Raw genomic sequence first — 266,150 nt, 5'->3', positions numbered from 1 at the left:
TTAATATCGCCTCCAGGATTGCTGAAGGGATTAATAAGAATATATGAAAAACTGTGCGGCACGGGGAAAACGATGAGCAAAGATCCGTTCCCTTCCCAACTCCCTTTATTCATTGTAACAAGCGTAGGCTGTTCCAAACTTCCACTTAAACATGAGCACAACAGAACAACTTTTTTGTGTATTCCATTTTGTCAAAACTATCTAACACTTAGAAAGGGCTTTGCCATTTGAAACTCAATCTCCTTTGCCTCACTTCATTGGATCTTCGGCCAGTCCTGTGAGGCACAGCATTTTAACAGCTCTTGACCATCGTTTACTGAGAATCTACTCTGTGCCGAATAAAATGCTAGGATTAAAGCATCGATCACTGCCCTCCAGAAGCCCTCCAGTCAGGTGGGAGGAGGCAGATGAGAAAACCAGATACGATTCAGCTTAATAAGTGCTGATATAGGTGGGGGTGCTGAAGGAGCACAGAAGGGCACCTGATTTAAGTTGGTCTTTGGGATGCAGTGGGCACGTAAAGTGAATCAGGAAGAAGACTTTCTCTTGTGGGAAATGAAAGGAAGTATGCATGGGGGCTGGGGGTGGAGGGAAGGTGGAAGGTGAGGGAGGGGCCGGAGAGTGGTGAAGATGGAGAGAGGGGACTTTTCCAGAAAGAAGAAACACAGAGTATCAAGGCTAGAAGACAAAATCCGTATTTGTGATCAAATGAATCTACTAAATCATCATATTTTGGTCATTTATTTATGTGCCTGGTGGATGTGATGTGAAATGAGTGGGTTTTGTAGCCCAGGTAACTGAAGCTTCTTAGAAAAACCATCACCTATACCCGAAACAACTTAGCCACGGTCTCGTTAAAGCCAGATCAAAGTTATTAGCTAAACCACAGTGTCTCTAATCCTAATCAGAGTAGCGATAATTATTCATGAAATCGTGGTGCCAATACTATTTCATATACATGAATATTCCTGCGATGTAGTTTTCCTTAAAGAAAGTCATGCATTTTCTAGACTATGACAACTGCCTTAAAAAGAAGAAAAGTTTCTTAGCTAACAATATGATTTATTCACTGTGCATTCCATCCCTGCACCCCAGCTACTCACCAGATGTGGACATCTTGGATTCACTCCTCATTTTGCTTAGCTAAAGAATCAGAATGCCAAAGAGAGGTGAAGGAGCACACACAGCAGCATGACGAGCAGGCTTCCAAGCTGCGATGGTAACAGAGTTGTGCTTCGAGAGGCACAGCAGATATTTTTTTCCCTCCCTAACTTGGGCAGGGATGAATTCACTTCTTCTCCAGCCTTGCTTCCTGGCATGAACAACCCCAAATTAGCATTTTTAGAGTCCTTTTTTTTGGGTAACGTTTGGTGTGTAGAACTTTTCCTCCAAGGATAATTTTAGCACTGAAAATGCATCAAGTTATTTCAAATCCTGGCAAGTTTCAAAATATGAGTGGGTGACTTAGGAAGGATCTATTCTCAAGAAATAACAATGGTGTCAGCACAATCCAAGAGGCTTGGAAAATGATTTACACACACACACACACACACACACACACACACACACACACTCCTTCATTTTCCAGAAATTGAAATTGATTTAACCCATTGAAACTATGTTACTTGAGTGTTTCTTTTAAATGCCAAGGAATAAATTCATTTGATATTACAGACAAACATTTCTAACCCACGGAAAAGAGGGCAGAGAATTTGGGCTTCACAAGTATTACAGCACAATTATGATCACAAATGCAACCCCATCCCCAACATACCACCCCTCTGTCTTTCCTGAGGCTTTTCTTCCCGGAATGCCAAAATCAATAAAACAATTAAGGTAGAGATTCAGGGTATACACTACTCATCCTGTGTGGTTTCAGAATACACATTTGCAAGGGCAAATGAAACACCCCAAATGAATAAGTAACTACACATTTGCATATATAATTACTCCGATGTGCTTGCATTCCATATTTCTTTTCATTTCTCCTCCCACGTCCCAAGTTTCAAGAAAGAAATACAAGATGTATTTTTCTGTGTACAATATCCTCCCAGGTGGGCTGCTATTGTCCTTGGCAGCAGGTAAATAGACTTGAAGCGCCTGCTCTGTTTCTGTATATTTCCATGTGTTCCAAACCAATATAAGAGCTCAATGTAATAGTTCTATGCACTTACATGAGGAAAGTTAACCTACTGATATATACCAGCTTAACTTGGAGAAGTTTTCTTTCTTTAATTTAAAAAAAAAAAAAGGTTACTTATTTTGAGAGGGGGTGGGTAGGGTCAGAGAGAGGGAGAGAGAGAATCCCGAGCTGGCTCTGTGCTGTCAGCGCAGAGCCCAATGGAGGGCTCCATCCCTGTGAGATTATGACCTCAGCTGAAATCAAGAGTCAGACACTTAACCAACCGAACCACCCAGGTGCCCCAGGGGAAGTTTTCTTTCTAAAAGACAGGAGAAAGATGATCTTTTGACATTTGAGAATTCATACCTCTTTTCTTCGGCCTTGATTCCTGACATATATATGTAATAGTAAAATACAAGTTACCCATAATCCCACAGCATAGAGAGAGTGATTGCCAACAGGTGCACACATCCCATGTGTGTGCACGTGTGTATATGTTGTGTGTGTAGAACATACGCCATGTTCCATCAGGAGGGCCACCACAAGGTGGTCACCAGGCTAGGGGTGTGAATTTGTCAAGCCATTGTAGGTCTGGGCTCTTGGCTGGGGTGGAATGCCACAGATGTTCCACACTCCACAGCTCCGTAGGTTTTGCAGTGCGATCACAAAGAAGCAGACGAAAGCATACTGGATGTAGGCAGAGAAGCCTCTTTCTCCTCGAGTCCCTCCAATGTCCTATGCTGATCATGTGTAACACCGTGCTTGCTGCAATGGAAAAATGCTTAGAGGGCCCACCTGAATGATCACAGAGCAGGCAATGAAGCGTATATTTGGAACTGAGAGGCAATAAATTGATAACTTGCCCACTACACAAGCAGAGGGGAGGCAGGAAGCCTTTCTGGACATCCACTTTGGGTGATTTGAGGGAGGCCAACTTCAGACGGAAGCAGTGCCCCTTTGTCTGGTTTCCCAGGGAGGAGTGATGAGACCCTGTGAGCTCTCAGCCTCTCACCGTCTGTTCTGGGAAGTCTTGTTTGGCTGGAGTGTCTCCCCTATAACTCTCACCTGTTCGGTCGCTTACCAAACTTGCCCCAGTCTCTCCACAGGCCAAAAAATGGCTCTCCAGCGGTTGTGATCCAGGAGGGGAAGGCCGTCTCCTTTTCATTGAGTGAAGCAGGTGCCTCTCCAGTTGTAGTGGAGACTCTTAGAGCCACTTGGCAATCCCTGCCTCTTGGTCAGATCCTGATCAAATCCCCCACAGCTAATCTTTTCCAGCTCACCTACTTCTGCAGTTCCCCATGATCTTCTCAGAGGCCCTGGTCTTGGCAGGTAACCATATTAGCAAGATTTCGGGCCACCTGATTTGAACTCCTTAGAATACTTTTCTCTCTGCCTCACCCACTCTTTTTCTTCATGTCTCTGAGGGAAAAACCACTTCTGCCTGCCACAGCCCCGCTGAGAGGACTATGGGTAGGGTCTTGCCCTCTGGCCATAGTTGATTACAGTGGGACTCAAAGCCAGATCATTCGTTGGCCGGTACTGGCCAATCTGGGTCTCCCAGCACCAAGATTGTAACAAATGCCTATATACAGACTTGGACCATAAACCATGGGCCAGGAGTGGGATCAGGGTTGGGACTGGGAGCCTGGGCCATGTACTGGGAAAGCAGAGTGGAAGGAGGAGACCCAGCAGGTGAGCAGAGAGAAGAAAAGGGAAGCCTGTGACCCCAAACTGAGCAAGATGGAGGCAATGGCCTCCAAATCACTCTCCAGTTCCTATGAGGCTGTGCCTCCAAACCTGAGTTCTGGGAAGTTCCCCTGAATCCTGTCAAATGCCCTCCATTTTTCCTTGTGCTAGTTTTAGTGGGTGTCTGTCTCATGCTAACTTTCCATGTCACCCTTTTCTAGGCCAAGATTTCTCAACCTTGGTGCTACTGACATTTCAGGCAAGATAATTCTTTGCTGTTGAGGGGCAGGGGGAAGGTGGGCAGGCTGTCCTGTGCATTGTAGTAGGTTTAACAGCATCTCTGGTCTCTATCCACTCAATGCCAATAGTTCACACTGTCATGTCATGACAATCAAAAATTTCTTCAGAAAGTGACAAATATCCCCTGCGGGGCAAAATCACCCCTCGTTGAGAGTGCCTGTTCCAGGCCAATCTCTGCTTAGGTTCTTCTTTTTTTTTTAAATGATATCATTATTTTTTTTTATTAAAATTTTTTTTCAACGTTTATTTATTTTTGGGACAGAGAGAGACAGAGCATGAACGGGGGAGGGGCAGAGAGAGAGGGAGACACAGAATCGGAAACAGGCTCCAGGCTCTGAGCCATCAGCCCAGAGCCCGACGCGGGGCTCGACCTCCCGGACCGCGAGATCGTGACCTGGCTGAAGTCGGACGCTTAACCGACTGCGCCACCCAGGCGCCCCATAAATGATATTATTTTTTTAATGTTTATATTTGAGAGAGAGAGAGTGAGCGAGCAGGGGAGGGGCAGAGAGAGAGAGGGAGAGACAGAATCTGAAGCAGGCTCCAGGCTCTGAGCTGTCAGCACACAGCTGGATGCAGGGCTTGAACCCATGAACCTTGAGATCATGAACTGAGCTGAAGTCGGATGCCGAATGGACTGGGCCACTCGGGCACCCCACCGCTTAGGTTCTTAATGCTGGCACCTGTTGTCACCCTTAGGATGCACCACAGAGTGCCTTTCTTTTGATCTATAAACCTGCTCCAACATCCCCTTTGCTTCCTTAGGGCAGTTTTTCTCTACAGGGTCTTCTCTTTTCTTCTTTACCTTCTTCCTTTTAAGTGTGAAATGGGCTTGCTGCCCTTGGCTTACAACTCTTAACTGCAACGAGTCTGATTTTCCCTCTAGGAATCTCTAAGACCTGAACCGTTCTTCAGAAAGTCACTAATGGCCTCGTTCTACATTACATGCAGTGTGCTCGTGGGGCCTCACCTTTCTCCTGCAGCCTGTGGTCCACCATTCCTGTCTACTCACCTTTGCTCTCCGATTAGACCGAGGAAGGATGGCAAAGAGGCAAACGTTTGCATGTCTACACTCAGTGAATCTATGGCTTTCATGGTATAGCAAAATGCACCCACAAAACAATGGCAAGTCCCGAAGGAAAAATATGACAGAATTCTAAATTGAATATCATCGAAGGTCAAGTAAAGGCAAATAAGAGAACAAATTAATAAATATTACTTAAGCAATTATGACATGCTCAGCCCCATTTTTGATGGTATATGGAATAGAGAAAAAGCATAATTGCTTTCAAGAGGTTTACATTCTAATGAAAAATCCAATGCATATACATATGAAAAAATGATTGAATAAGATAGAATGGACTGCTATTGCAGCGTAGAGATAGCAAATTTTACACAAAGTTGACAGAGAACTAGCATCAGATTACCTCATGTGTATATACTGTTTTTAGCATTCATAGAGGACAGCCACGTAAAAATGACCACTGATTAAGTGTATACCATGCCAGGCTCTGTGGAGAATTTGACATTATTTGTTTTGTTCTACATGGGATGAATACTGAAAGGGGCTTTTCCTCAGGTCTTGGACTTAAAAAAAAAATTTTTTTTTTTTTTGGTTTATTTCTTGAGAGAGAAAGAGAGAGAGCAGGGGAGGGGCAGAGAGAGAATCCCCCGGAGGCTCTGGACTGTCAGTGCAGAGCCCGATGTGGGGCTCAATCCCGTGAACCGTGAGATCACGACCTGAGCCGAAATCAAGAGTCGGATGCTTAACGGACTGAGCCACCCAGGCGCCCCTCGGGTCTTGGACTTCTAGATGAGGCCTCCAAATCTGAGAACGGTGGATAATAGTAGCCCCACATTTTTTTTTTTTTACTGGAGTCGTTAGCTACATCCCTGCGAAGACTCACAGACAGGCTGGTCTTTCATCTCTCGCTGTCATTACCCACCTTTTGTGGGAAAGACTGGAAGAGACAGATGATGGAGAATGTCACTGAGGCAGAGATTTGTTGACTCGTTGACCTACTGGCAAGCTCTGGGCTCCACCTTCCCCTAAGCCGGGCGAAGTGAGGTCCCAGAACGATTAGGGGAGACTGGCATCTCTTGCCTTAACTGACTGCTGGTTATGATGTGAAACAGCTGCTTCTTGCTTCAACATCCTGAAGGGAGAAGCTGGACTAGAGCTGCCCACCATGGCAGGGAAAGAGAGAGTGTGAGGAGGGGAGAGCCTGCATGACTGGTATTGAGAAGGCAAAAATACGCAAAGTTTTCCTGGGTCAATCAGACATTGGGGAAGATAACCGGGCTCCGTCCATCTTATTGGGACCCCACTAAAAGGGCCTTCTTGCCAAGAAGAGGCTACGTGCTGTGTGCTGCCGGGCACGGGATCAAGAGGCCAGGTGAAGAATGCATTGACTTCCTTTGGGAGCTGTGCAATGCAGAGCTCCGGCCTCAAGGGGCCACCCAAGAATCCAGGCATCTGCTACCACAAGACCGAGGCTTTCGTTTCCTGTCATGAGAGAGGGCCTCCATGGTGAAGACAGTGCCAGCTACGTAAAAAGACGGCCACCTTTCTTCTGTTTCTGCCTCCCCTTGCTCTGACTCTGGAAGACCCAGAAGCAGGAGGAAGAGGGATGGAAAAGCAAGAAGGAATAAAAAGGGCAGATGCCAGCTGGTCCCCCAGCCACCAGTCAACCTGAATTGGTGGGAGGGGAAACGTGAGGGCAGGGAAGAAGCTTTTAGGTTTGCGTTTGGGTTGGACTGGACTTTTTAGTATTTGGAATTGAGATTTGTTCTTAAGACCCGAAGTTTCCAGAAACCTGTTGTTCAAGTTGATATAACCTGGTGGAAGGCAGGAAGCTGGAGCGAAATAACACCGTATCCTGTGTATCCCTCATCAAGTTCAGATTGTTAACAAACTGGTTCAAAGTACAAAACCCTGTGAAGTATGATTATCATCTAATAATGCTGCAGTTCAGAGACATTAAGTTACCTGCCCGTAGAGGCCTCTTTTAGGCAATAGGCTTGAGCAATGGAAACTTAAGCAAGGCCAAATGGCCCACAGTGACCACCAAGCTGAATATAAACAGGCTCATTAAGCGGCCCACGTGGAAACAGCCATAGGCCCTAACTGACCAATTACAACCAGCGCAGTTCCTAAGATTACCAAAAAGGGAAAATTCCATACATCCCCATACTCTCTCACTCCATCCTGTAACTGTGGCCCCTCACCACTGCCTTGTCGCAGTCATTCCCTTGCGATGTGTTTAATAAACTCTTTTGTTCCACCGTGGGTGAATTCTTTCACTGCCCATGCTGCTGGTCCCCATCCAATCGGGATGCCCCACATTTGGTGGACCCCCATCCAATCCAGGCTGCCCATGCTCACAGGCTCAGAAAGTAGTCTTAAAGCTGGCAACCCAGGACCTGTGACACCACGCCCGGTGGCATCTCATCCTATCCCAGTGGCCCACTTGAAATCGTAAGGTTTGGGGCATTTGGGTGGCTCAGTCAGTTAAGCGGCAACTCCAGTCATGATCTCACAGTTTATGAGTTCGAGCCCTGCATCGGGCTCTGTGCTGACAGCTCGGAGCCTGGAGCCGGCTTCGGATTCTGTGTCTCCCTCTCTGCCCCTCCCCCGATCACACTTTGTTTTTCTCTCTCTCTCTCTCTCTGTCTCAAAAATAAGCAAAATACATAAAAAAAAAAAAAAAAAAACAACGGAAATCACAAGGTTTGTAGTGGGCATTTTAAAAAGTGGTAGAATTTCAAAGAAAACACAGGTGAGGGGACTGCAAGCCGATATGAATGTGAAGTTTTGCACACTGGACCAGAGTAGGTTGGACTGCAAGCGGGGAACATGTGTGGGAAGAGGGGTCAGTTCAGGTGGAGCCAGGCTGTTGAGATCCGGGAAGGGGCAATGGCTCCACCTCCCGAGGAGGGCTCTGAGTCGCCGAGAGGGATGGTGAAAATGCTGAAGATCGCTTTTGGGGGGGAGGGGGGGGGTAGGTCATCACAGAAGCCAGACCCTCTCCAGAGCCAGGATGTGAGGAAGTGAGGATTAGGAGGACGGCGGCAGCAGAAATTGGCAGGGCATGATGACAAATTCGATAGAGGGGAATAAAGGAGAAGCTTAAATAACAGGTTACCAAAGGAAAGAAGCTGTGTGAGGCTGTCCCTAATCTATTGAGGTAAATAGCTTGGAGGGCAGCCTGTCAGTCATGGCCCCTATTAGGACACCGCCCCCCCCACCCCCCCCGCAACAGAACTGCCTGGGGGGGAAGATTGGTCTAATCTAGTGGAGCTTTTCTTCTGTTCTTTTCCTTGAATGGTGATGCAGTGTGAATGCTAATGCGCGCAGCTGAGGCAATTCATAGGGGAATCGCCCAGGAAAGCCAGCTGGCTGCCAAGACGGCACAGGGTGACATTCACCGTAGTGAGTTGAACACAGCCAAGGGGCTGGTTCAACCCTCTTGGCAGCTGAGTCTGCCCCTCCTCCCCTCCTCTGCCTGGGGCGTGGCACACACCCAGCCCCGCTCTGGGGTCCGGCGTGCACCGGGGTCCTTGCACTGGGCGAGGCTGACAGAAAGGGGTCTTTTGTTGTGCCGGAACTGCCGCCACCAGCAGGGGCTGGAGAGTAGCTGCGCGCTACAAAAAGCAGAGGGGAAAGCAATGGTTGACAAGACAGACCAAGAGCCGAGGAGGGGAAGAGATGAGATCAGAGAGCCGGGAGCGGAGGGACTGAAAAGACAGGAGGTGGTAGGGAACTGGAAGAACTCGGTAAAGGGGGGAGGGGGCTCCCGGGGGCCCCGGGAGAGGAGCGACAGTGTGGGTGGCCGGGGAGTGGAGAACAAAGGCCGGGCGGGGGCGGAGCGCTGAGCGCGGTGGGAGCTGATGGAATTCGAGCAGATGGTTCCAGCAGGAAGTTAGTGTTCTGAACGTTCCTCTGGACCTGTCGGGGTGTGAGACTGATCAGCTCGCTCGCAGTTAAGGCTCACTTTCTGTAATGGCAGAAAATGGTTTGCGCCCGCACCGTGAGAGAAGCTCTACTTTTCAGGAGCGGCCTGTAGTAAACAAAACCACAGAAATGAACAAGGAAGCAAATGCCCATGTATTGATTTATAATGAGAAAGGCGGCTGTGGACAGAGTGTTCACGTGGGCAGATCTGTGGGTTATGTCCCCGTGGGCAAGCGACAAGGGAAGTCAAATTATGATGAGCCCACAACCAGAACAAGGGTAGTTTGCTACACAATTCACAACAGGGTTGCAGCTGACACAGAATGACTATCCCCAGGGCAGTGCTCAGATGACCCCAGCAACTTCAGATTTAACTTCAGGTTTAAATTCCCTGTTTTGTCATCTGGACAGGGTCCTGCATCCAAACTCACCGAGGAAAGTAATGTTCAGATACTCAGGTATCCGACATTTTCAGAGCCAAAACTTCAAGGGAGGGATCTGCATTTTAGAAATTCTTCATAGGATGTATAAAGCCTGAATGTAGTTTTAGGTTGACCATTCCCTCCCCCCCTTTTTCTTGAGAGAGAGCATGAGCAGGGAAGAGGGACAGAGGGGGAGAGAGAGAGAGAGAATCTTAAAATAATTTTTTTAAAACGTTTACTCATTTTTGAGAGAGAGGCAGAGTGCCAGCAAAGAGAGACAGAGACAGAATGTGAAGCAGGCCCCAGGCTCCTAGTTGTTAGCACAGAGTCTGAGGTGGGGCTTGAACCCACAAACTGTGAGATCATGACCTGAGCCAAAGTTGGATGCTTAACTGACTGAGCCACCCAGGTGCCCTGAGAGACAGAGAGACAGAGAGAGAGAGAGAGAGAGAGAGAGAGAGAGAGAGAGAGAGAGAGAGAATTTAAAGCAGGCTCTACACTGAGCATGGGAGCAACATGGGGCTGGATCCCAAGACCCTGGGATCATGACCTGAGCTGAAATCAAGAATCAGGTGCTCAATTGACTGATCCACCCAGGTACCCCAGACCATTCACTATCTTTTCAGTCTTTCTTCAAGTGAAGTGTTCTTGGTTGATTAGGTTTGCCCAGTTAAACTTATTGAGTGACATCTAGGAAGCCAGGAGCTCGTCTCTCCTCCCCTCTGGGTTCTAATTCATTGAATAATCAATATAAGAAGTCAAATGAGGATCTAAGTGTTGCTTTTAGTTAGCACTCTCTGATCAGGCTTAGTTTGACAAGTGGGCTGGGGCCTCCCAGCTCTCTTAGATCTTATATTTGGGGGCTTTCAGAATCTGAAATGAAGAACGGCGGGGAGGCCCTGACTAGGAGGCCTTTGTGCACCAAGGGTGGGGCAGGGTCAGGTACAATTGGGTAGGTCCAGAGGAATCAAGAGACAAGAGGCTGGGCTATGCTGGAAAATGGTAACTCTGCCTGGTAGACAGGTGTGAACGAGAGTCCCTCATTTGAATCCTTACCATCTCTGAGAGGGCAGCTGCTGACAGAAGAGTTCCCTTCTAGAATCACACTATATTCTGCTTCCCTGAGCTACTCTCAGTTGGATTCCACCTGACTTCTCCATGAATTTCAGATTTCACCTATCAAGCCCGATTTCTGGCTTAGTTCTTTCTACTAGCTCAGTTTTTTCCCCGTTGTGTCTGGCGAGGACTTCCGCCTCTGGCCTGCCTTCAAGTAACCATTCCAGGTTCTGAGCCCTCAGCCAATTCTCTGGGCAGATCACTAGCAATGGGGGAAGTCACAGAGAAAGTCAAGTGCAGGTGGGACCTTGTTCTCAGTCACCTCTTCTTATGCCTCCTCCGAAGCCGCCTTCCTAGTGGAGGAGAGTTGTAGGGTGATTCTCAAGTCAAGGGAAGAGGCCCAGTAGCGCTTGCTTGCTAGATGCTCCGCAGAGATGTCAGGAGTTCTGCCATAGTGTTCATGGTGAGCCTAGAGCAAGATACGACCTAAGTCAGTCTGAGAAAGTCAGGATGGCTTCACAGAGGAGCTGTCTCTCCCTAGTGGAGTAGGAACAGGGCTCCTGGGGTTATGTGGTTATGTGCAGGTTATGTGGCAGCCCATGATAGGAGCTTGCTGGTCAGTAAATCCCTAAACTGCTGAAACAGAGAGCAGGATAGGGAACTACAAGGACATAGATATAGCCAGAGCAAGGGGGCCTGAGGCATGGGACAGGCTGAAACAGGGGCAGGGGCCACATTCTGATGGTCTTTCTGTTCTGCCAAGCCAAAAGGCTTAAACTTTATCTTGCAGTCAGTGGTCTCCAAGATGGGCTCTGTCTGCTCATTGAGGATGTGTAAAGTGAGCTACTGGATATGAGAAGCAAATTTAGATATACCTATGCTCATTAAAAAATTAGCTTTATTAAAAAAATAAAAAAATAAAAAAATAGCTTTATTGAGGTATCTTGTATTATATTTTTAATCTAAAAATTAAAAAATAAATATTTCTAAACTACAATGTATGTATTGGCCGTGGCCCCCTCACTTAATTCCTCTGTCCAAAGTGTCACATATAGAGCATGAAGTATCACAGGGACAGAGTGAGATGGCAGCTGTATAGTTCAAAGTCTATCACTTGGGCCTTTTAGCAGTATCACACATTTAAATGTATATTGCCTGGTTAAGTGGACTGATAGATTATATTACATTTTCACTAAACTGACTTTACAAAATGGACAGGCACATGGCTGAAGGTAGTCTTAAAAAGAAACCATACTTACGAAGAAGCTTTTTGCACAATGGGCTGGAATATAGACAGCAAGTGGCTTTTAACCATGTTAAAGATGATCGGTCTAACTCATGGCAGTCAATGGAAATGAAAACTGCACAGGGATGTTATTTATCACCTATCAGATTTCTAAATATCCAAGTTTGACTCAATGCTCAGTTGGTGAAGCTATGGGGAAACCAGCACAGAAGCCTGAAATATCTTGTGAAGCCAAGAGGCAAGGAAGCCATCAAAGACTACTGGGGTCACGTCAAAAGACCACAAGCGTTCACTTGAATAGGCTCCCACTGGTGAGAAATGGAACGAATCAAGTATTGACAAGAATAATGAGTGCAATGGATTGATATACTTCAAATACGTTTAAATCCATGAGTTCCTAATGATACAAAAAACTTTCGTTACATATGGAGCATCATAGGAAAACAATTATTATTTAAAAAACTGGTACATGAAGGGAAAGGATTGAGCATATATTCTTTTCCCATACAATTCCTAACCCTTGGGAAAAGGAATAGTTGAAGTTAAGAAGTACTAACTTTATAGAAGTATTCAATTTACTGAATGAAGAGGGCATGATAGAATTAGAATATAACCATGAAGAAAAGATTGCCTTTACACATTTATTCCAGCTAATAAATGAAGAATGATAAGATTAGACTAATACCATATCCCTAATGAATTAATGGATCTATGCAATGATTATCCAGGGCTGCTAGCATTACCAAATGTGCCTCCTGATAGAATCACACATCACTCATGAAGTATTCAAATAAATTGAACCCGAATTTGATAAAATCTCCACGTATCATTACAAATTTAAAAAACTTTTTTTAATGTTTATTTTTAAGAGACAGAGCGTGAACAGGGGAGGAGCAGAGAGAGAGGGAGACACAGAATTTGAAGCAGGCTCCAGGCTCTGAGCTGTCAGCACAGAGTCGGAAGCAGGCCTTGAACCACTGAACTGCAAGATCGTGACCTAAGCCAAAGTTGGACGCTAACTGACTGAGCCACCTAGGCACCCCTATAATTACCAGTGTTTAATTGGTACAGGGAACTGAAGAGTTTGTTAAATGACACCTGACATTACAGGACAAATGACTCTGTTTCTTTAACATATAAATTGGAGGGGGCAGATAAAAAAAGATGGAGCAGAGACTATAAATTAAAAGACACTTTAGAGATATATAACCAATCACCATGTATGAATGTCATTTGGATGCTGATTCAAATAAATAAACACACAAAAAAAACAAGAGGTCTAAAGTTATCAGCAAAGTTGGAGTCTGAATTATATATTCATGATATTAAAGAGTTATTGTGACATTTTTAGGAATGGTAATGGACCTGTGGTTTGCTTTTTAGATATACACACTGAAATAATTATAGACAACATGATGTGATACCTGGGATTCATTCCAGGACAATCCAGGGTTAGGAGGATGCTATGAGAAGTGTGTGGGAATATAGATGAGACAAGATTGGCTGTGAATTGATAATTGTTGAACCTGAGTGGAGGGAAGATCAGGATTCATTATGCTATCCTCTTACCTTTGTATATGATTGAATTTTTCTGTCATAAATATAAAATAGATAAAAAATGACAGATTGAAGAGAATACAAATAATGCAAATACCAACAAGAAAATAGCAGAGCTGACATATTCTTCCTAGTATGAGCCTTTTATCAGCCATCTAATGATTAAGATAAAAACAATGATAATCTCATTAGAGCTGACATGAAGCTGGGGAAAATCTTCTAATCTACCAAGACTATTTGAAATATGTTTGAAGATGAATCCTGACCTAACCACATATTGTGCCTTAGGTAGGACATTAACCACTATTTAAAGATGGAAGCCACTGTTTCATATAACTCGTCTGTTTTTAAAACCAGTTGACTAAAAATACAGCCAGAATATATGGCTTTCAGACATTGGGTGACAGGCAGTACAAAAGAGTGATCCCTGAAAGGAGGAAAATGAATGAAGTGAGCCCTACAATTACCCCTGTTTACTGCTCAGAGAGTTTCCAGTCCAAAGCACAGGGAAGGAAATCCCAAACTGAGGCTGGCAGGGCCTTGTGTTTAGGACAGAATTGAGAATTTAGAGAAGTCAGAGTGGCTAGAATCCACCACGCAAAGTATTGCAGAGGAGAAGCATCACAGGGGTCCTCTCACCATTCAACTGAAAGACTGATTGGCATGTATGTATGAGGAATCTACCCGAGGACACCAGAGGGAAGTAGGGAAAAGAATGCTTGGACATCCCAAAGAACCTGAACTAGTTCACCTTTCCAACAGCCAGAACGGAGAAATCTCTTAATAAATGGGGCATCACATAGAACATTCAGAAGGGTACTATTTCAGTAGTGGAGCCCCAATAGTCTAGACCATGGTTTCTTAATCTTGGCACTATTGACATTTTAGGCCAAATAATTGGGGGTTGTCCTGTGTATCATAGAATGTTTATCAGGATCCCTAGCCTCTACCTACTAGATGACAGTAGCACATCCACTCCTCTAGTTGTGACAACTGGAAGTGTCACACTGCCAAATGTGTCCTTCCCTTAGGGTCAAAATTGTCCCTGATAGAGCAGTTGCTAAGATGAAAAGTGGCTCTGGTCCTGCCTAAGAGAGCTTAAAAGCAAGCTGCAAAAGGATTAAGTTGTTTCAAAACTCTGTTGCATTCTAGAACAAAATTTAGGAATATTGAAAACACAAATAATCTAGCATGCCAACATATAAAATTCACTATTTCTGGCATCCAATCAATCCAGACATGCAAAGAAGCAGAAAAGATAACCCACAATGAGGAGGAAAATAATCAATTAGAAGCAGATTCAAAAATAGCACTGATGATAGAATTAAGAGAGAAGAATGCTAAAATAACTATGATTAATATATTCCATATGCTCAAACATGTATATGGAAACATGAGCAGTTTTAGGAGAGATCTAGATGATATAAAAAAGACCCATATTGAACTTCTGAAGGTGAAAAATACAATGTCTAAGATGAAAAATACACCAAATGGAATTAACAGCAGATTAGATATTTCAGAAGAAAACAATGAGTGAACTTGAAAATAGCACGGAAATTGCTCCATTAAAACACTAAAGAATATTGAAGAGCTTTGGAACAACTTCGAGTGGCTTAATATGCACATAGGTGGAGTTTCAAAAGGAGAAGAAGGGCTGGGGGTGAAAATTTTTGAGAAAATAATGTCTGAAAAACTTCCAAATTTGATGAAAACTGCATATCTACAGATTCAAGAGACTCAATGAACTACAAGCAGATGAAAAATGAATACTACCTCAAGGCACTTTCTAATCAAATTGATTATAATTAGTGATAAAGAGAAAAATATTTTAAAGGAATCAGAGTAAAAACATAAGTGAAATACAGAGGAACAAAGTTAAGAATGACAGCAGACTTCTTGTTGAAAACAATGCAACTAAAAAAAATAACCAAAAAAAAAAAAAAAAAAAAAAGAGTGGAGCAACACCTTTTAAGTATTGGAAGAAAAACACCTCTGTCGACTTGGAATTCTATACCCAGCAAAAATATCTTTCAAAAATGAAAACAACACAAATGTTCTCTCCAGACATATAAAAGCTGAAGAAATTCACTGACAGCAGACCAGTACTCCAAGAAATCTCAAAGGAAGTCCTTAATGTAGAAGGAAAATGGAACCAGATAGAAATCTGGATCTATACAAAGGAATGAAGGGCACCTGAAATTGTAAATATGTTGGCTAATACAGAAGACTCTTTTTTTCCTTATTTTAAAATCTCTTTTAAAAGTGCTAGGATATTATTTTAGTGAGAACAGAGTTGTTTTTTTTTCTGAAATCAATAAATAACTTTTATTTCACCTTTATCTTACCCTTTGAACATTTCTGTTTTTATATTAGTGTAGTAGGCATGAATAATATTTACAAATGAAGAGATAATGTTTCACTAATATATATTCTACACAGGAGTTGCATGCTCATTTTTTTTCAGGTAAGGATGAATGATTAGAATCTTGGAGATGATTGCTGTGGCTTATAAAGACCAATTGGAGTGTTGCAAATGGTGATATGATATTATTTTATTATTTGATTCGACTCATAGAAAAATTAACCAAAGGGTTAACAAGGACAATTTCTTGAGGCAATGAAGTACCTGGAATGATATGAAATGGCTGAACACGATATCTCAAAATTTGAGGTCATTCAGATGATGTTAAGCTAGCTACACAATATGTGACTTTGGTGACTAAATTAAAGCAAAAAGACGTTGTTTTGACCTGTTTGCCAAAAAATACAAGGATTTGAACTATTAAACATTTTTTAGAAGTGAAGCTAGTGGGGCACCTGGGTGACTCAGTCTGTTAAGTGTCTGACTCTTGATTTCTCAGGTCATGATCTCACTGTTTGTGAGATCAAGCCCCGCACCTGGCTCTGAGCTGGCAGTGTGGTGCCTGCTTGGGATTCTCTCTCTCCCTCTCTTTCTATCCCTCCCCAGCTCACTCTCTCTTTCTCAAACACACACAAAAACAAAATAAATGAAGCTAGCATTTGCCTTACGTTTTATGTATTTGGAAACTGAGACCAACTGAGATGAAGTTACTTGTCTAAAATCAAACAACTGGTTAATTGGATTGTATTTGGTAGGCATTCACTTTATGGACTGGATATGAAAGGATATCAACCCACATCAATTTCAAGTAGCAGGATCACTTCTAGCTGTAATATCCTCAGGGCTCCTTGTCTGCTGCGTGGAATTTTGGTCACTAGATGGCATCCCAGACAACAGCACCAACTGATCCTGTGGTTTCTTCAGTTTTGATTACCCCTTAGGCAAGCTAATGCTATTGACTCTTTGTATCACAAAATAAAGAAATTTCTTGAAAAGTTACCTGGCTGTAACAGAATTAAATAAACATAATATTCAGGGATTGATAACAAACAGGATGAAAAAAACCCTTATACACCTTTAGGAAGGATTATTGGTTTTTCTACTATATTAGCATCCCTTCCCCAATAAATTGAACAATTTAACATTTTAATGTACTCACCAGAAGTCACTTAGAAGCTTCGAATTTCTCTATTTAGCACAGTTACAATTGTTTACCTTGAAATAACCCGCTTACCACAGGGGAGTCATTCAGGTCAATTCTACCTCATAAACCTTTCATGAATCTCTGCTTCCTCACCATCTCCACTGCTCTTCCCTGGCCCAAGTCAGACCATTGCTCTCTTGGACTCTTACAATATCCTCCTAATTTGACTTCCTGCTTTTGCTTCTAATGCATTTAAAACTCATTTCCCACAATATTTTCTGAGTAGTCTTTTAAAAATATGAATCTAGCCATGTTATTTCCTTGCTTAAAATATGTAATGGTAATTTCTGGATTATTTACCACTATTTTGGAAAACATAAAAAGTGATTTAGATAAATTAATAGCACTACAAATTTATCAACTAGTATTATTTGGAATGAAGCTCTGAGTCAGAAGCATGTGGCTACAACTCTTATGTCACAGACAGAACCATTGAACTGAGAGAGAGAGAGAGAGAGAGAGAGAGGGAGAGAGGCTTTATATACAAGAGCTGCTTTCCAGGGTTGCCAGACTCATGTCCATTCCTGTTCTCCTCAATGCAGAGCTACAGTTTCAGGTCATTTAAAATGGCCAGGAGCAGTTATATTTGGGTTGTGAATTTGGTAGTGGCAAGGGACTGAACGCAAAAGAATGGTTTCTGGAAGTGAATGAAACACAGACAGTTTCAGAGAATTCTGGAATAAGCTCCACTCCTTATGGAAAGGTAATCAAGCAAAAAGATCAAAAGATATTTTCTAAGGATGCAAATTTATACCAAGTAAAAGGCACAAAAATCTGGAAAGTTGTCTAGAAATGACCTTCTAGATTATGAGGAAAGAGAAAGATTTTGATGGTGGCTAGGAGAATAGTAAAAAAAGACAAGGAGAAACTACACACTTTAAGGACAAATGCTGGGACTCTCCTCTTTTAGGGATGAGTACAGTTAAAATTACAGGAAACAAAACTGAATGTTTCTGTAGAGTGAAAAATGATAACATAACACTCAACTGTCTGAAAAAGAGCTTACTTTTGTTGAAGATTTACTTCAAGGATGGGAAGCCTGGGTGGCTCATTTGGTTGAGTGACCGACTCTTGATCTCGACTCAGATCATGATCTCACAGTTCGTGAGTTCAAGCTCTATCTATGTCAGGCTCTGTGCTGAGATTGTGGAGCCTGCTTGGGAATTTCTCCCTCTCTATGCCCCTACCCAACTCATGCTCTCTCTCTCTCCCTCAAAATAAATAAGCTTTAAAAATAAAATTTAAAAGCATTAAAAATGATTTACTTCAAGGAACTAGTTAATTTTTAGAAATCATCTATATTGTACTCTTTAAAAATGTGAAAACTGTGGACTTCACAAAGCAAAAGATCAAAGATGAGAAGATAAAACATTAAAATGGAAAAGGAACTGACTAATAAGCAGAAAAGGCCTTGGATTAAAAAAATGTCCAAGGAAAGTAAAAATGTAAATTAAAAATACAAAATAGAATCAACACTAAAGAATTAACACTACAGAAAATCAAATCCATGCTGTAGGCTAGAGAACCAATGTGAAACTCTTCCAGGATACAGAGGAAAAAGACTCAGAGAAGAACATGATAAAAAAAAAAATACTGAATGTCAGGTGTGGAGGGTAAGGAAGACAGATCTGAAAATACAGACAAGAAAAAAAAAAGCTAGTGAATCTGAAGCAACAATTGCAAACATATATGACATTAAGCTTAAGAACGACTAGAGTTTGAAAAATGAAAGTGATTGATTCATAGCAGTATAAGGGAAATACTTATATAAAGTTACCAAGACCTGTATAAATCCTGGTGAATCTTTTTTTAACTGAAATTTTTACAAAGAACATTGTAAATTCATATGCAGTTGAAATAAATAAGACAGAGAGATTTCATATACCCTTTACCCAGCTCTCCTAATGGTAACAATTTGCAAAATTGTAGTATGATATCATAACGAATATATTGACATACAATCTACCAATCTTATTCAGATTCTTCCGGTTTCACTGCACTCATTTGTATGAGTTTTGATCAATTTGTATGTGTGTGTATTTTGTACAGTGTTATCGTGTGTGTGGTTTTGTACATCTATCACCATAGTAAAGATGCTGAACATTTCCATCACCTCAAGTATCCCTTGTATTATAACCATACCAGCATCCTTCCCATCCTCACACTCTGCCTTCTATAGGTAACTCCTGGAAACTGCAAATCCATTTTCCATGTCAGTAGTTTCTTATTTCAAGAATGTTGTACAAATGGAATCATATAATATGTAACTTCTTGGGAGTGGCTTTATTCACTCAGCGTAATTCCTTAGAGATTTGTCCAATTTGTTGTGTGTATCACCAGTTCCTTCCTTTTTGTTAGTGAGTAATATTCTCTGGTATGTATGGACCACAGTTTGCTTAAACATTCACCTATTGAAGGCTGGTGATGTTTAAAAAATTTAAATATAAAGAGTTAAATACTTCTCTAGACAAAACAACAATAATAAAATAGTTTACCAAGAAAAGATTATCCTCCAAGTGTTTCTATTGATTGGTGCTTTTTGTTTTGATGTTTCAAACCACTAGTTAAAAATTTCATATGGACTTAAATACCTGTGTTATTAAACACAGTGTCAATTGCTAGTAAAAGTTAAAAAATAAAGCACATCATATCTATCTTTCAGATTACAAGAGAAGTGGGGTGGGGGAAGAAGCAAAAATAAACCATAGAAACCATAAAAACATAGAAAACAAAGGAAATAGTAAGGAAGCATTCGAAAAAGACAGTGAAAGTGAGAGCGAGCATGCCAATTATGACAATAAGTATAAAAGAGTTAAATTCTCTAGTTAAATAGCAAACACTTTCAGATGTATTAAAATCCATATGTGCATTTATTAGAGGTAGTTCTAAGACAAAACTTTATTTTTTTTTAATTTTTTTAAGTTTTATTCATTTTTCAGAGACAGAGAGACAGAGCGTGAGTGGAGGAGGAGCAGACAGAGAGGGAGACACAGAATCTGAAACAGGCTCCAGGCTCCAGGCTCTGAGCTGTCAGCACAGAGCCTGACGCGGGACCTGAACTCACAGACGGCAAGATCATGACCTGAGCTGAAGTTGGACGCTTAACCGACTGAGCCACCCAGGCACCCCTGAAACAAAATTTAAAAAAGAAGTTAAAAGAAACATGGGGGTTTTATAACAATTCCTGTTTTTTTGTAATTAGGTCCAGCACCCACAGCTCCTCCCTCTAGTGGAAGAGTCCCACCAGTTAATGTGCTAGCCATCTCCTAACAAGACTTGCTGAGAAATTTTATTTCAGTAGAACTGACACTCCACCCTCCCTATCCCCTAGCCCCCTGACAAGAGGGCTATAAGGTGGAGGAGGGGTATTAGAAGGTTTACTTTTAGGAATGCCCAGTGTTTGTAAAGGTGGGGAGTACTTAACTAGGTCCTCTTCCCAAAGCCAAAGAAGAGAAGCCCAAGGTGGAATTATTTATAAAGCTTGAGATTTCTTTTTTTTGCATGAAAGGGAGACATATCTTGCTGTCCAGTTGAAAGTCCAGAAAGCTACAGTGATTGATGACCTGCCCTAGGTGATAAAAGAGCCTAACTAAGAGAGGACAAGACACTTCTGGGAGTCCTCCCCTTGAGTTCCTGAGAATCCAGAATATATAATCACTTATTCCCAGAGTTGGGGGTGAAGACTGCAGGGAGGCTGGGAGCTGCAGCTTGCTAGAGACTCCATAGCTTGTGTCAAAGAGGAACATGCCTCACAAGAATGTCACATGCTATGAGGTCCCATCTTGGGGCCAGGGGAAAGTGCATTTGAATCTAGAAGGGCTCACCTGTGCCTAGGGGATGTTCTTGGGATTTAAACTGTCACCAGTGGGTACCCACCCATACACACCAACTCAATAGTTAATGAGTTGGTTCAGCCGGGATGACAAAAAGTAGAGTCAGGGGCTTTGTCACCACTGACTGGTGATTGCTCACAAAAGAGAATAACATTTACAGCCAACAAATCAGAGGCCATCTACCTTGCCTTGAACAGTCACACAAGAGAAAAATCTTTCTCCTTTTATCAGTTGTGGGACAGCCACAGGAATGAGGAAGAGGGCATGAGGGCATAACTCCTATTTTGCAGACCCCCCTCCTTCCTCCACTTTCAGGGACTATTTTCACCAAGCTACTGCAAGTACAGCTCTAGCCTGGGCCTGGAAGAAGGGGAGACATTAGTATTATGACTGGGGAACTTCAGTAATCTAATGCACCTGGAAAGCTATGAGATCAGACTGAAATATTGTAAAGAGTCTATTCAGCTTATCTGATAATGGGTTAATTTGTATAATAAAGCTGTTCCATGTTTATACCCTCAATGAGTCAATAAGCCTTAATCAAGTGGTTAAGAAAAAGGAGCGATTGCAATGTTAATGTAGAACTCAAGAGAAAGTGCAATAAATGGTAAAAAAAAAAAAAAAAAAAAGCCACTGAATACTTTTACTTTGATCATGTATAATTTCCTCAATGAAGATATAGTCATTGGTCTTTATGAACCAAATGACATTCAGTGAATATTTACAATAAAAATTTCAATGAATGTAAACAGAAATTTATAAAACCACTGTAGATCTAAGAGCCTTTACTATATGATGAAACAATTGAAACTTGGTGAGGGAATTTACTTGCCCAAGGTCACACAGCTGAGTCAAGTCTAGAACCCAGGTCTGGTGACCACTGGTCTGTGTTCTTTGAGCCCCAACAAACTGATTTCCTTCTCTGGGGTATATATTCTGTATACATATGCACAAAGTGAAACATCCCCCTGTGCAAAGCCGGACATTAGGGGGATGTTTTTTGTTAACTGAATATACAGGATGAGTCTCAAAAATTGTGTGAGAGAGAAAAGTTTCTTGGGACTATGTTTAGAGGTATTATTGTTTCAATAGCTAAGATAACTTTGGAAGCTTGAAATAATTTAATAATATTTGGCTTTCACAAAGCAGTTTTCAGTTCTCAAAGCAAGAGCCAAGCAGTAGACAAAGGTAAAGAGAATCTTACTGCAAGTGAAAGTGACTGGCTTATGACAACTTCATTCTCTCTTCCTTTCCTCCTTCTAAATAATTAAGGTAATACGTGAAACTACAAAGGGAAAATTCTTTCACTTACTCGACTCTCCAAAAGCTTGGAATAACATTGTAGTCTGGCAGTCTGCTACAGATCACATGCTGATAGACACACTGTCTCTTCAGCTGTATCCAGAAAATGCCAAAAGAACAAACAGCTCTGGATGTAACAAAAAAAATGTTCACGTTCGAACAAAGCTTTCTCATTGTAGCTCTTTTTGCTTCTATAGAATTAGCAATGAAAATCATATAAAAATGACATAAGTTTCAGTAAAAGAAAGGGAGGAAGGTAAAAAAGGAAGGAAGGGAAGAAAGAAATGAAGGAAGGAAGAAAGAAAAAAGAAAGGAATTTCATCATTTAGTGTATAAGACACTGGAAAATATCAGAAATGATCATTGAAAACTAAATGATATGAAGTGAAATGAAATATGAATCCCACAACCCCATTGTAATGTTATTGATAATGAATGATCATAGATTCAATTCCAGTTCATTCCATTTCTTTGATGTTTTATTTCCTGGGGGAAAAAAAAAACAAGGAAGAAATTATAACCCCTGTACTTTAACAGAAAGTTAAGAATTCCCAGACCCAAGTTCTGTTTTTTAATCCTACCATTCACCTACAATAATGTTGTGAGTCTATGTTTCTCATTATTTTGCCAGAACGGGGGTGGAGTAGGACTGGATTTGCCTAGAGTGAAGAGGACTTAGAGCTGCCATCTATAATAGGGTGTTAATGCCTAGTCTTGTGAGTGTTCGTTACTTAGTCTTAGTAGTGAAGTTGATCTTATAGACCAGCAGCACATCCTTTTTACTGATAGGTCTGAAAACTCCCTGCCTGTAGACTTGGTTAAATTCAAACTTTCCCTGTTATACTACTACCATATATATTGCTATATGCCAGTAGCTGGACTCAGCTCTATGGCTGCGTGGTGGAGCATTGCATGTCCTATAGATTAATATTAACAATAAGATAAAATAAGACACTGTCTATTTTAAGCACAGGTAAGTTATCAAGTCAAATATTTAAAGTGACTGAAGAGAAAGCACCCAAACATATAAACTAGAATCTACAAGGGCTCACCTGTGTCTGTGTATCTATCTATCTATCTATCTATCTATCATCAACAATGGCTTAAAGAAACTTGTAGTATATTTAGAAATTCACAAGAACAAAGCATTGAATCCCAGTTAAGTTTTCCAAACCTGTGATTCAAGATGCATGAATTACATGCTGTCTTATAGGTAGTCATTGGATAAGAAGCTTCGTCTTGATATATGATATGATTGGTTTTGATTCAAGAAGGTTAACTTTAGTAGCTTATTCCTAAAAATACCCTGTACTTTGGTTGTGTAAATCTGTCCCTGTTACCTTACAGGGGGCAAAAAGGGGTGTGTGACTCAGGCATGTGGGAATAGGAAAGAACAGTGACATCCTAGAAATGAGAAGTTGAAATAAAATCCTTTGAGTCAACGGGGAAGATGCCATAATTGTGTGCATGCACATACATGCAAATCTATATTTAGAGATATGATTCACAGTCAGAAAGAATAGAGATTTTATATTCATACCTTATAAAATGTCCCCTTTCCCAGCTCTTCATGGATCAATATGAAAGAACAGATGCTTTTGTTTCTTGTGATGCTGTACATTATGCATGCAATATTGCTCACAGTCTCTAATAGGTGGTAGAATTCCAAGATTTTGTCCAAATTATGTTGGAAAGGTAATACTGGATTTACTAACTCATCACATCTTAATGCAATGATGATGATTTGCACAATGTTAATCCTGTCTACGGTGGAGGTTATTGATCTTATTGTTTCTAAGATAACTTGCCCACATCCCAAAGATGATAATTTCACAAGAACCTTTTTGTAGCCTGTGTTATTCTGAGTCTATTTGGAATCTCTATGGAGTGAATTCAACCTGAGGAAGGTTAAAGAGGTCACACCCAGGACACTGAAATTGGTCAGGCCACAACCAGAAGGTGGAGCAGGTTTAGAATCAATGAAGGACTTCAGAACCCATTGCAGGACTGAGGGAAGACATGGACTAAACTTAAGCCTGGACTCAGAAAGACTACGGACTCTGCTTTAGCCAGGCCTTCCCAGGTTCTTTTGGCCAAGGACCAACCAACCAAGGAGTGGCATGTATTTCCATGGAATGTCTAGATCAGCATATATCTAGGGTAGCCCTATGGTTGCTGCCACACTGTCAGCCCCCAATATGCATCATCATGGAATTTGTGGAATTATTTTTTGAAGGAGAAACAATATAAGTTAAAGGAAAGAAATAAAAGGTAGGAATATGGGCACATAATGGAAGTCTAAATAATGGAATCCGGAGGGCTCAGAGCAGAATTAATTATTTCTCATGCTTAGGAACATTACTGGCAAAAAACATCTGTAGTGAAGCTTCAAAGTTTACAGGAGATATTAAGTTGTTTGAGGGAGTGAAGTGTCAACTAGCAAAGATAATCACAGAGCCCTCACAAGGAAATGAGCAGCTGAGTGTCAGTGAGGGCAAATGTAGAGTGTGAGAAAATATAATGGTTCAAATTTTGCTTATGCGGATGGACCCTGAACTATCAGATATGCCCAGAGAAGTAGAGCCTGGTTGGATATCTTCAGTGAGACTTCTGGAAGCAAACCAAAAGAATATAGTCTTACCTGGTTTCAAAATTCTAGTTCAGCCATGTGTAGAAAATAGGAAACATATAGGATCACGAAGACTCAAAAATTCCCAGCAGAGGTGAAGAAATTCCAAAAAAAGGCCATTAGAATGAGTAGGCAGTTGGGGCAATGTCTACAAGCAGACAGTTTGGAGACAAAGTGTACTTTTATTGGGAAGTATAAAGGCCAAGAGGGGATATCATCTTTATCTATGCAACCATAATGGGACCATGAGCGGATAGTGATTTGTTTTCCAGTTTCTGAAGTACGAGGTTGGGAGACTCACTTGAAATACCAGTTAGTAACAACAAAGACAGATGACAGTGATGATGGTGATGACAATGACAATGATGGCAGCAATAATTTTGTGCTCAATGAAGAGGACATACTCGGTGAATGTTTGTTGAAAAAAATGGATCAATTTTTTTGCTGTGGTTGTCTAATGTCTGAGAAGCTAAGCTTCCAGGACCTCCCTCAGGAAAAAAGGAAAACTTCTTTGGGCCCCTTTGGGTTAATTAATATCATTGAGCCAAATTTCCCAGTTTCAGCCTAAATGGTACAGTAGGCAGCCATGTACAGCAGCCCAAGACATCCTACTCTTTTCATCTATGTAACAGTGTAGGATGTGGTTATCTTCATCTGGGACATTGAAGCTTCCCAGCTTGGTTATTGTAGTCTGGGGTCTCCAGGATGTAGACCTTGAGATGGAGATTGGCATGCAGATTTTTTAGGGTGTACTTTTGAATTCAACTCTTTTGAAAGACAAGGAAAGAAAATTGGACTGGGCAGAGGTTGAGCTATGATGCAGTCTTAACAAGATGCCTCAACCAACCAAATGAAGAGTTGTGAAGATGGAATGAAACTGCAGAAGTGTCATGGGTAGGGCTTTTATCCCATTGCATTAATTGGTCATTGGATGTAGGATCCCTTGGGAAGGAGAGGTGATCTTGTTCAGGCAATTTCCTTCAGTCAAGGCAATTCCTGAATGGCCTAGGGTAGAGTCCCAGCTCCTGGGAATAGTTGGGAGTCTTGGGAGGACATCCCAGCATCCCCCACATGCACCTCCATCTTGACCTATAGTTTCCATTTCTGATTTACGTGGTTGGACAGCAAGATGCTGCTCAGGTTCTGTTTAGTGAGATACTATGGCTTAGGTGCCAAGTACAAGACCATCCCTTGGGGAAACCAAAGAACTGACAGATTTGTCATCAGTGGTCCCAGCTTCTCTTCCTGGATTCTTTGCTCCCATTGCCAATGCCTCTTCCTCTCCCTGCTCCTCCCTTGCTGATGCTCTCCTGTTCACCTCGTCTCACCTCTACCACACCCACCTTGCCAGTGGAAGTGATTTGAGAAATTCATTCACCCAAACCTGTCAGTTACAGGGACTGGATTTGCATTTCAATGTAAAATAGAATCTTTGCCCCAAAGAGTGAAGCCCTCTGAAAATTTCAAGTTGTCTTGGTTGAGCAGAAACATTGTTTGGAGAAGAAAACACTTTTCTGAACGGTAGGAATGAAGTGGTTTTGGGAATCATCGATCCCTGGAAGTTAAGCATGGTCCTGCAGAGATCCCACAAAAATTGATGTGGATGTGACCAGCTAGAGAGAGAAGAAAAATAAGCTTTTCATGGAGGCACTTGCTTGGTGCACATGATTGACAACCACTGATAAAAGCAAGAGCTGGCTCCCTCAGCGTGGGAACAGCTGCTGCCTAGCAACTCAGGCTAAAGAATCAAAGCAGAGGTTTTTCTACCCTGAACTAAGAATTCGTCCCTTGTCAATTCTGATGAGTCTGTTAAAGGAAACCCAAGTAGAGAACTGGAGAAGATAGACCTCTGTTAAAGACATGATGGTGAAGAAAGTTTGCACAGGACTGGAGGTAGTTTCTCAGCCCTCCTCCCCCTCAGTGGTCTCCACTTGTTCTAGCTGCCAGCATTTTGCTTTTTAGTAGTAAGAATCTCAAATAGCCTAAGAGAGGACTTTACTTATTTTAAAGATTTTATTTTTAAGTAATCTCTACACCAGATGTGAGGCTTGAACTTCCGTGGCAACGAGTTGCATGCTTTTCCAACGGAGCAAGCCAGGTGCCCCTAAAAGAGGACTTTAAAAAAGAAAGAATCTTAGAAGATTTTTTTAAAGGTGGGGCAACATTCTCAAGATTTTATGTGCTCTCGTATGCTGGAAAATCTGGGTATTTATAGCTCTACCAGATCCTATGTTATTATTTGGGAGGACTTCTCAATTCCTCTGATAGTCTGTAATTTCTACCAAAAGGTTGATGTTGTATTTTGAAACATTTCAGGTTACCTACATTTTATATATAAGTGAGTTGTTTCTGGGAAGAAGTATGTGGGAAATAAATGAGTTACTGAGGAAAGAATAGATTTGAAAAAAAATTCAACTGAATTCATTTATAATTCTGCTTTATATTGTTTCTCTTTATTTGCAAAGTAATTCTGTATCATCATCAATGCTTTCTTATATTCTACTAGAATGTAAATTCTATGAAAGTAGGGTGTTTTTTTTGTTTTGTTTTGTTTTATTCATAGATAGACTCCTGTACTTCTAATGGTGCCTAACATAGTTAGGGAATTCGTTAAGTATTTGTAGAATAAAGTGAATATTTCTCATCACCATCTTGGGTTTCAAAAATTCTCAAGTTGCTCTTTTTTAGCTTCTCAGAATATCTTATTTTAGATTTCATCAAAATGTAACTGTCTTTGCCCCAATTTCTCTTTTTTGCTGATAATGGCTTGGCCAGTAATCCTTTGTATTAATATATTGTAAGAGTTGATTAAGAGTAGTGATTACCAGAATTAGTCAAGAATTGATTGGGGCGCCTGGGTGGCTCAGTCGGTTAAGCGTCCGACTTCGGCTCAGGTCATGATCTCGCGGTTCGTGAGTTCAAGCCCCGCGTCGGGCTCTGTGCTGACAGCTCGGAGCCTGGAGCCTGTTTCAGATTCTGTGTCTCCCTCTCTGTCTCTGACCCTCCCCCGTTCATGCTCTGTCTCTCTCTGTCTCAAAAATAAATAAACGTTAAAAAAAAAATTAAAAAAAAAAAGAATTGACTAATAATTATTTGGGGAGCCTTGGGTAAGTCACTTAAATTTTCTGGATCTCCATTGGTTCATCTGTAAAAGGTGGCTTAATAATGCCTTTATCTTTCAGACTTTGGTTTGGATCTAATAGCATAGCAAAGAGTTTAATGGTTAAAAGCAAGAACTCTGAACCTAGACTCAAATCCTAACTTTTCTACTTTCTAATTGTATGACCTTAGGCAAGACATTTAATCTTTTTGTACTTTAGTTTCTTCATATGCAAAATGGAGATATTTATAGTACCCTTCTTTTAGAATTATTATATAGATAAAAATAGTCAAAATATGCAAAACACTTAAAATAGTGTCTGCCATATACAGAGTAACTCATAATAAATGTTAGGTTTTATTATTAAAGGTAAATCACATTTGGAAAATTGTGAATGGCTGTACAAATGCAAGGTAATTAGATCTCCATTTTAACACTGATGGTTCAAATTAAAATGAATGACTAGGGCGCCTGGGTGGCTAAGTTGGTTAAATACCCAACTTTGGCTTGAGTTTGAGCCCCACATTAGGCTCTGTGCTGACAGCTCAGAGCCTGGAGCCTGCTTTGGATTCTGTGTGTGTCTCTCTCTCTCTGTCCCTCCCCTGCTCATGCTCTGTCTGTCTCTGTCTCTCAAAAATGAATAAACATTAAAAAATTTTTAAATAAAATTAAAAAAAAAGAATGACTAATGCTGACATTTTATGCTCTGTGATAAGTTAGGGGGTGAATGATTTGGCATTTCTTAAATTACAATTTATAGTTGGCTATGATTTCCATCCATTTGCAGGGCTGGCCTGAGGTACCTATGTATCAGGGCATAAGTTGCAAATTTACTCACAATGATTTTGCCTTTCTGAGTTCTGTCATCATCTACTGATGTGATTTTGGACAAGTCAATGAACTTATTTAACTCATAGTTTTCTCCTTTGTAAAATGGGAGTGATAACAGCTTATTGCCTTTTTCAGAGGTTACTGAGAGGTCCAATTGAGATATTCATTATTCAAATATGAGGTAGTATTATCCTTTTGTTTATTCTCCTTGAGATTTTGATAGACCATTAACTCTCCTATTCTACACAAATAGTAGGCTGTTGGAGGCTGTGCAACTTTAGGTGTATCCTTTTATAGACTCAGATATATTTTATTTTTCTATCTAGACTCCTCCATTATACAAAGTTTAAACAGACCCGATTAGCCATCCAATAAGCTAAGGTTCAAATTCAAATGTACTATATGAGCAATGGTGGTAGAGGAGGGCTTTTGACTAGTCAGTTATTCAGCCTTAATGGCCAATCTCAAAGCAGCTCAGTGTTTGCAAATGGTCAAGTTGGTTTAATTGGTTGTTCTCTAAGTTTAATATATTAAGCTTCTTAATGGATTAAAGAACTTATATTCACGTTATGGGCCATAAAAATGAATATTATAAAGTTGGAAAACTGGATGTAAAATATGCAAAGAAATTCAGAAAACATTTTCATTTTTGGTCTGGTTTAAGTCCTGGCTAGCTTTTGCTTTTAGCTATAAAGGAATGACTGGTATTGGATTATGCCTCCTGTGGTAAACAATCATAAAACTGGAAAAAATATATGCAACAACTATTGTTAAACATTGAAAAACGGGCATTGCAAAGGATGAGGTAAGCCTCACCTTGATGCAATTTTTTCCCCGGGGATGTGTTCCCAAACATGGTATGAAAAGCTAGGATCTAAGAAAAGCACAGTCATAGTGTTGAGGAAACATAGATCTGAGTCTGGGGTATCTGAAGCAACTGGAATCTGCAAAGCAGGGCACCAGAGAGAAGCTGTACAGAGTAGGTAGGAGGTTTGGGAAGGAGTTCTCCCTGAATTCTTGGCCAAGTACTGCACTGTATATATGCAGGGCAAGACTACACAAGGCTCACCAGAGAATTGCTGCACAATTGCTGTTCCAATTATGGAGCAGAAATAATAAAGGTTGAGCGGGACTGGGGGATGTTGGAGATCCTCCACAGAGTCGAGAGATACCATTAACATCTTGTTAATACCTCAAGCATCCAGCTTTGAGACAAGAAAGGCCACATCTTAGAAGTACCACACCTTAGAATAAAGCCTAGTTTCTCAACCTTATCTAAAAAACAAAACAAAACAAAACACCTAATACCAATCCTCCACAAGACCAAGTTGAGGGTTTTTTTCACAGATTCAATCCAGTACAGTGAAAAGCCAACCTACACGAGTTCAAGGTGATCAGCCAGTAACACTGCCTACTAGATCTGCCTCCTAGCACAAAAATAAACATGCTTTTAAGAAAGATAACAAAATCTAGAATCTCTATCATGAACAATACCCAATATACAGTAAAAAAAAAATCCCAGATATGCAAGGAAACAGGAAAACATGGCCCATAGTTAAGAACAAAAGAACTTAATAATTACCAACTCCAAGATGACTCAGATGTGGGATTCACCAGACAAAACTTTAGAGCAGGTATTATAAATATCTTGAGAGAAAAAGTGAAAACTATGGAAAGTTAAAGAAAATTATGTCTTAATGAGTAAATAGCTAGGGAATTACAGCAGAGAAAAGGATATCTATCTATCTATCTATCTATCATCTATCTATCTATCTATCTACCTCCAAATAGAAATTCTAGAATTGAAAAGTACATAACTTCTCTAATCTGAAGCACAGAAAGACAAATTTATGTGAATAAAAAAGATCCTTAGGAAGGTGCCTGGGTGACTTAGTTGGTTAAGCCTCTGACTCTTGATTTTGGCTCAGGTCATGATCTCATAGTTTGTGAGTTTGAGCCCCATATCTGGCTCTGTGCTGAGAGTGAGGAGCCTGCTTGGGATTCTCTCTCTCTCCCTCTCTCTCTCCCTCTCTCTCTGCCCCTCCTGCATGTACTCTCTCTCTGTCTCAAAATAAATAAATAAATTTGAAAAATAAAAGATCCTTAGGGAACTGTGGGACAAATGGTCTAATATACATGTAATAGAAATATCAGAAGAAGACATAAAGAAAGGCACAGAAAAATTTTTGAGTAAATGGTGACCAAAAATTCCTGAAACTTAATGACAATTACTGACTTAAAGATCTAGGAAAGAGGCAAACTTCCAGAAATGTAAATATAAGACAAATCACATTTAGACATATTGAACTGCTGAAAATCAAAGGTAAAACATCTTGAAAGCAACCAGAAACAAAAAGCATATTACATAAAATAGAATATAATAGAATGGCATGTTTAAACAAACAAAAAGGAAACAAAGAAAAAGCCTGTCAACCCACAATTCAATATCCAGTGAAAGTAGTTTGCAATAAAAGAGGATGAGATAAAGACATTTTCAGATAAATAAAACCTTAGAGAATCTATCACCAGCAGACCTACTCTGTGAGAAATCCTAAGGGATGTTCTGTAGGCTAACAGGAAATGATATAGAAGGAAACTCAGATCTGAAGGAGGAAAAAAGAGCCCCAGGAATAGTAAATAAAAGGATACATTTATTTTATTTTTTTAAGTTTATTTACTTATTTAGAGAGAGAGAGAGAGAAAGAGAGAGAGAGCACATATGTGTGAGCAGAAGAGGGACAAAAATAGAGGGAGAGAGAGAGAGAATCCCAAGCAGGTTCGGTGCTTGAAGCATGGACCCCCAATGCAGGGCTTGAACTCACAAACCATGAGTTCATGACCTGAGCCGAAATCAAGAGTGAGATGCTTAACCAACTGAGCCACCCAGGCACCCCAATAAGACGATACATTTAAATGACAATATTATTTTTTTCCCATAATCCTTAAAAGCAAAATTAATGTTGTGAGGGGATTTTACAGCATTTGTAGAAGCAAAAGATATGACAGCATTAGCACAAAGGACAAGGGTGGATGAATAAGTGGAATCATATCTGTGTACATTTGGGAAGTTTATGTAATGTTTATTACATTTGGGAAGTGAAAAGTGGGAAATGAAAGGTATCAGGTGTAAATTAGGAAAGATAAAGTAGGAAATGCAAAGGTCAGATATGAAGTGTGAAGTTTGAAGTACAGTATGGACTTTAAATAGACTTTGTTAAGGATGCACATTGTTAGCTTTGGAGCAACCACTAAAAATTCAAAATAAAAGAGATATAACTAAGAGGCTAATGGACAAAATACTAAAAATATTCAATTAGTCCCAAAGAAGACAGAAAACAAGCAACAGAGGGACAAAAACCAGAAGGGGCCAGTGAAAAACAACTAGAAAGAAGATATGTTAAAATCTCATGGATCATTTCATTAAATGTAAATGAGCTAAACTCCAATTAAAAGGCAGAAATTTTCTTGTTGGATAAAAAAACACAACCCAGTATATGGTATCTATAAGAGACATACTCTGAATATAATGATATGAATAGAACAGAAAGAAATAAACCATGCTAACAGTAAGCATAAAAAAACTGGCATTAATATATTAATATCAGATAAATTAGACTTCAAGACAAAAAGAGAAGAGAGAAAGAGGAGTAACTCATCAAAAAGTCAAATGTGTATGCATCTAATAATAACTTCAAAACTCACAAAGTAAAAACTGAAAAACCAAAAGACAAAAACCAAATACACAAACCCACAATCATAGTTGGTGATTATAATATCCCTCATTCAGTAATAGAATATAGATAAAAATTAGTAAGCGACACTATCAATCAAAGGTACTTAATTGACATTTACCAAGCACTACACCCCCAAATTACAAAAAACTCATGCTTCTCAAGTGCATGTGGAACATTTACTAAAATACCCATCTAGTGACCCATAAAGTAAATCTTAAGAGAAATTTAGAAGAATTGAGATCATATACAGTCTCAAGCAACAGTGAAATTAGAAATCAATCATAATAAGCTACTAGAAAACTCCCAAATATTTGGATTTTGAAAAAGCACATTTATCAATAATTAATAGCTCAGTGAAAAAATCACAAGGGAAATTAGAAAATATTTTGAACTTAATGGTAATGAAAATATAATTTATCCCCTGCGTGAGCAGGGCAGGGGCATAAAGAGAGGGAGATACGGAATCTGAAGCAGGCTCCAGGCTCTGAGCTGTCAGCACAGTGCCAGATGAGGAGCTTGAACTCATGAACTGTGAGATCATGACCTGGGCTGAAGTCAGACGCTCAAGCAACTGAGCCACCTAGGTGCCCCAAACTCTATTTCTTAATAGATAATTGTTTACACTATCTACGTGTTTTCTATTATGGTGCAGCAGGATTTAACACACATAATTTACTTTGCCCCATGCTTCCTCTCCTCCTTCCAGTAGAAACATGTCACAATTTTTTTTAAAGAATATTGAGTATTTTTAGTGTTATGACTAAAATATCATTTCCTGCTGAAACATAATCAGAGTATACCATGGTTTTGTTTCTTTCTTTCACAACTTTTTATTAGCTCTGGCATTAATAATTGCCCAATTCTTATCATCTGTTTCATTTTCTCTGTATCTATTGCTAATGCTTCCCACTTGCTCCACCAGCCTCTCATAACAATTTTCTACATTGTAAACTTCTCCCCTGGAGCTTCTATTCATTTGCAACTCCTGCTGTTTAGAATGCTGCATTCACTACTGCATTCTGGGGTTTCTCTTTCCCATCATCCAGAGAATTCCTCTCCCCTGTCTTGTGCATTGGATCCTAGGAAATTTTGAACCTCATATAATACTCTTCTTCAGTTGCTTTGTTGTTTTGCTGGTGAGGACATTAAAGAAGCTTCCTGAGAAAGAATGGATCATAAGTAATTTTGTTCGTGTTGCATATTTCTGTAAATTTTATTTCATCTTCTTGATTTATTGGTGAACAGGATATAGAATTTTAGTTGGAAATCATTTTCATTTGGACTTTTGATAGCATTTCTCTATTGTATTCTAGTCTCTAGCATTGCTGTGAGAAGTCCCAAACCCTTGTAATTTTCATCCTGTTTGTATCTTTGAGTTTTTTGAAATCTCCATTTTTTGCAATATCTATTTAAAAAAACAGCTTTATTGAAGTTTAATTGACATGCAATGAACTGTAAAAGTTTAAAGTGTAGGAATTGATAAGTTATTCCTTATGTATGCTCATGACACTATGACCACAATCAAGAACATGTCCATCGATTTGGATACATCAGATTGGAACATTTGAAGTTTTCTTGGGCCCTTGTATCATCTCTCATTTTTGCCTCTTTGTTACCTCCCTTCCATGACTCATATCCAGAAAACCACTCACCTGCTTTCTATCAGTATAGATTCTTTTGCATTTTCTAGGATTTTATATATAATGGATTCAAAGAGTATGTATTCTTTTTTGCTTGGTTTTTCTCACTCAGAATAATTATTTAGAATCACCCATGTTCTCACATGTATCAATATTTCATTCCTTTTTATTATTCAGAAGTTTTTTTTATTGTGCACAGCTAATTCTAGACTTTATATGGAAATGCAAGTGAGCTGAAATAGTCCATTTGTTTTAGGTAAAGAGCAATGTTGGAGGACTTATACTATTCGATTTCAAGACTTATTTACAAAACTGCAGTGATCAAGAGAACATGGTATTGGCATAAAGGTAAACAATTTGATAAATGGAATAGAATCAAGATTCCAGAAACAGACCCACACATATATTGATTTTCAATAAAGGTAAGAAAAGAATATTCTTTCAACAAATGATACTGAAACAATTGGGATATTCATATGGACAAAAATGAACCTCTACTGTCACTTCATACCACACACAAATATTTATTTTAAATGGGTCATTTATCTATATATAAAAGCTAATGTAACTTCTCACAGAAAATGGAGGAGACTATCTTCCTTATCAGGGTATAGGCAAAGATTTCTTAGATAGGATATGAAAAGAATAAATAGTAACATTAAAAAAATCTTATACACACACACACACACACACACACGCACACATATATTGGATTTCATCAAAAATTTAAAATTTTTCCCTTTGAAAGATTCCATTAAGATGACAAAAAGGCAAGTCACAGACTGGGAGAAAAAATTCATAATACATATATCTGATAAAGGATTGTATCCAGAATATAGAAAGAACTCTCACAGGTCAATAAGAAGAAGACAGCCCAATAAAAAATAAGCAAAAGATTTGGATACTTCACAAAAGAAGGTATACAAATAAGCCCATAAGCACATGGGAACTTGCTCAAAATCTTCCATCATGAGGGAAATGCAAAGCACAGCTACAGTGAGATCCTGTTACAAATGTACCAGCATGATTGTAATTAAGAAGACTGACAACAGCAACTGTTGGTGTCGATCTAGAGCAACTGGAATTCTCATGCATTGCTGGTGAGACTCGAAAGTGACACAACCTCCTTGGGAAACAGTTTGGAGGTTTCTCATAAAGTTATTCATCCACTTACCAGCAATTCCTCTTGTAGGTATTTACCCAACAGAACCGAAAGCCTATGTCCACATAGAGCTGTACACATTCATTTTAGCAACTTTATTTAGAAGAGCCAAAAACTGGATATATAATTCATATGTCTATCAAGAGGTGAATGGATAAACAAATTATGGTGTATCCATATCATAGAATCCTTTGCAGCAATAAAAAAAGAACAAGTATCGATACTTGGAAAAACATGGGTGGTCTCAAAAACTTAGGATGAGCTAAAGAAGCCAGGCACAAAAGATATATCCTGTAAGGTCCATCTATATGACATCGTAGAGGAGGCACATTTCATCTCTGCTGATGGATCAGTGTTTTCCTGGGGCCAGGGAAGGGAGAGGTGATTGCTAAGAGACATAAGACAACTTTTAGGGATGATGAAAATGTCCTATATCTGTCTTGATCAGGGTGGAGATTACAGAAGTGTATACATTTATCAAATCTCATTGAGATGGGCCCTTAATATGAGAGCAGTTCACGTTATGTAAGTTACAGCTCAATAAAGTTGATTTAACAATTGACATGATCACTGTATTGTGGGTTGCTGTCAGGTGGCATTTCTACTCTTGCATAATTTCTCTAGTTCATGTCACCCACAAATCCAGGCAAAGGGGAAGGGGAAGCAACATGACAAAGGAAAAAGAAAAAAAGAGAAACTAAAGTCCGTGGTTTCTAAATGCCCACTAGCTTAAAAATACAATACTATGTTTCGTAATTTTTGAAGGGTAGGAAACGGCCACTGAATGGTGATGAAGTTAGTTTATTCAAGCGAATGTAAGAAAACTCGTTCTGGAAATGGAAAAACTAGCATCTGATCCTGGTTTGTACCATCACACAAAAAGCAATAAATACGTGGATTGTCAATTTTCTGAAAATTAGAAGGCATCTAAATGCATTCAATGCTAAAAATCTGTTAATTAGAGTTGGCTCTTGATAGCTTACCAGGCTGTCCTCCCCTGGGCCATCATTTATACACATGGTTCTGGCAAAGAACTCAGAGATGAATATCAGAGGTTAACAGATTTCCTGTTTATAGAATGTGAAATATGTGGGGATTTAAAGCAGTTGTGTTTTATTTACTTTCTATTTTTTTTAATAGCAGTTAATTTCTTTTAAAAAAAATTTTAAATGTTTATTTATTTTTGAGAGAAACAGACAGAATGTGAGTGGGTTAGGGGCAGAGGGAGAGGGAGACACAGAATCCGAAGCAGGCTCCAGGCTCCGAGCTGTCAGCACAGAGCCCGACGAGGGGCTCAAACTCACAAACCGTGAGATCATGACCTGAGCCGAAGTCAGACACTCAACTGACTGAGCCACCCAGGCGCCCCAATTTCTTTTTTTTTTTAATGTTTATTTTGTTTTTGAGAGAGAGAGAGAGAGAGAGAGAGAGAGAGAGAGAACATGAGCAGGGTAGGGGCAGAGAGAAAGGGAGACAGAGCATCCAAAGCAGGCTCTCTGCTGATAGCAGATAGTCTGATGCAGGGCTCAAATTCATGAGCAGTGAGATCACGACCTGAGCCGAAGTTGGATGCTTACCCCACTGAGCCACCCAGGTGCCCCAGTGCAGTTGTGTTTTAAAGGAGGCCTTTTAGAAGTATAAGGGAGTGAGTCTAATGGAGGAGATTTCAGAAATGATGGGGGACAGTGAGATGGGACCAGTTTTCTATCACCCTTGTCACCATATCACCTGAAACAAGATTTGTCCCCTACGCAGGCCTGAAGCTATTTTTCTCAGCTGACATACAAGTTGAAACAAACAATGCATATTTTCTTGGGAAGATTCAGTTGTAGAGAGGTCTTAGATCTTACTTTGCTACACTAAAAAAAGGTGTTGGGGGGGGAGACTTACAAATGAAAAGAATTATCAGACAAATCAACCAATTAAAACGCATGACCCTAATTATTTGGACCTGATTAGAAAAAACAAAATGTAAAATCAAAAAATTATGGGACAGAGCAATTGTGGATAATTAGATAGTGAATGATATTAAGAAATCATTAAAGGGGTGTCTGGGTGGGTCATTTGGTGAAGCGTCCGACTTTGGCTCAGCTCATGATCTTGCGGTTTGTGAATTCAAACCCCACGTCAGGCTCTGTGCCGACAGCTCAGACCCTGGAGCCTGCTTCGGATTCTGTGCCTCCCTCTCTCTCTGTCCCTCCCCCGCTCACGCTCTGTCTCTCTCTTAAAAATAAACATTAAAAAAATTTTTTTTAATAAAAAAAAAGAAATCATTAAAAACATTTTAAGCACAATGATGGAATCTGGTTTTGTGTTTAAATGCATCTTGACATATTAATAGATGAGAGGACAAGACATCAGTATTACAGCTTTTGGAGCATGTCCTAAACAAGGCCACCAATAGAGGATTAAGAGCCCCTACAGCTTTTTGCTCTTCAGTTTGGGAATCGCCTTATGTCCTGCTCCCTTTTCCTTCCCTGCGTGATTTTCACAGCTTGGATCTTACTTGGCCTTCTACCTGATTCCCTCTTTGGTGCTGAATCCAGGTGGATTTGGTTAAACTCTGGTGCTTCCTTGGCATGTTGTTTCCAGTATGGACTCCTACATGTCTACACACACCACGACCACAGGTAAGTGGCACTATGTCCCCCAATCTTGCTAAGCCTCATGGGTATAACACTTTGAAAGGAGTGCCCAGAGACCCTGTGGGAGGGCATAGAAAGAGACTGATTTAATTATGCAGTTTTTACAGCTGATCATCAGAATTGGAAAAGTGAGAAATTACAGGCACATTAAATGCCACCAAAGCAATGGATGAGCAATACTACTGATCCCACAGAAAAAAAAAAATCCTGAAAAATGCTAATTCAATTCACTTTCTAGTTACAGTTTGTATTTCAGCAGAATGCTATAAATTGTCATTCTTTAAACCACAGTTTAAGTAATACGATATTTTTAAGCTGCAGGTCATGTCCCTTTAATATATTGTGAAATTAGCTTAATGGGCAGAAAAATGCACTTATAATAGACTAGACCAGGTCTGAATGGAATACGATAGAATGAAAATACGAAAATGAATCACCTATAGTAAAAAGTGAATTTTTTTGTAGAACTTTTTTTTTTTTTGCGTATGTGTGTGCACACGTGTGTGTGTGTGTGTGTGTGTGTGTGTGTGCACACGTGTATGTGCTGTGTCAACAATGTAAAAATCAGTTTCTTACTGTGGTCGTTGCTTAAAAAGTTTGAAAACCCCTAGGTCATGAAATTTGTACATAAAATATATAAATTAAAAAAAAAACTCAAGGGGAGGAAAACAAGATAACTCAATGAAAATTTCTTTCCAACCAATTTCCGATAACCGGTCGGTCACCTGAATCAGGTAACTAAAGCTATACCGAGCCAGCCAGTCAGAAATCAGAAATAACCAGACAGAAGGAAGAGGATACTAGGTGTCACTTGATCTGTTGTTCTTCTTGTGTGGTTTTGCTTATTATGCTTTTCTATGGATTTTTAAGGGCCCTATGCACTTTTGTTACTTGATAACTGCCATTTCCAGCCTGGAATTTGTCTGTCTCTGGATGTAGCTATTGTGATACAGCCGAGTGGAAAGATGAATAAGGCCACACAACTTTGCAGTCGGTCCACCCAGGGCCCAAATGGAGAATTCCATCCTCCCTCCTTCCCTCCCCCACCCAACAGTTTAGGTCATGATATGAACAAGGTGAGAGGACATTAGTCACTCAATCACACACGGAAGCTGCAACAACCAAGGCTCCTACAAGGCTGGCTTATGTGGCAAGGCCATATTTGGCCAAAGAATGTGTGCCCTTTGAAATCCCAGCAGGCACATACCTACAGATTCTCAGCTGATGAAAGGTTTGTCTATTCCTGCAGCCCCAGGATGGAGCAAACAATCTTCTCCTTGCCAAATTTTTCAAATATAAAGCTTCTAGTAAGAGCTACAAGATTTCATAATGCCTACACACCTAGAATTTTTTTTAATTTTTAATGTTTATTCATTTTTGAGAGAGAGAGAGTGTGGGAGCAGGAAAGAGGCAGAGAGAGAGGGAGACACGGAATCCAAAGCAGGCTCCAGGCTCTGAGCTGTCAGCACAGAGCCCGACGTGGGGCTTGAAACCACGAACCGTGACATCATGACCTGAGCTGAAGTTGGCCACTTAACCTACTGAGCCACCCAGGCGCCCCATACACACCTAGAATTTCTTAATTCAAATACTCTAAAGGTTTGTGGTACGAGCAGCCTCTCACTCTTGTCTCAGAGCCGCTGCAGGCTGGATTTGCATGTTTCCATCCCAGAAGAAGTAAGTCCTATTACAATAAAGAGCCCCACTGATAAAGGGGTGACTTCCCCAATGGAAAGGCATGTTGAGAGGGCATAATTAAGTCAGAGACTCTCTCTAAGGATGAGATGATCCTTTGGGAAATGAAATGTTCACACTTTGACTGAGGGGGTCAGGAGGAAATAAGTCCGAAAGTCTAAAAGGGGTTTGGGGTGGGGACCACATTCAGATAGAAATGATAAGAAATTTAAAATGTATGTATAAGATGTTTCACAATGGGATCTAACCGGTGGTGCATTCCTGGGCATGGAAGAAGCCAGGCCTACCATACTGAAAGCGGAATGAAGGGGAGCTTGGCATGGCTCTCCGAGCAGTCACCAGTGATTCATCTGGAGGCACAGGTGGGGCCCAGAGCAGAAGGCAGAGGATGCAGTCCGTGTGAGCACCGTGGCTTCCCAAGACCACAGGTAGCCCCAGCTCCAACCCAACTCTGATGCACACTGGGACTTTGCCAAGCTATCTTTTCTCAGAGAACAGAGTCTGCTCAGGTTTATGTTCTTACCTCATTGCAAATTTCAGACGAGGTGACAAGAGTGGTGTCTGGAGCTTTTCCTGGCAGAGAGAGTGTTTCTCCCCTCCACTCTCCCAGACCTTGTTTTCCCTTTTTACCTCTCTCTGCTCCTGTTTCCCAGGGTAGGAGCCTGGCAATGGGGAGAGACTGAACTATGTTCCAATCCAGCCTCCCTATTTGCTTGCTAGGTAGCAAATCATTGAACTTCTCAAAGCCTCAGTTTCCTCAGCAATAAAATGGAGAGATAATACCCCTTTACCTTGTAGGGTTGTGTGAGGATTGAGATAGTGTACGTAAAATGCCTTGCAAACATTCAACACTCAAGGTCAGGGGTTCTCAACCTCAGCACTTTTGACACTTTGGCCAGATAAGTGTTTGTTGTGGGGGGCTCTCTTGTGCATTTTAGGATGTTTAGCAGCACCCCTTATATCTGCAAATGAGATGTCAGTAGTACCCCACCCCCTTGGTTGACTTCCATCCTGTTCTCCTTTCTCTCTGTCTCTCACTTCCTCTCCTCTTCCTTCCTTTACTCCCCCATCCCTCCATTTTGGGAAAGCAAACTTCCCCGTTAGGAATAGCCCAGATGGCATGGAACTAATGTCTCCAGCAAATAGCCAGAGACAACCTGAGGCCAGCCTGAAGCCAAGTGAGTGAACTTGGAAGAGGAAACTGTTGCCCTAGGCAATACCTAGATCACAGCTTTGTGAGTCATCCTGAGTCAGAGGCACCCCGCTAAGCCATGGCCAGATTCCTGCTCCACGGAAACCCAAGGTACTAAATGTGATTCTCTGAAGCTGCTACATGTTGTGATAATTTGTTAGGCAGCGATAGATCACTAACACAAGGACCAACAGTGTATCAAGTAATATACTGGTTGCTGCATTGGGAGCAGATGAATGAGATGGAGTCTCTGCTCACCCAGAGGTGGCTCCACAGGGCAGGCGTCCATGGCATCATTGCATTGCATTGCATTGCATTGCATCTTTCTTCTCCTCTCCTCTCCTCTCCTCCCTTCTCTTCTCTTTTCCACATACACATCCATTGCATTAGGTCCATTCAATATGTATTGCTTGTTTGTCCTGAACACATTCAGTGCTCTCCCTATATATGATCTTAGAATTCACAATCTCTTTACCTTTTTGTAGGGCTGAGGTTTACCTTTTAAAACGTGTATTAGGGAGGCACCTGGGTGGCTCAGTGGGTTAAGCATCTGACTTTTGATTTTGGCTCAGGTCTTAATCTCACGGTGGTGAGATCAAATCCCACATTGGGCTCTATCCTGGGAGTGGAGCCTGCTTAATATTCTCTCTCTCTCTCTCTCTCTCTCTCTCTCTGTCTGTCTGTCTCTGTCTCTCTGTCTCCCTCTGCCTCTCCCCAACTTGCACTCTCTCAAAAAAAATTCAAGCAACTCTCCACGGAAGGGGGGGCAAAGAGAATGTTAAGCTAAATGTCCATTGTTCTAAATTTATCTCCCAATTTTATTCAATATATATTTGTACATTTTTCTTGGTTATCATCAGTGCTATACTATTTTGTGTTCTCCTTTTCCTTAATGTGTTTTATTGCAAAAGTAACAAATAATTGATATAAAGAAATTAAAATAATACAAGAAGGCATAAAGAAAAAGTATGCCATTTACCAGAATTAATGACTGTTACCAATTTTACATGTATCTTTCTAGATAGTTTCCATGGAATATAATATACCACACAAATAGATATATATTTTTATTGCTGAAATTCTTTGGTTTCAAAGGATAAGAACAAAAGCAACCTGACTTAAGCAAAAGGAGAGACCTAATTGGCTCAGAAACCCCAAATTTTGAAAGGATAGGAGTAGAATTGGCCTTCATAATGATTGAAACCAGGACTAGAACATCATCAGGAATCACTTTTTTGTCTTTCATCTCTATGTCTTTTTGCATGTTAGCTTCAGTGTCCTACCTTGAGTTCTCCATGAGGCAGGAGATAGGACCATCAGTAGCTCCCAGTTCTGAGCCTTAAAACTTTGCGCCCAAAGAGGAAAGAACATTGTTCTTTTGACTTGAAAAATCCCAGGGCATGTTTCTACCTGGTTCACTCTGTTGATTAATCAATCACTCTAGATAGGGACATGAGATATCACGAGTGGCTCAGCTGGAGTCACATGCCCAACCCATTGCTGAGGAAAGTGTCTGTTACTAGAAAAGGCAAGGGAAGGATGCTCGGCAGCCAAGAACAATAGATATTCATCCCATTTTTTTAATCCAAGTAGGATCATAACATGAATATTATTCTCGTATGTGTTTTAGTAAATTATGTATCATGTGTCTCTTTCCAAACCAACATATATTATGATAAACTTATCAAACAAGATATATTCAATAGAACAGAATTATGAAACTGCTTTGGTTTTCTCTCCAATCATGTCTTTCCATCATATTGCATGAAATCTCTCTGACATTTCTGACCCTCAATGATATCTTGAGCAGATCTTACAGCTTTCTGACCATTTCTATTACTAAAATGTCTAGAATAGTCTAAAACTAAATTTCACATCCAATTTTTAAAAAATTAAAAATACTTTTTTTTCTCATCCCATATAATGTTTGTTTTCTTCCTCAAACCCACCAGGTACAGGGCAGACCTCAGGGAGAGGATGTGAAGTAGAGTGTGGGTCACCTTTCACTTTATCTGCCCTCCTATTTCTTTCATTGGGATGAGAAGGAGGGAGAATCAGAGAGACAAGTGTCTGTTATTTATAGGATTGTTACAGGTTGAATTGTGTCCCTTTTGAAATCATTTGTTGAAGTCCTAACTTCAGAATGTGACTGTATTTGGGAACAAGGCCGTGAAAGAGATGATTAGGTTAAAATGAGGACATTAGGGTGGGCCCTAATCTAGTCTCACTGGTATCCTTATAAGAAGATGAAATTTAGGGCACCTGGGTGGTTCAGTCAGTTGAGCGTCTGACTTTGGCTCAGGTCATGATCTCATGGTTTGTGAGTTCAAGCCCCACATCGAGATCTCTGCTGTCAGCATGAACCCACCTCAGATCCTCTGTGTCCCCCTTTCTCTGCACCTCCCCCACTCATGCTCTCTCTCTCTCAAAAATAAATAAACATTAAAAAAAAGAGAGAAGAGGAAATTTGGACACACAGAGACACCAGTGGCTCACGTGCATAGAGGGATGATGATGTAAAGTCAAGGAGAGGGGCCTCAGAGAAACCAATCCTATAGGCTCCTTGATCTTGGACTTCCCACCTCCAGAACTATGAGAATATAAATTTCTGTTGTTTAAGCCACTTGGTCTGTGGTATTTTGTTATGGCAGCCCAAGCAGAGGAGTACAGTGATGATTGTTGGGGTGTTCAGATGCTTCTCATTGTATTCTAAAGGCTGCCTTGTTCATAGGTCACATATGTGGCTTCTTCAGTGGGCTCCCAGAAAGTTCTCCTCAGGGCACAGTTCTTTGGTATGGAAAATATTCTGGAGTTCAACTTTTTGCAATTCCCTCTCAGTTCCCACCCAGGATAGTTCATGCTGCAGTCTCATGTTTGAAGAGGGGGAAAGGGGAGGTGGGGGGAGAGCAGTTCTCTCCTGGTGACCAAGCTTCTTGTAAAGGGTACCCAGTAAGGTGTCTGGAGTCCAGCTACATTCCAAAGATCGTTTCACTCTCAGGAAGCCCACATGTCCTCGTCACGCCCAAGAGTGGACAGGCAGACTGCTCCGTAGCTGTGGTCTCCTTGCCCAGCTCAGTCTCCTTTTATTTCCTGCTCAGATAGACACAGAGGACAAATGAGCAGTTCTACTGAATAAGCAGCTATGCAAACAGAAAGTAAAGTGTGATGACCCTTGTCTTGCCTGCACCTCTAATCTCTATGTGTTTCCCCTTACTTAATTCTTTTGAGGGACAGTCCCCTTACGAGGAAAGAAAGAGAAACCATAGCACTTCCCACAAGCCTGACATCTGAAGACTGAAAATTCTCCTTGAATTTGTTTCCCAAAGTGGTTTGCATATATATGTATAGGTTAGAGGCAATTATGTGCCAACAGTTGAATAGCTGAGCCAATGTAGCTGTTTCTTATCTGCTCTGAAGAGGTACCTGACCTCTAATTACTTCAGACACCCTTTAGACAGCCCAATCTCTAGCCAATTCTGAAACAACAGCCTATTACTTGTCAGTTTCCTTTAAGTTTATTTTAATGACTTGCATGCATGAAAACATAATTTATTTAACTCATCCTCTGCTGATAAACATTTGGGTAGGGTCCAGATTCTTGCTATTGCTTCAGTGAGTATACTCATTATTTTTGTGAACATGTGAGTGTGGGTATGGATATGTTTCATGGGCTAAATTCCTAGAGTTAAAACTGTTGGATGAAAATAGATGAGCACAATTTTTTTTTCCATACATTATACACTAAGCTCTTACATTATTGTAAAGTAAAATTGACGTTTTTATTTTGGCATACAGTTCTATGAATTTTAACACATGAAGAGATTCATGTAGCCACTGCTATAATCAGGATTAAGGACTTGAACTCCCAAACCATGAAATCATGACCTGAGCTGAAACCAAGAGTCAGACTCTGAACCCACTGAGCCACCCAGGTGCCCCCCCCCCATGTTTTTTATTAAACAGTTATGAACTAAATCATATAGTGGAATAATGTGTAAGCACAGTGCAAATAAGAATAATAAAACCTATACCCTTATATCTGTTCCCCAATTTAAGGTCTAGAATAGTATATGCCCTTGATACCTTGTGTTCTCATCTCTTAATGATATCCCCTCTTCCTAGGCTTGAGGGTGCCTCTTCAAACCAAAATTCTTTAAATGTTGTTTAATATTGATTTGGGAGAGGGATAGAATTGTTTCTCTGTACTGAAAACTGAATTACTCAGTGGTGCACAGAATAATGCCCCCCCCCAGAGACATTCTAACCTCTAGGATTTGTGACAAGAGGAATTTTGTAGATGTGATTAAGGACCTGAGATGGAGAAATTATCCTGGACTATCTGCATAGGGTGGGGGGCTCAATGTAATCACAAAAGGTTTTTAGGAGAAGGAAACAGCACCAGTGTCGGGAAAGGAGACACGATGATGAAAACAGAGGACGGGATCATGTGAAATGATGTGGAATGCAGGCAGCCTCTAGAAGCCAGACAGGCCTGTCATTTACTAATGATAAACTAGTGTTGTTTCAAGCCACTAAGTTTGTGGTACTTTGTTACAATAGGAAAATAATAGGAAAGCAATACACTCTTTATCTATCTTTTTAAAAATGTTTGTTTGTTTGTTTGTTTGTTTGTTTAGAGAGCATGCATGTGGTGTCAGGGGTGGGGGTAAGGGGACGGGAAGGGGCAGAGAAAGCGGGAGAGAGAGAGAGAATCCCAGCCTACAGGGGTCTGATCCCAGGAACTGTGAGATCATGATCTGACCCAGAATCAAGAGCCAGACTCCTAACCCAGATGACCCACTTTATCTATGTTTTTAAAAAGATTTATTAAATTCTCTAAATATGACATTTAAACATTTTAATTTTAATACAATTTCAAGTTTACACAGGAGTCAAAAGAATAGTATAGGAAACACCTTTATTCCTTTTACCTAGATTCACCAATTGTTAATATTTTGCTCCATTTGTTTATTATTTGCTCTCATTCTTTCCCTCTCTAATTTTTTTTAAAAAATTTGAAAATACTTTACAGACATTATGATTCTCTATCCATAAGTTCTTTTCTGTGTATTTCCTAAAAGCAGGAACTTCTCTTCTGTAACCACAACACAATGATCAAAATCATAAACTGTAGCTTTGATGTAATACTATAACCTAAAATTCCTATCTATATTTGCTCCCAGGGCCCCAGTACTATTTCTATAGTGATTACTTTCCTTGACCAAGGATCCAATCCAGGAGCACGTGTTGCATTTAGCTGTCATGTCTCTTTGGTCTCTTGTAATCTGGAATCGTTTCTTCATCTTCCCTTATCTTTCATGTTTTTGACAATTGTGAAGAGGACAAGCTAGTTATTTATAGGAGATTTTTCTATTTTACTCTGTCTGATGTTTCCTTGAGATTCAATTTGGGTTATGCATTTTTTGGCAGAAACCCCACAAATGTGATATTGTGCCCTCCTCTGTGCATCACCTCAGGAGGCACGCAGTCAGCTTGTCCCATTATCGATGATGTTAATCCTCTGTACAGTTACTGTTTCCCCCTGTGTAGTTAATAAGTAACCTGTAAGGGGATACTGTGAGTGAGATTACCTTCTCAACCTTATGAACCACCATGTTGATTCTAGCCTTCCTTATTTCCATTTTTTAACTCCCTTCTTTAAACATTGAGAATTCTGGGGCGCCTGGGTGGCGCAGTTGGTTAAGCGTCCGACTTCAGCCAGGTCACGATCTCGCGGTCCGTGGGTTCGAGCCCCGCGTCAGGCTCTGGGCTGATGGCTCAGAGCCTGGAGCCTGTTTCTGATTCTGTGTCTCCCTCTCTCTCTGCCCCTCCCCCGTTCATGCTCTGTCTCTCTCTGTCCCAAAAATAAATAAACGTTGAAAAAAAAAATTTAAACATTGAGAATTCTGGATTCCATGGGCTAATATGATATTTTAACCTATTTGAAATGGTCTCTCATCTCACTATTTTCCCATTACTTACAACTCAGGGTCATAAGTAATTCATAGTCCTTATGAAAGGACATAATTTATGCACATGCAGTCACAGATCCTGTTCAAATTATGTTTAAAGTTTCTTTTTTGGACTTTTGTGTTGCCAAAAATTTTTCCATTTTTCTATAATGTTACTTTCACTTTCACTTTTTTATTTTTTGGGGGCAACGTATTGAAATAGAAAAGGTTTATATTGTATATAAAAGGTTTGTAATTTAAGTAATAAAATAAACCACCTTTTAGTTTAAGAATTTCAGCTGACCTACAGTCATTATTACCCGGCAGGTCCCATGGTTGGTGGCACAACTGATTATTCAAGTTCCAGAGAATATCTCAAACATAACCAATACAGGTAAGTCTCTGTGTGGTAAATGTTTTTCTTTTTTCCACATGAGGGCACTTTGACTTCAGTGGCAAACATGACACAGACTTCTGATTGATTCTAGAGATGTCTTAATGACTATTAGTGATTGCTCTTGGGAAACTGACTGGCCTGCACCTCTCCCTAGTTCGGGTTCAGGTTGGGTCAGCCTTGGGCAGAACTGAGTTTTCTAAAGGATCATCTAAACTGATCGGTAGTTTTGCATTTTCTGGAGATGATCAATTTAAGATCAGAATCCACTATTTAGTATTCTAGCTTGACATGATCAAGGACAGAAGGGTCAGGGAAGACAGTGGCCATGATAACATTTGATTAATGAAGAGTCTCTCAACTATGGGAAGAGTTGTTTTGATAAGAACATTCTGTGGAGGAGAGGATAGCCAAGGAGAAATATCAATGTACCATGAACCCAAGAAACATCAGAAAAAGTTCATAAAAGTATCTGACATGCATTCTCAGAAAAAGCAGAGTGGTTATACAGATGGGGTTGGCCCCAGACAGACTTTGGTTTGAGTCCTGGTTTATTGAATGACTTTCAATGATTTGTTTATCAAATGACTGGCTAAGCTGCTTAACCTTTTTTAAGATTTAGTTTCCTTCTCTATAAAATTGGGATAATAAAGGTGCTTATATTACATGATTATTGTGAGGATTTATTAATATGTGTGCCAAGCTCAGTAAATGTCAGCTGGCTATAACTGTACAGAGTCTATCCAATAAAGTGTTTAATTTGTCAATTCTTAGTTTTTTGAGTATCAAGAGAAAGGGTCAAAAGTGATTGCTCTTTAAATGGCAAGGTAGTCTTTAAAACAACAGGATCATGACTAGCAACCATGTGGGTAGAGAGAATATGTGAACATCCTAGTGGTGATGGTGGTAGAGCTGAAGAAATTTTGTCACCTCAGTATAGCACAATGGACTTACTATGATGTCGTATATTGTGTGGACATATCCCAGAACACAGTGAGCAATACCCATTATGGCATAATTAGGTGAATATTAATCACAGGTCTTTTTTTTTTTTTTTTTGCAATAGTTGGTGGAACTATGATGTCTCCAATATGTAATTACATAGGAAAATGATTAGGAAATGATGGTAAAAGGGAAAAATCAGGATCTTATGGCTGACACCCTTAATCACTATCAGTAATTAGAAGGCACATAAATTCAGGTCAGAGACCCTGCCTACATCCCAATAAAGTACAACCCATGGGCACTGAGCCTGTAGACCTGGTGTCTGTCCAGTACTTTAAATCTGGGGACTGTTCTTATTTTTGGCCACGGTGGTCATGTTTCCTCCCAGCTTAGTCCCTGAGCTTGGTCTCTGCCATATATTCTCAACACTGACTTCTCTAATGTCTACAGGTGGCATCCACCATTGGTCTCTGAAGCCAGATGCTCCATGCTTTAGGTCTGGGACATCAGACATGTTGAAAGGGTGGGATTTGTAACTTCTCCAGGGGATATCGAGAAAGGATGGCTTGTGGAGGGAGGCTTCTGGACCAACAGGATCACCTCAGGCCTTGCCCAAGATGCAAAATGGGTCCAGATCACTGGACTGAGAGATGGCCATACTCTAGGACTTGACTGGAATCTAGGACCCAGGACCATAATTCAATATGTCTTCTTTGGCTGCCTGCTACCTGGATTTTAACTTCCTAGCCAGATCAGTCAGTTATACAAAGCAGATTCAGCTCCAGCCCACATCTGAATAACAGACATTATCATCTACGCTTGGCAAAAACAGAAGCGTGAAATGTGAGTCAGTTGTTTTATTCCACTTCCTGGTGGAGAGAGACAGTTTCTCATCCCGTGTGAATCGAGTCATTCAGGAAGAAACTCTATTCCAGAAAATTATTCAGACAGCGATTGTGGCTGCTCCCAATTAGACACAGGCTGACTCAGGAGGCAGGGTCCTGACATGGTGGGAAGGGGGTGTTACCCAGCTGTTCCTGACCATCATGCCAGGCTGGCCTCTTACTCAGTCTCCTCGCACCTGTATTTCTTCCTGTAGCTAATTATTCCAATTATAATTACTGCCTATTTTAGAGTAGCACAACCAGTTTTTGCTGTTATGTACACCCTACCCGAACACACATGCTCTCTTTTAAGGAGGTGGATTCCAGCCAATGGAGGGCATTTTCTTTGCTGTGCCCGGATATGATGCCAGTGAGAGAGGCTGGAGGCAAACTCAGAAGCAGAGCTGAATTGCTCACTGTGATGGGGGTGGGTGTGGGGGGCAGAAAAGAAAGTTCCGGGGTAGGAGAACATACAGGAAGATGGAGACACAAGACAGCAAGGTCCAGAACTGCTTCACAAAGGACAGAGAAAAATGCAGGTTGGAGATCAGACACATCCTGAGAGAATCTGGAGTATTCCCTGAGGTGCGTAACCACAGAAACCAAACCCCTTCCTTCATCTCCTATACAGAATCTTGGTCGACACTTAACATCGCTCATTAATCCTTTCGGTGCAGCAAGGATTTTCTATTTACTTACTAGAAAGAAGACTGATGCTGTGTCCAGTGTCAAGGTTAGCAGGAGTCCAAAAAAAGAGAAGCCGTTTGCAGGGACAGTGACATTGGAGTTACTTGTATAATTACAGTATCTTTTTAATGCCTGTTTCCCTGACTAATCTATAAGCTCCAAGAAGATAGGACTTACATCTCCTCTTGACACAACCCCAGTGCCTAGCACAGCATTGGCCCGTCAGAGGTGTTCCAATATTTGTTGGATGAATATACAAATGGATGACTCCACTCAATGGCTCCATACAGCTTCTGATCCCCAGCTGAACTGAAGTCTACAAGACAACATTGCTTTGTCCCTTTGCCCAAGTTCTGCAGGGCATCAGATCGATGTTTGGTGGATGGTGGCTCTTAGCACTTAGTTCAGGGCAGTGCTTTTAGAAAGTTGTGCCTCCATCCTATTAGGTGGTGCTGTTGGCTGACAGTATAACTGAACACTACACGTGGGAAATAATACAAGCCATCAAGACATCCACTTTATTTAAAGTGGAGGAGGCCAAAAAAAAAAAGAAAAAAAAAAAAAAAAAAAAGAGGGGCGCCTGGGTGGCGCAGTCGGTTAAGCGTCCGACTTCAGCCAGGTCACGATCTCGCGGTCCGGGAGTTCGAGCCCCGCGTCAGGCTCTGGGCTGATGGCTCGGAGCCTGGAGCCTGTTTCCGATTCTGTGTCTCCCTCTCTCTCTGCCCCTCCCCCGTTCATGCTCTGTCTCTCTCTGTCCCAAAAATAAATAATAAAAACGTTGGAAAAAAAAAAAATAAAGTGGAGGAGGCCAATCTGATTTCCATAAGTATTAAAGTCACAACACTGCTCTGGGATTTTGCACGCTGACTTATAAGGAAAAAAGAAAAAAGAAAAAGAAAGGTCTGCTTGAAGAATTGCCTAAGTTCTTTCCCTGTGACCCTCTGGGAGCTTCCATTGTGAAGAGGAGTTGAACTCCCAGTTGTACCCAATCACGACACTTAGGAGGGAATATAAAGTATATGGAGTTGCAATAACCTTCCATTTTTTTTCCTTAGGCTAAAACAAAACGTATTCAATTGAGAAGGAAACTCTACAGTCTGCAAAGCGTCACTAAAAAAGAATGGTATTTTGAGTCAGAAGATGTGGGCGGAAAGCCCAGCTCAACCACTCACCAGCTACGCAAGTTTGGAGAAGTCAATCTGAATGCTTGGAGCTTCAGTTTACTCATCTATCCGATAGGAACATCACTATGATGTGTGTACATGACATGTTGACTCAACAGTTTTGATGTGGCTGCTTCGGCTTAGCCATTTTCATGTGGCCTAAAAAATAACAAATCTTTTACACTTTACTTTTTTTTTTTAAGTTTTAAATCAATGTGTTTATGAGAACATTTATCCCATTCCTGCGTTCCACTCCAAGCCTGGCCCAGCACAGAAAATTGGGAGTCAAAAGTGAATCAAAAGACTATGATATGTGCTACATACAGAACTTGAAAATTAAGGGGGAAAATGATTGTTTCCGGGGGAAAAACTGCTACTTATTACAAGAAACCAACAGCAGCAACTTCCATCTACATGAGTAGTAACATAATTTGTATGAGGGGAGCTTTGTTTAGGAAAATACATTGAAGCTCCCTTTGGGAGTGGGTTTGGTCTGAAAGGAAGGGGAGACAGAGAGAGAGAGAGAGAGAGAGAGAGAGAGGCAGGAGGCTGAATTTCTTTGCAAAACAAATTAAGGGAAATTGTGGAGTTTCTTGGGAGCAGTCTCAGAGACGGAAAACAAATGTAGGGAGAGAAGGGAAGAGACCCAAGATGGTGGCAAACTAAATCCTAAAGAGGAATTGCCTGTGACAGAGAAGGGCAATTAGTCTAGAGGTGTTCCAAATCTTCTTATTTTAGTAACTGATTTTGTTCAGAAAGCAATTAATAGAAAGTGTAATTTTAACTGTATAAAACCAGTAATACCAGAAATGTGGGAAGATGAAAAAAATAGAGCAAGAAAAACGTTTCTAGTTAAGAATATTTCCTCGTATTTGCAGTTTTGCTACCCTGTGTCTAGGTATGGCTTTTGTTTTGTTTATCTTTATTTGGGACTCAGCATATTTCATAATGTTGAGGACTTATGTCTCTTTTTCAGTTCTGAAAAATTCTTGGATTTTATTTTGGGCAAATTCCCTCTTTATTCTTTCTACGCTGTTCTTCTGGAACTCCTATTCGGCAATGTTGAACTTCATCTGCGATCTGTGTTTCCAGAAAGCAGGACGCTTAAGAGCCGCCCACCCCCAATTCTTTTGCATTCTAAAAACAGCTAACCTTGAAGGACCTCCCTGCCCTTGTATCCTCTGATATGACACCTGTCTCTGTTTTTCCTCATGATTCCTACAAGTCTCTCCATGACTCTCTTGTTTATCTGCCTCTTTAAAATTCCAGGCCCCCTTCCTTTTCACAAGACGTTCCCCATCAGTGAACATTCACTTATCACAATATCCTATTTAAAGTCATCTCCCAAATTCTCTGGTTCACTTTGTTCTTGGTATATTATGTATATGTAGGACTAATGTTCTTACTTATCTCTCCGTATTTCTATTTCTATTTTGTAATTGTCACCGTTTTATCTCTCTGTGCTGCATTGTTAGTAATTTGTTTAAATCTATCCACTAGTTCACTTATTCTCTCTGCAATGCCTAGTCTGGTATTTAAACAGTTTTTCACTTTTAAGAGTTCTATTTATTCTCTTTCTCTGTCTTTGCCTATTCTTTTCATATCCTATTGTGTTCTTTCATTATGATGTCTTTATTTGTTTTAAGAATACTTCTGTTTTAGCCTTATAGATGGCTCTACAGGTGGTCCCCACCGAAGATGGTTTGCCTTAGTGATTTTTTGACTTTATGATGGCACAAAATGTTATGCGTTCAGTAGAAACTGTACTTCAAATTTTGAATTTGGATCTTTTCCTGGGCTGGTATGCTGCTATATGATTCTGTCTTGTGATGCTGGGTAGGGGCAGTGAACTTGGCTCCCAGTCAGCCTTTCAATCATGAGGATAAACAACTGATACACTTAGAAAGATTCTACATCCATACAGCCATTCTGTTTATCACTTTCAGCATAGAATTCAGTAAATTACATGAGATACCCAACACTTTATTATAAAATAGGCTTTGTGTTAGATGCCTTTGCCCAACTGTAGGCCAATATATGTGTTCTGAGCATCCTGAAGGTAGGCTCAGCTAGGCTATGATGTTTGGTCGGTGAGGTGTATTAAATGAGCTTATGACTTTGGATACTTCCAACTTATGATTGGTTTATTGGGATATAACCCATCATGAGTTGAGGAAGATCTGTACTTTCTCCAGATCTTGAAAATGCTGCTTCTCCTGTTTGTTGCTTCTGCCAATTCTCCCTCGTGGTAGATTGTCCACTTGTATCATTTGTGATGTCTTTACTCTGAAGTTATCTTAGTTTGTTTAGAGGTACTGATTCCTGTGTGCTCTGAATTGTACACATATTCCTTCAGAACCAGTTTGAGTTTGCTTATGGTTCAGTCCCAGTGGTTTTACAAATCCTAGACCAACTGTAATGTTAATTTATCACTTTGTTTTCCTGCAATCTAAGGGTAGTAAAACTTTGGGTCTTATACCCTTAGGTATGTGTATGAGCTTTAATTTCTCATGGCTTATGCAAATGTTTTCCACCCAGTGTTCTGGTTATCCTCAAGACTCATGGACACTTTCCCAGGATAGTGGATGGCGGTTTTTCTAGCTGCATTTTCATGATAGTTTTTCAAATTTCTCAGCTTGTTTTGCTAGAGACATGTTACCAGTTCCTTCTTCACTTGAGCTGCTCACACACATAGGCTTTTAAAATTATTTCTTGGGGCGCCTGGGTGGCGCAGTCGGTTAAGCGTCCGACTTCAGCCAGGTCACGATCTCGCAGTCCGTGGGTTCGAGCCCCGCGTCGGGCTCTGGGCTGATGGCTCAGAGCCTGGAGCCTGTTTCCGGTTCTGTGTCTCCCTCTCTCTCTGCCCCTCCCCCATTCGTGCTCTGTCTCTCTCTGTCCCAAAAATAAATAAACGTTGAAAAAAAATTTTTAAATTATTTCTTAATAAAAACAAAAGATAAACAAACAAAACTTAGAGCTATGTTCCCGTAAGGCTTAATTTGCCTGTAGTCTTCCATGGGTCTCTATACAATTTCCACCATTCTCCTGTTGTCATAATATGGAATGAATCATGCAGATAAACCTAAATTTCCAACCTTGATTTCCATGGTAAAGCCTTCTTCTATTAACTGAGTTTGTTTTTTTTTTTTTTTTTTTTTTTTTTTGGGGACAGAGAGAGACAGAGCATGAACGAGGGAGGGGCAGAGAGAGAGGGAGACATAGAATCGGAAACAGGCTCCAGGCTCTGAGCCATCAGCCCAGAGCCCGACGCGGGGCTCGAACTCACGGACCGCGAGATCGTGACCTGGCTGAAGTCGGACGCTTAACCGACTGCGCCACCCAGGCGCCCCTATTAACTGAGTTTTAAGAGGTGCTGGCCCAGTTGTAGTCAGTAGTCGCAAGAGCAAACTGAAATTTTCTAATGTTAAGCAGTGGAGGAAGAACATCCATGTGGGGAGGGAATTTGGAAGCTTATAATTAAAGTCCCAAGAGATTCCCCTTCCTTTTGCTAATTACTGTTGCTACCACCCTCCTGACTTAGCAGGTGGCTGCTGTCCTCCATGCGTCTCTAGGTCGTTTAAAATGACCTTCACTTAAAATGGAAGGGAAAAGAAATCAGGGACATAAAATGGAGCTAGGAATGAGGTTTTTACAAGAATGCATACAAAGAAGTCCTCACGCTCTTGCTATGGGAGGGACCTAAATTTGTCTTTAAGCTAGCCAATTCAAAGAGGGAAACATACTTGGTTACGCATTTCATAGTGACTAAGAGATAAAAGCAAATAAGTTGGCCAACTGAAGCTTGGGGTACCAATATATAAGGAGAGCTAATGTGAGGGGGAAGTTGAAAGAAGTATTTTGATATGTGTCTTAGTCAGCTTGAGTGGTTATAACAAAATACCATAGACTGGGTGGCATAAATGACATTTATTTCTCACAGTTCTGGAGGCTGAGGAGTCCAAGATCAAGGTGCCAACAGATGCAGCTCTTGGTGAAGGCTCACTTTCTGGCTTGTAATTGGCCACTTTCTCCCTATATCTTCACATGGTGGAGAGAGAAAACTCTGGTGTCTCTTCCTCTTATAAGGGCACTAATCCCATCATGAGGGCTTCACTGTCATGATGTCATCTACACCTAATTATCTCCCAAAGATCCTACCTCCTAATGGCCTCACACTGGGAAGTTGGCACTTGAACATATGAATTTGGCAGGGTTGGGGGACACAAACATTCAGTCCATAACAATACACTACTTGGAGTGAGGAATATGAGACCCCAAGATTTATGCTTGGGAAAGAATAAATACCACACTGCTTTTATTTTTTAAATTTTTTTTTTCCAACGTTTATTTATTTTTCGGACAGAGAGAGACAGAGCATGAACGGGGGAGGGGCAGAGAGAGAGGGAGAGGGAGACACAGAATCGGAAACAGGCTCCAGGCTCTGAGCCATCAGCCCAGAGCCTGACGCGGGGCTCGAACTCCCGGACCGCGAGATCGTGACCTGGCTGAAGTCGGACGCTTAACCGACTGCGCCACCCAGGCGCCCCATTACCACACTGCTTTTAAAGGAGAATGGGTCTTAACAGATATTTTGTTTTGTTAACGTAGAGTTTGCAAGTTTGGGGCCAGAGCTGAAGAGAGACTAAGAGCTACTCCTGTGGTCTTTTCCTGCCTTTCTCCCATATTTTACTTATCCTTCTCTCTAAATGAAAGTAGTGTTTGTAGTGGCACCAAGTTTTTTTTATTTTTTTTATTTTTTTATTTTTATTTTTATTTTTTTTTTTAGCCTGTATGGAGAATCCACATATTTCCATCCAGGTTTGTTTTGACATGAAATTTCTCCTGGCACAGGCCCTTTCCTGTGTTCCTCGCTAATCCTTTTATTATGTCCATATTTGCTTTTCTCTTCTATTTTTTATTTCTGAGTCTCTCAAACCTTCCATGTTCACATTACTCCTTCTTGTCACCCCATACATAGGGTTGAATAAACAATTGTTTTCATGAGTGGGACAGCTTCACAAGAATTCCATGAATCAAGGGCAGGGCTGTCAAGAAGTGGGTGATGTGGTCCTGGGAATTCTAGCCCAAGGCAGAATTTTCTCCGGTCATAAGGAGCAATTAGGTTGAGTAAGAAATTTACTTTCCTTCTTCAATCTTCATTTTCATACCTGAAAAAAAAAAAAAAGACTTGAAATAGATGTAAACTTTCTAAAATGCTGTCTTCCAAAGAAACTTTAAAAGGTAACCTAATAGATAAAAAGAGAGTTGCTATATCCAAGTGGAGGTTGTGGTTGTGGTAATGGCAGGTGCTGTCTTCTTCCCTTCATTCCCCATGAAACCCCAGAGCACCACTGTAGATTGCTCCAACTTTAAAGAACAAAGTTGGGAAAGTGGCCTAGGTCAGAGATCAGCAAATATTTTTCTATAAAGGGCCATGTAGTAAATATGTCTGCTTTGGGTACCATATCATCTTTTCTTGCGAACACTCAACTCTGTCATTATAGCATTCAAAGGCCATGGACAACACTTAAACAAATGAGAGTGACTGGATTTGGTTCACAGGTCATAGTTTGCCAACTCTTGGTTTGCAAAATCCCTTGATGACTTTTGAGGTTGTTCCAAATATGTGTATACACATCACAGATTTCAACACAGATATATGCATTTTGATTTATCCAAGGGGGAAACAACATGCATTCAATTAGTCAGTTTTCAGAGGACGTGGGTAAGTCTTCTTCTCATCCTACTTTGTCTCCATTGAGGCTGCCAGTTTAATGAGCCTGGGTATCATCTTCAGTAGAATTTCTTCCTGAGTCTTCCAGCAGAGGGCAAAAGGAGATTTTTTTTTCCATCTGTTTTATCTCAGCAAATTCACACTAGCCTGGATTTGGGGCTAAACTTTTGGGTAATGTAGGCACTGTGAAATGACATAGAAATGGCACATGTGATAGAATTAGTAGACAAGAACATTTAAACACTTATAACTGTATTCCATCTGTTGAAAAAATTAGAGGAAATATTGAACATAAGCAGAGAAAGGAAGGATAAAAAAGATGCCCAAATCAAGATTTTAGACATGAAAATTATAATGGCTGAGGTGAGAAAAAAATGCACTGGCCAGTAATAATGGCAGATTAGACATAGACTATTGGACCTGAGGACACAGTAATAGACATAGTCAAAATGAAACACAGAGAAAGATTAATAAAATTGAGAAAATGAGTGAAATATCAGACCAAATAAAGTGGTTGGATATTTGTGTAATTGTAGTCTCTGGAGGAAGGAAGACAGAAAAGTATTTGAAGAAGTAATGGCTGAAAATTTTCCAAATTTGATGAACCAGTAAACCCTTACATCCAAGAAGCTCAACCAACCCCAGGTACAAGAAACGTAAAGAAAAATACACTAAAAGCACAATAGAATCGTAGTGCTTAAAACCAGTGATAAGGAAGAAATCTCAAAAAGCATTACGAGATGTTTTTAAAAAGATTCATAGACAGAGGAACATAGATAAGGATGCCAATACATTTCTTGTTAAAAAATGCATGCGATAAAACAATGGAGCATATCCTCAAGTGCTTTAAGAAGAAAAGCTTTGAAAGTAGAGTTCTTTGTTCAGGAAAAATACCTTCCATGAAGGCAAAATAAAAACTTTTCAGGCACACAAAAGCTGAAAGAATTCATCACTAGCAGACTTGCACTATATAAAGTGTTAAAAGTAATCCTTTAGGCAGAAGGGGAATGATACCAGTTTGAAATCTGGATCTGAAAAAAAGGAATGCAAAGCTCTGGAAATAACTACATTAGTAAATGTAAAGACTTTTTTTATTATTATTCAAAATAATTAAGAACTAGTCTACTGTTTAAAGCAAAAATAATAACAATGTATCATGGAATTTATAACACAAAGAAGTAAAATGTAAGACAATAATAGCACAAAGGCTGAGAGCGGAGAAAGTATACTGTTACAAAGTTTTTATACTATACATAAAGTCATATAATATCACTTAAAGATAGACTTAACAAGTTAAATATTTTTTTTCCTGTAAGACCTAAAGCAACTACTAAAAACACAAAAAGAATTATAGCTAAAACATATTTTACAAACACATTATTACAAAAACACATAGGACAAATAGAAAACAAATAACAACATGGTAGGTTTTATCCCATCTATAGCCATAATTACATTAAATGTAAATAGCTTTAATACTCCCAATTAGAAGTCAAAGATTATCAGACTGTATAAAAAAGCAAGACCTAGCCATATGCTGTCTATAAGAAACCCACTTTAAATATAGACACCTGAGGGGAGCTGGGATGGCTCAGTCATTTAGGCACTTGACTCTTGATTTTGGCTCAGGCCATGATCTTGGGGTTTATGAGTTCAAGCCTGGTGTGGGGCTCTGTGCTGGCAGTGCAGAGCCTGCTTCAGATTCTCTCTCTCCCTCTCTCTCTGCCCCTCCCCTCCTTGTGCTCTCTCTCTCTCAAATTAAAGAAAATAAACATTAAAAAATATATATAAAAAAAGATAAGCTCTTGAATAGGTTAAAAATAAAATGATAAAAAAGATATCTAATTCTAGCATTAACAAAAAGAAAGCTGAAGTAGTTATATATGTATCTGACAGAGAAGATTTTAGAGCAAATTATATTACCAGGGATAAAAAGTGTCTTTTCATAATGACAAATGTCAAGGGACATATGCTAATGAACCTGGTAACAGACTTCAAAACCCATAAAGCAAAAACTTATAAATTCTGGCCAGTACACTAGCCAAAAACAATACAGAAAAGGAAAACATTATCCAGAGGATTTTCCAATATTTATTTTCCAATATTTTCCAAAGGAAAAATATCCAGATTGGAAAGGAAGAAATGAAATTTTCTTCACAGAGGACATTATTGTCTCTGTACAAAATCCAACGGAATATACAAAAATCCTACTAGAATTAATAAGTGAGTTCAGCAAGATCAATAAGCAAAAGTCAATGGTATTTCTATATCCTAGCAGCAACTGGAAATTGATGTGATAAAACAATACCATTTACAACAGCATAAAACATAAAAATGTCTGACAAAAGATACTCAAGACATATAAAATAAAAAATGCAAAACTTCTTGAGAGAAATTAAAGAAGGTCTAAATAAATTGAGAGATATATCATGTTCATGGGTTGGAAGACTCAATATTGATAAGGATTCAGTTCTCCCCAAATTGATCCAGAGATTCAGTGTAATTGAAATAAAAATCTCAGCAGTCCTTTTGGTGCAAATTGACAAGATGCCTATGGCAATTCTGCCTTTGGAAGGTGGGGAGAGTGGAAAAGAATGACAACAGGGCATGAGGAAACATTTGGAAGGTGATGGATACTATATACATTATCCTGATTCTGATGATGGTATCACAGCCTGCAAATTTAAACATTTATCAAATTGTACATTTTAAAGATGTATAGTTTGTTGCATGTCAATTATACCTCAATAAAACTGTTAAATGTCCTAGTATTTGGAGAATTACTAGGCCTTTGTGTCACAGAAGAGTCATTGCAATCAATTCTTTTTATTGAATCTATAAACTCTCAGTTCTAGAATTCAATTTAAACTGCAGTAATTTTTTGGGGCGCCTGGGTGGCTCAGTCGGTTAAGTGGCCGACTTCGGCTCAGGTCACGATCACGCGGTCCGTGAGTTCGAGCCCCACGTCGGGCTCTGTGCTGACAGCTCAGAGCCTGGAGCCTGTTTCGGATTCTGTGTCTCCCTCTCTCTCTGACCCTACCCCGTTCATGCTCTGTCTCTCTCTGTCTCAAAAATAAATAAATGTTAAAAAAAAATTTTTTTTAATAAATAAATAAATAAACTGCAGTAATTTTCAACAGGGCACAGACCCTTGGGATGGAATGATGCAGTTAGCCTCCATTGTCTGTATGTGTCCAGTGTCACTTCTTCCCTTTTTCTGTTAACAGCATCCCCTCCTCCTTTGGAGAATCTTCCTCTTTACGGTTACCCATCTATGAGCTTGTGGTAATACTACCAATCACATTGCCTTAGCCATAGGGGTCGTGTCAACCAAAGCTAGCCAGTTGTGGTGCCCTATTACTTTTCATAGTCAGTGGTCAAAGAGGTTGATACAAGACTCAAGCAACACAAACCCATCCTTAGGAGATTTAGATATAGATTTGGATATGAATAGACAGAGATATCAAGATATACTGAAGATGGATGACAGAAGCTTCCCTTGCTTTTCAGGTCAATAGCTTGATTTTATAATCCAAGATTCAACTGTGGGAAGCTGTATGGAGGAAGCATGATGACATTAGGAAAGAACTTATATATTCACTATCTCATTGTACGTATATTTTGTTACATCCTTACTATATGCCAGTTACCGGCCTAGGTGTTGGGAATATAGTGGTGAACAAGCAGAGAGCAGCACACTTGATGATGAATAAAGAAAAGGAAAGTCTAGGTGGCACTGAGATCTTAGGTCTAGTCCTACCTGAGATCATATCCATTTTGCTCTTCCCAATCACATAAAGTCATTAGATTTTCTCTTTTGCTAAGATGGAATTTGTTTCTGTTTCTTGCATGTATAAGACTCTGATCAATGTAGAGGGTGAAAAAATACCTTGGCAAGAGTATAAAAAGGGCAAGTATAGTTTGAAATGGTATATTAAATATATGTAGTTTTTTTTGTAATTCAAAACACAGAAAGTGGAGCTTAAAAAAAAATCTCAGCCAGTGGGCTGAGATACATATAATGGAGAGTGAGAGCATAATGTAAACCATTGTTTTTTATGTTTGTGTGTTTTTAGACATAGTATTTAAAAAAATTTTTTTTAACGTTTATTTATTATTGAGAGACAGAGAGAGAGAGAGCATGAGCATGGGTGGGTGGGAGGGCGGGCAGAGAGAGGAGGAGACACAGAATCGAAACGGGCTCCAGGCTCTGAGCTGTCAGCACAGAGCCCGATGTGGGGCTCGAACCCATGAACTGCGAGATCATGACCTGAGCCAAAGTCGGACGCTTTACCGACTGAGCCACCCAGGTGCCCCCACATCATCTCTTTCAATCCTCAAAACTACTTCAAGGGAGGTAGTAATAGTTGGTTAGGATCTTGACAATGTCAAATAAATAGCACCTGTCTTCTTTACCTAAGTTTTAAATAACCTGGGAAGTAAGAAAAAGCATATAGAAGACAAATATCACTTTTCTGACTGTAAAAAACAAAGTCAGATAATTTTAGATTCATAGGAGAGACAAATGCCTCCTTCGCTGAACCCATCTAGTCACTTGGATGCTGGACCAGTGCAGACCTCCCAACATGGGAGCTGTGCAAAAAAGACTTACAGCACAGAAGAGTTCATTCCTAAGAAGGAAAATGGTGAATCTGAGCTATTTATTCTTACTAAATTTACTCAGATAAATCATTCACCTCCCCCTTAGAGAAAGGCCAAACACATCCCTGCTTGAGCTCCCCCAACTAGGAAGAAAACTTTGAGATTGGGGAAGTGTTTCTGAAACATAGTTCAATTTTACAGATCAGGAAAATGAGGCTCAGAAATGCTAAACAGTTTGGCCAAGAGCACACATTTAATAAGTGACAGAACCAGAAATCAAGGTCCAGTTGACCACCGAGTCCATTTCTTTCCACTACACTCTTGACTCTTTGTTGTACTTTAAAATGTTTGTGTGCAATTCCACTTCTAGGAATTTAGCCATACACCATCATAAGGGCACAAAGATTTCTCTAGAATATTTGCTGCAGGATTTTTCAGCGAAAAAAAGTAAAAGCAACTCAAATGACCTTCAACAGGGGAATCATTAAATAAATTATGGCACATCCACAGAATAGAATGCTTTAGAGCAATTTAAAAAAAAAAACAAAAAAAAACAAGGACAATCATCTCTGTATTAAAACGGGAGAAACCTAAGCTATATTTAAGCAAAAAAGGCACATGACAACAGTGTGTGTAGTGTGGTCCTCTTTGGCTAAGTTTCAGAAGTATATACTTACCTATACATAAAACATTTGTGTAGAAATAGAAAGAAACTTAATAATGGTTACCACTGGGTGGTGGAAGGAGTAGTGGTCAGAGTGCATTGTTTTCCACTTTATATATTTTTATAGGTATTTTCCTCTTTTCTTTTTTTGAGATATATTTCATATACCATAAACATCACACATTTACAGTGTACGATTCAGTAGGTTTTAGCATATTTACAGGATTGCAAAACCATTATCACTTATTTAATGTTAATTCCAGAATATTTCATCACTCCAAAAAGGGCATACCCATTAGCACTCATTCCTTACTTCCTCACATCCCCAACCCTAGCAACCACTGATTTACTTTTTGTCTAAAAGAATTTTTATAATATAGACATTTTATATAAATGAAATCATAAAATGTGTGGGCTTTTGTGTTTGGCTTCTTTCACTTAGTGTAATATTTTCAAGGTTCATCCATATTGTAGTATTGACAGTATTTCCTTCCTTTTTATAGGTGAATAATATTTCATTGTATGTGTATGTACCATATTTTATTTATGCATTCATCGGTAAATGGATCTTTGAGTTATTTCCACTCCTTATTGGTTATAAACAATGCTACTATGGACATTTGTGCACAAGTTTTTGTGTGGACATATATTTTCAATCCTCTTGGGTATCCAGGAATGGAATTGCTGCGCCATATAATAACTCCATGTTGAACTTTTCGAGGAACTGCCAAACTGTTTTCCAAAGCAGGTGACCAATTTTATATTCTCTCATTTTTGGAGGATCATTTTGTTGGGTATAAAATTCTTGGTTAACAGTCTTTTTCAGCACTTTGAAAATATCATGCGACTGCCTTTTGATCTCCATGGCTTCTGATAAGAAATCATTATTAGTATCTCCTGTGTGTGTTGCATCACTTCCCTCTTGCTGCTTTCAAGATTCTCTTTTTGTCTTTCAACAATTTGATTATGATATATTTAGGTATAGATCTCCTTGAGTTTATCCTACTTGTAATTCGTTTAGTTTCTTGGATATATAGGTTAATATTTTCCATTGAATTTAGGAAGTGCTTCTTTGAAATATTCTTTCACTCTTTCTTTCTTTTCTCTCCTTTTGGGACTTCCATTATATATATGGTGTTATGCTTGATGTTGTCACACAGGTATGAGGCTCTTGGGTTTTGTTTTTCTTTTTCACTGTTTTCTTTCTGTTCCTAAGACTGCATCATCCCAATAAGCCTATTTTCATATTTGCTTATTTTTTGTCCTAACAGCTCAAATTTGTTGTTAAGCCTCTCTAATGAATTTTTCATTTCAGTTATTGTACTTTCCAATGCCAGAATATCTCTGTGTTTCTTTTAAATAATTTCTATATCTTTAATTAGTGTTCTCTATTTTTATTGATATTTAGTAAAATATACTTATCATCTGTTCCTTCAGTTCTTTAAACATAATTTCATTTAATTTTTTGGACATACTTTAAATAGCTAAATTAAAACCTTTGTCGACAGGTTCCAACATCTAGCTTTCTTTAGCAACAGTTTATGTTGAATGCTTTCCCCTCTGTGTATGGGCCAATGTGTCTTATTTCTTTGCATGTCTGATAATTTGTCTGCCTGAAACTGGACATTTAAAATAATGTAATATGACACTTGAAATCATATTTTATCCTTCCCCAGGGCTTGTTGTTGTAGCTGTTTGCTTGTATAGTAACTTTCTTGAATTAATCCTGTAAAGTCTGTATTCTTCATCATCTTTGGGCAGTGACATCTCCCCTTGGTTAGTGAATGATTAACCAGAAATTTCTCTACATGGCTGGAACCAATAAGTCTCCCCACTTTTGCCAGTGGGGTCTGTGTGTGTTTTAAGGAACAATTTTAATGCTCAGGCAAGTAGTTTACAATTCTGCCTTAGTCTTTACTTCCTGCTTACAAAGATCTTCAAGATCAACTAGTGATGAAAGCTTAGGCTGGGGCCTTCTTAGGTTTATCCTGGGCATATGCAAGGCCCTGGCGTATGTGCAACTTTACACATGTACATGGCTTTCTTGATTCCCAAGAATGTGTTGGAGCTTTTCAAAGCTCCCAATGGACATCTCATTCCCCACCTTTTCCTTTTAATTTTTTGTATCAGCTTCTTGTTAGCTCCAATTGCTATTACTGTCTTAAGCAACTGTATTGTTAAACAACTGTGACTGATTGCTATCAACACACACTCCCAGGAAAAAGGCTGTTTGAAATGAGAGAGGTCTGAGTCATGTCAAAAAACAACAACAACAAAAAAAGACAAGCCTTGGAACTTTGGAACTGAGCATTTCTAAGGAAATGAATGACAGTTTTCTAAGAAAGGTGTTTTTGGGGAGCCAAACCCATTCTGCCTCTTCTAGGAATTGGTTTAGCTGCTGGTTTTCACCATGTTTGGGGCAGATCTTTCTCTTCAAGTCTTCTAAGAGTTTTGCAGGGGAGAATGAGATAGGGCAAATTAAAATACCACAAATCTTGCTGTTCTTTCTGAGATTCAGCCATTTATCTTGAAAGAACACTTTTTGGATTGTTGACAGTCTTGGGTTAATTTCTAGAGTTTTGAAAATGTTGATTGTGATAATTTTTTTTGCCAGTGTTCTTTTTGCTTTTATGAGGGAGCAAATTTTTGGATGTTCTTACCCTACCATTCCTGCTGATGTTGTCCTCGGTGGTATCTAAACTTTTTAAAAATCCATAAACATGTATAAATTTAAAATCAAAACAAATAATACATCAAATAAAGTAAACAAAAATATCAAATAAATGTTGGCAAGTTTCTAGGATATTATAATTACTGTTTCTCTTTCTATGTAAGTTGGGAGTAGACAACAAACTCTAATGTCTGGAAGGTAGTTGTAGATTCATGTGTCTCAAACATAGAGTTTCCAGTTAGAATATAGGATTCGCAGTTAGAATTGAATTTCGGATAAAGCAAATAATATTCTAGTTCAAGTATGTCCCAAATACTGAATGGGATATAATTATACCAAGATTTCATTAGTTACTTATCTGTAATTCAAATACAACTGAGAATTCTGGGTCTTGTTTTCTTTTGCTAAATCTTGCCACCCTACTCACAAATAATACAAGTTCTGGGATTGCAGAGAATAGGAAATTCTTCCGGGCTCATGTGTGGGTCTCTGGGAAAGTTCTCAGAGCGTGTCTCAGTTGTCAGCTAAAGCCACTGTGGAGTTAAGAGAGCCACCGATTGAACATTGGCCTGAGGACAGGTGATTTTCCAGCTGTGGGGAAAAGGAGGAATAATGAGACCAAGAGTAAGGGTGGGGGGAGAGAGAGAGAGAGAGAGAAAGAGAAAGAGAGAGAGGAGAGAGACAATTATCTGGGAAGCTTTCACTATCTATTTTAAAATTTTCTGTGCTACTTGACTATCTTACAGGTGAGCATTCCTATGAATTGTTTTAAAAATTACACTTTTTTTTGAAATTAAAGTTTGCATTGAAATACAACATATGTAGAAAAGTGCACAAATCATTAGCATGTTACATCTCAATAAAGTCTCATAAATGAATTCTTCAATTTGTGTTATTTAAAACTATACTCATGTTTTAACCAGATTTGAGACGGAGCATGTGGAGTTTGAAACCCATTTTCCTCTTGTGCCTTTCCAAGGATCCTTACCTCTCCTCTTAGAGACCTAGCTGCCTCCCCAGCCCCCAGGATTTCACTTATCTAAGTCACTAGAGTATTGTTTTTCCTTTCCTATTATATATCAGCTATCAAATGCTGGTTTGACTCATGATCTATCTTGATATGGATGTGCCCGGTCTCCTCAATTTTATTGTGATTTCCTTGTAGGAACCATGTGTGTTTATCTTTACACCCCCACGCCCCAGCATTGTGCTCAACAGTTCACTGAGATTTGAATGATAATGGTGATGACTGGCATTGATGCATAATATATAGAATTAACTCCTTAGGTAGTCCTTGGATTGTCCAAGCTTGATTCTAGTTGAATCAGAGAATTCTTCCTGAGTTCCTTTTAGCCCTAGGATTGTTTTCTATTCTTGTGGGACATGAGGCACAGCCATGGGTTTGAGCTGCTCCTAAAATACTTCCTACATTGTTGCCAATGCCAACCTCCCATCTTCCCCCAACCTCACATGGGAAGATTGTTTGTGATGAAGCAATAGGCAATTTCCAAATACTTGAGGCTTATTCAGAAAGCTTTGTATCCAGAGAACTAAAAGCTCCCGACCAGTTGAACTCTTAGATAATGAGGGTTCCAACTCTTGTTTGATTTTCAATTTAAAATGATTTCAGTAGGCTTTCTTACCACAGCGTCCCAGTGCCTTTAGAAGATAAATAGCCCTAATGAAAATGCACTAAGAGATTTTTGTCTTTTTTTTTTTAAATGGAGAGGGATTTTTGTCCTGAAACTTCTGAAATTTTGTCTTGAACTTTTAAGATGGTTCTTTTTAGTTTTGTTTTATTTTCATATAAATTTACCCCAAGTTTTATTCTGTTCTTATTCTCAGATCCCGCACTGCTATCAGTATAAAGACTACTGGGAATTGTGTTATCTCTACGCCCCTCAGGTATTTTGCATTTATTGAAACCAGAGGTTTACCTCAACCCTGACTGTATAGAATATCTTTCCAGCTAAGAACTGGGGAAGAAGCTCAGGGATGGGGCATTTTCAGCACAGTAATGCAGAGGCTGTTCTGCTGTTGTTCATAACCCATTATATGCACCCCCCTCCCCCAAACACACACACACACAGGAGAATTTTTCTTTCACAGGGCTCCTTGTCTGGACACATCTTTCCAATCAGGTTTATTCCATAAACCAGGGGCGGGGGGCCTTTGCTTCTAGTGATAAGGAAGAAAGTTTTTCATAGAGTTGTGTTGTTGGCTAAACGCTTCTAACTCCAGTGGAAACCAGAGTGGCTTTTCTATAGAAAAACCCAAGTTATATTCGTTTGAATCTTTTTAAGAGCAACAATACTTCCTACATATTCTTACAACCTCAGGAATCAAGCTCTCTGGATCCAAGAACATCTCTGGAATTTAGCAACTCTGTGTCCTTGTGGTGAGTCTCTTAATCTCTTCTGTTTCCTCCTCTATAAAAAGGGGACGATACAGAACCAATTGCATAGAATTGTGGTGAGGGCCAAAAGGAATACTGAAGTAAAACACTTAGCACCCTCCAGGGCACACAATGAATTAGAAGGTCAACAGATGGTAACTATTGTTTTCACCCTATTTGCATTCCTGTTCATAACCATGGAGTTTTCAAAGTTGAAGAAGTTCAGAGAAATTCCATAGTTACAGAGAACTATCACCAAATCTTTGAAACCTCTGTCCTTTGCAATACTCATATTTCTGTTCAGGCCTTACTGTTTTACCAAATAAACTGCAGTTATGTTTTCCCACTTGTATCCCACAAATAAGACCCTTCTCCATTTCTTGTCGTCAAATATGGCAAAACCCTTCCAGCAGAAAGCTAGGAAGAAGGGTTGGAAGGGAATAAGACCAAAATAAACAACCTTTGTCTCCTTTCCAAGTATTTCTGGCAACTCAAGACCAGTGTTAATACTAGTTAAAGTGAGTGTACTCAGAGAGATACAGGGAAATGCTTATCTTCACACTGAGTTGAAATTTTCATCTCAGTAGGGAGTACACACATGAAACACTGTGACATTAGGGTGAGCTGCTGGTGCTCTCCCAAGATTGGCCTTCATGTTAAAAGAGACCGAGGAGTTATTGTAAAAGCCTTTCTTTTTTTTTAATCTGCATAAATTCCAGGCAAGATACACCCTGGGGGTGAATAGAAATAGTCTGAGTCAGGGGGCAGAGAGTGTCTTTGTATGACCACAGAAGTTAAATGTACCAACTAATATCACTAACAATAACTAATAAGCACCCCTGGAAAATTTTCCCAAAGGTTACCCAGACAACAAATATGTAACAAGGTTTATGACATATGGCCCAGCAGGTGTGTGAAGTCTGTCACATCCTAGGGCAATCATCCCAGATGAAGAAACCAATGGCAACCCGCAGCTCTTACATATTCGAGTTTCTCATGCAATGAGCAGTGTTGCCCATTTTGATTCTAATGGTTTTAGTCCGTCCTTCATTTTGTAGAAAAATTACTTGTTAAGGGATAGCCAAGATTGACTCTGATGAATTTTCTCTTTGGATACTTTGCTCTTCACTTGCCATCTTACAAAATTGTGAGAAATCAATGAAATTGTTGACCGTGACCTGTGAAGGCTTCTGGATTTATGGTTAGAAGGCACATCAAAATGCATAATAAATGGTATTGTCCACAGTTGTGCAGTGAACAACATATGCAGCTGTACATGATGGCCCTGGGTGATTTATCTGTTAGTGAGTTTGAGAGAACTGAGTATGTGTAACTCAGCCCCTTTCTCCTACTTAGTTGGGATCTGCCTTTCTGCAGAGAAATCCTCTATGTTGTAAATTGTACAAGGGTGACCTCCTTCCACCAGAGGCCTGCAGATTTCCATCTCTACCTGTGATTGAGTCGGTAAGTTTAATTCTGGGATACAAAATTAGAAAGCCCTCTTTTGCCACAGAGCTAAACCTCATTCTCTGAACAACTTGCTCCTTTTGGCCTTTATCTGGCTGATTCTCATGTCTTTTCTCAGTTGACTCAGAACAGAGGTAGAGAAAAAGACAGTAATATTTACCAACCCCTTAAAGCCCCAACCTTCATCATTTATTGAGCAACTGCCATGTGCCAGGCTCTCGGATCACATCACCTTAGTCCATCCTCACTATGCCTGTGAATTTGGCATCGTTATCACCATTTTACAGAAGAGTTAAGGTCAGAGACATTCCGTGTCTGTAAGGGGTAGAGCTGGGATTTAGGCCCATAGCCCTCCGATTCCAGAATGCACCTTCTTTCCACTCTGCTGTGGTTTCCAAATAATTTTCAAGGATAGCACTTTTTTTTCCCCCTAAAACGGAACTATTTCAAGCCAAATAAGTGAGACAGAAAAACGGAGGCGCTCTGGCTGTCCTGTGGATGGGGGCTCAGAGCCACACTCAGCTCCGTCTCCCACCCTCCGCCGGTCGTCTCCCTGGGTCGTCCAACGCGGCCTTTCTGAGTAGTCGGCAGACAGCCGCCTCTCTGGATTGCTAAGGGATCTTGGCGAGGAGGTTGCTCAAGCCGGGTGGCCGGAGGGGGCTGCTGCCAAGAAGGGGGTTACACTGCTGAGTTGTCAGGCCCAGGGACAGCCACAGGGAGATGCCCACCGAGCAGGAGCCTTGCTGGGAACCAACCCCCTGCCTCCTGTGCTCCGCGCGCTGGACCGCCAGGCTGTGAGCACAGCTCAGCTCTCCTTTAGGTGGCCCTCAGGTCAGGCTGCGCCAACCCCGCACACCCCCACCCAAACGTGGGGTGTCCTGAAGGGCCCACAGCAGAAAGGCGCCCAAGCTTCAGAAAGCCTCCTCCTCAGCCACAGGTGGATGGCAAGGGGAACGAAGCAAGGAGGAGCAAACGGTCCCGCGGGTGCTGCGTCCCTTTTGAGCGAAAGCTCTGAGTTACGAACCCTGCCAACCCGTGGAAAGATTTGGCGGTGGGGAAAGGTTTCCCACCACGGTCTTGGCTGGAGGGAGTATTAGGAAGTTTGGATTCATTGTCGCGAGATCAGTCGCGGGGACGCTGGAGGGGGTGAAGCCAGCTCTGCGTCCCCGCCTGGGGGCAGAACTGGCTTCAATCACAAGATATTTCTGTGAATGTTTTTTTTTTTCTCCCCCTTCCGTTCCTTTCAGAGGAGAGTAATTTCGGAGCCTTTCTAGTAACCAAGTCTTTGTTCAGTAACTGAGAAACATCACTTCCCGGAAGCCTCGAATAATCACCCTAACGACTCTCCTCTGAGTTTTTGCATTTCTTAATTAAGGAGCGACTGCTTCCATTCCAGAAGTCCTTTGTGATTTTAATTTACATGTTGATGGGTTCTACGTTTGCAAGCTCTGAAGCTGCTCTTACTTCTGGGCTGAGACAGTCGCCGATACAGGGTGCGCTTGTATGTCCTCGTGCATGCTGGGTCTGAACGTCGACAGAGGGCTCAGCTGCCCCCTTCAGGAATGGGAGGAAATTTCTGGGGTTTTCTCCAGTCGGAATCCTCGATGTGGAGCCAACTGTCCCCACATTTAGTGGTTTAAAACGATCGCGATATTTTGGTCGTGATTTTGCGAGTCAGATGGAGAAATGTTCATCAGAGTAGCCCTTGCTGGGGCCTTTGGAGAGGTTGCCATCAGACGTCCGCAGGGGTCAGTCGTCCCAAGGCTCCGGTGAGCCAGATGTCCCAGGCGGCTCCCACACAGGGCTGACAACGGACTCCGGCTGTTGACGGGGAACTCAGCCGGGGCTGCCCAGAGGCCCACAGGTGGCTTCTCCAGCATGGTGGTCCCACCTTGTCGGGCTTTTACGTGGTGGCAGGGGCAGGCTGCCCCGGGGGTGAGCCTCCTAAGAGAGCCAGGTGCAAGCGGCAGAGACTTCCCTGGCTTAGCCTCCGTAGTGATTTTCTATCACTTCCATTGCCTCCTGTTGCTCACAACCAAGTCACCAAGCGAGGCCCAGGTTCAAGGGGAAGGAACGGAGTAGACCCCCGTGTCTTGATAAGAAGAGCGTCAAGAGCTTTTCGCGTACTGGATACATTCTCTAGAATAACAGCCCGAGGAGAATTAGACTCCTCTTCCCTTTCATTGGTTTTCCACCGAATTAAGTCCTGAATTTCCCCTTACTTTTGTCCCTTCGTGCCATACAAAAGAAAGACATTTTCTCGGGCTTTCCTTTTTGGCCTTTAAATTCTCAGTTCACAGAGAGGAAAACAATGTATCTCCGCTATTTATTTATTTATTTATTTATTTATTCATTTATTTATTTCTTCTTTCACGTGACAAAGGATGCGCTCAGCACTGTACCGGTCAGTAGAACGACAAACGGGCGCCGCCCGCAAGGAAGGCCTGACCGGGCAAAGCGAGAAACAGCTGTGTGTTTTCAGTCATTTTACAGTCCTGGGCGTGCGACTCTCAGTAATAACGACGCTTCCGGCGGTGAGGGCAACAAAGTCGTGGGAATTGGGAGGCAGCAGTTACTTCTGAGAGTGAGGGAAGAAGGAAGGAGAGGCAGGGTTTAAGGGGTCTCGCTGGGGCCAATCATCGTGGCTGTTTCAGGCCGAGACCTCACAGCCACCTGGCTCAGAATCAGGAATTTAGGGTGGAGAAAGAAAAATGTAGAAAGAGATTCATTCTGGATTTTTTTTTTTTTTTTTTTTTTTTTTTACTTTCTGCTCTCTGCCCGCAGGTCTGCCTGGGAGGGAATGGATGTGAATAGACACTATCTGACAAGAAACGCAAGACTCCAAGTCTGATGAAGCTATAAAAGATTTCAGATGTACAAAAACCTGGCTTTGCCACGTCCGGTTCCTCTTTGCATTGTTAGTAAACTGCAAACAACTCCATGTGACCAGTGAAATGTCTGAATGGGCCTGTCTCTTTCCTTTCCTTTTTTTTTTTTTAAATGTTTAATCCTTTACATTGAGTGAGGCAGAGAGAGGGAAAGCGCTGGGGAGGGGCAGAGAGAGAACCCCAAGCAGACTCCACACTGTCAGTGAAGAGACCAACGCAGGGCTCGAACTCACGAACTGAGAGATCATGACCTGAGCTGAAACCAAAAGTCAGATGCTTAACTGACTGAGCCACCCAGGTGCCCCCACATGTCTCTTTTCAGCTAGTCATCGACACAGTAAGTACTGTGGGGCCCCTGCCATGTGCCAGGGACATGCCAACCATGAGGGATGAACCGGCGAACATGATATACTGTAGCCACCTTGCTTTTGGCACATGGCTGTATTTTGGACAAATGTGCTGAACTTGTATAAAGTAGTAGAACTGATTAACATTCAATTCAAAACCGGATAGGAGTATTCACTTTGGGTAGGGAATTTGACTTGGTTTGAATAATGTCAAAAACTGTCAAACCCATGTGTGATGAAAATTATGCCACTAGAACCATGTGGTGAGTCCCAGGATGCTGGTGTTAATGCTGGGAACACTGAGACTTTCCAGTCCCGTGGGATTCAGTGTGCCTTCCCTGTACTCGCAACATGTTTCCGGGTTAGATGCTGGCTTTGATAAGAGTGCCGAAAGGAGAAAGTTCCATGGGGCACCGGCACCAATCTTTCTCCCAGGGCTCGTGGAGGAAAATGAACTGGCCATTAGTGGAACACTGATGAACACAAGCATCCTTCTTTAAAAAAAAAAAAAGCGGGGCGCCTGGGTGGCGCAGTCGGTTAAGCGTCCGACTTCAGCCAGGTCACGATCTCGCGGTCCGGGAGTTCGAGCCCCGCGTCGGGCTCTGGGCTGATGGCTCAGAGCCTGGAGCCTGTTTCCGATTCTGTGTCTCCCTCTCTCTCTGCCCCTCCCCCCGTTCATGCTCTGTCTCTCTCTGTCTCAAAAATAAATAAACGTTAAAAAAAAAAAACATTAAAAAAATTAAAAAAATTAAAAAAAAAAAAAGCAAAGTTTTTTCTTTATTTTAAGAGAGAGATTGAGGGGGGGGAGGGTCAGAGAGAGGGAGAGAGAGAATCCCAAGAAAGCTCAACACTATCAGCACAGAGCCCGATGCGGGGCTTGCTCCCACAAACCGTGAGATCATGACCTGAGCCCAAATCAAGAGCCAGATGCTCAACCGACTAAGCCACCCGGGTGCCCCAGACAAGCATCCTTCTTTTTTTTTTAATTTTTTTTTTCAACGTTTATTTATTTTTGGGACAGAGAGAGACAGAGCATGAACGGGAGAGGGGCAGAGAGAGAGGGAGACACAGAATCGGAAACAGGCTCCAGGCTCTGAGCCGTCAGCCCAGAGCCCGACGCGGGGCTCGAACTCACGGACCGCGAGATCGTGACCTGGCTGAAGTCGGCCGCTTAACCGACTGCGCCACCCAGGCGCCCCCAAGCATCCTTCTTAAAACAAAAGCTAACTTAGACTTTGTGTCGTATTTTCTAAAAGAGAAAAATCTCAGTGAACAAAGAAACCCTGTTATAGTCCCCTTCCTTCTTCTGCTCAAAAGAATGATTCCCCTCTTTTATTGTAGGAAGTGTATCTTAATCTGTTTTCAGATGTATATTTTCCATTGTTTGCTGTGACTCACCTTGTTTTCAGAACGTGGATTCAAATCCTTTTTCAGAAGGGTGGCTTTTCAGAAAAGCCTCCCTTTGCTGTAGATTCTGAAAGAATATCTGGAAACGTGGAGCGGGCAGAGAAAACTGGAGTTCATTCATGCATAAAGAGGAAAGATAGAGCTGGTATTTCAAGAACTGAGGTTTGGTAGTACGTGGCTACCGCTGGTGGTCAGCTCCTTGACTTCTTCCTATAGGAAGCATTTATACATTTTGTAACGGCAAAAGGCATATTTCAGAATTTCTGAGTCTGAGGTCTTTTGACCCAATTGTCACTTGTTGGACCTCAGGCTCCTGACCATCTGCCTGTAGAGACTATAGGATTAGAGGTAATGGTAGGAAATTTGTGGATATTGGCATGTGTTGTCTATTTCTTGCAGGCTTCCAGAAAGAGAAGTCTTGGGGAAAAATTAGATGAATAGAGGCTTGCTTGAATGCAAAAAGGGAAGAAAATAGAGTTTTCTTTTTTTTTCTTTTTTTGATTTTTTAAAATTTACATCCATGTTAGCATATAGTGCAACAATTTCTAATATAGACTCTTTCGGCTTGTAACCTGCAATCTAAGTTGACGTTAAAGTTAGAAATTCCAATTTGGTCCAAAATTGATCTGCCTTCTCTCCCAAAAAAAGGTAGGGAAGAAAGAAATGTAGAAGGAAATAAAACTGAAAGGGTTGAGACAAAAGCAAATGTGATTCTCCACACCTCCCCTTAATAGCCCTGCTCACATCTTCATAAGAAAAGAGGCACAATGTGGCAGAGATGTGCCTGGGAGGGCTGGGATTCCGGTGCTGCCTCCTCTCCCCTCCTCTGCCCTGCTCCCCCAACCAGCACTGGGTGATTGTATCAATTGTCTCGAAGTGAAGGCCATGCAATTTTGGGCTTGAGGTGGGAAAGCGCAGAGAAGCATTGTGAGGAGACAGGGGTTGTGGGACACAGAGACCTCATTCAGACAATATCATTGGCTAGTACTGATCCCTAGAGTGAACCAGAAGTTATTTCCAAACTCGGTTGATGAAAGTCTGGGACATTCAAGCCCTAAGGTGGTCCTGAGGCTATAGAATTTGTACCTGTAAGAAGTGGGCTGCTAAATCCAGCAGGTTCAGGAGAACATCTTCTTCAATGATTATCTCAGAGGTGGCCATAAAGGCCAAGGAGGCAGGGGAAGTCCTCCAGGAGAGCAGAACCAGGGATGGTACGATTGGCTTGGTCATGGGAATTGTATTTGCTGTATCTGTCCTGCGGGAAATAATATATGCCTTAGACCAGTGGTGACAGTTTTTATTGGATTTACCTTGTTTGTTCTCAGTGAGATTAGGTTATGTTTACTTATGGAGGGACTCTTTGTATTTCATGGTAGTATGAGCATGTTTTTTTTTTTTTTTTTTTTAATTTTTTTTTTCAACGTTTATTTATTTTTGGGACAGAGAGAGACAGAGCATGAACGGGGGAGGGGTAGAGAGAGAGGGAGACACAGAATCGGAAACAGGCTCCAGGCTCTGAGCCATCAGCCCAGAGCCTGATGCGGGGCTCGAACTCACGGAGTGTGAGATCGTGACCTGGCTGAAGTCGGACGCTTAACCGACTGCGCCACCCAGGCGCCCCAGTATGAGCATGTTTTGAATGATGTGTTGAACATGGGGTATGTATAGATGTTGGAAAGCCAAAGAGGTGGACTGTGGAAGACAATAGTTGGGTTGCTGGCAGACCTGTGATCTTCTCCTTTCCTTTGTTGCCAGCAGGACCATTGTTTGCTTGAAAGTGACTCAGGTAAGAGGACTCTATTCCTAGTTTTAGGGATAACACTGCTGTTATAGGCTAAGTATAGTAATCCCATTCCCTCTGCCTTCTGCCTTTGGTTAGTTTTACCAATGGGTCTGAATGTAATTCTAGCTGATGAGGAGTGGTAGGTTTCTGAGGAAGGTTTCTTCAGAGACAAAGAGAGAGGGAGGACGGCAGAGAACACAGCTTCTTTTGCTGCTGGAAGTTGTTGTTTCTGGACATAATTCCTGGAGTAGCCTCAGTCTCCTTGGATCTGTGGGGTGCTCTCCTTTGGACAGTCTGATTCAGAAAGAACCCAGGTCCCTATCAGTTTCATTGAGTCTACTTAACCTAGTTCCATATTTCTTGGGATGGAAAATAATAAATTTTTCAAGTTGAAAAAAATTTTTTTTGTTTGAGAGAGAGAGCACAAGTGGGAGAGGGAGAGAGAGAGAGAATCTTAAGCAGAGCCTGACGCAGGGCTGTATCCCACGTGCCTGGAACCATGACCTGAGCCAAAATCTAGAGTTGGATGCTCACCTGACCGAACCACCCAGGAGCCCCTAAATTTTTCTTAGTTTTAAAACCAGCTGAAGTAGGGCTTATAATTGTTTGCATTCTAATTCCCATGGAGCATAAGGATGGAAAACTACAGGACTGATGGCAATTATATTCAGAATCTGTAACTCAGGGCCGGTGAAGGAAGGGCTGACAGAAGGGCCCTGTGGATAAACTACTGTTTCCTTGCTTGGTAAAAATGAGGATACTGTTGTCTTCCAGAAATTACGATACAAATTGCAGTAAAGGGTTATTTGTCTTGAGAGTCACCATACGCTATTTTTGAAATAAACAATATGCGGTCTGATTAGGCTTTTGGAAGGGTCACTTCCAAGGAGAGCTGTGCCATGTTTTTCTTTTAGAAGCTCTTTTCCAACCAAGGAGGATAGGAGCCAGGTCATTTGTTGTTTTCTCCTCCTTCATAAAAAGGAAGCAGCCCGCGTCCTCACCTGAGCTGAGCGGGATAATAATCTCAATAAAACTTTCAACTTCTCAAGACCAGTTTCTCTCTGCTGCGAAGTTCAAGGCAGCTTGCCTGACGTAGCTCTTTCGCCATCGCAATCCACAAGTCATCGGGAGAACAAACAGCCACTTCTGCTAGATGACCCCATATAATATCTGGTTTCTTTATGTACGTAAAAATCAGATTTAAAATTCAAAGCTGGGGGTACTACTCAGCAAAGAATGGACTACCTCATATGCATGGATGTGTCTCACGAGTGAGACAGAAACCAGACATGAAAGAGAACATGGTGTGTGATTCCTTAAAGTACCAATGCAGGCAAAACTAATCTCTGAGGTCAGAAGTCAGAAGAGTGGCTGGCTATCTTGGAGGGCGTATCCTGCTGGTAGTGGGGTACAAGGGAGCCTTCTGGGTCACTGGAAAGGTTCTGATTCCTGATCAGGGTGTTAGTTACATGGTTGGATATATTTTGTGAGAAGTCGTGATTGCAACTTTGGTGTGTGTGTGTGTGTGTGTGTGTGTGTGTGTGTGTTATAATTCAATTAAAAAAATTGCTTAAAAAAAATTACAAAACTCGCCCTTCGAGGATATCTACTGAAATCCATATGTTTAAAATTAAGAAAAACACGAGGCAGCAGAAAATGAGAAGTTAGAGCTACGGCTTGATTTCTGTTTTGTATTCATTTTACTCACCCGAAAGCTGCTCAAACATCTGCTTTGGTCAGAGCTGTTGTAAAAGTGATGGAATCAAAATTCCAATCAGCTTTATTTCAAAGGGGATTTGACGGAATCACACAGTCTAAGGAAATGTTGAAAAACCACATCTGGGAAAGAGCAGGGATGCAGACCAGTCTCAGGAATGACCAAAGTCAGGTTCTCAAAGAGCAGGAGGACACTCTCCCTCGTCTCTGCGGCTCTGTCTGTAGGTTGTCAGTTTCCTTCTCTTTGCTTGCAGACTGGATAATTGCACATGGCCAGGAAAATTGTCCAACTTTGTGCTGTGTACCTTCCAGCTTTGGTCACCAGAGGGAGACTGTCAGCGTGGAGTCCAAAAATTCCTGAGCATGGGAGTTAATAGCCCACTTTGGATTGAGTGTCAACTCTTGTACAAATGAACTGTGATTACTTTTGGTGGGTCATGTAAATACACACACACACACACACACACACACACACACACACACACACACACAGTAGCTCCCACGAGAGACATGGAAGGGGTGAGTGGCAGTTTCTAACAGAACAAGTATGGGCAGGCAGTCCTACAGATCTTCAGTATATTGGTTTCCACAATAAAATGGCACTTCTATAAAGAATAAGAATTAGATTAATTATCGAACATGCAAATATTGTTTCGTACTTGTAAATATTTTCCATTCTTTTTAGCAAATTTGTTGAGAAGGCAGGCACGGCGTAGAGGTGGTTGTGATTTTCCTCTTGGTTGTTGTGCCAGAGGGAGCCTTGTTGTTTGGGATTCCTAAGGCTGAGAGCCTCTCTTAGATGCCGAAGGCGGGACAGAGCAGACACAAAGCCTGATTCCTGTGCACCAGGAAGAATGGCTGAGGATTCTTTAAGCTGGCATTTCTGACCCTCTTCTACACTCCAAGCACTCTGCAGGTGAAAGGGTATGAAAATTCAACACCTGGTTTCCTCTGGTTTTCTTAGTCTAACCGGAAGCTGTTTGAATCCTGCCATTGTCTCAACCGATTTGCACAAACCCTAGGAAAGTTTCTTTTTTTAGCATTGGCTGGGAAATGTTCACCAAGTCTCTCTTATACCCTCTGCCTGTTACAAATAGCACATGTAGGGACATGATTGCCAGGATTGAAGGTCAGACTTGCTAACTGTGTCCCTAACAATGGAGTCACTCTTTGTAACCCTGTCTCCTCATCTATAAAAGAGGAGTGATACTAGCACGTAAGTCTCAGTTTGTTGTGAGGATTAAGTGAGGTTTTGTGAGGATTTACACCACCAGCCCTCTGCGCTTGACCTGGCCTAGAGGGCACTCAGTCAATGTTAGCTATCATGTGATCTTAGCATTGCTATGTCTCTCTGAAGTCCCTGGTATTCTGCCTTTTTGTTTGTATGTGTGTCTTGTGCCTATTAGACCATTTGCTCCTTGGGGCAGGGGCTGAGATTTACCTGTCTTTGTTTTGTTTTGGTTTTTTTAATGTTTTATTATTTATGTATTTACTTTGAGAGGGAGAGCACACGAGCGGGGGAGGTGCAGAGAGAGAGGGGGACAGAGGATCCGAAGTAGACTCCATGCTGACAGCAGACAGCCCTATGCAGAGCTCCAAGTCACAAACCGTGAGATCATGATCTGAGCTGAAGTCAGATGCTCAACCAACTGAGCCAAGCTTGGGGCACCCCAAGATTTACCTGCCTTTCTAATACCCTTAGCAGTAGCCTGATGTCTCAGTGAACATTTGTGCAATTATCACTTGGGGAATTGGCTGTGTGTGTGTGTGTGTGTGTGTGTATGACCCCTAGTGACCTCTGCTTCATCCTCTCATTCCAGAAGCCAGCAGCTCTGCAGAAGGACTTTGCATACAAATGTCGTCAGAGTCACCCAAGCTGTGCCACCACAGGGCACATGGGCATCTGCACACTGGAAGACAGGAAACTGATACCTTCCTTCCGTGGGCTTGTCTAGTTAATGGAGGTGATGGTGATGGTGATGGTGGATGTGGAAGCCGTGGAGATGCGGCAGTCAAGAGCACGGAGTCTCGAACTTGCGTGCATTAGAGTCACCTGGAGGGCTTGGTAAAACACAGATCGCTGGGTCCCGCGTTAGTAGGTCTGGGGTGGGCCTGAGAACCTGCATTTCTAACAAGGGTCCAGGTGATGCTGATGTTGTTGGCCACGACCACACTTCGAGAACCACAAGGCAATCAGAACAGTGGTTCTCCAGCCTAGCGCTATATGAGAATCCCCAGGGAGCCCCACCAGAGACATATCAGAATCTCTGGGAAGTGGGTCCCAGGCTGTATTTCAGCCTTCCAGATGATTCCACTGTACATCCAGAGTTACGACCTGTACATGACATCAAGCAAGACAAATGGAAAATTTAAGGGGCAGAGTTAGGGGCCTGGAGAGAACCTTGAACCTAGGGAGTATAGACTGAAATTCCTGTGTGTCAAAGAGTCCGTCCTGACGGGTACTGACTGCCAAATAGTGAAAGAAGCCCCCCCCCCCCCAACCCATGTATCTGTGGGGGCTCAGGTGTTGAGAGTAAGGAAATTGTTCAATGAGGTAGTTTCCAAATAGGTGCTGGGCACACGCAGCTGTGGGGGACGCCACCAGTGAAAACACTTCGGCCTAAGTGGGAAGATCTGCGCCGGCCGCAGTTACCGCTGAACGTGGTAAAGACAGAGCTCTGGTCGGGCCCGGGTCACTCTGCCTGGACTTTGCTAACGCAGACAGGGCTCCAGCTCGGAGACCAGAAGGACTGGCCCGAAGTCTCCGCACAGGCCTGTATTCTGGATGCTGTCTGAAAAGGTAGCAACTTTGGTACCGGTAAGTTTTCTTTTCTTTTTTCTGTTGTTAAGTTGCTAAATGTAGTTCTTTGATGGAAATGTATCTTTAGTGGATTAACAATCATCTACATTTATGGTGCACTTACATACGTTGAGGTGCTTTTCATGCGTTATTTTACTTAACCCTTCTGAAAGCCTGTGAATGAGGTACTCTTATTATTACAGTTTGACAGGAAATTGTAAAGGTCACATATTTAGCAAGTAGCACAACCAAGATCCAAACGCAAGTTCAGGCGCCAGGGGTGTTCCTGACATCAGCAGTGCTCACAGTGGTGTGGTCTGGGGGCCTCTGGGGTCTTAGACCCTTATGGAGGGAGGGGGGTCAATGAAATCAAAACTTTCATCATAAGACGAAGGAGTTATTATATGTCACTTTCCTTCTTACAGAGGAATTTTCCACAGAATATGTAATGGATGATGAGAGTTCTGCATGTGTAGTTATGTATTCCTGTTTTAAATTTTTCTCAGCTTTAATTGGATAACTTTTGACTTCCCAAATCGCAAATCAAATTTGAAAAATTCTCAAATTTAATACGATAGCTATTGACAGATTTAACCCGCAGACACAAAAACTCCTTGGAGTTCTTGATACTTTTAAGAGTTGTGATGAAGTGTCAAGAGCAAAATGTCTGAGAACTGGTCCCGCTTCCGTGGTGAGTGAGATCCCCCGCCTGAAGTGCCGCCCTGGGGGGACTTTGGGTACCATCCAGCCCAGCGCCGTCATTTTACAGACGGGGAAACTGAGGCCCATGTTCACGTGGCTTGTCCAGAGATCACACAAAGGGCAACGCCAGAACTAGCACTGGACCAGCTTCTATACTTTTTGATTCTATTAAAAGACCCGTTCACTGAGGCATAGTCAACATTTTAAGAGCAAAAAACTGATTTGGAACAAGCAGCATCCAATCCGGCAGAGAGAAAGGAGCTCTGAGGAGCTGTACGCAGTAAATGACTTGCATAGACAGAAAGGAGCAGGACAAGGTAGTTATATCGGGCCAAAAAGCGGGTTGTTTATTGCAAGGCTACTTGCCTTTAGGGGATGGCAGGAGTCTATCAGGCAGGTTTCCTAAGTAGTGTTGATAGGCAGGTCCTGATGGACTGGTTTAAGATTCCATTTCTGGGAGGGCTGAAACTAATTGGGTGCCTTCGGTTTGGTGCGTGGGACCTAGCATAAGGGACTCCAGTTTGGGCCTGTTGGCTTGTCTTTTAACAATTTACACCCGTGGGCTTGTGACAAGGAGACGATGTAAAGCCTTTGTTACAGGGGTTCCTAAATTACTAGAGGCTGCTGGAAACCCTCTCATGCTTTCTGTGGCACATTCTCGCTCCGCATTCTCGCTCGGTAAGGAGCCTGACCTCCTAGTGGTTTTGGAATCTCTCCGTAATGTTCATTGTGTTCACCCGCATTTCTCCTTTCAAGTAACGTCCTTTTCTCAGAACATTTCAAATGGAATCAACACACATCAATCAGGGCGGAGTGGCAATCAGCAATCAGCCCTCTATTCATTCAGGCTGGTGACCCAGAGGCTCCCTGTAAAAGCAGCTGGGCGGCAGGGACACCGTGTGGGAGGCCTGGCCTCACTGCTACCTGCTGTAACCGGCTTTCAGAGTTCTTTCCCTTGGGGATACAGATGCCTGAGATAGAGAGGATGAGGTTTCTCATTCTTTCCAAAGTAAACGGGGCCCACAAATTACAGCCATGATGAAAGAACTTGGGTCTGATGAGATGGACATGTTTATCACCGCTAGGGTTAACGAGCAGGAAATCAGGTGCTCCCCTCCTAGTAAGCACCTCTCTCTTGCACGCCCCACCCCTAAAGCTGGTGAGGTGGTGGTGAGGTGGTGGTGGGGGTGGGGGGGGGTGGGGAGAGGTGCATCCTCTTAGTCTTCACCCTCCGGATCCACCGGCTTCCTCCCAACTTGCCCCCAAGGCAACTCTACTATTGCGGGCTGATGGCGCCCCCTGGAGGCCAGTGCGGGGAATTGTGTGACCGGGCGTGGCAACCACCAAGGCCTTACCCCGCCTCCCAGGTCAGAAACTTGGCCTGTTCTGTTTCTTCCCGAGGATATTACACACGTTCTCCCTCCCCCACGTGTGCACTAGTTATTTCGGGGGGGGGGGGGATTCCATCTCCCTTTTTCATTCCATTTGTGTTGTCCAAATTTCACTCTAATCATCTCTGACAAGACTCACAGGAGCGTTAGTGAGATTACCAAAGGAAAGAAAGTACTGGCTTTGAAGTAAAATTGGGTGCAGACAAGAGCTAATCCCATAGGGCTTGATCTGGGTGCCGCCGCGCAGGCACCCGGGTGAACAGCCGTCTCGGTGCACGGGACTGAGGGGTCTCCTCGGCTGCGGGGCTTTACGTGCTAACACTGGGGCAGTTCTGGGAAAGCTGGGACCTTGGTCACCATACTCCCAGGATTCCGGGGCAGTGCAGGGCCTTCTGCAAAAAGGAGAGGCAGAAGGGCTCTGAGAGAGGCCGGAAAAGAGAAAACAAGCAACTCCTGTAAATTCTGGGAGTTTGGGGGACACCCATGCTCCCACAGTCAGGAAGGTGTGGCCTTGACTTACATTTACGCTGGCCTAGTACTCACTCCCTTTTCGAATCTCTCATAGTCAAATTCCTTAGACAACATAAAAGCAACCCAGAATTTTTGCCAAAGAAACATGAATACTTTTTATTTATGTGCGTTTTGTGTAATTCCTTATGACTCTAAATAGCTTATGCATCTCATAAAGCTAAAAAAAAAAGGAATGGCTACTTTTTTGTTGGGAAATAATTGACATATAACATTAGTTTCAGGTGTACAACATAATTCAATATGTGTATATATGCGAAGTGACCACCACAGTAAGTCTGGTTAACACCCATTACCGTGCGTCGTTACACATTTTTTTCCTTGTGATAACATTTTTTAAGATTGGCTCTCTTAGCAACTCTTGAGATATGCAGTGAGGTATTGTTAACTACGGTCACCATGCTGTGCATTACATCCCCAAGACTTATTTATTTTATAACTAGGCGTTTGTGCTTTTAGACTACCTTTACGCATTTTACCCACCCCTCTCCCGGCCCACCAATCTATTCTCTGTATCTATGAGCTTTTTTAATTTTAATTTTAATTTTAATTTTAATTTATTTTTAGATTTCATATGTAAGAAAGATCATACAGTATTTGGCTTTCTATGTCGGACTTATTTCGTTCAGCATAATGCTCTCAAGGTCCATCCATGTTGTAAAATGGCAAAATTTCCCTTCTTTTTATGGCTGAGTAATATTCCATTTTATGTGTGTGTGTGTATGTATGTATGTGTATATACGTATGTATATATATATGTGTATATATATGTATACATATATGTGTGTGTATACACACACACACATATACACACCACAGCTTCTTTATTCATTCATCCATTGATGGACACCTAGGTTCCTTCATGTCTTGGCTATTGTAAAAAGGGCTGCAGTGAACATGAGGGTGCAGATATCCTTTTGAGTTAGTGTTTTCATTTTCTTCAGATAAATCCCCAGAAATAGAATTACTAGATAATATGGCAGTTCTATTTTTAATTTTTTGAGGAACCCCCATCTGTTTCCATAGTGGCTGTACCAAATTATATTCCCACCAACAATGCACAAGGGTTCCCTTTCTCCACATCCTCACCAGCATTGTTATCTCTAGTCTTTTTGGTAATATCCATTCTAACAGATGTGAGGTGACACCACATTGTGGTTTTAATTTGCATTTCCCTGGTGATTAGTAGTGTTGAGGCTTTTTTCATGTACCTGTTGGTCAACTGTGTGTCATTAGAGAAATGTTTATTCAGATCCTCTGCCCATTTTTAATTGGATTATTTCTGTGCTATTAAGTTGTATGACTTTATTTCTTTGCTATTAAGTTGTATGGCTTCTGGGGTGCCTGGGTGGCTCAGTTTGTTGAGCGTCCGACTTTAGCTCAGGTCATGATCTCGCAGTTGATGAGTTCAAGCCCCGTGTCGGGCTCTGTGCTGACAGCTCAGAGCCTGGAGCCTGCTTCGGATTCTATGTCTCCCTCTCTCTGCTCCTCCCCCACTCATGCTGTGTCTCTCTCTCTCTGTCAAAAATAAACATTAAAAAAAAATTTTTTTAAGTTGTATGGCTTCCATATGTATTTTGGATATTAACACTTTATCAGATATGATTTGCAAATATTTTCTCCCATTTGGTAGGTTGTCGTTTCATTTTGTTGATGGTTTCCTTTGCTGTGCCTTTACTTTTAGTGTTAAATCGAAAAAAAAAAAAGATCATCGCCAAGACCAACGTCAAAGAGCTTACTGCCTATATTTTCTTCTAGGAGTTTTATGGTCTCAGATGTTACATTCAGTCTTTAATCCATTTTGACTTAATTTGGGGGTATGGTATAATGGTCCAGTTTATTCTTTTGCATGTGGCTGTCCAGTTTTCCCAACACCGTTTATTGAAGAGATTGTCCTTTCCCCATTGTATATTCTTGGTTTATTATTCAAGAATATATAATTATAAATTACAATTATAAATCCGAATTATATGTTCAATGTGTTTTCTCTGTCATTATTAATTTACTGTATGTGCATGGGTTTATTTCTTGGCTGTCTCTATTCTGTTCTCTCTCTCTGTTTTTAATGCCAATACCAAACTGTTTTGCTTACTATAGCTTTGTAATATAGTTTGAAATCAGGGAGTGTAATGCCTCCTGCTTTGTTCTTCTTTCTAAAGATTGCTTTGGTTAGTTAGGGTCTTTTGTGGAGTCCTACAAATTTTAGAATTTTTTATTCCAATTTTGTGAAAAAATGCCATTGGAATTTTGATAGAGATTACACTGGACCTGTAGATAGCTTTGGGTTAATGGCTACCTTTTACTGAACACTTGGATGTACTCCTTAGAAAAACACTGTCTTTTCATTATACCTAATTGATAGGTAAGAAAACTGAGTCTTGGGCAGATAATTTGCCCAAAGCAAGGGGCAGGGAAACATTTGCACCCAGGTCTCTCTGACCACCAAGCTTGTGTTCTTAACCACACATATTCTCCTATCGAAATAACATACTGCTTGAAATTGAATAAATATCTCCCTCTGCTCTCATCCCAGTACTTTTTCCATAGTCTACAGTTCATTGCCCTCCAGTTTCTTGCCTGTGGCTTAAAGTTTTGCTCTCTGATCAGTGCACATATCCCTTGTAAGTTACCCAGTCTGCCCAGAGAGATCAGACTTGAGCCGAGTGTTAGGGAGGCCTTTGGAGAGAAGCCACATATGCTGGCTGGTGCTGATGGGGCAGGGGAATGATGTCTTGGGAAAGGACTCCAAGTACCTTATGAGGCAATGTTAGCTATAGCACTTGGAGAGAATTATAGATTTTATCCGATCTGAATTCACTTTTTATTCCTTTATGTTTGCTATGTGTTTCTTGGTCCTTGACACGAATTCAAATAACATAGAACAGAATGAAGCTAAAGGTGAAAATTTCTCTCTTGCTTTCTCCCCACCTCAAATCACACACCTCATTTAATTTTTCTGTAAATATTTCCCTTAAAATAAAATTCCTTCACATCCTTTTCTACTTCTAGGACTTATTCTTATAAGCTTACTTTGTAAAGAATATTTAACTTTCACCCATATGGGAGGAGGTTGCATTGAGCTGCTGCTGCTGCAGGGAAAGGACAAGGGAAAGACAACAGTTTTCTCTTTTATAAATAAAGAAAAACAATCAGAGATTGAGTTGGAAATTCTTTAAGCTGTTAGCATTTTATTACCAGTAGGTTCTAGAAGTTAAATTAGCAAATTACCTTTTTCTGTAGTTCTAAATGGGGAATAAGTGTGTTTATATTCTTCCATTAAGAATTCATTGAGTATCTTCCTGGTTGGCCATAGCCAGACTGTGTACTGACCTCTCCAGTAGCCTGTCGACGCAGGAAGGAAAAAATCAAAAACACAGCAGTCATGGGTTCTTTGAATGTCATGTGCGAGACCCAAAACTATTAGGTCCAGGTGATATGGACAAACAACCTCCTTTCTCCTCCCTGCTTGTCCAAAAGGTAGATCCATAGTGAGTTTTCGGGTACCATGACCTGACCAATTTCTCTCTCTATGCTGTGGCCCCCAAATGTTAGGAGTGCCTCTGTGGAGAAGAGAGAAGAGAGCCCATGTGTCCCGAGATCATGCTTCTCCTTTGCCCTGCTGTGTGTTCTGCAGTAAAGCAAAAGGCAGGTTGAAAAGAAACTCTAACCCCAGAACACTGTTCAGGGCATATTTTTGCAGATTTCCTCCTAAACTATAATCTGTTATACTTCTGTGGGTTTTTTTTTTTTTTAATTCTTCTAACTAGCTTGGTGGTGAAGCAGCTGTGACCTTTGAATGACTGAACTTGTAACATGACAACACATTCTTTGTTACTCAGTGTGTTCTTTTTTTTAGCTCTTATTTTTTGAACGGATCAACTTTGTTCCAATATCAATGTTTCTCTTAAAACTACTCATTCTTGGTTACTTTGAAGTGTCCTCACTTGAAAACTCTGAGCGTGTCAGGGTTTTCCACACTTGTAACTGGGGGGACATTGTGGGTTTTCAACTCACTTGTGGGGAAGAGGCCAACCTTGATTCCGGGGCTATCGCAGGGGTGCAGAGAATTTCAGATTTCTCAGGACCTGATCAGTCTCACAGGTAAAGACACCCAGCAGGAAAATACATGGAAGGCCGCTTTCGTGAAAATGCAATTTTCTTTTTTAAAAATAGATTTTTCATTCATAAAGAATGGGTATTGAGTACTTACCATGCATCAGGTATCATTCTAGGCATGGGGGTGGGGGGTACTACACTGAGAAAAGATGGACAACGTTGCTGACCACGTGTGGTTTACTTATTAGCAAGGACAGATGATAAATAAATATGTTATTTATATTGTTGTTCTAAAGGTAGAAGGGTAACATGCTTTTGTCACAAATTCAGATAATGCAGAGTAGTATAAAGCAAGAAATGAGGTCTCCTTCCCAAGCTTCCTCCAACTTCTTCCTGACACGTAACCACCATTGTGCTTTAATGTGTGTCCTTCCAGATTTTTCCCAAGTTCAGACAAGCACCTACTCATATATTTATTGTGGGTGAGGGATCATGATGTACATATTGTGCTTTAACTTTGTTCCTCCTTGTCAAGATATTCTATGCAACTCTCCTCATCAGGACCTATTGTGTTCTTCATGGATTTATTAATCCGTTCCTCTATTGGTGGTATTTATATTGTTTGCATTTTCCTGCCATTACAAAAAATGCTGCACTGAATACCCTTTTGCAAGTGGTAATATCATTTGCAGTGGTAATAGTATTTCTATAATCCTTCAATTATAGTATTTATATAAATACTATATAGTATTTCTATAAATAGTATTTATAGTATTTCTATAAAATTATTTCTAAATAATCTAAAAAAAGTATTTCTAAAAAAAATAGTATTTCTATAAATCCTTCAATTTCTAGGATCCTTCAAACCAGCATGTCTGGATCAAAGGCCATGCATATTAGATTAATTTTTCTGATGGTGAAGTCATTTGAAAGTCACCTAGGAGAGAGAAAGGAAAGGATAGGTGAAGAGTCATAAGAACAGAATATCTGGAAAAGCATCTCTTGGTGAAGAAGAGGAGAGTGTAATTAACCACAGAATGTAATTGTCTAATCTTCTCTCATGAATTTCTCATAAATTCCACAGTTGGACCAAATTATCCGATCTGAACACCATGAAATTACGGTTGACCCTTGAATAACACAGAGGTTAGGGGCACCAGTCCCCCACACAGTCAAAAATCTGCTTGTAACTTTTGACTCCCCCTAAAATAAGTAATAGCCTACTGTTGACCAGAAGCCTTACCAGTAACCTAAGCTGTTGATCAACACATATTTCTGTATACTGTATACACATATGTATGGTACACCGTATTCTTCCCATAATACCTAAATTTTCTTAATTTTTTGGATGTTTATAAGCTATGTGGTTCTGCAAGTTTTTTCAAATTGTTGCACCTGTCCAAAATTTTTCTAGTACATTTATTGCAAAAAATCTGTGTATCAGTGATCTCTGCAGGGCAGCCCATGGTGTTCAGGAATCAACTGTGGTATCAGATGGTTCTTATTTGCCCTCACTCAGACTGCAGCTGACCCTCGAACGACATGGGTTTGAACTGCACGGGTCCGCTTCATACGCGGATTTTTTTATATAGTTGTGTAAATATATTTTCCTTATGATTTCCTTTTTGAAATTATAAAGTATTTGAATTTTTTTAGTGTTTATTTTTGAGAGAGAGAGAGTGTGCATGCAAGCGTGAGTTGGGGGTGAGGCAGAGAGGGAGACACAGAATCCGAAGCAGGCTCCAGGCTCTGAGTTGTCAGCACAGAGCCCAATGCGGGGCTCGAACTCACGAACTGCGAGATCGTGACCTGAGCTGAGGTTGGATGCCTAACCGACTGAGCCACCCAGGCGCCCCCAAATTATAAAATGTTTTAATATTATAGAAAATTATGGTGTATACTAAACCCAACATTTGTTTTGCTGTTGTCCTGTTTTATCATTCTGATAAATCTTCCACATTTTCTTCAGAACATGTTTACAAAATAAAATAGTGCTGAAATGGTTGAAAAGTTTGCATCCCAACTTTGCTTGCAAGAAGTAGTTATCACCTTAAATTTGTGTTTTATTACATTTATACAAAAGTACATATCTCATCACATGTCTGTGTATTCCAAAATGAAAGTATAAAGTTATGCAAAACAACATGACATAATTTTCATTTTTGCGAATACTTCTCTGAAATGCTTCTTTTAAAGTTTATTTATTTTGAGAGAGTGAGTGAGCATGAGTGGAGGAGGGCAGAGAGAGAGGGAGAGAGAATCCCAAGCACCCCTGTAATGCTTTAAAAAATTTTTTTGAGGGGCGCCTGGGTGGCGCAGTCGGTTAAGCGTCCGACTTCAGCCAGGTCACGATCTCGCGGTCCGTGAGTTCGAGCCCCACGTCGGGCTCTGGGCTGACGGCTCAGAGCCTGGAGCCTGTTTCCGATTCTGTGTCTCCCTCTCTCTCTGCCCCTCCCCCGTTCATGCTCTGTCTCTCTCTGTCCCAAAAATAAATAAACGTTGAAAAAAAAAATTTTTTTTGAGTATTGTTAGCACACAGAGTTATATTAGTTCCCGGGATCCAATATAGTGATTCAACAAGTTTATACATTATGCTGTGTCCACAAGTGTAGTTACCATCTGTCACTGTAGGGTACTTCCTTACGATTTTCTTAATAATGTCATCTTTTCTCCAGCCACTTTATTGTAAGAACATAGTATATAATACATATAGCATACATATGCTATGTCCATATGCATATGGACAATATGTCCATCATCTGTTTGTATTATGGGTAAGGCCTCTAGTCAATAGTAGACTGTTAGTAGTTAACTTTTGGGAGAGTCAAAAGGTGTACACAGATTTCTGACCCTGGGGTGTTAGTGCCCCTAACCCCTGTGTTGCTCAAGGGTCCACTTGATATGTTTTATGAAAGCCCAGTAAACACTGATAAATTCAAACCGTCAAACATGTATTGAATTCTACCATCCATTACACTGAATTTATTTCATTCAAGCATTCCGTAAATATTCCTGGAGTGCCTTCTGTGTGTCAGGCACTGTGCTGGGCCCTGGAGATGCCACAGGGGATCCATGAGACAATATCACACTTAACAGGCTAGCATGGGAGAGAGCTATTAAACTCATCCCGCAAACATCAAGTTGCCCCTGTTACATAAGGTATCTGATACCTACCGGAGCTGGGAAGAGCCCAGCTGTGGAAGTCAGGAAAGATTTCCCTGAAGTAGGTTCTCCCGAGTGGAACTGGGAAGGGTTGGTTCATTAGGTAATGATGACTAAGCTGAGCGAAGGGTTGTTGGGAGTTACTTAGGTCAAGGGAAGGGGAGATGTGAGCAAAACCTCAGTGATGGGGAGAAACTAGCAAGGCTAAGGGGCCAGGTATGTCTGGATGGACCTTGTAGATCGTGACTGTGATATTGCAATTTATGTGTTTGGTCTTCATCCCTGTTTTTGGCACAGAGCCCCTCCCCCCCCCAAAAACTCTTGGAATTTCCTAAACGATAGGAATGATAAGAGAGTCTTAATATTCATAACCCCTTTCAACCACATCTGAGTTTGTTAATAAGGTGACTTTTGGAAAGCACCTGAATATGGTGGTTGAAGCACCACCATGTGGTTGAAGGGTTGAAACTTTCAGTCCTACCCTCCAGAGAAAGGGGCAGGAGGTTGAACTGATCACTGATGGCCAATGATTTAATCCGCCGTGCCTATGTAAGGAAGCCCCAGCAAAGCCCCGAAAGGTGGGGTTCAGAGAGCTCCCAGGTTGGTGAACCTGGAGAGATCTGGGGAGAGGGACATGCTCAGAGAGGGCATGGAAGCTCTATGCCTGTCCCAATACTGTGCCTTTGCAACTCCTCTCTCTGGTGGTTTCTGAGTTAATTCCTTTTATGATAAACTGGCGATTGAGTAAGTAAAATAATTCTCTGAGTTCTGTGAGTCACTCGATCAGATTAATTGACCCCAAGGAGGACGTTGTTGAAACCTCCAGTCTCTGGACAGTCTGTCGGAAGCACAGGTGACAATCTGGACTTGTGGTTGGCATCTGAGGTGGGGGGTAATCTTCTAGGACTGAACTCTTCACCTGTAGGATTTGACACTATCTCCAGGTAGAAACCTCACAGTTGAACTGAATTGTAGGACACCTGGCTCACGTCACAGAGAATTTGTTGGTGCGGGGGACTCCCCTCCACCCACACATGCACATTGGAATTGGATTAAGAATCATTAATGACCGGGGCGCCTGGGTGGCGCAGTCGGTTAAGCGTCCGACTTCAGCCAGGTCACGATCTCGTGATCCGTGAGTTCGAGCCCCGCGTCAGGCTCTGAGCTGATGGCTCGGAGCCTGGAGCCTGTTTCCGATTCTGTGTCTCCCTCTCTCTCTGCCCCTCCCCCGTTCATGCTCTGTCTCTCTCTGTCCCAAAAATAAATAAACGTTGAAAAAAAAAATTAAAAAAAAAAAAAAAGAAAAAAGAAAAAAAAAAAAAGAATCATTAATGACCAAGTGGAGGCACAATGAGGCTGGAGAGGTAGGCAGAGCTCAGAATATGTAGGTCCTCAGAGGCCATGTTAAAGGATTTTGATTCTCCTAAGACCAATGAGAAGCCTTTAAAACGCTCTCAGCAAAAGTGGGGTAGGTGTGGAGGATAGGGAAACGTAATCAGATTTGCAATTTGTAAATAGTGTTGCGAAAACCAAGCATGGGCACGGGACGGGGTGTTGGTGAGAGACACTATGGGGAGCCGGAAGAAAAGGCTTTTACAGCTATCCAGTTGAGAGAACATGGCGGATTAGACTATGGTGACGGCGGACTAGATGTGCACCACATTGAAGAGATATTAAGGAGGTAGACCTACTGGGGTTGGTGGATTTGATGGAAGAGGATTGTGTCTAGGATGACCCCAAGGTTTCAGGTATGGGGGACTTGACAGATGGTGGAAACATTGACTGAGTCTGTGAGTACTGGAAAAGATGGTTTGGGGAGAGGGGACTTTACATTTTACTTTGAGAATGTTTAGTTTGAAACAACCAGGAGGGACTCCCGGGTCGGCTACTGGATATTTGGCTCAGGAGCTCAGAGGAATGATGGGGTTTGCCTGTCCTTGGAGCGGATGGGGTCAGCGAAGCCGTGGGCTTGGGTGAAATCACCCAGGGAAGCAAGTTAGGCTGACCGGAAGAGAGAACCCAACCTAGACATTCCACCTGTCCCCCCCCCCCAAGTCCCTTTCTTGCTGGCCAGAGAGGAAGAGAGAAAATCAGGAGAGTTGCAAGGGAAACCAGGAGAAGAGAAATTGTTTTCAAGAAGGAAGCAATGGTCACCGTTGTTTCATTGTGCTAAGGGGACAGATCATCTAGGCACTGAAAAAAAGTTAGCCTTTAGCTGTGTGCCTAGGCACTGTGTCCTGTGTGAGATGGAGAGGTGAAGATGTTGAAGGTCACCTCATCTTGGCTCCGTCCTCTTTTACAGATGCCCCTGGTGCCCCTCTCTTTCCTCACCATTCCCCACTGAGCAGTCCTAATGGCCCATATCTCTCCTAGCACGGCCTCCCCCCAGCCTCCCACCTTAGTCATCTTATCTCCCTTTTCGTGAGGGGGGCTCTTCATCTGTCACAGATTCCCCTCCTACTGTGGTTGAAGTTGCTGGATAGACCTTAGCAGCTAAGCGTGTGCTGTAAGGTCTCCCCTCTGGAATAGTGAACGCCTGGCAGATCCTTTTGTGTGCATGACCCAGCACGGTGCTGGGCACACAGACGGTGCATGAGCCACGGTGGTTAAAGACATAGACTCTGGAATGTGACAGACCTGGGTTCAAACCCCAGCTCTGTCACTAGCTTTGTGATGTTAGGCAAATCACTTAACCTCTCTGAGTCAGAGTTTCCTCCTCTGCCAGATGAGGGCCATCACCACACCCCGAACGGTCACTGTGAGGATTAAATGAGCTAACCCGTGGAAGGGGTCTAGCGCAGTGCCTGGCCCAGGTTCCACTCTGAAGAATCACAGCAGCAGTTTTTGCTGCTGTTGTTACTATTTTTATTTGATTTTTTTTTTTTTTGGCTTCTTCTAGCTTTTCCAGGAAGCACTTGGATTCCAGATTGACAGTCTAATTTGTTCTCGACCTGTCGGCTGGGGAGGCACTTAAGTCTAAAATAACCTGACCCCTTCCTGCATTAGACACTTTTCTCCGTGCTCTCCCTGTAGCCTCTATGCATCTCTATCCCTGCTCTGGGCACACAACATTATAATCTACTTATCCATGTGTCTGTCAACTTCACCGGACATTGAGATCTTTGAAGGACCTGGTACTAACACAGTACCTAGCGCATAAGGAGTGATGGCTCCTGACTAATTAACCCTGAGCGTTGAGCAACCACACAGACACAGCCCTAAATTTGCAGGGTTTGAAGCCAGAGTACAAATGGAGGCCACATGGCACGTGCCTAAATATCTTAGTTATTTATAGCGTCTGACCACCCAAGCCAGCCTCTGTTCTCACTCAGGACCCTGCAGATGGATCCCCAGAGGATAGAAGAGGCATTGCTCCCCCAGGCAGTCCTGCTCTCTGTGAGCTTGAGTGGTTTCGTGGGCCCCCTGGGGCAGGGGGGGCAGAAGCTGGGTACTGGCCCGGGCTCCCACGTTCTCTGGACCCACTGGAACCCGCCTGAACCCAGGATGGAGACTGACTCGTCAGGATCCCCAGGGAGCCAGGGCCTCCCAAAATTATTCGACCCCAGCAGAGGCGAGGGAGAGGACGCCGCTGTCCGCCGGGACACTCACTTGGGGGTGATCTGGGGCCTGTGACTTTAACCGGGCAGCACCCCCCTTCCGTAGTTCCCAGGACAGAGACCGTGACCCTTCCCCCCAGCATCCTGTGGCCGGAGGGACCAAATCAGATGGCATGTTCCTCTCCCCTAATTCCTGTTCACTCATTTGGTCCTTGAACCTTCAACAAAGTTTCCTGAAAGACCAAAAAAAAAGAAGAAGACAAAAACCTCCAAAACGTGTTGTGGAGCTTGTGATGTGCAGGGCTTGCTAAAAGGCAGGCACGGAGCAGGCCCCTTCTCGCCCCAGTGTAGGAGAGCCAGTGGGAGGGCACCTCCTTCGTCTCCACTGAGAGCAGCATGTGTGAGTTCGAAGTGTGGGGGAGTCCCCGCCACTCCAGCTGTGCCGGGGGCTGGGCCACGGGGCAGAGCCACATAGACTGGCTTGTCTGCTCAGGGAGCTTGTGGCCTGCGGAGACAGACGCTGCACAGGTCACTGTAGCTGAGATGTGTTCCAGGAAGGGAGGCCCAGGGCAACGGAGCCACGGCAGAGACCAGAGAGGCCAGGTGGCTTGCCCGAGGTCACACAGCTAGTGAGTGCCGAGCTAGAAATGAAGTCTTCCTTCGTTATGCTTCTGGATCCCTTCTCATTTCCTTGTCAGCACCCCACTCAAGCCCAGAGCTCTGGGGCTGCCTCAGGTGCAACCCTCCCCCCCCCCCAGTGGCAGCTCTGAGATGTACCTTCAGTGTGTACATATTTTTTAAAAAAACCAGTTTGTTTATTTTGAGAGGGGCGGAGAGAAGGAGAGAGAGCATCCCAAGCAGGCTCCACGCTGTCAGCACGGAGCCCAGTGCGGGGCTTCATCTCGTGAACCAAGAGATCATGACCTGAGCCGAAATCAAGAGTCAGACTCTTAACCGACTGAGCCCCCCCGGCGCCCCTCAGTGTGCACATTTTTTTTTTTTTAATTTTTTTTTTCAACGTTTATTCATTTTTGGGACAGAGAGAGACAGAGCATGAACGGGGGAGGGGCAGAGAGAGAGGGAGACACAGAATCGGAAACATGCTCCAGGCTCTGAGCCATCAGCCCAGAGCCCGACGCGGGGCTCGAACTCCCGGACCGCGAGATCGTGACCTGGCTGAAGTCGGACGCTTAACCGACTGCGCCACCCAGGCGCCCCTCAGTGTGCACATTTTTAAGAATCAGCAGGCAATCCTGTCCTTGGGCTGTTTCCATCTCCTTTCTTGATCAGCACCCTTGGGAAAACTTCGCAGAACAGCCCTGCCCTTTGGCTTTTCACCCAACTGCTTCTACGTGGGGAGTTGAGAAGTAAAGGCAGTTTGATGCCAGTAGATTGTATCGACCAGCCCAGAACAGCTGGCACTGAGTCCACAGTCAGGGAGCAGAGCCCTCTGCATTGTGGGGATCTGCACAACCTAATGCAGGACTTGCTTGTTCTGACCTGGTCCCCGGGTGGGTCACTGCTCTCAGTGACCAGGTCAGCCATCTTGGACTCTGGTGGTTCAGGTGGGATTTGGCTTTCCCTTCCTTCGGCCATGCCCTCTGCTCTCAGGGGGCCGCTGTTGGAGAGCCTGGCCTGGGCTGGAGCCAGGGCTCAGTCCCTCAGTCTGGGGGGTGCACTGCAAGGCGGGGTGCAGGTGGGTCTCTTTCTATCTGCTGGTGCCATTCAGAGCTATATTATGGCTGGACAAGATGACCAGGAGCAAGCTGTGTTCTCTTGGGAGCCTGGAGAGCCTCTGTTCCTTGGGACATGAAGGGCATGAAGTAGAGGGAAAGCAGAGGGAGGAGTCTGCTTGTGTCCAGTGACCATAGACTGGCCAAGGCTTCTGGTTACCGGGTGGGCCATCCTTCACCAGCTGCAGGAGTCAAAAGATTTAGGCAGAGGTCTCCTGGGGAGTGAGCTGGGCTGTGAACTCCATTCCTCAGGGCAGAAAGGTGGTGGGCGCTGGGCCCTGCCCCCAGGTCTGGTGAGGGTGGGACAGCAATAGCACCCCATGGAGACGTGCTGTGTGTACTGTGGCTGTGGGGACATTTTGCCTGGAACTGACACACACAGAGGAATCTAGAGGCCAGAGGCTGTGACTCTCAGTCCTGAGGCATCTAGACTGGGGAGAGAAGGGAAGAGAGAGGGAGGGAGGGAGAGTTACTGCCAGGCTGGTAAGAAACAGAGTTGTCTTTGACAGTGGGGTGGTGTTGCAGGGCTGTTCAGGACCCCCTGAGGGATATCAGCTATGAATATCAGCCCGGAGCCACTAACGAGGGATCCCGCACAAGATGGCAGCCTGTGAGAGGAGAGAACTGCCCGGAATAGAAGGTGAAGGCCACCAGGAGCAGCCCACTGCAATCAAGGCATGGCCCCTGGCAAAGCGAGTGGTGGCTGAAAGGTCCAAGAGGGATCCTCCAAAGAACCCAGAGAGATGGCCGGGAGAGGGAACTTTAAATGTCAGGCCCGGGTGGCGTGGAGCTGGCTCACAGCCCCATCTGTTGTGCTGTTTCCCACTCCCAAACCAGAGAGGGCAAGAGGAGGAGGGAAATCGACCACCCTCTATTTCTGGAAGGAAGGTGACTTTTCCAGGTCTCGGTGAGGAACAGAGAAGGGTCATCTTGCAAAGAATATTGAAGCATTGATTAATATACTTAAGTGGACATTCTGGTTTCTGAGTTAAGACAGGGTTTTGGGATTTAAAATGCACCAAGAAAGTTGTGGGGACTGCTGATGTTTATCCAGTGGAAGGGGACTGGAGAGACACAAGTAAGTCGGTTGCAGTTACATCGTGTGAGTTCTGCTAGTGGAAGGTCACATTTGCATCAGGGCCTCGGGCACCTCTGAGAAGAGACGCTGCCATTTACCCTCTTGCAGCTCATCAGTGGGACCCGAGCGGGCGTCGGGCTGTGTCCCTCTAACCCCTGTGACAGGACAGGGTTCCATAAGGGCTGGGTGGAGGGCAGGCGAGACCACCCCCAGAGAGGGAGGTTGGGTGATGGCTCCTGGAGAAGCATCTCCGCAGGTGCTGGAGGCTGGGCCTCGAGGGCTGAGTAGGGGCCTCACTGGACAAGTCTGGGCGCTTGGCTGGGAGCAGGTCCCGTGAGAGTCCTGGTGGCAGGCCCTGGACTGGGCTGGTAGAGAAGGCTTTTCGGGATCCTTTCTCTCCTTGCAAACAGGACCGACCTACCTCCCTGCTCCTGTCCTCTGCCCACCCCAGGTTTCCTAAGGAAGAGTGGGAGCTCGGACGTGGCCGATACCCTCCGGTTCCAATGTTTCTCCCCATCCTCTTGTTCTGAATCCCCCACCCCCATCCAGAGCTTCACCCAAGACCTGAAAACTTAGGTTACAATGAACCTGGGCCCCTGGGATGGGGCGGATGTGTGTAAAGAAATCTGCTTTTGGGGGCACCTGGGTGGCTCAGTCAGTTGAGGGTCTGACTCGTGACTTTTGGCTTAGGTCATGATCTCATGGTTCGTGGGATCGAGTCCCACATCAGGCTCCATGCTGTGAGTGCAGAGCCTCCTTGGGATTCTCTCTCTCTCTCTCTCTCTCTCTCTCTCTCTCTCTCTCTCTCTCTCCGGCCTTCCCCTGCTCGCATGTACTTGTTCACTGTTCACTCTCTGTCTCTCTCAAAGAAAAAGAAAACAACAACAAAAAAAGAAACCAGCATTTCTTCTGGCCACTTAAATTCACCTCAAGTGCCACCAACACTGGCTTGGGCCCCTTCTGTTTTTCTTACCTGCACTACTGCTCTGGGCTTTTAACCTCTTTCCATTTCTGTTCTATAGTCCTACACCCGTAACACTCTAGTCTCTGCAACGCTCCCAGAGTGATAATTTTAAAATATAAAAAAGATGTCAGTCCTCTGTTTAAAATCCAATCCTCCTCTTGTGCTCAGAGTAAAATACAAGCTTCTAAATAGGGCCAGATATGTCTACCGACCCGGCCTCTGCCACCTTCTCCGGAATCCTCTCTCCTTGCTCTCTGCCTTGTCGCTCCTCTCTGGCCACACTGGCTTCCTGCAGCTGGCTGTGCTGCATGGAGCCCTCCATGCTCGCTCTTGCCCTAGGGACACGCTTCCCCCTGCACTTGGCCTGGCTTGCTCTACCCTATCTTTCAGGTCTCAGCATAAACATCATTTTCTCAGAAAAGTCTGGACCTTGCATTCTTACATGAACACTCTGCGTTCCTTTTTTTTTTTTTTAATTTTTTTAATGTTTATTTTTGAGACAGAGAGCATGAACGAGGGAGGGGCAGAGAGAGAGGGAGACACAGAATCTGAAACAGGCTCCAGGCTCTGAGCTGTCAGCACAGAGCCTGATACGGGGCTCGAACTCCCAAACCGTGAGATCATGACCTGAGCCAAAGTCAGATGCTTAACTGACTGAGCCACCCAGGCGCCCCTCTGTGTTCTTATTATTGTGTATTTATTTATTGTGTGTTCACTATCTCTCTATTCCCCATACTGGAGGCTCCATTAGTGTCAAGGGTGGCACCTGTTCGGCTCACCACCTATATCCCCGCGCCCCGCACAGCACCTGGTACACAGCGGGTGCTCAAACAGTGTGTCGAACACAGGAGTGACCTGCCTGCTGTGTCGTCTGAGGCACACACTGGCTGGCAAGTGTTTACCCTGTATGTGGGCCATCCCGGAGGGGCTCCAAGGGCCTGAGCACAACTTCCCTGCATGTCTCAGCCCTCAGACCCAGGCCGTGCCTCTGAGAGCAGAATCCCCCTTGGACAAAGAAGTCCTGTGTTGGAGACCCAAATACATTCTGTGGATGGTGAGTTATTTAGACTCCCTTTCACACCATTAAAATTGGGCCAAAATAGCTTTGTTCGGCTGATTACATGGGTGTGAGAGAAAAGGAAGACATCTGTAAAGTGCCTACTATGTGCTAGATTCTGTGCTGGATCCTTCATGGATTAGCACATTCAGTGGGAATGAGTTTTGTGAGCTACCATGGGATTGAAATAGCTCTAGGTAAGCAAGATGTGAGCTTTTGTGGGTTTTTTTAAGTTTATTTATTTTGAGAAGGCAAGCATGTGATCAGGGAAGGGACAGAGAGGGTAGGAGAGAGAGAATTCCAAGCAGGCACCGTGCTGTCAGCACAGAGACCGATGTGGGGCTTGAACTCACGAACTGTGCGATCATGACCTGAGCCAAGATCAAGAGTCAGATGTTCAACTGACTAAGCCGCCCAGGTGTCCCAATTTGAGTTGACTGCATTATACTTGCAGCCAACGGGGAGGATAGGGATGTAACCTAGGTTGATCTGCACACAAGCACATGGAGAACTGTCCCTGTTCCTTCTGGGGTCGCTCTGAGCGCCAAGGCAACTCTTCCTCCACAAACGTATGGGGTGAGTTGGGGCGGTTGTGCTTTACCCTGAGGAAACAAGAGACTCGGCCGGGTTAAGTAAACAGCCAAAAGTTACACAACAGTGACCCTGAATTTGAACCCCGGTCTGCGGGCCGCCACATGGCTCTCCGAAGGGTGTCTTGAGATAGGACCTTCGAGGGGTGAATAAGTTGAATGAGGTCATGAGGGTGGGGCTCTAATCCAATCAGTATGACTGGTGTCCTTGTAAGAAGGGGAGGGACACCTGGAGACTCTGTCAGCAGCATTGCCTCTTTCTAGAATCTGGATTCTTCCACTGTGGTTTGGTGGGTGCCAGTTAGGTGGGGTGGGCGTGTCGCGTGGACGTGGGGCTATCCAACGACGGCTGTCAACATCCCTCCCGATGCTCACCATCTAGTGGGAGGACAAACGCCCATGGCTGTGCTTGCGCTGGGAGCGCTGAGTGGTAGAGAAGAGGGAGGAGGTCCGGATATGCCCGCCCGAGTTGCTGGATCGGAACTGGGCTTTGTAGGAGGCGCAGGGCTTTGGTGGGTCGGAGCTAGTGGTGATCATTTGTCGCCTGTTTCTCTCTCCTGGACATGATTCTGCGCTTGGCTGTTAAGGTGGCGGTCCTGGTGCCCCACATTCCGTGGCAGGGGGTTGGGTGTCCGGCAGGGTTCTGTGTGGTTTCCAGCCAAACACTGCCTGCAAATCCCCCAGCCACGTAGAAAGCAGGGGCTGACCCCGGCTTCTCAGGCCTCGTGGGAGAACAAGACGTCTCCACACCTTTCTAAACCAGTGGGAAGATCAGAGCGGAGCCTGTGTTGACAGAACGCTTCTAAGAGCTGGGAAACCGTGACCCCTTTTCTCACACGGAGGTTTGCCAGACACCGATCAGCAGGTTTCTGATCTCTTCCCTTTGGGACGTGGCTTAGCCGCGTCCCCCGGCCTTCCCGGAGGCCTTCGCCTCAGCGAGGGGGGGGCTGTGGCAGTGAGTCCCGGCCAGTGACACGTGACCGAAGTAACCTGTGCTGCCTTTCTGAGCACTTCCCACGCACGGGGCTCCGTGTTTGTTCCCATTCTGCAACGGCCTCGGAAGGAAGGAGTCCAGCCTTGCTCAGCGGGTGCCACTCCCCATGTCTCGCTGTGTGCCTGGTGGCGCCGGGGAGCACCACGGTGTCAGTAACAGGAGACAGAGCTCAGGCACCACAGTAACGACGGGAAAGAGAGCGGAGTCACCGCAACCTTCCGGACCTGAATGTCTGACGCGAGCCTAACTAGAACTCCTAGGGCGAGAACCTACGGATGTATTAATAAAACAAAACTCTTCTCTAACTGGCTGACGACAGCAGCTTTCAATTCACGTGGGCCTTTCTTTGACAGTTCCTTTCGAAGGGTTATTTCGATTGGATGAAGCTAACAAAATAAGTTGTTCTAAAGTGTGCGTGTGTGTGCAGGCCTCAAGTATTACTTGGGGACAGCCCACCGTCTCAAAACTAAGCAGCTCGAGAACCTCTAGAGAAGATTTATGATCTCAGATACTCAAAACTGTCATAAAATTTGCCACAGCAGTAATTAACGGAGGCTGCGGTCTACAACCACTAATATTAAGGATGACAGGCAACAAGAAATTATGCAATCAGAATTTTAATAACAAAGATACTATTTTTAACATGGTCAAATATACTCGGCTAAGTCCAGATTTTAAAAAACAAAAGAATCTAGCCCAACGGTACAACCATACAGCTTTATACAGAACATTCCATAGATCAACAGAAAATACATTTGAGCACAAAAATAAAAATATTTAAAGAGAATCTCTAAGCAGCATTTTATTTCTGCAAAACAGACATATATCTTGTACTGATTAAATATCTACAAGTGCTTTTCCTTTACAAAAATACATATATTCTTAATAGACGAAGTCATTAACAATGACCTGGTAATCTTTCACTTCAATTTGAATGATTTATAAGCTAAATCTTACAACCACAAAAAGGTTTTTATTTGTATTAAGATGTTACCACTTTTGACAAAAAAAGCTTAAAATATTTTATATTTCAAAGGAAAATTAGCAACATAACTATACAGTATATCCTGTGACGGTCTTGTCTGACGGGAGGGCTACTCTACCAAACTCTGGTGCTTGCTGTTGTCGCCAAGTACAGGAACGCAGCTGAAGGCTGGCGCTCTCCCACAAGCTCTCGTCGTGGGCCACAGCTTCGTAAGGACACTTAGGCCCCCATCCCCATTCTAAAAAATACAGCAAAAGAAAACCGACCCCCCAAAATGTGAGGCTGATCCCATTACATTTCTAACGTGTAGAACTTCTGCTCCAGTGGACTGAGGTGCAGTCTAGGGATAGATGATCTGTTTACTGTCTGTACAATGTGCCCAGAAATATTTAATCTTCGTCTGTACTAGATTAGTTTCTTATTCCATGAAGCTCTGAAAGATGGAAGAAAACTAGACCCAGTATTTTAACAGATCTTTCATTTGATTCTATATTTAAAGACAATTAAAATTAAAAGGCATTTCTGAATAATGTCTCAGTACTGAATCCTAGAAAAAGGGGCACAATGAGTATACATATTTGAATGAGCATTTAAAATAAATTATTTTAAAGTTTCATAACTTTCTGAAAAGGAAGTGCTGAAGCATTTTAATTCTATTTGCAAATACAGTTTAAGGATAGTGAGTACATATACCATTTGTGAAGGCTCTTCCCTAGGAAGAGAATCATTTTAAATTATTGGGAAAATACCTCTGTTTTAGGAAAAAGAAAACCATGAAAACCCTGTAATGTAGAAGTACATTTTAATGACCTTTCAATCTGAAGTTTTTCCATCAAAAATACTACAGACCTAGGTACGCCAAGTGAATCCAGAACTGGATGGTGTTTTTGTGCTTTCGAAGGGTTTCTGCATCTCTAGTATATATCATCTTTTTTGACTTTTCCATAGACCAGATCTGGCGGGCATGTTACGTTCCTTACTGTAAGGATCTATGTCTTACAGTATTAATAGCGTTTTCACGTTTTTGTTTCTAATCCAAAAGATTAAAGTTATGGCAAACGGATTCATTTTTGCAATTCCTACAACCAACATCTTACTGGTATAAAGCTTAGCCGGAGGGAAGATTCCTTACGATAAACCAGAGTATGTGGCCGACTGCATCCAAGGAGGTTGACCCAGTGGCCTCTCAGGCTGCATCACGTGAGTTTGACCTTCAAGGTGGCCACAGCGTAAGCTCCCAGGGAGAACGGCGGATGGGCAGTGCCTAACTTGATGTATATGCTCTTGATCTGGGACTTATTTTGCCAAATTTGGCTGTATGGCTACATTCTAATCACAATAAGGTAATCACTAAGAAAGAAGACAAAGAGTTGCTTTTTAAGAAAAAAAAAATCAGCCTTTATGAAAACTTTGCTTTTGAATACAAAAAAAAAAAAAAACCCACTTAGGTAAGTCCAATAGAATGTACTATTTCTTATACAAGTAAGCATGTCAGCACTTTTACCAAAGTCTGTCTGTAATGAAATTTCTCCTTTTACTAAGAACCCAGGAACCAAATAAGCATAAATTTCGTTTATATGGACTCTAATGAAGTGAATTAAAGAGCTTCTCAAATTAAACTTTAAAATCTCAATTTCAATATTCTCTTCAAAGGATGTATTTCTCCCACTTGCATCCAAAGGGGGAGCTAACTGTGGTGCTTTATCTCTTTCTCACCTTTGAGGATTTCCTAAGACCTGTCAGATGGTGCTGGAAAAACAAGGGCCATTATTGGAGAGGAAGTGTGCTCTGATTATTGCAAGAAAAACCTACATTTGACTGATCTCACCACAAAAATCAGTTTAAAGCCTTTCTTTGGTGATATTGTAGCAGTTAAGGTTACTTAAGGTTATTGCCTAACTATATAAAATTAAATTGCAACCTAAAAAATTCCACCCTCCAAACTGTTAAAACTGTCTCTCTAGCATGATTGTTAATCAACAGTAGAATGTCTTTGGTGATCTCTACTTCTTATGAAAATCTTTCAAAAAGAGATTACTCTCACTTATGAGTGCCTATTTGGATATAAAACCATTCATAAGAGACAGGTACAGAGAACTCAAAAGTTATGCAGCAAATCTAAACAGAAATGCACTTTTAGCAAAAGAGGCACTTTCTCTTAAATATTTCACTAAAGCTAAAGAGTTGACAATATTATATAACACACTTTCCCCCTTCAAGAATCACTTAAATCTGGATTTCGTTTTAGTGTATAATGTAGTTGAGTATGGGACAGATTTTTCAATGGATAAATAATACACTTTTCTAAAAGTAGTTAAAAGACCTTACCCAAAGTACCCGCACCCCAGACTGAATGACCTTATCTTACCTCATCAGTGAGCCTTTTAGTTTATTTTTTATACCTCTTAAAAGTATTCCATTCATCTAGAGAAAAGGCCATATTCTGATTTTTCTGTTAACTGATGTGATTACTTCAGTTAAAGTGGTATGCATGAACCACAGTCCTTCTTTATATCCAAGCTTCCTTGGCCCTCTTATATCTCTGACATCCTAGGGCAGAGAAAAGCGATTACAAAGTCCTTTATGGAAGGTAAAGTTCTTTCAGTTTCTTGCTTAAGAGACAACAGATTTAAACAAATTTAATTGAGTTTTGTTCTCCAGTTTTGCAGATTCAGAGGATTATTCCTACAGTTTACTTATGTAAGAGCTTTATTAGCACCCTAAGTTTATAAAACTAACTGCAAAAGTCACCTGTATATGTTTCTTGTATCTGGTTTCTTGCAAATTCCTTAAGCTGACTTAGGGGATAATTAGTGTATTGCTCAGACATGAAAGCAGTCCCATACTTAGGAAATTATAGCTGAATATACCACAAGAGGTGGGTTGAAGAAGTCTACAGTTCTGAATAGTAATGCTGTATCACTCAGGACGGTCCTAGACTGTACGTTTCCCTAAATGCCAACTGATGCCCTGCTTCCCTTATGGTTTCCTTTCACATGTTTTGGCACATATTCCACTGCATTTCCATAAAAATGTTAACATGTGAACAGTGAATAAAGGAATTTTACATAAAACGATTCTCAATTCCATAATTGCTTCCTACATATTTCCTTGGAAAACAGTAAAATTACATGTGATGAGGCAGCAACAGACCCAACTTAAAGAGCTCATGTGTCTAAAACTCACTGAAGGCTCTAAGTTTTGGCTGGGGACCCCAAAACACACAGGTCTCATTTGTGGTTTTATTTTAAAATGCACTCTCAATTCATTTTGAGTTAGTTAACTTCCATATGTAAAACACTATTTTAATCACTGACCTAGATGTGACAAATTTATAATATTAGAATTTCCTAGGGATGTCAGGGAATCGGATTTCACAGCACAGCAAAATAATTTCTGTAGCTAGAGAGCAGATGCTGTTTTTGGTTGAGTGTAATGGTCTGTTCTAACCATCTTGAAAGAGTTCACAATAATCTGCCTTTTAAATTCTGCTTCTGAGTCCCTCCAGGCACAAACAGAATCTAACAGAATGAAATTAAGAAAGCACTGCCATAACCTTTTTCACAAAAGTCCAAACAATAACGACAGAAAACTCTGATAGAGACTTCCTGACTTGAAACAATGACACATGAAAAGGTAATTTAGGAAGTTTCAGCCTTTTATAGTGTGAAATGCATCAAGATTTAGCTGTATTTTGTATGTGTTTTTTAGAGTTGTACAATGTTTTATTCCTAAGAAGCATTTTGAGATTCAGAAGGCATTAATCCGTGATACATTTTACTGGAAAATGTAGCACGTCTACAATGTATACAGTATAAAAACTATGTGTGTAACACACAGATTGTGCTCGTGTCAGATTTCTAAAACAGTTTTTCCTAGCTTTCAAGACTTTTACTAAGTTTCGGAGGTTAACTTGTTTATTTTGAGGCAATTAACAAAACTTAATTTCCAAATAAGTTTTTTTGAAAACAACTGTCGATTTAAAGGTTTAAAACGAAGTTCTTCACATAATTTCAGGTAATGAGACTTTCTCTGACTTGCAGACTAATCTCAAAATGAATGGAAGACTTAACAAAACTGCAAAATCAAGGACATTATCCCAGCTCTGACCTTAACGAGTTTATGTATAAAACAGGAATCCCATTTCCCCCTGCTGACTACAGGATCTAAAATGGAATCTCCTCAAATCATTAATTTGGGTTAGCATGTTCACCTACTACACTGCAGTTACTCTATTAGACGCATGTGGTTTGGAGCTGCGATAGGTAACAGTTTTAATTTATAATTGCCTTGAGACTTCTAAAATCCATAAAATAGCTAATGTTATCTGCTCTAAAAATCCTAATATTTAAAATCATCATAACCCTCTGCATGCCACAATGACACACACCTAAGGCCAACTTAAAAAGAGAGACATTCTACTCATTAAATGAGAGCCACAATAGAATGACGCATACATAGAACGGGCTACACAGTGATGTTTCACGAAGCAGCACCTGCTCGTCATAAGGCATTACGAAAGACTGACCTTGCTGATGCAGTAATTTTGTTAGAAGTAAGTGTGGCCAGCTGTCGACCTTTCCAATGGTTCTGAATCGGACTTCAGTGGTCCACCCGGTCACACACACTTTCAATCTGGAGGGCTAGCATGCCTCCTTGTGCAATGGTAGGTAGACCACACAGCTGGAGGACTTAACATGTCTACAACTATAATGTGCTCTAATGACGAGAATAATTGGAATTCTTCCCCCAAAGTCTTGCACACTCAAAAGTGAACTATTTCACACAGAAAAAGCTTAGAACAGGACCGTGGCTCAAAAACCACTCTTCTAAATACTTTCCCATACAAAATAACTTCAAGATATAATAATTATTTCTTGTACAGTACTCTAAACAAAAATTAATAAAATATTAAGTATGTGAAAACTGCAACACCACACAGATTGAGTCATATTACTAGTGTAATCAAACGTTAGAACGGTCTTGGAACAGGCAAGCAAAATATCCGGGAGGCTGAATCGTGGCTGCACCCGTAGCTGATTGCAGCCACGACTTGTACACTGAGACAGCACAAATACCGTATGCGGATGATTCAGTAGCAGAATGGCACTTGGTTCACTCTTAATAGAAACAACATAAATGCAACTGACAATTTAGAGACAGACAATGGCCTTATTTGCATGCTGAAAATCTGGTTGTGTCCCTCTCGTCCACACACCGTTCCCTGTGCGATCTGCTGATGAGTAAACAAAGAGTGCAGGAGTCATCTCCGTGGGATCTAGGCCCCTTGGTCTAACCGAAATCAATTCTTGGTCGATACTGCAATACCATGGGGTAGGACTATAAAATAAAAACATGATGATGAATAAGACTGTGTTTATATGAAAAATGAAAACAATATAGATTACATACAAAAGCTTTAAGAATGCAGGATTATTATTTACAATATTTCCTAGTACTACTAGTGATTATGACAATTAAAGACTAGTTACCATTAAAATGCTTTATTTTTAAATTACCATTATTTTTCTAGAATCAGGCAAGTTTTCTCTGATATGTAACAAAGGTCAAGTTCAAAGGCTCACGAGGTCACGCTGGCTGGGTATGAGTCATACGAAAGTAATAGGACTGAAGGCTCTGTGCCCTGCTTGAAGGTGTTCGTTCAATCATGTACCTCGTGGGGCTGCATTCCACCCAAGCTGCTGTTTGTGAGGGCCCACTGAGTCACAAATTAACAGAGACCTCTTGCTATGAAAACTGGGGTAGTTTTCACAAATCACATTTGTTTTTGGTAAGTTTGACACTTTTTTTTTAGCATTGAAACTTTAATGGTCCTTTAAAAACTGAAAAACAAGTAGCGAATTGTTACATGGAACATTCAGGTTGCTACCTCCTTTCAATAGTCAGTTGATACTATTATATATTCTGGGTGGACACACAACTGAAAGGTACGGACTGTTCTTCATTGCTGTGACTACAGACAAGGTATCCCTACATCAACAGACTAGAGAGGAAACTACTTCCTGGGCATAAAAGGCACAGGCCACATTGCCACTTCAGTATCTGTTTTCACCTGCTATTGTACCTTTTCATACAGAACCTAACATCACAAAGTCTGGTCTGGAGAACCACTGGTTTTCCCTTCCCGAAAGCTTCAGATTCCCCCTTTTAAGTGAAATTTCATTGAGAAGCTCCTTTTATGAAACCAAGAAAGTGCTGAGACTGTCATTGATGGTTCCCCTTCATCTCAGTGTAAGTGGACACAAAAATCCAGGCCACGAAATTGTGTACTCTTTCATACAGGTGAAAGGGGTGGGCTGAGGCTCTATAATCCTAAAAAGGACTATTTCTGCCCGTATAGCTAGGTTATATCCTGAGAAAACTCTTCATTGGTCTTTAGCCATTCAGCTCAGGATGGGACTGGAGGTGGGAATGGAAATTTCTAGGTCTTGCTCTTCCCAGCTGAGGACGTAGGGGGATGCCACCACCAGTTCTGAGGGCTGGAGTAAAAGTCACAGTGTCTCAAGATTTCCACGGTCTTAAATCTATTTTGGTTTATATTTTGTTTACTTGGTTTTATTTAAACTTTGTTCCCTCTGAATGACAATATCTGGGAGAAACAGGAATGTGCATTTTAAAAAACTCCCTGGGTCTTGTGAAACTGAGCCAGCTGTGGAGACTGCTACCCAGACTCCCTACACTCTGCAGTAGGGTAGGATCTACTTTCTGTTCTGGCCCAGCCCAAGGCTTGCCCTCCCTCCGCCACAACAACCTTCCTAGCTTTGTTCTCCATCCCGGACTCTGTGGAGTCTGCACGCTTTCTGCAAATGATTAAGGCACTCACTCTAGAATTCCTTCATAATATATAGAAGAATCCATCAGCAGTTCTACTGGGATGAAGGCAGAGAGGGAAGTAAAATGGCTTGTCGGTGGTCAGGATTTTCTGGTTTTGGTTGAAAATGGTTTGCTTTCTCCAAGTAACCATTTGTGTTTGTTCTATGATGACAGCTGAAGTTTAATCTTACTGAAGTGTTTTACAATGCTGGGAACCACTAAGATCTACTTTAAGTTCTATTCGTATTTCAGTTTGCTTTCTGAAGTAAAACAGCGCTGTGCTTAGTATCAGGGAATGTGGCGCACCACCCCACAGTGTTGAGCGACTGCCCCAAATGGGCCTACTTGGAGAGTTGCTAGTCGTCAGTCTCATCATGTGCTAAAATAAAAGATACTCCCACAGTATCCATTTCAAATGTGATAACTTTGGAAAGTGATAAATCACATCGACCTTGACTGATGTACTGCTTTTCGTAAAAAAGCTTTATCATAAAAGTGAATGTGGTTTCATGATAGATTTGGAAAATACAGAAAAGCACCAAGAAAAAAGGAAACTCACTTAAATACCACCATCCAAAGATAACTACCATAATTATTTTAGTGTCTATCCTTCTGGTCTTTCTGTCTGTATACATATTTTTTTTTCAAGACTGTAATCAAGCTACACATATTGTTTGGTAAATCATTTTGTCCGTGTAAAATTTTAATTTCCATTTAAAAATTCCGTAACTTATTTTGACACCATTTAATATCCTTGATCATTTTTAAAGGAAGAACATAATAGCTTTGTAGAAAAGAATCATAAGTTACCAGAAAATTTCCTTTTGCTGTATATTTTAGTTAATTCCTTTTTTTTTTTTAATTTTTTAATGTTTATTTGAGAGAGAGAGACAGAGTGCAAATAGGGGAGGGGCAGAGAGACAGGGAGACACAGAATCTGAAGCAGGTTCCAGGCTCTGAGCTGTCAGCACAGAGACTGAAGTGGGGCTCGAACTCACAAGCTGTGAGATCATGACCTGAGCCGAAGTCAGATGCCCAACTGACTGAGCCACCCAGGTGCCCTCCCTGCCCCCCTGCCTTTTTTTTTTGTTTTTTTGTTTTTTTTTGGCGATTATAGATTAATCCTGCCCCAAGGATCAGGGCTGGTTCCTAGAGTGGAACTGCTGGTTCAAACAGCATAAATACTGTCACCCTGAACTTCAGGGAAGTTATTCTATCTTTACGTTTCCAAAAGAAATATAAATGCTCATTCTTCACTGGTCTCATCAATAATGAGTACTATCTTTTCTTCCCTCTTAATATGGCAATTTAATAAGCATAAAATAGTATTTTATTTCTTCTAAAGAAATTAACCATTTTTGAATGCTGAGTAGCCAGTTTTGTTTCCTTCTTTTGTGACTTTCCTAAGCAGGTCTTTTGTTCATTTTTCTATGATAAGTTGAACTCTGTCTTACAGATTTGCATGAATTCTTTCATGTATTAAGGCCATTAAACCTCTCTGCGTATACTGCAAATATTTCCTTAGTTAGGATATTTTTGCCATGTACTTTTCAATATTAACAGTCAACTTGCTTTGTCTTTTTTTCCTTTTGTATGTACAGTGAAAAAGGCCATCCCCACTCTGAAATTATTCAACTATATTTCTTCTTGATCTTTGATGCTATCTATTTTAATATTTACCACTTTAAGCCATGAGAATCTCCTATAATGTGAGGTATGAACTGAATCTCCATCACCACCACCAACTCTCAGTAAAATTTATTGAAAACTAATCCTACTAGATCACACCCTCCCCCCAAAATCTATACTCCGAGTTCACCGATTAGCCCTGCCGACTGCCAAATACTGTCTCCGGTCCAGCCCTGCTGGCCTCCTTGCAACCCTCAAACAACCAGGTATGACCACTCCTCCAGATCTTTCCACTGTGTTCCCTTGGCCTGAAGCATCCGATCCCAGATACACACATAGCTATTTCTCTCACTTGCTTTTGATCAAGAACCTCCACCTCAAAGAAGTCTTCCTTTGGCTATCTTATCTAAAATATTCTACTTCCCTACTTTAATTTTTCTTCTAACACTACAAATCTGACTCATTTATTTTTCATCTGTTACCGTCATTAGAGTGTAAGCTCTGTGAGGAAGTTGTTCATTTTTACTTGTGTCCTAAAAGAGTACTTGGGCCTAAAAGAGTACCCAGTGCATAGTTAAGTGTTCAGTAGGTATTTGCTAAATAAATCTTTTTTCTTCCACTAACGTGAAATACTCTCTTTACAGATTCATACAATACTAGAGTCTGTCCCTGAGCTATTCTTTTGACTCATATGTCTGTGTTTAAGTCAGTGCCCTATTTTAATTACTTCAGCTTACAAATGCATTTTAGGATGTGGCGGTGCACATGCCCCGATTACCCACCGAAAACTGTGACGGACCAGAAGCACTGGCTCATACTTCCTGATGAACTTTAGAATGACTGATTCTGTTAAGTTAAACAAGAATCTGGTAAAAAGTGTGTTTGGAACTATATCAAACTTGATAACTTAATTATGGGGAGAAATGACATCTCTGTAATATTTAATTTACTATTTAAATTTCTTGTGTGTGAAGTGCCATTTTGGTTATTTATGAGGAAGTCTTTGATCTTAGGAAGTATATGCTGAAATATTTGGTAGTCAACTGTCATGATACTTGCAATTTACTTTCAAATAGTTGCACAAAGAAACAATAGACAGAATGATAAAGAGATTCATAAGATAAGGAGAAGGGAAGAGAAGGAAAGAGGGAGCATAAAATGTAGCAAAATGTTAACTGGTAAAGTCTAAGCACAAGTAAAGGATATTCCTTTGTATTATTTCAATTGTTTTGTTTTTTGGAAAACTTTTAAAATAAGCTGGTAGGAAAAACTGGGACTTAGTGAATTTTATCAAATGCCTTTTCAGTATCTACTGATGGTTTTTATTCGACTCTGTGTGTGTGTATATATAAAATATGTTTATATTACATAATATATATTACTTCCTTCCCCCCAATATTAAGCCATTCTTCCATTTCTGATAAAAATACTATTTAGTCTTGGTTTATTATTCTTTTAGTATATTACTTATCATCTTTGTATTTGTATTCAAAATGAGATTGATACTGGTTTTCTAGTTGGGGGTTTTCTGTCAGTTTTTGGTATCATGATTATGTTACTTTTGTAAAAGAAATTTGAAAAGAATTCCATCTTTTTCAATAATTTAAAACAGTTTACAATGGGAATGATCTATTGCTTGAAAATTGGAGAGAGCATGACCATCAAGCTATTTAGGCATCCTTTGAGGAAGTAATTTTTGAGTAATTATTTTCTTTCATGGCTTACAGATTTAAATTTTCTTTCTTCGTGGGTGAATTTTGGTCCACTGGTATTTTCCTAGAAAACTGTCCATTTGGTGGAATTTAAAAAATTTTTTAATTTAAAAATGAAATAGTGTAAAGAGTATATACATAATATTTTCTTGAAATAAAAAAGTGATAACTTTTCCCTTGAAAACTTGTAGCTGAATTTTGGTTAAAGGTGCATCCTGTTAATCACAAGTTCAACTCTGCGACAGGACCATATACTCCATAATGAAGTGCTGAAGGAAGAAAAGGGAATTTGTGAGGATTTTTAAAAATCCGATCTTATTCCGGTTCTTCTCTGATACTTTAGATGGGAGTTTAAGAACATCTTTATTTCTAAGGAACAGACATCAGTGCCAAGAGTGAAAGCATAAAACCGCACATGTAGGAGTTACGGTTAAAGGCAGAAGCACCACTACAACTCACCATCCCAATATAAGATGTACTTTTATTAGATAACTGGAATGTGCATCTGAGGAGAGTCTTTGTCAGTGCGTTTTAAAACTTGTCCACTATCATCTGTAGTAAGTGACCCGAGCAAGCTCACAGTTACATGTGGCTGTTGCCGCTGCTGAGCCTCACCTAACCCGGCGGTGCATCTTTCGCTTGTAGGGGACTGATTAAAACACAAAAAACAAACAAACAAAAACTTCCACAAAGAAGTGTTAAGTATGGAGCAGAGATCCAATATGGAGCAGAGATTTCTCAAGGGCTGAAACTAGTAATTATTGAAAATTTCTGACTCCTAAATAATGGCCTTAACATTTATAATTTCATTTTTTAGTTCTGTGAAATTAAATAGATAATGCAAGATAACTAAAATAATGGGAAATTTGGGGACGTAAATTGAAAAATGACGTTTTGTAGCTCAAATAAATATTAGTTTGGCAAAGTGACATGTCTTAGAAACTTGGGTTTGGGATGAGAGCGATCACCATCTTGGCGGGCATCGTCAGGGTCATATGTACAGTCGTGAGTGCCTCTTACCTGATACAAAGGGCCATCCTGAGAGCAGACTTGCGAAGCTGAGCAGTTCAGACACCGAAACTGCGGAGGAGATGAACTCATCAGATAAGAGGCATCCACAACTGGATACATATTTAAAACTGATTATTTAAACTATCTTAACGTCAAACATGAGTCAACATGATTAGTTTAAGTAAACACTTTCCAAAATATGGTAGTTGTTTTTGGAAAAAAAAAAAAGATTTTAAGTACGTAGTGGCTGGTAAAACGTAGCTTGAAACAACTTTAGTATCTAAAATATCAGTTTTGTTACTATTCTGCAAATATTTACCAAAATGGTGGCTATCCTTTCCATTTCCTCTTCAAATAATGATTTCTGGGAAAACCCTCACATCTTCAGTCCAGGAGGGGTATTCTCTTTCTTCCACCCCTTCCTGTAATTGATTTCGCTTAGCTCTCCTTTCCACTACCCGTGAAAGGAACACTGCTTAAGGACCTCAGGAACTCTGAAAGGGGCATGAGGCTTGCCCCAACCTGTAAGAGGTCCATTTTACATATTAGGCTAGGCTCTTCATGTTGCTCAGATGAGGTGTTTAGTCTCTGTCTCTATTTTAATAGCATGAGATTGTGAGCTCCTTGAGCGGCACACAGCAGCTTCTCACAGAAGGTTTTGTGAGTAAATCAATGAATGAACACATCTTAAAACTATTGAGTGGATTCATTTGTAAACCTGCTAAGTTCTAACAGTTTAACCATTCATATTTAAAGAAATAAATCATTCCCAAATCTTGATTTTTCAATACTGGGTTAAATACTTACTAAACGTAAACATTATAATTGAGATTATATACTTTAAACTTATGTATATATGAGTTCAACATTGTATGCCTCTTCAAAATGGGGAAAAACGCATAAAAAATATGTGAGGTGTAAATTAACCAGGATAAATCTAGCCAAAGCAAGCCACCTTTTTGAAAGAATATTAAAGTAAGCAATGATTCAAACAAATGTATTGGTGGCCTTTTAAATAAAATGTTAGAAATTATCCATTTCCTCAAAAGACTAGCAATTTTTTCCAGAAGTGAGTTCTTGACTTTGTGTCCAGGGTTCACCAACATGCTGTAAGGATATGCCCTGGCAACCTTCCCTTTTCACTCTGGAGTCCCCATGCTCTGGCCTATCAGACCTTGCACGTCCTCAACTGTGCCGAGTCCCAAACAGCATTTAAGGGAAGAGTTCAGGTAAAAAGAGGCTATTTCACTAGAGCGATGATTATTTTTTCCTATTAATCTCTTTTGGTACCAGCCATGAAGGATGTTTGTTTTTCCTAAAAGTGCTTAATAATGCAAATAACGCAAAGTAAGACAAATGTGGTACAGTAACTGTAGGTACGTCCTGGCAGGGGCTTGCTACAAGACCTAAAATCAACCAGGATCATCTGGGAAAGATAGGCTGTACTGAGACTTAGTATTCAACCTACCCGAGAAAAGGAGAGCAGGAAGAACACGAGCTCATGACGAAAGCTGAGGCCGAATGGGAAGATAGGAATAGTAAGTAAGCTCTCAGGGATGAGAGGAGGTACTAGAGAGAGTTACAATAATAGTAAAATGTAAGATACATAAGCTATTCGTAAACTTACTAACATTTATTATGTCAGGCATTCTGCCACGTACTTTATTACATAGTATTTCATTCTTACTAAGACATTTCGAGACAAGTATTGTTACTCAAATTTTAGGGATCAAAAAACTGAGTCAAAACTAGGAAGCAGAACACAACTGGGAGGAAATGGCTACAACACATATGACCAGAGATTCATTTCTAGAATTCATAAGGAGCTCTTAGAAGTTAGTAAGGAAAAGACAAACACCACAATAGAAAAACAACAAGGCAACTGATATGAAAAGAAACTTCACAGAAGAAATACAAAATTGATAATATGCTGTGTTGGTGAGGGTGTCAGAAAATGGGCACTCTCGTGTATTACTGGTAGAATTATACACTGCTAAAATCTTTTAAGAGGATAGTTATTATCTACCAAAAAGTTAAATATGCATACTCTTGTAAATCCCACACCTGGAATCTAACCAATGAATATGCCTTGCACATGTGTAAAAAGATCTATGTACTGGAGTAACTATTGCTTGTAATGTTAAAAAAAAAAAACCTTAAAAAAGTCTAAATTTCCACCAAAGGAGTGTGTTAATCAGATTATGCTACAGACACACAAATGGAATACTATCAATGTGGTATAAAGAATTGTATCAAAGTTTGTTGATTCTCCATAAGACACATCATCAAATGATAAAAAAAAGTTGCAGAAGAGTACATATGAGTCCGTTTATGTTTCAGAACTGTGATGAACCCTGGATATTATAACAGGATCATGTATTATTGGTGATTAGTCTAGATAACTAAGTCCCTTCTAGATTGAGATCAGATTCTATGATTCTATACCCTCAATTTACAGATTTGGAAGCCACAGGCAAGCCAGTGGTCATGGATCACGTTTCCTAAAGTTCTATTACTCAAAGGATGGTCCAAAGATCGGATGCACTGGCATTCCCTGGGAGCTTGTTACAAATGCAGAATTTTGGGCCCCACCCCAGACCTACTGAGTCAGAATCTGTATTTCACCAAGATCCCCACATGATTTTTATTCACATTAAAGTTTGAGAAGCACTGGCTTTTAAAAAAGGTACATTTTCTCCCATTCATAAGCAAAAGATGAAACACCAATCCTGAGTATAACATCTTCAGGCGGCAGTATCGTTATGAACTGAAAAATCTCTTAAGGATTTGCTAAGTGCAACCAGATGTTTGATTCCTAATGATAAAAACCTTTTAAAAATGCATCACACTGAAGAATTCAGAAAGTGCTAGGACTTGAGAAAACAGACCGAGTCTGAAGGGGAGCTGCCCCAGGAGGAAGAAGCGGCACCGAGGCCCTGTGGCACTGGAGGTGCGCTGCAGCCCTGGAGAAGCGGAGGCAAAGCTGGCTTCTCTGAGATTCTTCCTGGGAGTCTAGATGTAGGTCTAAAGTCAGGAGGTGACTGGAGTATGACTGGCCTTGCCTGAGGCAGAAGAGCCAGGGGGCAGGGCAGCATCCCGTGTGAAAAGGGAAGACAGCCACAGGGTTACTCAGAGACCCAGGAGAACATAGCACCTACGAGAAACACCCCACGGCACCGAAGAGAAGAAAACAGTTGCCAAGATGCCAATTCTAGCCAAGTCAACCTAAAAATTTATTCCAATGCCAATCACAGTCCCATTCTAGAGCTCATCTGAAAAAACAAATGGGTAAAGCGAGCCAACACAATTTTTAAAAGGGTAATAAGGAGCAACCTAGGATAGAAGCAACCTATTTGCCTTATAAATTAGTCTGAACTTTATTCAAACTTATCCCAAAGAAAATGGACAACTTAGGGGCTTTAAATTAGGGGTGGTATGTGATCAGATTTTTATAAAAGCTATATATGATGTGTAATGCAGTGCAGGGATAAGACCCACTCAGAAGAATAAAACAATGTCCAGGAACACAATGTACATACCTGTGTGTGTACAAACATGTACAGGTAACATCTGCATAGATAATGCTGACAGCTCAAAACACGGAGATAAAGTATGGATTATTCAATGAATGATATTTTTGGCAAAAAAATCTTAGAATAATTTAGTCTTAGTCTTGGTTTATTTTTTTTAATAGAAAATTTTTAAATGTTTGTTTGAGAGAGCCAGAGAGCACGTGTGAGCTGGGGAGGGGAAGAAAGAGAGGGGGAGAGACAGAATCCCAAGCGGGCTTTAGGCTATCGGCACAGAGTCCGACACAGGGCTCCATCTTGTGAACCATGAGACCATGACCTGAGCCAAAACCAAGAGTCGGTTGCTTAACCCACTGAGTCACCCAGGAGCCTGAGTCTTAGCCTAGTGGTAGGTATGTGTGTGTGAGGAAATAAATCCCAGGTAGATCAAAATATTGACCGTAAAAAAGTACCAGAGACAAGTAAAAGAATCACAAGGTAGGAAATCAGCTGACCCCAGCAGGAGGCACAGCCAGGTAGCAAAAGCAGTAGATAAGGTGAACTTTTCAGACCGACATCCTGGCATCCCGCTGGCAGTGGAGGGGCACTGATGGGGACAGAGTGGGGGCAGAGATGGGGACAGATGTGACTGCAACAAGTACACTAGTAGGGGCTTGATCAAGAAATGACTGTTTTGTTGCTTATTTTTCCATTCACTCCAACTGTCAGAATTCACCAATTATTATTATAATAACTCCTAATTGGAACATGAGCCAAAATTTAAAATCTGTTTAACAGAAAACAAATGGGAAATGGAGATCCAAATAAATGAGATGATCTTTAGGATATATGTTGCATAACTATTACCTTATAAAAGACAAACTCTGCATTTAACAAATATTTTTTGAGTATTTGTACTAGGCACTGCTCTAGCTACTGGAGACTCAGCAGGGAACAAATAATCATCCCCATCCTCAGATTACATTTTAGTTGGGGGACAGATAATAACATAACTAAGTGGCATAGTGTGTCAGATGGTATGAAAAAAATACTAGGGAAAACAGTCAAACCTGAAAACGGATTAGGAGAATGCCAGAATGGGAGTGGTGGTTGTGATATTAAGGAAGGTCAGAGCCCCCACTGAAAAGGTGATATAGAAGCAAAATTCTTTTAAGTGAAGAGGGTAAAGAAAATAGGTGGATACCTAGGGTGGCAGGAGAAAGCCTGGCATGTTAGAGGAAACAGGAGTGAGTGGGGTCAGAATGTGATGAGCCAACGGAAAGTAAAGCATAGGATCAGAGAGATGTCTGGGGAAAATTATGGGGGTCAGTATCTACAGGACCCTGGAAGGACTTCAGTTTTTATCTAAGTGAGATTAGAGGTCACTGGAGAGCTCGGAGCAGAGAAGCGACATATTCTAACTTGTTTTAGGAGAATCACTATGCCGGCCAAAGACAGTATGTGGACCGCAGGTGGAGGCAAGAGTGGAAGCATGGAGCTCAGGCAGGAGATTTTTACAGATGTTCTGGAAAATGGTGACAGTGGCTGGGACCAGAGTGGCAGAGTGGAGGTAGTAAGATATAACTGGATTCTGATGGTGGTGTTCTGATAGCAGAGGTCACAGAATCTGCTAAGGATAGAAGAAAGAAAAAGAAACTAATGAGGACTGACTTCAAGGATTTTGGTGTGAGAAACTGGAAAAATGGGATGACAAATTTTGGAACTATTGAGATTGTGAAGACTGAGGGGCAAACAAGCTTGGAGGAGAGCAAACAAAAAACAGGGCTGTCGTGCTGAAAAAATTAATTGGGCTAATACATTACTTTACCATTGTACTAAATATAAAATGTGGTTAACTTTTCTATTTATTGGTTTCATTTTTACTGGAATGAAAAATCATAAGGTACCGAACCATTTTTCCAAGCAACTTTTATTAAAATATGCCTTAAACGACCAAGGAATTTAAACTACCAAACATGTGTAATCAGAAACATAACTGTAGTAAAGACTGATTTAACTGATGGTCTATTAATATCAATCTCTATGCATTAGCTCCTTCACACTTTGACATTAAAATAACTGGCAGTGTGGGTGACTGCTGGGAAGGGGGTCGTGTGAAGGACAAGTGAGTGCTGGCAGAGGTCTTGCAGTGGATGACTTCTTACATCTCTTCAACCCTAAGGCAAACCCATTCATAGTGTCTGAAAATCATTAACACATACTTAAAATGCCCAATGACTTATTAAAGAAAGAAAGCTGCAATTATATCGTTACGAAATTATATGTACTATCACAATGTCTAGGCCCCAACTGTGCTGGGTAAGAAAGAACTGACTACCTCTGTTTAGCTGCACCTGGGACCTGAAACACTTTGGCTGGAAGGATTCAGTGAGGGTGATGTATGTAGAACCATTTTTTAAAAAACTATAAAATACCCTCGAAAGTCAAGTAGTAATTTACCAAATACAATTAGATTTGGTTTTTAAAAGATGAGGCTTAGAGAGGTCTAGTATGTTTTTCTAGGGCACACAACTCTCTGGTGACTGGTCCTCAAACATCATTTCTTCTTCCCGGTCATGAGAATTCCGCCTCAAAAGGAAGATTTTACCCAAGTAGGACTCAGAAAAAAAAAGTCTGACCTTAGAAGTTAGGTGCTTCGTTTATCGTTATATCAAGACATTTCTGAAAAATGTAGCCAATTATCCTATCCATTGAACAGAACACACAAAAATGATTTTTTGAGGTCTGTTTCATTAACGTTCCATAGATGTTTCCAATCCACACAAGTATGTTTTTGAACCACTGGAATATGGCAACCCTCATTATATTCAGATTCTGTATCACTTGTCCTTGACTGAGGTTACATTTCTTTAGTATTCTTTCATAACTTAGGTTTTCACAAAAATGTAATAAAGCCTAGCTTATTAGAGAGATTAAAACTACAGAGAGTTTAGAAGTATGACATATTATACCATAACCACCACAGAGAGGACCTTGTAGGTCACCTAGCACAACCTTCTAGTCAATCTCAATGTGTATTCATGTACTCAGATTATGAAAAGAATTTCTGGTAGCATCACCACTACATTCCTCACTGATCTATATCAGTGTCACAATCCCTAGTCCCTCGGATTTCCATAATATCAATGTAATATATAACTCAGGTAAGATATGCTTGAACCTTCTCATTAACCCTAAGCAAAGATACATTTCAAAATATAGAATTCTCCTTTGGGGTTTCTTGGATTTTTCTCAGGTTTTCTCCTTTTAAATCATTTCTCCTGTATTATCTAGGGTCTAACCCACAATAGTCTAATTCTGGCATCAGAAACCACTGCAAACTCACTTACCCTTTGGTCCGATTTTACACTTTCACGAAAAGGAGGTACCTGAAAAAAAGGATTACCTAGATTCTACCCTATCTGTCCCTTCTAGCACAACCAAAAAATAACATCAACCATTAGACGTACTAATCATGGAAAAACTTAGTCTCCCCACTCAACTCCACATAGTTAGAAATTCCCATATTTTACTGGGGTATAAAAGCATTTAAATGCCATCTTCTCTGTCTTGAGGTTAGTAGAGTTCTGAACATATTTAGATGGGACTTTTAACTCACCTTCAATAGAACAAAACCATATTTAACACAGACCTTGGTCTTGTACTTGGGACCAATTACCATGGAGTAGCTGGGTGTAAACAGTAAAAGGAATCAGTTTCTTCTCTTTCCCAAGTTAGTTTTTTGTTTCTAAGTAATACTGTTAAATATGAGTAATAAAATGACATAGAACTAAATATACACATAGGTAAATATAAAAGCAATTTACGTTTTCGCCTCTTAGTCGCCATCTTGTCATGTAGATGAATTCCATAGTGTGATCCTTCCCCATAATTTCACCATTGCACAGCACATCCAACTTTAAAAAGAATACAGATCCATTAACGTAAGTAGTTCGTGTCTTACACTTTTTTCCAAATTTCAAAAAAAGATTCAAATAGTCGTAAAAAATAGAGGTATTATCCATTACTTAAAAAGAGCATTGAATATTTTTATTAAAAGCACTGGTCCATTTCATAAGTATTAACAATTCAGACAGAAGTAACATGAAGGACTGCTTGTCTTGTCCCACATACCTGTCACTCAAGTCTATACACATAATTTTGAAATGCAGTGTAAGATTTTTTAGTCCATGTCTCTGTGCACTTACAGGTTTAGACATATTTCCATGATTGTCTCTTACAGAATGAGGAGGAACTGTGGAGACCTCACAGCACCTGGGGCTTATGAGCTCACCTCTCAGAATCCTTTCACCTTCCCAAGATTTAGAGGACTTGCTTTCCTCTCATTAGTTTGTATTCCAAGAGGGTAAATGAATGAATGTGGATACAAGATTTTTGAGGACGTCAAGGCATATGAGAACTTCTGGTAATTACCTGTAGCTAAGTCGACAGAACAGTTAGGACCACGCCACAGGCCTGTGTCTTCTAGGGCTCTCTGGCCTGTTTTGCTTGGTTGGTAACTTGCATAATACTTCCAGGACCCTCTTCTCACCTTGCATCAAACTTCAAAAAAGGTTGCGTGTTTCAAAGCTCACTTTTGCACTAGAGTTGCAGGAACCAAACAACCCCCCAAATCCTTAATTAAGAAGGCCCCAAGAACTGTGGCTATGATTTGCCAATTCAACAAAACATAAACATTTATCATAGGCCCCCAAAGTAAAACATTTTAGTTCTTTAGCTATTAAAAGCAAACTGATAAGAGTTTAATTTAAAGTGTGGAAAGGGGGAAGAAGAATGGGTTTTAAATAATTCTGTGTTTGGCTAAATAGAGATTAGAGAGTCCTGAACTTTAAAAGTCTAAAATGAGTAGAGTTCCAATTGTATTACACAAATGTTTAGCTAAATTATATTGATTTTTTGATGATTTATGGTGACTTACATGGACCTCAAAATGTTTTTTAGACATTTTTAAAAAGACAAAATAGTTTTATTTTTATTTATTTTTTTAAGTTTATTTTATTTATTTCAAAGAGAGACAGAGAGCACAGGAGGGGCAGAGAGAGGGAGAAAGAGAGAATCCCAAGCAGGTTCTTCACTGTCAGCACAGAGTCTGATGTGGGGCTTGAACCCAAGAGATTTAGGATGCAATCCCTAATTTGGTATGCTGCTTCTGTTGTCATTTACAAATGAAACTATCTCCCCCAATGAGCAATGCCGTTGCAAAAGGCTTCAGCTCATAAGTATTTCATTACTACATCACCCTATATGTTAAGACAGCAAAATAAGGGAGGGACCAGTAAATCCTTCTAAAAATCACAGGAAAAGTCCTTTACACTGGGATAGACAAGGAGCTGTCAGTGGACTCAGTCTCCTGCCTTGCTGTTTTCTATGGAGAGAGATGATAAGTTCCGGCAGTAAGACTGTGAGAGAAATCATCCTCTCAGCTCTAACAACTTCCTGGAAACTAGAAAATAATTGTCACACCTAAAAGTAAGGAAATAAAACTGCATGTGGTATTTTGTAAGAAGATAATAAAGTACAAAAACAGTTTCATTTTCTATTTTCACTGTTGTATCTATATCTTTTACTTTACCAAGTACATAGGGCTTTGATTAACTCTCATACTTTTTTTCCCTAATGTAAAAGTTGATGTCTCTGGAAATGTTTTAATATGTGTGGGACCAAACCATAGTAAGAATTTTTAATCCATAGATTAATTAGTTGTCTGAGAGAAGTTTTTAAATAAATTTAGGATCAGAGGCTTCCTCATAATACAGTCTTAATACCTGTCAATGCCTATGTTCAAATCCTGTTTTATTTCTGCTATGATAAACTATTCATATTAATATTACTATACCTAAGCCTGAAGAACTATGTTGCCTTTGATGTCTTTGTTTATACAGAACACTAGTTTGGTCTTTAGTTTTTTCAGAAGCTATTCTCAGAACCCAAAGGGGAGGAAGAGAAAATTAATAGAAGTTGTAAGACTGCCATTTGGGCAGGTGAGAAATGGTAACCGTATCTCCTCATTACGTTATAGCTGTAATTCTAGCATCTTAAACATTCTCTAAACATTGAACACATTACAAGCTGTGCTGTGATCAATATCAGGGCAATTTACCTCTCCTGTAAGGAAACTGGTAGACCGCATTTATGCAGATGCAATTACATTGGTTTTACCTTCTGCTAAACAATATCACTTTTGCAAATTACATAATTAAAGGAACACTATTTGTAAAATCCCTTTTCATAAAAAGACAATGTTTTACATTCTGAAAAAGAAGTCTATAAAGAATTGGTAAAACTGGATCTCAAAGGTCTCAGATTAAAAAAAAAAAAAAAAAAAAAGACCCTAAAGCATGTTGGCATTAAAGTCCAGTTAGCTGAGATATTTATTTTTGGATCACTTAATATTATTTAGGTATCTCCTCTAATGGTAAAACATTAAATGCATTTGTATGTTTTAGTCAGGATGTTAAAAAATACACATTACATAAACAGAATATTACATTCTCAAAATTAATTTTTAACATGAAAATAACCCGTTTCCACAAAATTATTGTTAATTTTTACTTCTTTTGTTAGAATTTTACTTCAGATTAGAATTATCAAAATGATCAAGATTGTATTGTTAACTTACCTCATAAGAACTTGGAAGTTTTAGTTTTAAACTTAAAAATTTTTTAATAGTTCCCACAGTTACACGGGTAGAACATCGAATGAATTTCTTCATTAAACCCTAAAGGAAACAGATTATTAGTTAAAATATATCTTGTAATGAAACCACAGGTGTCATTTCCCACTATCATTTTGAGGATTTTCAAAATATATTCTGAAAATGTTTCAAATTATACTCTTTAGTACTACTAAATAAAAAATGTTTCTAATTCTTAGATACTTACATGGTATTCTTCAAGAAAGTACTATTATGTACACTCAGAAAATCCTGGGAAATTGAAAATCTTCATACCTCTAGACATGTCTAGAAATGTCTAGAGGTATGCAGATTGTCAATTTGTTTAGTTAACAACGCATTATGAATTTAATCAAAAATAAAGGTCACAAAAAGAATATAAAATATTTTATTAAAGAATGTCACTTCTAAAAGAATTAGGGATATTTTTTTAAAAGTCTCATAAACTTTTAAATATTTTTTAAAAGAGCAGTGATCTCAGATGGGGCCATAAGGAGCCCCAGAGTTCAATAGAGGCCAGTCAGGTGACAAGATCCCTAGCAAGTAAAAGTCATGTGGAATGGACTCTGGTTCTGGAGAAACATGTCCCAGTCAGTGTCTGATGGGCTGTGACTACTTTACTGGAAAAACATGTTCTTTGTACCTGGATTTTTCTCATTTTATTAGCAGTACTGACTTACTCTTTTAGCATGAACATCACTAAAATATACGAACCAATCCAGAATGAATGCTCAAACTAAAATTAGTCAAAATGAGGTGTGCAGACATGATAAACATGAACCAATGTGTGAAACAAAATTACATCTCCAAACCTAAAAGTTTTCAACAGTAAAACAAAAACCAGCAACTGAATCTTTTAAAGGTATAAGGTATTACTTCTACTTATATATACAGGATATTCTTAAATTCACCAAGCCCAAAGTAGAGCCATCCAGTCAGTATGTATTCTTAGCAAATGTGTTCCTGGCAAAATATATTTCCTAGCAAAGACCAACAGAAACAAATTTACAAATGATACTTGGTCACTATTTAGATGGTAAAGTAACCATTAAAAGAAAATAGAAGTCAAAAGTTACATCTAAAGCAAAACACACACTAGCCATTTCAAATGGAAAGACTGATACTCCAGATAGCGTGAAAATGAAGGGATAAATATTCACATAGATCTTCCCTGTTATCTATTCCCATCATCTAAACTACCCCAATGTTTCCAGTCTATTGTTCAAACGGTTTATAAAGAATTCTTGGTACATTTTATAGGTCCCAGTTAAGTTAGAGTATAATGTGAAGGTACTAGAAGACCCTCTAAGTATATTATCATCTGCAGAGAAATCTCAGCTTGTTAAAATAACCTACAGAAATGAACATGGCATCACTACTTTTGGAAATTGTTAATAAGGAGAGAGCTGTCAGAAGAGTTAAGAGAAGATTTTAAAAATTAGGCAAAAGCTTGTCTCTGGAATTTATAACTCAATAAACTTTGACATTATTCTCTAACAAAATTCCAGCCTGAATTATTTAATATTTGATTTGCAAGTACTTAGAAAATGACAATATAACAATTATGCATTCTCCCTCTACAGAAACATTTTACAATTATACCAAATTAATCTTGCTGTTTCCTAGATAGGTACACCTGGAAATTGCTATACAGACCTCTGAATCAACAAGTAACCAACACGTTTTAAGAGAGGCAATGACAAGAGTGCTGAGTAGATGACCAGGAAGAGACGATCCTAAGAGCAGTGCATCTTCCCGGCATTCCCTTTCAGAACACACAGAAAATGAAAACATCTGGACTACACACAGGGAGTTAACGGGAGACTGCTGGCTGGGAGAGCAGCTGTGTAGTCACCTGCTCTGGTGGGATCAACATTTCAGGCTCCCCTGTATATCTGAAGAAATATTACCTTTCTCTTGCATGGCACAATGCCTTGCCTTCTAACCTGCTCCCTAAACTCAAACCAGAAGAGGAACAGTTAAAAAAAAAAAAAAAAGGCTCCTTTCTGCTTCTAAGGTGGTTACCCTAGAGGCACTTTTACTTTTTTTTCTCTCTTTGTTTTAAAAGATGTAAGAGACTAGATTTGAAATCAGCTAGTGGTCAAAATCATGAGTTATTTGGGTTTCCAGTTATGTAGAATACAATGCAACAAATTCTGGTTCTTATGATAATGATTATTTGAGGTTATTTTTTTAAACCCAAACCCCTGTTTCTTCTGTCGTCTTCGGAATGGTAGGGCTAGTATCTTCACCAGCTAAAATGGCTATCAAGCTTGACTTTGACTTTTTTTTTTTAATTTGTAACTAGGTGTGGTGATGGATATATATACTTTTAAAGTTTTTTTAAAGTTTATTTAGAGAGAGAGTGTGAGCAGGAGAGGGGGAGAGAGAGAGGGAGAGAGAAACCCAAGCAGACTCCGCACTGCCAGCACAGAGTGTGACATGGGGCCTGAACTCACGAACCATGAGATCATGACCTGAGCCGAAACCGAGAGCCAGACGCTTAACCAACTGAACCACCCAGGCACCCCGACTTTAACTTTTTTTTAAATTGAAATTCAAATACCATAAAAGTCACCATTTAAAATGTACAATTCAGGGGCGCCTGGGTGTCTCAGTTGGTTAAGCGTCCGACTTCAGCCCAGGTCACAATCTCACGGTCTGTGAGTTCAAGCCCTGCGTCGGGCTCTGGGCTGATGGCTCAGAGCCTGGAGCCTGCTTCCGATTCTGTGTCTCCCTCTCTCTCTGCCCCTCCCCCGTTCATGCTCTGTCTCTGTCTCAAAAGTAAAATAAACGTTAAAAAAAAAATTTTTTTTTAATAAAATGTACAATTCAGTAATACCAGTATATTCATGAGGTTATGCAACCATTACCATTATCTAATTCCAGGACATTTCATTACCCCACTAGGAAACTTACTTATTAGCAGTCACTACTCCTTCCTTTTCCCTAGACCTGACAAAAGCCAATCTACTTTCTGTGTCTATGGACTGCCTTTTCTGGACATTTCATAGCAATGAAATCATACAATATGTGGCCTTTGTTTCTGGCTTCTTTCACTTGGCATAATGTTTTCAAGGTTCATTCATGTCATAGCATGTTACAGTATTTGATTCTAGCTTATAGTTTATTAAAAACTATCCTATTTTCCTTTTTGTAAAAAAAAAAAATTACATGCATCCTAGTGGGTGTGAAGTGTCATGTGATTTTGGTTTGCACAGCCCTAATGACTAATGATGTTTAGCATCTTTTCATGTGTTCACTGGCCATTTGTACATCTTCTTTGGAGAAATGTCTATTTAAATCCTTTGCCCACTTTAAAAAAATGGGTTATGTTTTTGTTGATTGGTAAGAGTTCTTTGTATATTCTAAATACTAAAGATTTATCAGATACCTGATCTGCAAATACTTTCTCCCATTCTATGTGTTGTCTTTTCACTTTCTTGGTAGTTCACAAATGAGATCATGACCTGAGCTGAAATCAAGAATCTGACACTTAACCAACTGAGCCACCCATACACCTTCCCCACCTTTTTAAGTAGGCTTCATGCGAAGCTCAAAGCCCAGTGTGGGCCTTGAACTCAAAACCCTGAGATCAAGAGTTGGATGTTTAACTGACTGAGCTACCCAGGGGGCCCTGATAGTGTTCTCTGAAAAGCACAAACGTTTTTACTTTTGATAGAATCTAATTTATCTATATTTTTTCTTTTGATGCTTTTGCTGATGGTGTATCATTTTTAAGAATCTACTGCCAAATCCAAGGTCATGAGATTTTATCTCTATGTTTCTTCTAAGAGTTTTACTGTTTTAGCTGTTACATTTAGGTATGGGTCCATTTTGAGTTAATTTTTGTATATGACATGAGGTACAGACCCAACTTCATTTCTTGCATGTGGATATTCAATTGTTCCAGCACCATTTCTTGAAAAGACTATTCTTTCCCTTGAGTTAGCTTGGCCCTCAAGTCAAAAATAAATTCATAATCGACACGTGTGTTTATTTCTGACCTTCAATTCTTTTCACTGACCTATATATCTACCCTTTGTCCAGTACCATACTCTCTTGATTACTGTAGTTTTGAAGCAAGTTTTGAAAACGGGACTTTGAGTCCTCCAGCTTGTTGTACTTTTGACTATTCCAGGTCCCTTGGATTTCTATAAGGGAAATAGGATCAGCTTGTCAATTTCTGTAGTAACAGCAGTTAGAATTTGGGTTAGGGTTTTCACTAAATCTGACCAATTGGGGCAGGACTGCTGTCTTAACAATATTAAGTCTTCTAATCTATGAACATGGGATATATTTCCATTTCTTAGGCCTTCTTCATTTCTATTAATGTTTTGCAGTTTTCAGCATATAAATCTTATGCTTTCTTAAATATATTAAGTATTTCTCTTTTTGACACTATTAGTGGATAAGGGTTCCAATACATCTGTCATCCTCTACATCCTTACCAACACTTGGTATTTCCTGTTTTGTTTTTGATAGTAGCCATCCTAATGGGCGTGAGGTAATATGTTATTGTGGTTTTGATTTGCATTTCTCTGATGATTATTATGTTGAATATTTTTTCGTGTGTCTGTTGGCCATCTCTATGTCCTTGGAAAAATGTCTACTCAGGTCCTTTCTCCATTTTAAAAAATTGGGTTGTTTGGTGTTGAGTTGCTTAAGTTCTTTATATATTTTGGATATAAACTCCTAACAGATACATCATTTGCAAATATCTTCTCCTATTCAGTAGGTTGCCTTTTTGTTTTGCTGGCAGTCTCCTTTGCTGTGTCAAAGCTTTTTATTCTGGTATAGTCCCAACAGTTTATTTTTGCTTTTTCCCCCTTGCTCAAGGAGACATATCTGCAAATATGTTGGAAGAATGATGTCCAAGATATTACTGCCTATGTTTTTTTAGAAAACAGAATTTTATGGTTTCAGATCTCACATTTAAGTCCTTAATCCATTCTGAGTTTTTGTGTATGATGTAATAAAGTGGTCCAATGTTATTCTTTTGCATGTAACTGTCCAGTTTTCTTAGCACCATTTATTGAAAAGATGATCTTTTCCTGATTGTGTATCTCTGTCCCCTTTGTTGTAGGTTAATTGACCTTGTAAGTATGGGCTTTCCATTCTGTTTCATTGATCTATGTGTCTGTTTTTGTGCCAGTATCACACCATTTTGATTACCATAGCTTTGTAGTAGATCCTGAAATCTGGGATCGTGGTGCCTCCAGCTTGGTTATTCTTAAGATTGCTTTGGATATTCAAAATCTTGTGGTTTCATACAAATTTTAGGATTATTTGTTCCAGTTATGTGAAAAATGCTATTTGTATTTTGATAGGAATTACATTTAAATCTGTAGATTGCTTTCAGTAGTATGGACATTTTAGCAATATTAATTCTTCCAATCCATGAAAATATCTTTACATTTGTGGTATCTTCAATTTCTTTCATCAGTGTCTTCTAGTTTTCAGAGTATAGGTCTTTCACCTCTTTAAATTCCCTAGATAATTTATTATTTCTGGTACAACTGTCAATGAGATTGTTTTCCTAATTTCTCTTTCTGCTACTTTATCATTCATGTACAAAAATGCAACAGATTTCTTTATATTAATATATTAATTTTAATGAAACTTTACTGAATTCATGTATTCTATAGTTTTCTGGTGCTTTTCCATATATAGTATCATTCATCTGCAATTAATGAGTTTAACTTCTTCCCTATCAATTTGGATGCCTTTTATTTATTTTTCTTGTCTGATTGCTCAGCTAGGATTTCTAGTACATGATGAATAAAAGTGGTGAGAGTGGACATCCTTGTCTTGTTCCTGATCTCAGAGGAAAAGTTCTGTTTTTCATCACTGAATATGATGCTAGCTATGGGTTTTTCACATATGGCCTTTATTATTTTGAAGTATGTTCCCTAAAATCCATGTTGTTGAGAGTTTTTATCGTGAACAAAGGTTGTATTTTTGTCAAATGGTTTTTCTTAATCTAATGAGATAATTGTGGTTTTCGTCCTTCCTCTTGTTAATGTGATATAACACTGATTTGCCAATATTCATCCACCCTTTAATCCCTGGAATCCCACTTGATCATGGTAAATGATGCTTTTAATGTATCATTGAATTCAGCTTGCTAATATTTTATTGAGGAATTTTAAATCTATGCTCATCAGGGATGTTGGCCTGTAGTTTTCTTTTTCTGTAGTGTCTTTTTCTGGTTTTGGTATCAGGGTAATGCTGGCCTCATAGAATGAATTTTGAAGATTTCCTTCCTCTTCTATTTTTTGTAATAGTTTGAGAAGAATAGGTATTAACTCTTCTTTAAATGCAGGTAAAATCTGGGGCGTCTGGGTGGCTCAGTCAGTTAAGTGTCCAACTTCAGCTCAGGTCATGATCTCACAGCTCCTGAGTTTGAGCCGCACGTCGGGCTCTGTGCTGACAGCTTGGAGCCTGGAGCCTGCTTTGGAATCTGTGTCCCCCTCTCTCTTTGCCCCTCCCCCGCTCGCACTCTATTTCTCAAAAATAAATAAGTATTAAAAAATTATTAAAAAAATTTAAATGTTTGGTAGAACTTATCTCTGAAACTATCCGATCCTCTGTTTTTTTGTTTTTTCAATTCTGTTACTATTAACCAGTCTGTTCAAATTTTTTACCTTTCTCTGATTCAGTTTTGGAAGACTGTATGTTTTTAGAAATTTATTCATTTCTTCTAAGTTGTCCCAATTTGTTCGCATAGGATTTTTCATAATATTCTCTTATAATTCTTTGTATTTCTGTGGTGTTAGTTGTTATTTCTCTTTTTTCATTTCTGGTATATTTGAGTCTTCATCTTTTTTTTCGTGATGAGTCTAGCTAAAAGTTTATCAAATTTTGTTTATCTTTTCAAAGAAACAGCTCTTGATTTCATTGAGATTTTTTTTTTAATCTCTATTTCATTTGCTTCCACTCTAATCTTTATTAGTTCCTTCCTTTGCTAACTTCAGGCTTTGTTCTTTTTCTAATTCCTTTAGGTATAGAATTAGATTGTTTGAGATTTTTCTTGTTTCTTGAGATAGTCCTGTATTCCTATAAATGTCCCTCTTAGAACATTTGCTGCATCCCAATAATTTTGGATAGCTGTGTTTCCATTTTCATTTGTCTCCTTTTTTTTTTTTTTTTGATTTCCTCTGTAAGTTCTTTAATGACCCAATGGTTGTTTAGTATCATGTTGCTTAGCCTCCATGTGTTTGGTTGTTTTTTTTTTTTCAGTATTTTTCTTGTAATTGGTTTCTAGTTTCACACCATTATGTTTATTTTTGTTTAATTTGAGAAGTCCTTTTTTCATATTTTAGTTATATTTTAATATACAGTGCAACATGGGTGTCACAAGTAGATTTCAGTGATTCATCACTTACAATATCCAGTGCTCATCACAAGTGCCCTCCTTAATACCCATCGAACGATCTAGCCCATCTCCTACTCTCCTCCTTCGTCAACTCAGTTTGTTCTGTATTGTTAAGAGTCTTTTGTGGTCTGTTTCCCTTTCTTCTCTTTTTTCCTCCCCCTTCCCATATGTTCATCTGTTTTGTTTATTAAATTCCACATGAGTGAAATCATATATTTGTCTTTCTCTGATTGACTTATTTTGCTTAGCATAATACATTCTAACTCCATCCACGTTGTTGCAAATGGCAAGATTTCATTTTTTGATGGCTGAGTAATATTCCATTGTACATATATACCACATCTTCTTTATCCATTCATCAGTTGATGGACATTTGGGCCCTCTCCAAAGTTTGGCTGCTGTTGACAATGCTGCTATAAACATTGGGGTGCATGTACCCCTTTGAGTATTTTTGTATCTTTTGGGTAAACACCTAATAGTGCAATTGCTGGATGGTAGGGTAGCTCTGTTTTTGGTTTTTTGAGGAACCTCCAGACTGTTCTCCAGAATGGCTACACCAGTTTGCATTCCCACCAACAGTGCAAGAAGGTTCCCCCTTTTCAACATCCTTGCCAATGCTTGTTGTTTCTTGTGTTGTTAATTTTAGCCATTCTGACTGGTGTGAGGTGATATCTCATTGTAGTTTTGATTTGTATTTCCCTGATGATGAGTGATGTTGAGCATCTTTTCATGTGTCTGTTACCCATCTGGATGTCTTCTTTGGAAAAGTGTCTATTTATGTCTTCTGCCTATTTCTTAACCAGGTTGTTTGTTTTTTGGGTGTTGAGCTGGATAAGTTCTTTATTGATTTTGGATACCAACCCTTTATCAGATATGTTGTTTGCAAATATCTTCTCCCATTGTGTAGGCTGCCTTTTAGTTTTGTTGATTGATTCCTTCACTGTGTAGAAGCTTTTTATCTGATGAGGTCCCAATGGTTCATGTTTGCTTTCGTTTCCCTTGCCTTTGGTGATGTGTCTAGTAAGAAGTTGCTCTGGCTAAGGTCAAAGAGGTTGCTGCCTGTGTTCTCCTCTAGGATTCTGATGGTTTCCTGTCTCACATTTAGGTCTTTCATCCATTTTTAATTTATTTTTGTGTATGTTATAAGAAAGTGGCCCAGGTTCATTCTTTTGCATGTCGCTGTTCAGTTTTCCCAACACCATTTATTGAAGAGACTATTTTCCATTGGAGTTCTTTCCTGCTTTGTTGAAGATGAGTTGGCTGTATAGTTGTGGGTCCATTTCTGGGGTTTCTATTCCATTTCATTGATCTATGTGCCGGTTTTTGTGCCAGTATCAGACTGTCTCAATGACTACAGCTTTGTAATATAGCTTGAAATCCAGGATCGTGATGTCTCCAAGTTTTGTTTTTCTTTTTCAGGACTGTTTTGGCTATTCAGGGTCTTAAGCGGTTCCACACAAATTTTAGGATTGTTTGATCTAGCTCTGTGAAGAACACTGGTGGTATATTGATAGGGATTGCATTAAGTGTATAGATTGCTTTGGGTAGTATAAACATTTTAACAATGTTTGTTCTTCTTCAACGTTTTTATTTATTTTTGGGACAGAGAGAGACAGAGCATGAACGGGGGAGGGGCAGAGAGAGAGGGAGACACAGAATCGGAAGCAGGCTCCAGGCTCTGAGCCATCAGCCCAGAGCCCGACGCGGGGCTCGAACTCACGGACCGCGAGATCGTGACCTGGCTGAAGTCGGACGCTTAACCGACTGCGCCACCCAGGTGCCCCAAACAATGTTTGTTCTTCTAATCCATGAGCATGGAATGTTTTCCATTTCTTTATGTCCTCTTCAAAGTATATAAATCAATTCATGACAAACACCCAGAAACCCAATAATGATACAATAATAGTAAGGGACTTTAATACCTCACATACAGCAATGGACAGATTATCTAAGCAGAAAATCAGTAAGGAAACAATGGCTATGAATGACACATTGGCCTGCCTGGATGTACTTAACAGATACACTGAGAACATTTCATTCTAAAGCAGCAGAATACACATTTTTCTCAAATGCACATGGAACATTCTCCAGAATAGATCACATACTGGGTCACAAATCAGCCCTGAATAGGTACAAAAAGATCGAGATCAGACCATGCATATTTTCAGATCGCAATGCTATGAAACTTGAATTCAACCACAGGAAAAAATTTTGAAAGCCCTTAAATACATGGAGATTAGAGAACATCCCACTAAAGAATGAATGGGTTAAACAGGAAATGAATGAAGAAATAAAAAAATACATGAAAGCAAATGAAAATGAAAACATGACAGTCAAACCCTTTGGGATGAAGCAAAGGCAATCCTAGAGGAAAGTATATAGCAATTCAGGCCTATTTCAAGAAGCAAGAAAGGTCTCAAATATACAATCTAACCTTATACCTAAAGGAGCCAGAAAAGGAACAGCAAATAAACCTAAAGCCAGCAGAAGGGAAATAATAAAGATTAGAGCAGAAATAATACAGAAAACAAACGAAAAAAACCCAGTAGAACAGATGAATGAAACTAAAAGCTGATTCTTTGAAAGAATTCACAAAATTGATAAACCCCTAGCCAGACTTCCCAAAAAGAAAAGAGAAAGGACCCAAAGAGATCACAAACAAAAGAGATCACAACCAATACCACAGAAATACAAACAATTATAAGAGAATAATATGAAAAATTATATGCCAACAAATTAGGCAATCTGGAAGAAATGGACAAACTTCTAGAAACTCACAAACTACCAAAACTGAAACAGGAAGAAATAGAAAATTTGAACAGACCCATAACCAGCAAAGAAATTGAATCTGTTATCAAAAATCTCCCAACAAACAAGAGTCCTGGGCCAGATGGCTACCCTGAGGAATTCTACCAGACATTTAAAAAGAGTTAAACTTATTCTCAAACTGTTCCAAAAAAATAGAAATGGAAGGAAAGTTTCCAAACTCCTATGAAGCCAGGCAGCATTAATTCCAAAACCAGACCTCACTAAAAAGGAGAATTACAGGCTAATATCTCTGATGAAGCTGGGTGCAAAAATTCTCAACAAGTTCCTAGCAAATTGAATTCAACAGTACATTAAAAGAATTATTCACCATGAGCAAGTGGGATTTATTCCTGGATTGCAGGGCTGGTTCAGTATTTGCAAATCAATCACTGTGATGCACCCCACTAATAAAAGAAAGGGTAAGAACCATATGATCCTGTCAATAGATACAGACAAAGCATCTGTCAAAATACAGCATCCATTCTTGGTAAAAACCCTCGATAAAGTAGGGATAGATGGAGCATACCTAAACATCACAAAGGCCATATATGAAAGACCCACAGCTAATATCATCTTCAATGGGGAAAAACTGAGAGCTTCCCCTATGGTCAGAAACAAGACAAGATGTCCACTCCCACCATTACTATTTAATACAGTACTGGAAGTCTTAGCCTCAGCAATCAGACAATAAAAAGAAATAAAAGGCATACAAATTGGCAATAAAGAAGTCAAACTTTCACTATTCACAAATGACATGGTACTATATGTAGAAAACCCTAAAGACTCCACCAAAAGAACTGCTAGAACACATGAATTCAGCAAAGTTGCAGGATAAAAATCAGGAAGAAATCTGTTGCATTTTTATACACCAATAATGAAGGAGCAGAAAAAGAAATCAAGGAATCAATCCCATTTACAATTGTACCCAAAACAATAAGATACCTAGGAATAAACCTTTCTAAAGAGACAAAAGATCTGTACTCTGAAAACTATAGAAGAGTTATGAAAGATAGTTTCATACCATTATGATTGAGAAAGATGCTTGGTATGATTTTAGTCTTAAGTTTATCAAGACTTGTTTTGTGGCCTAATATGCAGTCTGTCCTAAAGAATGTTCCATGTGCATGGGGTGCCTGGGTGGCTCAGTCAGTTAAGCGTCTGACTTCAGCTCAGGTCATGATCTCACGGTTTGTGGGTTTGAGCCCCGCCATCAGGCTCTGTGCTGACAGCTCAGAGCTTGAGGCCTGCTTCAGATTCTGTGTCTCCCTCGCTCTCTGCCCCTCCCCCACTTAGTGCTCTGTCTCTCAAAAATAAATAAACATTAAAAAAAAATAATGTTCCATGTGCACTTCAAAAGAATGTGTATTCTATTTTTTTAAACATTTTTTTTTTTTTACATTTTTTAACATTTATTTATTATTGAGAGACAGAGCATGAGCAGGGGAGGGGCTGAGAGAGGGGGAGACACAGAATTGGAAGCAGGCTCCAGGCTCTGAGCTGTCAGCACAGAGCCCGACATGGGGCTCGAACTCACAAACTGCAAGATCATGACCTGAGCTGAAGTCGGACACTTAACCAACTGAGTCACCCAGGTGCCCCTACACCTTTCTATTTTATGTATCCCTTGACTAATTTTTGTAGATAGAACTGATTTTACTACTTTGTGTAAAGCAATACAGGTTCCCCCTGCTTTCATACTTTTCTTATTTCTAGTTATGGCCTTTTTTTTTTTCTACTTAAAGAGTTTCCTGTAGTATTTCTTATAAGGTTAGTTTAGTGGTGATTAAATCTTTTAACTTTTTTGTCTGAGAAACTCTTATCTCTCCCTCATTTCCGAAAGACAAATTTTCCAGGTAGAGTATTCTTGGCTGTAGGTTTTATGTTTTTTCCTTTAGCACTTTGAATATATCATGCCACTCCCTTCTGGACTGCAAAATTTCTGTTGAAAAATCAGCTGATATTCTTAAAGGGTTTCCCTTGTATGTAACTCAGTTTTTTCACTACTTTTAAGATTCTTTGTCATTACTTTTTGCCATTTTAATTATTACCTGTTGTCATGGGACTTCCTTGGGTTCACCTTGTGAGGGACTCTCTGTAATTCCTGGATGTGGAAGTCTATTTCCTTCCCCGGATTAGGAAAGTTTTCAGCAATCATTTCTTCAAATAAGTTTTCTGCCCTCTTCTCTCTTCTACTTCTGGAATCGCTATAATATGAATGTTTTTATACTTGATGATGTGGCAAATTTCCCTTAACCTTAATTTTTATATTTTATCATTTTTTTCTTTTTGTGTTTCAGCTTGGTTGCTTTCTATTACCCTTTCAGATTGCTGATCCATTCTTCTGCAGCCTCTAATCTGCTGTTGATTCTCTCGAATGTATTCTTCATTTCAGTTCCTGTATGCTTAGCTCTAACTAGTTCTTTTTTGTATCTACCTCTTTGTTAAAAAGTTCTCAGTGAGTTCCTCTACTCTTTTCTCAAGTCTTATGAGAACCTTTATGACCATTATTTTGAACTCTTTATCAGGGATGTTTCTTATCTCCATTTCATTTAGCTCTTCTGTGATTTTCTGTTTTTTGGTTTTTTTTTTTTTTTTTCATTTGGGACATATTCCTCTGTCTCCTCATTTTGTCTAACTCTCTGCTTCTATGTATTAGCCAAGTCAGCTACACCTCCTGGTCTTGAAATAAGTGGCCCTGTGTAGAAGAGGTTCTGTGGTGCCCTGCAGCACAATAGAACAAGGTGCTCCAGGGGTGTCCCTGTGTGGGCTGTGTGCACCTTCCTGTTGTGGCTGAGCTGTGATTGCTGTGGACATGCTTGTGAGTGAAGCCGGTCTTCAGCCTAGCTGACCACAATGAGCCACTTCACTTGCCGTGGGCACACTGTGCAGGGTTCGTTCCCCATGCTGTTAAGAGGTCTGTCTGAAGCTGTCATGGGCTTGCTGGTGGGTGGAGCCAGCACACAGGCTAGCTGTCTTCACTTAGCTGCAGGGAAATGTGCAATGATGGGCAGGGCTTGATTCTTGCATGGCCAACTCAGAGGCTTGGCTGCAGCTGCCATGGGCTCACTGGTGGGTGGGGCTGGTACTGAGCTTAGCCATCTGCAATTAGTTTCTGCATCAGCTGCAGGTGCACTGACAGGCAGGGCTTGCTCCCTTGGTAGCCAGCTAAAAAGCCTGGCTGTAGAAACTAAGGGTGTGCTGGTTTGTGGGGTTAAATGTCCCCCTCTCCAGAGCAGGAGTCACTTTGGAGTGGTGCCAGTCCTGGCTGGGGTTGCCTATTGGGCACGGCAGGGCAAGTGCCACTTTGGAGGGATGTCTGCAGAACTGAATGTGTCGGGTGGGGCAAATCTGCAGGGGAATCCTGGGGTGTGTCTTGTGGTGCTAGCAAGGTAAATGTAGAGTGTCAGAACTGGCTTCTGCAGGCGTCCAGCTGCCTAGGCTGGGAGAGGGCAAGAAATACGGCACCTGCAAGCAGTTTTGTTCCCAGAGAAATCTTCTGCAGATCCCTCCCCTTCTGGTACAGGTCCTAAGATTAGTCAATAAATATCCTTCACGTATACCTCAAATACTTTTCAAAATGCTCTGTGCTGTGCTGTGTCTCAGGGCACGTTATTTAGAGAGCCAACGCACTAAGTGTGGGGACCTGGTTTCCTATCACCCTCTGGCTCTCCTAGGGTTAAGCCCCACTTATTTTCAAAGGCATTATAGGGACTCATCTTCCCAGTGTGCATCCCCAGGGCTGGGGTGACTCATAAGGGGTCTAATCCCCTTGCTCCTCTGTGCTTGTGATATCCCTCTTGTCTGTGGTTAGCATGGTTCCCAACAAAATCTTCACTCCTTTTACCCTTTTTGATGTAGCCTTCTTTCTATGACTAGCTATGGAAGATCTGTTCTGCCAGTCTTGAAGTCAGTTTTAGAGTTAGTCATAATCGACGTAGTGGTTGTCTTGGTGTGTCTCTGGGGCGTGGCGAGCTCAAGATCCCATTTGGCCCTCAGCTTTGCTCTGCTCTTACACTTTCATTTAAATGTTTACATATGGTTTCTTTTAGTTCTATGTACACATTTAAAATGGATTACTTAAAATCTATATCTAGTAATAAGTCCAATGTCTGGATTTCTCCAGGGGCAGATTTTTTTTTTTAATTTGCAGAGAGTAAGTGTGTGAATGGGGGAAAGGGTCAGGGGTGGAGGGGAGAGGAAGGGGGGGGGGAGGCTCTACACTCAGCAAGGAGCCTGATGCAGGGCTTGATCCCATGACACTAGGCTCATGATCTGAGCCAAAATCAAGAGTCGGATGCTCAAGTGACTGAGCCACCCAGGCGCCCCTTCAGGGACAGTTTTAATTGACTACTTTTTTTTTTTTTCCCTGTATATGAGTTGTGCTTTATTTCTATTCATCTCGTAATTTTTTGTTGAAAACTTGATGTTTAAAGTAATAGAATGTGGCAACAATGGAATCAGGTTCCCACCTGCCTCTTAGGGTTTGTTACTGTGTCTATATCTTGCTGTTTCTCTTTGTTTAGTGACCTTCCTAAACTAATTCTGTGAAGCTGGTATTCTTTACAGTATGTACCCACTTAAGTTTCCACCTAATGGCTGGCTAGTGATTGAACAGAGATTTCCTTATACACTTGGAACCAATTAATCTCCCAATCTTTGCTAATCGACTGTTTGAGGGCACACCTTCAACATTCAACCAGGCTGTTGACGATTCTGCCCTAGTCTTTCACATCCTGACTCTGTACAGAGCCTCAAGGTCAGCCAGAGGGGAGAGCTTAAGGCCTACTTAGGTCTTTCTTGAGCATGTACACAGTCCTATCTACATGCTTAAAATTGTAGATTGTTAGAGCTTTTCAAAGTCCCTATAGACTTTGATATCTATGGACCTCTTATTCACCAGCTTTTTCTTTTAAGCTTTTTGGTTGTCTATGGTTTGCCCCAAATGTCAGCTATACCTTAGACACCCATGAAGTTAAAGTATTTGTAATTGGTTCTGAAAAATGCTCCCTTCCTTCCCAGACCACAGAGGTGTTTTCTACTGGGCAAGGTCCGTATCAGGTCTAATATGGACAGCCTTGTAAGCGGGGTATTCGAGGAACCACCAGTCTGGTCAAATAATGATAATTATTTGGCAATTCGGCTTTGAAAGAGTTCCACCTTTGTTTTGTCCCTTTGGTGCCTGAGAGGTTGCAGTGGAAAAGTGGGCTCTTCTTTCTCAAGGCTACTCCTGAGCTGGAGAGCAGGGGATTGGACTAAGGCAAGTTAAAATGCCACAAAACTCACTGTTCACACCATTTTCTTGATTAAATGCTCCATGGGCTTCTGCAAGCTTTTGAGAGGTAATTTCTTTTCTTTCTTTCTTTTTTTTTTTTGGCAGTTTTTTCACTGCTTTTATGGAGGAGTGAATTTTTGAAGGTCCTCACTCTACTATTTTCACAGTCTTCCTGATCCCGACTTTGATTTTTGGAATTACAAAAACAGCAGGTATACTATATAAACTGTATGTGCAACTACATCACCCCCACATTTGAAAAGCACAGCCTACTCCACAGAAGTGAGGTGGCTGAGAAGGCTATCAAGAAACACAGACAGGGTTTCTTGGCCTTTAAGGGGTTTACAACCTAGTCTGAAGGATAAGACATATACTCAAAAGATAAAAGTATCAGTACCTGAAAACTTCAAGAACATGATAAATGCTGACTGGATAAATAACAACCTGAGTTATAAATGCAAATCCTACAGAATCTCAGAGAAGGGATTGAGTAGGGTTGAAAACTGCATCACAAAAAGGAGGTCTCTGCTTGGGTCTTGACAGAAACATAGCAAAGTGGTGAACTGAGGCAAGAACGTGCCAGAAAAGGAAGTGTTTCTCAGTTTGAGAGGGTTTTAAATATTCTTAATACGAGCCTTTATGTATTCTGGATGCAAATCCTTTGTCAGATATATGGCAATAATCATTTGTCTTGAGACAAGAGTTCACTCATAGGTATAATGGGAGATAAACTTATCAAGATGGGGTTTAGTTAGCGGAAGGCCCTGAATGCTAACATCAGTGAGACTTGATTCTGTAGGCTGGAAGGTGGCAAACGACGGCCACAGACCTCAAGCCAAAATTACCTATTTTTGTAGGTAAAGTTTTATTGGAACACAATCATGCCAGTTCATTCACTATGGTTGAAGGCTGCTGTAGTGCTACAATAAGTAAGCTGAAAGTTGCAAAAGAGAACGTATTTCATCTCTCCTTTTGTATCTTTGTTGGGAGTTCCACAGAGCCTAAAATATTTTCTATCTGACCCTAATATTGGCCATGACTCTGGCCCACACCTTCAGGCTATAGCCTCAGCCATGGATGATACGACTGCTTACAAAAATCTAGGAAAAAGGTGAGCAGCACTAGATGAGGCAAAGTTTTCAGGACTTACGGCTTGTTGAAGGGAGACAGTAAAAAGTGAGACATGACTCCAAGGTTTTGAACTTGTAGGACTAGGACAAAGATGGCAGTCCTAATTGAAATAGAACGTTTGGAGTAAAGTTAGGTGAAAGTATAATGAATCTGTCTTTAAACATACTAAGTTTCAGGTGTTAGTGAAACTTTCAACCGGGATATTTAATAGTCAGAGACTTAATACTTCAACATGGGAGGGACGACAGAGTTGGAAATGGGGATTTAAAAGTTCTCTGTAGAGTTGAAGCCACAGAGAATCGTACTGAACTCCGAGAATAAATCCAGAGAAAGGATAACTGAGTGGAAGACTAGTATTAGGAGATACTCACATATATCAAGTAGAAGACTGGAAGAAGTGGAGACAGTGGAGGAAGGGCCAGAGAGAAAGGTGGGAATCAGGGTAGCAAAGCAGAAGTCATATAAGCTGTGAAAGCTGTTTTATGAATAGAAGGCTCAAGGATGAACAAAACTCTATAAAGGAAAGAGTGAATGGATAGAGGGTCAACTGGAACGGCCAAGTGTCAAAGTTGTCAAAAGAGAGTATCAAGGCAAGGGGTAATTTTTCAGGTGAATCTATTAAATGCAGTGCTTTATAACTTTCATACTAGAAATCCTACAGGAAGTAGACTTCACATTTATTTATGAAAAGATATTCAGCTTTTCTACTGATTTAATTTTCATTACAAGACAGTAACTCATGTGTCAGACAGCTAAAGGATGATCACAATCGCTATTAAGAAGAATCTCTTAGGGGTGCCTGGGTGGCGCAGTCGGTTAAGCGTCCGACTTCAGCCAGGTCACGATCTCGCGGTCCGGGTCACGATCTCGGGGTCCGTGAGTTTGAGCCCCGCGTCAGGCTCTGGGCTGATGGCTCGGAGCCTGGAGCCTGTTTCCGATTCTGTGTCTCCCTCTCTCTCTGCCCCTCCCCCGTTCATGCTCTGTCTCTCTCTGTCCCAAAAATAAATAAAAACGTTGAAAAAAAAAGAATCTCTTAAAAAGAGGATTACAGAAATGATTGGCAATAAGAGAGAAATGTAAGGTTATTAAAAAGACTTACAAAAAGCAAGGAGTGCTGCACCAGGACATAAGAAACAACAGAGAAGCCTGGAAGGATAAATAGGTCTGGTAACCACTTCTCTAAAGACTGCTGCTGTTGATTACATGCCTTGTCCAACCAGCCCCTCTTAACTAAACCCATTATTTTATTATAACTGTTTGGCTGCACGCGTAGGTCCTAACTAAAGTTCCCTGAGTGAAAAATTGTTTTTCTTATCACTTATATCTTCACTGAATCCCCATGCTCTTACATACTTTCTGTTGTAAGATGCTAGGAAAACTTAATCTGAGTTGAAAATTATTTGTTTTTAATTTCCTAATAGGAAAATATCATTAAATGTATTAGTGAAGAATCTAACCCACTCACCTACAGATTTATACAGAGCAAGTAAGTAAAAGAAAACAAGAAACAATGAATACAGATAGGTATTTGAATAAAATATGGAGTATAAAGAGAGAAACAATATTCTCAATCACTGATATTTGCTAGGACAAATGGACAAAAATCTATTTAAGAGCTAAAGTAGTAAACATTTATAATGAAAAGGGAAGTGCCTTGCAATAAAAAAGCAGAAAACAATATTTAAACAACACCATGTAAAAACCAAAGAAAATAAATAAAACTGAATAGGGTGTTTTAAACTCTTCAGTTTATAGATTTTTTTTAAAAAAGTTTGAATTAGCAAATACAGGGAGAAACAGAATTAGAAACAGAGATTCTACAGGAAATGTCTGGGAGACTTCAAGAACTTTAAAAGTTCATAGGCACTTTATGACACCCAATTTTACTTCAAAACTAATTATATTATGTATGAAATGTATTAGTCATGTCATGGATAGCTTTTTGAATTACAAATAAAAACAGAAAAATAGGAAAATGAAGAGGGTATCAATGAAAGAGTTGGAGGCAGTGCCCATGATGTAAGGATGGGAGTCTGAATTGGTTACTACACATAAGAAGGGAGAAACAATGTATATGAACTCCCAACAAAAGTATAAAAGGAGGTGACAGAGAAAAGAGGCGTGATTCTTGAAATTAGCCACTAGGTGGTGGCATTGGCCCAGGACTGTTCAGTTGCGAGGGCTGGAAATCAGGCGCCTGGAGTAAGCAACCGTGTGGTCCCTTGTAGCTACGAGACTGTGAGAGAATGACATTCTACTTGATAATGTTAACAAAAATTTTGAAAGCAAACACCAGCTAAATTCAACAACAAATTATCAAAGGTTTACTATGAAATGATTACTAAAAAATATAACTTTGCTCATCCACTCACCTTTACTACATTGTCTCCTGACTGTCCATTATTTCGTAAACAATCTAGACATATAGCAATTTGTGGGTCACTTCTGTGATAGTCTTTATCATCTTGATTTTCATCACCTTCTTCATCTACTTTAGGTTTGTCAACTTTTGAAGTATCATCTGTATAATTTAAACAAAACTAAGTTAGATGGAACTCAAAGTTGATTTTAAAGTTAAGCAACAGTATATTCATCATCAAAACAAAAACAAAATCATCAAAACAAAAATGTTTAAAAGACATTTCTTAGTTTTTGATTGAAGAATAACTAAAAATTTTAGTATCTTTAAAATGTTCCAACCAATTCAACAATGGAGATATTTTTAAAAAGCCATCAGTGACTCATTAACATGGCCTAAAATTTCTAGACTTACTGGGACATCCAAATGAAAGATTCAGGACTAGCTATATCTGGCCACAAAAATGATCGCAATTGGTGATTAGATCACTTAGAAAGTAGGCAGGACATAAAAATATTCCAACTTCTATATACATTCAAATTTGAAACTAAGTACTCTTTTCAAAATATAAAATATTCTTTGAGTTCTCAACATTTCAAATTATTAAATAGTCATAAAATCAGTGAAATGAGTAGAATGAGTTAGCTTTTGAAACATGTATGTAGCTGTGTAACATTAACAATCCATTAGGGAAGTCTGGATAGCATACGTCGTGTTATACACAAGTGTATTTAGCCTATGAAATACCTGCAGCCTACATTGAAACTCCATGTGCTGACTCCCTTATTTACAGAGTCCCTTTAACTCTGTGGTGGATATGCACTGTGCTAGGCTTGAGGGAATATTGAAACTAGAGTGTTATCATCCTCACCCTCATAGTGGTCAGGGTACAGGACAAGATACAGTCAAGTAAAGAAAACAGACAGATGGAGAAATATGATAAGGACTTTGATGGAAGAGGTAAAAACAGACTATGTGGAAACATGTAAGAGAGGTAATAAATCCAAACTTTGGGGTGAAGCAGAGATTCAGGGAAGATTTCCAGATAAACTATCTCTAAGCTGAAACCTGAAAGAGCTAGCCAGTTAAGCATTACAGTATACAAAATCCCAGAAAGAAAAAATGACAGGTTAGCTCCTCTTTAATGACTAGTAAAAGCATCACAGTTATATCATAAAGGGCAGGTGGGTTCTCTTTCTTCTGCATTCTTTCTTCTACATATTTATATGGAGCCCAAGTAGACAGAGTGCGTTTTTATGAACTGACCTCCCAGGCTCCAAGAAAAGATCCAAATTCTCTACCCAAACTAAGAGCAAACATTGTAAAATACTTTAAAAAGAGAGAGAGATGGGTAAAGGGAGGTCCACACACAGGAGGCTGTGGTCCTTTGTGAGTCTTGTAAGATACAGAGTTATCGACTAAACCTACTACGTAAAAGCTTCTGATAACAGTCCCTTGGGTTCCTGCCCTCTTGAAAAGACAGTCAAAAATTGGAACATTTAGTCAACTTTAAATTATTTGCACTTTTATTAGAGCACTACTGTCTAAACTGCAATGTACACTTGGTAAGACAAAGCCTTTAGTGAAGTCTTTTTTTTTTTTTTTTGTCTGATTTGGCTTCTTTGCCCATTTTGTTGTTATAGATAATAGGCCTTTACTATCTTATTCCAGTCATTGAAAGCTATTCTCAAACCTCCCCTGCTTTGGAAGCCAGCCTTGAACAGTTAATAAAACTATGATCCTCAGTTTGCAGATGAAAAGAGAAAGAGAGCATTTCCTCACCCATACTAATGATGTATAATTGACAATCCTATGATCTTAAGGGAAAACCAAGGGTAAGAGACTGAGCTCACAATGAGCCTATAAAAACATACATCCTTAAAAGATTTTAGTGGTATTCAGGCTCTCCTGAAATAAATATCATATTAGAGAACAATGGGAAAGGATACTAGTTCCTTCTAATTTCAGGTATGGTGTACTTCCCCCCCCCCCTTGTGTGAATTATACATACTAAAAGCCTCTTCTCTGCCCAGTAATGTTTGCTATTTTGCTGACATTATTAAAAATTACTGATGGCTGAGTCTCCTGGGATCCAAAAGAGAAATCTGGACACTCAGCATAAGTGATGGAGAAAATCCCCATAAGCGACTAGAAATATTTTTTAAATCCCAAAATATACAAATCTGTATCATCTGAGTTCCACCTATAAAAACTTAATTCCAGATTATCAGAGCATAGAAAGACCCCCTATTTTGGCACTCAGCCACATCTTGGTTCCTTCTCTTACTAAAATAAACACATAAACCAAAATAAATAAAACAGAAAACCCCTCCATGTTTAGCTGCAGACTATGGCTACTAGAGTTTCCTTCAGCTCTCCAGCAAATATTGCTATAATCAGTAGTCAGTTTTTAGTCTTAACTCCCTTTTCTCTTCCCAAAGTCCAATTTCCTCTATTTCCAATTACCTTCAACTGCCCTAACTCCAGATTTACATATATGTATATAACATCTCATGATTTTATGTAAAAGGTTCACAATGTAAATAAAGGGGTATATGAATTTTGTACAGGATAAATTTGAGCTTGAAGAGATATTAGTTCACCAAAGCTACATAAAGCTAACCGATTTGAGAGATTGTACCAGAGAAATAAGAAAAAGTCACCTTGTCCATTTTCTTGAGGCTTATTTTTCTTCCAAAATTCAGATTCACGCTCAAGTTCTTCTAATTTAAAAGAAAAAAAAGGTATAAGAATAACAGAAACAATCACAAAATCTTTAATAGAAATGCTGACTTCACAGAACACAAAAATCTGCAAGAAGCCAAAAAGCAACTTACGTTCTCGCAGTCCAGGGACCAGCTTAAATATAATTTCCTCTAATGTATTATCCAACCTTCCAAAGAGGAAAAAAGAGAATATACTAACAATGAAGATATCAAAATCCAATATGTAAAGAGTTTGAGATCTGTATCTTACATGTATTGCAAAATTCAGAACATACACAATTTTAGCACATCCACTATACCAAACTCCTCTGCATTTAGAGTGCACCCATTTCCAGCCTTTCCCACAGTGTCAGATCCATGACAAAAATGGTCCCAGAGTCCCCAGATCTCTACATCTCCACTCTCTGATCAGGACTTTGAAATCCCTCCCTTGATTAAAGGATGGCATCTATCTCCCCATCTCAACAATCTATATGGGCTAGCCTTGAAACATGCTTAGGCCAATGGAATGTGGCCCAAATGACACTGTGCTGGGTTCTGAGCCAAAGCCTTAAGAGGCCTCCTGTGCTCCGTGCGCTCTCTCTCAGAATCCTGCCATCATGAGAACAAGTCAGGAGGACGGGACACCACGTACGAGCCAAGCTGCCCTGATGAGACCACTTTTGACTCATTCATTCACTGTAGTCTTCTGAGTGAGTCCAGCCAAGACCAGAAGAACCACCTAGATCTATGAACCACACAGGACTGTGAGGAATAACAAACGCTTTTATTACTGCTTTAAGCATTAAATTTAAGACTCGTTTGTTATGCAGCAATAGCCGATACACCTGTTCTCAAACTCTCTACCACAATTCTGGCTCTTCGCTGTAACGGAAATGATGTCCATTCCTTTCTTCTGAGCAATTTAGACCTTTTAGTCACTCTGTCTTCCTAGATAATACATGTAAACACTTATCTTGACATTTTTCCTGTTTCCTTTTCCTGCCATGTAAGAGTGAAATGCCTCCTTTCTGTGACTGTTTCTTCATTCTCCCCCTGCTCCCACAGCCCCTCTGCTCCCCACCCCCACACCCTGCTCAGCAGCATCGCTCTTCTAGGATACAAATATGGACAATCTTCTCACATCTCAAAACCCCCCAAACCTTTCCTTAATCTACTGTCTTTTCAAGCTTTGGGCAGTTTCTCAATATTTTCTTCTAACTGGAAAAGTCTGAAAGCATAATCGATGTTAGTTCTGCCCCATACTCTGTGTTTTGTTTCTTTTACTCTCCTGGACTCCTGGAATCATCCATAGCTTCCATAGTGCACAGGTTTAAATTCTTGTTTTAGAATTAGTTTAAAGTTTTAAAATGGTTTTTAAAAGTCATTTCTCTGTTATATTGCAGCTTGACACTGTTGCCAGATACTGCCTCCTTGAAAATTCCCCCTCCTGGTTTTCCTTTTTTCTCTCTACTTCTCTTTGTCCCTAAGTACTTTCTTTTCCCGACTACCTCGCAATTTGACTATTCTTCATTGCTGTGCACTCTTGACCTCTTCTACAGGCTGCATGCCCTGACTATATCACATCCACTCTGTGGCTTGAAAGCTAACATCCAGGCAGATTGTATGTGCACGTGTGTGCATGTGTATACACAAACATAGATGCATATCCATTACACTTCTCTGCTGAGCTCAAGTTCCATTTTTCGAACTGATGTTGAATATCTCAAGCACCTCCTTTTGCTCATCAGTGTTAAGACTGTCTCATCTATCCCTCAACAAAATACTGAATACCTCTCTCATCGTCTTTTTAAAAATGAAATTTAGAAATGATACCATAGCTCTCCCAAACAGGCTCAAAATGCAAGAATTATCTAAGCCTTCCCCCACCCCCCCCCCCCACAATGCGTACATTGACTCACCAAGCCCCGCTGACTGCACCTTCTCCATGTCTCTCCCACCTGGTCTTTCCATACCTCCCATGCTCCCACTGTCAGTCACCACCCTACTTAGAAGACAGCACATAACTACTTCTCTTTAAGTTGACATACTCTTAGTGAATTTTCCTTAAGCAGTCACTTGACCATTATCTGCCTGCTCAAGGACTGATTTCTTCCCACCAGCTGGTTTGAGTGTTTATCTAACTTGAATCCAACCCACAAATCGTAACTGGTGCTACTCTCTTACTGTCTCTCTTCTCTAGCCAACTGGCTTACTTAACTATCCCTAAGAATGTCTTGTCAATTCCCATCTGTTTTCTCCCTCATGCTCTTCATCCTGGCTCATACACTCTTTTCTTGCTCTCCAACCCAACCAATGTCACCTTATTCTTCAAAACTTAAATACTAACTTGTTCACAAAGTTTTCCCAGACTATTTAATAGAAATAATACTTGAGAAGCAGTATTTTTCTTGATTTTTTTTATCAGAGTGCTATATACATGGGTAAATATACACATAATTGTATATATACACATACATATACACACATCTATTATATATACATATACCTATGTGTATATATACACAATTATACACATTATATATGTATGTACACACACACACACACACACATACACACACACACACACACACACACATACATACACACATACAATTTCCAAATAAAACTTCCCCATTAAACTTATATTAAAATACAACATTTTGATGAGCCACCCTTCCATTTCTGACGCTTACAACTGAGGAGGCAGCCACTTTTAAATCCAACCTGTTTCTTCTGGTAGCCACGCCTTTTCTGCTGTCTAGATTCTTTTGACTTCCTTTTATGGAAAATAAAGATTTGGTTCTCTGCTATCATCTTGCCAGCCCCCTTTCCTCCAAACTACTCTCATCTCCCTGATTTACTCTTATTATTTTTTGGTTTAATAACCAGTTTACATGGTTATATAAATATTTGCAGTGTACTCTGATTATAGACATCACCTCATGCAACTTTTTTCTTTCTCTAAAGCTAGAAATTGCTTTCTTTTCTTCATTTTCTAAGTACCTATTCCCAAATTCTTACAAGAATTTGTTCTCACTGTTCAACAAACAGATCCGGAATCAACTAGTTTCATTTCTGTTCCCCTGAGACATCCCTCATCAAATTGATGCCCTCTGTCCTCCTATCCAGTTTAGGACTGATTTACTCCAAGGTCAGTCATTAAAACCACCCTTTGCATGTACCTTTGATTCCCCTGTCTGTCCCTCTCTCACTTGCTCAAAATTATTTAGTACAACCACAACACTGGCTAAATCCAACTATCCATCAACTCTGTGCCTGCATCTGTGGCTGGAAAAAAACACAATCGCACCCCTACAAATTCATAACTACAATCCAAATGTTCTATTAAAGTCGTTAGGAATCCTACTTCCCTTCCCTAGTCAACTTATTCTCTCACTTTCCTGGATTCACCGTTTTTTCTCTCCTCAAACCATTACATCCCCCTCTCCATCCTTCCTCTTGGCCGATAAACATTTTCTCCTCAATGAGAAACCTCCAGAGACTCTGACCGCCGTATCTACCTACAGTGTCTGTACCCACATATACTCCGCCCTCCTGCCTGTTGCTACAGATGACCTGTCAGTGCTCCTATATAAAATCTGTCTCCTCTCTTATACTAGGGGATTCCATTCCCTCTCATCTATCCAAGAACATTGTTTCACCAGTCCCCCCTCCACCCTACTCTCCTACATTAACTTTCTGCTGTCTATTGGACCATTCCCTTCAAACATGCCATCTTTTCTCCTGTATCAAATCAAACAGAAACCTTCTTGACTGTATTTCCCCTAACAGCTACTGTCCCATTCTTTCCTCCTATTTGTGGCAAAACTTTGGAAGAGTTGTCCATATTCATTGTGTCTAATTATTCTTTCTCCGTTTCTCTCTTGAAGCAATCCAGTTAGGTTTTTGCATCATGGCCCTACTGGAAGTGCTCTTGTCAAGGCTGGTGACCTCCATGTTGTGAAATCTGAGCATCAATTCTGTCGTCACCTTACCTGGCCCCAGGAACAACATCTGACACAGCTGATCGTTCCCTCTTCTTGGATATACATTCTACACTTGGCTTCCAACCCACACTCCCGGATTTTCCTTCTATGTCAATGACTGAACCTTTTCAGTTTCCTTTGCTGGTTCCTCCTCCTCTCTCTGATCTCTTGGTTTGCTCCAAGACTCAATCCTTGGTCCTCCACTCTTCACTATCTATATTCCTTCAGGTGATCTCGTCCTGTCTCACAGTTTAAATACCTTCTATATGCTGAAGACTATCAAATATTTATCTCCAGCCAGACCTTTTCCTTGAATCATAGATTTGGATTTCCACCTGCCAACTTCCTTTCTTCTCTGAAATGATTAACTCAACATGTCCCAAACCAGACTCCCAATCTACCCCTCCCCCAAAGCTGCTCCATCATTAGTCTTCCCTGTCCCAGTTAGTGACAGCTCCATTATTACAGTTGCTCAGGTCCAGAATCTCAGGTCAGGGTCTGCTCTTCCTCTCATACTCTGAATCTAATCCACCAGCAAATCCTGCTGGATCTCCCTTCAAACTATATCCATCCCTTGCACCCCCTCTTGCACCCTCCGCCGCTACCATCTCTTACCTGGATCACTGCAATTGCCTTCTAACTGCTCTCCCTGCTCCTACCTTTGCCTTGTGATGTACAGTGCATTCTCAACATGGTCATCAAAATGATTTAAAACAAAACCAGATCATGTCCGTCCTGTAACCAAAAACCTTGCAGTGGCTCCCCATTTCACTCAGAGTAAAAGATAATGTTTTTTACAGTGGCCTACGTGGCCCCTAGGCTCCCATTGTCTCTCTGCCCTCATCTCCCACTATCTTCTCCCTCCCTCACTGTTCTCTGGCCACACTGGTCTCCTTGCTGTTCCTCAAACAAGTTTCAGGAGCACTCCTGACTTAGGTCCTTTGCACTGGCTTCTCCCTTTATCTGGAACAGGCCTGCTTTCCCTAGATTTATACACGGCTAACTCCCTCATAGCCATTAATTCTTTGCTCAAAGTTTACCTTCTCAACAAGGCCTATCCTCACCATTGTAATTAAAATTGCAATCTGTCCCTCTCTTCACACTCCTGATCCCCCTCACCTGCAGCACCCCCTCCTTTTCCCCCTTTGTACTTTCTAGTATACCATATAAGTTATTTATTATACAGTTTGTTGTCTGTCTCTCCCCACAAAAATATTAATCCTACAAGGGCAAAAATCTTAATCTATTTTGCCCACTAATGGACCTCAAGCACCTAGTACGGTGCCTGAACACAGCAGGCATTCAGTAAATATTTGAATGAATGATGCCTCATAGAGTACTCCATCTTCCTTCTACCTTCTATATCCGGTAGAAATAATTTTAAATTTTCTAGTAGGCACAAGAACAAAAGTATTTTACATGTTTTGTGTAAAGGTAATTCTAATAAGGTTAATGCATTAAAATATTTAACAATGCGCTTGTTTAGTAATCTGAATTTCCTTGACAATAAGGTTCCATTTCATGTGAAAGTATTCATACTGTTGCAGTGTTCCATTTAAGTAAAACTTAAAATTCCTTTCCTCAGGTGTACCAGCAAAATCCCAAGTGCTCAACAGCCACATGTGGCTAATGACTACCAGACTCTACAGCATGGACACAGACTTGTCCAGGCCTCCTGCACAACTGCCATACCCCTTCATCTCCCTCCTATGTTAGACTCCCTTCCTCCTTGGTTTATGCACCAGCATATCCTCCAGCAGCCTCCTGAGAAAGTATGTAGGAGAAGAAATTGATACCTGTGTAACAGACACAATGTTACCTACTGAAGAAGGCTTGATCCCTCTTTCTTCTTGCTAACAAAATATGATTATGTTCTGGCAGCAGTATGTCCAGCCTTAGGCATAAATGAGAATTTACTAGGGCACCTGTAGACCCACCCCGCCCCCCGCCCCCAACTCCTTTACCAAGGGTTTGCATGTTTCCTAGTGTGGAAGCTGCTGAGGGTACCCTTTGGTGAAGATCTTCTGCCTGCCACCTCCGAGAACACCCGTTCTCTTGGGTCTGCTGGACCATCACTACCATCAATCTGCTTTCCAATTCCCATCACTTCTCATCCTTTCAACAAGCATTTACTGAGAATGTATTGCGTTCCAGGAGTTATCCCGAGGTGCCAAGAATACTGAAGTTTTCGTTCTTATCATTTCTGTGAGTTTACATCTTTTTTTTTTTTTTTTTTTTTTTTTTTTTAAATTTTTTTTTTTTTTTTTTTTTTTTTTTAACGTTTTATTTATTCTTGAGACAGAGAGAGACAGAGCACGAACGGGGGAGGGGCAGAGAGAGAGGGAGACACAGAATCGGAAGCAGGCTCCAGGCTCCGAGCCATCAGCCCAGAGCCCGACGCGGGGCTCGAACTCACGGACCGCGAGATCGTGACCTGGCTGAAGTCCGACGCTTAACGGACTGAGCCACCCAGGCGTCCCTGTGAGTTTACATCTTTAAAGTTATTCCTTTGTAGAATAATTTTAGTGGGATAGGAGGGAAAAAAATCTATAAAGGATATCATTAGATAAACTGACAAAACTGGAATATGGAGGATAGATTAAAATATTATGCCCCTGTAAGCACACTGTGGTTATGCAGTGTGCATAATATCTCTAGTCTTAGGAAATACATACTAAAGTAGTTAGGGGTAAGGGGCCATGAGGTATGTAACTTACTCTCAAATTCAGAAAAAAACAGAGCAGGCATGCATGCACGCACACGATAAAGCAAATGAGATAAAATGTTAACAACAGACTAACCTGGGTAAAGAGAGTACAAGTGCTCCTTGTACTACTTTTGGGAACTTTTTGTTTTAAATTTTTTCCAAATAAAAACGTAGAAAAAAAATGTGCTATCATACTTTAGCCACGGGAGTACATTTGATTAAATGGTGACTGGAGTCCTTTGGGTATCTAACAGTCAAAACCAAAAGTTAATTTTTCTTCCAACACAGCACTTTAAAATGGAGTAGGTAATAATTAACTTTTGACACAGTTTTTGATAAAAGCATCAGGAAAAAATTTTAGAGAAAGAGTTTGCCCTATTCTTCTCTGAGTGACTTAAATCAGGGTTTCTTGACCCCCGTATTGTTGACATTTTGGGTTGACTCTCTGGTGTGGGAGGAGACTGTCCTATAAATCACAGGATGCTCAGTAGCGTCCAGCCTCCCTAGCCTCTACCTACTAGATGCCAGCAGCACCCACCCAGTCCTGACAATCAAAAATATCTCCAGACATTGCTAAAAGTACACCAGGGGTGGGGGTGGGGGGTAAAACCATTGGTGCCTGAGAAGCACTGGTGTAAATCCAAGTAGGAGAAGCCCTGCTCAGGACTACAGGCCACAGTACAAGAGTGTATCAGAAACATCTGGAAGGTTTGCTAATTAAAATGGGCTCCCCTCTCCAGTTTCTGTTTCAGCAGGTCTGAGGGGGGACCAGTCACTATCGTTTCCAACAAGATACTAATGGTTTGGGGACCACACTTTGAAAACCACTAGGCTTGACATTTACTGATAGATAAATTACTCCCAACTACAGACACGACAAAATTTTAAAAAGTCTTGGGGCAGCTCAGTCGGTAAAGTGTCCGACTTCGGCTCAGGTCATGATCTCGTGGTTTGTGAGTTCAAGCCCCGCGTTGGGCTCTGTGCTGACAGCTCAGAGCCTGGAGCCTGCTTCGGATTCTGTGTTTCCCTCTCTCTGCCCCTCCCATGCTCATGCTCTGTGTCTCTGTCTCTCAATAATAAATAAAGGTTTAAAGAAATTTTTTTTTAATTTTAAAAAGTCTGAGAAGACTTGCAAATCCAGATTTACAGAATGATGGCAAACATCACACAGATCATGAGGGTTACAGAAGGGGTATTTAGGGAGTATCTAGTACTGTTTTTAGATGTGTGCTTCCCTAAGATCACACAGGCAATCTGTGGTGGAGTTAGGGCAGGAAAAATAGGAAGCAAATGGGTTAGGTGGTAAGGACACTGGGCTTGGGAAAGGACATTTGAGTTTGCTGAAGCCCTAGGAAAAGCTATGTCACTTCTGTGAGTTTCAATTTCTTCATCTGGGAAAAAAAAAAAAAGAGTTTAGGATCTTATGGACTACTTCCAGCTTTAAAAATAAAGAATTATACCTCTTTTTAAAAAAAGTTTATTTGGGGGCGGGGCAGAGGGACAGGGAGAGAGAGAGAAACCCAGTGCAGGACTTGAACTGACGACGGTGAGATCATGACCTGAGCCGAAGCCAAGAGTCGGATGCTCAACCGACTGAGCCACCAAGACGCCCCTAGGATTACACTTCTTAAGTAAATGGTAGTCTAAGTTTACATAAATGTTTGTATACTTTTTGATATAATTAGAAAAGTAACAGCACCGAGGTCAGTTTCCCTCACTGTTAGGTCTGCCCTCTCTTCCACTACCATGTTGCTCAGTAAAAGCAGAGTATGTGTGGAATATTAAAACACCAAAAATAACTACATCTAAAGTAGCTATGAGATAAAGTTATAATTTTTAATTTGGAAATACATTTCTTAAGTATTTAATATACACAGCCTTATTTTTAAATTCCTCTTAATAAAATGCTTTAAAGTGAAACAAAATACTTTGAACGAAAATAAAAAAATTCATAAAACCTATATTAACTGAGTCAAGTGCCAACAAATATTATGATGCACAATAAAACATATTAAGAGTTTATATAATTTAAGTTAGACAAACTATAAAATACATTTACTTACCTCAACATTTCTAATGGATTTGTCTCATGCACTTGGTTGCCACACCTTGGACAATCATTGCTGTCTTCAAAGTGCTGGACAATACAAGTCTTACAGACTAAGAAGGAAGAAGATGTTAGGTTGAAACATATCATTTGAACTTAAATCAAATGTAATTAGAAACAGTCCTTAAAAACTGCCTACTATGGGTAGAATACTATTCTTTTACCAAATTTTATAAAACCTTAAAAAAAATTTTTAACACCCAAATAATAAAATAAATACCCAACTGAAATGAAGCTTACAGTCAACAACATAAAAAGTATATACTACTTTGCTGATTGCTTTTCTTAAATATATTCACAAACCAAATAATTTGTTCATATTACTATGAAAAAGCTGGTGCGTTTACGTAAACAACAGTTTTATCATTTAAAGAAGGAAAAGAAGCATAAACTGGTAACTCTGCACTTCTTTTGAATGCAACATAGTTTTTTTTTTATATATATATATGAAATTTATTGACAAATTGGTTTCCATACAACACCCAGTGCTCATCCCAAAAGGTGCCCTCCTCAATACCCATCACCCACCCTCCCCTCCCTCCCACCCCCCATCAACCCTCAGTTTGTTCTCAGTTTTTAACAGTCTCTTATGCTTTGGCTCTCTCCCATTCTAACCTCTCTTTTTTTTTTTTTTTTTCCTTCCCCTCCCCCATGGGTTCCTGTTAAGTTTCTCAGGATCCACATAAGAGTGAAACCATATGGTATCTGTCTTTCTCTGTATGGCTTATTTCACTTAGCATCACACTCTCCAGTTCCATCCACGTTGCTACAAAAGGCCATATTTCATTTTTTCTCATTGCCACGTAGTATTCCATTGTGTATATATACCACAATTTCTTTATCCATTCATCAGTTGATGGACATTTAGGCTCTTTCCATAATTTGGCTATTGTTGAGAGTGCTGCTAGCAACATAAATAGTTCTTAATAAAACCTGAGAATTTTCAACACATTTGAAAATTCCCGGGACAGGTGGGGAGTTACAATGGAACTGCCGGCCGTGCCAGAGCCTGGTGAGTCTGTGCTCCCAAGTGCCCTAACTCCACGGAGCACAAAGTACAGTAGTGGCATCAAGTCGGTACAAAGGCATGAGCGTTAAAGTGGAAGAACTGAGAAACGGACAGGTGTAAGTAAGATTTTAAATAAAAGTTCTAAACAAAGACAACAGAAATACGACTTGTGGATTTCTGGCCACAAGTCCATATAGCCTATGTTTCCTCTAACAGTACAAATCTTTCTGGCTATGAATCTCTCTCACCTTTTCCCTAGGTTTCTATTACCTACTATGTCAACTGTTTTGCCCAAAAACCTTAAACATATTTATAGCACCTAAACTATAAAAAAAAAAAAAAACTGATCTAATTCCCTGTCTCAATACCCCCTCCTCCATTTTATTACCCTGTATAATCTGAAATTCTTACCCAGTACAGATCAGCTCCCCCAGCTCCCTTTTTCAACTCCACTACAAACTACTACTTTCCCCCCTCCTCATGCCCCACACTAACTAAAAGAAGTAAAAAGTTTATGTAAACAATTGATCAAAAGTAAACACTAGGATTCCTCCCACTGAGATTAGGTCTGAAAATTCAAGCATCTCACATACGTCCGTCAGGGCATCAATGGTCAAGGAAGAATTCTACTAGGTCTCTAATTTTAAAGTCATTAGTACATATATAGAATGATATCTTGGTACTTCCTTTCACTTACTCAGTGATTCAATAGACACCGAATGCCATGCATCGTACTAGGAGTTGGGGATGCGGGGGCAAACAAAACAAAGCCCAGACCTTTACGGAGCTTGTATTTTCTTTGGACAGGCAAGCAAAGAATTTTATTAATAAGTGATATTTATATATAAAAAAAAAGTAGCTAGAGTGCTAAGAACTATATTTTAGACAGAGTGGCCAGGGTAGGGCTTTCTAAGAAGATGACATATGAGCAGATATTTTTTGTTAGGTAAGTACACCTGATTCCCATATTCTTTTTTCCCAGCATACAGCTATTAGGACAATACCTCTTCACTAAAATTCTCCCCAAATTTGGATGAGAAAAACAGTATCAAAAAACCTTAAAAATAAAAGAGCTTAGATATGAATACTTCCTCTGTCTTCCAAATCCCTTGGCCCCAAGAAGGTTCTAAATGTCTTTTAAAAAGTCAATGTTTGGGAAGAAAGGACTTTCTTGGTAAGTTATATTAAAGTGGAGAGCAGAGAAGCTGAATTCTTTCAAAGCTTGCTAGTATTTGCTCTTTTCCCAGGGACACAAGATAAGTCTCTGAAAGTTGGGAAAGAAGCAAAAAAAAAAAAAAAAAAAAAAAGACAGATAAGAGGCAAGAATGAAGAGTATTACAAAGCCTGATCCTATCCTAAATCTCTGATCCGACTCTGGAGCTCTGATCCTTGTGGTTCAAAAGGTTTATCAAACTCAAAAAGTTCAGGAATTCCTGGCTGTCTACCAGGAATGTCACATTTTATTTCTACTGAATGAGTGCTGTTTTAGAGGGATGCAGAAAGCCCCATCAGGAGGTGAATTTATTTTTCACACCAACATTTGAGATAAAGTACTTTATTCTACTTTTGAATACAAAGAAGAGGTTTCCACAGGCCAAGTTACCTGCCTACTCTGATGAATGGCAGCAGAGACTTGAATCCAGGTTTTCTGATATGAAATCACAAATTTTAAAGATTTTTTTAACTTTACAGAGGAAAATACCAGGTGTACCAGGCACTACCCTAAATGCTTCAACCCTATTAATTAGGTAATATTATTAGGCCTCTTACAGCTGAAGAAATAGAGTAGAACTTTAGTATAATTTGGCAAAAATCATAGAGTCAGTAAGTGTGAAAAGCCAGGGTTTGAGTCAAGAGCCCATTTGCTTAACTAATGCATGTCTACATGATATAGTTTCTTCTGATTTTATTTCTATGGACCTATAATATATAGAAAAAGAATGCCTTAGCACTTAATTTGGAAACCTTAAAAATGTCTATGTATAGAATCAGATCTCCTTTTAAGCTAAATATTTTGCACAAAATAGCCCCTTTAATAGCTCATTTATTCCTTAAAATAAAAAAAAAACTCTAGAAAATACATTTCCTACATGCTTTTAAAAACTGCTGAATAAAACACAACCTTATATGAATTAGAACCTGAGAAAATCCAGGCCAGGATTTTAGCAAAACTGAAAAAAGTAAGGGGAGGATTTACTTTCCCTTAGATGCTTAAAAAATCCATCATTACAAAACTGACCTCTCTTAGTTCATAATTGTTTATATTAGGTGGAAAATACATTTTAAAAATATCTTAAAGATTTAATGCCAAGCTTTCTAATTAATTGCTCAACTGCTGTACTGGTTAAATCAGCGAGTCTGAGAAAGATGTTGAAAAAGTCCCGGCCCATGGTTAAGACTGTGTATGGAGACCAACTAGAGTCTTCACTCTCACCAGCCCCTCTATGGACAGATGCTCTAGCCACAAGAAACACCTGGGTGAGAAAGGGAATCAGGCTCACCAAAGATATCCCCAGTTGGAAAACACTTAAACAGCAACAAGCGCTAACATTTCCTGAGCCTAACCAAATATAGGCTCTGGGCTCAAGGCTTTGTGTCATTACAGGATGGACTTTTACCACCCCCTTGGGCAAATGAGAAATGCAGTACCGGAGAGCCGGAGCGGAGCGGCTGTCCGCAGCTGGTCGGCTGCCTAGCGCAGACGACATCCATCCTCAGGCCGTGCAGCCCCAGGCCTAAAATCCAAGGCGCCACACACCAAATCTTAATGTCTGTAACACTTGGTCCTTGACATAGAGATTTCACTTAAGGCATTTAAGCGTTTTTTTAACTGATGCTTATATTTCGCCCAGCACAAATAGCCTTAAACTTCTGCCTAAAGCTTTCTAAGCAAAATTTTTCTTTTCACCGTTTCTTGTATTTGAACTAGGTTGTTGCACAGAGTAAAAATCATTGTATCATCTAAAGCTGTGGTTCTCAGGGTGCTTAGGTGGCTCAGTCAGTTAAGTGTTGGACTCTTGATTTCGGCTCGGGGCATGTTCTCACACACAGTTGGTGGGTTGGAGCCCCACACTGGGCTCAGCACTGACAGCAGAGAGCCTGCTTGGGATTCATATTCATTCATTCTCTCTCTCTCTCTCTCTGCCCTTCCCCTGCTTGTGCACACCTGTGCTCTCTCTCAAATAAATAAACACTAAAATTTTTTTAAAAAAGAGCAGTGGTTCTTTTTTCTGGGGTATGTATATATGTATATATGCGTATGTATGTACATGTATGTGTGTATTGTATGCATGCATAATATGTATAATATGCATGCATAATATGCATACATATGAATATGAACCATAAAAAAGAGTGAAATCTTGCCCTTGGCAACAATATGGATGGACCTACATGGTTAGTGAAATAAGTCAGAGAAAACCAAATTCCACTTATATGTGTAATCTAAAAAGAAAAAAAGGGAACAAATAAAACAAAGAGATTGATAGAGAACAAACTAATAGTTGTTAGTTTGTTAGGAGGGGATGAAGATGGGGGGATGCATGAAATAGTTAAAAGGGATTAAGGGCTACAATCTTCCAGTTATAACATAAATAAGACATGGGCTGTAAGGTAGAACATAGGGAATATGTTTATATAATATGGTAATATATATAGTAATGTATATATAGTACAGTAATATATATAGTAATACAGTCAATATTGCTGTGTCAACTTTATATGGTGACAGATAGTAACTAGGCTTATTGTGTTGACCATTTTATAATGTAGGTAAATATAAAATCACTATGTTGTATACCTGAAACGAATATAATATTGTATGTCAATTATTCCTCAATAAAAATACGTTTTTTTAAAAAGTAGTGGTTCTCAAATCACCACAATCACCAGTGAGATTTTTTTAAAAGATAGATTGGTGGACCACATCCAAGACCAATTAAGCCTGAATCTCTGTGAGATTAGCACCAGAGATTTTAACCTTGCAAAGCTCTCTCACTGAGGCAGCCAAAAAACAACCAGGAAATCCTGACCAAGGAGTCATTCAGAAGTTACTTTCTTATTCACCATAAGGAAATCACTGTCACTGGACAAAACATAGTCAAAAGAATGTGGGATTAATTCACTCTCCCCATAATGCAGATCTACTTGAGAACCAGGTAGTATACAACACAGTTGTTCTAGATAAAAATGGTCTTGCAGCAGACTGCCTGGAGCTGAGTCCCAGTTCTCTCATTTGGCAAATTACTTACTTTGCACTTCTATGTACGAGGAAGACAGCAAAGGTTCCTATCTCACAGGGTTCTTGTGAAGATTAAATGAGATAGTATATGCAAAGTATGGAAATGCGTGGCAGAGAGCTCGTAAATATTCAGTACATGTGAGCTACCACTATATATTGATCAGTGGATGAACATAAAATGAGGAGGAGGAGAATCAGAGAAATTGAATATTGAACGGCATCAGTTTCATGTGTCCATCTTAAATACCAGATGACCTTGCTAACGAAACTTGAAATGTCTATCATGTAGTGGGATCAATCCTCTGCAGCCATTTCCACCCTAGAGAGTCTTGCAATTCAGGTATGATATTTATGACACACTCCTTCACCTGAATGGGAACTGCCTATCTCTGCATGTGTGGTATTTCTTTTTCTGGGGTGGAGGTTCCAAGATTTACCAACATTTCTCCACTACACATTCCTTCCTTAACTTTATATGTTTAATATAATTCCAGCACAGCCCCACTTGCCTAGGCCTTACCTTGTTCTGTCTCTTCCCACTCACTTTGCACATACCTGCTCTGAAGCACTGTCATCTGTTGATTTCACAGTTTATTCAAGGGCTATCTATTTTACTTTATTTTCAAATTCTTGAGGGAGAGAGTTCTTCACAACAGGTACAAGGACCATTTGTTGTTGCTATCTTAGATATATGGTCCACCCACATCTCTTATGTATCACAGAGGGCTAGCTTCCCAGCTTTGATGACACAAACTAATCTGCACAAATTCCTCTTCTTGAGCAGAGTCTGCTATCACTGATAATAAAACAATAATATTCTTTTCTCTCATGTCCTTGGTGTAGTCATTCATTAGTAATGCCCTGTTTATTGAACGTGATCAAATGCTGACTTCCTTTGTTAAAATCATCTGAATGTGTTAGTTTTATCTGTTAACACAGAAGCATGTTTTTTCTAGTTTCCTTAAACACATCACTATCTTTATATGCCCTTCTTGATAGCACTCATTTGATACTTTTTGCCTTTGAAAAATTTATCTATTATCTGCTAACAGTCTGGAAGTAAACCGTGGTCATCTGCAAAGAGAAGAGGCATCAGTTTCCTGCTTTTGATGCATACTCTTATGTGTGAAACTGACAGTTTTCAAAAAGTTTTCCAGAATATCTGCCATTTGCTTCCATGAGATGGTATCTTCTGGTTTTACTTCCATAAGGAACTAATAAACATCTTTATTTCTCTCATGTCATACATAGCATATTTCTTTCAAAGGCCTACATGAGTTGTGGTTTCATGGTGAACACTAAGGACAGCATTCGTTTCTACTGAGCAGAATGCTTTATTATTATTATTATCTGGCCAGGACAGAGGAACAGGTAGCAAAAAGAATTTTCTGAACAGGATCAGGATAGAGTCTTGGGATTTAAGCATGGTAGGGGGATCTCAGACCAAGTAGTCCAGGAGACCAAAAGGTCCAGAAAGGCTAGAAAGGGTACCCCACTTCCACAGAAAGGTTTAAGGAGTCAAGTAGGACTCCAAGGTCAGGGTAGAGTCTGGTAGTTCAGTCAGTGCAGCACTGCCCTCGTCCCCCTCCTTATCCATACAAATTTCATGATCAATCAAAATAATTATACTTCCTCATTCATGCCCTTGAATAGCTCTGCTCTCTTCTACTTCAGTTCTTTTGCCTCTCTTTTTCGACATACTTGGTTCATTTAAACTATTATATCCCCACAAAATCCACCTCTCTACATACTCTGCTTCTACAGCATTACAGTGGGACACTGTGGGACAAACACACGCACCATGCTGACTGGTCTCTCCCCTTAAACTCATGACTGTGAACGTCAGTGGGTCATGCATCTGCCCCAAGTCCGTTACACTCTTTGCTAATACTTCATAACTTCTCCTCTGCTCAAATCCCCAACATTTCCTCCCCCATCCTCACTATCCACCGATGGCCTCACTTCCTTCTTACTGAAAGCAAAAGGGAAAGAAAAAAAAATAAAACTGAAAGAGTTCAAACCACATCTGTTTACTTACTAGCATCTTTACTTTCTGCTCTTGCCTGTTTCCAAACATTCACGTGTCTATCTCACGCCAGTCTCTGCCTGTGGACTAGATCCCCTCCCAATGGTCCAAGAACACTGCTCCAGTGCATCTCCCCTTTCACCTACATTAGACTTTGCTGAGATTCCCATCAACATGCAAACATATTATTTCTCCACCTTAAAAAAAAACCCACAAACTTCTGTTGACTCTATTTCCCTTGTGAGCTATCACTCCATTTGAGAGGTACCACACTTATTCTCCCCAGTTCCTCTCTTCCCGATTTTTTTCACCTTTTCTTTACCTTCATGAAGGTTAAATACTTACATAATCATACTACAATCATCAAAACCAGGGAGTTAAGAAATTTCCATCCTTTCACATCTATCCAGACTTTCACTCCTGACCCCTCCACTGAAACTGCTTGATGAGATGATCTGTGACCTCCAGGTATCTAAACGTAGAGGTCTACACTTCAGTCCTATCTACCTCAACCCTGCTGACTCAGCTGACTCCTCCTCCAGGTGACGCGCAGTCTTCCTCCTACCTCAGGCCTCCTCTTCTCCTTCTCAGCGTCCCCGGGTCAGTCCTTGCTCTTCTTCTCTATCTACACTCCGTCCCTCGGTGCTTCCATTGTTTACATACATCTATATGCTGATAATCTCTGGACTCCTATGTCCACCTCCCAACTCGGTATCTCTGGATGTCTCACAGCTGTCCCTCACAGCTTTTTGTTCAATTTCCAAAAAACAACCACTTGATCTCCCATCCTCAGTTTGTCCTACATGCTTTAGTGACATCTTTATCCTTCAAGTTTCTCAGGCCAAAAACCTTGAAGATATCCTTAATTCCTTTTTCTTGTATGATCCACCATTAGTTCATTAGCAAATCTGGCTCTGCCTTCAAATACAAGCAGAATCTGACCACTTTTACCACCACCACCCCATTGGTGCAAGCCATCACCACCTCTTGCCTGGCTTATTTGCAATCATTCCTAACGGGTCCATTTTCAACAGGAGTCTGAGTAATGCTCTTAAACGTTGTTAGATCATGTTATTCCTCTACTCAAAACTCTGCCTGAAGTGGGTCTTGTTTTTCTCAGAGTAAAAGCCAAACTTCTTAAAGTGGCTCTACAAGAACTGTGCACTGTGCCTGTGGCCCACATCCACCCCATTACCTTCCTCAACTCTCCTTTACCCACTGCCATGTGGCCACACTGGCCTCCTGACCATTTCTCAACATGGCAGGCACACGCCTGCCTTAAAGCCTTCGCTCTTGCTCTTCCTCTACCTGAAACAGTCTCTCCTCAGATATGTGATTGGCTAACTCCTTCACCTCCTTGTCCATTCAAATGCCACTTTCCTTTTTTTTAATTTTTTTAAATGTTTATTTATTTTTGACGGGGGGGGGGAGACAGGGAGAGGGGGACGGAGAGAAAGCATGCACACACAAGTGAGGGAGAGGCAGACAGAAAGGGACACACAGAATCTGAGCTGTCAGCACAGAGCCTGACACGGGGCTCAAACTCATGAACTCATGAACTCATTAACTGTGAGATCGTGACCTGAGGCGAAGTCAGACGCTTAACACTGAGCCACCCACGCACCCTTAAATGTCTAAATGTTACTTTCTTAATGAGGTCTACCCTGAACACAGGTTTATTTTTTTTTTTTGAGAGAGAGAGAGAAAGAAAGGGAAAGAGAGAGAGCGAAAGAAAAAGGGTCAGAGAGAGGGGGGGAGAGAGAGAGAGAGAGAGAGAGAGAGAGAGAGAGAGAGAGAGAATCTGAAGTAGGCTCCACACACAGAGTGGAGCCCAACATCGATGGGGCTTGATCTCACAACCATGAGATCATGACCTGAGCCTAAATCAAGAGTCAGATGCTCAACCAACTGAGTCACCCAGGTGCCCCCAGGCTTATTTTAAATTGTAACATGTCACTGCCCAATTCCCTTTACCCAGTTTGACTTTCCTTTTTTCTAGAGCACTTACCACCTCCTACTACTATACACTATGACTTACCTATTGCCTACTATGCTGCCTGATGTGTCCCAGGTGCCCAGAATAGTACCTGGAGGAGGAGGTGCTGGGTAAATATTTGTGAAATAAAGGAGGACACAAGGGTTAGGAATAATAAAGGGAGCCAGGATTTTAGGGCCTATAGTGTCCTATTGTAGTCAAGTCAGAAATCAGCCTACATACTTAACTAGAGCAAGGGAAGAGATTCTGAGTTTACTAGTGATTTTTTTGGACAATTAAAAAGAGTTAATTCAACAGAAATTAAAATGTATTTTAGTTTTCTAAAATACAATGATCATTTTCTGTTAACTGAATAAAGAAATGTCAGCAGTTGAACATTCTGAGAGAACAAAGCTTTGTCTATTGGTTTTAAATTTTTTGATACAATATAGTAGCCTGGTAAAAACCAATCGGGGCGCCTGGGTGGCTCAGTCGGTTAAGCATCTGACTTCGGCTCAGGTCATGATCTCACAGTTCGTGGACTCGAGCCAAGCTCAGAGCCTGGAGCCTGCTTCGGATTCTGTGTCTCCCTCTCTCTTTGCCCCTCTCCCACTCATTCTCTCTCTCTCTCTCTAATGAAGAAACTTAAAAAAAAACCAGTATGTTATAAAAAATTAGTAGTTATGAAAAGTCTTCAAAGTATCCAAATAGAAATTGTCTTCTGCCTTTTCTACATGTTTGGACTGTACTTACTCATAATGGTTATATTCAACCACTGTGTTCGACTCTTAAACATACCAGTACACTAACCATGATTTCTAACTCTGAATACTTACTTATTTTAGGGTACATATTTTTTTTTCAATCCATCACTGATCACAAACAGTTATGACCTAGATATAATTTATTTTCAGAAGGCAATATAAGACAATTTCAGTTTTAAATTTGTTACCCCTAGTTTTGTCTTTTAGTGTCCACTATGATGCTCTGCTCAACTGTTTAAACATTCTTTATTATCTCATGCACAGTTTCAAAAGCTAAAAGAACCATAAATTTAATGATTTTTCTTTAGCATTATTGCTAGTAACACCTAGATTAAGACCTATAATTATTTTCTTATTTAAAAAGAATCATCAAAATGAACACTATAATCACTTTCATAAATGAATGTCTAGTTTCTGCCAAAATATTGTTTGAAACATGTAACATCAGTATACCATTGACCTCACCTCATTTCTAGTACAATCCTGAAACACTGTACGTGCAACCTGTTGAGACTTTAAATATAATTCCTAATTAGGTCTTTGATTTTTATTCTAAGAAAAAGTCTTGCCTCAAAAAATTGAAATTTATAAGGAATACCTTATTGGAAAGTTCAATTTATATCTTTCCTTCAATATAATGGCTATTTAATATTAATAAATTAATAAATTCAGATGATTGGGTACATAATGACAGGTATACTGTCATGCAAACATAGTTGGGAGAGCCGTGTGTGTGAGCTCATGTGCACGCGTGTGCACGCTCTCTCTCTGTATATACGTATATTTAAATTCACCTCTTTGCTTAAAGAAGCTTCAGAAACAAAGCCAAGCAGAAAGAAGAAAAAATAAAATTAGGAAAATATCATAATTTATTATGAAGATATGCCAGAGTCAGCTGTCCAGGATTCCAAACCCAGCTCTAGCATTTATCAGCTTCGTTACTTAACCTTTCTGAGTCCTATTTCTGTGAAAAACACTGTGATAAAATCTGAAATACTCTCCCCTCAACCGTTCTCACAGCTTGCTCTTTCCTATTATTTTGGTCTCTGTTCAAATGGTAAGTCCCAAGAAAGACCTTTCTCTGTTTTATTGTTTCTCATAGCTGTTGTTATACATAGCATCTGAAATTATCCTGTTTACTTGCTTACTGTCTGTCTCTCCAATTAGAACAGAAGTTCCAGGAGGGTGCAGACTAGGTCTGTCTTGTTTATTGCTGTGTTTCCATTGGCTAGAATAATGATTGGCACAATGTAGGTGCTAATAAACATCTGTTGAATGATTAAATAATACCACCTAACTTGAGGGGTTCTTGGGAAGATTGAATAAGATAATAAATGTAAAGCTCATGACCCCAAATACAACAAACAATAAATAATAGCCATTAGCTTAACCTTTTATTAGCATTTATTTTAATTATGGTGTGATTTAATTGCAGTATGATTACAGACTGCCTAGTTGAAGTATGCTAGTATTATAAAAGTCTGGTCATGAGCTGTGCTTTTCAAACTAGCACATCACAGAATCACCTGAAAGCTTGTTATTACACAGATTTCTGGCCTTGTCCCCAGAGATTTTGATTCAGCAGGTCTACGGTAAGGCCCAAGAATTTGCACTTTTAACAAGTTCCCAGGTGATGTTGTTGCTGGCAGATGGAGACTGCGCTTTGGATATAGCAAGTGGATGTAGCCTAAGATTTTTAAACATCGAGTATGAACATATCAAGAAATCTCTGTACCTTAAAGTACTTATATATTTATGATACTTGTTTAAAACAATAAATGGTTGGTTATACTTAAATTTTACCACCTTCTGATTGTGTTGTTCCTTCATTTTTACTTATTACCACATAAAATCACCAAGTCCCTTAACTGTCACATCAACTATACTTAATTATTAATTAACCCTTCTTCTTTGCATAAGTTAAAAACTAAGTACAGCAACACTTTTCCAAAGAATTTGTTCTCTGTGCAGGGATTACTGCCACAATCTCTGAAAGGGCACAAAGAAGAAAGCTTTCCTTTCCTGTACCACAGATTTCTATGTCTATAACCTTCTTTTTCTCCTGGGGAAAGAATCATCACTCTTACAGGGGCCGCTAACCACAAGAGAGTTAAGAACCAATGCACTGTATTCTCCACATTTTAGCTGCCGGAACAAAGCTCCTTTGTTCTTAGTTGAAGTGAGAAGTCTTTAATTTTAAGTCAACAACCTATACAGCCACAAGCAAATACACCCTAAGCAACCTCAAAAAGTTTCTGAGGATCCTGGTGCAAGAGACAGAGCATCCTTTAATCTAGAACTGCCAATCTCTGGTCCCCAATCCAGTGTCTCTCTCTCCCTAAGACCCACGAGGCTTCCCCCTAAATTGTAGAAGACCGTTTTTCAAAATATGTAATTCCTAATTGACATTGCCTACATGCCTTTCAAGCTACCTATTACTGCGTATGAATCTCTGAAAGAAAAAACACAATAAAATAATCAACAAATTGGCCATTTATTTATTCATTTAATCCTTTATCAAGCACCTAAGTACCAGGCACTAAGGTACACGTAACCCAAAGCTACCTATGGTAGCAAGTCGGTGGCATATCTTGGAGGAGATGAGTTTTAAAGGATGTGCATCTGCTCACTGGGCATATGGGTGAAGTGCATTCTAAAGCAGAGCACACTGCTGAACCAAGTATGTGCATGTATGTGCAGTAGGCAGTGAGGGAGGAAGATGTGGGCACGGCTAAGTAGTTTCAATTTATCCCGAGGCAGCTGGGTATCTCTAAGAAATTCTGGGTCAGCTGATGAGTGAGCAGTGAAGACAGTAAACTGTTTAAATGATCATGCTTTGACACATGTTAGAAGCGGGTTGCAGAGACTTTGGGCAGAAGTAATGAGGGCCTGAACAGTCACAGGGGGGTGGCAGTGAAGGGACAGATGTGAGAGGGATTAAAGAGAGAGACCAGACAGGACTTGGTCCCCATTCTGTTAGGGAGGGTAAACAGAGTCGAGTGAGGAGCTTATTTCCTGCTGGAATAACTGAAGATCAGTATCCCATTCACTCATTTTTAGACATGCTGAGCTCCAGATGGCTTCAGGACATCCAGGTGGACACCAGGAGGATTTTGAAGCTCAGAAGAAAGGTTTATGCCAGAAATAAAGATTGGGAGACATCAGCACATGCAGCTGAAGTCCCAGAGTAGGTGAGCTCACATGGAAAAGAAAAAGATCCAAATACACACGTAGAATTTTTTTCTTGGCTTATGAGAAGTTTGCTTGATAGAGTTTAAGTTCTAAATCAATCTTTTTTTGTTTACCACTCTACTCCAGTGGCTAGCAAAGTGACTGACAACTAAATATTTTACATAATTCAATAATTATTTGGAGGGACGTTTACTTCCTTAAGTTTTGGGTTATTAAAATGATCTCATAGATCTGCAACCATGGTTAATGTGGATTTAGCTCATCTAGCATGAAGTGACCAAAGATAAAACTCATTTGTATGTTAATTTCCACCTAATTTAAAAAATTTATCTTTTTATCAAGTGTCCTTGGCCTGCTTTAGAGAAGTGGTGTTAGTAGGTGAGGTACAAACCTACTTAAAAATGGGGGCTTTTGTAAGCTTTGTCTGTTTGTTTTGGCAATTCCTTGCCCAGAGCCTGGGACACAGTCTGCCCTGTCACCTCTGCCTCCCACATCCTTCTAACTGGCTTGCCCCTTTCTCTTTCTTCCACACAGCTGGCGTGCTAACATCGAGGGCTGCTGCAGTCACTTATGCTGGTTCTGTTGGCCCTTCTTTCTACATAAATAGGGAAGCCCGGCAGTGTTAGCTCCAGAACTTACTGGGAGAATGGGAGAGCATCAACCTATCTGATCTGAGGAGGAGAGACAAAGAGGTGAAATGCATTTGCAGAGTATCCCAAAGGAAAAAAGTAACTTCATGTATCCATATGACAGCGGGGAGCATCATGCATGATTCCCACCTCCCGCCCTGCTGCATGCATTTCTACCGCAGCCAGGCCCAAGCTTACTCACATGTCTGCCTGAGAAGGCCAGGGCCTATGGCTTTAGGAATTTCAAAAAACACTCTAGTTTCTTATCTTGCATGCCATTCTGCTGCAATATCCCGACACATACCTGCTATTATATCATTCCGTTTCATTAGTTTCACTGCACTTATCAGCATCCAAATTTCATATATTTCTTAACTTGATTACTCTGTCCTTCCTCATTTGACCAGAAAGTCCAGAAGGGCAGATTCCATGTCTGGTTTTACTCATCAACGGTAAAGCTCCATTTATATATTTTAATTTTCAAAATTCAAGTAAGACCAGAATCTTATATCATGAATTTTCATAATAAGAACTATTTTTTTTACCCATGCTTTACTTAAAGAATCACAAAATCACAGTCTTTGTACAGGGTTATTTTAATAAGATATTCTTTCTATATTCTATCAGTCAAGATAAAAAATACGATGATGTACTGCAGCGTCACTTAACATTTCTCACTTTCCTCCTGTCCCATTTGGCCATCTTACTTTTATATTTTATACTATCTCAAATCACAGCATCATTATATCTGACCCATATTATACATTAGAAAACTGGGTAAGGGCGCCTGGGTGGCTCAGTCAGTTGAGCGTCCGACTTCGGCTCAGGTCATGATATCACGGTTCATGGGTTTGAGCCCCGCATCGGGCTCTGTGCTGACAGCTCGGAGCCTGGAGCCTGCTTCGGATTCTGTGTCTCCCTCTCTCTGACCCTCCCCCGTTCATGCTCTGTCTTTCTCTGTCTCAAAAATGCATAAATATTAAAAAAAAACTTATTAAAAAAAAAGAGAACTGGGTAAGATCAAAGACCCAACCAATGACTGAGAAACGCTGAGTTGCAGTATTATCTTATCGTTACAAATAAGATACTTTGCAAATGGGATAGTTTTTGCCTACAAGCTCCAATATAAATACAAGCAAAATAGTACCCAGAAATCCAAGGACCAGAAAGTGAATAAAGATGAGTACTAGAGGATCCTCAGCTCTCCAGAAACACTGGGTTGAGTATCTGACTCCATCATTTACTCTACTATTTGGTATTCTCTGCTGATGATAAAGGCCACATTTATGATTTATTTACCACTGTCTTTTAATCCCACTTCTGCCACATACATTCTCTTTCAGCAAAGGGGCTTGATGATGGCCAAGGAGTTTTTCAGGCCAGAATGACTTGTGCAGTTAAACTGTCACTTACCCCTTTAGACTTTAAACTGCTGTTGCAAACATAAACATAGCCCTTGCTTATAACATGACTGTTTATACTTCTGGAATCTTTTGTTTTCCATCTCAATTTAAAATTGGGATTTTATTATGTCCCAGAGAAAATTTTCTTTCAGAAAAACAGATATAAAATCTGCATTAGAAAGGCAGAAATTGGAGAATTTGTGCTTTCTTCTTATCTCCCAGATTTGGCAGTTTTTGCTGAAGAAATCCAAATATGAAAATAATGCACAAATGTTAGAAGAAGTAAAACAAAACAGACTGTGGACCAGGTCCGGGTACCATGCTTGGTGTAGTGGGAAACATGTAAGTAGAAGATTGAGTCCTTGCCCTAGAGTATTCACATCCTATTGGCTCTTCCTCCAAAATACATCCACAATCCACTCTTCCCCGCCTCCATTGCATACCTCATTACCCTGGTTGAAGGCCCTATAATCTTTCAGCTGACATGCAGTGATAGCCTTCTGATTGCTGTTCCATAAACCTGCCAAGGGCATTCCCACCTCAAGGCCTTATACTTGCTTTTCCCTCCATCTAGAATGCTCTTCCCATATATACACAGAGCTCAATTCCTTCAGGTTTGTGTTCAAATGTCATCGTATCAAAGAGGCCAACCCTGACACTGTATATAAAATAACCCCATCTCTCCTATCCACAACCCTTCTTTATTTCTCTTCATAGCATTTATCATTATCTTACATGGCACATATTTATTATTAGTTTCAGCTACTCGAATCTAAGCTTCTTGAGAGCCCAGATGTTTGACTATCCTGTTCACTGCGGTATCCTCCGTGTCCAGAATGGACAGTGCCTGGCACACAATAGGTATTCAATAAATATTTGTTCGATGACATTTAACTAGTAATTATTCAAGTTAAGTAATGATACAGGGCAACAGCAAATTAGTATTTCAAGACAGTTCATAGTTAATTGCTAACTGAATAGCATAGGCCAGTAATACCCAAAGGTAATACATATCTCCATCACTTGGAGAGGTTTTCCAAAATACACATACACAGACCTCACCACAACTGATTCACCAAATCGCTCCAGGTGGGAATCTGAGCGTATGTATTTTATTTTATTTTTAATTTTTTTTAATGTTTATTTATTTCTGAGACAGAGGGAGACAGAGCATGAGTAGGGGAGGGGCAGAAAGAGAGGGAGACACAGAATCCGAAGCAGGCTCCAGGCTCCGAGCTGTCAGCACAGAGCCCAATGCGGGGCTCAAACTCACCGCGAGATCGTGACACGGGCTGAAGTCGGACGCCCAACCGACTGAGCCACCCAGGCGCCCCTGACTGTATGTATTTTAAACAGCTTCTTAGAATGATTCTATTTTGCTTTTATTGTGCTACACTATATATTACATAAAATTTGCCATTTTAACCATTTCCAGGTGATTCTCTATTTTGTACCTATCTGAAACTCCTGGTGTAGTATTATGTCAGTTCAGTAGCAGGAGAACAGGTGAGAGGGAGGATCTTAGAGCATGAGCTTTGGAGTTGAGTAAGGTTCACCACTCATTAGCTGTGACACTGGGCAAGTTACTTAACTCAAGGTTTCCACACCCACAAAATGAAGATAATCTCTATACTCTCTCTTTCCCAATATCCACCTCAGACTGTTTCAAGCAAAGCTAAAATGAAATCAAGTATATAAAATATATATAAAAAATATATATATATAATATAAAATAAAGTATCTATTTGGTGCACATAATAGGCATTAAACTAGAACTTACTAGAATTACTTTCACTGAAACAGGAAAACAGTTTCATATGGGCAGAAACACAAAAAGTATGTGGAATCCTGGCATAAGTGGCTAGAACAATGAAACTTCTACTGATAGGCCAGGTGAGAAAGAAACTTGACAGGAGTTCCATAGACATGACCATATTAGAACAGAGGTTTTCAAACTTGATCATGCTTCCAAATCACTTAGAGGGCTTATTGAACACAGATTGCTGGGTCCACTCCCAGACCTTTTGATTCAGTAATTCTGGAGTGGGGCTTGTTAATGTGCATTTCTCATAAGTTCCCAAGTGATGCATAGGCTGCTGGTTTTTTGGTCAAAGGGTAGAAAATTTCAGTTCAACAAGACAAAGAAGTCCTAGAGATCTGCACGGCATACAGCCTATAGTTAATATTACTGTGTTGTATGCTTAAAATTTGCTGAGCATAGATTTTATATTCAGTGGTCATATCACAAAAAAATAATAACAAGAGCATGGGAGGAAACTTTTAGAGGAAACAGATAGGTTTATGACCTATGGTAATGATTTCATGGGCATATACTTATCTCTAAACTCATCAAGTTGCATACACTGAATATCTACAGCTTTTTGTAAGTCAACCATACAATAAAGTCTTAAAAAGCCAAAGAATTAAAGCAAGCATACCCAAACAAAACCTGTGAGATTAATTCCTGCAATATAATTTTTTTAAATCAAAAAGCTAAAATGGTTCGCTTTTCAAAAAACTATATCCAATAACATGTTTATGGTTTTTAGAACATGAAAATTAAAAAGTCAACTATTACATAATAATACAAGAAAAATTTCATGCCCCTGGTATCTTAATGACAAATTCAATCCTGAAAATAGATTCAAAGTTAATTCTTGGAATACTCATTGTTTTGAAAGCTAAAATTTAGGTAAAAACAAAATGTGGTGATTTTTTTTTTTTAATTTTTTTTTTTTAACATTTATTTATTTTTGAGACAGAGACAGAGCATGAACGGGGGAGGGGCAGAGAGAGAGGGAGACACAGAATCGGAGGCAGGCTCCAGGCTCTGAGCCATCAGCCCAGAGCCCGACGCGGGGCTCGAACCCACGGACCGCGAGATCGTGACCTGAGCTGAAGTCAGACGCTTAACCGACTGAGCCACCCAGGTGCCCAAAATGTGGTGGTTTTAAAAGAATAAGTGTAGCCCATAACTTCTGAGGCATAAATGACAAAAAAGAATACTCACAGGTATGGAGGCATTCTGTCACTGTAGTTGGCTTGATCAGGTACCCTTTACAGATGTAGCAGGTGATATAAGGATTGAAATCTTTCACCAAGTGTTTCCTTTGGGTAGCCATTCGTGGTTAGCTAGGACTGGCTTTAGTAGTTCAGGCAAAGAGGGGTAGTAAGTGGATGAAGTCTGATCCCAGGAGCCGGAGTGGAGTTCCCAACTGGATGTCCTGAGGCATGAGAACTAACACCCAGATTTATCATGAGATCGCTGGTCATCACTCCTTTTGGTGGTTCTGCTTTCCCATATCTGTTTCCACAGTAATTTTAAAAAGATAAGAGAAAAAGAGTGTCAAATTCCTCATACGGTATTAATAACATATTAGCAGCAAGTGTTACATGCTCCAAATTGGGTGTATGGGTGAACAGAACACTTCATTCACTGTCACATTAATTTGTAAACCTGCTATGGTGTCATTCAGGAAAACGACAAATTCATCCAATCCTGGAGCCTTAACTCTCAATTCTACAAGTGACACCCAAAGCGGTTAACTCCAGTTTTGATATCTTTACCTCTTCAGTAATGCAGTTTAACTACCTGCTTGACTTCTCTATTAGGAGTCCTTACCAATACAAGTTACAAGATTCAAAATTGAAATCATTATCCTATCAAAATGCTTCCTATTTCCATTTTGTACCCTGCATCCAGTCAGTGAAATCAAGTTGATGTCCTTTTCCGTTCCATCCATAGCCACCCTATTTGAATATTACCTCTCCACCTGCAGTCCATCTTACATTCTACCAGATTTATTTTATTCTATCACATTCGGGTCCTCTTTTCAAAGACTGTCAGTGTTCCCTCTTTACAAACAGACAGATATTTACATTCCTTAGCTTTCCATACAAGACCTTCACAGGCTGACCTTAGCATACCCTTCAACACTTTTCTTCAGGCAAAGTGAAAGGATCTCTCATAGTCCATTTTGCAGGCTCTATATATCCACTGTCCAACAAGCCCTTCCTCTCCTCTAAATCCTACCTGTATCCTTGGAAACTCTTCTCCAAAGTTATGCTCAGTGTACTCTCTTCTCGGGTTTAACCCTTACTACTCTCCTATTACATCTTTCTTTTAATTTATAGTTCCATTCATTCTTTATCTCCTCTATTAGACTGCAAATTCTTTGATAGAAACTGGTCACATTTAGTAAATGTATAACTTGGGCAATGTTATTTATCCTCTCTAAATCTCAGTTTTTAAACTATTAATGAAAAGAGTGCGTGCGCCCTAGAGTGGTAAGGATTAAATAAGACCATATACATAAAGCTAGCACACAATAAGAACTGAAGGTCATTAACTTTTTTTCCAGAAATGTTTAGCACAGTTGGCTGGTCCGTGGAGTTGCTGGAAAAAAAGTTTTAAAGGTTTCTAACAAACAAATGTGTTCTAGGAGAAAACAGCATGAAGGAAGGTACTGATTTCCTAAGTTAATCCTATGAACAGGAACTTTTCTCCTATCTTAGCGGTTAACTCACAGGTGAGTATAAAGCAATGGGAGAGGTAAAAGGCATCACTCCATTGACACATCGCCATTGAGAATGTGCACGGTACAGGTTCTGGGGGTGTCATCCTAACCGCTCAGGAGAACTGTGTCGAGGGTGTAACACAAAGGGAGCATAAATAACAGCCGGCCGGGGCGGGGGGGGGGGTCTGGTCTGTGGCCCTTTATTACCTTCTGCAAGGCATTTAATATCCGTGCCTGGGTTTCGGCTTCTCCTGTACACATTGGGACTAAGGGCCTTGCCTTGTCCACAGGTTTGCCAGGAAGCTCCAAAGTTAAGAGAAAGTCTTCTGAAAGAGGAAATGCACGGTCCCGATCTCATACCACCCGAGCCACAGAGTCCTGTCACCACGACGGTTAAAGGAAGCAAGTATTTGCAGTGACGGGGAGGAAGGGAACTTTTCCGCGTCCTCCGGCGGGACCCGGCAGCACGGCCCGGGGCGGTCCAAGCACAAGTCCGCCCCGCCCGCCTGGCAGGTGCGCGGGCCCGGGCCCGGAGGACGCGCCGCTCGGGCCGGGCCGGGGCTGCGCCGGGGAAGACGCGCCGCCTCTCCGGGGCCGAGCGACGGCAGCTCGCCGCCCTCTCCGCGCCCGAGGCCAGTACGCGGCCCCGAAGCCCCCAGACCCTGGCCGGACACCCCGCCCCCGGCTGCGAGAGACTCCCGGCTCCAGGCGAGGCCGGCCGCGGCAGGTGCCTGGAGGTGCCGCTCCCGCCCCGGGCGCAAACTTGGGCAGGGAGCGCGGGGGCGGCCGGGGCCCCTCGGCCGCTCTCAAGCCCGCCCGGTACCTACCCCGCGGCCGCCGCCGCCGCCGCCGCCGCTCCTCGCCCGCCAGCGCGCCGGCCTCAGAGGGAAGGAAAGTGAAAGAGAAACAGCGCCCGCCGCGGCCTGGCCGGTCCCCGCGCCCCGTCCGCCCTCCCCCTGCAGGCGGGAGCGCGCCGGCTCCGCGGGGCCACTCGGCTCGGGCCCGATAGGGCGCGGCGGGCCTCGGGGCCCAGAGCCGGTGCCGCCTCCAAGGGCAACTCCACCCCCTTCCAACCGCCGGCGCCGCCGGCCGGCCACGCCCCCGGCCACGCCCCCGGCGCCACGCCCGCAGGCCACGCCCGCCTGCCCGCGCTCCTCGCAGGTGCTGCGGCCTGCCGCCCGCCCTGGCCTCCTTGGCTTCAGCGCGACTCGCAGCCTTGGCCAAATTTCATCTCGGTTCTTCTTCTCGCCACCCCTCCCGGTTGTTTTCATCATAACAATGTCTGGTACATTTTCCCTGGTGCGTTTAAAAGCAACGGTCAGTGCTGATAATGAGTCACCCTGTGAAACTGTCTACTCAACTGCGTCTTCCCCAAGCCAGTCCCACCTGCGCAGCAGAGGGGACGAAGACATTCCTTGATTTACGCCTTATGTAAAAATCACTAACGAACTTACTACTGTGGGGTGGGGATCGTGGACAACTGAGCAAGGAGCGCGGTGGGGGTGGGGGTATTAGCAGAAAGGTAAAGAGTTACTACTATTTTCAAGGTTCAAAACAAACAAAAACCCCAGTTCTCTTCGTAGTGGCTTTGAGACCTGCAAGAGACCACTTACTGCAAAAATGTATTCAAAACCATGCATTAAAGGATTCCTTAAAGTCATTCAATCCTATTCTACTGCATTCCAAAAATTTAACAAATTTCTTCTACAACCACTCTTTTGCTAAACATTAAATTAGACCTGGTTCTTTGCTTCTTAGAAGACTGCAACCCAGTAATCCTACGGTGGCAGGCAAATCCGTGTGGTCTCCACCAGTAAAACAAAAGTCAAAGCGAACATCCCAAAGGTAATCAGCAAAAGGTGGCTTCAATTTGTGCATAAGAGGGAAAGGTGTTGCAATTACATCATCTTTGCTTCTGCAGAAGTGACAGCAGTGGGGGCTAGGGAACTGACAGTTGGGGGGGGGCGATTAATGCAAAGTTATTTGTTTGATCTCCTGTTGACAGGACTAACCTTCCTTATCACCAGAGGGACAGACTGTGGAAATGGTTCTAGTGGCCAACAAACCCAACAACCACCCAGCAACCATACAGGTGTTCAAAGATCTATTTCAAATGTGATTACACCAAACAAGTAGACAAAGACAGCTTTTAAAAATATCCAATTTATCATAAAACTTATGTAGAGTGGACATAACATTTAAAAAATACCACTGTTAATATTACAGCAGGAGCAATACATTTTCTCAAACAGCTTTCAATGACATTTTTATCATCCTTATAAGAACCTAAAATATATATGCCAATTTCCATGCTAGGATCAACTTCAATAAGTCACAGCAATCACAATGGGTACATTGGTCAAATGACTTTAGAGCGGAAGGATTACTTTCAAATCTTTCATCCTAGAGACAAAACAGATGAATATGTGAAAAGTCGTCCTATTTCAAGTGCATGTAAAACATGTAATGGAAAATGTATATATATACACACACACACACACATATACACACATATATGTATATGTATACATATATGTATATGCACTTGTATATGTATGCATATGTATATACATATATGTGTGTATATATACATATATATACACACACACATATATACCACTTACTGAAGGTCCAGGGGGGCTTAAATGTGATTGGTGGTCAATAGTAAGTGGGGTTAATCAGCATTCCCTGAGGAAATGAGCTTGAGGATGGATATTAGGAAGGCTTCTATTAGCAATGGAAGAGGGATGATGAACATGCTAGAGCAGTATTTGAACACGGATGTAGAGGTGGCATTGCCACAATCAGAACCACAAATGGTGGGCTTGGGGGTAACAAAGAATTACAACCTTGGTAAGGAAATCTGTGCCTTGTGTACCCAGAGGTAGCACAAGATGTAGTAAAATGCTCGGTGGTGCCTCCTTTCCCTTCTTCAGCAACCACCCACCTTTCCCAGTCCAAGAAAAAAAAATGCACATATGAAAAAAATAAGAAAAAAACCTCAAACATTTGTCTGGTTAAAAAAATTAGTATCAAAAGAAATGGTAAGAGAGAATGTTACAAAGAGACAAGTTTCCTGACCTACGTGTAGGTTCTGAGCATCTAAACATAGGACTTTCAGTGGCTGTTTCCTTTTCTTCCCTGGGAACACTTGCCAGTAACTTACCTCTTAGTTCTTTGGTTCTGACATGGGGTTGGAACAAACCACAGAAGCTTCCATGTGAGCAGGTGTTCTGATAACAAATCTCAAGTACCAGTGAGACCCTCAAATAAACAAAGGCCTGGAAGCAATTGGATATACAGGACTCGGGGAGAAAAGGCAGATAAAAGAATCATCGCTGAGAGTCCCCTTATCACTAATCTACTTCAGCTTTCTCATTTTACAAACGTAGAAACCAAGATCCTGGGAAGTGGCAAGTTCATAATCACAGACCTGCTTTTGGTAAAGCCAACACCTAAACAAAGGTACCGGTTCCATATCATTTACATCTCTCAAAGGGAATTTCCTAAGTCCAGGATTTTAGGGGAGGTTTGGTAAGAAACAAATGAGCTTACAAGAAAATAAGGAACAAAGGGAGAGAAGAATGGATGAAGGGAGAGAGGGGAATTACTGCCGATATGGCATGCAGGAGGAACTGCCACTGGTGATCTCCTATCAAAGAAGCATCATCCCAAAGCAATAACTTGCTTCATTTCATCATTGATCCAGACTCTTCCAGGGAACCACAAATGGCTCCTGATAACTCTTGGAACTATTTGGAGGTACCTGTATATCTGACAAATGTTTTCATTACTTTATATTTTATGTCTAGATTTTTATTTCAGTCAAGGCCTGGTAATGGATAAGTAATTCTATACTGAAAAGTTCACATTCTGTCCTTGGCTAATAAATCTATTATCAATGAACTGACGTTTAATAGCATAATGTTTAAAAATCGGGTTACGGGGCGCCTGGGTGGCGCAGTCGGTTAAGTGTCCGACTTCAGCCAGGTCACGATCTCGCAGTCCGTGAGTTCGAGCCCCGCGTCAGGCTCTGGGCTGATGGCTCAGAGCCTGGAGCCTGTTTCCGATTCTGTGTCTCCCTCTCTCTCTGCCCCTCCCCCGTTCATGCTCTGTCTCTCGCTGTCCCAAAAATAAATAAACATTGAAAAAAAAAATTAAAAAAAAAATCGGGTTAGAACTTTATTTACATTTCCCCTGGGATATTAAATAAGATGGCTTTTTCATTATTGTAAATTATTTTATCTACCTAAGTATGCTATTTAATCGTTTTATACAGAATATCTCTAACATAAAACTATCCTCTGTAATCTAAAAGTCTTCCTACAGAGATTTTAGGAAATATTCAAATTGAATGTCCCCTTGGGACATTTAAAATAAAATAAATAATAAATAAAAATAATAAAAATAAAATAAATGGGACATATAAAATAAAATGTATTTATTTTATAACCATGGATATTACAGCTCAAAATCTATGATTACCTAAAATCAGTGACAGTGGAATGAGAGGGGAACAGAACTGAAGGACTTCCAATCCCCCTCAACCACGTCTCTTTTCCTGTTAATGCAGCCCTCCCTTATGATCAATAATTGTCAAGGACTCTCTCTACTAAATGCCTTTGAATCCTTCCACTTACCCTGGTTGAGATTACTACCATGTCTACCTTCCATCACTTCAACGAACTCTTAGAAAGCTATGGCTCTTGTCTGTCAAACCCTTCTCCACAGCATAACCAGAGGACTCTCTAACTACAAATTGGATCGTGTTGCTCCCCAGTTAAAAAAAAAAAAAAAAAAAGAAAAAACACAACTCTCTTCTTAGGCTAACGACCCAAACACTTAATAAACCCATCCCAGATTCCCATTCCTTCTACAGCCTCTCCCTTGAAGTCTAGGCTGTAGCCCTAATGAACATTTTTACCTTCGAACTACAGAGGTGGGTCTCCTTTCTTTCAAATGAGCATCCTGTCCCAGTTCCCTCACCCCTCCCCACTCTTGCTAAATCTGGTCAGCCCTTGTTTATCCTTTAGGTATTGGGAAATCTCAAAGGCCACTTTCCAAGACACCCTGAAGGTGCTGAAGAACTTCCATGATATACATACACCGCGTACCTACATGACAACTCAGCTTATTCTCTCAAGTCTAATATCACACTGTCTTGGGTTACCTGGTTGACGTGGCTGAGCCCCCTTCTGGATCCATTGCTCGACTGTGCTTCACTAGCACTATGGATGGCAAATGGTAAGCATTCAAATAAACACTGACTGAAAGCTGAATATTTGTAGGCACTCTAAGACCTATTCTGTGTACTCTTTCTCTGGTTTCTTCCAGGAGGGACCTTTCCAAAGATATGTTAGGCATAATCCCTGCCATCTAGGACTACTAAATGAAATCACAACAGGCAACAGAGACTTATCCACAAGAAACAAGTAGGGAGCAAATACACCAAATTTATTAATAAGGTGTTAAATGACAAAAACTCCAGCTGAAAGAGGCACTGCTATTGGAGGTCAAGAAACTAGTCCTACGTGCTTATGACTCTACCAGTAATAAATACAGCAAGGCAAAATACCAAAAGCTATGGATATGAAAAATAAATGAGAAAGCCAGAAAAAAAAAAAAGGGAAATTAAGTCAATATGCTAAAAGTGAGTACAAATAAACAGCATTAGGTATAGGGACAAGATTAGTCTGTGAAACACAGTGCAACTAGCTAAATATTTTAAAGTGCCTTAAATACACTATGCTAAAGAGACAGACCAACACAACTTGTTTTTTTCCTCTTTTGAGAGGCAGAAAAAACTAGCTGTATTTTCTTTACTGCGATTTCAACAGTTGGCTAGAGCAAGTTCCATTTATACTGGAAGAACAGAGATGTAGCTAAAATAGGTACAGACTATAAGGAAAAGCTGCATTTACTCCAATCATCAGGGCTATGGATATTTTAAAACATCATGACAAAACCACAACTGTTATTTTGGGAGGTCAGATTAAATCCCTGAGGATTATAAATGGACAAGTGACTGACATGCAGAAACTAAGAATATTCCATCAAATCTGAATGTAGATGATTCTAAGTTAGGAATGATTATAGAAAAGTTAGAAAAAAAGCCCTACCAAAAAAAGATATGAAATTCAAATGGGGCAAATGCAATATGAAAATTTAGTGATATAAACACTCAAATACCAGAGGAGACTAGGCACATGATTTGAAAAAGTCCTTATTTTACAGGTAGCTGTGGTTTGGAGGAAGGGACACTAGACCTAATAAGAGAACTTGATTTTCGGTCAGGGCAAGTCACTTAACGTCCCTTGGCTTCATTTGCCTCCTATAAAAACTAAGATTAATATTATCATCTTAATCACTGGTCTACAGGGAAGATTTTCTTTATATACTTCTGTGTTATTATAATGAGCATATAGAAGATTAAATGAGATGGTAAGTGAGAAATGTTTTTTAAATTATAAACCATAAAGGACTATAAACATGAAAGGTATAAGTGGTAATCTTGTGGGCCACCAGCACTGAACAGTACCTAGTAATCTTGTCCCACCCAGCAGAGGTCCTGATGCTGAGATATATCCAAAGAATGTTTGTAGGATGAATGAGACACTTCAGGCAAAGCAACGGATCTAGGACACAGCATAAAGTAAGGCACGCAATGGCCACAAAGTATTCCTTCCTCTCAACTCAGTATTTCTCCCACCCAATGTTTAAAAACAAGACGGGAAGCCCTAAATATTTCACACTAAGCAATTCAGTGACATACAAAGAAAACTAAATCCCCAAATGTTTAATAATTTGGTATAGGTGAACATCTCAGAGGTATGTGTTAAATCTTTATTCACTCCCCTCAAATGAAGGGGTAGCAGAAATTTAAGGTTTTCCACTAAAATGCAAAATATCCAGGGGGAGGGGGTCACAGTTAGGCTCTTATGAGCCACCTCTTAAGCTATGGGTTCCCAGCTCACCAGGATTAGTAGAAGGGAGAAAGGCCAGGGAAGGACAGGAGGCTTTAGTTATTACTTAACACTTTAGCAGGATATTAACTGTAACACTTTGCTGGCTGGGAGGTGGGGGAACCAGTAGGAGGAAGGAAAGCCTAACTGCAAGAGGAGGAAAGCAAACCACCAAAAACAACCTTCTCTCTTGTACTTCACACAATTCTGTCTTGGATCAAAAACAAAAACAAAAACACTCCTGAAAACAAAAGGCAAATTGGTATGTTCACAACGTCTTCAACTATTCAGAATTAATGACTAAGATGCCGATTACTTTGTGTTCAGGTATGCAGGAAGATAAGAGAACATTGGCCTAAATTAAAGCAAGGGGACATTAGCTATTAGATATTCTTAATTCTTTACCTTCCGGGTGATAAACCCCACAACAGTCTCAGAAGCCATGATAACTTGTGATAGTTCAAGAAGAAAGAAATGATACATTTGTCTTCAATGGTTTCTTAATTTCTGTCTGTTGAAATGGGTTATTCTAGCTGACTGGAAAAGCTTCTACCAGTTACCAAAACTTCCTGATATCTTCTTGATGAGAAGCTGAAAAAAGCACCAGCATCTAAGCATCTTAGACTAGATGATGAAGGAGAATGCAAGATGGTTCACAGCAAAGTGGTTAACAGCATAAGCTCCATGAGAGCAAGGCTTTTTATCATGACTGCTGTAGCCCTTGAATCAAGTCTAACACATAACAGGCTCTCCTTAAATATTTGTTGAATAAATGAATGGACAAATGAACAAGCAAATAAGTGAAATCTGACTTTGCACTCAAGAGTGCCAGTGTTCAAATTTTGGCACGGTCTCTTCCTGGCTATATGTCATAGGGCAAAGAACTATTCTGTGTCTCAGCTTTCCCATGACTTAAATGGATATAATAAAAGCACACATTTTAGGAGTTTTAAAGGGGATTATAGGAGACAATTCAAGCAATGCACTTAGTAAGCAAGCAAATGCTGACTTAAGTTTAAGAATTTCAGATCTATATGCTTCCTTGCTATTTAGACAAAACAACAGTAAAACAGAAGACAGAATTTAAGGCCTGATGACAAACAAATACTTTGAACAAATGCCTTGTACAATTTATTTGCTTTTCAGTCACCTAACTTTCCTGCCAGTTGCCCTTCCTTGCCCTGGAAGAATTTTAAAATGAGCTTACTCTCTAAGCGGCAAATGAGTAAAATATGAAACTCACAGCTTCTATTACTCAAGATGAAATCAAGAAATAGGATGTGCACAGAAGTCTGAAGAGTGTTATGAACACTCAAAATTCCAACTGAGTGATCTGCATATAGTCTTAGGGAGGCAGAACTGAAATGTGACAGTTAGTAAACTAAAAATCAATTATAGTTTACCTCATCTGGAGTAACTTTATGTAAATAGACAAAGGATGATGAACAAAGGGCAAGATGTGACCTGTGTGTAGACAGCTCTGTCTAGGATAGGGAGACACTGAATCTGGCAAACTCTGAAACAGTCACCAGAGAAGCATGCTCTGATCCTACCCAGCAGTGGTTCCTAAGACCTGAATTACCACCCTTCATCTTTGGCCCTGATTCCAATGCCCACAAAGTTACTTTCTAAGTATGCACTTGTGTTCTCCTATACCAAAATTCTGGAAGCAAATACTTGAACTGTAAAATTAATATTTGTGACTATTCCACTGTAAAGTTTAAGATCTTTCTTTTTTACTGTAACTGACTAATACCATGAATGATATTGTATCAAATTCTTCATAGATAGATCTTAAAAGGTGCCATTTTAGAGTTGGGGACATGAAGTAAGGTTGGCCAGCTTACCCTGGGCCAAGTCAAGTAAGGGGTAAGGATAGAATTTTCTTGTTTCTGTAAAGCACATTTCCTTCAATTAAAAAAAGTTATAGATGACCCAGTCACAAACGGACAACTATTATATGATTCTACTCATATGAAGTATCTAGAGTAGTCAAATTCATAGAGACACAAAGTACTGTGGTGGTTGCCAGGGACTAGGGGGAAGGGGAGGGGAGAGTTAGGTTAATAGGGACAGAGTTGCAGTTTAGGATGGTGAAAAAGTTCTGCAGGGGCGCCTGGGTGGCTCAGTTGATTAAGCGTCCGACTTCAGCTCAGGTCATGATCTCACGGTCCGTGGGTTCGAGCCCCGCGTCGGGCTCTGTGCTGACACCTCAGAGCCTGGAGCCTGCTTCGGATTCTGTGTCTCCCTCTCTCTCTGACCCTCCCCCATTCATGCTCTGTCTCTCTCTGTCTCAAAAATAAATAAACGTTAAAAACTACTGATGCTTGGGGGCGCCTGGGTGGCTCAGTCGGTTAAGCGGCCGACTTCAGCTCAGGTCATGATCTCACAGTCCGTGGGTTCGAGCCCTGCGTCGGGCTCTGTGCTGACACCTCAGAGCCTGGAGCCTGCTTCGGCTTCTGTGTCTCCCTCTCTCTCTGACCCTCCCCCATTCATGCTCTGTCTCTCTCTGTCTCAAAAATAAATAAACATTAAAAAAAATTTTTTTAAAGAAAAAATTCTGCAGATGGATGATGGAGATGGCCACACAACAATATGAATGTATTTAATGCCACTGAACTGTGCACTTAAATATGGTTAAAATGGTAAAATGTGTTATGTATATTTTGCCACAATAAAAAAATGTTAGGGGAAAAAAATCTTTGTTTTTTTAAAAAGAAAAAGTAAATCACAGCAAATAGTTAAGACCCTTGGCAAATCACTTCATGAGCCTTGATCTGCCCATCTATAAAACTGCTCTAGACTTGGGCTACATAATCTCTAATGACCCTTTGGAAGCATTACCTAGAGCAGAGGTTGGCAAATTTTATCTGCAACGGACAAGATGGCAGATATTTTAGGCTTTGTGGACTACATAGTTTCTGTTGTAACGCCACTCTGCCTGTATAGGGTAAAAGCTGCCAAAAACAATATGCAAATGAATGGCTGTAGCTATGTTCTAATAAAACTTTATTTAAGAAACAAGCAGCAGGGGCACCTGGGTGGCTCTGTCAGTCAAGCGACTGACTCTTGGTTTGGATTCAGGTAATGATCTCGAGGTCTGTGAATTCGAGCCCCACATCAGGCTCTGCGCTGACAGCGTGGAGCCTGCTTAGGATTTTCCATCTCTCCCTGTCTCTGCCCCTGCCCCATTCACGCTGTCTCTGTGTCCCTCAAAATAAATAAATAAACTTTAAAAAAAAAAAAAAAAACAGGCAGCAAGCCAGATTTGGCCTTTGGGACTGTTGTTTGCCAATTCCTGACCTAGAGCATATATCTGTGAATATGTACAGAGGATAGCAGTTAAAATTCTTCTGTGTCCCAGGGTTGATAATGTTTACAATTCCAATAAGCTCTTGTTTTAGTGTAACATTTTAATGTTATGATTTCTATTTTCCAGGCAGTGAGTAGAATGCAGTGGCTTAACTACCAAAAGATGGTGGTAGTCTCATCATCTTCATCACCACCAACACCACCACCATCAACAGCTCAGAGAGTTAGAAACTATCTTTCATTCTTTGTAAAGGTTTACCATAATCATGGGGCACCTGCGTGGTTCAGTCGGCTAAGTATCCGGCTTTGGCTCAGGTCATGATCTCATGGCTCCTGGGTTCAAGCCCCGTGTCGGGCTCTGTGCTGACAGCTCAGAGCCTGGAGCCTGCTTCGGATTCTGTGTCTCCCTCTCTCTTTCTCTCTCTGTCCCTCCCCCGCTCATGTGCACGTGCTCTCTCACTCTCTCTCTCAAAAAACAAAAAAAATTGTTTTTTAATTTAAAAGTTTATCATAATCTGATCTTTCTCCTAAGTCACAGTGGAGAAAATCTACCAACAAAGAGAAAAAGAATATTAAATAAACACATTCTGTCCTGTTTGCTGAAGAGCAGACTTAGTCTCTCACCTCTGACTTAAAGACACCATATAGTCCCAGTGGCATTTAAATAAAAAATATTTAAGGGGCGCCTGGGTGGCTCAGTCGGTTGGGCGTCCGACTTCAGCTAAGGTCACAATCTCGTGGTCCGTGGGTTCGAGCCCCGCGTCGGGCTCTGGGCTGATAGCTCAGAGCCTGGAGCCTGCTTCGGATTCTGTGTCTCCCTCTCTCTCTGACCCTCCCCCATTCATGCTCTGTCTCTCTCTGTCTCAAAAATAAATAAACGTTAAAAAAAATTTTTTTTTAATATTTTCCCATTTTACCTGAGGTTCTAGAGTGCTGATTTAAGAGAAAACACAGGGCTTCAAGGGGTAAGCTATCTGCTTACATACTTAGAGACAGTGCTGCAAGCTAGCCTGACCTGGGCAAGTCACACTGCAATGTGTGTGTATGTCACCGCCAGCCTCCCTGTGGCCAGCTTTGGTAGCCTGGATCCTGGTCTGAGAAGAGGCCACGAAGGACCGGGTGGGAAGAGTTCACCATCCCATCTCCTTTGAAGAACAGCAGCTCCAACGAGAGAGGGCACATTTATTTACTATTATTTTAAATGTTTATTTATTTTGAGAGAGGGGGAGAAAGTGTGCATGTGCATAGGGAGGGGCAGAGAGAGAGGAAGAGAGAGAATCCAAGCAGGCTCCATGCTGTCAGTGCAGAGCCCCAGGCAGGGCTCGATCTAATGAACCATGACAGCATGACCTGAAGCAAAATCAAGAGTCGGTAGCTTAACCAACTGAGCCACCCAGGCAGCCTGAGAGGGCACATTTAAAATGAGGATACTGTGGGAACTAGATCTGGCCTGACAACCTAAGGAGAAGGAGGGATGCTTCTATTCCTATGATGCAATTGATAGGTCAAGATGATATTCTCCCCTTCTAGCTTTTTTGGATGACTGTTACAGGCAAATCAAGAAGAATCTGCGAAAAGGGTAAAAGAGTTTAAAGTACTTTTCCCATAAGTCATCACAACTGAGTTCCATTCACTACTATACTGCTGAATTACAAGAGGAGGCTTTGCTATTGGATCATTTGAGTACTGGCATTTTAATTTACTAAATTAAGAAAACTGCAGAAAAATCAGAAGAAGAGAGGTAATTACATGTATTCACTTAACGCTTTTTGTTTTTCTTCCCCAATAAGAAAATTACTCTTTTTATTAAAGGCAACCTGTCCCTCTTTTTTCATCACTACAATAGCAGATTGTGCAGAAGCAGAACATCATAAATAAGGCTGAATGGTGGTCACACAGAAAAGAGGCAGATGAATATAGAACACAGAACTCTCTTATCAGAGATATCAGATCGGGCTCCTAGGCTCAGGTCATGATCTCACGGTTTGTGGGTTCAAGCCTCATGTCAGGCTCTGTGCTGACACCTCAGAGCCTGGAGCCTGCTTCGGACTCTGTGTCTCCTTCTCTCTCTGCCCCTCCCCGACTTGTGCGCGCGCTCTCTCTCTCTCTCTCTCTTTTTATATAATTTATTGTCAAATTGGGTTCACTTAACGTTTTTCAAAGGTAAGTTTTGTCAAGAATTGTTGTTCTTGATTTGAACAACTTACAGTGGTACTTCACTTCCTAAAAATTTTGGAAGGATAATGCTTATCACAAATACTGACAAGGAGGTTAATTGGAACTTGATAATTATAAACTAGTAGATCATCATTTCCTTTACAGTATTTCCTGAACAATTTATTTTTAATCATTTTTTTAACCAGTGAAGTCTGAAGTTTTAAGTGGAGTACTCATTTCTGCTAGAAAAGGAAAGAATTTCTGTAATTAGAAACTGAACTTATATGCATAGGCATGAATGCTTGCATGAAGACTTTACGTTATGTAAGTTAATTCACATTAGAAGTATCCAACAAGAAACTAGTCATTGATAAAATTGAATAAATAGAATTTGTTTTAAAAGTTAAAAAAAGTTTTAAAAGTTAAAAGTTGTATGATACTACAATGCCCATACCCAACACCGGTGTGAATGCTTCACACTTCTGTACCTTGTTTCCTGACTTCGTGATCTTTAAATGCCACATTAAACACAAACCCTTAACACACATGTTAAGGATACATGTTAAATATTACACACATTTATTCTAAATGCCTGTTATAGGTTGAACTGTGTGCCTCAAAAAGACATGTTGACGTCCTGACCGGGGTACCTGCGTATGTGGCTTTATTAGGAAGTAAAGTCTTTGAAGGCATAATGAAGTTCCAAGGAGGTCATACCAGAGTAGTTGGGCCTGTAACCCAATAGGACTGGTGCCCTCGGAAGAGCAGGAGAAAGCCAGGGAGAACGCCGTGTGCAGACACAGATGCACAGAGAAGGAGGCCATGTGACGACATAGGCAGAGACTGGGGTAGCGGCACCACAACTAACACGCCATAGGGGAAGCCTCCTCCAGGGAGGTTTCCGCCAGAAGGGGGGACCGCGGCTCAACCACCACTGGGTCAAAGAATTTACGGACACTGATCGAGTTTACGATCACGGCTATGGGAAATGGGAGAGAATTTGTCCAGGCACATACAGAAGAAGAATACAAACAAACAAACAAACAACCCTTCCCACAAAAAACCAAAACCAAAACAAAACCAAAATAAACAAACAAACAAAAAAAACCCCAAAACAAAACCCAGCAGCACTGAGAACCCAGTTGAATTGGATAACACACTTCTAGCGGTACAGATTTGCAGACAGCCATGGTGGTAGAGAAGCAGCACAAATGGATAAACGGACCGGCCCAAAGGGTAAAGGATTGTGGACACAGTGGGTAGAAGGAAGGAGCTAAGAGAAGGGTCAGGATGATCACACCGGGGGCTGAAGCAGACAAGGAAGGGAAGGGATCCAGACAGGGTTGGCTGGACTAAACAGAAACGGAGGGGCAGTGAATACCCACTTATATGAACGGACTTTCCAAGCATACAAGCTAGAATATGCTTATTTTAAAACCAATTTATACTGTACTTAATTCTAGACATTCTTTTGGATCAGTTCAAGGGAATCTGATATAGGTTAATACTTAAAATACCTGGCATAGAACTACTCTGTGTTATACAGAGCTAAGCAGTTACAGAGATTACTTGATACGTATATACGTAAACATACACATATATACGTATTTGAATACACATATGCGTAGTATATATTAAAGACTGCACGAGCAAAGAACCAGAGAGATGTGCTTCTTCAAACGTACAGTCATACTCATTTTAACTGATTATCTCTTTTCTTTTGTAAGGCACAAATATCGTCAAGACTAATCAACAACTGTACATGTCAGTACACACTGGGCATTACACTTGGAGCGCTGTACCCGAACTACCAACATTTATACGCCCTGACTCCTGAAACCATTTTTAAACTGCACAAAAGAGCACTCCCGACCATAGACGGGACCATCTGTAATATTCAGAATCAAAATATAGACAAGTAGCACTTAGGAAGTAAAACTCACTGTGATAAGCAAAAATGTAAATGTTTTGTAATGCTATCCTTTGAAGATTCTGTTTCTTCATGAAGCATAGTGCTCATGTTGTACATTTTTTTCATACAACTTGCCACCATGATGGTAGGGCCGAAGTGCAACTTATTCATACCTGTGCAAAGACAAGCTGAGTAAAAATGCACACTTCCGACTAGATGAATTAAACTTACTTCAGGCTAAAAACCTGATGGTTAGAAGAAAGAAAATCTTCAAGGAAAGGTCCGAAACAGAATTCCCGTCTTTATAGAGAGGCCTGCCTTCCATTTTCTCGTCCACCCAAAGTGTAAATACGACAAGCAGAATTAGCATGCATGAGTTATGGAAGTTAGGCGCTGCAATTCTTACAGGGATATTCAGAGTTATTTTCCATTTTGATTTATTCAGATTCAATTCTCTATCTTATCCCTGTCAGCACAGCAGCCTCTGGGTACACACTATAAAATATTAACCAAAAAAAGAGCAAGCAAATAAACTTCCAGTTACCTCTGGCTCAACGATTCACTTCCTCCTACTGACCAGCATTAGGAGTTCTCTGTGGTTAGTTATTCAGGGACATTGCCAATTACTCTTACCAAATCATTTTTGAAGGATGAGCAAGCGTAATCATTCCTAAAATCTGTGAAATGGAGATGCAGTGGAAGCAGAAAGGCTTTGCACAGCACATCACCCTGTACCCTTTCCTGTGCCTTCCTGTGGAGGCTGGAAATGGTGGGGACAGCTCTAAAATTCCATCTTCAACTCCGTCCAGGTGGGAGGCAATTCTACCCAGCCTCCAAGTTTCAGTCCTGTACCAAAGCTTTATCCTCTATCAAAGTCAGCTCTCTAAGGCATAGCTGCTACTACTTCTCCCCTTGCCAAGAACTAATGACGTCATAAGCCCTACCAAGTACCCAGAACGGTGCCAAGCAATTTGTGTGATTATTACTTCTTCTACTCCCAACAGCAACCCTGCGTGATAAATAAAGTCACTGCCCTCATTTTACAGATGAAGAAGCAGTGGCCCAGAGCTTGTGGGACAACGGGATCACAAAGCTGAGGACTGATGGAGGCAAGGGTGGAAGCTAGCAGAGAAGGTCCTGGTGCTGCTGAAACCACGTTCCAGACTACTCTGCTTTGTGGCAGCATAATACCCCTGGGACCTGGACCCAGACAAGCTTTACTACCTTATCTCCGCTCTTTCCAACACAGAACCTTTACGTCACAACCGGACCAAGCTCTCGCTGACCCACAAATACAATGTGAATGCCAACCTCTAGCCTTTGCTTACACTATGTGCCACTAAATGGAATGCTCTCCCTCCTTCTCCTCCTTTTCACCATCCATGAAGGCCAATGGCAATTGCACAGCTTTCCAAACTGTTCCTTCTTCCAACCTTTCTACCTCGTTGGAATCTCTGTTTCCTGAAACCTGTGCACCTGATATTTAACTAGTTTAGTGTGAGTTTTAATGTTTTGTGTTTATGTAGTCTGTCAGGTAAGACGGACACCTGAAGGCATGGACAGACGGGGCCCAGCACAGGTCTGTGAACCTAGCAGATGCTCAGTAAATGTTGACTGAATTTATATAACCTCTCTAGCAACATGGGAAGTAAAATTCATGCAGCTCATGGTCATAAAGTAACACTCTAGAAATCATCTCAAGACTTTTTGGGTAAAATTAAAGGCACATATTCACTTCCAGGGTATTCTTCAACCTAACAGCCAATTTCTCCAGCTAATCACATCAACTAAGTTAAGGCATTTCTGTGTTTGGATACAGAGAGTCAGTGTATGCATATGTGTGCGCATAAACAGCCAGGGACAGACATTCAAGCAATGTTCAAATACAACATTAGAAACATAATGAGGGATCCAAGTTTGTTGGAATTAAAATGATGTTTTGAAAAAATTGATAAGATGGGAAATGGAAATAAAAGGCACTCAATTGGCCTTTTTGCTTTGGATCATTTAACAAGCACTTCCCAGTACCTACATGTTAAACACTGTTTTGTACATGGTGAAGGATGCTGCCATCGTCCTGCTGAGGTTTTGTGTGTGTGTGTGTGTGTGTGTGTGTGTGTTGTATGTGTGTGAAGCAGCTCACCCGAGAATTTTTCAATGCTAGAATGAGATATTCCTCTACATTTGAAGGAGAGAAGAGGTGAAACTTCTCTCCTACTTACTGCCATCACCAGAATTCAGTTTCCAGAGGTTATAAAGATACACAGAGATCTGAGTCAGAATCTGAAACATTTCTGGTTTTCAGTGATTTGTTTTTTTAAGAGTAGCTCACAAGAAGGGCACTGGGTGGCTCAGTCAGTTAAGCATTTGACTCTTGATTTCAGCCCAGGTCATGACCTCATGGTTTATGAGTTCAAGCCCTGCATTGGGCTCCACACTGATGGGGCGGAGCCTGTTTGGGTTTCTCTCTCTCCCTCTCTCTGTCCCCCTCCCCCACTTGCTCTGTTTCTCTCTCAAAATAAATAAATTACTTAAAAAAAATAAGTAGCTCACAGGAGGAAGGGAGAGACCCAACAGCAGAAAGCAGGTGCGGTCTAATTGGTACCAGGTGCCTAGCATTTGAGGCACTGACGCAGCCTCTCTGCTTTCCACGGGGCCTTGGCACCCGCCATGACCAAGCCCTTGAATACCCTGAAAGTGGCCTGCACAGACCACAGTTCTTCTGGCCCTGACCTTCTATAGCAACCACTGACCCTCTGTGGGGCAATCCATCTATTGCCAGGCTAAGTCGATTATGCTGTTTGATCCTAGAAATCTTCAGGTTGCATCCTCTAACAAAGAAAACACTGAAGTTGCTTATTTGTTGGTGTATCTCACGAGATTTTCAGGTTAGCTTTTAGACGTAATGTTTTCATAGTGGGGCCATATTAAACACCCTCTATAACATATGTTACTCAGAGAGGGGGAATAAAACCCCCTGTAGCCCCACCTAATTCAATGGACATGTTAGTATGTGCTGTGACCAAGAACAAGATCACAAGAGCTGTAGCACTTTCTTTTAGAGAAGGAGGCTCTGGGAGCAGACAGATTCTTTGCAATAAAGGTAAGAGTGTCCTGCATCCCTTAGCGGGGAGGTGGGGACTGGCCTTCTGAAAGGAAGTGGGCACTAATAGCACTAATTGGGACGTAGGAAGTTGTGAATCATTCCTAAGCCAGAAACTGCCCAAGTTTTACTTAACTCTACTATTATTATCAGCTATCTATTTAAATGCCAGAGACAGCAGAAGATACAAATGGTAGAGATTAAAACAAACATACAGTCAGAAACAAAACATTGACTTTAGTAATCCTCAGCATCCTGTTAAATGAGTTGCTATGTGCCCATGGGTTCCACACTCACTCCCCAGCGGTGATTAGCAGCACACACACTCAGTCCCTAACACTAGATGGCCTCGGATTTCGGACGCATCCTCTATAACCTCCGCAGAGGGATTCCCTCAGCTGTAAAGCTCTCTTCTTCTAAGGAAGATGCCATGCATTCTTAATAGAAGAAAATAAGGGGAAATAGAAAAGTCAGATGACAGATGGGTAAATGAAATCATGCCAAGGGAAGAAAGGATTACTGATTTAAAAAATGTAAACAGATTAGACAATATGACTAAGCAATACAAAATTCCATGGACATCTGTAATGTTTATGAATGGGGTGGTTGCAAACTGCAAAGGGCCAGAGTGCCAACAACAATCTATCTAAAAATGGCTTTAAAGGGGGAAAAGGAAATTATTTGAACAAAAGCCATTGAAATCTTCCAATGACAGAAAACTCATACCTCTTGTGGAACAAAATAAGTAAATAAATAAATATTTATTTTTTGAGGAGGGGAGTTCAAACTGCCTAACTTCCCTGGGTATCAATAAAGTTGGGTCTGACTAATGGAGAACGCTGGTAGAAACATCCTCCATGAACGTTGTCACTATTGTCCCCTGATCCCAGGTGTTGGATCCCAGCCGAAGACAGCTTCCTGAAAGGTCAGGATTTCTAGAGAAATGCAAATGTGAGTGGGAATACAGTGTTTCACATTATCATGATTTCTGGGAATCAAGTAGCTGGGGTGTACCTCCTCTCTCTCCATGCCTACCAGAGCTCATACACTGTTCAAAAGATCAGTCTCTTCCATGCTAATGAGGTGAATTTTATGGGGAGAGCAGGATGTATTTAAAGTCTTCCAGATCAGCCTACAGACTGCTACAACTGTAGTCCACAGACCATCATCATCAGCATGACCAGGGACCTTGCTAGGAATGCAGAATCTGGGGCCCTAGGTGATTTGTATGCAATTAAAATTTAAGAAGCACTGTGAATGTACTAAAAATATTTCTTACTCCTGTGATTAGGTATTTCTCTCCCCACATGTGAGGGATCAATGCAGTGAGGCCATTTCTAGGACAATCCAAACATCAAGATGAATGACAGTAATGAATTATCACACATTGAATTTAAGGAAATCAATGCTTATAATAAGCATGAATCCATGCTTATAATAAGGAAATAAGCAAATGGGTGAAGTGGATGCTCTTCTTTACAATGGAATGTGTAATAGAATTCACGATTTATAAATATATAAGGAATGAAAGAGTCAGGAACCACCATTTTGCAACAACCACGGTTGTAATGGATTCAGGCAAGAATCTCCAGAGATCCTAAAACCATTAGGTGAAAGTTTCTTGAGGAGTAGGATATATACATATATATATATACACATATATATGTATATATATATATGTATATGTATATATACATATATGTAAATGTATATATATATAGTTTTGCAGTTATCTCTCTGCAGATTACTTCTAAATTACAAAGGGAGGGGCGCCTGGGTGGCGCAGTCGGTTAAGCGTCCGACTTCAGCCAGGTCACGATCTCGCGGTCTGGGAGTTCGAGCCCCGCGTCAGGCTCTGGGCTGATGGCTCGGAGCCTGGAGCCTGTTTCCGATTCTGTGTCTCCCTCTCTCTCTGCTCCTCCCCCGTTCATGCTCTGTCTCTCTCTGTCCCAAAAATAAATAAACGTTGAAAAAAAAATTAAAAAAAAAATAATAAATTACAAAGGGAAAACAGTATCCTGACAGTGGAGAATTCTGTTGGACATATCCTAAACCAAGTGATTAAATTTAATGGCATCAGTAATCAGACCACCTGACGTCAATGTACCTGCTGAGGTGATACACTTAGGATATGAGTCCTGAGATCTGAGATAGGAGATCACCTGCATAATACTTCTGCCAGAAATGCATAACCTGACTCTAATCATGAGGAAATATAAAATAAGCCCATACTAAGGGGCATTTATTTTATAAGACAAATGGCCTGTACTTTTCAAAAATGTCAATGTCATGAAAAACAAAACTGAGAAAGATGAAAGAAACTACATAACTAAATGTAATCTGTGATTACAGATTATAGTTTTAGGACTGTTTCCTGGATTAAGACTTCCTTCCTGTTGTTAGATGTATATTGTTATAAAGACATCATTGAGACAGGTCTGCACATTAGGTAACACTACTATTGTATCAATGTTACCTTCCTAAACATGGTAACTGTATCTCCTTTTGAGGTGATACAAACTGAAACATTTAGAGGCCAAAGGTCATATCTGCAACCTACTGTTAAACATTGAGTAGTTCAGTGAGAACTGTAATAATATATGCATATAGAGATAAAAAGCAATATGGCAAAATGTTAACAAACAATAAATCTAAGTGAAAGGTATATGGATATTCATTGAATGACTGTAGCAAGTTTTCTGTAGATTTCAAATTTGTCAAAATAAAAAATTAGAAATAGAAAAAAAAACAGTGAAAGACCAAAAAACAATTCAATCACAAATGGCCCCCCAACCCACAACCTTCTGGTAGAAGGATACAGAATATCATAATTAACTGTACCCTCTCCCCACACAGAGCAGTCTTGAAATTGAATACAATGAAATGGCAGGCTGCAAAAAATCCCTCTTTAAAAGATTTTTAGGAAAAATCACTTTTTGGGCTAAAAGCCCACTTTCTGGAAATGCACCACATAATTCTTCTACAATGTGCCATGGCTTGTTATCATCACAGGAAATAGAAAGGTGAGGCAGACCAAGAGCCTGTTCTCATGGAGCTTGCATTTAAGTAGAAGGAAACAGACAATAAACAAATAAACGATGTCAGATAGCAGTTAAGTGCTATAGAGAAAACTAAAGCTGAGAGGGACTGCAGAGGAGTGCTGTTTAAAACAGGGTGGTCAGAGGACTGCAGCCAAGGGTCACTGAGCAGAGACCTACATGAGGTGAGGGACTAAACTATATGAGTGTCTTGGGGGAAGAGTGTAACAGGCAGACAGCACAGCATATGCAAAGGCACGGAGGCACGATCACAGAGTGAGGTGGAGGGTGTAGGAGATGAGATCAGAGGTCAGTATCCCTTACAGGACAGTATCAAGGCCTTCTTGTTTAGTCTGATTGCTATCTCCCACTTCTCCATTTGTCCAGTGAATGTCCTCTGTGCTCTGGCCAGCCAACTTTGCAGTACCACCAGGAAGGGGCCACTGTGGGTAAACAGCTAAGTTTGCTCTGCTCAGTGTGTAGAGCTCCATACAAGATCCCCTTCTCCATCTCAGGTTATTTCTTCCACGTCCGAGGAAACATACTCTGCCTAATTCCTTCCTCCCTTCACTCTCTGTTAACCCTCAAAGGCCTCAGAAATGGTCTCTTTGGTTTGGGGGGGCTAAAAAAAATGAGCCCTATTACAGCTGACAAGCTTGAGAGTTGTATTTACAACATCCAGTGCTGGTTTTCACAGAATCATCGCCCTTTCCTGGATGTGCAGTTTTGAAGGGGACTGAAGCACAATAAACCATTGGTGCCATCACTATAAAAAAGTCTTTCACAACACCCAGAAAAGGCTTCAGAAAACTGTGCCTACCTCTCTATTTGCCTTTAACCAAACTCGCTTTTCTTTAAGAGTTCTGCTGTTACGCTACTTGAAAGCAGGGATCACCCCGTTCACTCTTTTTTTCCCAGTGACAAGCACAAAGTCTGCCACATAAAAGTTCTTCTGTAAATATTTGTGGAACTAGTTTATAGATTAAAAGATTAAAAAGCCAATTTCTGGTTACGCTTGTTATGAGGGCTGCCAAAATGTTAATACTGTACCTTTCCTATTAACTGTAAATTATTCAGATGAAGTCTGATGCAGGGCAAGCTGCTTGGCACATAGTAGGGACCTTGCCAGGCATTTGGTGGATGGAGGGATGGTTAGATGGACGACTGACCACACATCAGATAGGAGTTGTGAAACCCATCACTTATAATATTTATAATAGAATTTTTAGAGGAAAAAAAAGTACTTTGAGTTTGGTTCATAGCAATTAGTTCATAAATGAACTTTGGATACAATACTGTCACTTGTAATATTGGTATCTGAGACCACAGGTACGTTTTTACTCACATACTATTGGGGAGGGGTGGCAGAGAGGTGTGCCACATAATTTGGAAACTCAGAAAAAAGAAAATTAATTCAATAATATCCTTTCAAACTACTTGAGAGCAACCGTGCTCAAGAATGGATGACAGAGAATGAAGGAAATAAAGATTCTGCCCAACTTAGTGACTCTAATGAGGGACAGAAATACATTTGATGTTTTAAAAATGATTATATTTAGGGGCACCTGGGTGGCTCGGTCGGTTAAGCGTTCGACTTCAGCTTAGGTCATGATCTCATGGTCTGTGAGTTCGAGCCCCCTGCGTCGGGCTCTGTGCTGACAGCTCAGAGCCTGGAGCCCGCTTCAGATTCTGTGTCTCCCTCTCTCTCTGCCCCTCCCCTGTTCATGCTTTGTCTCTGTCTCAAAAATAAACGTTAAAAAAAAATTAAAAAAAAATTATATTTACAGATCTAATCTCACTGGACTGGAAGGACTAGGGTACTAAATCTATATTTGTTATAATTTGGTTTGCCCACAAAATTTTTTAAAGAATAGTTTTGGGATGCCTGGGTGGCTCAGTCGGTTAAGCGTCGGTTAAGCTCAGGTCATGTTCTCTGGTTTGTGAATTCGAGCCCCGTGTCAGGCTGTGTGCTAACAGCTCAGAGCCTGGAACCTGCTTTGGATTCTGTGTCTCCTCCTCTCTCTGCCCCTCCCATGCTCATACTCTGTCTCTGTGTCTCTTAATAATAAATAAATGTTGAAAAAAAATTTAAAAAAAGAACTGTTTTTAGAAAGATTACAAATTTAATACATAATATATCCAATTACATGTACATAATATAGATATTCAATTTAAATACACTGAACACACATTCTGAATTTTACAAAAATCTTCACTGCTGGCATTTTGTGAGAAAGAAGTTAAAACTTGTACAGTTAGAAAACTTTTAACACTGCGCCCAGATAAAGGCAGTTTGTTACATTTCTCAAACTTGGTGGCCTACGCAGCACTAAATCAATACCCAGAGCACTCATTTTCAGAACCAGAAACTGAGGCAGTTAACAGGGGAAGGAATTTGAGGAGGAAGAGAGAAAACAAGGACAGAGCAACCATCAATTGGGACTGGGGGAAATTTTGCTATGACAACTAATTGCTTTTATTCTCTGAGCTTTCCCTCTTTGTATTTTTTGGGGGTTCTCATGCTAATCATCTCCCAAGATTTTTGAGAACCAAAAGTGTGTCTGGATAGAGATGGCTCTACCATTTCATATCAATTTATTTCCGATGTTGGTAGTTGCCAAACAGGCTAATTAAACAACAATGACAACCAACGCTGCAGAGAATGGAGGGGTTTGAGACGGAGGACCATGAAGAGAACTTGAAGGGTGTGCTGTGTCTCCATGATTCTCACTGCTGGGGAAAGCCCCAGACTACATCTCTAGCCACACTCAGCATGTGGATTCAGCAGGAATTGTCTATGATTGCATTCTAAATCATTTTATAATAGAGTGTATTGTAGAAATATAGAAATATTTTTGCTGAAGGCCTACTGTATATCAGGTACTGTGACAGGTGTCTGAGAACAATGGTAAATTACACAGACATGACCCTTTCCTCAGGGAGCTTATATTCCAAAAGAATTAAATATTAAACAAATATCTGTAAAGTAAATATTAGTTAAGGTATCTAAGACAGTTGAAAGCAAACTTCTAACAAAAGGAGGAGAGACTAACATGAGAAATTTTTCATGAAAAACTTAGGATCACATAACGTAAACAATCCAAGTGACCTTAAAGGTCACACATTAAATTTATTATCCAATCCTGGCACCCTGTCTAAGACGTCCCTAACAATACCTCTCTTCTATACTGCAAAACTAGTCAGAATATTTTATAAGGAGTAAAGAGTGGGCAGGAATGTATGTAAATGAAACATTATATTGGTAATTCTAAAACATTTCTTTATAAAAGAGAGTAACTATTTAAAAATGCCTTCTCTAAATTTAACACTATTTCATTTGTAGTTCCAGTTCCATAAAATGGAACATTTTTACAATTAAAAAAAATTTTTTTTTAATGTTCACTTATTTTTGAGAGAGAGAGCACACGTGTTCAGGGGAGGGGCAGAGAGGGGGGAGACACAGAATCCGAAGCAGGCTCCAGGCTCTGAGCTGTCAGCACAGAGCCCTACATGGGGCTTGAACCCACGGACTGCGGGACCATGACCCAAGCTGAAGCCAGACACTTAACCAACTGAGCCACCCAGGCGCCCTGAACATCTTAACAATTTTTGATGTCACGCTCCACAAACTCAATCGACTACAACAAACAGCAACTAGTTGTACAGTCACATGAAAACTATAAAAGCATTACATCAGCTTACACACACTTCAAAAATGTGGATCTTACTGAAAATATTAGATTCGCAATTAAACTTACTCTAAAAGAAGGTTTAAATTTTTTTAACTCCTACACTTGCTTCTGTTCTTCACATGATGCCTTCATTAAAAAAATAAAAGACATATAAAATATACTCCAATTTTGAAATTACAATGAAAAGGAAACAAAAATGTTAGGGAAAGTAAAAAAAAAACAGTAAGAAAGAAAATTTCCATTAATAGGTAGTTTATTTGTTGGCATATAGTTTTCAAGAAGTTAAAAATGTGACTTACACAAATATAAACTGAGCATTTGTCAAATATTTATTTAAACTATTACTGAGAAAACCAGCAGGATGATACATCTGGTTCAGTGAATATATGAAAGACTGAAGTATATACAGTCAATGAAAGAATACAATAAGCTTTAAAAAATAGTTTAGATATAAAACTAGTTAATGTCCTATAGGTCAATAAAACTCTAAACTTTGGGGATTATCTTCTCCATCAGACAAATAATTTGCAAGTTATCTGCAATTAACATCTAACTTCATAAAATCTGGGTCTCAATCAACAGCAAATAGTAAGTTACATAAAGGTATGTTTCCCTAGAGAATGATGTGATCCTTGGCCGGGTATGTCTGACAATGTTCCAGTCTAACATGGAAAGGGCATGCGTCATCCTTGTGCCTTATTCCTAAGTACTGGATAGTTTTTCTTACAACCTGGATATGCAATAAAACCTTGGGTATACAACACCCTCGTGCAAGGGTTAGTCTTGAAAGTGACATGCTCTACAGACCTTAATTTAGACCTCGAAATGCTGAGTACTAAGGGGCACACTGATGGTTGATGGCTGAACAGTCTCCCTGCCCCCCAACCAAGGCTGCAAAATCAGTCTATCCACTTCCCTGCTTTTTAGCACATGGTTAGTCTCTATTCTTCTATATCAGAGAATCTGCTGCCTATCATGTGTTGCTTCTACCAACACATTTCTTTTCTGTTTTTCTTCCTTTGACAGTATCCCTTTGTATGAATACTAGTCATATCTACCTTTATTTCATTTTACTTTATGTTAAAGATTTTATTTTTTAAGTAATCTCTACATCCAACGTGGGGCTCAAACTCACAACGCGGAGATCAAGAGTTTCATGCTCTACTGACTAAGCCATCCAGGTGCCCCAATCATGTCGACCGACCTTTTAACCAAAAAATATCTAACTCCTTCAACATAAATACATCTAAACGTTCTAAGTAGAGTTTAATAATAAACACCACATTACACAGTATCAATGGTTAATCCCTTTGCCCATGCACTCCTTGTTCCAAAATTAAGAAGCACATTGAAAATGTTTATTGTTTAAGATTAAAAACCTCTACTAACTGAAAACCAATTGAGTAACAAGAAGGAACTTTCAAAAGGCTTCTAAGGAGTCAATGTAGTAAAAACTTCCGGCTCTATATTACATTACACGTATACATTACATGTTATACTCAGTATCCTTCATTTAGAGCCTTAATAATTAATACTAATTATGGCTATGACACAATGTGCCAGACACTGTGCTAACAGAGGCTTTACAAATTTTATCCAATTTAATCCTTACGACAATCCTGTGAACTGGTTTGTGTTATTAACCCCGTTTTTCAGATGAATAAACTGAATCACAGAAAATTGGTGAACTTTCCCCAAATCACAATGGTGGTGGGAGTCAAGTTCAGGTTATTTAGCTTGAGAGCCCATAGGCTTAACCACTATGCTACATCAAAGAAGACAACAGAAGGATTCTAAAAACAGGTATCCTCACCATTATCATCATCACAACAGCACTTACATAGCATTTTTTTAATATGCAGGCATTATTCTAACAATGGACATACAAAAACTTGTCTATGTCTCACAATAAACATACGGGGTAAGTAGGATTATTATTCCAAATTTACAGAAGAAAAAATTGAGGCAAAGAGATGTTAAGTACTTGCCCAAGGTCACTATGTTAAAAAGATGCAAGGCTGGGGGAGAAACCCGGGTAGTCTGGCTCCCAAATCCAAGACCCTCCCTGAAGCCATGGTGCTTCTTGCAACAATTTAAAAAGCAGAGTAAAGTAAACAGTCCTAACTCTTCAGAACCTCTGAGGTTGGAAATCACCACATTAAAGCACAGAACCATAACTAAATGTTCATTACTATAATCAAAAATCATCAAGAACAGATTAAAAGGTTTTCACTCAGCCTTGTTAAGAAGGCAAAAAAGTAACACACTTAAACAAAATTTCAACCAAGATGAGTTTCTAAAAAAATGTTTTTCTGGAAAGCTAACTCAATACAGAACAAATGAGGTGTTACAGTAGCTTTTTAAAATCCTTCTGTAGAAATTGTTTTTGTTCTCATAGCTTTGGGGTTTCTCAGAATTCCCTCAGGGGCTGTGGGTGGTTGAGGGAGGAGGGGAGAAGACAGGACCTTGCTTCCCCACTCCACCTTCAAATGAGTAGCTGTGTTTATACATTTAACATACTGGGTTTCCCCATAAACTTTCATTTTGATGGGACCTAGGCTCCCATGAGAACTCAGTCTGAGTGGGCAGCCCTTCTCAACCTTATAAAGCCTTCCCCATCACTTCCCCCAGCATCCCAGAGGCTGTACCTCACAGTATGTCTCTTCTCGCTTCTTGAATCTCATGCCCTAATAACTTTCCCACTTGACCTTACCTTACCATTCTTCTCTGTCAACAATTATCACAACCACTGCCAACGTTTATCAAACTCCTTCCCACATGGTAGGCTCTTGGTTCAGTGTGTTTTGCATCAATTATTTCATGAATATGCTCTCTATGAATTAGGTTCTATTACTGTCCCCATTTTATAGAGGAGGAAACTGAGGCTTAATTTGCCCACCATCCAGTGACCAAGAGTGATGGAAGCAGGATGAAAAACTAGACAGCCCACTCCAAAGGCCCCTGACTCGTCACCAGTATTCTACCCTACCTCTCAGTCCACATCAATCCATGTGCAAAATTTTGACTGAGACTCGTGCTTAAAAACAAACAGCAAACACACAAACAAACAAAAAACCAAGAGGCGCCTGGGTGGCTTATTCAGTTAAGTGTCCGACTTCGGCTGGGGTCATGATCTCATGGTTTCTGATTACCAGTCCTGCACTGGGGTCTGTGCTGACAGTGTGGAGCCTGCTTGGGATTCTTGCCCTCTCTTCTCTCTCTGCCCCTCCTGTACTCCTGTTTTCTCTGTCTCTCAAAATAAATAAATTTCAAAACGAAACACAACACAACACAACACAACACAACAAAACAAAACAAAACAAAACAAAACAAAAGAACACCTTTCCTTCTGAGGCAGCGATTCATAGCAGCTTCCCAGCATTGGCATGTGCACCACAGCTTTGGATACGGTATCATCCGCACACGTTGCGGCAGATGCCTGGGAACTTCTGTGCTCTCCCCGACATGTGTGTGTGCTTGGCCCTCCAGTTAGACTGTTTCTCAAAAAGAGGGACTGTGTCCCCTGCTCTTTCTGTCTCTCGCTCCCTCCTATGTCCTGAAGGCTCACCTCTACATGTGGCAGGCAGCTTTCTGGGAACACCTGTGGCTTTTCCTCTGGCTCCAGGAAGAGGCTGGGCCCACTCACTGAGTGAGCTGGGAATGCAGGGAAGTTAGTGCCATCCTCTGTCAAGGATGGATGGGGCAAGCTGCTGAGCAAATACCCCAGCTTCCTTGCCCTTTACAGAGGGCAACTTGGAAGCGTGTGCGCTGTTCTCCCGAGTTCCCCTAAGGGACTGAGCTCTAGGCGCCCACGGAAGTCACTCTTTCGCAAATACACCTTTGTTGCCTTCCTTCTCTTCCCTGTCCCACTTGCCCACTTCCGGGAGAACCTCTCCAATAAACCACTTCCTCTTCAAAACCCTGCTTTAGGGTATGTTTCTGGGGAAACCAAACTGAGATATCCTCTCCTTTATTACTGCATTTCTCCATTCATTAAACAAGAAGGCTGGATAGAGGATCTCTATGGCCTCTTCAGGCTCCAATATCCTATGCTTCCAGTTGAAATAAAGCCAATTTCGATCACAAACTAAAAGTAACAATGGAGGTTACTTCTTAATGAAAACTTTGCACCAGATCCTGGAGCTATTGCCGCACTGCACCTCCGTTAATGTGGAAGGAGCTGAGAGGCACTGCCCAGATTCCCCTTCAGTGAGGTCCTCTTAACATACTTGCCAGGGGTGCTGTTGGCCTCTACAAGGATGACCTCAGCTGCAAGGGTCCTTTTTGCTCAAGGTCACACACTTTCCCAAGGTGGCCAACATGTAATGACTGAGGGATACTGGCGGGTAAAGGCCTGACCATCCCAGCCAAGTCAAGACAACCCTGAAGAGCCATTCTAGCTCCAGAGAGAGATGCCCATGGGGCTGACCAAGGTTGTCGCTGGGACTGCACCGCAGCCCAACTTCTCCTTCTTCCCCTTCCTTCCTACCCCCTAATACACATTCTGAATGCCAAGCTCCACCTCAGAGTCTGTTTCCCAGGAAACCCAACCCATGACAATCACATTTTAAATTGTGTTTATTATGCCACGAAAATCATAGACTTTTGAACTTGGCCTGTGGAAGCAGGGATGTTCTTTTTAATGCTGTAAGACCAGGAAGCCAGAGACAAGGAGGGAAAGAGCTATTTTTTTTTTTTAATAAAATGGGAATGAGGCAGATATAAGCCAGTCATGTATGAGATGCAGTTTCGGTTTCTGAACAAAAACAAGAAATATATAAAAGGTCAGCATAGTCAGTGAAACTGGAAGCTGAGGACTCAGATGAGGCAGTCACAGTGGGTGACGGGAGAGAGAGAAGCAAAACAAGAATGGCCTCGCCAAGGAGGAGAAACAGACTAAACATACCAAACACACCCAGTCAAAAATCATGGGGTAGAAATAATCCATCTCAAAGAGGGCCCTCTATTTCAAGAGACTACAACTAATGCATAAGAGGTATTATGCCATGGTATGACAAAAGCAAGTGCCATCCTGGGAATTCCCACTAATTAAGCTCAGGGTTGGATCACTGCTACTGAAGAGGCCAGGGAGAGTCCCATGGTACTGCCCCTAGGGGGGCCTTTGCTGAGAACTCTCCAACAACACTGAAAGTCAGAGAGGGCTCTCCGACCACAGGCAGATCTGCCGCTTGAGAGGAAGCCCGTGATGCTGTTTGGCCTATGGTGGTGCCCAACTGGTGGCATCCAGTCACCTCCTCTGCTGGACTGTGACCTCCTGGACAGTACAGAGTGCAAGGGGTGGGTAAGGAGGGTGACTAAAACTTAAAACAAGGAAGGCATTACTGAGAAGGTGACGCATGAGCCAAGACCAAAAAGAGATGAGTAGTTAGTCTTATGGTTATCTGAAGAAAGAGTGGTGATGAGCAGCGACATGGAAGGGCCACTAGCAGGAAGGATGCTGATGCCCAAGGAGCAGCAAGGAGGCCAGAGTGACTGAGAACTGAGAAGGCGCTGAAGTCAGGGAGGATAATGGCCAGATCATGCAGGGCCTTCTGGGCCACCATAAGACCTTCTACGTGGGGAAGATGGGAAGCCAGGGAAACATAACTAGCTACAGCGACAAGCTCTGACACTCCTATTCCCTTCTCTGGATTGATTTTTCTCCATAGCGGTTCTGACTATCTGACAAATTATATGTTATATACTTACTGGCTGTCTCAACACATTAGAATCTGAGCTCCATGAGGGCAGACAAATTTTGTCACCTGGATTCATTGCTGTAGACTACCCCTCTTCTCCATGGCCACACCAGTGTCTGGCACTTAATAATCAATATTTATTGAATGGATGAATGGATTGTCTTGAGAAGAAGCTGAAGATCTCTTTTCTAAATGGCAATATGAATCCAAATCCAAACAAGGAGAATAATATTTCTGCTTCCTCGGAAGGTGTGTGTTTAAATCAGTCCTGTAAGGCCAAAATACCAAATAACTATTTATTAGCTCTTTTAGGCACCTAGGCAAGGCCCTAAAACCAAATATGTTTCTAATTTCTAAGAACCGGATGCCTAGATGCAGGAGGAAATGACAAAAGCATCAACAGTTTGGGAGGGGGAGGTTTTACATTTATGGAATTCATTCATTAAATACATATTGAGTGACAGTGTCTATGAGATGCTCAATAATGAGGTTTAAAATGAATAGCATTGGAGGGTGCATGGGTGGCTTATTCAGTTGGCCAACTGACTCTTGATTTAGGCTCAGGTCATGACCTCATGGTTCATGAGTTCAAGCCCCATGTCAGGATCTTCTCTGACAGCGAGGAGCCTACTTGGGATCCTCTCACTTCCCCCCTCTCTCTGTTCCTCCCCTACTCATGCACTCTTTCTCTTTCTCTGTCTCTCAAAATAAATAAACTTTAAAAAATGAAGGGTAAAATGAATAGGATTTCAGAGCCACTGGCTTTCTGGGTGCCATAGGCTGGCAATTCTCAAGGCAGGAGGGAGGAAGTTGGGGTGGGGGGGTGGGGTATTTCGAAACTACACTAGTTCCCAACCTGTCAGGATGGAGATTCTTCTTTGAAAATCACTGACCTAGACAATTTTCAGGGGTGCCTTCTGGATGTAAAAATGTTTGAGATTCACTGGTTTAAGAAAACGTGTCCTTTTTATATATAAAAGTTTTCAACATACCAATAGTTTATGATCCAGAAAGTTTTTTTTAAATCAGTTTGTGTGCCTTTTCATAATACTTATGTTTTCAGATCAATCCACAGACCCAAACATAACTAAAATGATTTACATGCATAGTGGGAAAAAGGGTGTAGGAAAACATCTCTGAAATTTAATGAACACAATGAAAATATGCTGATGCTGGGAGGAAAAGTGAGGAGGGAATGGGGGTGGCAGAAAGCTGTCCAGGAGGTGCTGAAGGAGGAGTCAATCAAGGGGCCTAAGGTTCCATTTCCCCTCTGGAAGCAAGGTTCCCACACACTCCTTACAACTATTCGCCTTTTTATCACTAAATTTAGAAATTCTTTGTGGACTTACATCAGTTGTTTACCCTCACAGGGTCTTCCTGTTTCACTGTAAAATGGGGGCTATTTTACAAATCACACCTGCCAGGAGTTAAATAACAGAATACATCCAGCATGTAGAGCTCAATGCCTGGACCTCAGTAAGCTCTCAATAAATGTCAGCAATTGTGATGATAATACTGCCCATGAGACCTTATTTTCCCAAGATGTGGCACTGACATACATGTCCCATCCCATAGGCTCTACTTATAGTGTGATGCTCCCCCAGAGAGAGGTGGGTCTATGATCCTTCCTCCTGAATCTGGGCAGGCCTCTGACTAGGCAGAAGTGACCCTCTGTGACTTCCAAGACTAGGTCATAAAAGGTGATACAGCTTTTCTCGGATTCTTTCTCTTTTGGGACATGCTCCTTGGGAGCCCTCAGTGGCCATTAGCAAGTCTGCTTCCCGTGATGCTTCTGTGCTGGAGAGACCACATGGAGACATCACACAGGGTGAAGAGCATGTTCGAAGAGCCCAGGTGTCCCAGACCCGGCACCATATAAGTGAGCACACCTTAAGGTGGTCCCAGCCCCCAGTCTTTGAGTCTTCCCTCCTGATGCTGAGCGGAACAGAGGCCACCCAGCCGACCACAGTCTAAGTTCCCAACCCAAATAAACCATGAGAGATAACAGATGATTGTTGTTGTTTTAAATCATTAAGTTTTGGAGTGGCATGCCTCTCACCATTAGATAACCAGAACACTGCCAATCAACTCCCTCGTCTCCTTCTAATACAGCAACCATACCAAGTGATTCTTCTGTTTAAAAAAGGATTCAAGTAGGGCTCCACCTCATGCGTGGGATAAAAAGAACCCAGAAGCTCCTCAACAGACTGTGAGATGTGAAGGCAGGGACTGCGTCTTGTCCACCAGTGACTTCCCAGAGCCCCAGCAGCTCCTCGTCTAGCAAGTACCTTCACTGGGCAAGAGGAGCCACACGGCATGAAAAAAAGTACACAGGAAGATGAATGATGAAGCCATGCACCCAACGAGTAGAAACTTAGCTCCTTCCAGGTAGTCCTGGGGATACTGCTGTCAAGTTCCTCTCATCTCGTCTGTAGGAACCTGCTGAGCATTCAGACACAAGCACGGTCCTGTGATGGACTTTACACCCCCTAGGCAACACCTGACCAGGAGGGGATGGGAGCAAGGGATGAAAATGAATTACCCCTCCCTCACTCTGTCTTTCCATCGGGCAATTCTAAGGCATAATCTTGGACCGTCAGTCCCCTGTGAGATCACGCCCCAGCTGCCCACAGTGGTGACCAAGTTACTGAATGAACCTTAAATTGGGTTTTCTTCTTTCCTTGTTAAGTCTTCCCAGTCCCCAAATCCTGTTCTTTGAGATTACTCCTCAAATAAACAAATTGTCCCTAAACCCTTGTCCACATTCTGACATTCAAAGGAACCCAGGCTAGGACAGTGTTTAAATTTGATTTAGCAAGATATGACTTATATTCAACAACTTAGAAGTATTAATAACCCTTATAAGGCCAGCTATCTTATAGGAATCTAGGTGCCAATAGAAATGATAAGAAAATAAAGAAATACTGGGCTTTCCTTACATGATTCCACTTGGAATTTTCCTTTAATATTTGGCTTTTCTTTTTCCTTTGGAGGGAGGAGGTATCTAGCTATTAAGAGGCATTTTTCTCCAATGTGTGTGGTGGTATTTACTCCTTTGAATTCATGACCATAAACTTCTAATGGGCTTTTAATGCTGCCAGGTAATCCTGCTACATGTCCCTAGTCTGTTAAATCACCCAAACCATCTTCCCCATCCTCATTCTCAACTGTTTCTTGTTCCTCTGAGAAAATGGAAGCATCAGAAGAGAACCCCCCACACTCCCACCACATTCACCCACTCTGTACTCTCTGCCTTCTCTACGAACACCATAAAGAACTCACCATTCTCCTATCGAAGTAGGCACCCGACTCAAGTCCTCAGACCAACCTTATTGCCTCCTCTCCTCTGCAGCAAAGCTCTTCATTAGCATTGCCCCACTCTTCACTTCAGCTAACCCAGCAGCAGCATTGGTCACAAGTAACCACTCCCTCCTCCTTGATACGCTTTCTTCACTGACTTTCCAGGACACAGCCCTTTCCTCCTTGGTTGATCGTTCTCGGCGTGCTTTGCTATTCCCTTCTTTCAGTGCCAACTGTTGAGCGCTTTGTCCTCCTCCTCCCAGTCTCTGTTCATTCTACTGGAGATCTCATCCAGTCCCACAGCTTTAAGGACCATCCCTATGCTTTCAACACCTCCAGACTCATATCCAACTGCTTACCCTGTATCTTCATTTTCTATGGCTGTTGTAACAAAGTACCATGAACTGAGTGACTTAAGGCAACACAAATTTACTATCTTATAGTTCTGTCGGTCAGGTATGGGTCTGACTGGGCTGAAATCAAGATGCTGGCAAGGCTGTGTTCTTTTCCTGAGGCTCCAGGGGATAATTCATCTCTTTCCCACTTCCAGCTTCTAGAGGCCACCTCTATGTGCCTTGACCAGTGCCCCACTTCCTGCATCTTCAAAGTCACCGCATCTCTCTGACCATTCTTCCAGAGTCGTATCTCCCTCCTACCACCACAGAAAAGGTTTTCCACTTTTAAGGTTGGGCCCACCTGGATAATCCAGAAAAGTCTCTCTGTCTCAAGATCCTTAACTTAATCACACTTGCAAGGTCCCTCTTGATATCATATTCACAGGTGCTGGGGGCTAGGGTGTGGACATATTTGGAAGCCATTATTCTGCTACCAAACTATGCATCTTCAATTGAATGTCTAGAAGATAAGCTATCCTTGGTGTGTTGAAACTGAACTTGAATTCTCCCCTCCACCCTAGATCTCCTCCACCCACAGCTTTCCACCTCTTAGTTGACAGCAATTTCATCTTTCCTGTTATTCAGGACCTAAATTATAGAATCATCTTTGACTCCTCTCTCTCGCTTATCTCACATATAAGTCACAAAGAAATAGATTTTATTTTCAAAAAATAAAAATTTATTTATTTATGTCTATAATCTGACCACTTCTCATCATCTCCACTACCACTGGTCTAAGCCACCACCACCTTGTGCCAAGATTTCTACTATCACTTCCTAACTGGTCTCCTGGCTTCTCCCCTACAGCCTATTGTCAGAGCAGCCAGCATGATCCTCTCAACAATAAAGTCACATCAGATCACTTTTCTGATCAAAATGCTGCAATGACTCTCTAGCTCACTTGGAATTATAGCCAAAGCCCTTCGTGGTCTCCATTCTCCACTCCAGTTGCCTTCATGACCTCATCTCCTACTGCTCATTCCCTTGTGCTCTTCACTCCAGCCACACTGGCCACTTGTTCTGCCCCTACCACCCCAAGCGGACCTCACGTTAGCACTTGGCTCTCATTGTTCCCTCTGCCTGGAAGATTCTTTTCCCAGCCTGGCTAACTTCCTTGTCCCTGTATTAGTTTTCTATTGCTGCCATGAGCAATTACTACAGATTCAGTGGCTTAAAACAACACTCATTTATTACCTCATAGTTCTGTAGGTCAGAAGTTCTGGTACAGCATGGCTCAGCTGAGTCTGCTGCACAGAGTCTCACAAGGCCAAATTTAAGTTGTCAGCAGGGCTGCATTCCTTTATGAAGGCTCTGAGGATAAATCTGCTTCCAGGATTTTCCAGGTTGTTGGCCAGATTCAGTTTCTTACAGCTGTAGTACTGAGGTCCCATGTCCTCACTATCACTGGGAGGTTGCTCTTTGCTCCTAGAGGCTCCCTCCTTCCTTCCCATGCTTTCCATGCCTCCGCCCTCCAGCACTGTGGGTTCAGTCTCTCTCATGTTTCAACATCAGCTACATCTCTCTGATTCTAACCATTACTCTACTCTCCAGGGCTCTCTGAGTAGATTGGGTCACGCACATAGCCAGGATGGTCTCCATATTGCAAAGTCTGTAACTTTAATTAAAGGTTGAAAGTCCTTTTTGCTATGTAACGCATCTACATATTCTAGGAATCAGGGAGTGATGTCTTTGGGGGCCATTCTGCGCTCCACACCTCCTTTCCTGACCATGGTATTTACACTGCAACTCAGCTCTCCACTCATCACCCACCTTTCACTCCCCTTTTCCTACTCAACTTTTTCTGTTTTCCATACCTCTTATCACTTTATAACAAACCGTATAACAAATACTTATTATGCTTATTGATTATTACCTGTCTTCCTTTGCTAGAAAATAAACTCCATTAGGTCAAGGATCTCTGTTTGGTTCACTGATAGTCCAAAGAGTCCCTGGTAGGCACTCAGTGAATATTTCTTGAATAAATAAATAAACTTATTCTATCCTGAAATATTCTCAAACCCCACTTCCACAGACTGTTTTTAGCTTCAATGGTTTTAAAACACTAATTAGAACAAAGATTCTTGATTTATGGGGAGGAATATGGGTAAGTATCAAATAACTGCTCTCTTAATATTCCCCCATCTAATCAGCCTAGTTCTCACTAACAGCTCAGTTCTCACTAACCAACTCAGTTCTCAGAGCAGTGTTGCTGAAAAAAAAAGTTGGTTATTTCCACAAAAATAAGCATGCTTTACTTTTATGCCAGTATCTAAGTACACAAGTAAAACAACTGAGTTGTTGACATCATCTGGTCTCAAACCATACAAAAAAATAAATGGACTAAAATCATCCTAGATGCTCTTTAAAAATCTCTACAAATGCCCGTGGGTGGAAAAATGAACTGTTCTGCACCACAAAAAGGACTGAGACTTACTGGAGTTTAAGAATACAGATTGCCATCAGTCAGTTTAGGGCTAGAGAGAAGATGACAAAGCTATAAAGAAAAAAAAAAAAGAATTTTGGAGCCAAAGTCATTTTAGAAATCAAATCCAAACTTTATAGGAGGAAACTGAGGCTCAGAGAAGGTAAATGACTTCTCTAATCTCACAGAGCTAGACAGTGATGTGATTCTTTGGATATATATTATTACAGAATATGGTGAAAATTAAATTTCTGTTATCTCTCTAGGCATTGAAAATGTTCATTTAATGAGCTGATTCTCTGCTTCAAAGGGCTGGATCCAGCGCAGATGCTCACAGACAGGGAGATTCTGCCTACCAGCACTGTGCCTAGCCCAACTAGGTCAAGATATCTTAGTTCAGGTGGAGTGCTCCAGCCTGGGGACAGTCCCTGAAGGGCATGGCATGGCCATAGACCTTGCAACCTCAGAGTGAGTCCAGGAGGGCCCCTCTACACATCACTGCACTGAGGACAGGCTTATCATGCTACATATCAAGATATTAAAGGGCTTCAGGAAGAAAATGTAATGATATCTGATGAGATTATCTACGTGTTAGTAGAGAAAAATAACTGTTACCCAAAGACCTTGAGGACATCTATAAGTATAAATGCAAAAATGAAGGAAAGTGCGTATTTTAAGGGAAGAATAGGCAAGACATATTTTGAATGAGGTTCCCACACAAACACAAAAGGCAGCAGGAACTGATGCGAAATAGTTTCTAATTTACCAAATCACCACCTTCTGCTTTATGAATACCTGCAACAGGAATGCAAAAGAGCATAATAATTCAGATCTATATTTAAAACAAGAGACAAGAGCTTGTTTGGTATTTCTTCAGATAATCTTTCATTCACTTTTGAGCACTTGGCATCAAGAAAAAAACATCAAGAAACTGGTTTATTATGGCAATGTACACAGAGTGACTTATTCAATGGGAGAGCATCAATGTTGTACAGAAGGAGAAAATAAGTCTATTTTTGGAATCACCAATCAACTTTCCTCACCATGGTTACAGGCCATGTTTCATAACTTTCCAGAATCACAGATGATTCAAAATGACCTTGGTAATAATTTAGACCAAATCTCATATTTTATCCACGGAGAAACTGAAGCTTAGAGAGGTGGTAAAGATCATCTGACAACACGGCCCCTTCGTGGCACGTCACAACAGAACTCAAGTCCCCTCATTCATAAGGAAAAATGTGAAACCATTACCTCAGAAAAAAGGTACCTCTTAATTTCTCTCTGGGTTTTTTCATTTGCAAATGCTATGAAATTGTTTTGGCAGTTAAAATCTCCATGTTTCTACATGATTGGGAAAAACCTTTTCAAAACTACATTTTTCTACTCGTCACTTCAATGCAACTTGAAAATACAGATGTGTTCAACCTGTTCCCTGCTAGCCAAGGGGGCAGATAAGCCATGTGTATTGTACAGGCCTCTACGAACTGTTACTTAATATTTATTCATACTCTTTTGGTCTCTAACTTTCCTCCATTTTTATGTAGTTCATGTGTGTGTGTGTGTATATATATATATACATACATGTATATACATGTATATATATATACATATATACATGTATATATATATACACACACACACACATGTGTACATACATGTGTATATTTGGACAGATCTTATTAACTTGGATATTTGGTAGAGGTAGATCAATTAAAAATTAAGGCAATAAAATTTTTCATGTCATTTACTATTAAGTGAAATTCATTTTTAAAAGCTTTTTTTTTTCCACGTTTTTTATTTATTTTTGGGACAGAGAGAGACAGAGCATGAACGGGGTAGGGGCACAGAGAGAGGGAGACACAGAATCGGAAACAGGCTCCAGGCTCTGAGCCATCAGCCCAGAGCCTGATGCGGGGCTCGAACTCACGGACCGCGAGATCGTGACCCGGCTGAAGTCGGACGCTTAACCGACTGCGCCACCCAGGCGCCCGTGAAATTCATTTTTAAAATGACCCCCAATCCAAGGGCGCCTGGGTGGTTCTGTCAGTTAAGCATCCAGCTCTTGGGGCGCCTGGGTGGTTCTGTCAGTTAAGCATCCAGCTCTTGATCTCAGCTCAGGTCATAATCTCATGGTTTTGAGGGCGAGCCTCATGTCGGGCTCTGTGGTGACAGCACAGAGCCTGCTTGAGATTCTCTCTCTCTCTCTCTCTCTCTCTCTCTCTCTGCCCCTTCCTCTCTCTCTTGCTCTTTCTTCTCTCTCAAAATAAATAAATAAATAAATATCTTAAAAAAATAAAATGACCTCCAATCCAGTAGGACTTCACAGAGAAAGCTTATATGAATTCATCCAGCATTTATTATACGTGTCTACTATGTGCCAGGCACTGTGTTACGAATTGGAATCTCAGAAGACTGTGTCCCTGCCCTTGCTGAGCTCACAGCCCAGTAGACCCAGGTATGAGCAGGTGGCGTAGTAAGTGCAATTAACAGGGACTGGTCAAGGGAACAGTGGGGGCAAAATGGAGGATGATGATCAAATACCATGGGAATGAAGGGAGAATATCTGGAAAAAGGAGAATACTACTAACTGGGGTTTCTCAAAGGAGGAGAAAGATTGTTCTGGGTAATGAAGATACGAGGAGTATTTTAGATGGAGGACCCGGCATGCACAAATACAGAGACAAAAAGTAGAATGGCTTAGTTAAGGTGCCACTTCCTGTGCATCTGGAACCCTGCAGCTGTAGGCTAACTGGTCTCAGTCTATGTCCATCATCCCCTGTCAGCAACCACACCTCATGGCCCTCATGCCATCTCCTGTCCCCCTCTCCTAAACCACTCGTTCATGCCTTTCCCTTTCTCTTCAAGCCTCCAATACTTCCTCCCCAGTCCTCAAACTCAGTTAAGGAATGCATACACTGCCATCCAGAGAAGTGACAGGGGATGAGGGCAGAGAAAGGGGAGGGCCAGGTCAGAGGCTCTACATGACACTCTGGAGATTTGAACTTTATCCTCAGACAAAGGAGACCCATAGATTTACCTCCACGAGAGAGAAAGGGGCAAGACTCGAGGGAGTGAGGTCCAGGGAGGAAATTAAGGTGAATGAGAAGTAATGACAATCTGACTGAAGTCAGGAGCTATGAAGCAGACAAGGTAATGTTAAGGAAATAAAATCAAAGGCCTACTTTATGATTGAATGGTGGGGAGGTAGAGGAGAGGATTCCAAACTTTCAGCAGCACAATTATATTTAACTTTAACCCACTGGTTTTAAAGCTTATTGTTTCCAAGAAATTGTAATCACATAATTTTAATGTACATAAAACTATATTATTTGCTTCTTGGACCATCCTTGTAATAATAATAAAACAACAAAATTTGAACTGGGCTAAGGCCTATGAGTTATGAGCAAACTGAATCATTAATCTGCCATTAGCATTGGAAGCTCCTGAGAATAACAGTCCCTTCATCAGAATGCCGTCACTGAATTTTTTAGGACAAATTAGGACCTAAAAGTAAATGCATAGAAAATACTCTAAATTTTTCTAAATAATTGGCAAAGGAAAAATATAAATACATACTAGAATTCTGGCTATGCAGGAACTTTGCAAGTACATATATTTATAGACAAACATATACATAGAAATAGTAAGAAGTAAATTTATAGACTTCTCTGAAGAAAACACAAAGCATCAAAGTTTATAACATACTTTTCCCCAATCTCTTACTGAAAGGATGTAGAAAACAGAAAGATCCGCTAAATGAAGAGACCCCAACTTTGCATTTGTTCATCACTTCAAATATCATTTTGGTATCAGGTGACAACTGGATTTCAATGAAAAGGCCACTTTTTTTTCTTCCTAGATATGTCCTCCTCTGATAGGCACCTCCACCTTATCTTCAGGAACCTAGCAATCCAAGAGGAATCTCTTCTTCATGGACTGTATCCACAAAGCAAGTGAATCTACCTCATAAAGGCTATTTAGGGTGCTTCCCAGATTGCTACAAAAGTCTATCCATGAAGATCGTTACCTATGAGTCACAGCAAAGGTGGGCAGAAATTCTAACAGTGGTTCTCAACCCTATTTGCACATTAGTGTCACTTGGGGAGTTAAACTACACATGGACACACACATGTGTATATCATGTCAGGGCCCCACCGTAGACCAGTTCATTCAGAATCACTAAGGATAGGTCCAAAAGGCACCCCGGTGATCCTCATGAGCAATGAGGGCTGAGAACCACTAGCCAGGATCTTGCTTCTCTACCTGTGGTCTGCAGACCAGTGGCATCCCCTGGGAGCTGATTAGACATGCAGAAGCTCAGGCCCCACTTGAGATCAACTGAATTGGAGTCTGCAATATAATGCCATCCACAGTGACGTGTGTGCACAGTCAAGTGTGAGAAGCCCTAGTCTAGAAATCTTGCATCAAGTGGGCAAGCTCTAAATAAGACTTATTGATGAGATGAACCCATCCCTCACCTTAAAGATCATTCTTTGGCCTAGCTGTATAAATGTACTAAATGTGAAGTGATCCCTCAGACACCAGCTAAAAAGCTCTCTACACTGGACAGAATGCTAGACGTAAGTCCTACCACTCTATGGAGCAGGGCATGAAATGCCTTACTTGATGTGACGTTACTTGACGACTTACTTGATGTGAAATGACAAGTAAGTCACGGACACACCCGATTCACAGGAGTGGCTGAGTCCAGGGGGGCAGGGAGTAGGACTGGGGGAAGGTACAAAGGAAACCTCAACTCTCTGTAATTACTGATATTTTTATAAACTTCAAGTTAGTCAGGTTTTTTTTTTTTTTTTAAGTTTCTCCCTGGAGTCTGAAATGTTTCTCTCCTCCACACAACAAACATTTATTCTTTTAGATACACAAATCCTCTGTAGTCAAAGATCCAATGCAACAAGACCTCCACCCTTGGGAAATTATGTAATTTTTACATTCCTTCATCTCTTGCTTGCTAACCACTCTTCTAGGAATTCCCTCACAGAAAACTAGAGAGCCATGAAAATTACTGTTGATTCCAGGTGCAAAATGGAAATGCTGCAATTGGTGAACATCTGGTAGACCACAGCTGGGAGAGGCAGGGGCAAAACCCAAGGGAGGTAAAAGAACTTGAGGGGAACCTGAAGGTGCAGCTGATTTACCCCCAAAAGGCAACACTAAAGGTACAGAAATAACAAAATGCTATTAAGTTCAAATTTACTTGAAGTTGAGCTCCAAAATTACTCCATAGGAAATTCAAACTAAGGTCATCAATTTAAGTAGTTTCTACAAAACGAAAGGAAATAAATATTGGCTCTGTGTGCAGCCACTCTCATTACTTACGGTCATCCAAATGACCTCTCCCATGTCTCCCTTTCTTTCCTCCTACTCTTCTGACCTAAAATAGACCGTATCAATTCAGAACTGGGAGAGAGGGAAGATCTGACTTGAAGCAGAAGCAGAAGCAGAGAGACAGAGAGAGAATAAGAAGAATACAAGAAACACTGAAGAAAGCAACAAAGGTGTTTAAACTATTTGACTAGGAGTTAGCCTGAGCCACGTATCAGAAGCTGCTGGAGTTCTTTTAAAAATGTCTCCTTCCCAGGGGTCCACCCAAAGCCAAATAAATAAGAATCTTGGGTTAAAGGGAATCATGTGAGTTTCTGAAAAGCTCCCTCAAATGATTCCGAGACAGACTGAGGGCTGGAATCCCAGTTGTGACGGGGGATTCCAACATCAAAACATCACTTCTTAACTTTTAATATTTATCTTTTTTAACCTCTGGATACATGTAAATCATTCCCTAATCCACTTACTGGCATCACACTAGTTTTTTCTTACCGATTTTATTTCTGTCTGGGGCATCTGGGTGGCTCAGTTGGTTAAACATCCAACTTTGGCTCAGGTCATGATCTCGCGGTTCATGAGTTCGAGCCCTGCATCGGGGTCTGTGCTGACAGCTCAGAGCCTAGAGCCTGCTTTGGATTCTGTGTCTCCCTCTCTCTCTGCCCCTCTCCTGCTCGCTCTCTCTCTCAAAATTAAATAAACATTTAAAAAAAAACTAATTTCATTTCTGTCCATCTCACATAGATTAAAATTCATATACTACTACCATGTTTAAAATGAAAATACAACAGTAGCCTGTCTTACCTCTTCGTCACACCCAAACCCACTTCCTAAAGGTAAACTACATTTAAAACTTCTAGCTATCTCTTCAGATATTTAATTTCATATTCCTAAATCCACCTATAAATCATAAAATAAGAATGAGGCTGTACAAAATAATCATCAGAGAATAAGAAACAGATATTAGAAATTAAAAATCAGATGGCAAAAAAAACCATTGGAAGGAGAAGATAAAGCTGAAATAAAAGCAAAACGATAGAAAAACAGAAGAGATACAATGAGAGGATCCGTTCAGCAGGCATTACATCATACTAGTAAGATAATATATAGTCTAATTGGATTCAAGAGTAAGGTCCTAAAAAGCTGGTTGCAAGTTGCAGACTCATGGAGTTGAGGGAAGAGGGTTGTTGCCTGGTGGGTTCACTTTAGGAACACTGGGTAGTAAGTCAGTGTTTTCATCGTGAGGCCTCACATGTCGGTACCTGTACTGTAGGTTTTTTCCCTAGGGCTGTTCTTTACATCCAGAGAAGAGTCCTTCAATATCCTACCTGGGTTGGTCATCACCTTGCTCTCCTAGGACTGGGCAGGGGGAAAAAGAGCATAGGGTCTCACTGCTTAGTATGCTGAATTTCATTACATTCGTCTGTTTTCATTGAGCATTTCACCCTTATCCTCTTTTTTGCCTGGTATCTCTAAATCCAAAACCGCTAATTTACTTCAGCTTCTCCAGAGACAAATGTCCAGTGTCCAGCAAGGATTTCATCTTACCGCACAGGATGGGGAAAGTCACCTGCAGCTCTGGTTCCTTTCACAGGCTTGCAATCACCCCGTTCCAGAGCCTCTCATTCCAGAGGCTTTCTGGGATTCTGGGAGATTAACTGGCTGTTTCTTCCCAGGATCTACTCCCAAATTCCTTTCAGGGCACTTGAGTACCAACTTTCTCCACTGCACTAAGTCCGTTGCCACAGGTCTGTTTGCTTTTCATCCTCCAAAAACTTGTTGGTGTTGCCCATCTGCTGTTGCCTCTTGTGTTCCCCATCATTACAGTGGTGTTTTGGCAGGACTGACACTAAACACATGTTCAGGCCACCAAATTCTAACCCGAAGCTGCCATATCCAAATCTTACAACCACAGAAACTGCCCCAAAAGATGAGCCTCTTTTTTTTTTTTTTTACCAATTTTCAAACACCCATAGCTTTTGTTTTTATACATACACCAGATCAGCTATTTTTCCAATTAACGTTTATCATCATTTTCTTTTTTTAGTCATAAGGAAACCTTATCCGAGAGAATCCTTTTCTGGATGCCACAAAAGACTTTTTGTTTTTAAATGTTTATTTATTTTTAAGAGGCGGGGGGGGGGGAGAGAGAGAGAGCGCGCGCAAGAGAGAGCATCTGAGCAGGGGAGGGGCAGAGAGACAGGGAGACACAGAATCTGAAGCAGGCTCCAGGCTCTGAGCTGTCAGCACAGAGCCTGATGCAGGGCTCAAACCCACAAACCACGAGCTCATGACCTGAGTCAAAGTCAGATGCTTAACCAACTGAGCCACCCAGGTGCCCTGAGACTTTTTTTTTTTTAAGTTTATTTATTTTTGAGAGAGGGAAAGAGAGCATGAGTGCCCATGCAAGAAGGAGGGGGGCAGAGAAAGAAGGAGTGAGAGAATCCCAAGCAGGCTCCACGATGTTAATGCAGAGCCTGACTTGGAGTTCAGTCCCACGAACTGAATCGTGAGATCATGACCTGAGCCGAAATCAAGACTTGGACACTTAACTGACTGAGCTGCCTAGGCACCCCTGGTTACCATAAAAAAGTTTTTATTTATGGACTCATTAATTTAGTCTCAAACCAGCAGAATTCTAAATACTAGATTATAATTGAACAAAGAAAATATAGATATTTATGGCAATAAAGCTGTTTTCGTTAACTCCTTCTTGCGACTTCAGATCTAGCCTATGGTGACCTGAATTGAAAGGTATTTGCCTCAATGGTCAGGTATTTTCCAGGAAGACCTTGACTACTGTCAGTCATCCGAAATACTGGAATCTTTGCTGTCTGGCTTCTAAAGACAGGCAAAGGAGGGATGATCAGAAAGTTTAAAAAATAATTAAGCATGAGAACTTTTCCACAACCAAATGATCACATTTTCTTCACTCTCATCCCAAAGACACAAATCTGAAGACTCTTAACCTGAGGATTTTTATCTTTAGGCTGAAAACCCAGGACTTGTCCTAAACACTAAATTCATAGTTATAGAAATAAGAAATTACTATAGGGTAAAATACCAACATTGCATTTTTTATCTAATTCCACTCAAAAGGAGACATATTGGGGCACCTGGGTGGCTCAGTCAGTTAAGTGTCTGACTTTGGCTCAGGTCATGGTCTCACAGTTCGTGAGTTCGAGCCCCACATCGGGCTGTTTGCTGACAGCACAGAGCCTGGAGCCTGCTTTGGATTCTGTGTCTCCCTCTTTCGTCCCCTTCCCCACTTGTGCGCTCGCTCTCTCTCTCTCTCTCTCTCTCTCTCTCTCTCTCTCTCAAAAATAAATACACATTAAAAAAAATTTTTTTTTAAAGGAGCACATATTGCCTCCTGCTACTACTTATGACAGCCCTGGAAAGAAAACCAAGCATCTAACAAAAAAGGTTCCGATAGGGGGAAAAATTAAATTGTTCTATTTCTCGAGCTGGTTGGTAGTTACATGGATGTTCACTTTTTAAAAATTTATCGAACTGTACATTTTACATTTCAAAAGTTTCATGTGATATGTTTTGTAATAAAAATTACTTTTTTAACAGTTAAAAGAGAAATGGATAAAAAGTCAAATTTCATTTGTCATGAAACACCATGCTATAATCTTGTCTAAAATTATCATGCACATTGACATGGAAAAGGGAGAAAAGTCATCATGATTTACCTTAAGTGCCTAAACTGGAGTTTCCCCAAATTTCAATAGTTATTGTCAGATGAAGAAACTGAGGAACTTAACAGTTAATTAGTAAGGTTACTAATAGTGATGGAATTAGCACTAATTCCAAGTGCTGTATGTCCAGTTAAGGGCTCCTTTAACACTTTACGAGGAGAAAGAACTTTCCACTTTTCCAAAGTTTTGAATTTAAAAACAGGATATCAAAGCTGATGGTCTCTGCTCTGCTGTCTGTGAGTTTCCTGAGATCCCCAGGGAGGAAGCAGAGATCCACCAGGTATGGCTGTGAAACTGATAAATGAAGGGTGGTTCTTAGTTATTTCACTTACTTCTAGTTAGTATAAAAATGCACCTGCTGCCTCAGAAGTTACTTTAACTCAAATGCAAATAAGAAACCTATGAGTGGTTAATAACCTCATGTTCAAAGGGAACATCTCTTTCCCATTCACAAGGTTTCCAAAGGAGGGATATTCCCTGTCCACCCCCATCTTCTCACCCTACACCATATTCCTCCCCATAGAGGTGGAACAGTTCATTTGGTTAGTATGTGACAACCGTTTCTCAGTTTTCAAATGGACAGAGTTTTTCTACAAAAGATATTAAGCCTAAGAGATTCAGCTTCTTTCTCTGTTTCTCTAGCTGGACAGTGAAAGGCAGGAACCTGGGTAGTTCTGCTCTGCAGCCTCAAATTTTGTTCCAAAGCCTACACCAGGTGGAGGTTGCACAAGACCATGTTCTCCTTCACACCACACTATGTCTTCCCATCTAGCCTTCATCAACAATGAAGCAAATATTTTGTCTACCTGCTGAGGCGTGTATCTGTTTTTTAATTAGTGGGGAAGGGCTGGTGCTTTCCATGGGTCCTCCTCAAAGACGCCACCACTGCCTTCGGGTTAGAAGTCAGAGGACATGGACCTGATCCCACAGATCTCAGTGGGTTCTTGTGTCCACAAACACTGGTGTTTTAACAGCAGTATGTAAGCAAACTGAGTGGTGAGGAAGCTTTCTAAGGTGTTGTTCGGTGGATACTTTAATTACTTCTGCCCTAGAGGGCAATATTAAACTGAGATTTAGGGATTCTGGTTCCTCCCAGAGCCAACCCTTCCACACACGTCCGTGATCTGGGGCAAGACACAATCTTTCTAGCCTTTGAAAGACTTTAGCTTCCTCATCTTTTGAAGGAAGGGATAACTTCCCTATTTTTTAAGGTACTTTCCAACTCTAAAGGGCAGAAAAGGCTTTAATAAATGTATTCTGGGATTTTAAAAGCAGACGTTGACATTGTATACCTGGGCCTCACAGTTCCTGAAGGTCAATGACCTTCCACCTCATGGCTGGGGCACCTCACCCTTCTCAAGCTCAGTGACATTCTGAATGTACATCATCACTCAGAACTGATCCCCCGCATAGTGACAAGACACTCTAAAAGTTCCCCGTGCCCTCTGCCACCAGCCACACAACCACCCCCTGCACATCCTCTCTTATGTCTCCCTCCCCCCTTCCCTGCTGAACCAGCCGCTACCCTTTAACCCATTCCATTCTCCTGACTGTTGCCCACTGTCCCAGACTGTCTGTGCCAGTCTCCTGTGCCTCTCTACTCCACCGAGGGCCCAGATGGAATTGGCAGTGCCAGTGATACTCATATCACCACTTCCAATTCTCTGAGCACTGCTGGAGAGAGTCAGGGAGATGGGGAAGATTCCTTCTACCACTGGTCAGGCCCAGCCACCTCTGGCTCCCTATGGTGCTCAGATGTGCAGCTACTCCAAGCTCTTCCCCTTCCCCCTCTCCCAACTTTACCCCTCACTCCCAACTTACTTTGACCAAATCAACTAGCCTCCTCTGTTGTTGCTCTTACTTCCCAACAGAAGGCAATGGATCCATTTCGGATCCAGCCACCCTCCCTCCCAGCTCCCAACTTCCCTTTCTAAATCTTTTTGCCTTTATGTAACCTCTTTTCCCCTCTAGGTCACATCTGTTTTTCCATTAACAATTATCTGTGCCATGACCTGGGCAATCAAATAATTTATTTTTCAAAAAAGGACCTTCTTGTAGAATGAAAATGAGGATTATTTGTCCAGGTATTTGTAGTATCTATCCAAACATTATCCCATAAATAAACTGGGGTAACAGGTGTGAACCGAGACTGTCCTGGGTGATCCGGACATACAGCCACTGTCTCTTGCTCCTACCACCGCCCCCCCCCCCCCCGCCCCGACTACTTGTGGAGGGCCTGGTGCAGGAATCACCTTCCCACTCCCTCTCCTGATCTTCAGTCCCTCCCTCTCCACTGGACAGCCACCACACTCTCAGGCTTTTCTTATGCTTTTTAGTCACTGACCTCTCAGATTTTCACAGTGCAATCACAGTTTACACTCACTCCATTTCCTTCCCATTCAGGGACCCCTCAGGCATCTATCTGGTGACTTATCTCTGACTTATCTCCACTGCCCAACTGACTCTATCCTCAAAGGCTGCTGACAATGGTCTCCCAGATGAGTCCAATGGCTTCTTCCCAGTCTTTGATCCTCCACCCTCCAACCTTATCAGCCTCCGCCAATCTTCCTCTCTCACCTTTCCTGACCCAGTCCTTTCCTTGTTCTCCTGCTTCCCTCTTCTCAGCATCCTGACAGCCTCTTTCTGTCTCCCTCCAAGTGCACAAATACTGGTTTTTCCAAGGCTCTGCCCTGGCCTTCTCACCCACACCGTGAACCCTTCTCACAACTTAATCCCTTCACAAGGATGCCCCAAATCTTCCTCTATTTGCAATGGTCCACAGGCACACAAATGTGAACATATCCAAATGCAAACTTATCGCCACTTCCATTCATGAGACAAACACTTATTGGTTGCATTCTACTACTAGCAGGTGCCTTTACTAGTGGTTCTTCTTGACTATTTCAATTCCTGCCATTGCCATCCAGTCCCTCCGCTTCCATCTTTCATTTGTCCCTCAACTCCCTCATGTAATTAGTCAACAAGTCCTGTCGCATTCACTTCTATGGTGTCACACCCAACCCACCTGCTCCCACCCTAATTTATATTCTCTGTTGCTTCTCTTCTGGAGAGTATTTTAATAGCTGCCTAACTGGACTGCCCGTGGCTCCTCTGATTCAGATTAATTTTCTTAAAGCATAGCTTTAATCACATCATCTCCCCCACCTTAAAACACCTTTGATGGTGATATACTGCCTGCAAAATGGGCTCCTCAGCCCAGCATTCAAGACCATCACAGTAGGGTCCTAGCCTTGCCATGCAGCCTTCTGGCCGACTATCCTGCCTCCAGGTTCCTCACCCTTCAGCATAAGCATGTTCCTCTCCATTTCTGGATATGCTCCTACATCCTTTTATTCAGGTCTTAGTATAGGCTGGTTCCCACCTCTCTGCCAGCTGAAGTCTTACTAATTGTTTAAGGCCTTGCTCAGGATGCCTGAATTCAGTCTTATTTAAGTCTTTCCTTCTCTGAAATCACAAATAATTTTCTTTGTGCCTCTCTCACAGTTCTTCCATGTAATATAGCCTTTGGTTACCTCTCCTATGCTCCTTGCATGACTCTCAAACCTCTCAAGGAAAGGGTGCCAAGGCCTGATTAACCTGTATACTCTTTATACTGCTTTATATATAGTAAGCTGAGAGGCTGAAATATTCAAGTTAACTTGGTATCCATCATATATCATGTAAAAGAATGAAAACGCATTTAATATCATCAAAGTTAATTATGCCAAATTCTTAGGAAGGCCTAGAAACAAACCATTTCTGCTGTTGGTTCAAGGATACATGAAAGTTAGATCAAGGATATATGAATCATTTTACTAACTTTGCAGGAGAATTGTGCATTCTTTATTGGTTCCTTAAACTACAGACAGGTACAGAGATAGACCAGATCTTAGAGAACATTTAATTCCTCCCCAAACCACACCTCCCCCTGCCCTTGTCCTATCCCAGCTACCAAGGCTCCAGTTGAGAAAATAAAAGTTTGAGAGAGGAAGCTGTTCCCATAGTCACATAAATCAGAAGTCATAATTGTAGCCATTCCATTTATTAAGGACCTAGTGTTCATCAGACATTTTACAAATGCTATCCAGCCCCATGACAATCCTTCGAGGGAGGTGGTACTACCCCCTTAGAAGATGAGAGAATGCTCAAGAAAAGTGAAGTAAGTTGCTACAGAGGGCCCTGCTTATTAGGGGCAGAGTTGAGCTTCAGCCCTAATTCTATTTGGCTGTCAAGTCTAGGCTTTTCTAATTGGACACTGTGGCAGAGGCAAGACCTACCATATGTCTTGACTCCTGTCCTACTGTTTCTCCAGTGAATAATTATGCCAACTAAGCAAGCACACATACTTAGAAGTTGTAAGTCATTTTGTTTGAAACTGGAGGCATGAAAATTAAATAGTAGCTTCATTACTATGAAAGTTCTAAGGTTAATAACTGCCAACATCCTGACTCTTGTCAAAAAACTTCCCCAATCTGGAAGAGAGATATGTTTTCCTGCTTTTTCAATTCATAAGTACATTCCTTGACTTAAAATACATTTGCCCAACCACATTCAGCAAGTATTTTTGAGCTCCTAGATGTCCAAGGCACATGGGAGGGCACAAAGTTGAAGACGAAACAGTTTTACTTGGAGAGTTTACAAGCAACAGGCAGTCGATGGATTAATGGTAGGAACCTCTCCTCCCCTACTTAGGGGAGCTCTGGTTAATTTAGGGACTTCCCACAAGAAGTCAAGACACTTAAGTTCTAATCCCTGCTCTGCAGCCTTGGCAAGTCTTCTCGCTGTGTCTCAGTTTCCTCAGCAAAGGGACTGGTACAAAGGAATGAATTGTGCTAAGTAGTCTCAAGGTCGCTTCTAGTTTTAAATTTCTATTATTGCCCAGCTTACTCTTGAAATTAGATTACACTTTTGAAAGCGATCACAACTACTGTCAGGGAAAGGGACCTGCTGGATGCCCACTCCTCTTTAACTTTGGGAGTACCGAGTTCTAAAAACATTGCTACAAGAGTAAAGCTGACTAATATCCTTCCAAAGTTTATCATTTATAATAATAAAAAGTATACTAAAGTTTACCCTCCAAGAAGGGTACACTACATTTGAATTCTTCCATTACATCATTGCCTGATTATAGCTTTAATTCTTTATAATACATTTAAGATGTTTAAAATATAATTTTAAGTATCTTCTCCTTCCATCTACTCTTCTGTAGAGTTATTGACATTAACGACAACAAAGAAGAGAGATACGGCCTCTTGTATTCACTTAGTTAAACTGAGACTTCATATTAAGTGCTACTTCCGATGGACCTTCCCAAGCTTCAGCCAATGCTGAAGTTGGTGAAAACAGCGGGGAGGGAGGAATATAGAACTATGGGTATTTAAAATATGAGTTTTAAAACATACAGGCCTTTGGGAACTTGACCTTGTTGATTCTGTTTCAATATCCTGCACTTGTTTTCAATTAGCACAGGTAATGTTTTTAAGCACCCAGTCTTATACCGTAATATGCTTTCTCTTGACAAGGCTCCCTGTGCCTTATCTTTCTTCACACTCAGCATCTTAGGATGTGATGCTCAAACGCATCTTGTGCCATCAGTTAAACAAGCACAGAGGAGGAAATGAATCAACCAAAAGAAAACTGGAAGGAAAAAAAAAAACTGTACCATCTCAGTGCCTTGCTCATAAAAGGCATTGACTTTCAACTGTCAAAGATAGCCCTACCAAGAAACGAGGAAAGAGAATTTGTTCATTCGCTACTCAACAAATACTGAGTGCCTAATATATGCCAGGTACTGCGCTAGGTGCTAGAGTTACAGCGGTGAGCAAAACAGGCAAAAATCCCTGCCACAGTGGAGGTTACACTCTAGTGCAAAGAGACAGGACTTAAAGAATACCTAAACAAAACCACTTCAGATAGCGATGAAGTGCTATGGAGAAAATAAAATAGGATTGGGTGTGGTTCCTGGGGTGAGGGGTGAGAAGCTATTTAAGATGATCAACAGGGCCTTGCTGAGTACATTCAGGACGTGAGTCCTGAACGCTAAGAAAACTTTACTCTTAATCCTACAAATGTGGAATGAGGTGGGAATGAGTCAAGTCAGTCTTTAAGGGTGGTCACAGTGGTTCAAAGTTCTGTATTAACGGCAAACTAAGTTCCTTTTTGGTTTGCCTTAAAAAAAAAAAAACAAAAAAACCCCCAAAGCCTAAATCTTTAACTGGGACTTCTACTTAGGGGCCACTTGTTTTTCTTTTAAGATCCACCAACTTTTCAAGTTTGTGCTAATTACTTTAGCGGTACTTAAGTACAGGCAATTACTAGAAGGACTCCTTCAGAACCCAGTACCTCACCTGACACCATCCAAATTCTGAATGAGACAGGACCCAGCCTTGCAGCGAATCAGCGCTCCTCCGCCGACTCATTAATGCAGCCAGGTGGAATCCTGTAACCTTTCCAAGAATGGGAAACGAGCTTCGGGAAATCTGGGGAACCTGACACCCCAAAGTTCCCACACATTGAGGCAGGGGCAAAAAAACAAGCCGCCGCTCTTTTGCATGAACTCTCCCCCGCCCCTCCAGGCGTCATCGCTGCAGAAGGGCCGCTGTCCCCGGGTCGGAGGCACACTGCGAGTACGCGCGCGTGTGTACCCCGCATGAATCATCGGCGCCCGGGTCCGCGGGCGATGATTCATTCACCGCCCTGGAGCTCACGGCCACACGTTCCGGGCGTACTATGACGGCCGCACACGCAGCTTCCTTAATATTAAACAAATGTTTCAAAGTACGAATGCCCGGAGCCAGAAACGTGTAGACCCAGGCGAGGCGGCGGGGAGGAAACGGCACGTTTCGGCCGCTGCCCGACCGTTCCCGGGGCCGGGAGGGGAGCGGCGGGCACGTCCGCCCGCCCTCTGGGCCCCCCGCCCGCCTCCCGGGCCCCCGGCACCCCCCCCCCCCACCTCGGCACGCGCGTCGGCGGCGCCCGCAGGGGGCGCGGAGGGCGCACAGGTGGGTCCCCGCCCGGCCCTGCCTCCCGCCCCTCCCCGCCACTCGACGAAGGCCGACGCTCCCTCGCCAACGCGCCTCCCGCTCGCCCCTTCCCTCTCCGTGACATCTTATATAATAACCCGAGCTAATCAAAACGGAAGCGACGCGCGCTGCCGGGGCCCGTCTCGCGGCCGGGGCTAGATGCTCGCCCCCCGAGCCCGCGGCCCCCGAACTAGGCGCCCGGGCGCGCGGCTCCGGGGCGGAGGGGGAAGGGCCCGAGCGCCGCCCCGGCTCGTCCCTCCTCGCAGAAGGCGCCGCTCTTGCCGGTCCCCGTCAGGAAGCCGCGAGCGTCACAAACTGCGTCAGCTTCTTCAAACACATTTCATGGTCTCCCTCCAGCCCGGGAGCCGGCTGCTCCCGAGGCGGGGCCGCGGCCGGGGCTGGAAGGAGCCCCTCCGGGGAGGAGAAAGTTCCTCGGGGCCCTCCCCTCGCCCGCACCGCGCCCGGCCCCGCCGCGCCTCCAGCCCCTCTCCGCGCGACGCCCGCCCCGCCGCGCAGCCCGCCAGCCCGCGCCAATGTCAGCTTGGGCAACTTGTGACCCCCGGGCACCGGGCGGCCCCCCTCCCGCCCGCCGGGCTCGCCCGGCGCCGGGGGCCTCCCCCTCCACTCCCCCCCCCGGCCCAGCGGAAAGCGGCGACGCCAGAAACTTCCCCGGGCCGCGCCGGGCGGGGAAGCCGCCCGGGTCCCCGTGCATCGCCCTTACCTTGCTCTCGGGAGGCCACGATCCGGGCGGGCCGCGCGGGGCGCGTGGTGCGCGAGCGCGCGCGCGTGGGGCGGTAGGTGAGGGAGCCCGCGCCGGCGGGGGCGGGGCGGGGCAGCGGGGGTGCGGGCGGCGCGGGCGGGGGCGGGGGGGCCGGCCCGGCGGGCGGGCGCGAGGAGAGCGGAGCCGGCGGCGGCGGCGGCGGCGGCGGCGGGCGCGGGGCGAGCGCGCCGAGGGGGCGGAGGAGTTGCCGTGGGTTTGTTTACGCATTGCTGCCCGGCTCGGGGCACAGCCCGCACTCCCTGATTGGACACAAACTGGGGCACAGCCTCTCGCCGCCGCCCGCCAGGCCTCCTCGAGCAGCCGCCGCGCAGCTCCCGGAGCGCCCTGCCCGGCACGGCCCGCGGCGGCGCCCGGGCCTGGAGGGGACGAGCCGCGGCGGCCGCCGGCGGCGGGCGCGGAGCCACTCGTCGGCCCAAGGCTCGCCATCGCCCACCTGTAGTGGCCCGACCTTGGCAAGGAGAAATTCGAAACTTCTGAGCTGGGGACTTCGTGTCATTCAGCTGGAGAAGGGGCACTTTCTTCCCCCCCACCACAGACGGAGGAAGCTTGCCCTTGAGTGGATAGAAAGCAGCGGCTCAAATGTGCCCCTTCGGCGATGGTCAAGCCGAACCTTCCTCTGTAAGCTATCCCTGGGAGCTCAGTTTCCTCCCGGGCCTTCAGCTTCTCGGCTTGTATTCTGTCCTCACGCAGCATTCAAAGTTGCCATCCCAGAAATGACCTTGCCTCATGATGCCTAAGATCCCAGATGACTCCCCATGGCCTCAACCTCCGATTCCTCAGCCTCAGAGTATTCCACACCTGGGCCTCCACTTGTCCGTCTCCTCTCCACTGACAACCCTCACCCCCAAAACCTTTGCCTACAGACAACACCTTAGGCTCCCCCGTTCTTTCCAGATGGATTTTGATCCTGCTCCGTTCTCTGCCACAAACCCAGAGAACCCTGTAGCTCCCACGGCTTGTCAAACCCTCGTGGACACAGCTTGTCTAGCATCTCCTACCGTCTCTGTGTAGTCTCCACCAGCCGGGTGCAGAACCCACCCCTTGTGGCCGGCATCAGTTTGGCTTCAGGGTCAGTCATGTGCCTACTCTGTGCCCCCAACCAGTCTGTGGATTCCTTAAGAACAGGAGCCTGGTTTTAACAGGGCCCTGGGGATGGGAGAGATGAAGGCTGTAAGAATAAAATTGTCACTGAATGTCTGCAGCTCTGCTGGTGCCAGAAGGACTCAAGAGAGTCTCTATCAAGAGGGTCTCCTGATAGTCTGCAAACCTCATCTTGCAAAAAGCAAATACTTCCAAAACCCGAGAATGCCCTCCATTTCCCCTGTGTCTCTGTCTTTTCCCCGCCACACGTAGCTATGTGCCCTCTATACTCTTAATGGGCACCTGATAACCCTTGGGGGAGTAAAACTGAGATGTTCCCTAAGCTAAAGCTCAAGGTGATTAAAGTGAATATAGTAAATCATGAAGGAATAGACATGAATGCCCAGGAACCCAGTCATTTTACAGATAATCCCTGGGGCTAAGAGTCCCTCAACCCTGACAGCTAGTATGGATTTGCCAGTCTCCAGTCAAACACTAGGGAAGTAGACCCAGACCCTCCCCGACTCCTGGGATGGCTGGATTTCTTTCTCTCTTTAGATTCACTGCTTCCAGTCCCACTGGGAAAGCTGTCTTTGAATTCTGAGGGTAAATCCAAGTGAAAGTAAAGTTTTCTTTCCCAGGCAGTTCCATAGTGATGATTCAAGGCAGCAAATTAGTTACAAACGTGCTGAAAGAACTGGAAGTGCAACCAGGGGAAGGTGAGGCAATCCTGAGATTAGCAACTGCTGGATGCATCTCTCCCCTAGGGCTGGAGGGACAAAGGGAAGAGGCTGCCGGAAGCTTGAAGGTCTTGCCCAGTGCGAGCTGAAGCCATGAAGGAACTTACAAAGAATGCTGAAGACGCCTCCCATAGCAAAGAAATCCCTCTCACCCTCCAGGGCCACCCAGTGGTAGAAAGTAGAAGCCAGGGGACAGGATGACAGAGACCAGGGGTCAGAGCCCCTACAGTGCAGATCAGAGGAGGGAAAGGAGGTGGATCAGAGAGCACAGTGGCAGGCCACTGACATTCCGGGCATGGGTGCAACATCTGGTTACCCCAGGGACTCTTCCTTCGCAGGGATTCTGCAGGGACAGAGCACACTTTGTTTCTGAGCCCCAGCACTCCCTTCCTCCTTCTGGTCCCTCTTTGCCCTTTTGCTTCCATTTCTCCTTCTAGCTTCTTCTCTACCATAATTCCCTTATATTTCCTTTTTCTCTCTTATTCTGTGGCTCCCACTTTTCTCTTTGGGTTCCAGTATACTTCCTCCTGACTTCTCTTCTCTCCATGGAGTCTCTGCTCCCCTCTTTGTCCTACTCCTTCCTGAGCAGGATGGCAGCCTTCTTCAGCATGAAGGAGATCAATGGGTTCCTATGGTAGGTCATGGAATCCGGACCTATCGTATAGTTCCCCTCCAGACACCCTGCGCGGCATTTCACATATGTGATCTCATTTTATCTTCACCTCACCTGCTAGCTGGGCACCCTTGAATAAACTCCGGTGGCTTCATTATTTTCCATTGGAGGGAAGGTTTTGCTAGTACAGGTCACCAACGTCACTGCTCTTAGCTTTCCTCCTCTGTTAGGTGCCTCCCTCCCCCCTTTCTTTTTCTTATCCCACATCTCTTCCTTCCACTAGCTCAACTATTTTTCCTAAATCTCAACTCTCAACAGCCTAATAGATCCGTACTCTAAATTGGCATTTCAGCTGACTTTGGCAGGGTGGGGAGAATTCAATAAATGGAGATTGAGGAAAAGCATTCTTGGTGGGACAGTGAATAAAATGGTCCGGTTTGAATGAACAGAAGGTACAGGTAGGATATAGGACCGGATTTCAAATATTTGCCTTTAGATCTCAGCTAAGACAGACTACGCAGAAACACAAATTCACCTCAAGTATATTCAGCGTGTGTATAATTCATATAATTAGAATCATAATATTTTAAAGCCAGAAAGAAATCAAGACCTTGTCTTGATTTGTCCATTTTTAAGTGAATGAACTGAGGCCTACCAGGCTTAGGTAGCTGGAGTATTACAGTAGTTAACCACGGACATTAGAGGGGTGCCTGGGTGACTCAGTCGATTAAGTGGCTGATTCTTGATCTCAGCCTGGGTCATGATCTCATGGTTCATGGTATTGAGCCCCACATTGGGCTCCGCACTGGTGGCATGGAGTCTGCTTGGGATTCCCTCCCTCTCTCTCTCTCTTTCTTTCTCTGCCCCTCCCCTGCTCATGTGCATGCACATGTATGCACCTTCTCTCTCAAAAAGATAAATAAACTTTTTAAAAAAGCAAAAAAAATGTGGACATTAGAGTTTGAATACCTGTGTTCAAATGCCCCCTTTGGGAAATGTTAGGTTATTTGACCTTGAACTTATCAGTGTTTAAGATTCCTCATCTATAAGATAGGAAAATGATAGAATCTATCCCAGTGGGCTGGTGTGAGAATTAAATGTTCTTACAGGTAAAACACATAGCACAGTGCCTGGCACATAGTCAGTCTTCACTAAATAGAGGTGACTATTATTATGATTTCCCACGGCTATTTGGCTGGTAAATACCAGAGTCAGAAATGGTCCCCAAACCTTTTAAGCAGTAATTGAGTGTTCTCCCCATTTCTTAGAAGCCATATCTTAGGATGCTGTCTGTGAAAATATGGCGGCTCCTCTGGCCTGGTGTTCTCAGTTACCCTCCTGGCTACCATTCCTCTACACCTCCTGCTATCTGCTGTGCCACCAGCCTCAGCAATCCCACCATACAATCAGTATTGCATCCTGTGAAGTTCTGAGTGGGGGGCATGAAAAATTAGCAATGGGCACATTCCACATTAAGCAATGTAGTTTACCAGTTCCGATATCCTCAAATTTTACTCATTTAAATTTCAAAGGACAAAAAATAATTGTTGAATTAAAGGGGTTTGAGTTATCTGTCATCCTGCAGCCTGTAGAGTGTCAAACTTACCGGCTTAAATTTTGATGGTTCCTTAGAGGAACTCACTGGGACCAAGAAAAAGCCTTGGTTTAAAAAGTGAGTGTCAAATCCTTCAATAAATTGTGATGGAAGAGAATTTTCTTTCTCTCTCCACCTTTCCTTTCTGAGTCTCTGGTCCCACTTTTCAAAACTCCCCAACCCCATGATCTTCATGTAGTTCACTCTCTGAAATGAACCGTGTTACTCACCTTTTTAAAAAAAAAATTTTTTTTTAACATTTATTCACTTTTGAAAGGCAGAGAGAGACAGAGCACGAATGGGGGAGGGGCAGAGAGAGGGAGACACAGAAACAGAAACAGAAGCAGGCTCCAGGCTGTCAACACACAGCCCGATGCAGGGCTCGAACTCATGAACCGCGAGATCATGACCTGAGCCAAAGTTGGCTGCTTAACCGACTGAGCCACCCAGGCGCCCCATTTTTTTTTTTTAATCTCTCAGACCTAGCTCGGTATCTGGGGCCTTCCAGGTGCCCACATGCTGTTGAGTGGACTTGAGCAATGCCACATGTACCGAAAGGATGCCCTCTTCCTCCCCCTTCAAATCTTTCTCTCTTCAGTTGACATCCTTAGCTAGTTATCAGCCTGTTGCACTAATTCACTGGAAAGCACGACAACAGCTGAGTGTGAAATAAATGTGCATTTTACAACATAAACTACATTCAAAGAGGGGTATTTTAATGGTGTAAATCCAGGCAGTATTTTAAGAGGGTCGGGAAGACATTTTTGGGGGCAGCTGGACTTTCCTAACACCTTTACATCACACCGCACAAAATGGAACTTACCTCTCATATAAATAAAAGCTCTTTGACTTTCATTGTAACACATTTCACTTCAGATTTCTTAGGCTAAATTGTAGACAGCCTCCGTTCTGCATATGGCTGTATTAATTATCCTGCCTAAGTCATTTCCTAAAAGGCACAATTTTCTTTAATCTTTAAAAAAGTTAATCGTTGTCCATTTTTCTCTTTTACTTCAAAGCCAGACAAAGACCCAATGCCCTGATCACTCGCTGACCACTATACCAAAGACTGCTACATAGAGAGCATTTAGTAAATGGTAGTTATTTTATTATTGTTATTTACTATCAGTGTTACCACCGTAAAGAGAGTACAAAGCCTCATCTTTGCTTTCCTTCCAGACTTCTTTCAGAAGTTGGACTTTAGCATCACTTTAGGAGGAGAGGATAATTCACAGAAATCCAGTTTTCCGGGTACCACTTGCTTTTGCTTCTGAAAGAGAGGCTGGAAGGATGGTTAGGGTTAATTGTGCTGCTGGGGGCCTATAATCAGCCGGGCACTATCGATCCCTAGTCTGCCCTCCATAATATTCACGATAAAATGGGGATCACACAGGCAATCTCTGGCCCAAGAATAGTTCATAATGACAGGCCAAAGATTTGTTCTCTGACTGTGCTTACAATTCCTTTAGGGCTTTCTCCTGGATGGACCAGAACATTCTCTGTGTCTAGCTCTGTTTGTTTTTATGCCTCAGACAACAACTTAGAAAAGAGAATCTCCCCAGTGGCTTCCCAGCAAATAATTCTTTTGGTCTCGACTATAGTACTTCATTTCCTTCCCTTAGGACACTTTTTGCACCATGATCATCAAATGGTGTGATTTAACCGTCTTCTTCTCTTTGATGATGCCAAAAACAAGTGAAACCTCTCATTACTGGTTTTGATGTCCTTTTCTGGGTAGGTGTTCTTCTGTGGTCCACTGAATTTCTGCATTGTACTTGACTTACCAGGCTTTCCCTGCTCCCTTGCTTTCCTCAAGTGTCTATTACCCCCTGAGCATCTGGTCGTTTATATTTGAACATCTGGTCTTTTTGATTCATAGCAAAAATTGACTTTGGCCTTCTAATAATGAGATTTTTCAAGCATCGCAGAATCATAAAATGTTAACGGTGGAAGGACTTCTGCAGATAACAGAGGCCGATCAATTCCTTTTATAGTATAAAACCGAGACCCAGAGAAGCCAAGTGTCAGATGCAAAGCTACACAGCCTATGGTGGGGGAAAGCTAGAACCAGACCCAAGACTTCTGCTTCATTTGTTTCTTGTGAGTTGGATTATGATCCCTGGAAATAATACTATGAGGAATTTGTAAGTGTCTTCCTCCAACATGTTTACCTTTTCATATAAGTGGTTTTCCTAATACATTTCCAGGAGGCTCCGAGAAATAAGAATTCCACAAGTGAAAAAAAATGCAGCCACAGGAAGGCATGACTTACAGAGTTGGGACTCAGTGATGATGATGACGACGACTGACGATAACCAGTTCTCACATTTCTACGCTGTCAGTTCTACTATTTTGTTCGCTATAGTCCCAGCTATTTCTGGGTTTCAAGCCTTCTGGAAGCCTAAGCTCATTTAGCTTAGGGTTCTTGATGAGGGTGATGGGTGGGTTTTCAGGAGCTGCCTTCCATAGGAATGGTGATGACTTCAAAGAGTTAGAGATCTACCCCTAAGCACACATTTGGAAACTTTTCTAAAGTTGAGGAGGTGTGTTCCTAAAATAATGCCAAGTATTGCATACAAAAAGCATTCCCCGGTCAGGCAATCTGAAAAATACGAAATGAAACAGAATTAAATAGCTTAGGGTCAGTTGGTTCAATTTTACCAGAATTCACAGGATCTTTAAAACAGTAATGTGAATCCTGAATTTCTAAGGGAGGGTGGTGAAATGTGTAGAATTTCCCAAACATATTTGACGATCAGATCATTTATGGGACTTGGGTAACATGGAACAAACTTTAGGAAATGTTAAATATCCTTTGAGGGTCAATGAGAGTCTACGGTACTCCCTTCGTTCCAAAACTATCTGTTTCAAATGTTAAGATACCTTTCCCTGGGGTTTGTTGTCTTGGATATAATGACTTACCCTGTGCCTCTTCTTCTCATTATTTATCATTTTAGGACCCAGGTGCTATTATTTCTCAGCCTGAATTTCTCCACACAGAAAAAACATAGTTCATTTAACTCTGACCTCATACCTGAGCTGCCCAATTCCTGTAATTATTTTCAACTGTCTTATTCTTTTCTATAGTTTTCAAGGGTCAAAAAGGTAATAATAATTGTAGTAATTACAAATAGCATTTCTGAGTGTGTGCAGGGGGCCAGATATTGTGCGAACAGCTTTACATATAACATCCCATTTAATTGTCAACACAACACTGTGAGGTAGATATTATGGTTTCCATTTTACACATGAGAAAACTGAGGTGAGCTTAAGTAATTTTGCCCAAGAGGGTCCCAGCAAAGGAGGGGAAGCTGGGATTGAACCTGACTGTGTTCAACTCTTAAGGATTCCAGGCCCCTGCCCTTCCAGTGTTCGTTTTGTTTTTTAATGTATGCGCTGCCTTCCCAACCAGAATCCTTTAAGAGCAGTGGCCACATGGTCCAGACCACAGTAGAATCTTCTGTGCTTGACACAGCACCTGGCATGCTGTAGCCAATACTTCCTTTGAAGAGAAAAATTAAGCAATTTGCCCAAGCCACTCAGCTAGTAAACGGGGGGCCTAAGATTTGAACCATCTCCCACACCTTACGCATCATGGATTTCCCACAAGAACCATGCTCTGTGTACCAAGTGAGCTCTTTTTCCCCTTGGAGGTCACACTCACCAGGCTTTTGATCGTCCCAAACAAGGCATTTTATGCTCCCATTCACTCTACCCCACCCCCCTACCTGCCACCTGTAACGCAGTCATTCTGCCCTCTCCCAAGCAGACTGTGGTTCTAGACCTAGGGAACTAAATGGCTAATACCCTGGTAAGCAAGAAAGCACTTTTATGGTTCTTGTATGCTAATTTTGCTGCAGGTGTTCTGACATTGGTTGTTCTCAACCCCAGACTTTGCATTTGGAAGCCCTTCCAGATGTTGAAATCTTTCGGTGTAAAATGAGAAGGCATGCGCGGCCTGGAGGGGGTGGTGGGGCACCCACCGTGGCCCCGCTTCACCGTTGGCTCCACGCGCGGTCCCAGCACCCCGCTGAGTGCCTCAGACACCCCTCACCCCCAGGCCGTGGGACGGTGGATGGCCGGACACAGCTGGGCAAAGGCATTAGCGGCGGTGTCTCTTTCCTTGACCTTGGCCTCTGCAGCCGTCAGGCTCAGCAGCTGCCCCAACGTCTCCCCAGTTGGAGCCCATTTTCCTCACTTGGGTTTCCTCCAGGCTTCAGCATGTCAGATTTGAATGGCGCAGCTGAGCATCCCCACAAGAAGGCCAGGACATCTCTGTACCCTGGCTCTAAAGTGGAGCAAAGACAGGTCCCCAACGAGAAAGTGCCTGGCTGGTCGAATGGCCAGAGTACAAACCTGTCGAGGACACTGCTGGCTCTGTCTTGGCCCAGCCCATGTGGGCAGACCCTGCAGTGGGGGAAAGGAACTTCTTTCCTAAACTCAACGAAAGGGATGGGCATGTTGAAAGAAGGAGCCAGAATGGCTTGTATGAGCTTGAAAATGGCAGACCCAGAAATCCTGCAGGTCAGACAGGGCTTGGTTGGCAGAGGGCTTTTAAGGCCGTAGGTCCCAAATCGTGCCGCAGACCCCATCTCAACCAGGTGGAAAAAGGATAGCACGGGAAATAAAGTTTCCCATCCTGTTTCTGAGAGAAGCATCCCGCAATTTGTAGCCATCAAAAGGAAGGACTGTGGAGAATGGGCCATCTCAGGGGGAATGGTGGAGCCGGGAGAGAAAATTAGTACCACGCTGAAGAGAGAATTTGGTGAGGAAGCCATGAACTCCTTACAGAAATCCAGAGCAGAAACACAGGAGTTGAAGAAACAACTTCACAAACTATTCAGCCAGGAACACTTTGTAGTCTATAAAGGCTACGTGGATGATCCTTGAAACACAGATAATGCGTGGATGCAGACGGAAGCTGTGAACTACCATGATGAAACGGGTGACGTGATGGACGAGCTTCCTCTGGAAGCCGGTGATGATGCCAAAAAAGTGAAGTGGGTGGACGTCACTGATCAACTCAGGCTTTGTGCCAGACATTCCCAGTTCATTCAATTTGTGGCTGAGAAACGAGGTGCCCACTGGAGTGAGGGCACGTGTCCCAGGTCCTGTGAATACCGACTTGGAGTCTCATGAAAGCCAGGGGCCTTCAAATGGACCTGGGGGATGAGAACTCCCACTGAACAGGACAGGGAGGGATCTTCTTCTGGTGATTACTTACAAAACTGTTCACAGTATGAGGGCTTTGTGTCAGGGAATAGTATCAAACACAGGAGATCAGGACCACAGACTTTTGGGTTTTCCAGTCAGAAGAAGAGGAATATAGTCACCTGTTGTATGTGTTGTATACATGACTCTTAACCACATGATTCAACCAGTGCTCTTGGGAGAAAGGTAGATGGTACAAAGATAACTTCTCACCAACCATAACCTCTGCTTTTCAGCTAGCTTGCATTTGTCACTCCTTTTTTTTCTCCTGATGTGTTGGATTGTGGTCTGATCTAATGCATAACCTGGTATTTTGCATAACGTTTGTTTTTCAAATTGAGCTTTATGTGGTCTCGTATTCATTGTTTTCAAGAACGAAAGCTCTCTGGTTATCCGTGTGTTTAGGATCTTTCATTTTGCGGGAAAGGTTCCTTCTTTATTTTATTCAAAAGGATCAAGTACTTACAAACCAGAAAAATAAAATGCAGTGACAAAATGAGCTTACTATCTGGCCCTCTGGTTATCAGAACTATTTCTGAACAGAATGGATGAAGCTCAGGATATTTGTTTCCTCTCATCTTAGAAGACCCTGTAAATGTGAATTCCTGTTGCGAAGAAGTCTTTGTCAGGAGATGTATGTAATCCCAGCCTAATAAAAATACAAATCATGCTTAACTTTTCTCAGTTGAAAATATATATGTATATGTATATGTACATATATATGTATATACACATATATATACATATATATATATATACACACAGAGAGAGAGAGAGAGAGAGAGAGAGAAGGTTTTTAATAGTCAGTTTGCAAACACAGAGATACTCCCCTGACAATCAAGAATGAGGGGATTCCAGGGTTGCCTGGGTGGCTCAGTCGGTTGAGCATCTGACTCTTGATTTTTGGCTCAGGTCATGATTTCACAGTTTGTGAGTTCGAGCCCTGTGTCGAGCTCTGCACTGACAGTGTGGAGCCGGCCTGGGATTCTCTCTCTCTGTCTCTCTCTGCCCCTTCCCCCCTCAAAAAAAAATAAACAAACATTTAAAATAAGAATGAAGGGGGGTGCCTGGGTGGCGCAGTCGGTTAAGCGTCTGACTTCAGCCAGGTCACGATCTCGCGGTCCGTGAGTTCGAGCCCCGCGTCAGGCTCTGGGCTGATGGCTCAGAGCCTGGAGCCTGTTTCCGATTCTGTGTCTCCCTCTCTCTCTGCCCCTCCCCCGTTCATGCTCTGTCTCTCTCTGCCCCCAAAATAAATAAACGTTAAAAAAGTTTAAAAAAATAAAATAAAATAAAATAAGAATGAAGGGATTCCAGTAGCAACAAATAGGTCAGAAATACATTTCTTTCCTTTCTTGTCACCTAAAACAAGCCACTTAGCGTTATTCGTATATAACACAACGCACGGAAAATTAGCTCAAACCACTGCAATGAGCTTTTCATGGCTAGGGTGGAAAAGACTATTGCAGGTACTGATAACTACATAAGGAAACACTTTGATAACAGTAGCCAACACTTCTATCCGCTTACTATGTACCCACACTCTTGGAAGTGCTTAAGAGAACACCAGAGTTCTCTTATGTCACAGGTTGGGCTCCTGGGGAGCAGTCTCTGAGTGGGAGGGAGATCATTAGCATTACAAGATGTTTCTTAGGGACAGGTGTTGGGACCAACTCCTGGGGGAGGGAGGAGAAGGAAGCAGGATTGGATAGAGTGAGACACTAAAGTTGAAGCCTGGTGAAGGCATCAGCCAACTCCACCGGGAGCTCTGGAGCTGAAAGGCCCTTCTAGCTGCCCTGAATTGGGAGTTCACGCCTTCATACCCCTGTTGACCAGCCACTGGACACGGGTTGCCCCTGGAAGGAGGTGTGACCTTAGGAGAGACAATTTCTTCAGCCAAGGCAATTGCCAAAGAGGGTTGACAGCTGAAGTCCATCTTTTGGTAACACTCCTACTAGTTAAGAAGGAGAATCTGGGAAAGGGGAGGGGGCAGGCATTACAGGGTCTACCACATATTGTTATCCCAGCTTTACAGATAACATAACTGAGGCACAGAGAGGTTATAGAACTTGAACCAAGATGTACAACCACAAGTAAGTGGTGGTGGGAATAGAGCACAGACTGTGGGATCCACGGCTTACCTCCTTGGCCGCTATACCATAGTCCTTCCTATAGTGACACTCTCAAGAGTCCCCAGGTTCCCTGTGCACTGCTCCTCTAAAAAAGAAAAGAAATGACCATTATATCTCTTCCTAGATGCACATTTGGTCAGAGTTCCCTTTTCTAAACCTGAAGGACATGGGCATGGTCTCTACTGTTTTTCTCTTAAAATATGTTGTATTTACATGGGTGATGATGATTATAAAAAGGTTCGGGGCGCCTGGGTGGCTCAGTCGGTTAAGCGGCCGACTTCAGCTCAGGTCACGATCTCGCGGTCCGTGAGTTCGAGCCCCGCGTCGGGCTCTGGGCTGATGGCTCAGAGCCTGGAGCCTGCTTCTGATTCTGTGTCTCCCTCTCTCTCTGCCTCTCCCCCGTTCATGCTCTGTCTCTCTCTGTCTCAAAAATAAATAAAAACGTTAAAAAAAATTAAAAAAAAAAAAAGGTTCACCCCTGGATGCCCAGCATCAGTTCATGTTCAGGAACAAATTTAATACATTGCTTTTCTTTGTGAATTCTATAACTGCTTGTTGATGGGACCATTTGTCCTATATTCCAGCAACTTTTTCCAGGTGAGGCATGCTCCCTGTCTATTTGAATAATTGAGGTACCTGGTTGGTCAAACATATTTTGAATGTTCCTCAACTTATTTTTTTTCAAAATGTAAGTTCCTAAAAGAAAATACACTTGTACTTACACACACACACACACACACACACACACACACACATCATTGCAAAAAAAACTGAAATAAAGAGGGTCTAATGTCTCAAACTTAATATATCTAGACCAGAATTCTTGATTTTTTCTCCCCCAAGAAAACTATTCCTCCATCATTCTTCCCTGGTAATTGGCACCAAAATCCATGCAAAGTTGCACAAGAAAACAAGGAACTATCCTAGATTCCTTGCTTTTCCTCACTTCTCACATTCAATCCATCTGCAAAATTTAGCTCCATCTCCAACAAATGATATCCCAAATCGTTTACTGCTTTCTGCCTTCACTGACCCTCCCCAATAAAGCCATCATCCCTCATCCCCTAGATGACTGCAAGTGCCTCCTCGCAGTCCCCTCTCCTTCCACTCTTGTCCTCTTGCGGGTCAATTTCCACCCCCCCCCCCCAATTAAATGACATCTTAAAGAATGTCAGTCATATGATGTCCCTTCTCTCTCAAAACCATCTGATGGTTTCTTTTTTCACATAAACTAAAACACAAACTCCTTACGCAGGCTGACCTGTTCTGAATAATCCCTGCATTCTAGTCTGACCTGGTCATGTTCCACCCTGGGCCAGTCTAGCCTTTCTCTTCCTACTTCATATGTGCTTCTTCCTCAAGGCCTTTGCTTTGCTTTTCCCTGCCTAGAATGTCCCTTCCATATCTGCACCAAGTGGGCCTCTTAGGTGAGTCAGGTCTCAAAGGATAGATACGTCCTCAAAGAGAGTTTTCGGGGCCACCTAATCTAAAGTAGCCTACCCAATCCATTTTTACTCCCTCACCTTGTTTTATTTTCTACGTGGTATTTAGCACCAGCTGAAATTATCTTGTATATTTCTGTCCACTTACGAGTGAGTCCAGGGTTTTTTTCTCTCCTATTAACTGCTATATCACCAGTATCTAGAATAGTGTGTGGCAGGCATGTCCACAAATTATTTGCTGCTGCTAACAGTTTTCTATATACTCTTGTCTTTAAAATACAAATGCAAATATAGATATAAATATAAATAAATATAAATGTGATCACATTACCCTTGGTCTTTCTTATTTAAAAAACACTTTGTCTTGAAATAATTTTAGACTTACAAAAAAGTTGCAAAAACAGTACAGAGTTCTTGTATAATCCTTCGCCCAGGTTCTACAAATGTTGAGAACTTACTTACATAATACAGTTATTGAAACTCGAAAATTAACATTGATTTAATATTTTTTACTATTAATTCACCTACAGATCTCATTTAAAATTTGCTAATCATCCCACTAATGTCCTTTTTCTGTTCTAGAATCCAAGGATTCCACATTTCGTTTGATTGCCATGTCTCCTTTATTTCCTCCAGACCTAGGAAAGTTCCTTGTTTTGTCTTTCATGACCTTGACAGTTTTCAAGGCGCTGACCAATTGTTTTGCTAGAATGTCCCACAATTTTGGATTAATCTAACATTTTCTTAATTTTTTAAAAATGCTTTTATTTGTTTTTGAGAGAGAGAGAGAGAGAGAGAGACAGAGTGCGAGCTAGGGAGGGGCAGAGAGAGAGGGAGACACAGAATCTGAAGCAGGCTCCAGGCTCTAAGCTGTCAGCACAGAGCAGACATGGGGCTCGAACCCACAGACCATGAGATCATGACCCAAGGTGAGGTTGGACACTCAACCAACTGAGCCACACTGGCGCCCCTAAATTCTGTATTCTAAAATGGTGCCTGTATTCTAAAATTTTCTTTTAAATTTTTTAAATGTTTATTTATTTTTGAGAGAGAGAGAAAGAGAGAGAGAGAGAGAGAGGGGAAGAGTGTGAGCGGGGAAGGGGCACAGAGAGGGAGACACAGAATCCGAAGCAGGCTCCAGGCTCTGAGCTGTCAGCACAGAGCCCGACACGGGGCTCGAACCCATGAACCGCAAGATCATGACCTGAGCCGAATCTGGATGCTCAACTGACTGAGCCACCCAGGCGCCCCTAAAATTTTCTTATAAACAAGTTGAGGTTGTACATTTTTGGCATGAATACTACAGATGTGATGTTGTTTGAAAAAATGAAGATGTATTTTTCAATGTAATCACTAGTATATATTAAATAGTATGTGCTATATTTTATTTACAATGTTTTTAATTTATCATTTTATTTACAATTTTTCATGCCCAATGTGGAGCTTGAACTCATGATCCTGAGATCAAGAGTTGCATGCTCTACCAACCAAACCAGCCAGGCCCCCCAGTATATGCTATATATTGAAGTGTCACCATCGAATTTCCAACCACCTTGTACTACTTTTAAATAGCATTTTTATATTTTTATGCACATACACGTGCACATACATACACATATAATTGAATATACGTATTCTAGCCCTCCAGCTCTTTCTCTATAAGAGAAGGTATCCAGGAAGCTCTGGATTTCATTCACTATACTCTCTCTCCTCCTTCTTGAAGTTCATGAAGTGACACTTGAATGCTGTATTATACCACTTTGTCAGTGACCTATTTCTACCAAAAAAAAAAAAAAATCCTGCAAACTATCCCAAAACACTGGAGCCTAAGACAAAAGCCATCTAGTTTATACGTTTGAAGGTTGACAATTAGGGCTGAGTTTGACAGGGTGGTGTTTTCTGGTCATGCCTGGGGCTCGCATCTGGGAATTGGGTGGCTTTTGGCTAATCTAGGATAACCTCAGATAGGATAATGAAAGAGAATCTTCTCTGCACCTCATGTCTCCCATCCTCTATCAGGCTCATCCAGATATGTTCTTATGACTGACAATGGCAGGGGAGCCAAGATCTAATGGAAACATGGAAGGATTCTCGAGTCCCAGGCTCGGAACTGGCCCTGAGCCATTTCCCTACATCCTAATAGAAAAACCAAGTCACAAGGTCAACCCAGATTTGATGTGTAGGAAAATAATTTGACCTCTTTAGTGAGAGGAAGTGGCAAGTCACGTGTCCAAGGACATGGATACAGAGTCATGTGAAAAATTGAGACCATCTGAGCGCTCAGTGATCCCACATCTATTGTGGCTTTTTTCCTCTATCAGTTTTATTGAGATACAATTCACATACCATATAGCTCACCCATTTAGAGTATACAAATCAATGGTTCTTACGATATTCACAAGGTTGTGCAACCATCATCACAATCGCTTTTCCAACATTTTCGTCACCCTTTAAAGAAACCCTGTACCTTCTCCAAGATGCTTTCTCTGACCCCCATGCTAAGTTAAACCTTTATTCCTCTGTGTGGCCTTGTGAATACCGTTCCACTGCAGAGCTCTTTTACAATTTATTTTTGTTGGGGCCAAAGATTGTACTCTATTCATTTTTCCATTCCCAGCATCTAGCACAGTGTCTGATTGACAGTAGGTGCTCAATAAATATCTGCCAAAGAGAATTGAAGAGACTCCAGGTTTTGCCAGTTCAACCCTGCAGTTTGCCCATGGCCGTTTCTCAAGCCTCTGGCAGAAGCCCAAAGTATTTGTACTGGCGCAACTTTCAGTCCCTTTCCACACCTGAGGATCGTTGGGCAATTGTTCACGTTGATGAATCATTCCGGTTGCTCTCAGCATGCTGCTGAACATTTCTTTCTATCAGGGTCGTTATCAAATAAGATGACAAACTATCGAAAGTAAAATCATGGGGAATGACAAAGGAATAGGGCGAGGAGGTTTGTGTCATCATTGGCTGAAAGTTTGGAACACACCGTCCCCGTGTCCCTCCCGTTTCCTTTCTGTCTAATAACAACGGGTACTTTACTCTGTGCCCGGGACTGTGCCTGCATCGTCATTAATGCTTTCTTATCAGGATCAAATGAAACATTTTAAGACAGTCTTTTCCTAAGCCAAGATAGATCTGTGTATGCCATAGACACCACTTCAAACCAGCAGCTTTGCGAGAGCGGAGGCTGTGTTCTCCCCCTTTCTCGGCATCTACTGTGGCTCGTCTGTATTTAATAAGATCTCGAATGAAATATAAAAGCCAAAAAACATTTATCATGAACTAATTTAGCGTGAAGTCGGGAGTCAGATACAAGTAAAAGCCATTTTATTCAGCTCTGATGGGCTTTAGAATGCTAAGTTTACATATGGCAGTACACTTTCTAGGTGAGAGAATTTTTGTCTTTCGGGCCGTTCTTGAAAGATTTTGGTAGGATGTGCTTTAAAAATGGAAGATTGTCAAGGCTTTCCTCGTGGTTACATGTGCTGTGAATGTTAAAATCACAGTTCAATGTGGTAAGTTTTGCTCCCAGATTTGTCACTAACTGGCTGTAGGAACTTGGGTAAAGTTGCTTCACTTCTCCGAATTCCTTGTAGCTTATAATTCTAGAAGTGTTAAATTGACAGATATGTGCAATACTTCTATACATATGTATCAAATGTGTATGGACTTACACATTTATAAATATTATACATTTATAAAAAGCAACTTTTCCAAAACAGCAATAAGGATGTTTCTATGGGAGAAACCTGAATCCTGTTACAATGATCATTTCTTTTAAAAAATAGTTTAAGAAAATTGGTTTATTAGTTACTTATTTCTACTTAGCAATATTACCTCAAACACATAGCTTAAGACAACACACATTTATTATGTCACAGTTTCTGTGGATCAGGAATCTGAGGACAGCTCAGCTGTTTTAGGGTTTCAAAAGGTCACAATCAAGGTGTCGGCTGGGCTGCAGTCCTATCTGAGGTCTGACTGGGGAAGGATCTGCTTCCAAGTTCGTGTAGTTGTTGGCAGTATTCGATCTGTTCCAGATTGTTGCACTGAGGGACTCAGCATTTTTCTGGCCGTTAACCAGAGGCTGCCCTCAGTTATTTGCCAGTTGGCTCTCTTCTCGGCCAGACTACACCATGATTTCTTGCTTCTCCAAAGCCAACAGGAGAGAGAGTTTCCTCACAAAATGGGTGTGTTACATAATACCATATACATGTACCATCACATTTGCCGTATTCCATTGGTGAGAGGCTGTATTCCATTGTTGACAAGCAAGACACAGGTCCCATCAAGGGGAAGGGGTCACACAAAGCATGAGCACCAGGAAGGTGGGATCAAGAGGACCACTGTGGGGTCTATCTGCCGCAATTGGAAAACTACAAAATGTTTGTGAGCAGTAGAGTAGGGTGAAATTCTAGGAGCCACACCATCCCCAAACAAGCACACATCTAAACCTTCCAACAAGGGAAGCACCCTGCTTCTCTCCTATCCTCCATTTTGGAAAATGCTGCCATCCAATGCAAAGCCTTTAAACCCGAGAGGTATCCTTGGCTCTTGGCAATCTCTAACCAGCCCACTCCCAACCCAATCCATCAGTAAGATATCAAACACGACCCTTCTGTCTATTTCCACTATTTCCCCACCATTCAGTTACCAATGTCTTTCCCCTAAACATGGTTTGACCACACCTTTCAACTCGTCTTCCAGATTCCACTCTTGCCCTTCCTTATGATCCACTCTTCATACAACAGCCAGAATGCTCTTCTTAAAACAGAAATCAGATCATGTCATTCTCCTGCTTAAAATCTTCCATTAGCTTCTTCATGAATGTGAGTAAAGTTCAAACCCCTTTATCTGACCTATAAGACCCTCCATAAACTGACCTCTGCTTGTTTCTCCTCTGTTCTACTATATTTCTCTTTATATATAACAGCATGGCTAATTTGTTTAATGACATAGTTCAGATCCTATAATCTAAAAATAAATAAGGTTAGTATTATTAAATCTAACATAGAATATAATGTCACTTGAACAGAATAAAATAAGTTTTAATAAAGCTCAGAATTAGAAGCTAAAAAGTTTTTGAATTGCTAAACATTATTTAGCAATTATGGCTTTATGGGTGATGTATTGCATCACATATCAAATAATTTGATCCAAAATGAGATATCTTAGATTAGATGTGCTTTTGAAATAATATAAAATCCAAACTTAAACTACTAATATATATTGAAGCTAAAATAAGAGAATGTGTTTATCTACACAGTGGTGAGTTGTTGTTGTTTTTTTTTTATTTTGGGAGGGGGTCAGGAAAAATTTATTATATATGTGGTTTATTAGTTCAGCTTAATCAAATTTGGAGTTATAAAATCATGTTAATAATAAACTCTAGAAATATAATTACACATTCATACAAGTTAGTTTGCTTACATTTCTTATTAGTTAAAGCCAAGAAAATTCACTTTCTAATTATGTGGGTCTGGATGATTCATTTATCGTTGACTACCCAAGCCACCTGGGCGTGTTCACCCAGGTTAATTAAATCTGAATCCTGCAGCTCGGTAGCTGAGTGACCTTGTTCAGTACATTCAAACTTTCTGAGCCTCAGTTTGCTCATAAGCAAACAGGGATAGCAAAATATACTTGTCAGAGTTATTTTAAGGATTAAATGAGGCAACATATTTATTGGCACACTTTAGGGACTCTGTATATGTTGTTCTCTCTTTTCCATCGTTGCTTGGCTGATCAATCTGAAGGTACCATAAATTGATCTATTTTCTATTTCTATTCCCCTTATGTTAGACCTGGGTTCGACTTGGGCAGAAGAAAAGAATTAGAAAAGCATCATAAAGGCAGAATCATTGAGGAGTGGCTGACATAGAGAAAGAATGAGGCGGAAGTCACACAGGAGTCTAAGATTTCAACTGGACATGGGAAGTTACCCAGGGACGCTGAAGAAATTTGCATTTATTTGTGGATAGGCAAATCACAGACCATGACGTGACACTTTGGTAAATATTATTTACATATTGAATCATCGATACCACTGTATCCCTCCCCTGCATCTTGAGTATAATGGGTGTTAATTTGAAATAGAAAATCTGTGTGGTTGTTCAGGGTATTTTAGAAAAATTGTCAAGTATTCAATGTAATGTGAATTTATTACTTCTATTTCTCACCAGAAGTAGTTGTTTTATCAGATGAGTATTATTTCATTATTATTTCATTTCCAGAGCAACAGGGCCTTTTGAATTTTTCAGATTTCTTTTGGGAGAAAAGACATTGCAGTTACTTGCAATTTAATGAAGAAAATTCTTTTATGGCTTCTCACTTTGGGATGCTGTTAGATTGTGTTGGCATGGTGTAAGGAGAATCTTATGAGTTCTACAAACTCTTGGTGGTTTTAACTTTGTCTTAGATTCTAAAATATCACTGTATAATTTTTAGCAGGGAGAGGCACTGTTTCATTACCTAGCCTGATTTGCTTGATAACCTACCACAACAAACTCAACGAAAACTCTGTCACTTTTCTTTTTTAACCCTGAAACCAATAGCTTATTCCTTGGTTGTGCAACAATAGAAGATATATATTGATCTCTGCCCAGTTTCTGGCACAGAGCTCCTAAAACCCTTATAATTTCCTAAGTGAAAAGAATACTATGAGCATCTTTTGTTCTAATGAAGTGACCTTGGGTGGGGTCCTGGGTGGGTCCTGGATGGTGTCTGGTCACCGGAAAGACAAAACCATAATTAGAAGCTAGGGATTTTCAGCTCCACCCCCTCATCCTTCAGAAAGGAAAGAAGGGCTGGGAGTGGAGTTAATAATTGATCACGCCTATGTGAGGAAGCTTCCATAAGTTCCCAATAGTATGGGGTCTGGGGAGCTTCCGTGTGGGTGAACATGTACACATCAAGAGGGTGACATACCTTAACTCCACAGGGACAGAAGCTCCTGTGCTCAATTCGCTCCCAGACTTCTCTTTATGTATCTCTTCATCTGGCTGTTCATCTGTATCCTTTATCATATCCTTTCATAAACCAATAAACATAAGTAAGTGTTTCCCTCAGTTCTCTGAGCCACTCTGGCAAATTAATTGAACCCAAAGAGGGGTTTTTTGGAACCTCCAATCTATAGGCAGTTGGTCAGAAACAAGGTGATAACCTGGGCTTGTGACTGGAGTCCGAAGTGGGGGATAGGAGTGGATGTGAGAGGTAGGTGGGACAGTCTTGTGGGACTGAGCCCTTAAGCTGTGGGATCTGAGCTGTTTGCTGATAGATAGTGTCAGAATTGAGTTAAATTGTAGGAGACCGGGCTGGTGTTGGAGACACTTGCTTGGAGTGGGGAAAAACCACATATTTGGTGACCACAAATGAGTTGTTTTGTGTGAGTAGTAAAGGAGAGTCACAGGGAAGACACACAGTAGGGAAGAAAGGGTTTCTTTCCCTGCAACAGAGGTAGACCGAACTGAAATTTTCAGTACACAAAGACCCTCAAATTCTCTCTTTCCTTTGACTTCATTGACAGGTAAGGTGACCAGCTGTCTCAGCTTGCTCAGGACTGTCCTGATTTTAGCACTGGAACTTCCATGTCCTCGGAAGACTCTCAGCCTCGGACAAACCAGGATAGTTGGTTACTCTATCAGGTTTGTTAGGCAAAAATGTTTATTGTGGACCCACTATGTGCTAGGTATTACAGTTACGGTGTTGAGCAAAACACATACTGTCCCTGCCCTCATGCAACTTAGAAATCTGCAACTAGTCCATCCATATCTCATGGTAATACAGCTAGGATGATTAAGCAGACAGGGTTAGACTGGGCTTTGACCGTGGCGATTATTATTTTTTCAAATTTAATTTTCCAGTTGGTTACCACTGTTCTGTAGGAAAGTCCTATTGATTTCTGGGTATTGGTTTTGTATTCTGCCACTATGCTTAAATCTCTTAAACTTGTAATATTTTTTACATGCGCTTGAATTTTCTCTATTACACAATCGTATTGTCTGTGAATGACAATTTGTTTTCTTTCTTCCTAATTCTTTCATATCTTATTTTCTTACTTTATTACACTGATTAGGACTTTCAGAATGTTATTGAATAGAAGCAGTGATAGTAAACATCCTAATCTTCTCACTTTAAAAGGAAAATTCTACGTTTTATCATTAACTTTGATATTAGGTGTGTTTTTAAGAAGAGAATCATTATAAAATTTCCTTCTGTTCCTATTTGCTAAAAGTTTTATTAGAAATCACTGTTGAATTTTATTGAGCATTTTTTCTGCATCTATTAAGACAACTAGAAACATTTTCTCTTTGTTCTGTTGATAGGATGATTTAAGTGGCAAATCCCATATATTCTTGAGATAACCCACGTTGTCCATGATTCTATGTTTACACATGGCACATGATTTGTTAATACGTTATGTAGGGCTTTGCATTTGTAAGGTATAATATGAATCTAAATTATTCTATCTGATACTGTCATTTTCTGGTAAGTTCTTGTGTATCAATTAGTTTTTGCTGCATAAAAGAAAGAAACAAAAAAACACTTCAAAACTTAGTTGCTTGAAACACAAACATTTATTATTCTGAATGATTCTAGGTCAGCTATGGGTGGTTTTTCTGATCAGAGCTCAGTCAAGTGGCAGCTTGGCTGGGGCTGGATGATCTGAGATAGCAACAAACATGTCTGGTGCTTGGTGGGATGATTGATTTAGGAAGCCTTGGTTGACAAAGCTTGTCTCTGCTCCATATGGTCTTGAACCCTCTAAGAGCCTGGCTGAAGTTGTAATCTTTTCACATGGGAGTTTCAGGGTTTCTAAGAGCTGCAAGGAAAAAACAAGCCCAAATATGCAAACATTTTCCAAGTCTCTGTCTGTGTCCCATTGGCCAAAGCAAGTTACATGGCCAAGTCTAAAGACACATGAGAGGATAACACAAAGGTTGGGAACTATGGTGGCCCTTTTAACATCTTGACTCTTCCTTAACTCTGAGATGGTTCTAGGGCTTCCAAGGCCAAGGACCAAGAATTTCTTACAATCACTTTCCATCACTCTACAGCCTTGTGAACAGACAAAACCAAGACCTCTTTAAGCAGCAACTGATGTGGAGAGTGGCATAAAAGTAATATTAAAGATATGCAGATAGCAGCTAATAAAACAATACATGTACTGTAGTGCTTAGCATTTGTCCCTCCTTTCTTTCAAGTGCCTATCGGGTATCTATTATGTCTCAGGCATCGTGTTAGGAGTTGGGACAGAATGAACCCCCATAGCTAAGAGGTCGGCAAACAAAGGGACAGAGAACTATCAGGCTACAAAAAACTCTTGAGGAAAGCCAGGGGTGGACACATAGAAGAGGGTGAAGCATCTGTGTGAGGAGTAGCATGATCGGTAAGAATTTTAAAATCTTGTTATTTTGGTGTTATCTATAAGAAATGTGCACGTACACAATTGGACATACAAGATGTTAGTTGTAGAATTGCTTGAAAAAAAGAAAAGATTGGAAATAATATACCTACATATGGGTATATAAATGATTATACAAGTTATCATGCATTCATATTATGGGATACCAAGAATACCATGAAGAGAAAAATGTAGGGTTACATGAACCGACATGGTACAACAGTAATATATTATTATTGGTAAGAATTCAGTTGTAAAATAATATGCATAGTATAATGTTATTTTGTTAAAAATCTGCATGTGAACAATAGTGTGTGTGAGCACGTGCACATGTGTGTGAAAACAGAAAAGCCACCAGATTTGAAATGATAACCATCTCTGAGAAATGAGATCAGTGGGAGGGTACAATGGGGACCTTTTTTACTTTATATATATTTTGTGTACAAGTTTAATTTTTGAAAAAGAACATGTATTACTCCGATAATGAAAAAGTCTTGCTAGAAAAGCATTAACAAGAGGATTGAGGATTGGTGTGGGGGCCTAATCTGAATGCTAACCTCAGAAATGCTGGAATAGCCAGGCAGTCCCTCAAGACCCCCATTTGCATGGGGGACACTGTTCCTGGGATAAAGACTGAAGGGACTTTGAAGCTGTCAGATTTTAGAATACCTTGGCCATGTAGCTCAACAGAGAGGAGATAAAGAGCTTCCCAACCTCTGGGATCAGTATGCCTCCGGGAAGGTGAAATATTTATGGTGAGGAGAAAAAAAATCATACGTATGAGTGCTCAACACACGGATGGTGTGCCTCTGAAGTCGTATCTCCCACCTCCCCCCTGCTTTGCAGGGCTTTCACCAAACCCCTCTCCTGAGGGGGCTAAGGAAGAGATAGACCATCCTAAGAGCTTGAAAATAACTAATCAACCTTTCTGAGACCTCAAAGACTGGGTAAAAGTATTGTCCCAGCTTCTAGAACTTTTCTTCAGTGATGACAATGAGGGCAGGAGAGCCCAGCACCAAAGGCACTGGAAGTCAAGGCCACAGTGTTGCGGTGGAGTGGGGTTCCAGACACGTGTTAGAAGAAGCAGTGAAGACTGACCACAGTTGAACAACCCACCAGAAAGGAATACACCGGGAAGTACAGGGTGTTGGATATGATCTCTCAAAGTGGGTGGATGCAAATGCCCTTGCGCTTATAACCCGAGCCTCATAGATGCCAAGACTGGTGTAGCTCAGGGATACAAGGGCTGCACCATGTGGGTGAAGGAGAACCCTAAGGCAGAGTTGCCTTCAATAATGCAGCTATGGTAACGGGAGTCCTGCTGCCCTCCCAACACACTTGGTTAGTGCCCGTTGGAGTTAACTCCTGTCAGCCTCTGTCTCCCCAATTAGGCTGGACTCCTGGGAGTTCAGAAACCATGGTGTGTCTAGTATTTTATATTGTCTTTCATATTTCTATCCCACAGCACTCATTTTATTGTACGCTCTGGACGCATGTTTATTAAATTGAATGATGAGTCTGAGCTGACAGTTTACAATAAGAAGGGAAGCTACACAATTAGACCAAATAATAATAGCCAGGGACTTACCCTCAAGACGGATTTGTAGAAATAAAGAGTCTGGGGCAAAGAAAAAAAATTTTTTTTTAAAACTAGCCTTTAAATCCACAAGGAAAGGAATACATTGTATTTTGTCCTGAGTGGTGGTCAGGAATAGCTACAGAAAGTAGCTGTGGGGGAACTGTTACATAATAGTGACAACATGATTGAATTTGGAATCTAGAGGGAGAGGAAAGTAAGAAAAAAATCCATCAAGATGCTTGATTTTAAAAGGGAAATAAAACCAAATTGCCACATTGAAATAAATACCTGTAGTTCATTTAAAAAAAATAATACAAAGACTTTAAAAATACCTTCTTGAGAAATGAATGTCACCAATTTTGCAAACTAGCTGTTGGAGGAAAAATCATATGTTGTTCACCGGAGCAGTAAACGAAATCACTGGCGGTAAGAGGGTTTCGTGGGAGAAGGGAAACATTCCACAAATGACAGAAACAGGAAAGCATGTAACTTCTGTCAGATCAAACTCATATCAGAAATTAGGCAGAAATTCAAGGATCATATAGAATAGGGAATACCATTTTAATATGAGCCATCTCTGAGTGGCTACGATTCTACGGGATGAGTCCCTCAAGCTGCAAGATCAGGGAATACTGAATCAAGCAGGAACTGTTTGGGGAAATGATTCTGTAAAGAGAAATCATGCCTGAAAAATGCCCCAGGAATCCTCCAGGGGCTACATACATCTACAGCAAAGGAAACATATGGATGCAGTTGATATTGACTATTATCAGCCCCATACCACAGTCAGTCCCATTGTTGAAACCTTGTGAAACTGAGGGCAACGTTTACTCAAGGGCAGAGAGTTGTTTTGTGACAGAAAGCACATAAAGCAAAATGGGTACCTTTTAGGGGTAGTAAGTACAGAGGGAACTCCTACTCAATATCTTTATGAATGATCTGGAAAGGCAAATCTTCCAAATTTTCAAATAGCACTAAGCTCCTCGGAGAAGCGAAATACAGGATGTTCTTCAATCTTGCCATGTGAGCACCATAAATGCCACCATTAACACCAACTGGGAGCCTCAGTGTAGGCAAGGATCAGATAAGACGCGTGGATAAAAAATAATCCAGTTTATATTTTGAAGATGCTGGGTTTATACCTTAAAGATGTAACTCCCTGTTAGTCATGTTGGTAAGTTGTGACCAAAGAAGAAAACCTACAGGTTGAGTTATCCCGGACCAGCAGTTCTCAAACCTTTTGGTCCCAGGACCAAAAGGTTAAAATCTGAGGATTTGGGGGGTGCCTGGGTGGCTCAGTTGGTTAAGCATCTGACTCTTTTTTTTTTCTTTTTTTTTTTTAATTTTTTTTTTTCAACGTTTATTTTATTTTTTTGGGACAGAGAGAGACAGAGCATGAATGGGCGAGGGGCAGAGAGAGAGGGAGACACAGAATCGGAAACAGGCTCCAGGCTCTGAGCCATCAGCCCAGAGCCCGACGCGGGGCTCGAACTCACGGACCGCGAGATCGTGACCTGGCTGAAGTTGGACGCTTAACCGACTGCGCCACCCAGGCGCCCCAGCATCTGACTCTTGATTTCAGCTCAGGTCATGAGCTCACGGTTTGTGAGATCAAACCCCATGTGGGGCTCAGCACTGACAGAGTGAGTGGAGCCTGCTTGGGATTCTCTCTCTCTCTCTCTCTCTCTCTGACCCTCCCCCCCTCAAAATAAATAAATAAACATTAAAAAATATACAATTTATAGAGGATTTCAAACAGCTATTTATTAGTTCATTTTAAAATTACAACAGACCGGTGCATCTGGGTGGCTCAGTCTGTAAGTGTCCAACTTAGGCTCATGGCGTGATCTCACAGTTCGTGAGTTCGAGCCCTGCGTTGGGCTCTTTGCTGACCGCTCAGAGCCTGGAGCCTGCTTTGTATTCTGTGTCTCCCTCTCTCTCTCTGCCCCACCCCTGCTTTCACTCTGTCCCTCTCTCTCAAAAATGAATAAACTTAAAAAAATAAAATTACAACAAACCCATTACACGTTAATATAAATAAAACAATTTCAATTAGCTACATTTTCCAAATTAAGAAACTGGTGAGAATAATGAAATTATTTTTATCTTTTTTGCGAATCTCTTTAATGTATGATTTAGGAGAAAAGAGTGGATAATTATATTTGCTTCTGCATTCAAGCTCTTGTAATACTATTTTAATTAAAGTAGATGAAGAAAATCTGGCCTCGCACAGATGAATAGTTGGAAAAGGTCTATATTTTCATAGTCTTTTTAAGGTAATTATGGATATTGCTAAGGTAATTATGGATACCACACTAAAACTCACCTGGTGGTGGCTTTTTAGAGGTTGGTCGCATTGTGGAATCTGAAACCATGTTATCTTTTCATGTTCTGTTATAGTAAAATCCACTGATTTACCCTGTGCTTTGATTTTTTTTTTTTTTTTACATTTAACTCCCTGCATCATTTGTGTAGCATAGTGAATTATTCATTTGGAAATTATTGATTGGCTGAATTTGGGAGATCTTTCCAATGTTGATGTTTCACTCTAGAATAGAAAACAACGCTGTTAATATTACCCTGAAACTCATCAATTTCTTTAGGCATTGAGAAGAGGTCCAGTTCGCAGTGAGCGATACGAGTTTTCTGAAATTGTAATTTTTGTTTGAAAATGCAAATTTTATCACTGGCAACAAGTACTGTCAGTTCTATTTCTTTGAAGTGATGGGCTCACTTTCTTCATTTTGGAGAAGGTATCTGTCATGGCCATTGTCTGTCATTCTTTCAAGTAACATGTTGCATGAAGGAAGTGAGCATAGCGCAGAATTCAATTGCATGAGTGTTTTTCCTCAAGACAGTCTTCATATTTATAATGCAGACATTATTTATGTGGTTCTTATTTCGCTACACAGGATATTAAAAACATATGTTCCCAAGGGTTCAAACTTAATAAAGTTAATAATTTTTGCTCCTTCATGAAGGACATTCTTAAGTGAAATTGCCTTTTTTAAAAGTTTATTTACTTATTTTGAGAGAGACCGAGAGGGGCACACAGAGAAGGACGGGGGGGGGGGGGAGAGAGAATCCCAAGCAGGCTCCACACTGTCAGTGCAGAGCCTGACGTGGGACTCGAACCCACGAACTGTGAGATCATGCCCTGAGCCGAAATCAAGAGTCGGAAACTCAACCAACTGAGCCACCCAGGCGCCCCATCTTTTTTTTTTTTTAATTGCTGCTGTATGGTGGTGAAGAATACAGTGAGCCCTGCAGCTAAGCGAACTGTGGTTTTACCTGCTGTCACTTTTGCACCCTCAGTGCTAATCCGGGGAAGTATTCAACTGCATGTAAGTGCATGCAGGAATGCAAACAATTTCTCAGTATTATTACAGAAACAGTTTTTACTTTGCTCACTCCCTGAGAGTGAGAAGAATGAAATTATTTTTATATTTTCAGGGATCTCAGGGTCACTGGAGTTTGTGGACCACCCTTTGAGAACCACACTCTTAGAGGCCGGTCCCTGAATACATTGTCTCACCTTAGATAGCCAAGGAAATGCTTTGTGTCATCAGCCTAATATTAGAAATTAAATGCAAAGTATTTCATAAAAAATGATTAAATACCTGCTTCTCTAAAAACTTGACTCTCTGTAGCTGAAATACCTTTCCTTGCGCATAAGGAATATCATTTGGAGATTAGTAACTGTAAATATTCAGCCTTGGAAGAACCACTTATCAGAGAAGAAAGACTACAATAATTAGGATCTTACTTCGGAAAGAGAGAGGGTTTGTTTAAAGTTTTAAGAGTCATGATTTATTTTGATTGGTATTTATCAAGCACCTGTAGAGTTCCACGGGTCATATAAAGAGGTATATATCCAGGTTCCTGCTCTTATAAGAACTAGAGTGTCGTTGGTGAGGCAGGATATATAACTGCAATAAAGGAAATGAGAATCAAGAAATAAATGGAGATGGAAGACAATAATATCGGAATCAATGTAAGGCAACATGTGATCCAAAGCCAAATGGGTGGGACCGATGGCCAAACTCCTTCGGTCCTGGGTGTATTTCACCAGTCCTCCCCCTGAGCTATATCTCACTGGCCTATAGCCAAGGGCCTGCTACACCCCACTCTCCCAGTACTGCCTCCGGTGAAATGTAGACCAGTAGGATAGAAAGAGATTTTTCCTGACTGGTGTGTCAGAGTAATTTATGGAGCGTTTGTTTGTTGCCACTGTTTTTCTTGGTGTTCCTGGCCTCTATGGTGTTTGCAGGGCTGTATTTAAGAGGCTGCTTGACATGACGCTCTTTTCTGTGATTTAGTGAAAGCCCAAGCATTTAAATTGAGTGGATTATACCAAGTGTCATGTGTGGTGTTATAGACTGAATGGTTGTGTCCTCCCCAAATTCATATGTGGATACCTAATCTGCAGTGTGACGGGACGGGGAGATGTGGCTTTAGGCAGGCAAGTAGGTCATGAGGGTGGAGTTCTTGCGAATGGGATTAATGCCATTATGAAATATACCCCAGAAAGGTCCTTTGACAGAACTTTGTTCTCCATGTGAGAACACAGTGAAAAGATGGTCCTCTGGGGACTAGAAAGCAGGCTCTCACCAGACACTGAATTTGCTGGTGCCTTGATCTTGGACTTTCCAATGTCCAGAATCATCAGAAACACCGGTTTGTTTTTTAAGCCACCCAGGCTATGGTATCTGTTAGAGCAGCCCAAATGGACTCAGACAGGCAGGAAAGGAAGAAGCCAAAGCAGGTGAGAGGAAATGATTTCTGAAATTGCAATGGGGCCGACGTTGGCGAGGAAGACCCAGGAAGGTGGTGGAACCACGGAGGGGTTGACTGTGGGGGCTCCTTGGGAGGCTTCCTTCTGCTTTTAATTGACTGACGTTTATGTGACGGTATGTGACCGCTACATGCCAGGTTCTGTGTAGAAGACAGCCCTAGCAAGGATAGCATCGTACTGCCTTGAGGACCTTCTTGAACCGTTTCTAAATGTTGCTGTTTAACTTTCTCACTATGCATGTCTGTTATTACTGTTATTATGGCTAGCCAAAAACTCCCTCTTATTGATTTTTATTTATTTTGAGAGAGAAAGAGAGAGAGCGTGCACTCACACCCTTGAACGGGTGGGGCAGGGGAAGAGGGAGAGAGAGAGAGAGGGAGAATCCCAAGCAGGCTCCATACTGAGTGTGGCTCAATCCCATGACCCTGGGATCATGACCTGAGCTGAAACCAAGAGTAGGACACTCAGCCAACTGAGCCACGCAGGCATCCTGAAAACTCCCTTTTAATACTCTTCGTATTCCACAGTAGCTATACCATGTTCTCCACGTAGATGGCAACCCCCATATTGCTTTCTGAAATATCTTAGATTCATACAGAGTTGATAAGCTTTTAGAGACTGAGGAGAAGAACTTAAGATCACTCTAAGATTACCCTGAAGTTCAACCAGGAGGGTTCAGAGGAGATAAAGTTTAATGCCCCCAGTGCTGAATACAAAGGAGAAAATGAACAAAACCAAAGCCAGGTGCTTCCTCAAGTGGAATGCTCTGAAAAGATCCAAGTCAAGGCAGGTCTTCAGGCTGTGGAACAGCAGGTATATCGAATCCTAATCAAATGTTCCCACCAAGGTTCTAGTTCAACACTTGGTTTATTTGTCAGTGTGATGATAAGATGTCTCAGGCCAGGCTGCCCTGGACCTGCCATGGGCTATGAACAGCACCACCCTAATGGGAAGAGAAGTAAAGGTATGAGGACACGAGGAGAGAGGGGGAGAATGAGAGAGTGGAAAAAGACAAACAAACAAGCAAGACGGAAGGGTAAATGCGAGAGATGGTTTTCCAGGGCACGTACGAAGCTCAAGCTGAACCTGGTCTTTCTTCTCACATCATTCTTGCAGCTCTCTGTAGGCTGAATATCTGCTAATCACCCAGCCGTGGATCCAGAAGGCCTTCTCACTCTATCGGCTAACTCCATTCACTGACCCCATTAGGGGCTTGTGTGGCCCATTCCTGGTGGCATAACTTGGAAAACTAAGGGCCGTGTCCAAAAAACTAGGATTCATATGTTTCTGGGCATGTCTGGAGGTGGTGGGCTATGGGAGTCCGTGGTGTCACATGGGCATCTCTAGTATGATGGGAAGGAGTTTTACCCAAGAAAGAGGGTGGAGATGTACTCTTTTATTTCTTTTTAGTTTCACTAATAGCTGAACACCATATACAAAGCCTCTCTGTGTGTGTGTGTGTGTGTGTGTGTGTGTATGGCAAAGGTTAGGTTTGAGGATTGAAAATAAAAGTGGACACCATCTCATGATATGGAAAGGAGAAAGGGGCAGAGGTGGAATATCTGGGGTGTCACCGCAGTCTGGGCAGCCGCCAACAATGGGGAAGCAGTAAGGAGCAGAGATTGTCCAGGAGGAAGGTTTCCATGAACCTGTGAGAGGCCGCATCCTCTGACTTCCGGATCTCTGGGGGGAGAGAGCTGAGTGGAAAGGAAGCCTGCGAGGCCTGAGCAATTCCAGGATCCAGCTATGAATGTGGTGGGGACCTCATTGTAGGAGAACCCTGGAGAGTCAGCAGGAGGAACATAAGCAGTGGGGAGCGGCGTGGGGCAGGATGTGTGGAGCAGTGTGAATATTTATTAGCGACTCAGCAGGAAACAGAGGGCGCACTCAAGTTGGGTCTTTAAGGAGAGTTGAACAAAGGTTGGTTTCCACCTCTTAGGGAATGTGGCAGAAAGGGTGCAGGGCTCTGCAGCCGTCACAGTGGGGACCTTACCACTACCAGGCCTGAAGACACAAGGGGAGAAACCAATTATCAGGACTTACAGAGAAGGGAGTAACAGGGACAGGTAGCTGTGGCTTTTGGCCAACGCTGCTGCCCTCAGTTTCTCTGCTGGCCTACACCCTGCCTTGAGGTTGGCCGAATCCAACGGATCCCAGAGGACAAAGGAGGCTGGTGATGCAGACCCGTATGCGTCAGTCTACCATAACACAGGGCAGAGGAAAGAAGAGTGTAGATCTGGAGAAGCAAATGGAAGATAGCAGCACAGAGAACACTTCCAGGCTAATCAACATGGCTTTATCCCCCCCTGCAGTGAGGCTCCACCTCCCATATAGAACAACAGAGAGAAGACTGGGGGTGGGGGGAGGGGGGCAGCAAGCTCAGGAATGATATCTGGCATGGTTATTATTATTATTATTTGTAAAAGAATTCCACAGAGGAGGGAAAACAATTTCCCTCTACACTTCTGAGTTCTTCGCCGAGGCCCCTAAAATACAAGAGGAGAAGTTTGTCAACATGTATACCTCATGTATACATGGATGATTCTTAGACAAAAATAAGTTACTCCCTGAAGTGGCTTTGAATTCAGGCCTAAATACCCTGTAACAGGGAAAGTGGTGGGGGTATGTAGGCCTCTTAGGGGAGAGTAACTGATTTTTAGGAGAGATGAAGAAGACCTTAGAAAAATAGGAGAATGGTATGATAGCTGGGGACACAGTAGAAGTCCACTTCTACTGTCCTGTCCCGGGATAACAGTCAATCTTCCTTGTTGATGAAACTTCAGGTAGGGGCCTATGACAATGGAGCTGCTTCTGGAGGATGAGTCTTTAGGCAGATAAGGGGAGTTCAGAGAGAGTCTCTCCCCACTTTTGCTGTTTTTTAAGTGCCTATGGCTCAAAACAATCAATGTGCCAAAGCAGCGTATTTTGGGGTGCTATGTCCTGAACTCCTTCAGTCATATGTTGGTGTTCCATATTCTGCTACCTTTCAATGGTTTTCCTTTTAATCTTTAAAAAAATGCTTACTGTTTATAACTATAAAGGAAAGACACTTTTATTGCAGAAAATCTACAAAATACAGAAAGATATAAAGAAGGAAACAAGCCACAGCAGTAATCCTGTCACCCAGAGGTAATGACCACTCGCCTTTTGGGGTGCATCCTTCAGTGGTTTTCTGTGTGTGTGTGTTCATGTGCAAAAATGTATACGTGTGTTTGTGTTACGCAGCTACAGGTTGCTGAAAAGATAATTGAAAGAATCACAATATTCGTGATATCTTGCGATTTCTACTTGTAGGCATGTGTCAAAAACTTTGTGTTGCTACCACTTTTCTTTGTAGCCTTAAGGAGATGAAGGAACAAATCCTGACTCCACTGGAACTGTTGGAGCTATGCTTGGATGCATCAGGCTGTAGAACTGATGGGTCCAGCGTGGCATTAAGGGGGGCACGTATCAAACATTTGTAAGGGTAGAGAAATAACTTTAAGAGTTTCCTCACAAATAGGTTTTGATGATATGTACATATATATCTTGGTTCCTGAATGATTCATTTTTTGTAAGCATCTTTTTCTTTTTGAATAATTTTGTATTTTAAAAATTAAGATCTATCCTATGTACTGTTTATATTCTGTTCTTTTCACTTGCCATTACATTGTGGATATTTTCTTGTGTCATTAAATATCGTATGGAAAGTATTGTCTCCCTAACCACAATCCCCGGAGGGCGACGACCTTGATTATCACATGACCCTGCTCACCTCTCAACCCTTGTAGTCATAGCTGATTGGACCAGAGATAGGCATCAGACACAGGGGCGGCAGGAGGCGGGGAGGCAGGGGGCAGAGAACCATAGGTCCAACTATGGCAAGCGATGAGTCTTTCTCTCAAGAATTTGGTCTGAGGGACACAGGCTGTGATGAACATCTTGTTCATAAATTTTTGTGTATGAGTATGGTTATTTCCTTGGGGCACATTCTTAGAAGGTCAATTACCCAGTCAACAGCACTGGCAACATTAAATACCTTGATAGATGTTGCCAAGTCACTCTCCAGGAAAGTTGTATGAACATCTCCATGCATTGTAAAAAGCCTTGCTGATGTCCCCTTTCCAGTTTGCAGTAGGATAGAAATGTTAATTTATTTGAGAGCTCATCAGTGAACACAGTTTTGATAAAAAGATGGTAATGAAAGCCCACCAAAGGGACTTGGTCACACTGTGTTTCCCTGTATTGTTACGTGCAAATTAAAAAACAAAACAAAAACAAAAAAAACCAACTTTTAGGGAGTCCCCGTTGCTTGAAAGGTCAGTTTCAAGTCGCTACCATGGGATCTAGGTTGGGGAGGGAATCTGTGGCACTAGGAGGCAAGAAACGGAGTGTGAAGATGCCCTTAGTAAGGAAGCAGGCAGGATTTGATGGATATGTTGGGAGAGAAAGGGGGCAGGGGCCATCAGCTTTCCCTGAGTTTACTCTTTGCCTCTCTAGCAGAATCGGAAGCATCGAAGGGCAGTCCTTTTTCCGTTGCAACATTTAGCACAGTGGGGGCACTTAGCAAAGATATTTTTCATTTTGTGGCTGAGGAGAAGCAATGAGATGTTTAAGAGGAAAGAGAATTCTGGTGACAGGGTCTGAGGCCTGAGCAGCCTCACTGGTACCTGCTGTGGAATGGAAGCACAAGTTTTCTGATTGCTGCAACAGGAGTCATAAACTAGGGCCCGCAGACTGCGAGCAAAAAAAAAAACAAACCGGTTCTTGTCATTCTTAATAGTTGAAAAAAAATAAAAGAAGAGGAAAATTGTAGTATGATAGGTGAAAGTTTTATTCCAGTCAAATTTCAGCGTCCAGAAATAAAGTCACTGGGCCGTGGGATAGTTGTGACAGAAGCCATACGGCCCACAAAGCCTAATATTTGCCGTGTGGCCCATTAGAGAAAAAGTTTGCCCACCAGTATGAGAGAGGAATAGTTTCCATTTCCTGAGTACTTATTGTGTGCCAAGTACTATAGAGATAATTTTACATGCGTTTCCTCATTTAATTTTGACAACTCTTCGTATTGTTAAAACATAAACTGAGCCATATTTAAAATTTTTAAGAGTTTGTTTGGGCAAAAGTCAATTTGAATCTGGCAGCATCCAATCTTGCAGATAGAAAGGAGCTCCGAGGAGCTGTACGGAATGAAACAAGGCAGTTAGTTACACCAGGCAAAAAAGCAGTTGGTGATACAGTAAGGTTACTTTCCTTTGTGGGATGGGAGGGTCTATCAGGCAGATGACCTAACTGACCTAACTGTTCTGATTGGGTGATTCCTGACTGGTTTAAGACTCCATTTCTGGAAGGGCTGAAACTGTAACTGAGTTAAGTCTCTACTTGGTGACATGGAGTTTACACAAGTGACTCCATTTTGGACCTATTGTCTTATTTGTTTGTTTGTTTTGGTTTCTTAATGTTTATTTTTGAGAGGGAGAGAGAGAGTGTAAGCAGGGGAGGGGCAGAGAGAGAGAGGGACAGAGAATCTGAAACAGGCTCTGCGCTGACAGCAGGGAGCCCCACATGGGGTTCAACCTCGCAAATCGTGAGATCATGACCTGAGCCGAAGTTGGATGCTTAACCAACTGAGCCACCCAGGCGCCCCATTGTCTCGTCTATAACACTGTGAAATAGTGGATATATCATTTATCCCTCATGTTACATCTAGGAAAGCTGAGGTTTTAAGGAGTTAAAACTTTTCATACCTGTAAAATAGGGGAGCCTAGTTTCAAAGCCAGGTGTCTGACCAGTGAATCGGAACGTTTAATTGTGTAATCTGAAGAGTGGTCGATGGACGTCTTTCTACAATGCTCTTTAGGCTTTCCTGTCTTCTCTGATCACTTTATCATGCCAAATCTGTACCTTATATGGAACACGAAAGAACATGGAAAATGTCTGGTACAGCCCCTGTCACTGAGTAGGCATTCAATAAACGTTAGCTAATACTTCTATGAAAATATAATGATTAATAGCGAAGTGGCTAAATGACTTATTTTGTCCCATACCTGATAAACTGTAATTAGTTAACTCAAGTCAATTCCCTTTGCCTGTTTTCATGCACACGCGTGTTCAAACACACAAGCATATACATATAGATGTGGGTACCTGTGTCTTCAAGGGCTTTATCTCAAGGAAAGCTTTTTCCACCATTTTGCCCCTTCCAAACTGCAGAGTGGCACTGTTTTCTCGATTCTTTCAGGGTATCTGTTCCTTTTGATTTCTATTGTGGCTCTAATTTCTTCCAGCTGTGGCTGCAACGCCTCCCCTCCCCCCTACGTTCTCCCTCCACCACTTCCCTGATCCATCTCCCTTCTAATCTCTTTGTCAAACTCAAAAGGCTTTCTGTCCCAGGAAAAAGGAAGGCTTTCAGCCTCAGGAGGTTTGACGTGCCCATGAGGCCATAAGTGGGGCAATATAATGACGGCATTAAGTTTTTGACATTTAGATGCCTTTTATGAGCCATCTAGCTTTGTGAGCTCTGTTTTTTGTAATCAGAGATTCTTAAAGGTGGGAGCGAGTTTATGAATCATTTAAGTCAACCTCTTGGCTATTGTTAGTCTCTTCTAGTACATCTTCGACAGATGGGTACCCAGGTTCACTTGGATACTTTCAGCTAGTAGGGGGTAACTATCTCCCAAGGTAACCTGTTCCCTTGGGAGAAACCCCATTGTTAGAAAGTTAGAAAGTTTGCTACTCTGTTACATCTAATCAGCCCAGCCAAATAAAAGAAGAATACTTGTTCTTCTTCCACGGGACACTTGTTCACACGTTTGCAGAGAGTTATTATGTCTCCCTTGTGCCCTCCTGCACGCATGTTGGTTTCCAGGCCCCATGCAGTCCAGATGGCTGCCCCCTTGGTAGGCATTTATTGTGTTGTCATGCATTTTCAAATCACCTGGGGTAGCACTGGACAGAAGGCACCTGTTGCAGTCTGCCCAGAGCCAAATATTGTAGATTTGGAGTATCCGCATGGCCTTGTGGGTTGGGGTAAAAATTAAGGCAAAATCTGGAGAGACATCCAGAATCTAATTGTATGTCTTATTACTGATTAGAAGAGTTGTGTGTGACCCTAAAGCAATCACAAATACGTGGGGGGGAAAAATTGGACTGTTCTGTTAAGTACAAGGGCTTTTAGAGTTAGAAGAGAAAAACACTTCCCTTGAGAACCACACAAATGCAAAATCCAGTCAAATGGTCAATTTAGGTAGGAATCACAAACATCTGTGACAAGAATAAAAACGAGGTAATGTATGAAACTTGAATCCAGGGAAATAGGTTACTTTTCCTTTCTTCTTCCCCTTCTACCCTGTAAACCCTTTGAAGTTATGGAGTAATTTCCATAAAAACTAATTGGATTCAAAGCATTCCATCCAGCTTTTCCAAGAAGAAAATGCAGACAGCGGCCCACTGAAATCTCTGGTCATTTGTCATCTCATGCAGAAAAGGCCACTCCCCATATTACATGAGAAAGTAAACACCTAAACTGTGCAGCAAAAATAAAATAGTTAACTTAAGGGTTAAACCTTGGGAAGATTTAAAATTGTGTAACATGTTTTAAAAATTAAAACCCAAGATATTAATCTTTTTATATCAAGGAATCGATATATTTAGTATTTACATTTGAAATATTTAGAAATTGTTTTGAGAGGCAACCTTATTACTCCAGTTTCAAATGTTTAGGGTCGCCTGGGTAGCTGGGGCACCTCGGTCGGTTGAGTGTCTGACTCTTGACCTTAGCTTGGGTCTTGATCTCAGGGTCATGAGCTCAAGCCCCACATTGGGCTCCATGCTGGGTGTGGAGCCTACTTAAAATAAAATAAAATAAAATAAAATAAAATAAAATAAAATAAAATAAAATAAAATAAAATAAGTAACTGAGGATGTGACTTAGACTTACGATTTTAAGTGCAAATCTTACTAAGTGTATAATAGTATTGGAACATTTAAGAGAGTTTGAGTCATGTTTATAAATACAATTTATTTTTATTATAATTACTTAAGCACTTGGGAAGTTTTGTCTTTGTTAAGTGAGACATTAAACAGTTTTTTTTAAATATAACGGACTATATTAAATTTATAAACATAGTTTAAATGTCTAGAGATCTTTACATTTATAATCGGGGCCAAGTATTATTCAAAGTCCATTTAAAAATGATTGTTAAATTTACTAGAATTAAATGATAGGGTTTGTAAGTTAAGTTCAAAGCTTCAGAACTAGAGTTTAAAACGACATATCTTAAAGCATTGTATTATTTTAAAACCAAAATCAGCCCCCTAATAGTCTTCAAAGATCACTTCACTTGATCTTGTCATAGCCTCCTAGGCTGGGTTAGGAATTTCAGCCCAGACTGAAAAAATCCCGCCTGTATTAAGCTTGCAATCAGTCAGTTGGCCCCTAATTTCCTTCTGGATTTTTTTCACATGAACTACTGACAGTTTAAGGTTACCTACTCCTCAACTTGCGTAGCTGACATTTGGGGCATGGACACAGAACTTTGCTATCAATTGCCATCTTGTTGGCTAGGGACCATTATCTCTTCCCCATTAAGATTCAACATCGGCTGACTGAGCTCCCTCACTCTCTCTCACCAACTTAGTCTCCTGTACTAACCCTTCTGGTGATGCTCAGGTCATGGGTAAAATGCTCAGCCCCCTCCACATTTGTCCAAGGCACAGTTAGTTCCTAAGGCATCTGTCCTTCCTGCTCTCCTCTTTTCTGACTTCCTGTAGCAAGTATGGTCGACCAGTCATTTTGTCCCTAAGTTGCATGATAGCACGCACTGACGTAACTCTCCCTTCCAAGCTGTTAGCTCTGGCAGGGTGAGGGACCGTTAGCACACAGTTAGTGGGTGATCAATAGGCATTTGTTGAATGAAAGGACTTCCTCGGAAGCACCATTGCACACAATTTACATAACTGCCTGTATGCAGATACCCCCTCAACCGTACAGAAGACTGACTTCTCAAACACTTGCTAGGGCATCTCTCTAAGTATAGCAGTTCATATCTATTAAGTATTTAAAATATGTGCCAGACACTGTTCTAAGTGCTTTCCTTGCACTAACTCATTTGTTCTTCACGTCTCTGTGAGCGAGACACTACTATTATTTCTCTTTAGTCAAGGAGTGGATGTGTAATGTTACTCACACAGGTAGTAGGTGGTGGAACGCACTGAGAGCTGAATGTCGATCATTTGGCTCCAGGATTTGCACCTCCCAGGATGCCCAGACAGAAGCTTAAACTCAAATCATATGGAACCTTATCACTGGAAAAACCTTCAAGTATCCTGCAGTCCCAGTGATCTCCAATCTGGAGCATTTGTATGGGAAGATTTTTCAAGGGGTGCTTACCTATGGGTGTTTGAAGAGAGTCCATTTTCAGATCCAGAATTTCTGCATTATTATTATGAAGCTTGATCTTTTTATTCAGTTTGATCTGCCTGAGAGGTGGCTCATTTTTCCACAAAAAGAATGACCTGGTCCTTGTTCCCCTACAATTTTACTTGGGTGCCTTGCTCTAAGTCGTAAAACCTCCTGGGCACCAAGCCAAAGGGAAGCCTTAATTGGGGAGGGCACCAGGAAGCCCAGGAGAGCCAATCTTTGGGGGAGCATTTCTATGTAAGCATTTCTGGTTAATTGCCTAAAAAGATAGAAATGTAAGAGGCTTGTCCACCATCTGAAACTAGTTACTGGCAGAAGTGAGAGAAAGAAGCTTGGTGTCTAATCATGGAAGGAAAGGACACATTTTGACAGAGAGGAGCCGAGAGGAAATTTCAATCAGAAGAGTGGTGCAGGGGAAGTTTAGAGACAGATATCAGTAGACCCTATGTCAGAGACCTACAGATTTGCTAGTCTAGGTCTGATCTTTGGAAGAATGAGAAAATGGGCTTGTTCAAGGACAGCGAAGGGATTTGGTACCTATCCTTGAAGAGACGTAAAGCTGCAGTAAACTCCTAAACAGAAGAGTCCTAAATGCTTTAGCAGGAGAATTGAGTGGGATGGAGATCTTAAAGGAGAATGTTCAGGAGACTGCTGCAATAATTTAGGGGTGTCGTGTCAGTGTCTTGATCTGATAGAGGCTGCAAAACTGGAAAAGAAAGAACAGGTCTGAATGAGGGTGCAGAGAAAAAAGCCAACAGGACTTTGGAGTAAATATTGAAGGAAGAGCAAATATGGCTCCCAAGAATGAATAATCAAAGAGAACAATCATAGGAAAAGAATGTGGAATTGATACTGGAAGGACTGTAACAAACAGTATAAAGAAAGAAGGTTTGTATCTATTTTCAGATGAGTTCAGGTGTCTGTGTCAAACAAATCCTAGACACTGAAGGAAACTGGAATTGTAATATAGAGCCACTGTCAGAAACCTCTGAGAAAGCACAAGGAACACATTAGAGATGAGGAGATGTACCCCCTTTAAAATCGAGGTGGGAGCAGTAGCTCAAGGAAGAAATGGATCCATAGAGTTGACATTGATCTCTGAGCAAAATTCTGGGTGTGCTTGCCAGCAGAGAGGCTAAGAAGCCAAGCCCTAGCATCAGACGGACTTTAAAGGAGCAAATCTCTGTTCCTCCAGTTAGCTGTGAACGCGGCACTTAACCTGTCTGAGCCTCTGGTTCTTCGTCTGCAAAAGGAGATGATAATGACCACTCCATGGGGCTGTAGTTATGACGTAATGAACTCTTGTATGTAAAGTATTCTCTACAGTGCACTGTGGAAGGAAAGCATTCAATACGTTACAGTAATTACAGTTACAATCTCTTAACTACAATAATTACAGTTACAATCTCTTAACTACATCACGGCTCAGATGACCGGCAAACGCTCGGAAAAGGAAACAGTGAGAGTCAATCAGTCATTCATTCTACAAATATTTATTGAGTGCCTACTAGGGATCTTTCCTAGCGAGAAGAGAGAAGATATAAAAAGGAATGGTGATTTATATTCTATCTGAAAAAGAAAGATTTGGCTTATTCATTAACTATCCCGAGTTTCCATTACTGGTTACACTGTATACAGTTCTTTCTGCTTGATCTGGCAGGGCGGTTGTAATTCTGCATTTTTGTGTGTGGCATTGCAATCTATCTGTTGCCATGGAGAGATAAAGTGAAAAGAAGGCAAACCCTGGCTTCAATACAAACAGTGTCAAAGAACAAATATAGAAAAAAAGTAATGAAAACAAATGGAAAAAGCAAAATGGCTTTCTGCTTGAATGTGTATATGACAGCATGAAATCTCTTTTGTCACCAGGTAAAATAGGCAACAGAATCGATACCCCGTATTTTAAGTATTGGTTTGAATTCATATTTTTAAATGCGTTAAACTACACGGAGATATCAAGAGCAGAATGGAGAATACGTTAATTGTAAATTACTTCTGTACGTTATTTTCCTACATGGCTAGAGCTAATTTTATAGCCAGTTATACTCTGGGAACCCAACACCTGGGCTGCTTGAATTGTAAAAACGGCATAAGGATGTGTGGTTCCTCTTCGTTTAGACTTGCAAAACACAATTTAACAAATGTTAGTTATACCGTTTAATTTCACTCTCTCTTGCTGTAAACACACACCCTCCCGTGGAAAGGCGTAGTCCAAGAAATGGCATTAGCGCCACAAGGCCGTCAACGTTTATTAAGCGCCGACCACGTTTTGTGCATTTGCAATGTATGATTTCACTTAGTGCACACAACAAGCCCAAGAGACAAAGAAACAAAGGTTCAGAGAAGCTGTGTGATTTGCCCGAGATATCGCTGCTAGGAAGACGCACTTCAGGGATTTGTAACTCGGGGCTTCTGACTCCAAGCTCGGTCTCTGTCCACTCCACGATGCTTCCTCTTACCAAAGTGGTTTAGAGGAATCAGGTCTGGGGATCAGGAGACCCGGTTCTCATTCCTAATGTTAAAAGCTATGGGAGAGTGGGGAAACTACTTTTCTGGGGCCATTTTCTTATTTGTGAAAGAAAAAAACTGGAGAGCTGTCGTACTTGGGCTCACCCTACAAGCCCATCCACAACCCTATGAGCTACACGCAGAGGTGGATTTTCTGTGAAGCTAATAAAGCTTTAACTTCAGAGACCCTCACCTGCGTGGCTCCCGCGAGTACCGCTTGTTGCAGGCAACAACCAGAATGTTCTAGGTAGAGAGGAAAAGCCAGGTTGCCATTAGGAAGTAATGCTATGTAAGCATTTCTGGTGAATTGCCTGAAGAGATCTCAGAGGAAGGGCACTGAATTTCTATGATTCTAGGACTTCAAAGTCTAAGTAATATGCCCTTTTCGACTTAAATTGTGTTCACAACTGTTTACCCTTTTTTCTAAAGAAGCCCTCACATATTGTGTAAGCGTCAGAATGTGTCTCTGTGTGGGGTGCTGTGGGGCAGTAGGAAAAGTGACAGAAAAAGAAGGGAAACTAAGGCAGGGGGCTTCAGAAGTCTCCCTAAGCTGCCAGGTGCCAATGAGGCCGCTGGCTTGCTTTGTACACTCACAGGTTGGCCTGGAGGTTGTGGCAGTATATACCCTCCTCATCCTTCCTCAGACACCTGATCGACTACTTTGGACAGCTGCTATGCCAACGTAGAAGTACCCTGATACGTCACTCATGGCCATTGAGCACCAGCTCACGTCTTCCCTGAGTAGAAGTCTTTGATTAAAAATACCTCGTGGGGCACGTGGGTGGCTCAGTGGGTTGAGTGTCCGACTCTTGATCTCAGCTGAGGTCGTGATGTCATGGTTTGTGAGATCGAGCCCTGCGCCAGGCCCTGCGTTGACCGCGTGGAGCCTGCTTGGGATCCCTCTCTTCCTCTCTCTGCCCCTTCCTCGCTCACACTATCTTCCTCTCTCTCTCTCTCTCTCTCTAAGTAAATAAGTAAACATTAAAAAAGAGAGAGAGAGGGAGACAAAATAAAAAAATACCTTGTAAAAAAATCTAGAAATCCCATTTGGTCAGGACTGCATGTGGAAACCTTCCAGAGACAGCGGCAAAGAAAGGCCCAGAGGCAGGGGGCCCTGGAAAGGCAGGATGCCTTTGAGAATCCATTTTGGCAGCCTCGCCAACTTCTAAAGAACCAGTTGACGATCAAGGTTCCATTCAGCGAACTCTGCCATTGGCCAGACCACGTTTGCGAGCACATCCTACTGA

General features: G+C 41.4%; 1 protein-coding gene and 1 pseudogene across 4 annotated transcripts; one reads left to right on the top strand and one right to left on the bottom strand.

Moving 5' to 3' along the window:
• Nucleotides 1-99,583: 99,583 nt before the first annotated feature.
• PCGF5 (polycomb group ring finger 5) lies at nucleotides 99,584-224,433 on the bottom strand. Of its 4 annotated transcripts, none has more exons than XM_047073160.1 (10): nucleotides 224,353-224,430; nucleotides 170,061-170,354; nucleotides 151,769-151,865; nucleotides 143,142-143,197; nucleotides 142,968-143,027; nucleotides 140,318-140,466; nucleotides 121,303-121,401; nucleotides 118,490-118,579; nucleotides 111,163-111,222; nucleotides 99,584-105,307 (listed from the first exon to the last, which is right to left on the bottom strand). In XM_047073160.1, exons 2-10 carry the CDS (start codon nucleotides 170,170-170,172, stop codon nucleotides 105,260-105,262), a joined length of 771 nt encoding a protein of 256 aa, XP_046929116.1. In that variant the 5' UTR covers nucleotides 170,173-170,354; nucleotides 224,353-224,430; the 3' UTR covers nucleotides 99,584-105,259. The 4 variants fall into 4 exon arrangements, with proteins under 4 accessions (XP_046929116.1, XP_046929118.1, XP_046929117.1 ...); XM_047073162.1 differs by lacking the exon at nucleotides 224,353-224,430 and adding an exon at nucleotides 172,395-172,415; XM_047073161.1 differs by lacking the exon at nucleotides 224,353-224,430 and adding an exon at nucleotides 171,775-171,864.
• Nucleotides 224,434-232,514: 8,081 nt separating this feature from the next.
• On the top strand, nucleotides 232,515-233,578 carry LOC124506154 (ADP-ribose pyrophosphatase, mitochondrial-like; annotated as a pseudogene).
• Nucleotides 233,579-266,150: the final 32,572 nt, after the last annotated feature.

This window comes from Lynx rufus, unplaced genomic scaffold, assembly GCF_022079265.1.
Source record: "Lynx rufus isolate CCGP_SWC_20201006 ecotype Redwood Valley unplaced genomic scaffold, mLynRuf1.p SCAF_11, whole genome shotgun sequence".
NCBI classification, from domain to species: domain Eukaryota; kingdom Metazoa; phylum Chordata; class Mammalia; order Carnivora; family Felidae; genus Lynx; species Lynx rufus.
This window is presented reverse-complemented; position numbering and strand designations above follow the sequence as displayed.

Excerpts from the sequence above, each read along its gene's own strand:
- PCGF5 (XM_047073160.1), bottom strand. The coding sequence starts at position 170,172 with ATGGCTACCCAAAGGAAACACTTGGTGAAAGATTTCAATCCTTATATC. Across the intron at positions 143,198-151,768 it reads AATCCATTAGAAATGTTGAG|GTTGGATAATACATTAGAGG; the intron begins GTAAGTAAATGT and ends CCTCTTTGGAAG. Across the intron at positions 121,402-140,317 it reads CAGGAGACAATGTAGTAAAG|GGTTTAATGAAGAAATTCAT; the intron begins GTGAGTGGATGA and ends TGTTTCCTTTAG.